This window comes from Pteronotus mesoamericanus, unplaced genomic scaffold (genome assembly GCF_021234165.1).
Source record: "Pteronotus mesoamericanus isolate MK-2021 breed Mesoamerican mustached bat unplaced genomic scaffold, CSHL_Meso_final contig_317, whole genome shotgun sequence".
Lineage (NCBI taxonomy): Eukaryota > Metazoa > Chordata > Mammalia > Chiroptera > Mormoopidae > Pteronotus > Pteronotus mesoamericanus.
This window is the reverse complement of record NW_026555133.1, coordinates 4,415,750-4,658,287: the sequence shown is the minus strand read 5'-3', so window position 1 is coordinate 4,658,287 and position 242,538 is coordinate 4,415,750. Positions and strand designations below refer to the sequence as shown.

The following is a 242,538-nucleotide window of genomic DNA, read 5'->3' as shown; positions in this document are numbered from 1 at the left end:
GGGACTGGCGGGGAGGGGCCGTGGGCGGGGCGGGGGGGAAGGGAGGCTGCTGGCGCGCGGTCGGGGGAGGGGACGGGGAACCCCGGGAGCCGGGAGCCAGGTCTAAGGACCCCGGCTGCCCGTCAAGACTCCTGGGGCCCGCTTAGGCTGGGGGCTGGAAAGGAAACGTGGGGAACCCGCCGGCCCCGCGGAGAGCGGGGGCGCAGCGTGTGGGTCAGCACCGCGGACAGCGCCCAGGCCCTCAGGCCGCGGTCTGAGCGGCCCCTCGGCGGGTCCGCCGGCATAGGAGCCACAGACAGTGCCCTTACTAGTCAGCGGACAGTTGGGTGGGGTCCGGGGTGAGCTGACCAGGGATCAGGAAACCTGCCCTGTGCCTAGTTGGCAGCAGCGCTGCCCCAGACCGCTCACTAGCTGTATGACCTTGGGTTAATCTCATCATCTCTCTGGGCCCAGTTAATAAAATATCTTTCCTTCAATGTGAAGTTCCCATGTGCCAAGAGACAATACTTTAAAAACTCTGAAATCCAGATCACTGGTGTGGATCTTTTTCACAGCACATGGAAGGCTTCTGAAGCCAGGCTGTTTGGCTTTTAATTCTGACTCTATCAATACCTTCCTCCCCTCTGGGCCTCAGTCTCCTTATCCAGAAAATGGGATAACGATGGTTTATGCAACATAAAGTCTTTGCGTTGTTGTGAGGATTAAATAAATTTATGTATGTACAGTGCTTGAAACAGTGCTGAGTTCTCATTAGGCATTCATGCTCACGATGGCAAGGGACCATCGTGTGAGTGGCTGGTGGCTCACAGCTCCCTCTGGGTAAGTCCTTTCCACTCCTGCCTTCAAGGAAAAGCACCATCCACTCTGCCAACAGGATCTCTGTCAGAGTGTCATGAGGTGAGAATGAAAGGGTTTTGTAAAGTGCATGCGAATGGGATTGTTGTGACCAAGCCCCATATGTTATTCTTCCTAATCTGTTACCAAGATGGGTCCTGGGAGGCTGGCTTTTCACCACCTAAAGCAAACAATTCCAGATGGCTTTCCGAAGAGTGGCCCTGCCTGTTCACAGGAGGGGGGCCAGCCCTGTCGCGAGAAGTGCTTCCAGGTGGGCAGACAGGCCTGACTCTCGGGCCGTCCTCAGGACTCGTGCAACATCTTTGGCTGAAAAATATTCACAGGTGAAACAACCAAACATGTGCACAGAGCACCCACACAACTGACAGTGATGAGCTGGCAGAGCTGAGAGATGGCCATGTGAAGGCAGAGCTGGGGAATGAACTTGGGGGTCAGGGGACTAAAGGGCACCTCATTGGGGGAGGTTGACAGTCAGTCAGTCAACACACAGACTAACACCGAACAAGGCTGACCTCATGGAACTCTCCCTGGAGTTGTGGGGAGACCCAGAGACTTATTATAAAGTAGGGAGATGATGACGATAATAATCAACATTTATTATGTACTTTCTATGTACCAGGCAATCTACTAACCACCATTTAAAAATCTTTTTTTCTATTTTCATCATTAAACTTGTAACAAAATCAGTGCAAACTAAAGTGTATAAAAAGTATACAAGTACATCTCACCTCAGACTTAACCATTATTTTGAGCCAAGCCCACATACTCTCATTGAAACTTCAGAGAAATCCTATTGGAAATTTAACGCCGCCCAGTTTGTAAGTAGCAGAGCCAGAACTCAACTCCCAATCCTGTAAAGGCCAGAGGTGAGCTTCATCCTGTCCCTCAGCAAAGAGATGGACCCACTTGTGCAGAAAGCTTTAGGAGAAGGTAAGAGCCTTGAATGCCAGTTGTAAGGGTGAGGCCAGGTGACAGAGAAGGCCTCGAGGCTCCTCCATCTCGTCATGACAGCTTGGAATACTGACTTCTTGAGTTCTGTTCGTGTGCAACTCTGCATGGGCCAGTGTGCCAGTAGGGAACAGATGGTACATTTGAAAAGGATCATTTATTTAAAAAAAAAATAGAGAGAGAGAGGAAAAAAGAAAGATCATTTGGGGGGCAGAGTTTAAGGACAGGGATAGGTGGAGCTGTTTTCAGACCTAGGCCTGGAGGGATAAGAGAAGAGGGAGTTATTGGAACTCAGAGAGGGTAGATTTGGAGGGAGGGCGGTGGCTTCCCCTCAGGGAAGGAACATCCACAGTGAACTGTCAGGCAGGGAGCTGAGGAATGAGTAACCAGATGTCATCCTCCTCCTGCCTCCCAATTTCCTACGGGCACCTCCTCCAGACAATCTCTATCAGAACCAGAAGTTCAGGGAGCCCATTGACATTGTGTGCGCAGGCTGACTTCCCACGACACAGCAGAGCAGACCAAGGTGAGGAGAGTCCCTGGAGGGACGAGGTGTCTGGTACAGTCTCCCGCAACAGCTTGGGTTCCACTTGCCGTTCTCTCCCAGGCTGCCACCCATGGAGAGCTCCAACGCTGGTGGGCACACGGCCCCCTCTCCATGCAACAAAGAGGCAGGTGACGATGTTCCAGGAGTAGCCTTTTCTCATCAAAGGTTCTGGTCATACTGTCCTGGCTTCTCAGTTCAGCGTGGGCCCCCAGAAGACCACCCAATCTTGGTTCCTTGGGATTCTGTGGCTGGAAGGAGGGCGTGTTGGGGGCTCTGGGGCTGGAGGGCCAGCCAGAGGTCACTGTGGGTAAGCTTCTTAGCAAGAATAGCTCCTGTGCCTGATTTAGACAAAATGGTCCCTAAAATCTCAGCTCTGACTTTCAGAATTTCTGATTATTCCTAAACCACTAGCATGGCAACAGGAATGAGCTGTGGGAGGCGGAGAGAGAGAGAGAGAGGGAGAGTGTACGGGGTCACAGTTTGACCTCAGACACATCCCCTGTGCCTCAACCTTGCTCACATCCTCCTCCATCTACCCATCTAGGCTGCAGAGCTGAGGGGCTCCCCTGACAGGCATGATTGAAGGGACCGCTGCCTGTGTCCTAAATCCTCCCACGTCAGCCCACTTTCCATGATCTTGGGCAACCAACTCCAGAAATCATTGGCAATCTGGTGTGGCTGCGGCCCCTTTTTCTCCTTCCTTCTCCCCTTAGCTCTGCCAGGCATGATGCTCCACATTTTACCTTAAATGCACCACTTCCTATTGCCAGTTCTTTTTAACATTATGTTTTATGAGAGAAGTATTAGAATTGCACTTGAATAAGGTTGAGGAATGCAATTAAAAAAGATATATCTGTAATCCTACTGCCCTAATGCAACTAGTATAATTTCTGTGAATTGTTTTCTAACTCACGATGATTTACATAGTTGTTTCCAAGGCACAACCATCTGATTTTTTCCACCCATGTTGTATCATGATGCTTTTTTCATGTTTCTATATAGTCTTCACCATTCTTGCAACCTCTTGATAATTGGCTATTTGTGATTGGTTTTTGTCTTTTATTGTTTGAAATACATTATTGTTTTAAAATAATCTGAAATATTTCTAATGAAGAAAATGAGGAGTCCACAATCTCACCATCCAGGTAATATAGAATTATATACATATTATCCAGGGAATTCTTTAAAATACTTTACAAAAGAGGACATGCTGATGCTTAAAAAAGTTAAACCCTACTCATCCTCCACCCCCAACTTTTCTGCCCAAAGTTTTCTGCCATTAGCAAATTCCACATTCACACACACACACACACACACACACACACACTCCCACACACAAACACACAGTTTTTATTTCTCAGGTTCTGGCAGGATCACACAGCTCCACACCCTGTTCTGCCTGGTGCTTTATTCACTTGTATCTTGATCTCCTAAAGATCATTTTATGTTTTCATTTGCTAACCAATGCCTATGTATTAAAATTTATTCTCATTATTTAGTGTGGAAAAATTGGGAATTCTAGGTAAGTAAAGATATGAAAACAAAATTGCTTATTTATACCTCCCAGTCAAAACAGCTCCAAATATTTTGCCAAAACCCCCCACACCAAAAACCCTTTTCCTTATATATATAGTATTATACATCTTTTAAACATCTTGTTTTGTAGTCTTCTTTTTAACTTGGTAATGCAACATGAACATTTTTTTCCTGTGCAAAGTGTTGTTCCATTGTATGGATAAACCACAGTGTACTGTGTCTATCCATTTTCCAATTGTTTAAAAGTTAGGTTATTTCTACTTTTTAATGTTATAAATAGTAATATGGTGATCATCCTGGTAGCTTAATTGTTTAAAAAGTGACTTTTATTGTATTTTTTTCTTATTGCACATGTTTACTTAGAAAAAGTAGACTATATATTTAAGAAAAAGAATAAAATAAAAATCACTATAACTTTATCCACCCAGAGGTAAATCACTTTTTTATATGTTCCTGTAGTTCTTCCAGATTTTTCAACGAATATATTAATATGCTAATTCTATTTGGCAACATTTTTTTACTTCAAAATATATCTTTTAAAAAAATTGAGTTACAGTTGCCATGTAACATTATGTTTATTTCAAGTGTATAACATAAGTATTTGGTATTTGTATATATTGTGAAATAATCACCACAATAAATATAGTAACAGTCATCACAATACATAATTACAATTTTCTCTTGTGATCTACTCCCTTAACAACTTTCAAATATGCCATATGGTACTGTCAACTAGAGTCACTCTGCACAAGAATTGGACCAATTTGGACTTCAGCCTCAGTCAAGGTTAGGAGCGTCCACTTTTCCTCTCTATACAAACCCTGTGTGGGGTGATTAAAAACCAATCAACAGTTCCAAATTTGACAAGTAAAAAAAAAAATGGTATCATATTTAACTTTTCAAGTGCTTAATTTCTAGCAAGATTGAATTTTTAAAATGTATGTATTAGCCATTCAAATTTCTTTTGTAAATTGTTCATGTCTACTCATTTTTCTGTTGGAGTGTTCATCATTCCTTATTCCATCACAAAACTTGCAATATTTTAATTTTTATAGTAAAATACACATGTCATAAAATTTACTGTTTTTACTAGTTTTAAAATAAATTTATTGGTGAGCGAGAGAAAGAAACATTGGTTTATTATTTCACTTAGTTACGCATTCATTGGTTGCTTCTCATATGTGCCCTGACTGGGGATCAAACCTACAGCCTTGGTGTATTGGAGTGATGTCCTTTTTTCAGATGCTGGTAACCACCATTCTACTTTCTGTCTCTATAAATTTGACTACTCTGGGTACTTTATATAAGTGGGATCATACATTGTCCTTTTGTGTATGGCTTCTTTCACTTAGCATAGTGTCTTCAAGGCTCATCCATGTAGCATGTGTCAGAAGTTCCTTCCTTTTTAAAGCTGAATAATACTCCATTGTATGTACACACCAGATTTCATTTATTCATTCATTTGTCCCTGGATACTTGGGTTGCTTCCATCCCTCAGCTATTTTGAATAATGCTATAAACATTGATGTATACATACATAAATTTTTAAAAACAAGTTTGATATTTGCCTTTTAATTTTGTTCATTGTGTTTTGTGATGTGCTAAGGTTAAATATTTTTTATTTTAGTTAAATGAATTAATTTCTTCTTCATGGTGTCTGCCATTGATGTCAAGCTTAAAAAACTACCTCCATTTTAATATGTCAATACTTTATATATTTTTCTAATTTTAATATATGTATTTATGCACTTATATTTATAATTCATCTGAAATATATTTTGCAATGTGAAACAGAGATCTTGCTCCCCCCCATAAATAGTTAACTAATTGTCCAATTATCATTTCCCACACTAGAAACATATGCTACACACACAGACCTTGGGGGGTGATTTCGGATTTTATAGTCCGTTTCCTCGGTTTCCATGTTAATTATGTGGAGGAAACTTAAAGCAAAGATGCTTAAAAAGAAAAGGAGGACGAAAGGCAACTGCCAGCCTCCTGCTAGACGCTACACTTCGAGGCCAAAGGCGAGCCGACAGCCTCCTTCCTCCGGATCTCCTTCCCGGTTTTCTTTTCCAGGATGCCTTTGTGTGGTCACATTCTTCACGACTCTGGTGCCCACTGTCACGTCTTTAGTTGGGACATAGTGGCGAGCTCAGGTGGGGGTTCTTAGGATTTATGCAACCTTGACTTCTGTGGAACACCGAGGAGGGCCCTTATGGGTATAAAGACAAATGCCATTTGGATTCCTCTGCACACCTTTCCGATGCCCCTGGGGGTGACCCACAGTCCTCGAGAAGAAGGCAAGCTCTCAGCATCTCCATAATGGAGCCAGTTTTCTTTCCTTTCTGCATAAGTTTCCCTCTTGCAAAGTCTGTGCATCGTCCTGGTATTGGAAGCAGGCGAATTGGAAGGGCAATGTGCAGACAAATGTTTATCTCTATCAGCATTTCTAAAACTCAGCTCCTTCAAACCAGGCTTGCCGTGCTTGGTCCCATGATGCTGCGGGCCAGGCCGGCCTCTGCTCAACTGCAGGAGGTGAGCGGATTCCTGGGGCGATGTGGGTTGAAGTCTCAGGAGGAGCTAGTCCTAGGGTTGGGCAGCGTGCCCAGCTAATGCCTTTTTGTTTTAATTATTTTAGCCTTAAAATATTTTTAATAATCTGTCGGGCACATCCGTACTTATTTTAAGCATTTAGAGTTTAATTTTTTTAGGCGTAACTTTCTTGGTAGGCAGAACAGGTGTCCCAGGGAGGAAGGCGCAGATGGATGAAGCAGAGAGCCTCTAGTCACCCACCAAGCCAGGTTTCCTCCCCGTGGAACTTGCAGAGTCTGACTCCTCGCCCAGTGCTCCAAAGGCGCCCAGCTCTCGTGCGCCGCTTCGTGAGCGGGTCGGGGAAGAAGGCAGTGAGGGGACAGGGTGTGGTCTCTCCGGCTGCGGCGGAGCAGCGCGGGGACCCCGCCCGGGCCGGCTCCGGGCACTGGGCGCGCGGCCCCCTGGGGCGGTGGGGCGAAGAGCGCAGCCCGGACACACCGCCCGGGCTCCCCGCGCGTCGCTGCGCCCCGCCCGCCGGCGCCCGTGCCTCACCCCGCGACGGCGAGCGCGCCCTCGGCTCTGGCCTGCGGCAGCCGAGCCGCCTCCGCCGAGCGGCCCGCGTCGGCGGGGACAGGGCGACCGGCCGGCGAGGCATGGCGGGCCGCGGGGCGCCCGGAGAGAAGCGCTGGCAGCTGGTGCGCTGGTGAGTGGGCGCCGGGGGTCGGGGGCTTGGACGGGCGCAGAAAGGAGCGGGGCCATTGGCCCAAAGTTTCTTTTCGAGCGGAGGCTTCGGGGCCGGGTTTAAGGAGAGGCGCCGCGCTGCCCGTTGGCCACCATCCCGCATCCCCGCGCCCGCTCTTTGGGGCTTTCCAGAGAGAGAGGCGCTGGGACCCGGGACCCGGGACCCAGTCCTTGAGGTCAAGCTTTGGAGGGACTCGGTGCTCCTTCCACAGGCTAATCGGCAGGGCTTTCCTCCTTTCCTCTACCCCACCTCTCTCTTCTATTTTTGCAATGGGGGTCCCCCGCCTACTCCATTCTTTCTGCTGCTTCGGGTCGGGCCAAGGACTTGGGCCTGGAGAAGGCACGGCCACAGCCTCAGCTCCCCTGTTGAAGGAGATGCCCTCGTCCACCTAAACAGGGACCCCAGGGGCTGGGCACTTCGAGGATGGGGGCTTAGAGAAGGGGACCTAAGAGGCGAGGGCAGAGGTGTCACTGTGGGGGCTGGTTGCCCCTACCCCCGCCGCGGCCCCGCCGCTGGGAAATCAGAGCCTGCCGGTGTCAGGTTACGGGACTGCTGGCTGAGAGGTTTCAGACGTTTCACACAGCCCAGTCACCTGGGTTGGGCCCTTGTCGCTGGTGACCGAAGGTTGAGGCTGCATCAGCCGGGGACCTGACCTCTGCTGGGCGGGGCCTAGAATGCCGGACAGCCTGCTCAGCTCACCGCCGCCCTGGGAGGTCTCCGGGAGGCTAAGGAGAAAATCTGGCTGGGACCCTCCCCCCCCCCCCCCATCATCCCACCCACACCAGGGCCAGGGGACATCTCTGAAGTAGCATACCAGACACATGTCACCAGCTACATCTGTAGCCTGAATATAAATAACAACAACAATATTATCATCAATAATAGCAACCTGGGCTTCCTGAGAACTTCTACTGGCTCCACCGTCATCCGTCCAGGCATTGACTCAGCTACTCTTCACGGTGGTACTCAGAGGAAGAAGGTGTTAGCACCCCTGTTTTACAGAAGGGGAAACTGAGGCTCAGAGAAGGAAAGTGGTTAGTCAAGGTCACCCAGCAAGCAAGTGGAAGAGTCAGGGTTTGAACCCAGGTCTTGCATAACTGATCCCCTGTTTTGCTCTATCCCACTCAGCCTGGCCACGCATCCAAGTTCACTGTCAGGAAATCCCAGTGTGTCAGAGCAGGAGGGGTCTCGGGGTTTGCAGCCTGCTCACCCACCCCCCACCCCCATCCTGGGAGGACTCCAAGAATCAAAGTCCAAATATTCAAAAGTATTATTTAGCAGTGGAACCACTCTCCAAGTGAAGCCCCTGATGCACAAATCAGATAAAAGTAGACTTAATCTCTGAAGAGCTGGCAGGGAGCTGGCAGTTACTTAGTGTCCTCTCCCTGAAAGGGAAGCATGACCCCAGGACCCCAGGACCTCCCAGATTAAATGGAGTTTGCTTAGTTTAATTCCTTCCTTCATTTTTCAGAGGAGGACACAGGCAGAGTTTTAAAGGGGCAGAGCTGGGATTTCTGTTCTGACTCTCCCTCCCCTGGCACTGTCTGGCTGGGCAGGATCTTGGGGTGGACCTGTTGATGCATGAATCATAGTTAGTGCCTGTAATTAGGTTTTGGGTCACATTTCACTCCAAGATTAAAGCCTATTGTTTTAAAGGCCCTGAAGATGCGGCCTTTAGGTGATGAGGCAGCCTGGCAGGGAGCACTCTTGGGGGCAAGAGACCCTCTGAACCACATGACATGCTCCCAACAGGGTCAGCCTTGGCCCCTTGTTCCAGGATTTCAGATTGAGTCGGTTTGCTTGACTCAAACTGGATTAAGAGAAAAAGGGAATTTACTGGCTTATAGAACTGAAAACTCCAGGAACTCTCCATGTTTCAGGCACAACTGCATTCAGATGCTCAAATACTGTCACCAGATAATACTCTACTCTTTCTGTCCCGCTGCTTCTCTCTGTTCCACTTTTACTCCTTATGGGGGCAGGGTGGCTCTCAGCTGCAGACAGCCCCCCGTGTTAGTGACCATCATGGAAAGAGAGTTTTCTTTCTCAGTGGTTCCAGCCAAAGTCTCAGAATGTCATCTCATTGGCATGATTTGGGTCACATGGACATCTCTGAGCCAATCACTGTGGCCAAGGGGATGGACTGCTCAGATTGGCCAGGCTGAGTCATATGCCCATCCATGGAGCTGGGCTGGGGTCAGCTCCACCCAGAACCACAGAACTTTTGAGTGGGACAGAGGTGATGAATGGTGAATTACTGGGCAACATAAACAAGTCATGCAAACCTTCAATAAAGTTAAAAGATAACAATATTTCCAAATAGCAGGTTAAACATTAATATGCCAAATGTAAGGAGCATTCTTTTAAGTAAATTGAAAAAAAAAAACCCAAACAACTTCAGACTCAGTGGCTTAAACAACAGGAATTTATTTCCTCACAGTTTTGGAGGCTGAAGGTCCAAGGTCAGGGTGCCAGTGTGGTTGATTTCTGGTGAGAACCTCTTCCTGGCCTGCAGATGCCGCCTTCTTACTGCGTCCCCCACGATGAGGAGGGCGCACACGCTCTCCGATGCCTCTTTTTTATGAGGACACCCATCCTGCTGGATCTGGGAACCAGTGATATGGCGGGGCAGTTGTTAGGGCTTCAACGTATGATTTGGGAGGGAGGCACACAAACATCAGTTCAGAAGGCTTACCAAGAAAAACATGGCAGTGATTCAGGCTCAACCCCTGAAAGTTGATGGATGCTGCTCAGGGTCTCATTTAGGGGAATACCATCTGAACGTGAACCAAGGGAACCGACTTTGGAGCCCAAGTGTGGGACATCAGGACAGAGACAGCAGGTGCAGAACAAGGATTTTCCCCCCACAGCAGTTTAGGGGTTCAGGGGGCTGTGCAGGACTGGTGTTCAACAGTACCGCCTTGTGGTGCAGAGAGACAAAAGCAATAGAGGGTAGTCGCAGTTTTCTCTGGGGTTTTGGAAAATTCAAAGGCAAGATATTAAGCTTTATAATAAAGACTTTGAGGGGGACAGAGCATTCAAGCTATTACTTAGAGAAATAGAGATGACTAGATTTGCGCTCTAAGCTGTTGGTAGGGCATACTACTTTCACAGGAAAGGAATTCATGCACATAGCTGCTAAGCTCCTTGGTATTAAAAGTTTTTCAGCTGTTCAGATTGGCTAACCTTTTAATATATTCATGGTACATAAGAGCATGGGTACACCTAAATAGTCACCGAGTATGGGGCAAAACTGTAGAGGTTCTCTCATGAAATAAAATGCTTCACATGCTTTTTAAAAGTGAAAATCCAGGGCAGAATCTTTGCTTGAGGTCTAAGTATGGTAAATTAGCAGGTTTGAATTTGTGGGAGAATTGGGATCTTTGAAAAACCATATCAATAAACTGTGGAACTGTATGCTTTAAAAAAATAGTGGTTTACAACAACAATGAGATACCACTACGTACCTGTTGCAATGGCCAAATGCTGGAACCCTGATGACACTAGGTGCTGGTGAGGATGTGGAGCAACAGGGGCTCTCTAACATAATTGGTAGGGATGCAAAATGGTACTGTCATTTTGGAAGACAGGTTGGTGGTTTCATACAAAACTAAACATACTCTTAACCATATGACCCCTCAATTATTTATCCAAAGGAGTTGAACACTTGTATCCGCACACAAAACTGGCACATGGACGTTAATAGAATCTTTATTCATAATTGCCCAGACTTGGAAGCAACCAAGGTATCCTTCAGTAGGTGAATGGACAAATAAATGAGTGCATCCAAACAATGGAATATTATTTAGCACTAAAAAGAAATTAGCTATCAAGGCGTAAAAAGACATGGAAGACTTTAGCATGTATAGCTAAGTGGGGAAAAAAATGCCAATCTGGAAAAGTTATGTACTGTATGATTTCAACTATATGACATTCTGGGAAAAGCAAAACTAAGGACTAGAAAGATCAAGGGTTGCCAGGCTTTTGTGTGTGTGTGTGTGGAGGGTGCTGGGGTGAGGGGAGAGATGAATAGACAGACCACAGAGGATTTTTAGGCAATGAAAATACTCAGTTTTAATGATGGACACATTAAAGAAAACAAACAAGCAGCAACTCATGTCCACTTGCCCTTCTAGAATAGCCCTCTTCCTTCAGTCTCTCCTTCTCTAAAATATAAAGTACCAAAAATTAAATTAGAATTTTATTGGGTTCATCAGTTGAAGATATTAAATATGTATGGTTTCAGCATTCTTACGGTACTTGAGGCCTGCACTGAGCCCCGCCCAATTTCTGCTGGTTGGCCTTAGAGGCTGGGAGAGGGAGCTGACAGAGACTAGGAGCCAGGGCTGCGTGAGCAGTTAAACAGTGGTACAGAGCCCTGGCCAGGTCGCTCACTCGGTTAGAGTGTTGTCCCATGCGCCAAGAGCGATGGGGTCAGGGCACATACAAGAAGCAACCAATGAATGCATAGGTAAGTGGAAGAGCAAATTGATGTTTCTCTTTCTCTAACAACGAGAACAATGATAAAAACAGTACAGAGTGCTCTGGCAGGTTTTTTTGTTTGTTTGTTTGTTTTTAATTGGCTGCACAGTATTCCCTTGTAAGGTGGACCATCATTTCTTTTCCTTTAATTTCTATTGATGACCTTCTAGGGCATTTTGAATATTTTGATATTATGAACATTGCTGAAATGAACATCTTTGAACCTGTTCCATGCAAATATGTGCAGAGATAATGGTTGGAGATGGTCTTCAAAGTGAAATTGCAGAGTCAAAGCATGAGCACATGTAAAGATACTGCCAACCCGATGTCCAAGGCAAGTGTCCCGTTTTCTGCTGCCTCCAGTGACTGGTGAGGTGCCCCCTTCCCCACAATTTGCTCACATGGGAATTAACAAACTTAAATCTTGGCCATCTCACCAGTGAAAAATGGTCTCTCATTGTTGTTTTAATTTTCATTTTGTTACTTAAAGAAAAATTACACTTTTTAGTGTTTATTGGTTATTTGTGTTTCTATTTTTATAAACTACTCATTAATTTCCTTTGCCCTTTTTTCCTTGTTGGTTTTCTCATTACATATTTTTTTTCATATTGATGTGTGAAAACTCTTTGTTTATAATGGGGATGTCTTTTTATTTTTATTTTTTTTATTTATTATTTTTTAAGCCTCATCTGAGGATATGTTTATTAATTTTAGAGAGAGAGAAAGGGAGAGAGGAAGGGAGAGGGGAGGGAGGGAAGGGGAGGGAGAGAGAGAGAGAGAGAGAGAGAGAGAGAGAGAGAGAGAGAGAAACATTGTTGTGAAAGAGAAACATTGATCTGCTGCTTCCATTATGTGCCATGACTGAGAACCAAATCCGCAGCCTTTTGGTTCACAGGACAATGCTCCAACCAACTGTGCCACCTGGCCAGGGCAGCCTTAAAATTTTTTTTTAGTAAATTTTATATTTCAGAACAGTTTTAGATTTACAGGAAAATGAGATGACAGTATAGAGAGTTCCCCTGTACCCCACCCGCAGTGTCCCCCTTATTAGCATCTTACATGAGCATTAATGAGTCAATAGTGGTGTATTATTATTAACTAAAGTCCATACCTTATTCATATTTCCTTAGTTATTCCCTAATGTCTTTTTTTTCCCTTGGTTCTTGGGTCCCCTCCAGATACCACACTACATTTAGTTGTCATGCCTCCTCAGCTCCTCTTGGCTGTGACAGTTTCTCATACTGTCCTTGTTTTTGACAACCGTGACAGTTTTGAGGAGTGCTGGTCCTATTTTGCAGAATGTCCCTGAATTGGGATGTTTTTCTCATAATTAGACTGAAGTTAGGAGTTTTGGGAGGAAAACCACAGGGCCAGGGTGCCACCTTCATCACATCGTACCAAGGGTGTAAATGCTATCAACATTTGTCACTGTTGACGTTGACCTCGATCGCCCGGCTGGGGTCGTGTTTGTCGGGCCCCTTCCTGTGAACTTACTGCCTCCCCACCCATCTCCACAGTGCGCTCTTTGGAGGGAAGTTGCTGGGTGAAGCCCACATTTAAGGAGAGTGGAGTCATGAGCTTCCTCCCCGCAGGCGTAGAATTTACAGATGCAGTTTGGGATTCTTCAGCAGGAGAGGTTTGTCTCTTTTCCACCATTCATTTATTTTTCAATGATTTATTTCAGTACACCTTCATGGATATTTATTTATTTTTCATAACAGCTTTATGGAAATAGAATTCATATACCATACAACTCACCCATTTAAAGTGTAAAATTAAATGGTTTATGGTGTATTCACTGAATCGTGCAACCATAAAAAAAAAACAAAAAACTGTGTAACCATCACCGTAATCAATTTTAGAACATTGTTCTCACCCTCAAAAGAAACCCCCGTGACCTTTACAGTCCTCCTTCTCCACTGCCTCCCAACCCCCACTACCCCCAGCCGTGAGCAGCCACTAATCTAATGTCTGTCTCTATGGATCTGCCAATTCCGGACGCTTTGTATGGATGGAATCATAGAGTATGTGGTCTTTTGTGACTGGCTTCTCCTACTTAGCATCATGTCGTCAAGGTTCAGGTTTCAGTGACTGCCTGGCCTGCCCCAGTGTTCAACTTAAAAAACAGGTGCAACCTGTACAGGGCCAGACCCTTCTCTCTTTGGTGATGGGTTGCATCCTCCTGGGGGTGTCACCCACCCCAACACCTGGAGCCTGTCTCTGTGGGCAGCTCCTACCGTTCCTCTTCTCGCCTCGTTCCCTGCAGCAAGCCCCTGCCAACGCCCAGGTCTCTGGGCTCCTACGCTCCCAAGGAGAATCTAAGAAGCTGGTTTTTGTTAAAGTTTTAATGGCTGATGTTGGTTTACAAGGCTGACCAGTGTACTGGTCAACAGAATTTCAGAGACGTGACAGGTTAATAAGGGAGATGTTTGAGGATGGGAGGTGTTCTATTTTTTCTTACATTCTATGTGGCCCAATTCAGCAAATATACTTCTTCAATTAAACTGGACTCATTAATGGAGATAATCAGACCTTCCCAAGGATGTTATGAGTTGATGATCACTCATCGTCTGTTGTGATTTCTGCAGAAGGCCAGCTCCATTGACTAGAGGGCTGCATTAGAATGTTGCAGAGTTTTCAGAGATGATCAGACACAGTCTCGCACTCTAGCAGGGAGACAGGCTCATAAATAACTCACAGGCGAGCAGAGAACAACGCTGTGAATAAGGTTAAGCAAAGCATCCTGGGAACTTTGGAGCTGACTTGGATTCTGGCTGGGATTTGGGCTTAACTGCTGTGTGGGTTGAGCTGCTGGGTGGGCAGGTCTGGGGTGGAGACGGAGGGAGAGCAGTTCGGGTCACAGCACAGGCTGAGTAAAGGCTCCAAGATAAGAAAGGCAGAGCACGTTTTAAGGATAGGCAGCCAGAGATGCAGGGGTTTGCACGTGTAAAGGTGGAGGCAGTGGCATGCAATGGTGGGAAAGGCTGGAAGGGAACAAGTGGGGAAGGATGTCTCAGGTGAGCAGTTTGGATGGTACTTGATATGCAGTGGGAGGGCACTCACCCTCTGGGACGGGGAGGAGCTGAGGAGACTGTTGGGAAGGGAGGCTGCTGCGGAGGAGGGAGTGGGGATATGTGCGTGTGGAGCTGACTCTTCAGGAGGAAACTGGGCGCCATGGGCTGAGGGTGCAGGAAAGGCTGGCTTCTGCTGCTTCCCGTGTGAGTGACCTTCAACAAATTCATTTCCTTCCCCAAGCCTCTTCTGCCTCATCCCTAAGATGGGATTGGCAAGGTCCGAGGAGTGTGATGTGAGGCCCAGAGGAGAGAATGCAGGGCATGGGGTTGCCTGCCATTGGTGAAGCACGTAAGGCCCTAGAACTGGCGAAGGGCCAGGGAGGATGGTGGGGAGGGAAGGTGTCGATGATGACCCTGTGGCAAAGAGCGTCCCTCGCATTAATTTATTTAATCCTTGTAACAACCCTTCAAAGTGGGCATTATTATGACTCCCACTTGACAGGTGAGGAATCTGAGACTTACAATGGAAAACCACTGATTTATAGCTAATCCTAGCAAGTAGGATCCAGGTCAGGGTGCCTGCAGATAGTGGAGGACAGGCCCTTCCACTTGTCTCTGGGCGAGGGGGGGGCGGGAGGGGCAAGGAAGGGCGGCTGGGTGTGGGCTGGGGCGAGGAGGCAGAGGTGGGGCTTGTGTGTGAGGCAAGGGTGAGTGGCGTGTGAGGAGACGGTTTGGGTGGGGACAGTTCCTGCGTGGGCCTATTCCTCTCTGAGCCTAGGCACCTGTGCGTGCCTGGCGGGGTCACCGTCTGTCAGCCTGCGAGTGAGCGGACACCACCATTTGGTCTTGGCTCCTGCTTGTTTGGCTAGCCCTGGACCCACTCTGGGCTTCTTGTCTTCATCTGTAAAATAAAGCTGTTGGACTGTTAAGTGACCTCTTTTTTTTTTTTCCCCCTAATGACTTAAGACTTCATGATCAGCAGAGTTCTCCAATTAAAAAACCATTGAAAATGTAGTATATTCCCACGGTTCAAATTTGGAGAGCATCACAGCGGCCGCAGTGCTCCCCGGCCTCTCAGCGCTCTTCTTCCAAGGCCGGTGGTGTTGTTAGTTGCTCCCACAGAGATGGCAAGAGTGAGTCATTCAAGGCTGAGTCCCAAGGAGCCCAAGGACAGGGAAAGGCGTGGAAACCTCATCAGATAGGATGGCATTAATCAGGGCGGGCTTCCTGGAGGAGCCAGGTTTGGAGCCAGGTTTTACAGGAGGAGTGTCAGCTTGGGGCAGGAAACAGGTCACAGAGGAGGGCCAATTCCCAAATTCAAATCAGGATCGTCCCTCCCAGACCTGTCCTTGTCCAGCCGCCCGGACAAACCAGGCACTTGGGAACAACTTTGCTGCCTGTCTCCTCCTCGCCCGTGCCCAGCCCGTCACCAGGCCTGGCCAGCACTGCCTCCTTCGCTCACTTGAGAGTCCTCCCATTTCACTCCGTCTCCAGCACTGTCCCCCTTCACAAGTCACCACTGTCCCACCTGGACACCTGCAACAGCATCTAACCTGGCTGCCTGGCCATTTTCCACCCAGCCGCCCGGTGATCTGTCCAAAGTGCCCGTCGGATCTTGTGAAGGAGGGAAAAGGGAAGCTGGCGGGGCGATGCTCTGACAGGGGGGTTGCGGGAGCAAGGAGAGCCCTCTCCCCGCCGGCAGGCCTGCCTCCTGGGGAATCTCCTGCCCAGCAAGTGGTCTGTGCCCCATGGGGCAGTGTCCGAGCAGCTGCGCGATTCATTTTCATAGCGATTTATGCAGTTTGTAAGCACACCCCCCCAACACTAAACGTTTGGAATAGGTAATACCTCTCCTGTATGGAAAGGCGCATTGTTAAGAAGGCACTCCCCTGTGCCCCCAGTCACCCAGTTCCCCCTTCTCCCCACCCAGATAACTATACTCATTACCTTTTGTGTTTCTGGAGTTTCTGTACATAAACATAAGAAAACATCCATGTGTATTTTATTCCTTCCCCCTTTTTAACATAAATTACACATACTGCTCTTTCAGCACCTGATTTTTTTTTTTTAACCTTAAGAATGTATCCTGGATGGAGATCATGGCTTGATTGCATACAGAGAACACGCTCATCGGAAACATTAGTTTTAAAAAATGGCTGTGCACTGTCTTACTATATGGATGCTCCAAAATTTATGTAATCAGTCCCCTACTAATGAAAGCTTGGATTGTGTTCTAGTCTTTTGTTATTATGAGTAGTGTCACAGGTAACCTTGTCCATGGGCTAGAATCTGTAGATTAATTCTCCAAAAGGGGGTCACTGGGCTCCGGGGAAGTGTAATTGCAACTGAGACAGACATTGTCCCACTGTCCTACAGAAGGGTTGTACCGCTGACACTCCCACTGGTAATGTATAAAGGGACCTGTTTGTAATGATATGTCTGTTCTTGTTGTTAGCTGGTGGTCTCTCTCCCACAAGAGTGGAAACTCCAGGAGGGCAGGGACTAAGTTTCTTGTTCATCATCACAGGCACTCAGTTGAATGCTGAGTTAAGTAACGGATGCATGGTTCTACCAGGAGGAGGTGGCCAGAGCGGGAGAGATCCTTTCGTGTTCACCTTGCCCAGCCCAGCTTCCCCCATCCTTACCGTAGGCTGACTGTCTATCTGGGAGGTGGCTGGGACCCTTGAACTGCTGGAGACCTAAGCCTGACATTTGACCCACGACCCCTTCTCCAGAGGAGCCCTTCTCCTGCTGTGAAACCAGGAAGTCCAGTGTCTCAGTATGTAGGGGACTTGGAGAAGGGACCCTTATCTGATGCTTGAATTCCCCTGCCCACCCTCTGCTTACATACCTCCAGTGACAAAGGACTCACTCCTTCCAAGTACTTCCTTTCAACTTCAGACAATTAACTTTTAAAAAGCGTTTCCATCGACTGAGTTGAAACCTGCTCCCTGTAGCTGTCTCCTCTTCAGGAAATTTTCACTGTGGCCCCTTAGAATCAAGGCTCTCTGGCAAATGAGCAGGGGGGATATTTGGGGACAGGTACATCACATCTATCTTTTACCAGCAAGCCAGGCCAGTTCCCCGAAAAAGCTCCGCAGTGCCCTGCCTCCCTCCCTCCCTCCTCACTCTCTCCTGTCCCGCAGGTACGTGCAGGAAGGGCGTTTCCGAATCGAGGAGAGGACGCTGACAGCCTTCCAGTGGCTCTACAGCCCACAACACCATCGCATCCTCAGTCGTGCTGACCTTGAGTCTCCCTCCAGGTAACTGACCCACAGCCCTAAATCCCACTCTTTAGTTAGGCTCCAGGCCCCCGCAGGCGGTGCTTATGCAGCCACCCTGGTCCCTAAGCCCACACTGGGGAGCACTTGCCCCCCATGGTGGAGAGGCCTCCGAGGTCCTGGAAAGAGATTGTCCAGTGGAGAATGCGCTCAATGATCGGAGGCTGCTCACTCTCTCTGCTTTCTCCTCTGTAAAATGGGTATGACCATAATTTCCCTTCCTTCTATGAGGAAGATCATGAGTCTCGAGTGAAGCAAAGCCTGCAGAGGTTCCCAAAGCCAGGAGGTCAGCTGGTTCCTCTTTAAGCAGGAGAATGGCAGCCAGATTTGCTGGGCAGCCCGTGCCCGGCCCTGGGGGGAGGCAGCCCGCCTTGCATGTGATGCGATGGGGGGGTGAGGGCTTTTCCTGGCCCAGGTTCCTGTTCCTATGCTCCTGTCCACTCTTTTTTTAAATCCTCACCTGAGGATATGTTTACTGATTTTAGAGAGAGGAAGGGGGAGAGACAGAGAAACATTGATGTGAAAGAGAAACATTGATTGGTTGCCTGGCATATGTGCCCCGACCAGGAATCACAGCCCCAACCTTTCTGTGTACAGGACACAACGCTCCGACCGGCTGGGACATCTGCCCAGGGCCCTGCCCACTCTTTGTTCATACTGTGGACAGGTGTGACCAGACCTAGGGGTCTCTACAGAGATCTCCTGGGTGGTCCTGAGGCTGCCACACCCCTTCCCAAGGCTTCCGTTAGACCTGATCCTGAACCTTTCTTCCCCCTTTCCCCATGACAACTTCTTTGCACTGGATTCTAAATGAACAGAACCCTTGATGCCAAGAACAGACAGGTCTCTCCCCCAGGGGCGGCTGAAGGGGAGGGAATGGACGTGATGCCAGTGAGGGATGCGCCCTGGCACCATGGGCCGGCCAGCCGGAGAGCAGGGGTGATGCTCCAACTGCAGCTCCCCACGCTGGCCCCAGGGATACAGTGTCGGCATGACGGACGCCTTCACCTCACCGGACATCTGCCAGGAATCCTAGTTGCCAAGAGCAGTGCATCTTGCTCTTGCCCTGTGATCTCACTGATGATTTCACAAGGTCCTGGAAGCAGGGAGGTGGGTACATACTCTGGATCCAGCTTTGTCCGAAGAGGAACAAATAATTAGATGATGATGTGGAAATGCCAGGAACCCTGGGAAAGGTGACTCAGGCCACCTGAGGACACTTGGCATTTAGGGAACTGGTGCCCGGACCTCCAGGGGAGGATTTCAAATAATGAAGAGAAAAGACGGGGGTTGGAGCAGGAGTTGTGAATCCCAGCAGTAAATAGTTCTTTCCTTCCCACAAAGCCTTGTAGGTGACACAGGAACGTGAGCTGGGAGATGGCCCAGCTAGGGAGGTTGACGGGTGAGCTGCCATTGGCCGAGGCCTGCTCAGCGTGTTTACGAGTGGCTCCATGAAGAAGGATGGGGACAGCACTCTGGTGCCATTGCTCATGGCAGGAACCTGGGCACCACCATCCCAACAGCCGAGATCTCAGAATTGGGGTCCATACTGCCCTGGAGGCTGGATTCCAGGTCCAGGGGCAGGAGGTGCAATTGGCTTTCAGTCCTGTCTGCGCCTGGGCCAAAGGCAAGGGAACCAGAGCTGTCTGAGGGGTTCCCATAGACCAGAAGCTTGGGTATGGCCCTTTGATTTAGGTTGTAAGAAAATGCTCACATGTGAAGCTGCGAGAGCTCAGGGCAGAGTCCAGAGCGAGGGACCGAGGGACCTGCTGTTCTGTACCGAGTCTCGGAGTTGCAATGGAATGCTCCTTTATCTGTTCATTTACGGTGGATGAGAACTGAGCACCTTTCCCCTGCTAACACTGTGCCAGATGTTACCCTTGAACAGCTGAGTAGATTGCCTTTTGAGGTGATGGACAAGGCTGCTGAAGGGACTCAGACCACGGGCTGGCCACACCTGTCTCCTTTCTTCCGTCCACCCTGCTGTGGGTCAGACCCTGGGGTCATAGTGCCTTTAGTCTCATGGCAGACAAGGACCCTGCCTCCATGGGGCACACATTCCAGTGGGAGAGACAGACTGTAGCCACTCAGACAGGGACATCTCAGTGCGAACTTTCAGAGTGCTGAAGAAACTGAAGCAGGGTGTCAGGATAAAGACAGGCCAGTGGGGGCGTGGAACTCTGGGAGAGGTGGAAGGTCACCCTGAGAAAGTGACATTTGAGCTGAGTCCTGAAGGACACAAGGGGGTAGCCATGTGGAGAAGGGCTGGTGAGAGGTGTTCCATGGATGGTGGGGAAGGGGCTCAGGAAATGGGGGGAGGAGTGTCCCTGCAGGAGGAACAGCTAGTGTAAGGCCCTAAGTATGTTCTAGAAGTAGAACGCCATTGCGGCCAGAGCAGAGTGAGACCATGGCCATCAGGCAGAAGCAAGCTGATTTGTGGGCGGTGAAAGGACAGGCGTTCTAGCGCTGAGAGCTAGCTGCCTGAGGACAGAGAAGGCTGCCACCTTAGGGAGTGAGTGTTCCATCGCTGAGTGGTACTGCGATAGTCAGAGGCCGCCCTCCCTGGAGGTTACAAAGGAAGAGACTTGGGCATCCCAAAGGCTGCCTAGGAGATCTTCCTCCCTTCAACCCCGTTCAAGTTCATGAGTATCCTTGGTTTGGCAGGAGGCGAGATTTGTGGGGAGTGAATGAATGACGGCCCCAGGCTGCCGGGTCCAAGGCAGGGGCAGTTTTAGGAGTTCTGGCATCCTTGAGGCCTCCCATTTCCAAGTGCAGAGAGCACTGCGTCCCCTCCCTAGTTCCACCCTTCTCAGAGCTGGCGATGGCTCTAGAATGTCTCCAGTAGACCAGGAACCCAGGGATCTTCCTGCACCTCGGTTCCCCGCTGCCTCGGGGCCCCGTTCTCCAGGAACTTCTCTGGGCAGGTGGGCCATTCCCGCCTCTCTCCCTTGGGTCCCGTGGGCGCGCCTGCCCGGCTGCACCTTTGTTCCGGAGGAGCCGCCTCGGGTAGTCCCTAAGGCGGTCGGTCGCGGCGCTCAGGATCCGCGGTGTCCCCCCTCCCATCCCCGGCGTCCTCGTCTGCCCTGGCGCCCGCCCTCACACTCCCTCTCCGGCAGCTGCGCGGCGGCGGCGCTTGGCGAGCATTGTGGGCACCACTGGGACCAGGGCCGGCCCGAGGCGGCCGCGCTTCGGGGACCGGAGAGCGAGGTGGGCGCGGCCCGCAGTAAGCGGGTGGCGGCTGGAGGACCCCAGCCCCTGGCCGGCGCGGACTTCTGGCGGCGGGCCCGCCAGGTGTGCAGCAGCTGCGGGCGGGGGCAGCCTGGTGGTGCGCGCTGAGCCGCCGCCGGGTGTGCGCGTGTGCGCGCGGCGGTGACGGGGCACGCGCTGGGCGGGCGGCGAGAGCAGCCCGCCGCCGCCGGGGCGGAGGAGGGGGCCTGGGTCCGGATGGAGACCGTGGACGTCGCTGTGGCGGGCTCACAGGCGGAGACGGCTGCCGCGACTGACTGTTGACATTCCGTCCACATCGTGGAGTGAAGCTGGGCGCCGGCGTCACGGAAGGTCAGTAGGTCCGGGGCTGGGTGTGAATCCCGTAGTCAGCTTGGATCAGGACGCGACTCCTGGGTGTGACTGAACGTGGGACTGGGGTGTATGTTGTGAGTGTAAATGCGTGTGTTTGCAAAGAGAAACCCAGTCCGTATTGACGTGCGGGAGCTCCGTGCTGCGATCCCACACAGCGATTCCGCGTAGTGGGCTGTGTCTGGGAGGTGGCGCGGGGTGGGGGGGCGGCTGTCCTCGGAAATCCGTGCCGGTGGGGCATTGCGCACGCACACCGTGCACAGGGGCGTGCGTGCCTGAGTGAAATGTTGCTCCGTCAAAGTCTCTGGCTGAAGAAGCTGACTGAGGTGCAGGTCAGAGGTGGGTGTTTACAGGTGGTGGTAGAAGGAAAAAGCCAGGAAGCTCAAGAGGACCCTGTGGCTTGGCTGGGTTGGTTTATCCCCCACCCTACCCCACCCAAGGGTCATAAATGCCACCCCATCTTCTCTCCAACTTGTGCCTGTCACAGGGAGGGGAGTCAGGATCCTGGGGTGTTGACTGAGAGGCCTTTGTGGACCTTTGGGGCAGGGCCAGCCGCCCACCTGCTGTTTCGTCTTGGGGGGGGGTGGATGGGTGTAGGGGGACCTCACTTGGGGTGGGGGTCCAGGGCAGGCGTGAGTTCAGGGGCCTTCAGAACTGGGTAGAATCCACTTATCTTTGCCACCACCAGATGCTGGGTGTCTGTCTGGACCCGGGAGCTGGGGGCGGCCCCAGGCGGGGGGTGGGGGGGGCATCCTTCTTTCTCCTGTTTTCTATAGCTCCCTCTACACCCTTCTTAACAAACTGAAGGGCATTTACATGCAAGTGTGGTCTGGGCTCTGAATGCCGGGATCTGCCTCTGAGTGGCCTCCACCAGAGCAGCTTCTACAGGGAATAATAGAGTTGTCCTGGGCTGGGCGCCAGGCCTCTCTGGTTCCTTTCATGCCTTGTGACCCCTGGGCTGCCCCTTTAGCCCCACGGGCCTCAGTTTCCCATGGAGAGGGGAGGAGGCCCCCTCCCCCGTTTTTCCTGCTGCGGGTGAGGAGTGAACAGAAAGCTCAGAGGGCTGGGGTTGGGAGGTCCCAAGCCGCGATTCCCCCAGCAAAGTCCAGGGAGGCTCTGCCCACTCCTCCGAGCAGGTGCACTGAGCTTTCTGAGTCCAGCGGTGGGTCAGGGTGGGTGGCTGCTAGATCTGGCCACTCAGGTTTTAAAAAGCTAACGTGAGTCCCCCCTCCCTTCCAAGATGTTGAGGAGGGGGGTGCGTTGGGGGGACTGGTTGGGGCTGGGGTGGGGGCTGGAGCTGAAAAGCCTCAGAAGTGTCTGGGCAGAGTCAGATGCTGAACCTGGGTAGGGTCAGGGATCGTCCAGCTGGGGCTGCCACTCAGCCCGGGGTGTTGAAGCAGTTTGGTGGGAGGTGACCTCCGTTCCAGAGAAGAGGACCCTTCCGCTGCAGGCACCCCCACATCTTCCCCTCCCTCTTTCCCGCGACCCTGTCTGGATAAAGTGTGGCTGGCGGTTCAGAATGACTTGAACCTTGAGGGAAAGAGACCCTGGCCGGGATGGTGGTGGCAGCAGCGCCGCACAGTGGTTGGGCACAGAGGCTCTGTGTCGCTCCGACCTGGGTTTAAATCCCCGCTCCTGCCCGCCCACATCCCCACCCCAGCCCCACGCCACTGTATCTCCCCTGTGTTCTGCCAAAACAGAACCCAAGCGGTGTACCTGGGAAGTGGTCCCAGGGAGTACAGTGTGGAGGGGAGAAAGGGAAAGTAGCACAAGGATGCATTAATTTTATTATTATCACCACTCCGTCCTGAGCCGCTCTCCTGGGGAGCCTATGGTATGCATTTCTTGTCAGAGAGAAAAACAGGGGAGCGGTCATCTCTGAGCTCTGTCCCCCGATGGACAAGGACACCTCCATAGACATGAACTCCTGTGAGATTCCAGGTGCACGCGTGTGAGGCCCAAGTGGGTTCCTGTGGGTGCCCCATACTGCGGCTATGAGGAAGGCCTAGTGTGGTCCTAGGTGAAGCTTTGCCATGTGGCACTGGAAACTGCAGCTCGAAGCCCACAGGGAACCAACTGGTCTTTGCTGAAGTGGCTGGAGTAAGAAATGAGGCCCAGAGGGTTTGAAGTGACGCAGTGAGGTGTCCGATACACTGCATGACCTTGGGCAAATTATCTAATTTCTCTGAGTCTCTGTTTCCTTATCTGGGGGTTGTGAGTGTTAAAATAAGATATTTGTTAAATTATGAACATGGTGATGGGTCCCTAGCAAGGGCTCCATGAAAGGAGCCTTTCTGTACATTCGGAAAGATGACACATTATGGGCAGCTCAGATACCTGTTTGTTCAAGTGGAGGAGGAGGCTGGGTAAGATGACCGCTGAAGGCTTCGCTCCTGGTTGTGGAATCTGGGGCTCCAGGCCCAGAGACCTGACCTGGTCAGTTCCCCCTGGAGCTGTGGCCTGGTCTCCCAGCCCTGCCAAAGTGGTCTGTTTAACAGTCTGTGAGTCGGAGCCAGCGAGGCCCTGCCCCTGGGCAGGCTCCTCAGATGTGCCTCTGGCTGGGGTCTGTCCCAGGAGGACACGGAGCCTGGCAGTAGGCGGAGGGGACTAGCAGCAGCTTGGAAGCAGGTGCTTGAAGAAGGAGTGGAGGGAGGGTGGATGCTGGCGTTCGGAGCTGGCAGATGGCCGTGGGCACTGGCCTGGGCCACAGTCAGTGGGGAGGACAAGGCGGGGGGATGGGAGAGAGGGCGAGTGAAAATGGAAGGCAGGAAGGGAGGGGAGCCCGACCGGCAGCGGGTGGCCAGGAATGATGGAGGAAACAGCTGTCGGGTGAGGTGGGCAGCCTTGGTGAAAGGGGATTCGGGGTGTCTGGGACAGTGGGGACAGGCCGGGCCTGTGGGGGAGTGATGATGGGGTGGCGTGAGACGGGGGAAGGCAGTGGTTGAGGACTAGCTGGGGGGTTCTCAGGGCATAAGCCACACTAGGCTTCGCATTTCAGGGGCCAGTACCTGGAAGCCTCCTCATTCTCCTCCTCCCCAGCGTGTCTACCTGTCCCTCTCAGGCCACCACCCGCTTTGGCAGGGGAAGTGCTGTCTGCAAACACTTAGGTTCTGTTGTGAGCGGTGATTGGAGAAGGTGTGGACGTGTCTCTGCTCAGGCCTGTTGCCATGGTGCCATAGTGGCCCTTGTCTCCCTACCCTCTCCCATCTCTGAGCAACGTGCCGCCCCCTCAGGGAGAGGTCGCACAGCAGGAAAGGCGTCCAGCTGCTTCTTACTCACGCACGGGCAGCTCGGCTGGCATACAAAGGTCACTGCGTCCATCCTCGGCCTACAGGCAAGATTGCGCCTAGGCTGGAAGGTGTAGCAGCCACTGTCTTTATTGAGTCATTTAAAGACTCCTCTTGACCCCTACAGTTTGGACCTCATTTTATTTTTAATAAGTTTAGTAAAAACAAAAACAGTAACGCCAGCCTATCCATCTTCTCCCCTTTTCAAGAGGGCATCTTCATGGAGCCAGATGGCATGCTCTTCATGCCCACACCACTGTGGTGCTTCTCTAATGGGAAGTTCTGCCTCCTGTCTGACCTCTGCCTGACATGCTGCACTTTCCGCCCCCTCTTCAGGGCTTCCAAATAGTCATAAGGGGATTCCTCTCTATCAGCTCAAGATGTGAGGCAGTACCCTGGTGGGTAGCTCAGTTGGTTGGAGTGTTGTCTTGGACACCAAAAGATTGTGGGTTCGATACCTGGCCAGGGCACATACGGAAGGCAACCGATAAACGTTTTTCTCACATCAGTGTTCCTCTCTCTCTCTTTCTCTCTCCCTTCCTCTCTCTCTAAAATCAATAAAAACAGCGTTGGGTGAGGATTAGAATAGCACTACTACTACTAGTGCTACTACTACTACTAAAAAGATGCGACAGTTGTAGGAGCCTCTCAAGGCAGGTGGGACGCCAAGGCAAGAACAGTGCTCAGGGGGACCTGGTCTGAGACCAGGCTGTGCTGAGCAGCGCCCCCGGCCCGCCCCTGCCCGTGCTCGGGTTCTGCGCAGGCCGCTTTGCTCTCAGGGCTGGCTGGTGTCCCACCCTCTTCCTCGTTCAGGTCCAAGGCTGTCAGACTCCTTCCTGGATCATGCTGGGCACGCTGGCTGGGCCCCGCCAGGTCTGGGTCAACAGATGGCATCGGGCGTGGGCACTGGGGGACCTGCTGATTAGATGACTGGTAGTGAGCGACAGCAGAAGGGAGTGACAGGCTGTCAGGCGCAGTGAAGTGTGCCTCTATGTGTGTGCGCATCTGTGCACGTGTGTCCCTGGAGGACGTGTTGCTGGGTCGCTGTGTGTTCACATCTCTCTGTGTGGCTATGTGTGGGTCCCCTGAGCACGTATGCCTCTGTGCGCGCTGCTGGGTGCTCTGGGTTGTTCTTGTTCTTTTCTCTGGGTGTGTGTCTTGGCCGCCCACCAGGCGCTCTCCAGGGTTCTCAAGGGTGGGTCTGTTCGATGGCAGGTGATACTTTAACCTGGAAGGATTTCCTGGCCCCCTGGACTTGCCGAGTCTTATGCCCTGCCCCGTTCTGCCCTCTCTCCAGGCTTCCTGTCCCCGGCCCCAGTTCTGCCTCAAGGAAGCTGCTTTTCCCCTAGTGGCTGCGTGGGTGCCACTGCTGTTGGGGCGGGGCAAGGGAGGGACAACCAGTCCAACCTCCAGCCCCATCCTTCCAGTGCTGAGCTAAGGGGGCGGGTGGGTGAGCCCTGGGCTGAGGAGATGAGTCAGGGATGGCTGCAGGGTGGGTGGAAGCTGGGCTGTGTGTCAGCCTGCTCCAGGAAATGTGCAGCCCGCCCCCTGCAACCCGCTCTCAGGAGCCCGGCCACCGGAGTGGCCGTGGGGAGGCCCCTCCCCCCACCCGCTGTCCGTGGCCTCTTCCCCCAACCCCCGCGGCGGGCAGAGCTTCTGTCGAGGGGCAGCGTGGTCTCTGGGGCCCTGGGCATCCCCCTGGGGGCCGGGGCCTGGGCCTTGGTAGGTTTCCTGTCACCACAGGCATTTACATTGATGGGGCTCTTCCTGTGCCAGGTCCTGAACCGCACGCAGCCCAGGTATTAGCTCACTGGCTGCCCAGAACAATCCTGTGAGGTGGGTTCTGAAAGCATCTCCATCCTATGAGAAAGGGGAGGCTCAGAGAGCCTGGGCTACTTCTACAAGGTCACACAGCTAGTAAGTGAACCCGGTCTCTTCTTGACACTTGCTGCTGTTCCCTCCACTCTTTGTTTTTTTAATCCTCACCGGAGAATAAGTTTATTGATTTTTAGAAAGAGAGGGAGGGGGCAGAGAGAGGGAGAGATGAGAAAGAAATATTGCTGTGAGAGAGAAACATTGCTCAGTGGCCCCCCATACCCGCCCTGACCTCTGGGCGCGCAGGACGGTACTCCAAGCGCATGAGCCACGCGGCCAGGGCTGTTCCCTCCGCTCTTCACAAAGTTGGATCCACCTTATCCTCGCCGTCTCCCCTTCAGAGAGGCCATCGCAGATCCTCCCATCTAAACAGGGCTCCTCGCCCACCCAGTCCCCTTCGATGACATCACCCTATGGTAAACCCCCTCGTAAAGTTATCCCTCTTTTACTCTCTACCTCCCCCTCCCTAAACCCCTAGGGCAGCGATCTGTCTGTCTTGTGCACTGAAATAGCCTCTGCCTCAGCAGGGAGCCTGGAACACAGGTGGGATACAATAAACATTTGATGAAAGAATGAATAAGCACATGAAGACATGTCTAACTCTCCCCCCCCCCCCCCCCCCCGCCACTGTCCCTCACACCCTCACACAGCGGGGACCAGAGCAGAGTGGCAGCGAGCACAGGCTCTGGAGCCAGGCCATTGTATTTAAATTCTGGCTCTTCCACTCTTCTTGTAGTTAATGCTGCATCTAACTACCCAGAAGCTTATGGCCTGAAATGATGGTGACATTTATTTAGTTCAGGAATCCACAATTTGGGCAGGGCTAGGTGAGTATACTTGGTTCTGCTCGGCCATTGTCATCTGGGTGGCTCAAAGTCGAGGGCTGGAATCATCTGCAGGCTCAGACTCTCTCATGTCTGGCATTTGAAGCAGGCCGTTGGCTTGAGGCCTCAGTTTGCTGCCCCACGGGCCTCTCCCCGGGTTCTGTCTGGGGTTTCTCACAGTGTGGAGGCTGGTTAAGGAGCAAGAATTCCAAGAAAGAGCCAGGCAGAAGCTGTTTCACCTTTTCTTACCGAGCCTCAGAAATGATGCTACACCCCTTCTGCCAGAGTCACAGACCCACACCTCACCTCTTAAAAAAAAAAGATACAACTTCACCCAATGATAGGTTTTACTGATTTTAGAAAGAGAGGATGGAGTGGGGGGAGGAAGAGAGAGAGAAAGAGAGAGAGAGGCCTCAATGTGAGGGAGAAACATCGACTGGTTGCCTCCTGTGCCTGCCCTGACCAGGGATTGAACCTGCAGCCTAAGTATGTGCCTTGACTGGGGATTGAACCCGCAGCCTTTTGGTGTATGGGATGATGCTCCAACCAGCTGAGCCACCCGGCCAGGGCAACACCCTACCTCTTAATGGAGGGGTGTCAATGTCACATGGTGAGAAGAGCATGTGAGATGGGGGGCATATTGTGGGATGGTGTGGCCATCTTTGGGAAATACAATCTGCCACAGCTACTTACTAGGAGTGTGATGTTGAACAAATTGCTTCGTCTCTTGCTGTCCCAATTTCCCCATCTGTAAAGTGGGGGAAACCATCAGTGTGTTCCTCATGGGTTATTCCTTTAGTTGTGCCTACGCTTCCACCCATGGACTCCCTGGTACAGGCGAGGTCTTGGTCCAGATTTCCACCGAACTACAGGACCCAGCCCCCATTCCCCACCCACTCTCAAGTCTTACAGGAGGCACCTTACTGTGCAGAGCCCTTCGGAGGGCGGGGCCAGGAAAGGGAGGAGAACAGGGAACCTTGAGTAGAAAAGACCTTTTCTGTCTCGGTTTCTTATATCATTCAGGGTCAGCCCTTCTGAGGGACAAGGGCTAAGTGTTGACAGAGACACTGTGCTGCTGGGGCTCCAGTAGGATTCCTCTGGCCCTGGGCATGTGGCAGGCCCTTCTAGAACCTCCATCTTTATCCAAGGAAACCCTGACAAATGAATCATGAACATGCTGTGTTTGAGCTGCAGGCCTTTCAAAAAAACGTGTCTGAGGGATCTCCCTGCCTTTCCTGTGTCCCTCACCTGCCTCCACGCGAGTCCCTGCTCATCTGCGAGAAGCATGACTCCCCAGCCCAGATGGCGGGGGGCGGCAATCGCAGGGTTTGTTCATCCTGGCCCAGGTTGGGGCTGCTCCTCCGCAGGGCGTTGGCAGGGGCTCGGGAAGGATGATGGGGTTTGCGCCAGCCCCGCGCGGGCTGCCTCACATCTTGCGCTGCCCTCACGTGGGCCCTGCTCTGCGCTGCGCCTTCACTATGAGAAGGGCAATGTGGTTGAAAGCAGGGGTTCTGGGTTTTGATTCTGTTGCTGCCACCAACCAGCCCTGGGACATTGGGTGGGTCTCTTAACCCCTCTGAGTCTTCACTTCCTCTCCAGGAAGAAGGATGTGGCTGTGGTAAGGATTAAATGAAATAAAAAGTATAGCATGTCTGGCTTATGGGAGATTCTCATGAAATGATCACAGTTATTCTTTACAAATGAAACAACTGAGGCAGAAGGAGCTTAAAGTGGTCTCCCCACAGCTATGTTAAAATGCCAGATCCAGAGCCGGAACCCAGGTGTTCTGGCACCAAGTGGTTGTTACTTATCTCCTGCAACACAGAGAATTTCCCTGTCACTCAACCCTTTTTGCCAGAGGGCAATGCGCCTGCCATCCTGGAAGAAATACCAGCTGGAGGATGCCCCCTTTCCCTCTTTGCACTACCCAAACTTGCCTGTAGAGGGCGCCAATGTCCACCTTGTGGCCCCTCCGGTTGAGGAACGTCCCCAGGTGAGGCTCTACAGTGAGAGAGCAGGATTGATAGGACAGGGTGGGAGTGACCCAGCTGTATGGAGGGCGAGGAAAGAGCTGGCTTCGTGATCTCTTTTAGGAAGAATCCCCTTCAGACAGCATCTAGTGCCCAAGGCTTCCTACAGATAACTCCAGGGCTACCAGTGATAGTGGCAGTGTTGTAGTAGATTGCCTTCTAGTATTCCTCCCTGGATCAGAATCATCTGGGGAGTTTGTTAAAGATGCAGATTTCCTGGCCTCGCCCCAGAGCAATAGGATCAGAGTTTTAGCGGTCACGCTAGCTAACAAGACTGTAGGTCAGTGCCAAGCCCTCCTCTGAAGCCTCAACATATATTGACTCATTTACTCCTCCAACAGCCCTAGGAGGCAGGCACTGCTAGTATCCCCATTTGACAGGTGGGGAGTCTGGTCTGAGGCACGGAGACGTTAAGTAACTTGCCTAAGGTCACACTGCTGGCAAGCAGCAGGGCTGGGGTTTGACCCCATGCTATTTAAGACTCAGGTGGTTCTCATGCCCAGTGCGTTTGAGAACCACACTTTTTTTCCTTTTAATCCTCACCTGAGGACATGCTTATTGATTTTAGAGAGAGATGGGAAGGGAGAGAAAGAGGGAGAGAAACATCGGTGTGAGAGGGAAACATCAATTGGTTGCTTCTCACACGTGCCACAACGGGGGACCGAATCTGCAACCCAGGCGTGTGCCCTGGTCGAGGACCGAACCCGTGACCTTTTGGTTTATGGGACAACACTCCAACCTAGTGAGCCACACCGGCCAGGGCTAGAATCGCTGTTTTAGAACTCCAGGCCCGCCCCCTTTCTTGACTCTTTTTTGTTCCCTTTTATTTGTCATTTTAAATAGTGTCTGTAGTTTTGTTTTTTTTTTAGTTATAAAAGTAAGACTTGTTTATTTCAGAACACATAAACTTCAGAAAAGCACAAAGAAGGAAAAAATCATAATCCCTAATGTCATGCCTTGAACAATAGGGTCCTGAGCATATCAGTTAGCCTGTTTCATTTCATTCTGAAACTCTCCGAAACTCTTTTCCCGTCACCTACACTTGCACGCCTACTTTGTACTGGCTGAGAGGCACTCTGTTGCTGGGCGATGCTCCCTGTCTTTTACCTGGCCCCTACTGTTGGATATTTGGGTGGTTCCTAGTGTTTCATAATTACTACAACAATGTGGTGGAGACCCTTGAAAGACAACTGAGCACCCATCTCTGAATTTTTCCCTGTGGGGTAGTGTGGAATTGGAAATGGAATTGTCTGGTCAAAAGGCATGCATGTTAAAATAATCCTTTTTGAATCATACTATACATACAGAGAAGTGCACAGATTTTGAGCATTCAGGTTGATGAATTTCCACAAACTTGACACACCCATGTAAAACCAACACTCAGATCCAGACATGGGCCAAGATCTCTATTCTAGAAGCCCTGTTGGCACGCATGTAAGGGTTCCGATTTGTATTGCCAAATTTCCTCCAGCAAAGTTGTATGTTACTCTCCTTTGAGTTCTCTTAAGATTGAAGCACAGACTTTGCTTAAAATCAGAGTGGATGGAAGAACCACTTGGAGCCAGGCGGTGAGGGAAAGACCCTGGTCCTCCCTTTCTGGGGCAAGACAGACTTCCCCTTGGGGTAGAAGAGGTGGTCCGAGGACTGGGATCAGTGGTCAGTTTGAGATCCAAGTAGGTTAAGAAGGTTTTAGAGAAATGAACCTTTGTAGCTTCTTCTCCTCCTCTTCTTCCTCCTCCTCCTTCCATAGAGCAAACCATCTATATAATTAACACTTTTTAATCTTTACATTATGACCTGTTCATGGTAAAACAAAAACAAAAACAATTAAGTAGCGCAGGACATAGAGTGAAAAGTCCCTCCCCTCAGGTTTCCAGCTCCAGCCCCGTCTTCAAAGGTGACCGGCAGTCTTGGACCGTCGCTTATGTTTCCTTCCGGAAATTGTCTCGGCAAGTATGAGAATTTACATATTTATCTAAACTCATGGCATTCTACTGTATGAGCTCTTCTATGTCTTTTTTATTCATGAGTGTTTAGGATATCTTTATATAGTAACATATATGAGTTCTACCTCCCTCTTTTAAGTAGTTACATAGTATTCCATTGTACTTGTATGCTTGTTCCACAGTATGGTTAAATGAGTCATTTAGATTTTCTTTTTTGTATTTTGCTATTACAAGCAGTGATATAATTAACACCTGTGTGCAAAGATCTTGACAACTCGTATGAGTTAACCTGTGGAACAAATTTCTAAAAACAAAAATGTTGGCACAAAGTATATGTGCACTTAAAATTTTGATAGATATTGCCAAATACCTACACATAAGTGGTGGCGGTACTGGTTTCCTGACATTATCATTTTTTTTTAACCTTTGTTATCTGATGGGCAAAAGTGATATCTTATTATTATGTAACATTTCAAAAAACTACGGTATGTTTTGTAGCTTCTTCAGTCCACAGCCACGTATTGCTGGTAGCTCTCGTGGTAGGCCAGCCTGACTGAACAGATCAGAATGCACTGTGCGATCCTATGTTGGGGTCCTGCTCTTGGAACCCAGTTTCCTCAAGCACTTGTCTTGCAGGTTTTTTTTTTTTTTTTTTGTCATTGTCTTGCTTTTCAGAACTTGCACAGTAGGAAAGTCAGTCCAGCCCTTGAAATAGCGTGCGGAAGTGAGCTCTGCTCTGTAAGTCACAATGCAGACGTTGGATGTCATTTTATCTCCATCCCAAGGTGTGAATTCCTAACTTCAGTGGGTTTGCTGGCTCTAAATGCCACTGTGCCCTGTTTTTCTGGTGATCAGAGTGTCCTTCTCTGCCATTGTCCTCTGTCCTCACCTGGCTTGTTAAGGAAGCAGAAGCTAATCTAGTCTCTCCTTTGAGGAAAGCTCAGCTGAAACCTCCCAAAGAGTAAGGGACCTGCTCAGGGCAATTCGGTGGTCGAGCTATGAGGAGAGCCGAGCCCCACCTGGGCGGCACTAGTGCCAGCGCATGCCGCCTGGAGTGGGGACGACCTAGGCCGGAGGATAGAGGGCCCGCCCTCTCGGGGCATCTGTTTCCTGAGTTCCGGTAACCGCCTCAGCGCCCCCGCCTGGGAAGGGAGCTTGTCTATCTCATGGTTCAGCTCCCTCGGGTGGCTGTGAGGACAGAGCTGCCCAAGCAGAGGAAACCACACTGTCTCTCCCTTCCCTCCTGCGCCCAAAGGCCCGCAGACACGATGGAGGGACTCCCGGCAGGGACCTGGCTGCCTTGTCCCCTCTGATTGCAGCAGCTTTCTAGGCTCGACGTTCCTCTAAAGCCCAGGGAACCCAGTGGGTCCCCTGTAGCTCTGCCCTGGGGTTGGGACTCTGGCTGGGACGTGCCCCTTCAGCTGGTACTAGGAACACCCACAGGCCCTCACCAGGGAAGCCAGGGCCTTGTGACTTGGTGATTCAAAGTAGGCTCTGCAGAGAGTTGAGGCACAACCTTGGGACGGAAGGAGCATGTCAGGCCAGGTGTTGGGAGGGCTTGGCGCTTGCTGTTTGCCACTTCATCATTGTTGAGCTGAGCCCTGCTTTTGGAGGGCCTCAGTTCTCCCATCTGTACATGGGCACTGCGTCCATTGTGCATTTCTGCAGGCTTCAGAATCGGGGGGCAGGTTTGACCTGCTGATCGGCACTTGCTGAAGCCGATCATCATCCAGGACGGTGGTTGAGAACCCGGGCTCTGGCATCAGACCTAGATGTGTCTGGGTCAGTTTTGTCAAGGTCTTTACCCTCTCTGAGCCACAGTGTCCCCATTTGTAAAACGGGGGTAACAGTGCTAGTATCTCAGAAGGGTTGTGAGGTTGAAATGAGCTAGGCTGTTAGCTGGGGGCTGGTCCACAGTAAACCCACAGACAGAAGCGCTGCCCCTGGCTCCCCCGTTCCCATAGCTTGCCCTCACGTCCACTCTACCCTCTGGACTCGCTGAGTCAGCCAAGGTCCAGGAGGAAGCTGGGCTGTGCCTGACGGGAGCAGGAGGGTCTGGCTCACAGTGCTTCTCTTTTCTCTTGACTCATGGTTGCTCCCAGAAAGCCCGAGGGCCCCTTGCCGCCCACCCCGCACAGAGGATAGGTTAGAGCTGGTGTGACAGGAAGCTGAGCAGGACTGAGGAAGGAGGCGGGATCATAACAGCTAATAATTATAACGGCTCCCATGATAGCGTGGGAGCCCTGCACCGAGGGTTTATGTTCATTTTTAATCTTGTGAGGTTCTTGGCAGGCACCCTATATTATACAGGAGAAGGTGAGTAACCTGCTGGAGGTCACATGGCTCTCCAACTTGGGAGACTGAGAGCTGAGGTGGGTGATGGATATAAGAATGGCTCTCACCTCCCTACAGAACTTACAGAAGAAAAGCCATTTTGGTCCCTCCCTTCTCTCTCCAGGCCCTGACTCTGGGGAGCTAGGAGGGCACGGGCCCTTCTGGCCCTCCAAGGTTTCCAGATCACAGTGGCCTCGGGGAAGTCCAAGATGCTGCGGAACCTGTGCCCTTCCCTGCCAATGCGGTCAGGCCACTGCCGCTCCTCGGCCAGGTGTTGGAGTCCCATGGCTCAGTGTCTTCTGTGGCTGCCGTGCCAGGGACTGGAGCCCCAGGAGGGAGAATCCAGCCTCGGTGGCTGCAACTGAAGCCTTGACATGCCCCTCCCTGCCTGGTCCCTGGGCCTGGGCCTGCATCCCTCCTGATGTGTGAACACCTGGATCTCTGCAGACTGTGAGGGCTAGTTCAAGAGCATCTCTCGACTGCGTCTTCCCCTAAAACACATGTGATGGATACCATGCATGCACGGTCACGTGTGTAGAGATAAGACAGGTGGCCAGAAGTGCCCAAACTTGGTGTAACTGTCACCTCTTTCTCTCCTATGTGAAAGCACATCAAAATACATTCCAAACGTGGGCTTGCTGTGAATGCTAATTGATAAAAAAAAAGTAATTTGCAAAAGGAATTTTGATGCTAGTAACCCGTGTGGCACCTGAGCGGAGGCCGTGAGCTGTGCCTGGCTCACCCTGGGGCTCCACGCACGCGACGCAGAGCGTGGCTTGGAGTCAGTGTCGCATCGGCGCGGGAGCCGGCTGAGTAGGCTGATGGGCTGTTTGTTCTTAGCCTCATTCTTTCACTCACCAAGCTTTTTATCTTAGTCTGGATTTTCTCAATGGAGAGTGAGAGAAATCCAATTTACGCTGGCTTTAGGAACAGAGGGACCCAGAGGTTTGTGTAGGCTTTCAGCGCAGCGGGACCCAGCAGCTCAGGTGATGTCCTTAAACCCTGATCTTTCTCACGTTCCCCATCTCCGTCAGTCCTTCCCCCACCTGTCTCTGGCTGGTTCCGTTTCCCCGTACTCTCCGTCCTGTGGTTTAGCAGCCCTAGGGAAGAGAGTGGGGGGCTATGCAGGGAGTGAGCCCTGCTGGGCCTGCTTGGGTCTCCTGCCCACTCCCAAACCAGTCTCTGGGGCCAGGAGGGAGGCTGTCCTGGTTGGCCAGGCCTGGCCAGCGACCCCTCCCCTCAGGGCAGTCGGAGCACACAGATGTTTTGCTCATAGAGAGGCCAAGTGGCTGTAGGGCAGGCAGGATCCAAGGTGTTCGTGGTTCCTGCTGAGCATCCCCTGGGTGTGGGGAGCAGTGGGGGTGGGAGGTCTGGGTGTGGAGTGGACGTCTGGCAGGGAGCCAGGGGTCTGATGCAAGCCCAGGGGGTGAACCACTTGATCCTTCCCTTCCTGGTGGGTGGGGTCAGAGGTCGTGGTGTGAGCTGAGAACCACCAGGCTCCTGCTGAGAAGCCAGCTGTCTTGGAGGGAAGGACCCCACACTTGCCACCCACAGCCTTGAACTGGATCAGGACCTGAAGCTGCTCTCACAGCTCATAGAGTTCCCTGCTGTAGAGGAGTCAAGAAAACCGAAATGTCTGTGCCATTTGTCCACAATCTGGGGGTGGCCCTCTGGCACCACAGCAAGGATCTGACTCCCCGAGTGGCAGTGGGCCCCAAACAGGAAAATGGGGTGGGTGGGCCTGGGAGAAAGGCCAGTGGTGCTAGCCACAGCAGCTTTATTGACCTTTCCCACTGCTTGGGGGTGGGGCAGGGCACCCCCTCTTGGGTCCCCCGCCCTAGTCTGCAGCAGCATGTGTGCCACAGCCCTCCCCAGGCTGTTTTAGTGAGCGCCTACTGTGTACCTGGTGTGGTCAGCACTGGTGCATGCAGAGGTGAGGGCTCACCTTCAGTTGCAGCTGGAAAGATAAACACACTCACATGCAGGTGACACCTCGCATGCTGCTGGCATGAAGTGTCACTGCTGACTTCTCTCTAGACACTCGAGGGGGTCTGAGATGTGCAGATCTGTGCCTGGGTGTGCTACGTGAGGATGTGTGTTGTAGGCACACGTGCCATCTGGGCATGTGCCTGGGCTGCACATGTATGTTGGTATGTGTATGTGAGCACATGCGTCTGCATCCACGTGTGAGCCAGTGTTTGATGGGGAGTTGTATGTATATGAGATGTACGTGCAGGGGGCTCACCTGCCTGTTAGTGTCTATATGAACCTGCATGTGAGCATGCAGTACCTGTGCACATGTGTGGGTATCTAATGACACACATGTGAGCGTGCCTGTGCAGTACATATGTGCCCCTGTGCCACATGTGTGCAGGTGTCATTGCACATGTGGGGCTGGTTTTTCTGCTGTGTGCTAAGCCATGGAGGAGCAGGAAGGCAGAGGTCCCATCTCAGGCAGAGGGTGTGAGGGGGCCCCGGTCTGTAGGACTCCCTGAGTCTCCCAGCCAGGTCTCCCTCTCTCTGCCAGGCCCAGTGTAGGAATCCTCAGCTTTTCTTTGGGTTCTGTTTGGGGCTGGGCTGTCAGCTTGGGCTGTGGTGTAATCTGCTAGCGGAGCCCCTTCCGGAGCTGCGGGTTCCTTTGGGCATGGGGAAGCTGCCCTCTGTGACCTCCCCTGCTTGTCTTGGTGCCTCCCAGAACACAGGACACACCTCCTGGCCCTTGTGGCCTCACACACAGGAAGTATAGGTTTGGGGGCAGGCCACGGGGGTGGTGCCACGCTGTGTGCCCCACCCTACGCCAGTGGCCCCCTGACCCCTTTGCACCAAGTCCCCTTTGCCAACAGCCCCAGGATCATCGCTGGAACCCAGGACCCTGCGACCACAACCATGTTTGGCAGGAAGCGCAGCGTGTCTTTTGGGGGCTTCGGATGGTAGGTGACCGGTTGGGGGGAGGTTGAAGGGATGGGGTGACTTCGGTGTGCAGTCTGGCTGAGCGCAGCTGGTACCTGGGGAAGAGGGAGCTCAGGTTACGCCTGAACCCGGGGTCAGCAGGGGCACTTTCAGATGCCCCACTGATGGGGAGGGAGGGTCCTGGTGGGGGCCTCAGACCCTGTACGCTTTTCCTCGCTGTCAATTGGATACAATCTCCTAGGGAATCCAGAAGGTCAGAGCTGGAACTGGTGTGAGTGTGACTGTGGGTGACTGTGCTTGAATGTGTGTGTCTGTCATGTGTTCCCATACATGTGTAGGCACCTCTGTGATGACCGTGCAAGTGTGTGCCTGAGATTGTGTGTGGTGCACATGCCTGCAGCTACTAGTCTGTGTGACCCTGGGTGGGGTGTGTGCCTGGCTGGGTGGGCGTGCCTCTGCGTGTGCCCACCTGCGCACTCTTTGTTTCTGAGCGGGTGCCGGTCTCTACCTCTGGTCTCCTGTACCTGTGTGTGCTCTTGTCTGTGCGTGTGCGTTGTGCTCCTGTCTCTGTCATCTTTGTGACTTGGTGGCAGGAGGAGTCTGTGGCCTGTGGACCTTTGGGGCTGCCTCCTCTCTGCAGGGGGTGAGCTGTGAGAGGAGGGGGCAGGCCTGTCCCTGGAGGTCCCTCCCCCCATTCCCCACCCTGGGCAGCCAATTCCAGCTCTGTCCCAGCCTGAGCAGCACGGTCTGTGCTACAGCCTCTTGCCTGGCCCTCTGACCCACCTTTTGTCATTAAGCTACTGTCTGGGACAGGGAACAAATTTTTTCCTTACCAGGAAGACAGAACACTGGGAGAGTGAAGTCAAACCTTGTCTCTCGTTCCAGCTGCTGACAGCTTCTCCTCAGCTGGGGAACAGGGTTTAGTGGTTTTCATTATCGGTTTCCTTTCAGCTTCTGGGCATGGGGCGTTGTCAAACAGCAGGTTCACACTTTTGCAGAGGGAGTGGCTAGGGAGTGTCCTGGTGTAGGAGCTGGTGGGCTGATGGGGGTCACAAGAAGCCAGGGAGACAGGGAAGGAGGCACAGGGGACTGGGAAGAGGCAGGCTCTGTGCTTTTGGCTAAGTCCTCCATCCCATATGTATGCAGCTTTCCATTTCCCCTTTTCTCCTCTCAGAAAGCACTTTGCCACCCATCCTGTGGTAGGAAGGGCCTCTGGGTGCTCCGTATTTGGCAGATGAGAACAGAGAGGATGAGAAGATGCCAGGAGTGGCACAGCATGGCCTTGTGCCTGCTTGTGGGCCCTTCCTGACACTCAGGCCAAGGGGCAGCTACTCTGAGGGTGCAGACTGGATTCGAATCACCTAGTCTGTTTCCTGGTCGGTCACCGTGTGTGAGGCTGGGCTGGGAGGCATGTAGGGCAGGGCCCAAGTGGTGACACGTGTCCTCCGAGGCCCATCCTTCTGTGGGGGGTGTGGAGCAGAGAGAGGGACTGTGTTTGGCCCATTGTATGTGCTCAGTAGATGCTTCTGGAATGACTGAGGTGTTTTGTCCACAATAGGCATGTGGGTGGGGGCTTGTCAAGCTTGAGGGAATGGCAGGGCTTCCTGGAAGGGGAGGGTTAGGGCGGGTGTCATCTGGGGATGGCTGTCAGCTGCCATGGATGTCAGTTGGTCAGGGACTAAGTTACAGCTCCCTGCAGCCCTGGACCACTGCAGACAGTGAGCAGAATCTCGGGAGCGGTTGTTTTAAAAGCCCCATTGGATGCCAGGGAGAGACAAGCTGGCAGGATGGGGAGGGGAGGGAGGAGAGAAGGCACCAGGGAGAACCTGGGGACTTTGGCTTCCTGAAAGGTTCAGTGTCACAGCCACTGCCCTAGCGTCTGTCTCAGCCCTGCCAAGGCCATAGGCCCCGCCCTCCCGGGACCACACCGCTACATCGGTACCCTGTGTTGGACAGGCTGGGGGGTAGCGATGGATGTGGGCACTAGGGTGGGTTGCTGTGACCCAGAGTGCCAGTGAGTGGCATGGTGGCGGGATCAAGAGGGGGTTATACCAAGAGTCTGGGTTCCAGTGCTGACTCCACCCTGACTCACTGAGGAACTCAGTTGGGACACTTCCCCTCTCTGGGTCTCAGTTTCTCCATGTGTAAGTGGGGGATTTCTGCCTTACTCACAACACAGGGATGCTGTAAGAATTAAAAGAGATCCCTTGAGAAAATATAAATGTAAGGATTTACTGTTTGGGGTTACAATCGGCTTGCTCTGGGTTACAAATATTATAGCAAAATGTGAGGCTCTGACTCTTGGGTCGAATCTACCCTCATCTGGTAGGTTAAATGGGAGAGGAGGAAGGTCTGCATCCCAGAGCGGGTTGGGGCCAACGAGACCCATAGGGACCTGTTGTGGAAGCCCCAAGCACGTGATCCAGGAGGCATGAGGAGAAGAAGCTGGGAGGGCCCCAGTTGGGGAATCAAACTAGCAACCCTTTGGTTCACAGGCCGGTGCTCAATCCACTGAGCCACATCAGCCAGGGCTGCAGGCAAAATCTTATGGCAAGTATGCAGCTTGGCTTCTTAGCCTCGAGAGGACTTTAAAATTCAATATGAAGATTCCTTATGAAAAATTCCAACAAAGCAGATTTAAAAGAGCCTCTGTGGTTGATTGCTCTTCTTGCTGGACTTATACAAATAATCAGGTCAAGTTTATTGAAACTAGACTCATTCTGCAAATAACTTAGTCTTAATTTGGCTGTCTTTGATAAAAATAAGGGTCATTTTAGAGAGAAGATTGTTTCAATAGAAACTACAATATTCCTTTGTGCCTATTAGGTTCTAGTGCTGTTCGTTGTCTTTTCAGTTAAACATTTTTTCTACCTATAAACTTGACTAGAGCCTGAATTTTTCTAGTTTTCTAAAATATTGTATTTGGCAGAGGCCCTCCAAGCTAATATTTTCATTTTCCCATCCATTGACTTGGAATCATTGGGAACCAAAACCGCCTGTTTCCCAAGGCCATGCAAGCGAAAGTGGGACAACTTGATGTAGACTTCAGAGAAGTCGCCACTACAGCTCCTCTGTGGACGGTCTTTGTTCCTGCTGCAGAAGGGTCACCAGAGACATTCAAACCGCAGACCAAGAGAACCCCTCAGACTGTCTCGGCCTGCCTTCCCTCCATATGACGATGATTAGGGACGGACATCGGGAAATCTTGACCGCCTGCCTTCAGAACTCAGGAACCGAGCTTATAGTTTGCTCCCTTCATTAGCCTTTGTTTCTCTTTTGTGTCCACAGAAATGCCTCTTATTAAATACCCGATTGCTTGCAAAAAAAAAAAAAAAAAGAAAAGGTGCTAGCAGTTTACTCAGGGTGAAAGGATCTCACCCGCCAGCGCAGGGGCTCGGTGCGACCTGCGACTGCTGGAGCAGCTCCACCTTTTCTCCGCGTGGCCCCGACACCACGCCCCTGCCCCTGCCGCCCCGGGAGCCAGGTGTCAGGGAGAGAGGCCTGTGGCCGGTCTGAGCTGCACGGGCAAGGGCGGCCGAAGGAACTTCCCAGGGTTTCGAGCCTCCTGGAGGTGGTGGTGATTTTGGTGGCATTGATGGTGATGCTGACATAGGGATGATGGTGACACTGATGGTGATGGTGACACTGATGGGTGGTGACACTTGTGATGGTGATTCTGATGGTGGTGACATGGGGCTGTGGTGACACTGAGAGTGATGGTGATGGGGACATTGGTGATGGTGACTCTGATGGTGATGGTGACACCCGTGGTGATGGTGATGGTGACACTGATGGTGGTGACACCGACAACAGTGGTGACAGTGGTGGTAATTATGACACTGGTGGTGGTGGTCACAGTCGTGGTAGTAGTGATACTAATGGTAATGGCGACGCTGGTAGTGATGGTGATACTGGTGGTAACGGTGGTGGTTGTGACCCCTAAACAAGAGGAGACTCCAGCAGAGGGAACCTTGCCTACCTTTCTGTCTCCGGAGAGAGAAAGGAGCCTTTTCTACCAGCCATAAGGGCTGACATATGCAGAGAGTAAAAATAGAAGCTTGGCAGCGCTGCCTTGTCTTCCAGGGAGGTGCAGGCTGGGGCGGGAGCTGGCTGCCGGGACAGTCTGCCGCAAACGTGATCTCCCCTGTTCCGAGCTCTTGGGCCCGACAGGTACCACCTGCCTAGGTCCCTGCTGCCGGCTTCTGTCCCAGGAGTGGGGTCTGCCTCCTTGGCTAGACTGGCAGCTCCCAGGACAGGAGGGTCTTTGGTGCTGGGGATGGGGAAGTGCTGGCATCTTTTCAGAGCAGAAGCTCAGGAAGTAGCGATGTGTTGAGTGTCCAGCGCTGGTGACTGAGGAGTCTAGGTTTCCCCGTCTTCTTGTGGCATGGACGTAGTAAAGGGTGGGGCTACGTACAAAGTGCGCAAGACCCCTGGATCTGGAGTCAGGTACCGGGATTCAGACCAGGCTAGTGATTTTACTCTTTGGAGCCTCAGTTTCCTCATTTCTAAAATGGGGAGAACCGCCCTGACCAGTGTGGCTGAGTTGGTTGGGCGTTGTTCTGCAAAGCAAAAGGCCACCAGTTCAATTCCTGGTCACACACATGCCTGGGGTATGGGTTTGGTCCCCGGGTGGAGCGTGAACGAGAGGCAACTGGTCAATGTTTATCTCTCACATTGATGTTTCCCTCCCTCTTTCTCTCCCTCCCTTCCTCTTTCTCTAAAAATAAATAAATAAAATCTTAAAAAAACAAAAATTTAAAAATGAGGAGAATAACTGTACCCGCCTCATAGGGTTGTGTGTGGCTCCAGCCCTCCCAGAGCTCCCTGTCCTCTTCCTGGGCTGGAGGAGACTTCCCCCCCGCAGCAGCTGTCCCCTGCAGCACCCGGTCGGGCTGGTGGTCTGGACAGGCCCAGGGACCTCTCCCCTGCAGATGCTGGGTGGGTGCCTTCAGCCCTGGCACTGACCATAGCCCTTGCTTTTCTCTTGGCAGGATCGACAAGACCATGCTGGCAAGCCTGAAGGTCAAGTAAGTAGCCATTTCCTGTTGTGTAGAAGTCAGGGGTGATGGCAGACTAGAGCTCTTCTGGGGCCCCCGTTTCCATTTAAGATCTGGAAAACATGGGAGGGGCTATTGCATTTGTCACATTCTCCTCCTCAGTCTGGGGGGCTTCTGGATTGAAGGAGGCTGGATCAGGCTCTTGATTCCTGGGGTATCTGGGGAAAGCAGCTGCTGGAATGGAAGCAGCAGGCACCAGAATGGTGGGAATGTGTATAATGGGTGTGACTTTTAGGCTACAACTTAAGGGTGTAAGAAAGATAAATGCATTTTATGTCTCCTTCATGTTTATGTGAAGCACTAATCCCATAGGCTGTCTTTTTTACATTCTCACCTACCTAAAAATTGTGTTACATAACTCTAGGACATCACAAAACACTCCGTGTGTGTGTGTGATCAGTAGGTTATTGAGTCATCTGTTACCAGACATATGTCTTGCTGGCCGGCCTGGCCCTGGGGCTCTCTGAGGCTTCCAACACCAGATCCAGGGACTGGAAATTATCTGCTCGGTTTACCATGTGTCTGCTTGTCTGTCTGGGAAGCCTGGAGCAGACACGCCTCTCTCCTAGAACCTCCGACTTCTCTTCCCTAACCAGCCTTTTCTTTCCCCTCCATGTTTCTGGCCAAACAATCTTGTCTGCATCCCAGTGCTCGTTCCCTCTTGAGACTTAACAGAAGTCAGCTTCCATCTGCATCCCTCCCTCGGGCAATGAGTACTGACCAATTACCTGTGCCAATGGAGTGAATTGAAAACGAGGAAACTTCTAGGAGAGAAAAATAGCATTGGTCACTAGCTCAAAATATTATCCTGCCACATGTGAATTAGCTTGTGCGGCGTGAAATCCCTCCTTCAGAGCTGGCTGCTTCTGCCTCTAACTCCCCCATCTCAGCTGAATGGTTTTCCAGGCCGGTCTCCCCCTGCCACACCCAAGGGATATTCAGCCAGTTGCCAGCACTGGCTGAATATCCCTTGGGTACAGGTTGCTGGGCAAAGCACAACCAGTCTTCAGGGTTGGCATATAAGGCGGTCAAAATGAGAGCCTTCCCATTCTGGTTTGTTTGGCTCAGAAGAGTAAGGGTGGGCAGTTGGTGGGGCAGGGATGGATGGCAAACTATTCCTGCCCTCAGAGCTTTTAGTCTCTTTGTAGAGTTGATGCCAGAGGTGCCGTGGGAGCAGTCCTGGGGGACTGATAGGAGGAGATGGCTCCTAAAGCAGCTCTTAGAGATAGGGCGGGACCATGTGCCTGTACATGGGGTGTGCATCAGTACAGCCCAACGTTCACGGCAAGTCACGATCAGGCACAACACTTAACTTCTGTGGACTTCAGCTTCTATATCCTTTGTCCAATGCGCACAACAATGTTTGGTCTTCCTAGAGCTTCTTATTTGCATATTGAATGAGATGCAAGGCATGAAGCAGAGATACTAAGGGGTGTACAGAGGTACAAGTGTATCTTGTGGTGCTGTCTTGGGACATCTCATTCAACTGAATATAATGAAGGCCTGTTTTTTTTTTAACTGGTAAAGATGATATATGTAACCTGGAAAGGAACTAGTTACAAAATGCAGTGAAGGGCTAGGATCACGGAGCAGCGCTGGGACTGGGACTGCAGTGAGGTCTTCGGGTACTTGGGGGACAGACTGAGGGCGTAGGCCCTGGGGAGGCGGTGTTGCGGTGGTTGTTTGGGAGAGTGTGTAGGACCATGTTTCTACTCTTTTTGGTTAGGAGTCTTTAGATTTCAAGAAACAAAACCCAGTTTAATATGCTAAGCAAAAGACAGAATTTATGGGAAAAATCCCAGGGAACTCAAGGGGAGGAGGTGGAGTAGAGCTCAGACAGGGCTGAACAGGAATTACAAATCCATCCGCATTGAAAGCCCAGCTGGCTTTGTTGCAGAAGTTGATAAACTGATCCTAACATTCATATGGAAATTCAAGGATAATTTTGAAAAGGAAGAATATGACTTCAAAATTTGCTGCAAAGCTACAGTAATCAAGGCAGTTTGGTACTGGCATAAGGATAGACATACAGATCCATGGAATAGGATTCCAAGTCCAGAAATAAACCCTCACATTTGTGGTCAGTTGATTTTCGACCTGTGTGTCATGAGAATTCAATGGAGAAACATAGTCTTTTAACAAATGGTGTTGGGACCACTGATATCCACATGCAATAAAATGAAATCGAATCCCTCTCTCACACCATATACAAAAACTAACTCAAATCTAAGAGCTAAAACTAGAAACTCTTAGAGGAAACATAGATAAAAATCTTTGTGACCTTAGATAAGGCAAAGATTTTTCAGGTGTGGTGCCCAAAGCACAGCAACAACAATGATGACAAACTGATAAATTGAACTTCATCAAAATAAAAAGAAAAAAACCTTTGCTGTTACAAAGGCCACCACTAAGAAAATGAAAAGACAGCCCACAGAATGAGAGACAATATTTGCATATAACATATAGGAACTCATATCTAAAAATATAAAGAACCCTTATAACTCAATAACCCAAAGATAACAATTAAAAAGTGGGCAAAGAATCTGAGCAGACATTGTTCCAAAGAAGATGTGTAATGAGCACAGGCAATAAGCACATGAAAAGATGTTCAGCGTCATCAGCTATCAGGGACAGGGACATCAAAGCCCCAGGGAGACACCACTTCACACCCACTCAAATTACTATAATCAAAAAGACATAATTACAAGTGTTGGTGACGAAGTGGAGAAATTGGAACCCTCATACATTCTGGTGGGAATATAAAATGGTGCAGCTGTTTTGGAGAACAATAAGACAGTTTCTCAAAAGGTTAAACATAGAAGTATCACAAGACCAGCAATCCCATTTTTAAATATTTATCCAAGAGAAATGAACATATATGTTCATGCAGAAACTTGTACATGAATGTTCATCGGAACATTATTAATAATGGCCGGAAGTGACCATAACCCAAATGGGTATCAACAGATGAGTGGATAAACATAATGTGGCGTATCTGTGCAGCGGCCTATTATTTGGCCATTAACAGGAATGAATTACTGATCCATGCTCTAAGATGAACCTTGAAGATATTATGTTAAATGAAAGTCAGTCACAGAAAAACACCGATTTGATTCCATTTGTATGAAATGTCTAGAATAAACACATCTGTAGTGACGGAGAATAGATTGGTGGCTTCCTGGGGCTGGGGAGGTTGTTGGGAAATAAAGGGAATGAACGCTAAAGGGTACAGGCTTCTTCTGGGGGTGATGACACTGTTCTGGAACTAGGTAGTGGTATAATGGTTGCACAACCTTATGAATACCCTCAAAACCATTGAATTGTATGCGTTAAAATGGTGTGCTTTACATGGCATATAGATGACATCTCAACAAAGCTGTTTAAAAAAAATAAAGAGAATCTGATTGTCGCAGCCTGGGTGAGTTGTGTACTGCTGGGCCAGTCAGTTTAGCTGGAGAGATGGGGTTATGGATAAAGTATAGCTGCCGAGGGCGCCTCTCTGTGTGGGAGGGGTTCGTTCTCGGATAGGAAAGATGGATTACGGGCTGGGTGGATGCCATAGGAGGTTTTATTCAGCCATCTCCACTACCCTTGGGATTAAGAGGAAGATCCGTGCCTGCTCTCCCTTCCGTCCCCTTCCCCACAGACAGCACCTCATATGGAATTCTCTCCTGGTGCCCAGGTCACTCTCTGCTCACTGACAGGTCCACGAGGTGGCCAACCGCACGTGCTAGGGCTCTCCCCGGCACTGCCGTGCCTCCTCCTTTCTGTTCTGCTGGGCGAGACATCTTTCCCTTTACAAATGCCCCACTGAGTGCTAGATACCCCTGGGCTGTGGCCTGTGCTCCCGGTGGCCTCAGCTCCTTCTGCAGGGACTCAGTGTCCTTGACAGGAAGTCAGCTATACAGTTGCTGGAGGTGTCGCTGAGCCACGCAGCTCTGAAGATGGGGGTTCCAGCCCCACTGTCACTGAGCACTGGCTATGTGCTAAGTTTTCATTGCACAGTTCCCGTGAGGTTTCACAACCACGTTGTGAAGCAGTTACCACTACTCTCTGCAGTGTACAGATGAGAAAGTGGAGGCTCAGAGAGTTTAGGGAACTTGATCACGGTCGTCAGCAAGCAAGTCATGGGGTTAGGTTTGGAATCCAGGTGTGTTTTCCACGGCTGGCTCAGCCCAGGCTGGAGCTGAGTAGTTCTCAGCACCCACCCTGCCATCCTTTCTCGCCCTTTTTTTCCTGATATGTATGGAGACTCTCGCCCTCTTTCCTGATATATATGAATGCACCTCTGCCTCCGCGACACTGTGGGTGAGAGGGCCCGTCCCTCTGTGGGATGCCCAGGTTGAGAGGGCTCTTTGGTGCCTGAATGGTGACAACCCTCGGAGGCAAGGAGTGCAGGGGGCATGGAGCGACGCAGGAACACTGGAGAGGGTGGTGGCAGCACAGGACGTGCAGGAGAAAGAGTTGGGGGGGCCAGGTTATAGCCCCAGGCTAACAAATGGCCAAATCGTTAAGCGTTCTGAGTCTCAGTTTCCTGTCTGTAAAATGGGAAGGTTGGACTAGTGCCTAACCTGCTTTCTTCTAGCTTTCACGTTCTAGGAGTTGACCTTGATGACTTGGGTTCTTTTGCATTTCTCTCAGGACCTTGATGATGGTAGGTGCTCCCTGCTGAGTAAGCGAGTGCACGCACGAATGAGTGTCTTTGAGAGCGGGGACCCTGCGCACCTTGTCTCTGGCTCCCAAGGGCCTAACACCATGGCACAGAGCAGGCTCTCAGCCTGTATTTGCTGAATGAATCATGTTAGCCCATTACATGCAGGTGGAGGGATGGAGAGACAGAGGCAGGGTCCGCAGGTGGGGCTCCCCCTTCTCCAGCCCACTCTGGGATCAGCTTGCGGTAAGGTCCCTGACTGCAGTGGTGGAGCCGTAGTCGAACTAGATTTCCCCCAGATGAGGGCCGGGTTGGCAAGACCAGGTGTCTGGGGTTTTCCCGGGAGCAGCATCCAGAAGGCCAGGACCTGGGCTGGGATGCTCAGATACTTTCCTCCACTTTTTTTTTGCTGCGCCTGGCCCTCCCTCAGAGATTGTGCCTCTTTGCTGAAGAAAGAAATATACGTCTGTCTGTCCATCTGCTGCCCAGGCTGGTAAGCCATGCCCCGGCTGACTGAGATGACCGTCACCCAGGGACTAGCCATCGTGGGACCGGGCGGGCATGGGGTCGGCTCAGGGCAGCCTCTCTCCACTGCTGGGGGCACAGCATCGAGCGCACTCCTGATGATGGCGAAATCCAGAACGCGGGGCCGTGTAGAAAAAAGAACCCACCTTCTGGTCATTAGAAATGACGTCTCTGAATAGAGGGAAAGCTTGTGATGGAGGCTGGAGGTGACTGTGTCCTCTTATTTCTTCCTCAGGGGAGGGATGGAGGGGGCCTGGAGGAGCCATGCGCCCAGCAGCCTGGCTGGGGCAGCATTTCACTGTCTTGCGGTTTGGCCAGAAGGCACCACACAGTCACCCTCCTGTAGGTTTCAGATTTCTCCAGCTAAGAATTTAAAGTCCTGTTAGAAGTGAGGTGACCACTCAGGGCAGGAGCAGACACAGTGTGTCTCAGCTTAGCTTCCTCTGGCCCCCGGCGTCCCTGATGGCAGCTGCTGCGGCCTGTGCCCATGCAGGGTGGGGTGGGGGCTTGTTGCCATCTAGAAGGCTCGCATTTCTTGCCATGTCATAGCCCTTTTACAGTCAGGGCTTCCATCCCCATTCTATGAGAATTATGCACAAAACCTAGATGATCACCCTTACGAGCATCCGCTTCTCCTGCTTCTCTCGGTGTTGCTAGCAAGGCCACGTGCTCATCTAGGGGGAGAGAGCAGAGCCAGGGCCCAGGGGTCAGTGCATTGAGTTCCTGCGTCCATCTTTCTAGCATTCCTTCCGGAAGGCCCGCCCCTCCACAGTCCACCCCTTGATTCCGATTTAATGGCTTTTTTCATGTATCACTTATGGACGATCATCACCAGTCCATTCCCTCACTTTCTACCAGGTCTTTGTTTACTGTGGATTATAAGAATCCTTGTGGTACCACCAAGATGTTCTAGAACTTTCTTTGGCTACTCATCTTACTCAACTCCTCTTTTACATACCTAGGACATCTGCTGAGAGTTTGCTGGGGTTAAGAATGAGGGAACTTGATTTTTTGGGGGGGATGTGGTGAAAAGGCTGAATCAGTTCAGCTCATATTTACACGGCACTTACATTCCAAGCCCAGTGGTAGGTCCCGGAGGTTGCCGGGAAGCAAAGATGAAAAAGACAGTCTCTGCTATGAAAGCTCGCGGCCCCACAGGGAGACAGACGTACAGATAGACAATCGCAGGGGAATGTGGCAGGTGCTAAGGGAGATGTTCTCAGAGAGGGAGGACTTCCTGGAGCCTCGGTGATGCCTGAGCCGTCTCCAAGGGCGAGTGAGGTCAGGCCCACGAGGAGAGGGGCACGCACCCTGCACGCTGGGCAGCAGCAGCGCTCACAGGCAGGGGAGCGGGCGGGACCTGGATGCGGTGGTTATCACCAGACAGAAAACCGTCTGGGAGTGCCAGGACTGGCTGGGCTGTGTCTGGGAGTGTAGGAGGCTGTGTGGAGGGCGGGGCTGGCTTCTCTGGGCCGCCGGGAGCCGTCGAAGGATTTTAGGCTGGAGAATAACACGGGCAGATTGGAGCCTGAGAGCCGCCTGACTGCCCTCTGCCAATTTGCTGGAGAGGTTGGACGCCCAGGCAGGGCCAGGGGTTGGGGAGAGTGGATTGTCTGGGGAGCTGCCGAGGAGGTGGACTCCCCAGCCTAGAGCTGATTTGGATTTTGGAGGTGAGGGCAAGGGAGGGGTCAAGGTGAAAACTGTCAGGTTCCCAGGTCAGCCCTTGGTCCCATCTGTGGAGACTGAATAGACCTCCTCTGCTCCCTTTTTGCCACTACCCCTTCCTGTGTGGCTGGCTTAGATCCTCACCCTTATACCTACCTCCTCGCCACCCATCCCCCGCCCCCGACAAGAAGGGGACAGCGGAGGGGAGTAGCAGCAGCTCGAGGGCCGTAGGACCTGCTCTGTGGCGGGAGTCAGGCCAGGCAGTGCTCTCTCCCTGCCCGGCAGGCAGAGCTGCGGGCGATCCTGGGCTCCGGCCCCCGCCCTGCGTGGCGCCCAGAGCGGCTTTGGCAGGAGAGTGCCAGGTAAGTGGTGGCTGTCCTTGTAACTGATGGGTGGCCAGGCTGGGCAGTCAGAACCCGCTTTCAGACACATTCTCGGGGGGGTGGCCAAGGGGAAAGTCACTGTTTCTGTCTCAAGTAGCGGGTCCCGGTTCATTGATTTCTCCAGGATGGGCCTTGAGCCTGAGAACAGTGTTGGCGTGTGGAGGTGTGTGCAGGCGTGTGGAGGCCTGTGGTGTGCTCGCCTGTGCAGGTGGACATGAGCTTTGAGGGCCCATGTGGGTGACTGTGTGGTGCCTTTTTTTGGCTTTAGTGAGTTCCTATGGTAACCACGAATATGTCTGTTTTGGGATCTGGAGTCGCGGGGCGTGAGTGGCTACAGGGAGAAGCAAGGCGGGTGGGTGCGTAGCTGGCAATTGGGCTGTGGCCTGATTTCATTGCCAGGCACCTGGAGGTACCATTGCTAGGCAGCAAGGTCTGCAAACTCCAGGGACGTGTGTGCTCCTGGCTCTCATCCCAGCCAGTCCCCGACATGCCCAGGAAGCCCTGGTGAGTCCCTGTTCTGATTTCTTAATGGACAACAGCTCCCTGGGTCTTGACCAGGTCCGGTGGGCATCTGCTGACGGGCAGGCGGGGAGCCACCTGGCAGCTCTGGCTGGTAGGCGCTGGGCATTGGGGCTCCTCTGGGATGGCTGTGGGACTGCGGGCGGGGGGGCTCTGTTTATCCCGGGGCCCTGTGGGAGCGCTTCCGGGTGGCTGTGAGCTGAATGGTACTTGTTGACCCCGTGGGACAGGGCCACCTGTGTTACCGCGGGAGACCAAGGTGAGCAGCAGGCAGATGGGGCAGCCTGTGGCCTGCCAGCCTGGGGCCAGCTCTGCCGGGGTCAGCTACCCCTCACCTCATTCAGCTCCCTGCGTGGAAGGGTCCTTGCGGACCCCAGGTCCTGGCCCTGCCGTCAGCTCCTTCACGGGTCCCCCTGGGCCCAGGGGCCTGCTGGCCTTGTCTGCGCAGGAAGACGCAGGGTCCCAGGGGGAAGAGGCGGGCAGGCTCAGCCCAGCTCACCGGGGCGGGGCTGGGCCAGGGCCGGGAAGAATTGCTCCCGCAGGGCTGTGGGGAGAGGCCCCCGCGTGCACCCCTTGTGCTTCCTGTTCATACCCTGTGCACCTCCGGGTGTGTTGGGACCCTCCGCCCCTTTGGGGAGGCTCATGATGGGCAGGAGGCCCTGCAGCACTCAGAGGTGTCTGGGGATGTTTGTGGGAGGTGCTTGCTTTTATCCCCTTCCTCCTGCTGGCTTTCCTGTGGCTCAGAGCAGGGAGTGGGGAGGGCAGTGTCGGGGGAATGTAGAGAGCCTCCCTCACCCCGACACCCCGTGTTCCTCTGCCCCTGACCCCCCCCCCCCGCCCTCCCAGGAGTGAGCTGCTCTCTCTGCCTCGGGCCCTGGGTGAGGCTGTGCTGGGATGAAGGGGTGGGGGCGCAGGAGCAGCAGCATTTGCTGGGTCTGGCAGGCCCAGTGGGCATGAGGATGGGCAGCTGAGGCCATGGGCCTCAACCTCCTTGTTTACAGGTCAGCCCACTGAGAGCCCAGGCCGGGATTTCCTAACTTGAGACGGCAAGAGTGCGAAGGTGGCAGGTGTGGGATCAGGACGCCAGAGGTCCCGCTCGGTCTCTGCGCCGTGCCTGCCCCTCCCTGCCCCTCCCTGCCCCTCCATTAGGTCCTCGCAGCTTTCTGGTTGCAGACCTCCTCTTCTTCTGAAGACAGGCCGGGCGTCTACAGGGGACTGTAGGCCGGGCTGCCACCTGGTGAGAGGCCTGGGGGCCTGGGCGGGCAGCACCTGCGCTCTGACCAGACGTTGCCCATCTCACCGGATCCCCCACTGTACAAGGGAAGCTGAAAATTTGGGGCGCTAGGCCACATCTTGACAATTAATTCAAGAATTAAAAACAAAGCCGTATGTGCCTTATCCTGCAGGCCAGATTCAGCCCACGGGGTCACCAGCGTGCCACCTTGGCTCTGTGTGTCGTCCCTCTTGGCCTCAGCTCCTGTCTCCCCTGGTGGACTCCCTAGTCCCTCTCCCCAGCCACCCCTTCCCACAGCTGCTGACTGGTCATTTCCTGCTGTGTCCCCAGATTGGACTCACTCTCAATTAACCTTTTCTCTCTTCCACATCCAGCTCTTTCTCTGTCACTGGGTTGTGATGGGGTTAGCCCATTATCTCCCGCCCAGATGGTGACAAAGGCTGTCTCATTAGCCTCCTCCTCTGGGCTCTGCCAGCTCTGACTAATCCATCATCCCTCGAGCTGGCGCTGGGTCTGCCCTCCCTGCTCTAAGGAGGCCCAGGTGGCTGTGCCGATGGCAGGTCTTATTAGGGCTGATACCACACAGGCTTGTCCCTCAGGCCCTGGTGGGGGGATGGCCCCACTCCCTCTCGGTGAGGGGCTGGACAGTCTTTGGTGGTACTGACTCCCCGATGTCCCTCTTTCTGGCATTAGCGTCCACTCACCAGTGTGAACATCTCTCTCTCCCCTGAGCAGCATTTTCCAAACCTTTCTGTGCCTTGCTATCACCCAGGAGGCTTTATAAAAGTTCTGATGTCCAGATTGCACCCAGTCCTAGAATTGGAAAGCAGAACTTCTGGGGTAGGGCCCAGCGTCTGTACTGTTCAAAGGTGGCCTCTGCCCATGAGATGCCAGCAGCCTCCCCCCATCAGTGATAATCAAAAACGTCTCCAGACATTGCCAGATTTCTGGGGCAAGTATAAAGCTTGCCCACCCCGCTGAGAACTGCTGCTTCAAGCCCAGCCAGGTCCACCTTGATCGCATTCTAAAATATGCACAGAAGAAAAGTACCCACTTGAACCTGATCTCAGCGGTCCGTTCATGGGCTTTGGAGTCAGGCAGCCTATGCTGAAATCCTGACTCTACTAGCTGGGTGACCTATGGTGAGTTACTTGACCTCTCTGTGCCTCTTTCCATCTCTAGCCCTTTCCCTCTCTTTTTTTTTTTTCAAGATTTTATTTATTTATTTTCAGAGAGAGGGGAAGGGAGGGAGAAGAGGAGAGAAACGTTGATGCAAGAGAGAAAAACTGATGGGCTGCCTCCCACACGCCCCCTGATGGGGCGACGCCCAACCCACTGAACCACACTCGTCTGGGCTTTCTCTCTCACTTAAAAAATGTGCCTCCTCTTGACCTCTAGCTCCAGCTAGAAGACATGACTTGCTTTCTGGCACTTCTCAGTCTGGATGTCTTTGCTCATGCTGTTCCCCCGGCATGAAATGCCTTTACTTCCTCCTCTTCCGTCAGCACCATCGCGCCCGTCCTTCCAGGGCCAGCGTAGAAGCTGCCTCCCCTGTGAACACGTCCTTTCCCATGAGAACCAAGTGCTTTCTTCCTCATGCTCCTGGAGCAGCTCCAACCTCAGGGGTCCTGTCAGCTCCTTCTGCCCTGTGGTGGTCCATGGTTTCTGCTTGTGACTTTCTCCCCGTGAGGTCAGAGTCCGTGGGAGCCTCTAGGGCACCCAGTCCCGGCTGCGGAGCTGTTTTGTCGTTCGGCTGAGGTGCAGAGGTGGCTGACCACTCCCTGCACGGGGCTGAGCTGTGAACCGGGAGGTTACCGCAGCATCACCTTCACCCCACACCCAGCTCATTCTGAGGGGGTGGAGGGGGCGGAAATCCGTGCCTGGCAGGCCACAAAGCCACACAACGGACTTTTGGAGCCCTGCCCTGAGTAGGTGGGAGGAGGGGTGTGACACAGCAGCCATCGCTGCCTTCTTTGTTGTCTTGCCACTGGCAGACGCCATCTGGGATCGAGGACCTTTGGGTTCTAGACTCTCCCAGGTCCACTTCTGGGCCCAGGAACAGGACTCGTAGGGACGGCCCCTTCCATACCCTGCCACACTCTGTCAGCCAGCTCAGCCTAGGCTGGCCCAGCGACTGACCACCCAGCTGCAGCGCAGACCCACGCTGGGGACTCGGCTTCCTGAGGCCTGGGTGGGGCCAGGAAACCTGCGTGTTACCAGGGCCAGAGGTGGTACCTCTGAAGTAGCTGGGTTTGCAGCTGTTTGGAAACCAGTGACATTTAGAGCTCTCACTCCTCACAGTGCAGACTCGGTGGTTATGTTTATATGGTCTGGGTGACCTTGGGCAAGTTACATAACCTCTCTGTACCTCAGCTTTTCTATGTGGGGATAATAATAGTACCTACCCGTAGACACTATTATTGTGAGGTTTAAAGGAAATAATCCAGATGAAGCATGGAGCACAGTGCCTGGTACAAAGCACTTGGTAAATATCACCTGCTTTAATGTTTCTGACATTAGCAATAATAGTCCTGGGCTGTGTGGACACAGGTAACCATGTGCACACTGGAACGATGTGCACCTAGACCCGGCCCTGCTGCTGAGGACAAGCGTGTGCAGGTGGTGCTAAGACCAGGGCACACATGTGAACACACGGTCACTCCATAAGTGTATCAATGGGGCAGGTGTATGTGTACAAGAAGCCTGGATGATAGGGGCTTTTATTTAGTTCGCACTCTGACATTATTCCTGGAATTGGCAACACCTGGGCTGAGCTCTGGGTGCCCAAGATGCCCCTTGTTTCTATGGCAACCACAATGCAGTAAAAATAGGAGGCAGAGGGAAGAGATGAAAAAGGCCTGAGATGGCTGGGAGGGGCGCCCCGCCTGCCATGGGCCCTGTTTCCAAATCCTTGGCTGTACGGGGGCTCTCGTTTTGTTTGTTTGATTTTTACAATAATGACACGGCAAACCCCTGAGGACCGATGACTCAGAACTGACAGTTGTTAACGTTCGGTTGCATTTTTATCAAACCTTTTAAAAAATTGTGGTAAAATATACATAACAAAATTTTCTTTTTTAATCATTTTTAAGTGTACCATTTAGTGGGTAGAGGGAGGGAAACATCAATGTGTGGTTGCCTCTTGTGCACCCCCTCACTGGGGACCTGGCCCGCAACCCAGGCATGTGCCCTGACTAGGAATCGAACCGGCAACCCTCTGGTTCGCAGTCTGGTGCTCAGTCGACTGAGCCACACCAGCCAGGACTAGAACTTTTTAATTTCTGAGTCTGTCCACATTAAATACCAACTCCCATTCCCCCTACCCCATCCCCTGGCAACCAGCACTGTACTTTCTGTTTCAGTGAATGTGATGACTCCAGGAACCTCAGATAAGTGGAATCATGCAGTATTTGCCCTTCTGTGACCAGCTTATTTCACTTGGCATTGTGTCAAGTCTCATCTGTGTTATAGCATGTGTCCGAATGCCTCCCCTTTCTCTTTTTTTCTTTTTAAATCCTCACTTGAGGATACACTTATTGATTTAAGAGAAAGAGAGAGAGAAAAACATCGATCTATTGCCTCCCATATGCGCTCCAGCTAGGGACTAAACCCGCAACCTAGGTGTGTGCCCTGACTGGGGATCAAACCTGTAACCTTTTGGTGTATGGGCTGACGCGCCAACCAGCTGAGCCACCCGGCCAGGGCAGAATGTCCTTTCTCTTTAAGGCTGAAGTGCTATTCCGTTGCATGGGTATACCACATTTTGTTTACCCATTCGTCTTCATTGGATGCTTGGCTTTCTTCCACTTGTGGCTACTGTGAACATGGGCACACAGATACCTGTTTGAGCCCCTGCTTTTAGTTCTTTCAGGTGTGTACCCAGAAGCTGAATTACTGGATCATATAGGAATTCTATATTAACTTTTTGAGCTTTATCTTTAAATAAAAAGAAATGAAACATCATAAATTTAAGTTCCTGCAGTCAGTCCCTTTTGGCCCCATTACCCTGGCTCCCGTCCATAGAGGTGCACAGGGACTTGGCATGTTTTCTCAGTCCATGTTTTTAATACTTTCTCACCTACAGAGGTATCTAGAAAAACAATTAGCTTTTTGTGTGTATTAAAAATCCACACGCTGCCCTGGCTGGGTGGTTCAGTTGGTTGGAGCATTGTCTTATGCACCAAAAGGTTGTGAGTTTGACTGCCGGTTGGGGCAGGTACAGGAGGCAACTGATCGATGTTTCTCCCTCATATCAAAGTTTCTCTCTCTCTTTTTTTCTCCTTCCCTTTTCCTCTCTCTAATATCAGTAAACAGCCCTGGCTGGTGTAGCTCAGTGGATTGAGTGTTAGCCTATGAATTGAAAGGTTGCTGGTTCAATTCCCAGTCAGGGCACGTGCCTGGGTTTTGGGCCAGGTCCCAAGATGGGGGTATGCAAGAGGCAACCAGTCAATATTTCTCTCATATATTGATGTTCCTCTCTCTAGCTCCCTTCTCTCTAAAAATAAATAAATACAATCTTTAAAATCAATAAACACATCCTCAAGTGAGGATTTAAAAAAAAAAAACACCACCTGCATGATGTCCTTTTGAATCGGTGTGAGCGTCATAGTGGTGTTCTGGCATCAGCCTGCCAGAGTTCAGGCCTTGGCTCTTCCCCTACCGAGCTGGGAGACCTCGGGCAGGCTACTTAATCCCTCTGTGCCTCAATTTAGTCACTTGTAAAACGGGAATACTCCCATTTAGTAAAACCTGAAGCCTCCTCACGGGGTCGCTTTGGGGATGACATAAGCTTGCATGTGTCAAGCGGAATGGTGTGGGCACAGGGAGCGCACCAGGTGTGTACCTGGTACCATTACAGCTCTGCACTGGGGCCCCACTGCTCGGATTTTGGAATCTGTCCTTGGGGTTGAGTTTCTTCTTTTTAATTGCCATGTAGTATTTATTTGTACAAACATACCACATTTTTCCCCCATTATTGTGTCTCCTGTTGACAGAATCTTAGGTCGTTCCCATTTTCTTATATTGCAAACAGTGCTGCAGAGAGTGTCCCCTCCTGTGACCCTCTGCATGCTCCTGAAAGGTCACGTGGGAAGGGACCAGGAGGCGGGGCTCCTGGGTTGCCGCTTTGCCAGAGGAGGCCAGGTTGCCCTCAAGAGACATTTGACCGTTTTCATTCCTGCCCAGGGCACGTGAGGATTCTGCTAGTGTCCCCGTCCTTACGTCTTCACTGATATTTGGTTTTTACTGTGATTTGATCGACCACAGCACATGCTCTTTCATTCTCCACTCTAAACATCAGTGTAAATCTGAGTAAGCGAATGGGAGTCCTCGTGACCTTTGAGAGCCTCTCTCTCCAGGCCCGGGGGATGCGCCTGTTCTCCTTTTCTCTGCTAGTATCAGAAGCGTTTCCCCATATTTGTACAGTCTCTTTTCACCCTTTAAAAAAACATAGCTTTTTTCCCCTGATTATAAAAATAGTGTAGGCTCTCCGGTGGAAGATTTAGAAAATACATACAAATATTGAGATGAAAAAATAAAAACCCATGACTCACCACCCAAACTGTCATCATTTTGATGTTTCTTTACAAGTCTTGTGCTTTTTAGTTTTCTTTTAAAATTTATTATATAATGACATTGTCAGCACCATTGAATATTCTTTAAAAATGTGATTAAAAATATTGCACACCATCATGTCATTATGATGTTCCATAATTTGTTTACCCATTGTGTTATTTTTAAGTATTAAGGTTGTTTTTAATTTTAAACTATTAATAAATAATGCTGCAAAAACATCCTTGAATATAAATCTTTGTATGCATCTCTGGTTATTTCCTGTGGCTACCACCAAAGATAAAAAGTTTTCACACATTTATTTTTAAATTTTTGGGGGAAAATATTTCTTAAGGACTCTTGCCTTTTTTTCTGTTGGGATGTTCATATTTTTCCTTTTGATTCATTAGAACTGTTTTAATTAAAGCTGCGACCCCTTTGTCATTTATTTTTTTATTTCCAAATAATCTTTCTCTTTACCCTTTGGCAATAAATTTGACATGTTTTATAGCGTAAAAATTTTAAATTTTAAGGTAGTAAAATCTGTCAATCTTTTCATTTGTGACTTTTGTTACTTTTGTGTTTAGAAAAGTCCTTTTCTGCCCAGAAAGTTGGTGGTTTCCTATGTATTCTTTTATTTTTTTAACAATTTCATTTCCTTTTCACATTTAACTGTTTAATCCACTTGGAATTTTTAATTTGGAGTAAGATGAGAGATGAAATTATAATTTTTAAAAAATATTTTATTGATTTTTAGAGAGAGGGAAAAGGAGGGAGAAGGAGAGGGAGAAGGAGAGGGAAAAAAACATTGAGGTACAAGAGAAACATCGATTGGTTGTGTCTCATACACCCCTGTCTGGGGACCTGACCCACAACCCAGGCATGTGCCCTGACCAGGAATCCAACCAACGGTCTCCTGGTCTGCGGGCCGGCACTCAGTCCACTGTGTGAAATGCTCTTATGTGCATTACTTTGATCCTCACCCCATCCCTGTGAGATGTGTGCTCCGATTCCTATTTCACAGATGTGGAAAATTAGCCTGAGAAGTATGGCAGTTGGCAACCGGGGAACTGCCCCAGGTTGATCTGTCTCTAACCCTGTGTTTGTGTCTGCAGGAGGGAGGCACAGAAAGGCCCTGGGTAGCTCTTCATCATGTGGCGCCCCAGCACTCGCAGGTTTGGGGTATGCAACATCCTTGAAGCATGTCTGGGACCCACTAGCAACTCCTGGGTCCTGGCATCTCGCGTCTTTCAGCAGCAGGTGTGCTTTGCTTCCTTCTGCCTTCTCTTAGTGAGCTTTGTGTTCATATGCCCTAGAAGAGGACACGATGAGCCGGTTTGTCATCATCTGTCAGGACTCTTTGTGGAAGTGGCCAGAACTCAGGTCAAACCAGCCTATGTGAAGTGTCTTGGTTCTTGTAACTGACAGGTGCAGAGTTCGTCTGCCTGGTTTTGAGGCATAGCTGGATCCCAGGACTCAAACAGTCCTCGACACCAGTGCTGTCCGATACAACATGGTCATGTGTGTCAATTTAAGTAGAAATTAATTAAAATTAAGTACAATTTAAAATTCAGTTCCCCCTTTGCATTAGCCATGTTTCAAGTGCTTCATAGTCACATGTGGCTAGTGGCTACCATAGGGGATAGCACAGGTAGACGACATTTTCATCATCAGCGAATTTTCTTTTGGACAGTGCTGGTCAGGATGAAAGGCCAGATGTGCCTGGTGACCTTCTCAGGGCCGAAGAAGCCCAGAGAGTCTACCTAGCATGACTTGCCACATGCTGCAGAGATGTCCTTAGACCTCCAGTCAGAAAATGTCTGAGCTGCACAAATCCGGTGCCACTAGGTGGCGCTGAGGAAGCGGCCACGAGCTGGTATCTGGCAGCTGGGCACTTACACCTGGGCCCGTGAACAGGGCCAGAGAAAAATGGTGGACATCCAGGGTAAGTGAAGTAAGTTGCGGGCTCCGGCTTCTCCTGCAACCACACTCAGACACCCACACTCAGGTACGTGCATTCAGCCATGACCCCACACACTTGTCACTCACGGTCACGCACAGTCACATCCACTCTCAGAAACACTGTCCCCCAAAAGACACAAGCACGGCTGATGCCACATTCTGCTATGATGGCAACAAAAACAGCACTGGCTCTGTCACCTTATTCCATCCTCCCAACTGTCCCACGAAGTGGCTCCTGATGTTCTTCCTATTCCCAAAAGGAAGAGGCTCGGCGGGTTAAGTGACCTGCCCAGTCACATGACCAGTATGAGGTGGAGCAGGATCCGTGTCATGTGGGACCAGGAGGCTGTGTGCAGAGAGGACATGCAAGGCACCTATGCCTTAGGTGTTTTGATCTCCTTTCCTGGGGCCTAAATTTCTTGGAGTGAACGGGGACCCGGGCTTTGTCAGGGGAGCCCAGCAATGTCTGCATGCCCCGCCTCCTACATGGTCCAGGAAAGTGTCTGAGAAAGGAAAATTTAGGATTATAACTCAGTTGAAAACCCATCTTTTTCATGGTGTCTCACAATCCAGTCCTATTCAAATGCAAGTACTGAGTAGGTACTGTTGTGTTGGCTGCGGAGGGGCCTCGAGCACACAGAATAGCGTGGGCTGACCGCAGCCTCCCGACGGGCCGAGCGCCGCACGCAGGCTCCCCCGGGGCAGCTGCACGAACCTCACAGCTCACACACCCATCGGGTCGAGGTCAAAAGAGGTGGCTGTGTTCCTGAGTGGTTGTGCAATATGTAAAGTGGCTGGAAAGAGTGCAGAAACAATGCTGGAGCAATTACCAATTAAACTGAATGGGGAAACAACACAATTCATGGGAAATAGTGTATTTGGTCACAAATTGTTGACTGAGCAGAAATAAGGAGGTTTAGCTATGAGGAAAGAGAGGAGTTGGGTGGAGATGCCTGTAGCCCTTCTGAAAGGAACACCTGAAATCTTTGAAGGACGCCTCAGTCCGGTTTCGCCTAAAAACTTGTCATGCCTACTCTATTTATTTATTTATTTAATTTATTATCCTTACCCAAAGACGTTTTTTTCATTACTTTCAGAGAGAGAGGAAGGGGCGGAGGGGGGCGGGGAGAGGGAGAGAGAGAAACATCCATGTGAGAGAGAAACATTGACCGGTTGCCTTCTTGTAAGCGCCCCGACCAGGGATCGAACTCGCAGCTTGGGTATGTGCCCTGACCTGGAATCAAACCCGAGACCTTTCTGTCTATGGGATGATGCTCCAACCAACTGAGCCTCCCTGGCCAAGGTGTCTCAACCCTTTTAAAAAGGTTTATCACTGGTGTTCCTCTCACCTGTCACAGCAGGGCCATTTTGAGCTCACAGTTGGGACAGGAGGGAGAGGAAGAGAGAAGAAACTTTGCAGATATGACTGGGTCAGGACTGGAATGGAGAAAGCAACAACACAGGACATTCGTATCTTTGAGCTGTGAACACCAAGGTCTGATGGAAAAGAAATGAAGATGTTTGTTCAATGAATATTCATTGGGCACCTACATTTGCCAGGCACTGTTTTAGGTGTTGGGGATCCTGGCTCTGCTGCTCACTCATGTTCCTTGGGCAAACCCCTGAATCTCTCTGAGCTTCTGTTCTACCACCTGGAAAGTGAAGATGGTGTGAATCCTCACCTTGTAGGGATGTTTGAGGGTTAAATGAGCTCACACATGAAACACACTCAGTGCAGTTCTTAGTGCTCATGACTGTTCCGGCAGACACTGAAGGACATTAGGTGCTTCAGGGCCTGGCCCCTGTGCCCAGAGAACTGAGTCTCTGGAGGAGACTGACGTTTGACAGCCAATTCCAGTAGAGATATGGGGCGAGCAGTGAATTCTTCCTGCTGCAGTCAGGGAAGGCTTCCTGAAAGAGGCATTTGGGAGCTGAAAAGAATCCTCTAGGAGGGGAGGGCTGCAGCGTGCATTTCAGCCTGAGGGAATGGCAAGGGCAAAGGCATGGGGTAGGAAAACGCAGGGAGCTATTTGAGAAACAGTGAGTCAGGTACAGAGGCAAGTGTGGAGTCTGCTCAGGGAGTCTCAAATGTGGTGCTGAGGAGGTGAGAGGGGCCTTGGGAGAGTGGGGTGGGAGCCCCCTGTCTCCAAAGGACTTTGGGAGTTCTGGGGGTGGCTTAGGGAGGTGAAGGAACTGTTGTAGCTGAGGAACCTGAAGGTGGGCACAGGGCCAGGAGCGGGGGCCGGGCCAGGGCTATGGGGAGGCGGGACCCTCAGATGCACTGTCTGATCCCCGTGAGCAGTGTGAAAGGAATCCTGTAGAAACTGGGGTTTCAGGATGGGGCAGGGGAAAGTGGTGGTGGGAAAATGGAGACAACTGTTCTTTCTTTTTGTTTGTTTGCTCTTTAAAGGTTTTATTTATTTTTAGACAGGGAGGAAGGGAGGGAGAGAAGAAGAGAAACATCAATGTGTGGCTGCCTGCATGCCCCCACCAGGCACCCAGCCTGCAACCCAGGCGTGGGTTCTAAGTGGGAGTCAAGCCGGCAACCCTCTGGTTCGCAGGCCGGCCCTCAGTCCACTGAGCTGCACCAGCCAGGGATGAGACACCTGTTCTTGAACAGGGATTTAAAAAAACAAAAAAACTCTGGGGGGTTCGTGTCCAGAGGATGTGAAAAGTTGTCACATGGGTCATGGGGCCGGGGGTGCTGGAGGAAAACCCAGTCTGCAGGGGCAGATAATGACTTTGTCCTTGAACAAGGTGAATTTGAAGGGCTTGTGGGTTGTCCCCGTGGAATCTGAAGTTGGATTCTTGAGCTCAGAAGAGCTCAACCGAATGAATATGGAACAATTAATTTATTCAATGGTGCTCATTTCCAATACCTGTTCTGATGCCTGTTCAATGCAAGTCATACAGAAGTGGACCACTCAGGCCCGGTGAGGCCCTGTGGTACATTCTAATGGGAAAGGTAGACAGGAGCAGGGTGAAGAACCCAGGTGACCTCAGATAATGCCCAGCTCGTGAAGGAAACAGACCCATGAGGTGATGGGGGGAGAGTACAGGGGGCTGCTCTAGGTGGTTGGTCAGGAACAACCTCTCCATAGAGGTGACATTCGAAAGGAGACCTGAAGGAAGAGAAGGAACCACCCATGAGGATGCAAAGGCCTAGAGGCAGGAACAGGCTTGGCAGGTCTGAAGATGAGGAAGAAGGACAGGCGGGAGGTTGGCAGGCTTGTCCCAGGTAATGGGCGAGAACATGGACAGTTCTTCCCTGTGCCAGCAGATGGCACTGTAAGCCCAGGATTGCCTGCTCTGGGGCTCTGGGCTGTGGCCAGGCAGCAGTGGGAGAGTAGGTGCCATGCCCTCAGGTTCCTAACGTCGGGATGTGTACTCCTGCCCTCTGGGGAAACGAGGACAATGCACGAAGGAGCCCTGGCCAAGGCCAGAAAAGAAGGTGGCTATTTCCTGACTGCTTGGCTCCCTCTGCTGTGTTGTTTTCAGTGTTTCTTTGCTCATCTCCCCTCCAGCGGTGATTCTTCCCTCCCCGTTACTGGGTATCTGCGTCTTTCCCTCTGCTGCTCTGTCTTGTTCTTTCTCAGTCTCCGTCCCTTCCCTCGCCCCTCGCTCCCTGGTGCCGCTGGTTCCTGTCTCAAAGATTAATTACTTGCTTTCCTGATGAAGCTCAGATGGCGGGCATGGTGAGTTAGGGTCAGGAAGATACTGTTTTTATCTCTGTTGCCTACGGCTCCTTCCTGGGGCTTCTCCCTGAAAGGCCAGGGATCTCGCATCTGCTGAGAATACTGCTGAAGACCCCTCACTCCACAGCCCCTTGGGTTTGCCTCCCAGTGCCACGCTTTTCTCACCTCTAGCCCCTCCTGGCTTCCCGTCATCCCCGACAGTGGGAACTAGGGCTTTAACTGAGAAGGGAGAACTGGACAGCAAAACATATGGCAGGAAAGAGCAGAAGAGTTTGCTGTAGGGAAAGTTATGAAAGGGCCATTTTTTGTTTTCAGAGAGAAAAAATCTACCCCACCCCATGTTTAGGACATGCCCTTTGAGTGATTTCTCAGTGGAGACTGAATTGGCTGCCACCTGGTGTTGACCTCCTGGCTGTCATCTGTCAGGGGTGAGGCTCTTGGTTGAGCACAACAGTTAAGAGCTTGGTCTCTTAAATCCTCCTGCCAGGTGGGAAGTCTCCTGTTGCCAGCAATGCTTCCTGACTTCCCAGAGCAGCCACTATTTAGTGTTTGGTACGTATTTTTCAAGATATTTAAAAAATATTTTTACATGCACCTTAAGTAACCATAGATGTCCATACATACAGACTCAGCTCATTCCTTCCAACTATTGTATAGTATCTAGCTTATGAATATATTCCATCTGCTTCCCATCTAAATGTTTGTTTCTGGTATTTTTTTACTCTTTTTTAAAAAATATTTTTATTTATTTTTAGAGAGGGGAAGGGAGGGAAGAAGAGAGGGAGAGAAACATCCGTGTGTGGCTGCCTCTCGTATGCCCCCAACTGGGGACTGGGCCTGCAATGCAGTTTCGTGCCCTGACTGGGAATCAAACTGGTGACCCTTTGGTTCATAGGCTGGTATTCAATCCACTGAGCCGCACCAGCCAGGGCAGCCAGGGAAGCCAGGGCAGAGTATTTTTTTACTCTTATAGGAACCGCCTCTGTTAACATCCTCATTCTTGTGTCTGCACATGTGCATGTGTCTCTCTAGACTTGAGTAAATCTTAGAAGTGATATTGCTGGGTGATAGGGTAGGTGACTTTTTATTTTAATAATACTGCAAAATTGCCTTCCAGTTTCTACACCTACCACTAGTAGACCTGAACATTTTGCGTCTGTTGGGGGAAACATGGTTATCTCCTTGTTGTGATTTCACTTTTCCGGTTTCTCAGCCTCTGGGTTTCCCCAGCTGCTCATTGCCTGCGCATCCCCGGCCCCTTCCAGCGCAGTCCCTTGAGGTCGGTGGCCTGCTGCTCTCTGAAGTTCCGCACTTGCCTGGGATCTCGGCAGCATGGGCTTTTCCTGAGAGCATCCGTAGGCTCTCCCTTTTCAGAAGCCCCCGGAATCCAGAGAGCTTTCCTGACTGGAGGGCTGGCCAGTGAGTTGAGTATGAGTCCAAATGCACTGGCTTCCCCAGCCAAGTTCAGAGCGGCTGACCTTGGCTTTTCATCCTTTCACAGTTACTAAGTCACAGCCTCTGCCCTGAGAGTCCCTTGGGGAAGCCGCAGCTTGGAGCCCAAATGCATTTCATTTGCTGATTGAACTGAGAGGCTGATTCCCATTGGGCTACTGCAGGAGCCTTCCAACTCAGACCCAAGGCAGCTTCTAAGGACTTGGTCCCCTGAGAGGCTTAGAACTGGGCAGTTGGGTAGGTAGGGACCTTGGAGACAGTTTCTGTCACCTAAGGACCTTAAGATAGAAAGGACAGTGTCTTCTAAGCCTCTGCTTTCAGTTCTTAACCCCTTCACTGCCCTGTTGCAGCCACCTAAATGCCCGTACCGCCTCCCACAGGGCATGTAGGTGCTCCAGCCTGCATTCCACAGCCAAGAAAACAGACAAGGAGAGGGGCGTACAGACGATGAGGGGACAGGTCCGCTCCAGAAGCTGGTCCTGCCGGCCCTGGCCCGGTGCTGCCTGCACGCCAGCCCGCCGTGGTGCGGAGTGCAGGCGTGCGTGGGTGCGGCACGCTCCCTGCCTGTGTGCGCAGAGGTGCTCGTATGTGCGGATTTGAGGGCGGGCACAGCCAAGGGTGAGGTTTTTTTTTTTTTTTTAATTTTTCATTTCAAAACTTACAAACCTAGGCAAAAATGAGAAGAACAGTACACTGAGCATCTGTATTCACCCAGATTCTCGACTTGTGGAGATTTGCCACAGTTGTTTTTGCTCTTTCTCTGTATACTGACAGTAAAATAGAGAAAGTAAGTTGCAGATGCCATGATAGGTCATCCTTAAATACCTCAGCAGGTGCCTCTCAAAAATAACGTCATTTTCTGACACAACCGCAATACTCTTATCACATAGAAGAAATTAATATTAATTTAATACTATCACTTAATATAGATTCCATATTCAAATGTTCCCCAAATTTAAATATGGATTGCATATTAGATTATAGTACTGACATTATTAACGGTCACTCCTTGCACTTGGTTGTCACATCTCTTTAATCTCTTTACTTTTTAAGATTTTATTTATTTATTTTTAGAGAGAGGGGGAGGGAGGGAGAGAAAGAGGGAGAGAAACACTGATGTGCGAAAAGCATGCGTTGGTCGCCTCTCCCTTGTGCCCCCAAGCGGGGACCAGGCCTGCAACCCCGGCACGTGCCCTGACTGGGGATCTAACTAGCGACTTTTCGGTTTGTGGGATGACGACCAGCCAACTGAGCCAGGCTGGCCACAGTTCTTTAGTCTCTTTAAATACAGAACAGCAGACCTGGCAAAATTGTTCTGTAGAATGTCCCGCATTTGGGATTTGTCTGAATGTTCCTTTTCTTTTCAGTGTGTTCCTTGAATAGTCCTTGATTTTACTGAAGAAAGATGAAATGAGTGACCTACATGCTGACAGCAGAGAGGAAGGGAGACATTCCTGCTTCACCTGCAGGGCCCGATTCGTGCCTCCCTGCCTGGCCCTGGAGTCGGGTGGAGAGGGCTGTCCCCAAGCCTGTCACTCATGGGGCAGAGTCTTTCTGGTGTTGGGGAAGCAGCTCCAGGCGCTCTTCCTGGGAGCCCCTTCAGCGACATGTCCTCCGGCGGAGGAGCAGTGTGGCCTTTTAACGCGCCTCAAGTTGCTGCTCTGTTCTTCCCTGTGTTTTCTTGCCCATTGGGTAGAAATCTGGCATGTTCATTAACTGGACTACTAGTGACATAAATCTAACTCAAAAGGGCTTAAGAAAAATAAAAGACACCACAAGAAAAAACAAATCCAAGAAAACATTGATATGTTTAAGAAAAGTGGCTTCAGGAATGGCTGGATCAAGGTAGGTCAGAAAATACTAGCAGACAATGTCTGTCCCTGCCTTTGGGCTCTGCTTTCCTCTGTGTTCCCTTCATTCCCAGGCAACCCTCCTCTCATAAGACAGCCAATGACTCTGGAAACCCCAGGAGGAGTAAACTTCTTTCAATGGTGCCAACAAAATTCAGGTGTTCATGGAGTTTTGACCACGTAGGTTTACGTGCCCTTCCCTGAAGCAATCACTGTACCCATGCCGGAGCTCTGATGGGTAGGCTGAGAGAGGGACAGTCCCACCTCAACCACAAAACCCAACAGTGGTGTCAGGGTTTTTCCCAAGGGAGAATCGAGATCTGTCAACCAGAAGAAGAGGCCCAAGTACTGAGCAGGCAGAAAAGTAGACTCCACCTCGTCTGGTGACAGCCATGGTGGGCCTCCGATTGAGCAAGTCATCTCCCATATCCTGGGTCTCTAGCCCTCTTCACTTTGGATTGTGTGGGAGTCGGGGTCCTGGCTCTGCTTCTTAGTAGCTGTGTGATCCTCGGCAAAAGACTTAACCACTTTGGGTCTCAGTTTACTCATCTAGCAAATGGAAATGCTATTTACAGTCCTTCCCTAGAGAGCTGTGGGTTTCCAGGGGAGTTATAGGTGTGAAGGTGCTTGCAACTGTCAAGTGTAATACTACGAGGTGGTGCTTATTACCCTCTGAGTGGTTCTTCTGCCCTCGGAGCTGCTCCTCCAACAGGTGGGATGATGACCTACACCAGGCTGTGGGCCCCTCAGAAGGGGGATGGTGGCTCCTCCACAGGTGACTATAGAATGGGGCAGGGCCCTGTCCCACAAGGGGACCATCTGAGCCCTTTGCTTATTCTCTGAGCTTCAGGTGAGGAAGGGAAGAAAGTAGAAGTACATGGCCTGGCACAATGATCCTCAGAGAGGAACTGGGAAGGTGGCATTATGTGGTACAAGGACACCACATCTCCCGACACTGATCACCCGAGAAAAATCCATTCCGTTCTCAGTTCTCTTTCAACGCTGCTCACAACCTCAGGGAGACGGTCTCATGTGTTCATGTGCCTTCATTACCTCCGTAACGGTGGCTAATAGTCCTTATTAATAGAGAAAGTGGGACCCAGGCTCAGGGCCTTCAGCAGGCAACTGTGTCTAGCTGGTTGGAACACTGTTTCATTTTCAATCTATTTAGTTTTTACAAAGTAGACAGTTGTTTAAGGACAGTTTTAGAGCTGCAGAAAAATTGAGAGGACAATAACAGAGAGTAAGAGAGAATAACCCAGTTTCCCCTATTAGTAACACCTTGGATTAGTGTGGTACCTTGGCTATAACTGATGAACCAATATTGACATTATTCACTAAAGTTTGTAGTTTTTTCAGGTTTTCTTAGGTTTCCCCGAGTATCCCTTTCCTGCTCTAGGACCCCTTCTGGACGCCACATAGTTAATTCTCACATCTCCTTAGGTTCCTCTGGGCCGTGGCAGTGGCTCAGACTTGGCTTGATTTTGATGACCCTGTGAGAGTTTTGAGGGGTGCTGGTCAGGGAGACGGGGGGATGCCCCTCAAATGGGATTTGTCTGCTGTCTCTCTCATGATTAGATGGGGGTTATGGGGTTTGGGGAAGAAGACCACAGAGATGAAGTGCCATTGTCCTCACGTGACATCAACAGTGCGGCTGCCTGTGTGACCTGCCCCTGTTGACGCTGGTCTTGGTCACCTGACTAAGGCGGTGTTTGTCGAGTTTCTCCACTGAAAAGCCATTCTTTATTCCCCCTGGTTCATACTGTACTCATTGGAAGGAAGTCACTATGCACAGCCCATACCCAAGGAGCAGGGCATTTATTATATTTCATTTTATAGTTATTTGTGGGAACCAATTATATCCGTTTATAATATTAATACAAAGTATTTTAAAAAGTAAATTGATTTATAGAAAAATATTAAGTAGCGAAAGCTAAGTACTATTCAGTAAATAAGTACATTAAGTAAATGAATACAGTAGACATTCATTTGCCCTGGCCAGTGTGGCTCGGTGGATTGGCGCATCGTCCCGTAACGGCCAGGGTGCACACCCGGCCCTGGCGCGTGTGATCCCCGGTCTGGGCACGTAGGGGAGGCAGCTAGGAGATGCTTCTCTCTCACGTCGTGTTTCTTCCTCTGCCTTCCTCTCTCTCTAAAAGCAATGGAAAAATGTCCTCAGGGGAAGATAAAAAAATAAATAAATAGACATTTCAAAAATCAGGAAAGCCGTCCTTGAATGATGGATGTTAGAGAAACTCTGGAAGTGGGTAGATACTGAGAATATGGGCAGGGAAAATGCACAGGCCTCGGGGCCATCCTCGCCTGTTCCCGGAGTCCTCGTCAGACAGAGGACGCAGAGCCCGTGTGTATTCCCAGGCAGTGACAGCTATGCCTGGGAAGTTCCAAACAGCCTGGAAGAGCTGCGGCTGCCCCAGGGGTGGGCGACAGGACCCCCTGGGCATGACCTCCCCCTCGCCGCCCCCCTCCCAACCCTGCAGCATTTCTAATGAGCCAGCTCAGAGCCCGGGGGCGGGGTGTGGGGTGGGGGTGCGCGGGGCCTGTGGCAGCACTCTGTGCAGATGGCCTCTGAACTGGTCCAGGTCTCAAACCCCCCTTCAAGCTCAAGGTCAGAAAGGTCCTTCATGAGTGTTTACCCCACACTCTGGTGGTCTTAGCATCCTTGTCCTGTTTACAGATGGGGGCAGGGGCCTGTCTAGGTCAGCAGTCGGTCAAGCCCAGTCTGACTCTGGGGTCCACGCCTGGATAACAGGTAGGGATTGGCCACTCACCCTTCATTTTTCAAAATAAGTTACACTGCTTCATTTTTCTCAAAACACTTTAAAAGCTTCCTCTAGGGTTGGCAGGAAATGCGGTCGTTTTCGAGTCTGCCCTCCTCAGGGTCTCTCATAAGGGTGGGGGAGTGGCTTCCAGGTGCCCTGAGAGAGGCTGTGGAGTTGGAGGCGCTGCTTTGAGGTTTCTCCTGGACAGGCTCGCAGGGCCGTGCCAGCTTGGTGTGGGGCTTCCTTTAGCCAGCCTGTCTGAGTCTCGCCACCTGTGAGAGGGCTGGCGGGTGGGCGTCCATCCCCGGGACAGCAACGCCCGCTGGCCAACCCAATTCCGGCACATCAAGAGCCTGGGAAAGATTTTCTGAAGCCAAGTAAGCTCAGACTCCAGGATGTATGATCCTTCCTCACTTCCTCCTTTCTCCCTCCCCACCTCTGTCCTCACTTCCAACAATATTTAGTGAGGGCTAGAGTGGCCAGATGCCATCCTGGGCCTGGGGTGGTATGTTGGGGGAGGTGATGGTGACTTCTAAGACACATGGTTTACATTCCACGGCAGCAAACAGACCAAAAAACCCAATCAAACACAAATCAATAACCAGCTAACCAACCCTCCTTACCCTGCCCCCCAAACTAGAATAATTGTCACAAAGGAGGCAAATCAAGGGCTAGGGCTAGGTATCACATAACCGAGGGGATATGTTCTAGGTGAATGGTCACGGAAGGCCTCTCTGGGGAGGGGACGTCCTTCGGGGACAGGTCAACAGCTGAGAAAGCAACTTGGTTAATTTCCCTGTGGGACGTTGACTCCCTGTCTGTACTTCTGTCCAGCATCCCAGTGCCCTTTGGGGTGGGGGGGCCTGGCATCATAAAGAAAGCATTCTCGGAACTGACACAGGGCCGCCCGAGGTCACTGCTGGCCAGCCTTGCCTGGGGACAGTCCCACAACACCGTCTCCATGTGTCCTCTGCCGCGACAGGTTTGATGGATGGTGTTCACACACAGCTGGCTGCTGCCCAGCTCCCCACAACCTTGAAACTGCCCTAATGTATCAAGAAGAAGGAAATAATGGGGAAACTCTGGTCTTTTGGGTGTTGGCTGTGACATTATTCCCCAAGGAAATAATCTGACATGCGGCTTCTATCCTGCTTTGTGACTCTGAGTGAGGGGCTGGGGCAGGACAGAAAACGAGTGGAAGCGGAGAGTTTGGAGCCTTAGGCAGTTTCTGAAGCTGCTTTGGGACTTGGGATTCTGAGTCGCTCACAGAAAGAGAGCTTAGATTACACCCAGAGGGATACGGGCCGGGCAACTTTTCTGCCCCAGAAAGCAGACCTGGTGAAAAGCTTGCCAATTGCAGATGCGCAGCTGCCCTGCGGGGGTGCTCAGAGCTGGGAGCCTGAGTCCACAACGCAGATAAGCTTTGGGTTTGCCTTGAAGGCCGAGAGGACTTAACGTCTGGGTGGGGAAGAGCCAGTTAGACGTCGATGAGTCGAGTCCGTTGTGAAGGAAACTCCTTGCGGCTAAGCAGAAAGGCTTGGATTCTGCCCACCAATAGCAGCAATTTCCTCTGGAAAGGAGGATCAGACTCAGAGCTCTTTAGGGACCTAGAGAAGCAAGAGATTAGTTCCCAGGAGGCGGGGGTGGGGTGGGGGAGAGAATTTATCAGGGATCTGGTAGATAGGGCTCTGACTTTTGAAAGTTCTGGTTGACTAGGCTTGTGAGCCCTGTGCTTTGCTTGGGAAGACACACACACACCGCCCCCGCCCCCCCCCCGCAGTGTGCTGGGAAGACACACACACACACACACACACACACACACGCACACCTCTCCCCCCGCCCCCGCCCCGCAGTGTGCTGGGAATGAGATCACACTGCACTGGCCACCAAAACCCTAGATCACACCGCACTGGCCACCAAAACCCTAGATCACACCGTGGGCATCTGCGTGTCAGTAAACAATTCATACACAGCAGCCCCTCGTTCTCTCTCGAAACTCTTTAAAAAACTTTTTTAGGAGAATATGGAATGTATTAAATATAAGATACAAAATAGAACCCACCCAGAGCTCCCTTTATTTCTACAGGCTTTCCCACCCAAAACCTAGGACTATTCCACACCACAAAATGGGTAGCAAAGAAGAAAAAGATGCAAGCTCCCCAAAGTGACAGATGCTCGGCTTGAGGGTGATGTGCCCACTTCCGGAGGAGCCCACTGTTTGCTCTGTTAGGCAGCCGGTCAATGCTACAGCCTTCTGGACCGGAGGCTGATGTCAGGGACCGCCTGGGAATGTGATTGGCTGGAGCTGCTGGGGCAGGGGTGGGGGCAGGGAGGGGGTTGGAGCAGGCCGCAAATCCTCTCTCTGCATCCTTCAAGCTCTTCTTTATCTAATCCTGCTTCTGCTCCTCTAGTGCCAGAGAGGATGGATGCATGGAGACTTTTAGGCGGAGGGGCTTATCTGAAAAGGTGAGGCAGAAACAGCCAGGCTCCTTACACACGTGGGACTTGCCCCCCCAGGAAGCGGCGATAAAGGAGCCACTCCTCAAGTGTGCATGGGTCCAGGTACTCTTTCAGACCGGTCGAGATGCAGCGGCCAGAGCCACGATGGAGGGAAGGGATCTTCAGTGCCTCCAACTTGTTAGTGATGTACCCCTGAGCCGCCTGCTCAGAACTCTTGTATACAGCAAACAGGTGCAAGTCAGGGACAATGGAGAGCCAAAGCAGGGTTCTAAAGGTGGGGTCAGAATGCCCCTGAGCTGCTCCTGATTTTTGTTGAACTCCGTTATTTGGCTCCCAGTGAGCAGTCACTGGGAGCGAGGACTCCAAACAGCACCGCGAGAGAGGCCGCTGAAGGAGGACCTCCAGGTGTCTTCACATGCATTCACAGTTACTTAATGACAGTATTCACCGTTGGACTTGGTAACAAAATTATAGGTAGTCCTTATAAATTTGTGACTAGAAGAAAAATACTAAGAACAATAGAAATGATAATTCCAGAGAAAATCCATATTAACTTTTTTTCCACTGTGAACATTTCCCTTTACTTTTTATTATGGAAACCATCCAGCATACACAAAATAACTAGAACAGTCTAATGACCCCCCCACAATGATCAACAATATCTTTCTTGTTTCATCTCTACCTCTACCCGCTCTACATCCCATTCTATTATTACTACTATTATTAGTTCTAGTTCTTTTTTGAGGTAAAATTTCATACATTAAAATGCACAAATCTTAATTATACATTTTGGACACATGATGGCACTGCCTTCTCCTGATATAGAACATTTCCATCTATTTCTCCAGAAAATCCCCCACCCACAGAGACTACCATTGTTCTTATTTTTTATACCTTAGACGGTCTGCTTAGAACTTCGTGTAAATAGAATCATAAGTATTCTATTACTTATGTAAGTAATGTACGAATGTAAGTATATTTTGCATCCGGCTTCTTTCACTCAGCACAATGTTTTTAAAATGTAGCCATGTTACATGTGTCAGTATTTTGTTCCTTTTTATTGCAGAGTGGCAGCCCACCGTGCAGGGGATACACCCCAGTTTGTTGATAGGCCGTCTCTTGGGTACATCTATGCACATTTTCATACAAGTCTTTGTGTGGGTCATGCATGCTCATTCAGTGCTCACAAGAACCCTGGAAGGATGGCACTGTTTCTGCCCCCATCTTATAGATGCCAAAACTGAGGCTCAGAGAGATTCGATTTCCAGCCCAAGTCCGTACAGGCAGTAAAAACTGGAGATGGAATTCTAGCCCAGGTTTGTATGACTGCAGGGCTATTCAGTTTTTATTCTCTCACTAGTATCTTTGTACCGCAGCTGATGGAGGCCATTAAGCATAGGGACAAATGGGTCCTCACCTTAATGGCTTATTAGTGCACAACTGAGTTTCAGCTCAGTACAGTAGGTGGTATTGATAATAATGGCTCGAAATCACCAGGAAAAGGTTACATTAAACCTGTCTTTATAAAGGACAAAAATATAGAAGGCGGTTTAGAGAAACGTGTAGCCAAGGTCATTGCAATAAAAGCAAGCAAGCCAACAAGCAGAAATTTTGCTACTTAAAGCTCTGTTGCCTGGAACTATTGCTTAGGGGTAGTACGTCATCTTCCCGGGAAGCCAGGCGCGCAAGTCCAGAAGGCGATGCCGGGTATATAACACAGTGTATCAATAATACATGTATAAGAAACCACTCTTCTTTTTTTTTTGATAGACACAAACAGAATGGATTTTTTGGAGAGGCTGCTGGTTCTTGCTTTGAAAGATGTTGCTAAGAAATGTTGCTAATATGGAAAGACAGCTTCCCTCCCGACTTTTCCGCTCAGCCCCAGCAACCCTAGAGCTGGAAGTGACTTCTTTGGTGGCAGCAGTAGCTGGGGAGGTTGGGTAATCAGTGAGGCGGGGGCCGGGGGACCTTGGCTATGAGAGGCCTGCTCTGGTCACCCGGCCCTGTGCCTCATCAGCTCCTGATTCCCTGCAGTGACCCCATGGCAGCCTCCATTCAAAGTTCACTTTTTTATGTTCATCAGAAATTTCACACTCAAAAAAATCCTTTTGAATATTCCTACTATGCTAAAAATTATAGTCATGCTGCTTAGATTCATGGATTCAAAATTCCATAAATTAACCAAAAAGAAAAACTTTAAATACCTTCAGTAACCCAAGAAATAGACGAAGAACTCCCTCCTTCCTCCTCCAGCCTCCTGTTCATAACCCAAGTTCGGACTGACATGCAACTCAGGCTCAGGGTACCAAAGGAAGCGCGGTCCAGAGGCTAGATGTCTGCCATGGAGTGGGATCTGTGGGTTTCTTTGGGGCATGGCTTCCTTTCCCCAGACCTCGGAAATGCCACACAAGTCACTGAGATCTGTTTCCAAAACCTGAGCCAGTTTCTCGCCAGAACCTCTCAGTGCAGTGTGACGTGCTCGGCTCCAGGAAAGCACAGCTGAGCTGCGGTTCCCAAGCTTGGCTTTTAGGCCTTTCAGCCTGGCCTGGGCATGGCCTGCTGTTGTCACTGAAGGACCCTGTTGTGATGGGATGGACCCCTTTGGGGGTGGTCCTGGGCTCTGAGAGAGAAGATTAGAAGCTGGGAGGAGAGTCAACATGTTGGCAAAGACTCCTGTCTCTCTCTTCTTCCGAAATAGAAACTGCTTCCCTACCTCAAATGACCTCCTCAGTCTTTCCCTTACCCACCCCCTTCCTGTCTCTCTGTCCCTCCCTCTCCCGCTCTGTCTCCCTCTCCCCCTTTCCTTTCCCTCTTATGGTGGTGTTCCTTAAATGCCACTGCAGTGCGGCCCGGCAGGGGGCGCTGATGTACCAGCCAAACCCCAGTGGCCGTCTTGCTAGCACAGGTGTGAGTTCTCTGCAGCAGTGAGGGGTGAGGGGGACTTCTGAGTGATTTCTCCCGGCTGGTGTGTGTATGGGTGCGAGCCGGGGTGCCTGCCTGCCCTGAGCAGGTCTAATGTTGTGTGTTTATAACTCACAAATTACTCCGAAGTTTGTGTGGTTCATGGATGGCTGCAGGCACTCTCCTGGCAGAAGGGGCAGGGAAAGACCCATCTGAAGATACCTGGTTTCCTAAAAGCTTCCCCCGCACCCCCAGTCCTTGTGGCTTCAAAGCCCTTCTTGCCCCACATCTATTCCCAGTTCATTTTGTAGGGTCACAGAGGCCCGGGGTCGGGGGTGGTCTGAGGTGGTGCAGGGCAGGGAGGGAGCACTAGCCCCAGGCTCTGTCTGAGTCTTAGGCTCCAGCAGTGGGGCCGATGCCCTGTTTCACATGCATGTGCCTCCTGGAGCCGGTTCCCAGGCACAGAAGGCCCTTTTCTTCAGGACCAAGCATGCGTGTCTGCCTGTCTCACCCCACGGGCCCCTTAGGACCGGGCTGTGCAGCTGGGCCCAGTGTTCATGATTAACTTCCCTGTCCCCCTCCACCTCCCCTCCTGACCCAGGCTCCCTGAGCCTCTGGGTTTCCCCAGATTGGGGCAGAGACCCAGGCTGGCAGCTGTCTGGCACTTTGTTCTCAGGGACTGTGGGCTTGGGGGAGAGGGCCTAGCTTGGGCCTTTGAGGCCCTGTGATCTGGGACAATGCTGGGGAGGAGCTCTCCTGGGTGGGTTGGGATCTGGGAGAAGACCTCTTCTCAGGCTACCACATGGTCCTTGCTGACCTCGCTCCCTGTGGGTTGGATGTGTCCAGCCTCCTCAGTCCGGCCCGAAGTGACCCACGGAGGGGGCCTTGGAAGACCTGCGAATCATAATGTGAAAATTGTTCCCTTCTGCTCTCTTTCAAACTTTATGTTTCCTTCAAGGACAGTGTTTTTGTTTGGTGGCAAGTGTGTGGCTAACAAACACCTAACACATGGGTGTTTTTCTCTTTTAATGAAGGTACTTCGGGCTCAGAGCCTTCAGTATTGAGCTAAAATGTAAGATATTTGCATTTGTTTTCATGGTGTGAATAACAAGTGATAATGGATTTTTCATTTAGGGTAATAACAATGTTTTCTTTTCGAACTAAGTAAAGAATGAATTGATTTAATTAAATAAAAAGAATAAGTATGCCCTGGCTGGTGTGGCTCAGTGGCTTGAGTGCTGGGTTTGCTTCCCAGTCAGGGCATGTGCCTGGGTCGAGGGCCAGGTCCCCTGTTGGGGGTGTATGAGAGGCAACTGATGGATGTTCCTCTTGCACATTGATGTTGCTCTTCCTCCCTTCCCCTCCCTCTAGTAATGAATAAATGAAATCTTAAAAAAAAAAAAAAAAGAATAAGCATATAACCAAGTTGTATGTGTGAAGGCGGCGTGTGAATGGCCGGAATTGGGGAAACAGTGGCTGGGTCACATTGCACAAGCAGGGTAGGAATGGGATGGCTTGTGGTTCCGTGTGTGTAAGGTCCCGTTTCTTCTGGGGAAGGCTTGTCCCTTCCTCTCTGACCCGCCCTCATCTCGCACGCAAAGCTGGCTACACCCTGACTGTTTAATAAGCTCTGGTGGAGCGGCAAGCCTAGCATAGGTGGCCACTACATTCTCCACTGTGCACGGGTTCTCTTATGCTGTGGGGTGTGGGCAGAAGGAAGGGCTCCCCCAGCCCTACAAAACCTCCCAGGGCCCCAGGAGTCAGATCAGGTTATGGTCTTTTGGGGACGACCTTACGGTGTGAGCCGCATTGGGGTTGGAAACAGTTGTGGTTGAAGGGGAGCGGAGAGGGCCTGGGACCCCAGAACCACAATGAATCAAGTTCCCTGTTTCATGGAGAACTTTCTCACCTTCATCCCACAGTCCTGTTGTCCACAGATGTATTTGACCTAAAATACCTCCCAGGCAGTGGGGGATGGGTGGGGGCTACCCACACTCCCCCACCTGGGAGGGAGTCAGGCCTTGCCCCGGGACAGGCAGCCTACCCTTGTGTGTGAATAAAATGCACCGCTTTGTTGGGGCTAGACCTATGGCCGGTGCCCCCGGCATCCTCCCTGCCATCTGGCCAAGGCGGCCCGTCAGCTAACCCTCGGTCGTATGTAGTGCTGGAGGCAGGACCAGCCCTGGGCTGCCTGTGCCGGGCTCTGCCCTCTTCCCCAATGAGGACATCCACTTCCCCATTCTTTGCCCAGACTGATTCTCAGGTCGCTGCTGGTGTACCCTGGCAGCTAGTCTAGCAGCAGTCCCAGGGGTGGGGCCTGGGTCACTCTCTCTCTGGCTATAAATAGATGTCCATGGCAATATCTGTGATCCCCACCATCCAGGCAGGCTCAGGGGGCTGAGGCCATTGTTAATGGAGGCTTCATAAATAAACCAGGCACATTTGGGCACCAGCCTGGTGCTCCCTCTCCTCCTCCCCCAACTCCCACACCAGCAAGAAGCTGTGCCCACAGGAGAAGTGGAGTGGAGGCCTCAGGCCCATGGACTTATCTGTGGTCGTAGTGGGGATTTTCAGTGCTTGCTTGAACACCAGACTGTATTTTAAAACAACAACAATAACAAAAAGGCACATTTCCCCAGGGGATCTCTTTGGCCCCAACAGGGCTGTTGTCAAAGATGGACGAGTTGGCTAGTTTAATTCCCTCCAGCCCTCTCTCTGAAAGTCTGTCCTAGGGGCCTGGAGGGAGAAGCCCTTAGGGTGGTGGTGAGAGGCGTTAGCCTCCCCGGCAGGAAATGGAAGTGGCGCTTGGTAGTACCCTGCGCTCACAGCAGGGACCCGGCCAGGGCCCCTTTTCCCCCACGCGCTGGCGTGACGTCACTTTCGTGAGGTTGAAGCTGGCCTGCGGTGCGCAGGGGCAGGGGAAGAACCGGCGAGGGGGGTGTGCGGCGGCCAGCGCTAGCGCAGGGGTGCTGGTGGGGTGGGATGTTACTCTGTCCCACGCCCTGCGTCTCCGTGGCAAGCTGGGACGGGAGGCCTAAGCGTAGCCTCCGGGAAATGGACCGTTGACCTTACGTTATGTCTGACTCCTGGGGCCAGGGAAATAAATATTAACCGAGGGACTGACCCCAGCTCACAAAGGCGCCCACGCTGGAGTGAACCACCCTCACCCCACACCACAATCCTTTCCTGGACTTGGGGAGCGGTAGCCTCCGACTGAGTCAAAATGCCAGGGAGCCTCCGGCGGGGAGGGCGGGCACGTGGCGCGGGGTGCCCCTCTCGCCGCCCCACAGCCTGGGTCTGGGGCGGGGAGGCCCCGCGGCGGTGCCCGGGCGCAAAGACAGTTTCACTTGGACTGAGGACGCGCGTTTCCTCTCGGTGCACGTTTTTTCTCCCTGTTTTTAAAGACAGTGACAGCATCGGAGAAGTATCCCGGAGGGCCGGGCTGGGAAAGCGCGTCAGCCTCCTTTGCCTGGGGAGGGAGCCCGGCCCGGCCCGGCCAGCGGGGGCGGCGGACGAGGGGCGCAGAGGCGGGGACGGAGAAGGCCGGGCGCCCGGGCGCGGGACAGTGGCCGAACGCGGGCGCCGAGACCCCGAGAGCGCCGAGCGCGAGGGAGCGGACCTCCCGCCTCCGTGTGCGGGCGGCCCCGCCGCTGGATCCGCTCGCAGCCTGGGCGCCCGGGGCCAAGCACGAGAGGCGGAGCCAGGGCGGGCTCCCGGCGAGGGCGGGCGCGTCTGAGCCGGAGCGGCAGAGCCGCTGGTCCGGGCCGCGCCCCGAGCGAGCCTTAGAAATGCCCGCGCTGGGGGAGCGGGCGCCCGCTGCCTGGCGGGCCCGGAGGAGACGCTGAAGGTCGCCGGGAAGTGAGCGCCCAGTCACCTGACCCCCGGGGCGCACCTAGGCGGGGCGGGATCCATGCGAGGCTGGCGGCCGGGGGCCGGGAGCGGGAGGCGCGGAGCGCGCGGAGCCGGGCCGGCGGGGGCGCGCGGCGGGCGGGCGAGGGCGCGGCCGGGCACCCGCGGCGGCCTCGCCATGTCCCAGCCGGCGGGGAGGATGCATTGCCGAAAGGCGGGGATCCGCGCCGCTGTGGTGCTCATCGGACTTCTGCACAAATCCCGAAAACAGAATAAAGAGAAAAGGTAAAGCCTGTCATTGCTACCTCCCTCTTCCCTCTGCTCTCGTGCTAAAATCCCCTTTTCTTTGGGGCCGACTTTTCCAAAAGGGCATTAGGCTCCGAGTAGGATGGGAAACTGCCTCTACTCCAGGCGCCGTCGGGGGACCGAGTTCGGAGCTCGGCCCCGGAGACTGGCTGTTATGAGAAAGCCCAGGCAGGACATTGGCTGGGTCGGAGGGCACCTGGGAGGCCTCTTAGGGCTTCATCCTCAACAGACCGGCACCAAGTCCTCCAAGTCCTAAGCCCCCACCCCCAGCATCTGCCAATCGCGGCGCCCTTGCTGAAGCCTGCAGCGCGGGTAGCATTGATCCGACCCGCGTAACACAGTCCTCGGCTCAGCCCGAGTGACTCAATGCGCTGGGGATGCCATTTGCTTCTCTGCAACTTGGCTGAACCCGCGATGTGCCCGCCAGGCCACGATCTGCTTGCTTTGAGCTTGGTTCCTGCAGGCAAGGAACAAGTTTAGAGGTTGCTTCAACCTTCCCCCTCCCCTTAACCGCCCACCCCCGACCCCATGCCTTTCTGTCTTTACCTCTTTACTTCTCTTGGTTTTACTCTCCTAATTGCTTGCTCCTGGGTACTGAAAACCTTTCTCCCAGGTTATTTCAGAGATATAGCTGGACGACCTATGGGATGAGGTGTGGGTTTCCGGTGGGCAGAGGAGCTTCTGGGGGCGGCTTCGCGGGCTTCCGCCCCCCAGCTGCAGGCTTGACGTTCACAAGACCCCAGGGAGCTGCTCCCACAAGCTGGCACAGCTTCCTTCCTCTGCTAGGGGTGCAGGAGCCCCAAGCTTCCCAGCAGCGGGGCCCAGGGAAGGGGGCGGTGGGGGGGCATGGGAGCTGACTGTTCACGGATAATGTTTTGTGGAGTTGGGGTAACCTCCCGTGGCCTTGCCGGATCCTAATTTACAGAGTTTTGAAGGGTTTTGCTCTGCATTAGACAAGGGCTAAGACAAGGACAGAGGAGTCAGAGACACTTGGGTGGTGACTGGTGGCCCCTGGACTTGCCCAGAAGGCGTGTGTGCCTGGGGAATGTGGCAGGCAAAGAACGGGAGCACTTAGAGACACTGGCACGGTTGTCTGCCATCCCTCCTCTAATGAAACCTCCTGCGATGGAGTCCAGTGGGATGTTTCCCACAGCACAGGATGAATTGCCAATAAGATGACTTCAGGTGATTAAGCATGAAATACCATTGAGTCACCTAGTGAGAAAGTTCTTCCCTTTTCAGCTCTCCGTGAATCCTTGTGATTTCTTCAAGGGGAAAGCTTCTGGTTGGTGCTAGTCTTGGCTTTAACAGTTTTTAAACACTTGCTAATCCCCCTTTTATAACAAAGAGCAGACCTCTGGCTCAGGGCCTTTAAATGGGGAACAGTGCCCCCTACAATTAGGCTGTTGTGGCACTATTCATTTTTAGGGTTTTCCCCTCATCGTGCCTGGGGGTACTGATTTCCCCCTTGGGGGTGGTGATATAAAGCATCACACTAAATTGAATGTGTAAGTCACAAGAACGAGTCTCTTTCATAGAAATAGTAGTAATAGTACAAATGGTATAGAAAATGGCAGAAATCCTGCAGGTGATCTAGGAGTGGCTCGTGCTGGGGACACACATGTGAAGCAGGAAGAGCCGCCAGCACGACTCTGGAGTCCATTGCGCCAGGTCTGGGCCCCGTCCTTCCCTAGACTTTCATTCGTTTCCATTCCCTGCTCTCAGCCTTTTACCTCCAGAGGTGGGAAGAGCAAGCCCACCTCTAAAGTCAGGGGGATGCGTCATGGCTGTTCTGAAGCAACCCGGGCCTGCTTTGAGGGATGAGGAGGAAGATGTGCTTTATAGAAAGGCAACGCATGGGACCAGTATCTATCTCTGAGTATAGGATGTGTGGTTGGGGGGGGGGAGTGGCGTAGGGGTAGGGGGAGTCCCTGAACTGGGAGCTACATGTTCTAGTCCTGTGATGTGATAGTATAGATTTCAACGCCCCGAGCCGCAGTTTCTGCGTCCACACAAAGGGCTTTGGAGGCTCAAGTGAGATGACAGGGGAAGATGCAGCTGGAAGGTAGGACGTGCTGTGTGAGGACAGAGGGGTTCCATCAGAGCTGCGCCCATTCTCCTCGCTCTGGGCCTGTGCCCCAGAAACCAAGGTAAGATGTCTGATGGTGGCAGCCCCGCTAGTAGCCAGGACCAGCCAGGTGTGTCCCAGGAAGCAGCTGGGCGGGGAGAGCAGCGAGGCACCGGGGCAGGAGGGGACTGGTCTAAGTGAGGATGCCCCAGGCTCATGGCATCGTGTCCTTTCTCCTGGGCGCACTGTGCTCTTCCCTGCAATGCAGCAGACGTTGGCGACCCTCCCAGCCCCTACCTTCATCCCATTCTGCTGCTGCTTCGGTCAGTCTGATAGGTTTGGCCACAGACCTAACCCACCCAAGGAGAGAGTGATTGATTTCATGTTGGTGTTAAATGACCTTTGCTTCCCTTGCTGTGATCTGGAGTTTCTTTTTCTTTAAGCCCCTGAAATCAGTTCAGCGCCCACTTGGGACCCTTCTGCCGCACTGGCCGTGGGGGGCCTGGAGCAGGCTGCAGCCGCCAGCCTCTCTTAAGCACTCCCCGAACCCCAGGCTGGGGGTGAAATTTGCTGAGTTCCTCCTTCCTTCCTCCTGTCATCGCAGGGTCAGGTCAGACTCAGGCCCCTTCTTCATTTTTCCCAGAAGGCTTGATCCTCCATCCGTCCTCCCAGGACCTCTAATTGACAGGCTTGTGCGGATAACACTGTTGGCCGTTAGGGATGACTTGCAGCGATGGCCCACAGTCCTTGTCATCTTCCTGCCCTCCCCAGGCCACCTAGAAATGTTATATATTGGAGCAGGTAGCTGCACCAGGGAGGACAGTAATGACACAGGTATCCCATACAGGCACTCTTGGTAGGTCCGGAGAACTGTGTGCCAGGCTCCAGCCTCAGTTTGCCACCTGGAGAAATGGGTGTGATGTGCATCAGCCTTGGCATGAGGACTCTGTACGCGGCTGTTGGCACAGCCTGGAGGTTCTGCTTCTTTCCGCCTTCCAGGGATGCTGTCACCTGGGGTTCTGTAGAAGCGACGGTTTTTTTGAGAGGGGATTGATTTGAGCCTGGTTCCGAGGAGGCACCTGAATAGAGAGCTCCTTTAAGGCTTAGCTTTCCAGAGCCTGCTTTCTCATAGACAGGGCAGATCAGAGCACCACGTGAGGAATGGCAGGAGCGGACAGTGGCGGGCGTGGTGCCCTCTGAGGGGGCGATGGGCACTTGCGGCGGGGAGGACCGAGGCGGGACACAGTGAAACGTGTATGTTCCGAAAGGTGTGGACAGTCACTGTGGCCTCGGGCGTGGCGTGCTGGACTGGAGAGAGGTCAGTTAGCATCAGTGGAAAAGAGCTCCAGTTCTCACTGGGGGCAGCTGTTTTGGAACAGCTCCCACTGTGGGTGTAGGAGGAGGGAAATACGAATTCACTGATCAGCCAGGAAATCATGAATGGCAGGCTCTGGAGGGCAGAGCGGTGCATCCGAGGAATCTGACCCCTTTGTTGTGGGGTATGGTGTGTAGAGGGTTATTCCTGGGTAGGTGATCAGAAAAAGCCCATTCCTAGATTTAAAAAAGAAGACAAACCAAACTTTTTCTGCAGAAGTTTTTGAGTGCACCAAAGGAGAGGGGATGGTGTAACACGACACTCAGTTTGAAGTAAATCCCAGACATTATATCATTTTATTCTGAAATATCTCAGTATGCATTTCAAAAATAAGAATGCTTTTAAAAACTAGAACATGACCGTTGTCATACAGCCTAAATTAACACTAATCTGTTATCATATTCAGTGTTCAGATTTCCCCAGTTGTGTCATAGAAGTTTGATTGGTGCCCTCTCTCTTTATAAGTTTTCTCCCCCAACTCTTGTTATTTCCTTACAATTGTTGAGGTAACTGAGTTGTTTGTTTTAGGGAGTTTCCCACAGTCAGGATTTCGTGGATGGTGTCTCCTGGTATCATTTAACATGTTCTGCTGTCCCTTAAGTTACCTTATATTGCATTTAGTTTTAGAAGTTCTATCAGATTCATTCCCCCTCCCCCACCCGAACCACCCACCATCGCCCCCTCCCCCACCCCGGAGACGACTGTGTTGCTGGAGGTTGTCTAGTTGTCTGTTTTTGTGATGTTGGCAGCTGTTGCTTGATTTGTCCTTAGGGTTTGCAGGCCAATATCAGAGGGATACTTGCGTTCTCCCACGGGAGAGCCAGGCTGGCTGGATAGGGGCCCGAGCCGGCTGGGCGTCCGGGCGCCCTGGCCTGGTAGTCCCAGAGTCCCAGGGCTGGCAGGGACTCCAGGCTGGCGCTGCTCCGCTCTCTAGCCCCAGAACAGATGGCTGCTTGTTCTCTTCCTAGGAGGTGGCTGCGTCCTGCCCTGTGTGGAAAGGCCTGTCACTCACCGTCTTTTGTGTGATATTTGAATGCCACCCGGTTGCCTGTCATTGCTTTAAAGAACAAACATCTCCCTTTAACCGACTTCCCATTTTTGACCTCACAGAGAGTGTGAGTTAGACTCTTAGAGTTAAGGGACAGAGTTTACTTGATTCCCTTTAGCCACTATTTCAGTCTGCTCTTCGATGTCCTTGCTCCTTGTCCCCCTTATCTATTCTCCTTATGGTGGCCAGAGCGGAGTTTTAAAAATTCAGGTAAGATCAAGTCTCTCTGCTGCAGAAAGCTCTGCGTGGGCTTTCCATTGTGCTTTAGATGAGGTCCAGGCTCTGCCGCTGGGCCCGAGCCCCCTGCCTGGTCCTCTGGCCTCGTCTCCCACCCCTTTTCCGCTCACTCACCATAGCTGCTGAACTCCTGAAGCTGCGAAGGCCTTCTTTCTGTTTCTGGACCATGTCAAGCCTGTTCCTGCCTCAGGCCCTTTACACATGCTATTTACGGTGGCTTAACTGACTGCTTCCTCATCACTGGGCTTTCAAGGCAAATGTCTCCTCCAAAGGACTGCTCTGACTATCCAATCTGAGCAGCTCTGCCCAGCCGTTGTTACTCTACCCTGATTTACTTCCAACATGGCACTTGTTACCTGGTATTGTCTAGCTTACATGACGAACACTTTATTGACTGTTCTATCCCCTAGAACGTGAACTTTCTGAGAGCAGTGGCTTCGCCTGTTTGCTTCTGGGTCCCCGTTGCCCAGAATGGGAAGTGCTCAGTAAATGTTTGCTGAGTGAATGAAGGGGTGCTCACGAGACTCACTGACCCCCCAGGCGAACTGAGCCCATTGCCTACCGCCCGGAGGCCGTCCCCTTAATGCCGCAGTGCCCTCTGACGCAGGTGTCAAGGTGCCCTTTTCTCGTCTGAGGTTGAAGAAATTTTCCCTTCCCTCTCCTTCCTTTCTGGAAGATATTTTGGAAAGAAATGCAACCGACCACTCGCACACATGTGATTCCATTGTTATTTCTCTAACTCCCTCCCTGCCTCTGTGGGGTGCGGGGCCCTGTCGATGTGAGGGTCTGTGCTCAGTCCTACCCATCCTGAAGCAGGTGCTGGGCACCTGGCTCGGGGTTCCTTCGTCCAGGGTCCTTGAGCTGCTGTCCGAGAGGCAGAGGCAGAGTCCCATCGTCCATGCCAGACAGGGACCAGCGGGTGTCTGAATTAGTGACCAGTTGCCATTAGTGAATGTAGAGATATATATACATTTTTTAATTTTTTTTTCGATTTTATTTATTTATTTGTTTTTAGAGAGAGGGCTAGAGAGGGAGAAAGAGAGGGAGAGAAACATTGGTATGTGAGAGAAACGTTAATCAGTTGCCTCTCGCATGCCCCCAACCGGGGACCAGGGCTATATATTTTTCTAAATGCAGCTTTATCTTTCCCTGGCTGGTGTGGCTCAGTGGACTGAGTGCCTGCCTGTGAACTGAAAGGTCACCAGTTCAATTCCAGGTCTAGGTTGCAGACCAGATCCCCGGTTGGGGGCGTGCGAGAGGCAGCTAATTAATGTTTCTCTTCCTCTCTCTCTTTCTCCCTCCCCTTCTCTCTAAAAATAAATAAATAAAATCTAAAAAATAAAAATAAATAAATGTAGCTTTATCTCTGTGGAGTCAGTGTGGTGCACAGATGGCTGGTTACCAGGATGTTGCCAAATAGAGGGCTTGCCAGGCCTGCCTGGTTAAACCCCCCAAATCACTTCTGTGCAAACAGGGGTTGCTGAAGGGGCTCAGGAAGTTTCTTAGTCACTTTAAGCATATGAGGTGCACCCCCCAACCCACAAACTGCGTTTCCTTGCCTCCCAATCCACAAAAAGTAAATGAGGCAGGCAAGATGATTTCAGGTGGATAGTGCTTTTTATTTTAATAGCTATTTTAAAAAATGAATTCTGGCAAGTGAAACTGATTTTCCAAGTATGGTAGTTACGTAACATTTTAAAGAAGTAAATTAGTTTAAATAAAAAAATTGCAAGTCAATTTAAAGAAAAGTGTTAAGAAAAGTAATAGGTGGTACATGGATTTGGGAAAAATTGGGAAGATGGTGTGGGGATGCTTGTGGCTTAGGGAGCTTGGTTGGAAGGAAGAGGGTGCATTTCTCATCCGTGAAAATGGACCCTCTAGCACCAGTACCCTAGGGCTGCTGATGAATGGTTGTAACAAGCCAGCACGTTTTGAGGCTTACCATTTGCTAGACCCTGTGCTAAGGGCTTGCATGCGTGTCTTAATTATGCCAGTTGTTATCTTTGTTTTCCAGCCGAGGGACAGAGGCTTGAAGGTCGAGGAGCGGGCTGGGGGCAGAATCAGAAGTGGAGGACCAGGTATTTTTAACTTTGTCCGTTGAGGTCCAGAGGTCATGCTCTTAACTATTCCATTATTTGGATATGCAGTGCCTGGCTTCTGAGAAGTGCTTGACACATGTGGGTGTGTCTGTTTTCATGAATGGGTTGAAGCACAACTTACATATAATCAAGTGTGCAGGGAAGGGGACAGCGGGTGAATTTCCACACGTGCACCCACCTGGTAGACAGCACCCAGATCAAGGCACGGAACCTGGCAGCACCCGGCGGCCTCCCTCATGGCTCTCCACAGACTGATTGTGACCACTGTGGAGTTAGGCCTGTCACCTTGTACCCGGGTGGTGCCTGGTAGCCTTGACATCCCTGAGAAAGAGGAGAGCAGGTCTGGGATTTCTGAATGGGATTTTAAAAAAAGAAAATATTTCATTTATTTATTTTTAGAGAGAGGCGAAGGGAGGGGGAAAGAGAGGGAGAGAAACATCGATGTGCGGAAGATACATTGATTGGTTGCCTCTCACACGCCCCCACTGGGGCCCCGGCCCGCAACCCAGGCACATACCCTGACCGGGAATCAAACCAGCGACTTTTCAGTTTGCAGGGTAGTGCCCAATCCACTGAGCCACACCAGCCAGGGCTGAGTGGGATTTCTGAGTGGGATGTTCTGGTTCAGCCCTGAAGAGGATGGTGTGAAAGAGTCCATGCCGATTTCTAGGGACCAGTGAGCTTTGTTTCACCTTCCCTTCTCCTTCCAGACACGCTCAGTTGGGAACCTGGAGCCAACGCTGTGTTTATTCACTGCCCTTGGAGCAAGGGTGGGTTGAAAAATTGTCACTTGCTTTTAAGCTTATCAGTTATGAACACTATTTTCGTGCAGGCTGGAACTCCAGCCAAGTCCTTCCCAGAGCCTTCTGGGGATGCGCTGACCCTGCTGGGTCTCACTGTTAGTCTGCTTCTCCAAAGGCAGGAGCGAGCAGGCCTGTTGATTAGAGCTGTCCCCTCCCCTGTCCTTCCCCTCTCCCCTTTTTTCTTTTTTCTTTACTGAAAAGATTTTTGCCAACCACACTGAACCACACCGAATGTGAGCGGTAGAATGAGGGCGCTGTGATTGTGCTTACCACTCATAACAGGCCCCCTGCCCAGCAAGGCACAACTCTCACCTCGTTTACAGGACAGACCCCTAGCAAGGGGGGAGGCAGGGCTCCCCACCCCCCATTTGTCACCGTCATGTGCTGCAATACCATGCTGTCCTGACTACAGAGAGTGGGCACAGCAGCACCCCTGGCACCTGGGAGTTTGCCGTTGGAAATGGGCCCCTGCAGATTCTTCAGATCTTCGTGAAGCCCCTACTCCTCACCCGACACGGTTCTAGGTCCCAGGGGTACAGCAGGGAACGGCCCAGAAACAAAGCCCTGCCTGTCCGTCAGGGGCCCTGTTAGATCCACATACAGTGTTTTCCTTTTACACTGACATTTTAAAAGTAAAAGCTTCCACGTTATGAATCTGTATTTCGGTTTCCTTTTGAGAAATCAGAAGCCCTGGCAACATTGACTGGGCTTGCTTTTCAGCAGGAGGCTGGTGCCTTCCTGCTCACTTCAGCATCCGTAACTGGCTGCACCTGCTCCACCTGCCCCGCCGCCCTGCCCCTGAAGCATTGGATGTGCCGTGTGAGAAGCAGGAGGAGTCTTGCGGTTGGGGACCTCTGGATGTGACTCACTGAACGGGGAGGCTGGAGGTCAGGTCCCAGCCCTGCGTGCCCTCTGGGCTTCCTTGGTTTGGGGCAGGTCCATTGTGACTGGAAATAAGGAGCCCGGGCAGTCTGTCTGGGGTCCCTGTAGGATCTGGGCATTAGAAGGATCACTGTTAATTAATTCACCTTTATTTACTTTTTAGAAAGGGGGAAGGGAGTGAAAAAGAGAGGGAGAGAAACATAGACGTGCAAGAGGTGTATCGACTGGTTGCCTCTCGCACTCCTCTGGCCAGGGACCTGGCCTGCAACCCAGGCATGGTGGCCTTTCGGTTCGCAGGCCGGCACTCAGTCCTCCGAGCCACACCAGCCGGGGCTAATTTGCCTTTAGATGTTCCTCCTTCTGCACCCTCCCTAATTACTTGCAAATAAAAAAACAGAAATTATGGCAGCGTATTACAGCACAAAAACTCAGGAATCCCAAACGGAAGGGCAGGGATGGAACGCGTATTGAGCTCCACTCTTGTACTGCACTGGGCTGGCACTTAAACCTCACTTATCTCATTGCATTCTCTGCACGAGGCTTATTATTGTCCTCTTCATCTTTCATAGAGGAGAAAGGCGAGGTTCAAAAGGGGTGACGTATCCAGTATCGTTCAGCTTGTACAGCAGAGCTGGGATTCAGACCCGACTCTGTCTCTCCTTGTCTGTCTTGATGCCCAGTTTAGGCCTTTTCTCCCGTTGCTGGTTACACGGTGACCCTGGCTGAGGTACTTGGCCCCTGTGTCCCTGACTTTCACTATCTGGACTGTCATGCAGGTTTGGCCTATGAAATCCATACCAGGTGTGTGAAAGCTTCAAAACATTAAGAACAGTGGCACCTCAGCATATTCTCATGATTTTTTTAAAGAAGGGACTGGCTGGGTTTCTTGGGCTTCTTTTGAACACTAGGCCTGAGCTGCGGGAGTGCAGGGGGATGGGGGAGCCCAGAGTCGGGGGAAGGGTCTGTCCTACCAGGCTGCACAGAAGCTGAACGGTCTCCTGGCTGCAGTACTCACTAATTAGAACAGAAATTCCCGCTTCTCAACGAGAATGGGAAGCTCTGGGCTGGAGTCTGGGTTACCCGTGCCATCTGTATTTTAATAGAGCATTTATTTTAATAAGATATCTCATCTGTGATGCAAAGGCAGAAACTGTGTGTAAATCAAGAGGTCACGGAAACAGGCTGTGTGAAAACTACATCTGCAAATATGCCAGGAAGGACTTCTGAGTGTGACATCAGCGAAGGCTAGTTACTGATAGCCAGGAAGGTCCCCCAAGGGCACAGCCACTGATGCGGGCATTGGCGCAAGTAATGGGAACAGGGACACCTGGCTTCCACATCGCAGCTCCTGCGGCTTCCCTACCCCCCACTCTCTGGAAATGACAGCCCCCCAACCCCAGCGTGTGCCCTCTCCTTCTCCTCTATAAATGCAAATGCAGGCAGCAGTCCTGCTTATAAAAGGGTTGTGTTCCAAACGCTCATTCACGCTGTTTCAATTCACTTCCATCAATATTTGTGGAGGCCAGATGTGTACGGGGCGCCTGGCAGCAGGGTGCAGGGAGAGACTACGTACTACACGCTCTCTGCCTCACGCAGCCTGTGCTCTGGGCGGGGTGACCGGACCTGTAATGTGAACCCAAGACAGAAGATGGTGGGTACTGGAGAAGAGGCGCCAGGGGCCCTGGATATCAAAGAGCAGAGGGACCACCCAAAGCCCCCCTTCCCCTGAATCCATCCTGAACGTTGAGGCAGTCCGACAGGTGACTGCACTGGCTTCTTCTGGGGGGACAGGCTGGCCTTGCTCAGGGCTGGCCCTCAGCCCTGGGGTTGGAGCCTGCTTCCCCAGCCTCTTCTGTTGATGCTCAGAGGGGCCCAGTTGCCTCTCAACCCTGAAAGTCTGGATTCCTGGTTACAGGTTTCTGACCATCTAGCCACAAGGCCATGGCTGAGAGTGGGCTGGCCCTCTGTGGTCCATCCCCCTGCTGGAGGACCCCTCCCTCCCCCGAGATCTCAGAGGTATGACAAGTAGGGACCCCTGGAGAGCAAGAATGTTACTGCGGAAGGGCAGTCTGGAGTCTCAGGGTAAAACCCAGGGAAGCAACCCTGTATGCTTGAATGTATATGGTGTTGAAATCGTGGCCCGCAGTTTCCCTGTCTGTGAAATGGGACTAGGACTAATGGATGATTTTCACTTGTTCTTTAATTGAATCTTGGTGTAAACAGAAATCTTATTCAGCAGTTTCACTCCTAGGTGTATACCCCAAAGACTTGAAAGCAGGGACTGGAACAGGCATCTGTCCACCCGTGTTCATAGCAGCACGATTTACAATAGCCAAAAGTGGAAGCAACCCAAGTGCTTTTCAGCAAATGAATGGATAAAAAAAAATGTGGTGCACCTACAGGGGGATCCTCTTCAGCTATAAAATGGAATGGAATTCTGATGCAACACGGGCGAACCTTGAAAACATCGTGTTATGTGAGCTAAGCCAGACACAAAGGACAGATACTGTATGAGTCCACTTAAATTAAGGTACCTAGAATATGTAAAACAGATAAGAGTTTTTCTCTGGTTTAGGATGGGATGAGTAAGTAGGGAAGGCTCTAGCCTGGTCCCCATGAAAAACGAGATGCTTTTGGAGCCAGAGTGCCTTGGGGTTCCAGGGGAGCCTCTCCTTGTTCACAGCCCATGTCCTGAAGTTGAAGGTCCCCAAGGCCTCTGTCCTGCCCACATTCACTTCCCCCACCGATGGTCATGTGCTGCTGGTGAGGTCAGCCTAGGGAGCAGGTGCTGGAGGACTGGGCGACTCCGTGTGAGCTCTCCTTTTATGCTGACATTTTCCTTTCCTGCAGTCGTGTGCCAAGGCCTAATGGGGCTCTTCTCAGGGGCCCCAGGGACTGGTGGTGGGTGGGGGTTTCAGAGGCTCAGCGTAGGTTCCAGGAGGAGTGTGCAGAGAAGAGTCTTGGCTCTGCGCTGGTCTGTGGACATGGCCCAGAGCCCGTGGCCGCGTGCTGGAGGGCTTGGGTTTAGTGCGAACAGTGTGGACGCTCCGGCGAGCTGCCAGCTGTCCCTGGGACGAGCAGCAGCCGCCCCAGGGGGCAGGGACCATGCAGAGCAGGTTTCAGGGGTGGACGTCTCTGTTGTCCTTGACCATGGCCTGGGCTTTGAACCTTCCTCTGAGCACTCTCCGGGCTGCTTCTTGCCAATCTGATTTTTAAAAGAAATGTGTATCATATTAAACAAATCTATGTTCCTTGCAGAAAATTTGGACAACACAGCAAAGTACAAAGACTAGAATAAAAATCATCTGCAATCCCAGAGAGGGGATCACAGAGATAATTGCTATTACCATTTAAGATATTTTCTTCCTGGCTTTTTTTTTGTCCTACCCAAATACATACTTTCCCACACAATATATTTACAACTGTTTCTCTATGACAAAATTGGGATATCTCACACACACATACGCACACACACACTCTGTATTAGTCAGGACCCTTGGGGCAAGGGACAGAAGCCCAGGCGAATTAGCCAAGTGAGGTAGGCGGATCTGCTGGCCGGCACAGCACATCTGTGGAAAGGGCCAGGCCTCAGGCACAGCCGGGTCCAGACCACAAGACCACGAGCAGCCTCTCTTCCTCTCTTTCCGCTGTATCTGTCTCTACTCATATTGTCTTCGCTGTCTTGGGTCATCTCTCCCCATGATGTTGCAATCATGGTTGTAACATTTTAACTCCTTTTTCTCCACAGAGGGGAAAAAACCTCCTTTGCACCAGCCCTAGATAGATCGCAAGGGGGAGTTCTGATTGGCCTGGATCACACGCTCATCTCGGCACGAATCCCTGTGTGGGGTGGGGGTGGGGGTGGGGGTGGGGAACTGGATTGGCCCAGCCTGAATCACGGGTCTATCCCAGTGGCCACTGTGGATGTGGTGACTGCAAGATTCCTTTCCAGTGGGAGAGGACAGATCCCTAAAGTAAAGGTGGGGGGTATTGCTACCAGAGGAAGGGGTGAAAGTGGGTATGGCAGGAAACAACCACAGACAAAAGCTGCTTGGCATTGTTTGCAGCCACGGGGGCTAGCACAGAGGGCTGGGTGGGCATGTGGGTCCTTGTTCTTGTACCAGTTTAATGGGAGGTCACTTGGAACTGTCCCGTAGGCAGTACAAATTGGCAATACCTGTCACCATTATGCATATCCCCTTTGACCCAGTGAACCACTTTTGGGAATTTGTCCAGCATGTATATATATTTCTACACACATGGCATGGTGTAGGTCAAGGTCATTCACCACAATATTATTTGAAATAGCAAATCATTGGAGACAACCAAATGCCTATCAATAGAGAACTGGTTACCTAAATTATTTCACATGCATGCCATGGACTGTGTACTGTGTTACTGAAGGAAGAATGGTGGACTTTCTATGTACTGAGAGGAAGTTCTCCCAAGGTATTTTGGGTAAAGAAAGCGAGGTGCGGAATAGAATGTACCATATACTACCTTTTGTGATAAAAAAAGGAAAAATAGGACCCTGTCTTTGTATTGGCTTATATTTGCATAAAGAAGCTGCAGAAGGAAGGGTAAAAGCCGTGTCACAGCCAGCTGGGAATCGGACAGACTGGGACAAGGGTGGGACGGAGTCTTTCATCGTGTACCTTCTGATAATTTTTGGCTTTTGAAATACACTAATATATTACTCATTAAGAAATTAACAGATCTGTTTCTTTTGGGGGTGATAAAAAAGTTCTGGAATTACAACTTTGGTGGTGGTGGTTGTACATTAAAAAATTAATTTTTCAATTAGTTTATATTCGGTATTATTTTGTACTAGTTTCAGGTGTACATCGTAGTGGTTAGACAATCATGTACTTTACGAAGTGTTTCCCCCGATGTTTCTAGTCCCCACCCGGCATCATGCAGTTATTACAATATTATTGACTACATTCCCGGTGCTGTACTCTACCTCCCCATGACTATTCTCTAACAGCCAATTTGTACTTCTTAATCCCTTCACCTTTTTTTGAAGTATATTTTATTGATTATGCTATGACAGCTGTCCCAGTTTCCCCCCTTGGCCCCCGTCTGCCCGGTTCCCCCTTCACTGTAGCAATCACCCCGCTTAGTTCATGTCCATGGGTCGTGCATATAATTCTCTGGCTTCTCCATTTCCTACACTATTCTTAATGTCCCCCTGTCTATTTTCTACCTAGCAACTAAGCTTCTTAATCCTTTACCTTTTCTCCCATCCTCCCTCTTCCCTCTCCCCACTGAGAACCCTCCAAATGATCTCCATATCTATGATTCTGTTCCTGTTCTGGTTGTTTGCTTGGTTTGTTTTTGCTTTTTAGGTTCAGTTGTTGATAGTTGTGAGTTGGTTGTCATTTTAATGTTCAGAGTTTTGATCTTCTTTCTCTTAAATAAGTCCCTTCAACATTTCATATAATAAGGTGATGATGAACTCCTTTAACTTTGCCTTGTCTGGGAAGCACTTTATCTGCCCTTCCATTCTAAATGAGAACTTTGCTGGATAGAGTCCTCTTGGATGTAGTTCCTTGCTTTTCATCACTTTGAATATTTCTGGCCAGCCCCTTCTTGCCTGCAGTTTCTTTTGAGAAATCAGCTCATAGTCTTATGGGAGCTCTTTTGTAGGTAACTCTCTCCTTTATGCTTGCTGCTTTTAAGATTCCCTCTTTATCTTTAATTTTCTGTAATTTAATTATGATGTGTCTTGATGTGTTCCTCCTTGGATCCAACTTGTTTGGGACTCTGTGCTTCTTGGACTTGTATGTCTATTTCCTTTGCCAAATTAGGGAAGTATTCTTTCATTATTTTTTCAAGTAAGTTTCCCATTTCTTGCTCTTCCCCTTTTCCTTCTGGCATCTCTGTGATTCAGATGTTGGCACTTCGGAGATATCCCAGAGGCTTCTACTCTCTTCTCGTTTTTTTGAATCTTATTTCTTCATTCTGTTCTGGTTGATTGTTTATTCCTTCCTTATGTTCCAGATTGTTGATTTGAACCCCGGCTCCCTTCCCTTCACTGTTGGTTCCCTGTAGATTTTTCTTTATTTCACTTAGTGTAGCTTTCATTTCTTCCCTTTTGCTTTTGCCATATTCAATGAGTTCTCTGAGCATTCTTATCACCAGTGTTTTGAACTCTGTCTCTGATAGGTTGGTTATCTCCGTTTCTCTTAGTTCTTTGTCTGGGGGTTTGTTCTGTTCTTCCATTTGGGCCATATTTTTTGGTCTCCTTGATTGGGCAGCCTTCCTGTGTGTGTTTCTGTGTGTTAGGTAGAGCTGCTTTGACTCCTGTCTTGGCACACCTGTTCAGTTGTATGGGGCAGAACCTGAGGTATTCACCGGGGGTGGGGGGCAGCCCACTTCACCGCTTTGTGGTCTATATGTGGGGGAGGGGTTGGAGTGGGGACAACGCTACTGAGGCTTGCTCAGCACTCGCCCCATTTCCAGTCTCTTCGTCCCCTTTCTGTATGCGACTGGAGCCCCTCTAGCTGCTACCCCAGTCGTGGTTTCCAGGGTGGGCAGGTTTGCGTTCATTCTAGGACCCTGTGGGTCCTTTAAATGGCCTCTCCCAAGGGACTGGCAGTTTCTTCCACTGCCCCAACTCCCACTGGTTTTTATGGCCAGAAGCTACGAGGTTTTATTTTCCTGGTGTTGAAACTCTGGGCCGCACGGTCTGGCCAGGGGCTGGGATCGCTCATTCCCAAGGTATCCCTCCTGATTTTTATCCACCACATGTGAATGTGGGACTGCCCATCCCACCGGCTGGCTCACCCTGCTGCCTCGCCACCGCTACACTGCGTCTCCTCCACCCTGGCTTCCGTCTCTGCCCCGCCTGCGCATCTGGATGAATTTATCTTCTTTAATTTATTGATTGTTGGACTTCAATAGAATTCGATTTTCTGGCAGTTCTGGGTGTTTTTTTGTTTTGAGGTTAGTTGTGATCCTTCTTATGGTTGTGCAACGAGGCAAAGCATGTCTACCTCCGCCTCCATCTTGACCAGAAGTCCTCAGATAGGTTTTCAGTCCTTTGCTCTCTCTTTTTCTTCTGGTACCCCTATGATGTGGATGTTAGTATGCTTGAAGTTGTCCCAGAGGTCCCTTAAACTATCCTCATTTTTAAAATTATTTTTTATTTTTGTTGCTCTGATTGGCTGTTTTCTGCTACCTTGTATTCCAAATTGTTGATTTGATTCTCTGCTTTGTCTAGCCCACTGTTGATTCCTTCTGGTGTATTCTTCATTTCAGGTACTGTATTCTTCATCTAACTGTTTCATTTTTATGGTTTCTATGTCCTTTTTTGTGCTCACTATCTCTTTGTTTAAGTTCTCATTGAGTTCATCCATTCTTCCTGTAAGTTCCTTAAGAATCCTTATAACCGTTGTTTAAAATTTTTTTTTTAATACTTACCTAAGGGTATGTTCTTTAATTGATTTTAGAGAGAGAGAAAGGGAGACAGAGAGAAACATCAATGTCAGAGAGAAACATTGATTGGTTGCCTCCTATATGCACCTTGACTGGGGATGGAACCTGCAACCTAAATATGTGTCCTGAAGGGAATTGAACCCACAACCTTCTGGGTTCAGGACAGTGCTCCAACTAACTGAGCCACCCCAGTCAGGGCTATAACCATTGTTTTGAACTCTGTACCTGGTAGATTGCTTGCCTTCTTTTCATTTAGTTCTTTTTCTGGGGATTTCTCCTTTTCTTTCACTTGGGGACACATCCCTCTGACTTTTCATTTGGTGCTTCTCTGTATTTGTTTCTGTGTATTAGGAAGATCTGCTATGTCTCTCAGTGTTGGTAGAGTCGCTTTATGCAGTAGGTGTCCTGTGACGCTCAGTTGGCGCAGTCTCTCTGATCAGCTGAGCTAGGTGCTCCAGGAACGTCCCTTGAGTGGGTTATGTGAGTCCTCCTATTGTAGTTGAGTCTTGATTGCTGTTGGCCCATCCACGGGTGGGGTGGACCCTGAGGTTGGCTGACTGTGAGGACTGACCCTGACCACTGTGTACAAGCTGCTGTGCAGGGGCCGATCCCATGAAGTGGTATTTGCCTTAGAAGGGTCTGGTGCCTTCAGAGATCGCCTTTTGTGTGTGCTGCTTGTGGAGCTAATTGGGTTGTGTTCTGAGGTGGTCTGATGCCTGCCACCAGGTGTGTTGGTTTTGGAGCCTCTTGGGAGGGACTCAGGTGCAGCTCAATGTCAGACACTGCCTGTGACCAGCCCTGAGCTACCTGTTTGGAGCTGCAAAGTGATCCATAATTTGTGGCTGCCTCTGGTAGGTCTGGATGTGTGTGGGAGGGGCCAAGCTGCACACCAACCACTGAGCTAAGGCAGGTCAGCAAAAGGCCCAAGGTACCCTTGCCTGCCCACTACTGTTACGCTCAGTCGCTCAGTCGCTGCAATAGCCTCTGGCGGTATGCAAATTCCGTGAGGTAGCTTCTCAGTGAGTCACCAGGCTGGCATGAGTGGTGTTCATCAGGTTGATTCAGATGCAAACTTGACTCCAGTGCTGTGTCTGAGGCCACTCAACAAAAGCCTTAAGTGCACCAGGTCCAGCCGCCACCTGCTAGGTGCCTGTAGTCTTTTCGGTTGGGTGGGGTCTCAGGGAATCAGGGTGAGACCAGCAGATTTTTCAGGCCCAAACAGACCAGGATTTAGCCCTATGAAGGGAGGGCTCTGCACAGGAATGGTGATGCTGGTCGGTGTGCGAGGGAAAAATGGCATCTGCCTAGAGCCATACCACGCAGTGTCTGAGTCTGCTCGGACCTCCTTGAGGGCCTTCCAAGAAAGTCTACATTGCGGGCCCATGCTGATGGTGGCCAGCTGACTCCTCTGCAGGGTGTGAGCTGGGCAGGTAAGCTGGGTAGCGGCGAGTCAGGAGAGGGGGCTAGTGCATTCCCCCAGGCCATGCCGCATGGAGGGGAAGTTTCAACCCATGAAAGATGGCATATGAGGGAGAAGGACTCAGCACAGGGACCCTGGTGGCTGTCCCTTCACCTCTCTCCCTAGAGCCACACAACCCAGCCTTTCCTTGCACGATTCCAGTCTGCTCCGACCTACCCTCCCTCTGCGGGAGCCCCGTGTGCCTGGTCATGATCGAGATTTTGTGTACTGGCCCTTTAAGAGGACACCGTGGTTTCCAGCAGACACCTTTCTCTCCCTGGTGGACAGAATCCCTGCTGATATTCACGGCCAGATGTTATATGGGCTCCTCTTCCTGGCTGTGGTGCTCAGGTCTGGGGAGCTCAACAGGTCTGGGGAGCTCAGCAGTGGGCTTGAGACCCCCGCGCCCCTCAGAGGGGACCTTTGCAGCTAAGATATCCCTTCAGATTCTCAACCACTGCATGTGGGAGCAGGGCCAGCCCTTGTGCATCTCTGTTCTTCCCACCAGTCTCCTCAGTGTGGCTTCTGTAAGTCCTTGGCTATAAGACTCCTGTTCAGCCAGCCTTCAGTTGATGTTATATTCAGGTTATTCAGGTTGTTCAGTTTTTCAGGTTGACGGTTCCATGTTTTAGCTGCAACGCCAGTTTGGTTTTGGGAGGAGGTGAGTGTATTCTGCTACTGTCTTGGATCTTTGTACAATATTTTGAATGTACTTAAACCCACTGAATTTCATACCTTAAAATGGTCAAGATGGTAAATTTTGTTATGTATGTTTTACCACAATTTTTAAAAGTTGAAAAAAGTTAATAAACACCCCCACCCCTTCAAAAAAGTGGAATAAACTGAAAAAAGACATGGCGTGTGAGCCCTAGAGTCAGACAGCCTGGTTTCAAATCCTGGGTTTGCCACATTCCAGCTCTAGGGCTGTGGATGAATTACTTAACTTCTTGGAGAATCAGTTTGGTCATTGTAAAGTATGGGTAACAAAGCAACCGTATTCTGAAGGTTGAATGGGACCGGAAGGGTTTAGCTTGGAACCTGAGGTGCGGTGGCCCTCTCTGTGGGTTAGCTGTGGAGGAATATGAGGGTTACAAGGTGAAGATTATCGCTCTGTTGTCTGCCTCTGAGTGTTGTTTTGTTTTTTTCATTTTTTATATTCAATATATGAATGAAATCGTATGGTATTTCTCTCTTTCCATTTGACTTATTTCACTTAGCATAATACCCTCAAGCTCCATCCACGTTGTTGCAAATGGCAAGATTTCACCTATTTTAGGGCCGAGTCGTATTCCGTTGTATACTGTGTATGCCACATCTTCTTGGTCCAATCATCTCTCCATGGACTCATAGGTGGTTTCCATGTCTCGGCTATCATAAATAATTCTGTGGTGAACAAGGCATGCATTTATCTTTATTATTTATTTATTTTTAGAGAGAGGGGAAGGGAGGGGGAGGGAGAGGGAAAGAAACATCGATGTGAGAGAGAAACATCTCTCGGTTGCCTCTCATACATGCCCTGTCCGAGGGCCAACCTGAAACCTAGGCAAGTGCCCCGACTGGGAATCGGACGAGTGACCTTTCTCTTCATGGGATGAAGCCCAACCAACTGAGCCACACTGGTCAGGTCAGGGCAGGTGTGCATGCATGTTTTCCAACTGGTGTTTTGTATTCTTTGGATATCAGTGGTTACCAGAGAGGAAGGGGGTGGAGGGAGGGCAAAACGGATACGTTGATTGGGGTGACGTTGGTTAACACGATTTCAGTTGTGTTGATGGATAGAAACTAGACTTGCTGGTGAGCATGATATAGCATATACAAATGTTGCATTACTTCATAATGCTATATACCAATGTTTTCTCAATTAAAAAAAAGGTGAGGATTACAAAGGCTGTCCAAGTCAGGCTCCCTCCCCTCTGGCTGGCTGGGACATTTGCATTTTAATGGAAAGTCTTGAAGACTAAAAACATTCAAGACTCAAAGGAGGAATGGTTGGAATTCCAGAAAAATTTATAGCTCCACCTGGGGGAAACGAGGTCTTTGCTTTCTTGGGGAGAGTTAAACTTTTACCTTGTCTACACCTGTGTCCCTAGATGGTTGTGTTGCAAACATAAGAATAAATGACCTGTTAATAGGATGGGGTTGACTAAGAGGAGAGAGGACTCCACATCTGAAGGTGGAGCTTGTTCTTTTTTCTTTTTCTTCTTTTAAAAAAATTTATTTATTTATTTTTAGAGAGAGGGGAAGGGAGGGAGAAGGAGAGAGAAAGAAGCATCAATCTGTGGCTGCCTCTTATGCGCCCCCAACTGGAGACCTGGCCCGCAACCCAGGCCTGTGCCCTGACTGGGAACTGAACCAGTGAACGTCTGGTTCACAGGCTGGCACTCAGTCCACTGAGAAGCACCAGCTGGGGCGTCCACATCTGAAGGGTTGAATCTAGGGGAAATGAGGCAATGCTTGAAAACAAACAAGCTGTTTACCAATCAAGAAACAACCTGCCTACCCCAGCTTCCCTCGACCTCATATCCACCTCCAGCTACTGCTTTTTCTGTCCTCCTTTGCAGCAGAACTTCTAGAAGACTGCCCCAGCTTTGCTCCCCTCCAGGCCACAGTGGCTGCCTGGTTACCAAATCTAGTGTTACTTTTTCTTCCTGCAGCTTAGAGCCCTTTGACATAGCTTAATACTCCCTCCTTCCTAAAACACATTTTTTATTTTGCTCATGAAGACTCATCATCCCGCCAGCTTTTTCTCCATCACCTGGTTAGTCAGTCTCTCTCTTGTCCTCCTCCTCTGATTTCAATGAGTTGTGTCTGGTCGCTTCCTCTTTTCTATCTCCCTCAGTGATCTTCGCTTTGCTGTCTGAAAGGCGTTCTAAAGTGAACTGGCCCAAGGTGGAATCCTTGGTCTCTGTTCCCCTCCCCCTCACACTCCTTAGACTCATCCCTCCTGTAGTTTTTCCCATCTCAGTTGCTTAGGTCAGAATTCTTAGGATCTTCCTTGACTTCTCTGTTTTTCACTTCCTGCACTCAATCCGTCAGCAAAGCCTGTTGGCCCTCCCTTCATGCTGCGTCTGGAGTTGGACCACTTCTCACCATCTCCACGACTGTCAGTCAGGCGAGCCCGTCTTCAGCGCTCATCTGGGTCATCGAGGTTGTAGCCTTTTAAATAGCCTCCCTGCTGCCACTCTTCGCCTCCTTACAGCCTGTCCTCAACCCTGCAGCCAGAACTATCCTCTGAATCCGTAATTGCGTCTCTCTTCTGCCTACAACCCTCCCTGCTGTGGCTTCTCTTTTCCTGCTGTAAAAGACGAAGTTCTTATCGCGGCCCTAGACCCTGCAGGACCTGTCCCTCCCTGTGATTTCTCTGCTTTCAGTCCTTTTCTTTACTCTTTGCTCATTCTGCACCAGCCACGCTGGCCCTTTGCTATTTGTTGCTGAGCTGAGCTCCTACGTCAGTCAGGACCTTTGCCCTTGCTGCTCCTTCTGCCTGGAAGGCTTTTTTCCCAGGAACGCTCATCACTTGCTTCTTCGCTGCCTTCAGGTCTTCCCTCAACTGTCACGTCCCTATGGAAGCCTTCTCTGATGACCCTCTTTAAATGTGCAGACTTTTCTCCACTTCATTTTTCTTCATGCATTTGTTACTACTTGATATACCTTGAAATATACCAACTTTTAATAATATTTTAAAAGTATTATTTAAAGTTTTTTTTTATTTAAAATTGTTATATTATTAAGCATTTTTATATATCAGGAGTTTACTCTCTCTTCCCCATTGGAATATAAGCTCCGCGAGGGTAGGGTTTTTGTTTGTTTTGATCACTGTTCTCCCTCCATTGTCTAGAACTGTGCCTGGCACATAGAAGATGCTTCGTAAAAATGTCCTGAATGAATGCATGGAATTTGGTCTTTATAGTGACGTGACGGGAAGTCACTTCAAGGCCTTGTGTGGGGGGCTCATATGATCAGATCTACATTTTGAAGGGTCACTTTTGCTCCTGGGGGAGTAGGTATTGGAGTGGGACGGGGTGGGATTATGGAGGTTGGTTAGGAAGACGTCAGGGGGAGATGGAGGAGGAGGGATGCAGGGAGGTAGGGGGACCTGAGAGAAATGGAGGAGGCGGAGGGAAGCACTGTTGGCTATTAGAGCTGTGCTTCTCACACTTGACTGTGCACATGGGCATCTTGTCCGAAGGTAGGTTCCTGGGCAGGTCTGGGGTGGGACCGAGAATTACATATTAAATGAACGTCCAGGTGACACCCCTGCTGCTGGGCCACAGACGCACCATGGGGGTGGCTTTCAAGCCTAAGGCAGGAGGAAGGGTCAGGAGGGCTTGGTGCCTTTAACCGAGAGGCAGAATCTGGGAGGAGGACCAGGCTGGGGGAAATGATGAGGTTACTTTTGGACACGCGGAGTTTGAGGTGCGGCGAGAGCCCAAGTGGAGAGGTCCAGTTGGCAGGCGAGTCTGAGGCGCAGGGGAGAGGCCTGAGCTGAAGAGAGAAACTGGGGAGTCACCGTGGGACGGCCAAGTGCCGCTCTGGCGCGGGCGGGACTCGGTGCGGAGAGGGCGCACCTGGAGAGGCCAGGGCTGCGAGGGCCCCCTGCCTCCCGGGAAGTGGCATTACTGCCACGATGGAGCCACTGCCAGGAAGGGATGTTGGTTCAGATCCAGGGCGGGACTTGCGGCAGGTCTCCTCGCCAGGTTCATTCAGTGTGGCTATGGCCTTGTTGGTCTGACAGCCTGGAGAGTAGGTTGAGGGGTGCAGTGGATGGGTGGGGTGACGGTGGCAGAGGGGTGGAGAGAACAGAATTGATTGGGGAGGTAGTGAGGATTCAGCCTCCGGGTCAGATTATTCCCATCAGGTCCCTCGGGGCTGGCACTGTGCGGGCACCTAGCGAGTGCTTTGTGAACGCTCACTGAATGGACGTCGGATCCCTGTTGAGGGAAGAGGGGGCCTTGCAGCTCTTCAGGCCTTTACTGAGGGCCCTCCTGTGACCGCTCCCTAATAGTGCCCTTGGTCTTGGGCAGGGTAAGGAGAGGCCCGGCCAGCCCCTCTTCTGAGGGAGGCTGCCTGGTACCCAGTGGGAGCAGGTAAGGTGGGGGGCGGGCAGCAGAGCAGCCTCCTGCTCTGGACCACCTCCTCCATCCACTCCATTTCAAGGTCGCCATGTGGGTGGGGCTGGAGCTGGAGGGAGTGCCTTTTGGGGGAAGGTCCAGCTGGTTTTGGGGGGAAGGAGGGGATCGTCAGTCCTCAGTCCTCAGGCTCGGGGTGGAAGTGCTTCCTGACTGCGGGCTGGGCTGGGATGCCTCCAGGGGACGCCCAGGGAGCACTCAGAGGTTTCCTCCGCTCTGGACATTTCTGGCAGAATTCAGGAGGACCCAGAAAGACCTGGCCCCACCCTTTCTGTGGTTCCACCGATGTTCCTGCCCCAGGCCTTGGCTCTGGGTGCCACCCGGCCTGCCCCTGCTGTGGCTTCTCCCGCTCATCAGCCTTTTAGCTGATGGATTTTGGCCTTGATGGGGAGTGAATTGTCTTCGATCTAAAAGCTTCCAGAAGCTTCCATTCTCTCCCTTCTTCTCCCCAGCCTGTCTTTCCTGTCCTTTCTTTTCCCTTTTCCTCCTCTGCTCCTCAGCCTTGTTTTCTCCCTTGTCCCTTCCTTTCTATAAATCTGTAAAACAAACATATTTTAAAAATCTCATTTCTCTATTCCATCTGCAGCTGGGAGCAGGATGAATCTGCTGCCTCCCTTGGGGAGTTGGCTTTGAGCTTTGGGCTTTAGTCAGCTCTGTTTCCTGTGGCAAGTGGCAGAGAATCCCGGGATACAGCCATGTGGCCTACGGCCTCTTCAGCCAGGCCACAAAGGCTCTGACCCAGATAGGCAGGTGGTAGCTCTTTTTTTTTTCTACTTCCGGCTTACCTTTCCATCTGGGGAGGGACCCAGAAAGGACAGGCATGAGGCTGAGAGACTTCACTCAGTCTTTGAACAGTAGCAAAGCTAGATGGGCCGTCGAAGTCACCCCGTCTGTGTGGGCTGGGGCATCGGGGTAGAATCGACCTCTGCCTGCTCTCCTCTCCCCAGGGCGGGTGCAGGGACTGCGGGAAGGGTTTGCTGGAGGGCATACCTGCTTGCAGGCTTGTGTTCCTGGCCTAAGCAAGGTGAGCCATGCAGCAGCATCAGGTGCTATGCCAACAAGGTCACCACCATGTCCTTTGCCCAGCCAGACAGGATTTATTGCTCAGCACTGTTGGAGGTGCAGGGTCGGGGGATGTAAGGAGCACCGGCTGTGGTCCCTGGAAGCTTGGAGTTTGCATTGCAAGTGAGAACCACCTTCACGTGGCAAGACCCTGGTGGTGCAGGAAGACTAAGTGCAGTGAACCCCGTGCTTCGCTGTGGAGCGGGGGGAATGCGTGCTGTGGCAGGGCAGAGTGGGTGAGATCGGGGGCGGCAGCCATGCTAACGTTCATCCTGTCATTCATTCCTTCCGCCATCCCTCCACTCCTTCACTCCGTACGAAACAGCATAGCCTGGACCGCAGATGCTGCATTCACAACTCCTGAGTTCTAGTTCCTCCAGCTGTGCTGCCTTTGGCGAATCATTCAGCCTTCCCCAAGCCTCAGCTCACCCACCTACATGTAAGACGAAAACATCACTCCTGGTCCTGATCATCTTTGCAAAGCTGTGGTTGGCAGCGAAGATGATAATAAACATTTTTAGTGCAAATCAGTATACAGCGGAAGTTCTTAGTCTTGACAGACAGTTTTGAGGGCCTGTGGTGTATGCAGGCTGCCCTGGGCCCCACGAACTATAGGGCGATGGCTAGGCAGTTCCTGCCTTCCGAGCGCTTGCAGCCCGGCCTGCAAATAGACACATTCCTTGGAGAAAGTGGCTGGAAGGTCCTCACCATGCTTTCTCTTGGGGCACTGACCCTGTAGAGCTACCATCCTCTTCATTTTACCCAACAAATAGTTACCGAGTGCCCACAGGAGCCTGGCGATGTGTGGGGCCCTGCTGGAGGCCCGCAGAGGGCCCGGGTGCCCCACCTGGTCGTCACAGGCTCCTCTCGCAAAGGTTTTGTGTCCGCTCATCCTGCCTTGTCCGCTGAGCTCTGAGGCCAGGGCTTCCCGGAGTGCCTGTTGATTGGCTGCTTTTCTGGCTGGCCCAGGAGTGGCCTCTTCCTGGCCCTGTTTGGTCTGGGCAGCTGGGTCAGGAAGTGGATCTGGGAGGGGATGACAGAGGCCCTGGGCAGGGCCCCTTCATTCTCAGTGGCCCCAGCTGCCTGCAGAGACTGACTTCATCATGCCTCCCGGGGAGAGTAATGCCGTGTCCATGGACAGACCCTTCTAGCGTTGTTGACGTTGATGCATCATCTTGTCACTGAACTGACCAGGGTAGCTGGAACGATTTAGCGGGAAGGCCGAAACAGCAGCCTTTCTGCACCCTGCTTCGCTGTGGCAGGTGCTGCCTGCGTATGCTCCCCTGGGTCTCGCGTGCTCTGGTTTGATGGGTTGCATCGGAAGAGCAGAAGGCAGATGCGGCAGGGCCCCTCCCTGCACCCAGGCCACTTGACTAGATGCCTCTGGATTCTCTCTATTTTTTTTTTAACCAATGAGTATGTATTAATATTTACAATGAAAATATAAAAACCAGAAATCGAATGATGATGTCTCACTCAATGTACCCTTTGAAACAATCCAGAATGCGTTATTTGTACTTAAAAGGATATTTTGTAGGCATCTAGCAAATGGAAAAAACTTTGTCTAAAGAAACAAAAACAATAACAATAGCAAAAAAAAGAACCTTACCTCAGGCCCTTTCCCAAGCAGCACTGCTTTAGGACCTCAGGCTGGTCTAGGAGGGTACTCCCAGCCCTTTGAACCCACTTTTTCCAAAGGAAGTTTCAGTAAATGACCCCAGTGACTCAGGTGCCAGCTCTGAGAGGCCAGGTCCGCTGGGGGCTGGGGTTGGGGCGTGGGGTCAATACTGAGGCCTCCGAAGCAGGAGTGTGACCGGTAGGAGCCATCTGGAATCTCCCCTCCAGCTCTGACACTTACTTGCTGTGGGACCTTCCACAAGTCATGTACCCCCTTGGAACTTGTTTCTTCATCCGTAAAATGGGAGAATAATTCCGTATTATAGCGCTGTTGAGAAGATAATGAGATAGTGCCTATGGAGCTTCACATAGTGCTAAGTAAGTATTAGCTGGTGTGATGATGATGATGAAGGACCATTCTTTTATCTCTGTTATCCATGCGCAGAGGAGTAATCCAGGGTCAGGAGCAGAATCAGTTACCAGGGGATGACATGAATTGAGTAACAGATCAAACTGGTACTGAAGGGGTTAACTCAGTCTCAGACACTCAGAGCCGGTAGCAGTGAGTTAGGAGCCTGCCCCATACAGCTCTAACTTAGCAGTGCCCACCCCCCACTCCCTCCCGCCCCCCAGCTTGGAGAGTTTATGAGCTCCTCATCTGCTTATTCATCCTTCAGTTCATTCAGCGCCAGCCACTATGCTGGGAGCTGGGTCTGTGGGCAGCGTGCACATGTGCACATTAGAGACCAATGAAGGGGCCAGACGGACGGCGCATCAAGGCACTCTTCTCACTGAGTCCGGACGTGGGCCTGGCCCTGGGAGTAGGTTTCTGCTCATCACTTGGAGATCTTGGTTATCCAGTGGGGCTCCAGGCTGCTGAGCCCTTTCCCTGAACTTTGCAGCTATAGAATATACTGCAAGGCCGTGCTCAGATTCCAGTATGCCCGTGGAGGCTCTCACAGTTGTCTTATTCTCCCTTTCCTAATGTCCCTGAGAAAGAAGCCAGTGCTGGGAGGAGGTGAGAGGCTTAATGGCCCTGGGTTTGGGTCATCTGCACTGGGCTCTGTGGGCTGGGTTAGAGCGTGCTGCTGGTACGACGAGATTGCAGCCCTGGTTCTCAGCGGCTGAGTCAGCTACCCTTGGACCCGTGTGCCCCGGACATTTCTCTCCCAGTGATGCAAGAATGAGGATGGGCCACGAGCACTGTCTCACTACTGGAAAGCAGCTCCAAGTACTTGTCTTTCTAATGAGTGAGACAGATAGGGAATGACATTATTAATTGAGTAGACCAGACATATTTGTCCTGAAATGCTATGGTCTGAACCCACAGAGATTGAAATTTAGTTTGAATTAATGATGAAAACCTCTAATCTGGTATGTTACCAAATAATAACTTATTCAGAAGAGTTAAGAGTTCAGAGGCAGGGTCTTGGAGGAGGGGGCAGTGATGGCTTAGTTGGGAGGCCAGTCCGCTTTGCGACGGGGTGGCTCCCAGTGCCGATAGCCCGCTGGGTGGTTTCTTGCATGGATGGCTTCACACACTGTGGTGCTGGACACTGTGAGGCGGGGCTCCTTCTCTCCCTGGGCTCCCTAGGAATTCAGCCAAGACCTGGGATCACTTAGGAAGCTGTGTGTTCTCCTAGGAACGCCATTTTTTGGTTCGATTCAATAGTCAATGTTTATTTATTATGACTGTGTAAATATTGTTCATTGTTAAGCCAAGGAGGGCGCTATAATTAGGTTTTCTTTCTTGTCTTTTATTTTTCCTGCAGTTAATGATTAACACATGTTCTCCCCATCAGCATAGTTTTCTGTGTACCTATATTTTTCTGTTTTACTGTTTTGTTTATTCTACCATAATTCCTTACATTTTTTCCTCCCCAAAGCTTGTGCCCACTAGGTAGAGTGTCAAGTCCATTCTTTCCATCAGGAGACCCCACTTTCAGAGCCTTTCTTCTCCACTGGACTGTTGCTTTTGAACTCAAAAAAGGGTGCAGGGAGTACAAAAATGCAGGGAGAAAGTCTTTATTCTACTCTCACAATCGGCTGATAGTTTGCCTGGGTATAAAATGAGGCTGAAAATAATTTTCTTTCAGAATTTCGAAGGTATTATTACATCATTGCCTGCTAGGTTCTATAGTTACTGTTGGAAAGTCTAATAATAGGATGATTTATATTCCTTTACATATGGTGTATATTTATATTTTCTCTCTGGAGTTATTGAGGATTTTTCATTTACCCAGGTGTTCTGAAATTTCCTGACAATATTTTGGATGCATCTTTTGTCATTCATGTGCTGGGTACTTGGTGGACCCAGACTGTGGTCCCTCAGTTCTGAGAAATGTTTTTGTACTGATTCTCTGTTCATTTGCTCCCATTATGGTGAAGCAACAACCGTTTTATTGGTTGCCTTGGCAATGGATGGCTCATCTCTGCTTTATAATGCTTGAGACCTCGGGGCTCCGATGTCCAGAGATGGCTGAGATGCTCAGCTGGGGCTGTGTGTCTGGGGCGTTGGCCCTGGCGTGCTTCTTTTCTTTATGACCTCTGCTGAAATGTCCAAGATGATTTCTTCACCTGCATGGACTGGAGTGTCTGAAATATCTGGGAGTTAGCTGGGTGTCCTTCCATGCAGCCTGGCCACATTGTGGCTGTAGCTTGACAATCTCGGGATAGTCAGTTCTTACATGCTGCTTGCTTTTCCTAGAGCAAATGTTCCTAGAGATTGAGGTAGAAGCTTTAAGGGTTTCCAGTGACTCAGCCTTAGAAGTTAAGTAATGTTACTATGTCTCATTCTGTTGGTCAGAACTGAGTCACAGGGCCAGCCCAGATTCAAGGCAAGGCGGGTCCCAGGGTATCCATACCAAGAGATATGCTTATTGGGAAGACAACTTGGAGGCTAGCCACTACAACCCTTCTTCCTTCTCTGTTGCTTCTTTCCAGAACCTTTATTCGTCAGATATTGGATTCTCTGATGTTTTTATCTTTTCTCTTTCATTTTCCATATTTTTGTTTGTTGTTCTTCTTTTTGGGAGACGTCCTCAACTTAGTCTTCCAATCATGTTTCTGTTTCCTAAGATCTGTCTCTTTCCTGATCATTCCATTTTTATAGCACTCTCTCTTTCTGTGTCATGGGTACAAAAAATCTTCTCTCTCTGAGGATATCAATTCGTAGTATTTGTTGAAGTTTCCATCGGTTTCTTGCATTGTCTGTTTACTTCAGGTCCCTCTTGATGTCTGGCCACCCTTGGCTGTCTCTCTGTTCCCAAGAATAAGGCACTAGGAACGGGTTGGGGGCTCAGTGTGCTTGGGCTGGCATGCTCCCTGGGGCTTCCATGCAGGGGGATGAGAGGGAAGCAAGCTGCCCTTTCCATTGGAGGAATCCGGGTTGTTGTCTTTTCTGAGGGATTGTTCAGTTTCTCATGGTGGTGAGCGTTGGAAAGGTCATCTGGCTGGTGAGGAAGCGATGGGTTGGGGGGGTGGTCCCACTGTCTCAAGTATCACGCGTTCCCCCAGGTCATGCATCCCTGTCCATCTCCCAGGTGCCTCTGATGTCCTGTTGGCTGAATTTTTCTATCCATTACATTTGCTTTTGTCAGTTCACACTTTCTTCCTATTTAAAAAAAAAAAAACTTTTTTAAAGGGGTTCAGGGAAGCGAAATAAATACATGTGGTCAGTCTGATATGTTCATCATGGAAGTCTCAGCAGGCTTGAGACTCTATTTCTATCTCTTTCTATCCCTATCCATATGCATATCCATATTCATGTCTCTCTCTCCTAGACAAAGTGAGGGGGAACTACTTTACATTATTTTTTATTGTGCTATACATCATACATCCAGATCATAAAATTAGCACCCACATACTTGCCATCCTGGTCAAGAAATACTAACAGAGTGGGAAGATGATGCTATTCTGTGCTTTTGTGTCTCCGTGGTTTTGTGACTTCGATTCCGAAGCTGTCTGAGGCCGTGACCTTGTGAGCTGGCCATCTTTGCTCTGACCGTGATTGTAGCTCCCTCAACTGAGGCCAGGCAGTGCCAAGGAAGACCACTGACCCCAAGAGGGAGCCTGCTTATGCAGCAGTTGCCAAGGGACACAGTGCGTTAAGGGCTGGACGAGGCGTGCACAGTAGGTTGGCGATTTCCTCAGTGCTGGGGAAACGGAGCCTCGTGTATGATGGGGTGGCTCGCCTGCCACCCGCTCCTTGGTGCTCGTCCTTCCCTCGAGTCTCCTGTCCTGTCCCCGCTGAGCACTCCTGTTCCTCTCTGCCTTTCGGCCCTACCTGTTCTGCCTGGGGCCTCTCCTCCCATGGCCTCAGCCTCCACCTTTGTGCTCCTTACACCTGTCTCTCTGTTTAGGTTTCAGGCCTTTCCGGCTCCCGGGGGCCTTGCAGTGTGTCCAGGATAAAGGAGTTGCCATCTACCTCTGCAGACCCACTTTCTTAGTCTGTATCACGGTGAAGGCTCGATCATTCAATTTTCTGAAAGCTTTTCACGTGTTTAGTGCTCTCCCTCCTTTACCCTCAGTCACCAAGTGCTCTTCATTTTGCCTCTGAGATGCCGTATGGATCTGACCCTCTTGTTTCTTTGCTGTGGCCATAAGCACGGGGAGCCCTCCCGTTCTTTCCTCCCTCCACCTCCTGCCCTCCCAGTCCCTCTGTCCTCCTCTCTGCTACAAAGTCCCGTAGGTCACCATGCCCTGCCTTCGAAACCCGCTGTTCCCCTTAGCCAACAAGATAGGGTTCAGATTGCTTAGTGCCTGTTTCCCAAATTTCAGCTGTCCCCACACCACCTTCCCTGTGTCTGTCACGTCTGTGTGCCACCTCTGTTAATTACTTAATAGTTTCCCTTAACTGGCTGAGTTTTTGAAACTTGTATAAACTCTGTTTAGAAGGCAATGTCACTCCCATAAAAGGAAAATCAGAGTGGCCTTGTCACAAACGGAAGGCCACTGTAAAAGATCAGTAGGTGACTGTTACAGTCAAGCCCCCTCCAGATCACCCCAGCTGCCAGTGGGAAGCACGCGCCCTGCTCTGGGGGCGTGGGGTGTGGACGCTGCTCTCAGGCCCCGTCCTTCCCCGTGGGCCGTGCGTACAGTGGTCGACATCAGGGACCGTGGAGCCAGACTTGCCTGGGTCCAGGCTTTGCTCTGCTCTTTTCCAGCTGTGGGAACTGGGCAAGTAACTTAATTCTCTGAGCCTCAGTTTTCCCATCTGTGAAGTAGGGTTATTGATACTTGCTGCAAAGGGTTATGGTGAGTATTAAATGAGATAGGACATGGGGATCGCGTCAAACAGGACCTAGGACATGCTAAGCCCTGAGGATTGTCGGTTCGTTTTCACTTCTCCTTTCTGCTAGACAGTCCCAGATGGTCCCCGCAGGGCTCTTTGCTGGCCCCCCTCCTACTCCCAGGCCTCTGCTGCTGTGCTTTCCCTTTCCCTGCAGGTCTAGCTCAGCTGTCACCTCCTCTGTCTACCTTAGCAGGTCTCCCAAAGTGACCTGGCCTCCCTTCCCCGTGTTCTCACAACACTCTATTCTATACCTGTTTTAACCCCTAACCCACAATTAACGCTTAGGAGATGGGTTTTTCACACACAGAGGTGCTGTGCCTTCAGGGTGGCTTTTGAATTTTCACGTCCCCTGCCTGGGTTGTCTTCTCAGATTCTGGTAACTAACAGAGGGCTCCCTGCCCACACTGGGGCACACGGCCCACCTTGGTCTCCAGGAACTCAGGCTGAGAGGACACGTGAAGACACATGGTGAGGACACGTGGTACTCAGTGCCCTCTCTTCACACCCTGCTGTGGCACTCAGGCCAGGCGGAGCTGGCTTTGTCGTTGTGTCGGGGAAGAGCCATGAGATGGGAGCTGGACATCTCAGGGCTCGAGGACCAGCCCTGGAATTTCCTGCCTTTGCGGCCCTCAGGCCCACACTGAGCGCCTCAGAGTCTCCGCCTCCTCATGGGTGAACCGTACAGCATCAGTCAGTTCTAAACGCTGTCTTTTCAGAAAAGCCTCATTTTCTTAGGAGTGTGGAGATTTGCCTGTCTGTGGCTGTAGGTTGGTCCACCAGCTCTGAGACAGGAGGCGGGGGCTTAGTCACCCCCAGCGCCAGGCCAGGGCTGGGTCTCCGGGCTTGGTCGCCCTGCTGTGTCCTGGCTCCCCTTGGCACCTGCCCTTCCTCCTGCCCCTGGCCCAGCTTCGGGATTTGGGGTCTTCCAAGGAAGGGCTGTCGTCCAAACCCATGACACCCAGGGAGAAGCCAGCATGTCCTCTGAAGCTACTGGCACGAGCCTCGCCCCGGCCTCCCTTGGTCCCTTGTACAGCCGTGTGTCGATGCCCAGGCTGGGGCCTGTGGCTGTCACACCTGGCACATCTCCTGTGCAGCCCTGGCCTCTGCCGTCAGTCCGCTCCTTCCAGGGCACCCGTAGACCCCTTGGGCCTTTTGCCCCTTCTCTCCCTTCACAAGGGGCCCTGGCACTTGTGCCCTGTTTATAAACCAGCTATGGTCTCTAATGTGTCACCTGCTCACTTCTGCACACTCACGCCCAGGCGACTTGGGAACTGCGCCTCTTCTCTGGATTTGCCTGCTGTGTTTTCAAGGTTCATCCATGTTGGAGCTTGTATCACTTCTTCATTCCTTTTTATGGCTGCACAATATTCCATCATGTGGACAGACCACATTTTGTCTATCCATTCATTGGTTGATGGCACTTGGGTTATTCCTACCCTTTGGCTATTGTGAGTAGTGCTTTTCATTCCTTTTGGTTTGGCTTTCCTGAGATCGTTGCGGTGGCCGGCTGTCTATATTCCTACAGCTTGGCCGTTCGGAGAGCAAGAGAAGGCAGAGCTGAGCGTGGTGGTCGGCGGGAGACTGGTGTGGTGGGAGGTGCGGGTGCAGCCCAGGGCGGCTTGAAGGTTGGACAGGAGGCTCTGCCAGAGCGAAGGGCTTACGCGTGATCCCAGAGCTGACTGGTGATAGGAGGGTGTTTCCCTGGTGATTATTAACTGACCGTTCTGATCCTGAGAGTAGATCCCTGGGGCTAGGCTTGGTGCTTAGTTGAAATGCCATAAATGTTTTCAAAGACTTTTAAATATTCCTCGACCCTTGGTTCTCTCTGTCTGGAGACCAGGCCACCATTTTATGAGTTACGAAAATAATAAAGATGATAATAATAATGATAGCAATGGTCTCCGTTTGTATAGGGCTTTGTTTTATTTCACAGCCATAACTTTTAATTCCTTAGAACATTATCCCCCCCATCTCTGCAGAATGAAGGAGCCGGAACACAGAGAGGTGAGGGGACTTAACCAAGTTTACACAGTGGGGTGGCGAGTAGAGCCAAGCTGGAACCCAGGAACCTCTTGACTCAGCGTAGGGCATTTTCGTGGGAATGTGCGATGATCTCAGACAGTCTGAGGCAGAGCCGGAGGAGGCCGGCGACGAGGCCCCGGATGCCTGCAGCTGGAAGTGGGGTCCTCCGCCCTGGGGCCTGTTGTCCAGTTCCCTACAAACAGCCCCATGTGGGTGAATGGCTCCCTTGTTTTTTCAGCTTCCACTCCAGGCTCTTTGATCATTTCCTCCTGAGATTTGTGTTAGGCCAAAGCTGGCTAGAACCTCATTTGGCTAAAGCCAATTAGGGTCTCTTCTGGCCTCCCTGAGCTCTCCCAGCCATCCCAGGATCCCCAGGCTCTGGGGCAAGACTCCCAGAGCAGAGGCCCTCAGTACCACGTGGCTCTGAGGAGACGCTGAGTAGGCAGCGCCTCTGGGACCCCCAGAGGCAGGAGGAGGGCTCCTGGCCCGTCCGCTCACGCCCGCTCCTACGGCCCTTCTCCTAGCTGAGTGACGGACTTTCTGCCCCCCCCCCCCCCCCAGCCCCCCGTCTTCCTCTCCCCTCCTCTGCTGCCGTCACCACCGCCGCCTCTAGTGCGTCCCCGTGTGAGCCTGGACGTCTCCATCCGTAGAGCTGGGTGTGGGCCTTTGGCTGGCTTAGCTGAAGGGGCAGCTTTCAATCTCATTGCGTTGTCACACGTCAGGATCTCTCTGGGTTATCAGAAACACGTTACAAAGAACTGTGAGGGTCCCGCGTCTGCTACTAACTTACCTTTTGCTTATAATAAATTAGGACAGAGTCAAGGTTACCCCTTGGCAGAACCGTGTCACTCTTACCTGCTCACGTGTGGCATGTTGGCTGAGAAAAGGCTGGAATTGCTTTGAGTGCTGTAGTTCTTACTCTGTCTTGTCTTAGCACCAGCCAGTGGCCGGTCCTCGCTGTCCTTGGGAGCATGGCTCACACTCAAATGTCATTGGTTGTGAGGGCTGGGACAGGGCAGGGTGGGCCCCCGCTGACCACGCAGGATGGCGAGGCGGAAGCAGGGGCTCCATCCTCCTTGTTTTGGCCCTCCAGTGACAGTGCCGAGGCTGGAACTTGGGACTTGGGTGGTGCTTTTGTTTCCTAGGGCTGCCGTAACCGGGCTCCACGAACGTAACCAAGTATCACAGACAGGGCGGCTTGAAAGGACAGACACTTATTTTCTTAGTTCTGGAGGCCAGAAGTCCAAAATCAAGATGTCAGTAGGGCCAGGCTCCTTCTGAAAGCTCCAGGGAAGAATCCTTTCTTGTCTTTTGAGCTTCTGTAGCTGGCTCCGTGGTCATGTGGCACTCTCTCTGCGTGTCTGTGTCTTCACATGGCTGCCTTCTCCTCTTATAAGGAAACCAGTCATGTTGAATTAAGAGGCCAAGCTAATGGCTTCATCTTAACTTGATTCCATCCGCAAAGACCTTATTACCAATAAGGCCACATTCGCGGGTACTGGAGGTCAGGACTTCAGCATATCTCTGGGTGGTGGGGGGTGGGGTGGACACAACGCAACTCACAATGGGAAGTTAGCTCTTAAATACCCGTCTTTGGCTCCTAGAGGGAGGGGCGGAGTCCACAGGAGGGTGGTTCAGCGTGGCTCATTCCCCGCCACAGGTGCCACTCCAAGCCACCTCTCTACCAACTTAGACTAGATTCCGATTTGCAGCCAGGGCCGGCGTGAAGCCTGAGTTCTGGTCTTTCGGAGGGTCGCAGCTGTGCCTGTGCCCACCCTGGCATCCCCTCTGGAGTCTTGGATAGGACCCTGGAGCTAGCATGAGGCTGGGGGCTCTCTCCTGCTCCAGCACCTTCCAGGCTCCAGGCTTCACGAGGGAAATCCTCTGGGCAGGAGACGCCCTGTGCTCCCGCCTGCCAGTCCCGCCGCTCCCTGGAGACTGGTCGTGTGAAGTTATTGCAGCGTCGGGAAGTCAGGCCCGCTCAGGGGAGAGGGGCTCAGCCCAGAGAGAGCTGGGTATGGTGGCCCTTTGTTTGGGATGCAGGGACCTTGGATAAGAATCACGTCTGCTCTGGTTTCATGGGAGTGAACATCCTGCGCCTTAGGGGGAGAACCAGACAGTGTGCGCGCCTCTCTTGACCACTGATAATAAAAACCTGCTGGTATTGCCCTCCCCTAGGGTTTGTGTTATTGGAGACCAAGGGCAGCTATTGGTCAAGTCTGCCCGCAAGCCATCTCCAGGGGAGTGGGCCAGAGGTCCTTAGCTCACCCCCAGCAATCCTCGGGGCTCTGGTTGGGGGGCTTGCCTCCCTGCGCCTCCTGCCTGTGTTTTCTTACCAGACTCCCAGCCCTCCAGGGGAGCTGCCTTTGTCTGTCTCAGGGGACCCGAGGGTGGCGCTCCCCATCCTCGGTCACTCTCCCTTCCTTCCCTTTTCCCCCCACCGTGGCTCGCAGGGGTGCAGGCCCATAGAAGAGGAGCAATGGCTGCTTGTGGGACGGCGGTCAGAGTGGCAGGACCCAGCTCTGCCAGGTCCGCAGGCAGGTGAGGGCCAGAGCAGCCGGGCTGGACCCCGCGGGGGAAGGGAGGCTGGTGGCTCTGGCTGAGAGCTGGAGGAAGCCACACTCGTTTGTGTGCACGTGAGCACGTGTGCACGCGTGCCAAGTCTCAGCCCTGCTGGTTCTTGAGCTAGTTACAGTTTGGATCAGGGGGAGGAGACCCCCTCTCCAGCCATCAGAGTGAGGCCAAGGCACAGGAAAAAAGGAGGAGGAAGGCAGAAGGGGAAGCAGAGAGGGGGAATGGGCAGGGTTGAGGTTAATGGGGTCACGTGGATCCTCTCCAGGCCAGATGTTCGTGTAGCCTCCTTAGTGTGTGTCGTAGAGGACAGGCCGCAGGGTGGGCAGGTGTCAGGGTGGACAGGGCCCTATGGCACCTGGCCTGGTTTCTTAGACTGGGCTTGTCGGGCTGAGCAGCGCCCGGGTCGGGTGGTGGCCAGGCCCCAGGGCAAGGGCTCGCTCTGGAAAGGCGAGGGGGGGGGGCGGGGGGGGAGGGGCTGGGCCCTGCAGGGAGTGGGCTTCTCTCGTGAACGAGGTTGGGGCTGGGGCTGCTGCTCCCCTTGGCCGTATGTGGGCTGGAAAGGAGTGCAGAAGCGTTCTCTCAAGTTGGCAGAAGAGACGCTTTGGTCACTTAAGTGGGACCAGGTGTTGGGCTGACTCAGCTGCTTCAGGCTGAGGCTCTGGAAAAGGAAACGGTTACAAAGTTGGGGCTTGGATGGCTCATCCTTGTCCTCTCAGGCTCTAACTGCTGTTATTCTTGCCTTCCTTCCTGTCCCAGGAGATAACTAGGGCATGTCCAGGACACCAGAGTCCCTCGTCTGTCTGGGGACTCCCCCAGGTTCTTCCCAGCTGGCCCTGTTGCGTAACCGTTGTTCTGAAGCCTTATCCTACTGCAAACATTCTGCCTGGTGATCAGACGGCAAACTAGCGCTCCCTGGTCACCAGCGAGGGCCAGATGGAAAGTGGGGAGTGTGAGAGCAGCGAACTTGTCGCAGTCATGTTGTCATGGTGACACAACTCTGTTTAGCTGTCTCTCCATGGTCCTAGCCCACATGGACTAAAATAAGTCTTACCTGCAGCTTGTACCCCCGGCAGCCTGTCCCCCCAGGGTCAGCTGTCTGGCCGGGGCGGGGGTGTGTGATTGTGAAGGGCAAGGGGCCCCAAGGAGGATGAATGGGAAATGTTTACCCCTTTCCCCTTCTTTTCCCACCCCGGCCCCAGCCTGGTTCTCTTTAGCTCTGTGGTTCTCACACTTCAGCCTGCGTCAGAACCGCCTGGAGAGACTGTCAAAGCACAGGTTCCCGGGCCCAGTCGCCGGAGAGCCTGGTGTGCACCTGAGAATTTGCATTTCTCGCAGGGCCCAGGTGATGATGATGCTTCTGGAGCGGGGGCTGCACTTGATGTAGCCCTGCTTTAGATTTTCCTACCTCCCAGCAAAGAAATGCACCCCACTCTAGTTTCACGCAGCGTGTGTTCGACTGTGTCCCCAAGTCCTGCCGCTTTAGAGGAGAGAGGGGACGGTACAGGCGGGCCCTTACTCACCTCTTCTGTGTTCTGTGGCCTCCTTACAGGAAGCAGGAGCTGGCCAACAGCTCAGATGTGACTCTCCCAGACCGGTCGCTGTCCCCTCCTCTCACTGCGCCTCCCACCATGAAGGTAAGAGGCTTAGAGTTGGTAAGTGGCAGCGGCGGGGTGGGGGGGGGGCGGGGAATCTCAAGGCTTTGCTTTGTTCTGGCAGCCCCAGCGGGGCTGTCCCAGTGGGGGCCACGGAGGCCCGGGCCCCTCCGGAACAGTGTTCACATGAGCTCAGCAGCGCAGGAGGAGCCTGTGACTGTGAGACGCAGGGGTGTTAGGGCGCCGTGAGGACACAGGCCGGGGCGGAGCGGGCTCAGCGCGGTGCTTGGTAATTAGTGAGAGGCCTTGTGGAACCGTGGGGCTCCGGAGCAGGGGGCCCAGGCAGGAGTGAGTGGGGCAGGGTTAGAATGCAGCCCCAGACGAGTGCCTTAAGGGGCTCCTGTCCAGAAGGGCTGCCAGGGCCTGGGGGCGGGGAAGGAGGGGCTCTGTGGGCTGGGACCTTCCTGGCTCTTGAATGGAACTTGCCTGCTGGTCTCCCTGCCTCTGACTGGCTTTCTTCCCTGGGCCCTGCCACCCCAGTCCCTGTGGGACAGTTGCCTTAGAGGTCCTGGGGAGCCAGTACTTCTTTTCCAATTTACACTTTATTCACAAGTCTCTTCCCTAGGAGACCACATCCTAGGACCCCAGGCCTGGGCCCCTCTCATTCCTGCAAAGGAGCCGAGGGGGCAGCACCCCCCTCCCAGTGTGCCCTTTCCCCTTTACCCTTCAGTCCCCCCTATGGGGATGGCCACACACACCTGATGTGGCCCTCAGGCAGTGTGCCAGGTGAGGGCTAGCTTTGAAGAAGTCATCTGCCTCCTGAGTCCTCTGAGGGGACTTTGAGGCCAGTCTCCATCTCTGTCCTGGAGCTCTGCTGTGAGGTGACTCACAGGCAGATAATTAGGGCTCTTCTCTTTTGCTCTCTGTTGCACCCCCTCTTCCCTGGCCTAATCTGTTGCAAAGTGATACCCCCAAGGGAAGCAAATAAAACCATCTTTCCGTGATCACCCCATACTGAATGCCCCCCAAGCACAGAGCTGTGTGGTCTGCGCTGAGGGGTAACATCACTGAGTGGCAGCCAGCCCGCGTTGGAATAGGATTCAGGAGCGGGTGGGGAATAGGCTGACCGAAGACAGCTCTGCTCTCCTCCTGGTAGGGTGCCCGGGGCACGGAAAGCTAGACTGCCTTCGTCAGCCTGGTCGCAATGCTGGCACCTGAGCCAGGTGATGTGGTGGCTTGTTTCCATGGGGTAGTCCTGAGAATCCCGAGACAGGAAACTCACGCCATTGTGAGTTTTCGCACGTTGGTCTCTGTGCTCATGGGTGGCAGGGTTTTGCAGGGAAGACTCTGAAAATTTCCTGGGGAGAGACACTGAGTTCTCTTGGAAGTTGTTAATTACTCACATACTTATTTAATTCACTCAACACCCAATATTTATTTGAATGTTGTATTAGTCAAGACTTTTGATTTCAAGTGACAGAAACATAGTTCACTTTGGCTTAAGCATAAAAGGGACTTTATTGACTTTGTAATGGCAAGAACAGACTCCAGGCATGGCCGCATCCATGAAATCTGTCCCTTTCCACCTCTCTTCTGTATTGGTTTCATTCCTTGTCAAACTCTGTCTCTGATGACAGGAATGTGACAGTTGCTCCTACTTGCTAAGTAACTCCAGCGAAGATTCTCTTTTCCCTAGTAATTCGAACACAAGTTCCAGGAGAAGCTCATTGGCCTGTCTTAGGTCACATGTGTATCTCTGAACCAAGCACTGCAACCAGAGAGATGGAAGGCTCCGATTGGCCGGACTTGGGTCTCACGTCCACTGCCTACACTCTAAGAGCCACGAGTGGGAGAGGGGTGGCTCTTCAAAGGAAAACTGAGGTGTTACTGTGAGAAGAGAAAGTGAATGCAGACAGGCAAGACCAACAGCTTTTTACTACAAATGCTGACCATGTGCTGAGTGCTGGGGACTTAACAGTGAGTGAGACATTGAGGTGGTCCATGTTCTAGAGCTTGTAGCCTAGCTTGGGAGATAAGAGTCAAAAAACTAAATTTAAGAACGAGGGATGAGCAGTTAGGTGTGATGACTGTTCCAAAGGAGAAGCCGAGCATAATGGGGGGCAATGTGAAGTCTGTGGATGGAGTGTCGGGTAGGGCCTCTCTGATTTTGAAGCTGAACCCTGAGAGGTGAGTAGGACTTTGTTAGGCAAAGGCATAGTCAGGCCATGAGCCTGCTAACACCGGCCTTATTTGGGAGCGCCTTAGAGATGCGGAAAGGCCCCCACTCCAGGTGGCCGGATCGGAGTCTGCATTTTACCGACATTCCCGTTCGTACGTGCTGTACAGCCCCAGAGGCACTGCTGGTGGCTCCGATGTGCTCTGAGGCAGGACAGAGAGGGTTTCTCCAGCCAGAAGGGCAGGACGGCCAGAGTGTCCACAGTTAGGGACATGGAGTCAGGCCCTTCAAGATTTTGGGCTTTCTCCTAACTAAGGCCATGAAATCATTGAAGATTTCAGCCAGAGGAGTAAAATGATGGGACTTTTGAACAAGCCACCTTGGCTGTTGCGTGGAGAGTGTGTAGAAGGAGCAAAGTGGGGCGGGGCAGACGGGTTGAGAGGGCTCCGCAGGAGTCCGGTGAGGCGCGGAAGGAAGCCTGACTTGGAAGACTCTCTGCATCGTTTGGAAGTGTGGTCTGACCTCAGATTCCCTAGGAGGTAGATTGGTGAGATACGAGGATTTGGGAGAGGTGGGAGGCAAGGTGGCCCCAGGTTTGGAGCAACTGGGCAAATGGTACAGCCCTTCTCTGAGAGGGAGTGACCCAGAGGGAGGGCGAGGGCCTGCCTGCTGCGCCCTGGCCGTGGCAGTGCGGGTTGGGCGGGGGTAGCAGGCGCACCCCTTTAGTATTGATTAGCTTGGGAGTCACAGAAAGTCAGAGATGGATGATCCCTTTCCTTCACGGATAGACTGGGTGGGAGATGACTCGCCTGAGGTCCCACTGGAGGTACTTGGGCTCCCGTTATCGTCAGCAGATTTAGTTAAATTCGAAGACCCAAACTATTTTTGGCGAAGTGCTCGTCTCATCGCACCGTGTGCACGCGCACGCAGGGACAGCCCTTCTCGCCGCTTCCCCCACTGGGGAGGGCCTGCGGGCCTCCTGTGGAGAAGCCTGCCCCCCGCCCCCAGTGCCACGGCCCCCCAATGCGGGGCTTGCTGCAACCGGTCCTCATCCTCCCCCAGCTCTTTGCTGTTTGTGTTTTTCAGGGGGATTTTTTTTTTTCCCCTAATATGAAACTGAGAAAAAGCAACCAAAGCGATACTGAGCAGATGGGCTGAATGAGAGCCCAGTTCCCAGCCAGGACTCGAGCAGAGGATGGTGCCGGGCGGGCTGGGAGAGGGGTTTGGGGCTCTCTCCCTGGGAATGCTGTGGGTTGTTTCCAGGCCCACATGTTTTATGATCTGGGTTTCCTGCCCAAACGGGTCCACAGGCATTTAGGGAGGGCCGGCCCCGTGTGCCCAGCATTGCACTGGGCTCCGTGGGGTCAAACCCAGGCCGCAGTCTTCACCCTTCAAAGAACTTGCTGTCTACAGGGAGCCTTAATGGAGCAGAAGAAACCATATGGCTCAGCATGTGACAAGCTCAAGTGTGTCATGTGGCTACTCAGTGGGATGGAGAGGAGTGAGGACAGCTTCGTGGGGAGGCTGGTGGGGGAGCGGGAAGGGGCCCTAATGGCGAGCAGGGGGGGTTGGGCCAGCCCCCGTGGGACCAACCGTGCACAACAGCTCTCCTGGGCTTCGTGAAGGGAAGTGGCTGGGGCTGACTCTCCTGGTTGTCCTCCAGCTCACAATAAGTGTGCAGAGTGTTTCATTGAAGGTGACAATGCTGGGACTGGATGTGACCTTGATCTGAACCATCACAGTGGCCCTGGAACCCCACTAGGCCAGGGCGGGCCAGGTCAGCCGAGAGGTGACCCTGCTCCGTCTTTTCCACACCGCTTCGTGCGCGTCTGAGGGCGGCCCCTGCTGCAGGCCCTCTCCTTTCCGGGGGGGGGATGAGGAGGCCTGGTGTTCCTCTGCAGGCAAGAGGAGCAGAAAGTCTCATTCCTTCTTTGCTTCCTTGGTCCTTTGCTCTTCACGAGTCACAAATGCCTAGGAAACCTTCAGAGGTGGGTCAGGCAGGGGTGCAAGTGTCCAGATGGTAGGGAAGACCACGGAGGTCAAAGGAGCCTTGTCTCCATTCCCTCTGGGCAGAGCTGGGCTAATCTTCTCCTCCCGCCCTCCCAGGCTCACCAGTTGCGCAGCGGCCAGGCCCTCACCCTGGGGGCGGGCTGGGCTTTCCCTTCCAGCTCATAACACAGCCCCGGGCCCAATGCCATCTCTTCGCTGTGTGGCTGGTTCTTGCCCCGTCTCCTGGCCACTCTGGGAAGGGTTGAGTGAGATGTGTCAGCCCCTCTCAGGTCTACCAACTTAGTATGGACAAGGTGAGGGGGCATTTGTGGGAAGGACGCTGGGAGCCTCCTCGGGCGGGGGCAGGAAGGGCTCCGGGACCCTGGTAAGGAGGTTTGGTTCCCGGTCCCTTGAAGGGGATGGAGAAAGACAAATATTTGCTCCCCGTTAGCACCAGTGCAGGAGGTTTAGCCGGTTCTATTCTTGATGCTCTGTGGGCCCTGGAGAGCCGTCTCTGGTCTCCACATAGACCCTGTTTATGTCACCTGTCCTGGTGCCACCTCCTCAGGACCCACATCCCAGGAGCCCTTTGATTTCACAGAGGCCAGTGGTCAGGGGAGCCCAAGGGCAGTGCAGACGTGAAGCGGGGGGCTTTACCTGGCCTGCATCTGTGGGGCTGCACCTTGGAGGTGTCAGGACCATGGAGATGCCTGCGTGGACCCACCCCTCATGTGCGCACATCTGCACATATGTATAGTGTCCCTGATTTTGCTCATGTTTTAAGGCTCACCAGCTTGCACTTCTTGCAAGTTATTTTAGGTATAACCAGATTTAAAAAAAATTGACATACATTGAAATGCATAAGTCTTAACTGTATACTTTTGTTAAAAGATATCCCCATGCGACTCATCCTCTGTTTTAGCTCAGATATAGGACATTGTTGCCACCCACATGTCACACACACACACACACACACACACGCACACATGCACATGTCTGTGAAGCTCCTTATGTCCTCATAGACAATCCCTTCCACCCACAACCCTCCCAAGCAACCAGTGTTCTGATTTTTTTCACTAAAAATTAGTGTTGCCTGTTCTGGAACTTAATTTAAAAGGAATCATATAGTATGTACACCATGGTGTTCAGCTCAGCCAAATTTCTGTGAGAGTCACCCATGCTGCTGAGTGTGCCAGTAGTGTGTTCTTTTGTATGTATGAATACACCACAGTTTGCTTATTGTCCTATTGAGGAATATTTAGGTTATTTCCAGTTCTGGCTGTAAGGCATAACCAAATACCATGAGCATTCTGGTATAATTTTATTGTTTTGTACATGTATTTTTATTTCTCTTAGGTATTCTCTTAGGTAAATACCTGAGAGAAATGGTTGGGTCAAATGCTAGGCGAATGTTGAATGTTGAACTATCAATATGTGAAACTACCAAGCATTTCGCCAGTTGGTGGTACTATTTTACATTCCTACAGGGCAATGTTGTGAGAGTTCTGACTGCTCTGCATCCTCGCCAACATTTGCCATTGTCAATTTATTTAATTTTAGCCATTTGAGTGGGAGTGTAGGGGTATTTCACACCCCTGTGGTTTTAATTTGCATTTTTCTGATGACTAATGTTGAGCACATCTTCATGTGCTTGTTGATCATTCTTACAGTTCCTTTTTTCCCCCTCATCCTCCTTGAAAATTGGGGTGTTTGTCTTCTTGTCGGCATTCTTCTCATATTCTGGATACAAGTTTATTTCTTTTCTTAACAGTGTCTTTGATGAGCAGAAGTTTTACATTGGATGATGTCTAATTTATGGAGATTTTTCATTTTATGTCCATACCTTTCTGTTTCCTAAGAAATCTTTGCTTATTCCATATCACAAATATTTTCTTCTAGAAGTTTTATAATTTTAGCTAAAGGCCTAAGGTCCATGTCAATTTAATTGAATTGTGTATAGCATGATATAGGGGTCTAGGTCCATTTATTCCCATATGGATATCCAGTTGTTGAAAAGACATTGAGTTGCTTTGGTACTTTAGTCAAAAACCCACTGACTGTATAAGTGTACCCATGTATTTGTATAACTGTCTCTGTAAGCTGTGGTGTTTCTCTAGATGAGGGATGGCAAATAGGTGACACTTGCGCTGTCTCTCCACCCTCCTGCCCCTATGGCAGCTACCTGTAATTGATCACGGCGCTCTTTCCCATGAGTTTGGATGTGGGTCAGAGTCCTGTCCACCAAACACTGCAGGCAGCCAGGGCCAGGCATTTGGAGTTGACATTTGAGATGAATTACTTCTGGCATCTCTGATTGAAATTGTCAGAAGAGGTTGTTTGCTCAAGATCCCACAGCCGGGTGAGTGCAGAGCCACGATTTGGAGTTAGGTCTGTCTGTGCGACTCCCAAGCCTGTGCTGTCTTATTCACTACTCCACACCGCCACTGGAGCACGTTACTTAATCTTCCTGACCTTCAATTTCCTCACCTGTGGAGTAGGGACAATGGCCACCCAGGGGAGTAGGTGCGAGGAGTGAGGTAAGCCATGAAGTAGCTGGCGGAGTGACCACACGTAGTAGGTGCTCAATAAGTGGTTAAGATGATGATGACAGTTATGATGATGGTAATGATAAAGATGATGATGATGTGGATGTGGTTCTTGCCCTTGAGAAACAGTTGGGGCTTTTCCTTAGAGAACTGGGGGCCTCTAGCACGTGAGAGTCCCTTGCCGGCTCCCATGTAACCCTGGGCCCGGGCCTTTGGAGCCAGAGGCCTCATAGAAGAGACTAGAAATTGCTGATGAAGCCCGAGCCCAGCCTAGGCCTCCAGGCCACCTGGGCCTTGTTCCTTCTCTCCTTTGTGCTGGGGAACAAGCCAGCTGGGCTTCCAGAATGCTCCCTCTGGGAACCTGCTTCCCTTCTCCTTTGATTCTCCAATGCACCTCCCTTTCCCCTTGACAGGCCACACGGTCTACCCCCCCCCGACCCGGCCCCCGCCTCGGAGACTAATTCAGTTCCTTTGACCTGGATCCGGATCCCTTTGAGGTTCTGTCTCAAAAAGGTGAAGCGATATTAATGAGTAGTTAAGAGCGCAGCAGTTCCTGGGCCAGTCTGCCTCAGCTTAAGGCTTTACCACTTTCTGGCTGTGTAACTCCTCTCTGCCTCAGTTTCCTTGCTTGTACAACAGAAATATTAGAGAACCTGTGTCATGTGGTTGCAGTGGGACTAATTGAAATGATGTAAGTTTACGGCTTAGAACAGAGGCACGTGGCATGTGTGGCGGAAATGTTAGTCGTTATTATTCCCCCAGAGAACAGCACTGCTGAGAGGGAAAGTTTGGAAGGAAGAAGTACACTGGTTTTTCTGCTGTTAATACAGTTTCTTCCCAGGACTCCTTGATTTCCAGCCCTGCTGGGTCCCCACGGCTGAGGTGCTTCTGCATGTCCAATGCATAAAAACTGAAATTGCCTCGTGTGTGATTGGCCCCACCTGAGCCCTGTGGATTCCACCCAAAACTCTGCCTGAGAGGCCTGGATGACAGCGAGGTGCTGGGGAAAGGCTGAAACAAAGGTCTCGCGCAGCAGCTCAGACGCCCTGGGAGGGGCCGTCAGGGAGAGCGCGCCCTACTGGATCCCTTTCCTACTTCCTGTAGTGAGGCTGCCCGAGCCAATCGGGCCTCGCAGTCCAGGCGGTCACTGAGTGACAGGAAGACCCTGCGAGGCCAGGGTCTTCATAAAGGATTTGGGGGTTAGACTGAGTGGAGACCTGGACAATTCAAGGCTATGGAGGGTCCCAAGGTTGGCCTGAGAATGTATTTAATGATCTGTTTGTCCCCATCAGAAGTTTCCTTCCCTAACTCCTCTTGCCTGCGGCTAATATTAAAACTTCTATATTTCTTGAGAGACACTGATCTTGTGCCCTGATAGGGCACTTGGCGTTCAGGGCATCTCCTCAGGCTGTTTCCCACGCTGCTGTAGCCCTAGTTATGCTACCTGCCTTTGAAGGCCTGACCCGCGACCTCCCCTGACTTAGCCCCTGGCTCCACGACTTCCTGCTTGTTTTGGGTCCTGTTTTTCTTGATGGATTGTGGCGGGTCTGGTGCACAGAGGCCTGGGCCTGGCCCTGGGACTTAGTAACCAACGAGGCAGTTCAGTCACCTACGAACCTCGGTTTATTTATTTGCAGAACTGAGGCCACCCTATAGGGCTGCTTTGGAGATTACTGGAGGAAGCAGGTGGGCAAGGGCTTCAGAAGTACCAGGCACATACAGGTATCATACGGGGTCCGGCACACATAACGCTCCTTTTTTATTACAAAATCTTTTACTATAAAATCATAAGCATGTAATTCTGTAACATAACAATATCACATTCAAGCACACCATATGACATTTTAGGTGAAATGTTCAAAACTATAAATTATTACACCCATATTATTATCCTACCAACCTTACTCAAGCAGGCATTACTTCTACCGGACCCTGTGTATTGGTATGTAATGGATGCTATTGGTCGTTATGCTGCGCCATGAGCCACACGCTTGTGGGGTGGTTTCATTGATTATCCCACTCTTCGGTTCCAGCTGCCTTAGATATTTCCTCACGGAGACCGGCTCAAGGGGAGGTGTCCTGCCAGACTCTACCCCTGCCCTCATGCCTGCGTGGGATTTGCCTGACACTCAAACCCAGTGTATCTGGGGCTTTAGGGGACAGTGGATGGGGGAGTCTGTGTTTGTTTCTGAAGCGATACTGGGCCCCGGTAGGTACCTGCTGCGTGTCCCTCTCCTGCTGGCCTTTGCCCATGGACCCCTGGCAGATTCCCTGCTAAGGGTGGAGATAGAGTTTCAGGCCTTGGGGTGGCTATTTATTTCCTGGGGCTGCTGTAACAAATGACTACAAACTTGGCCGCCTGAGACGACAGAGATTCATCCTCCCACAGTGCTGGAGGCTGGACGTCCAAAGCTGGGCTATCGGCAGGGCCAGGCTCCCTCCAGAGACACTGGAGGAGGAGGCCCTTGCTTGCTTCTCCCAGCTTTTGGTGGCTCCCAGCATTCCTTTGGCTTGGAGACTCCATACTCGGCCTCTGTCTTCACATAGCCTTCTCTTCTCCCCACTGTCTCTGCTCTTGGGGTCCCTTGTAAGGATTTAGGGCCCACCTGGATCCACCGGGATCTCATCTCGAGTCTTAATTAGATCCACAAAGACCCTTTTTCCAAATCAGATCACATTGGAAGGCACCTGGACATGGACATATATTTTTTGGGTGGGGGGACATCATTTAACCCGCTGTATGAGGGGTTGCCCCTTCTCTGGAGCTCCTGGTGGGAGCTTGGTGACGCCCAGAAGCTGTGTTGGCACCTGCTCACCCTTGTGTAGTTGGATGTCATTCAACTGAGATCGCAGGGCTGTGCGTGTGATGGGGCAGGCGCTGCAGGGGGCAGGGCTGGGAGGACCCGGCTCATGCCCTAAGGGGACAGGGCGTGTTCTTCCCATCCTTCCTGGCACGGGGCCTGGCACAGAGGGGCCCGTGGGTGATGCTTCATAAACACTTAGTGGCGGTGCTTCATAAATACTCATACTAGGTGATTTATGAATCCTCATTGATGGGTACAATCTTGAGAATGTGGCATTGAACAAAAAGCCCAGTATTTTTCTTAGAGAATTTTTGGAAGATTTTTTTTTTTTTTTTTTGCAAATAAAGAGCAGCCCCTCACCTGATTTTTAAATAAAATGATACATTGCTTATTATAAAAATTTAAGCAATTGAAAAGTACAGAGAAAGTAAAAAACAAAAAACCCCACAATAATTCTACCAACCAGACATGTTCATCTTTACCATTTGCTAAGCATCCAGACATCTTGGCATCATACACAGAGAGAGGCATAAATCAATGGGATTGCACTGTTTGTGTTCCTTTGTAATAAAAATAAATTCAATATTACTTGCATTTAACCAGTGAAAAAAATACCTGACGGCTCAGAAGGAATTGCTGAAGTTTAGATAAATGTTTCCTCTCTGTAGGAGCTAGTTATTCCTATGAGTCTTCTGAAGATGAGGTGAAAGATTAAACAACAACTTGGACTGTGGAGACATAAATTTTTTTTGTGTTTACTAAAGGTTGTTTCAACTTTATCCTTAGTGGTTGGCTCCCTGTTTTGAAATAGGAGGCCCAGATGGTTTTGGAGGGGAGGCGGCACGGGGTGTGAACTGCTGCTTTGGAGGCCGGGCCCAGGGGCCTCTGCACCTCCAGCCCCAGGAAGGGATGTGCCAGAACCCGCGCTCAGTGAACGGGAAATCAAGCCGAGCTCTGTTGGGGGAGTGAATTGGTTTTGTTAGCAAATGACACGGGCTGAGCTGCTTTGATTTGGCAGCAGGACCGAGAAGTATCTGAAATGTCAGATGTGAATATGATGGCTGGTTGGCTCTCAGTGGGAAGCCAGAAGCGAGGGGTAGATGAGGCCAGGAGAGTGGAGAAGGGAAAGAATAGAAGGAGGGAGCGGGGAAGAAGGAAGGAGAGGGGTTGAGAGAGGTGAGGTGGAGGAGCTGAGTGTGCCTCATTGAGGGTCACTAGCTGGTAGGCCTGGGTCCAAACTGTCCCCAGATGCACTTTGTTTGACCAACGTGATATTCAGAAATTCATTTCAATATTGTGGGGAGGGGTGTGTTCTCTCCAACTCCTACTTTGCCTTAGATCCTTCCTGACTCCTGAAGGTGTCTGGGTTTAGGACCTTTGCCCGATGCCTTGCTGCTGTTCCCAGAGCTCTCCCTTCCCAGGGGCTGGCTGTGGCGGGTGGCTCGAGCTCAGCGGAGACCAGAATTACATCTTGCCCCAGAGATGCACTGAGGGTCAGGGTGATGCTGAGACTCCCGCTGGATTCCCTCATGGTTCCTTGGCCTCACCCTTCCGTGGACATGCAGATGGGGTTCAGGACAACATTTGAGTGTCCCTTTGCGGTGCTTGTTCCCTGGTTAGGAGGGCTGGGCTGTGGGAGACAGGAGGCAGGATCTGTGGCTTATTTATTTCCATCTCCGTGTGCCTGGTGACCCTTTATTGAACCAGGAAGGTATGATCTCTACTCTTGGAGGGTGGGATGGCTGCTCTGCGAGCGAGTCCAAGATGGGACGCAGCCTCCACGGAGTGCTGCAGCGGTCCCTGCGCGGGCGTGGAGGCGGGGCTGCCCGGGGAGCCGCAGGAAGACAGGAAACCCATGCAGGATGCTCTTCTGCCTCTTCCCCAGGAGGAGAGGGCTCTTGGGGTCTGGGTGCCCTAAGGTTCATCCCTTCAATCCCAGGATTGGGAATGGGGAAGCAGGAAGCAGGTCAGGAACCGTGGTCAGATTTGAGGAGCAGGAAGGCGGGTCTCAAAAGCCTGGGAGGGTCCAGTAAGTGTCAGGGCTGGGCCCTGCCACCCAGACAGCAGGGCGGGCTGGGGATCCAGGGCCTGGGGGCACCTAGTGCTGGCGGCTGAGGTGGGAACTAGGAAGCCAGGCCTCCCAGGGCATCAGCCCAGCCGGGGTCGTCATGGACAGGCAGTGCCCCGAGTCCCGTGGGCCCGGTGTGGCCCTTTACCCCCTGGGGCAGCCGCCTTTCCCCTTGCTGTGTGCGTCCTGGGCCGGTGCAGGTAAGGAGTCCACAGCTGGTTTCTTGAAGATGAGTCAAAAGCTGTAAGGCAGTTACCCAAATGCCAAAATAAAGGGCACCCCAGACGATGAGTATGCGCCCCAGGGTGCTTCAGTTCTGAGGAACAGCGAAAGGTTGCCGGTCAGAGGCATGGAGCTGAGGTGTGGAGGGTCCTTCCGCCCACGAAGTCTTGCTGGACACGTACCTGTCAGGAGGCCTGCCTTCGTTCCTTGTGTCTGCCGAAACAGATGACCACAAACCTAGCGGCTTAAGACAATGGAGACTTATCTTAACGGTTCTGGAGGTCAGAACCCTGAAATGGGCCTCTCAGGGAGAAACCATTTCCGGGCCTTTCCCAGCTTCTGGGGCCGCCTGCCTTCCTTGGCCCTTGGCCCCATTCCTTGTCCTCAACGGCAGGAACCTCTGAGCCAGGCCCTCGCTCTGCCGCCTCTCTGGCTCTCTCTCTTCTGCTTCCCATGATAAGGGCTCCTGTGATTACGTAGCCCACCTGGGTAATCCAGCCCCTCCTCTCACCTCAGGATCAGCTCATCGGCAACCTTAACTCTCCTTTGCTGCCAAAAAGCCTCACATATTCACAGGTTCTGAGGGTTCGGATAAGAGCATCTTGGAGGGGGGCATTCTTCAGCCCGTGACAAGGTCAAGCTACCTTCATGGTTCAGTGGGCGAGGCTGGGCTTTGTTAGACCCGGATTCCTCATCTGTTAAATGGGGGATTTTTTTAAACCCACTTCCTGTGGAAACCCACAGTAGGCCGTTTCTTCTGTGGGACCCCGTGATTCTGTCACTGACTCTGTCGGCCTTATTTTATTCCCTTGTGAGCCTGTGACCAACCATTGGTTTCCAAAGGTGCCCCCTGGACCATAGGGTTTAAAGGGTAGGCGTGTGGCATGTTTTCTGCAGAGAAAAGAAGGCCACTCAACACCCATGCTGTCAATCTAGAGCTGAGATTTGGCCTTGGTTTTGTCAGCTTTTGTCAGCAGCTTGCTGATCCCCTTTCTAGGTGGAAAGATAACCCCTCATGGAGGAAAAAAAAAAAGGACATACACGAGCTTTGCCCAGCCCTGCTTTGAAGTTGTCCAGTCTCTTCTTGAAAGGATTGGCCATTGACCGCCTCCGGTCACACGTTTTCATCTTCTTCCCGTCTAACCTGAATCTTTCTTGCTGCAATTTCAGCCTCCTGGCTCCCAGTTCGGCTGGCAGGGAAACAGCAAAGCTGCCCACCAGTTCAATCGTGACACCTAATCCCAGTGATCCGCTCCTGTCCCTTTCTAACAGTGCCACTACTTCTGTCCCCAGGACCGCCTTCTGCCTCTTCCCGATAGGGTGCACTGTCTGTCGTGTGGGCCCAGGGTCTTTGAGGGGTGTGGGTGGGAAGGCCCGTGGGAAGGGAGGGAGGCACCTCATTGTGCTGAGATAACCCTCTCCAGGTGACCTGCCTGGCACAGAAAGTCCCCTCCTTGTCCCTCAGGTCAGATAGCGTTGCCTGGTTGCGAGGCGGCCGGCGGGGCTCTGGCAGGGAAAGTAAACAGGCACACATGTTTACAATTCAGCATTACTGGGTAGGCAAACACCCGCAGGGCCCACCAGCCCACCGGTGATCTGCACTTCTCCCCGCTCCAGGAGCGTGGGGGCCCCGCACCAAGACCCAGATGGCCTCTTCTGGGAGTTGACTCTCAGCTGTTGTGAGGGACAGGGAGGCAGTGGGTGAATTAGAGCTTCAGCCCCCATGGGGACTGTCGCCATGGTCACCTGGGCAAGACTTCTGAGACACCCTGGGGCTGGCCTGCACTCCTCAGCTGGCGGAGCTTCGGGGGCACCGGGCTCTGGTGCAGCTCGTCCCAATTTGCCCCGACTGCAGAGAGGTTGCTGGGGAAGGTGTGCGCTGCGCCCGGCACCCGGCACAGGGATGAGTGGGGGCTGAAATTGGTGACCCGCTGGCCAACGGAGTGTCCCGCGAGGGACTGCATCTGACCAGAGGAAGGGACACCTTTTCCCAGTTGTTCTACTGGAGGGGTGTACTTTTCAGATTCATAGAAAGGCATTTTGTAGGCTAGCCTTGGTTCTGCTAAAGGGACACTCATTAAGTTGGTTGAGCCCCAAAAACGCCATGCGGGATGCTGAGTGTCGTGTGGCTTGTCCCCAGACAGTCTCATTGTGTCCTGAGGGGGAGCAGGGGTCCTAGCAGCTGTATGGGGTGGGAAGTGGGACAGAGCCCTCTTAGCTGAAGGTGCACAAGTGGCCGCCTGGGGTGTCTCCTGGCACTTGGTGGGCTGCCCGTGGCACGGTGTCCCAGTAAGACCGCCCCTGGCAGGGATCATTTGACAGTAATGGGTGGTCCACAACCCGTGAGTTTGACTCTTTTGTGCCCGTGCTTCATGCTCAGGCCTATTCTTCTCCCCGACCCTGCAGCCCGCTCCTTCTTCCCAAAGCTCCTCACTCAAGGCACCGCGGGGACACCCCTGCCCCAGGAAGCCTTCCCTCAGCTCCTCTAGCAAGAGTTTGTATTGCTTGCTCTCCTGCGGGAGAACACCTTCCACGTGGAAGTGCCAGTGAAATCCTTTCATTCACTTTGCCAATGTGCACTGAACGCCTGCCCTGGATTACAGGCGCTTTAGGGCCCGGGGACACAGCAGACTCGATCCCTGCCCTGGGGCGCTCACCTGCCAGTGGGGGAGGTGGGCTGCAGGTATAAGAAAGTCATCAACAGCAGCAGCTTCGGATCCTCACGCAGCCATGCCGTTTGGGTGGCCATCTTTTGAAGGGTGCTGTCTGAGGACAGTAGGGTCTGTGGGAGGGAGGAGAGGCTTTCCCCGGCGCTCCAGGAAGGCCTCAAGGGGAGGGGACTTCTAGGCTGAGCCCTGAAGGCTGGGAGGATGGGCCGTGTGGAGAACTGGGGGTGTGTCTGGATGGTGGAAATGGCAAGTGCACTGGCACCAAGGAAGAGACTACTTTTGAGGAACAGAAAGGAGGCCTGTGTGGCTGGCGTCGCATGAGCAAGGGGAGGTGGCAGAGAGGCCGAGCACGCTGGGTCTGTGGGCTTTGGGAGGGGTTTAGATCTTCATCAGCAAAGTGATGCAGTTTCAGCCTGGCTGCCCTGTGGAGAACGGATTATAGATCAGCACAAATGGAAGGAGGGAGGTCAGGTGGAAGGCCATTGCTCTCGTCTGGACAAAGAGTGGAGGGGGCTTGGACTTGGGAAATCAGCAGAGGGCATGGAGAGAAGTGGCTGGATCCAGGTTATGTTGAGGAAGCTGAGACAGCAGATGCGCTGACGGACTGGACTTGGGAAGTGAGGGTCAGGGAGGAATCTGGGTGTCTAGTCATCCCAGATGGGTCTTGAGCAGTGGGTGGGGTGTGGTCCTATTTTTCTGAGCTGGAGAAGCCTGCAAATGTTCGGGGAGGAAGATCTGGGGCTCTAGCTTAGACACACCACGTCTGAGTAACTCATGAGACAGGGAGGTGGAAAAATCAGATATGCATCTGGAGATGCTGGTGTGCGTGAGGTCCAAGGAGAGGTCAAGGTCAGGGATAGTCATGTGGGGGGATCAGCATAGGAATGGTGTTAAGTCCGGAGGGTGGGCGGATAGCATGGGGGGCAGTGGAGACAGAGCTGAGAGGAGGCCCTCTAGGGGAGCCGGAGCCCAGGCGGAGGGCGGAGGGAGACCCGGGAGAGCAGGGCTGCTGCGGAGCCCAGAGGAGGGAACGCTGCAAGGAGGAGGGAGCGGAGCGGAGAGAGGAAGAGGAGGGCAGAAGTCCCCCTTGGATTTGGCAGCTCAGAGGTCATTGGTGACTTTGACAAGAGCATGTCAGGGAGCTGTGGGGCCAGACCGGTCGCTGATGGAGGCAGGAAGACTGGCGTTCACGGTGTGCAGAATTCCACGGCGCTGGCCCAAGTGGCCGTGTGTAGGAAGACTGACACTCATCCACTCTAGCTGTAGGCAGGGTCTTCCGTGTGCAAGGCGAGTCTGTCCTCCCGGCAGGCAGGACGCCGTGACAGCCCTGCCTCGCAAAGGCAGTGGGCTCCTTTCGCAGCGTGGGCACAGTGTTCCTAGGGCAGGACAGCTGGTTCCAGGGGAGGGTGGTGACAAGGGTGAGTGCCCAGGGTGCATCTCGCAGGTTCAGCCCAAAAGAGGGCGCACCTTCCTTCTCCAGGAGGCACGTCCTGTCCTCTTTGAAGGCCTGGAAGAGCAGGGTTATGATTTCACTTCCTGGTGGCCCTTTCAAACTGGTCACTCCCTGGGCTCCAGTTTACCCTTCCCTTTGGAGAGCCGCGTGGCCAAAGGAACTCCCAATTTAGTGAAGATGGGGCTGTGTGCTGGGGTCAGGGCACATCACCTCGCCTGCTCTTTGGGGCCTGGAAGCGTGTCTGGCACAGTAAGAAGTCAGAGCTCTCTTTCGATAGAACTGCTTTGCAATCACCTGTCTTGGCTCTGTTTATCCACATTGCAGGGGGTGGCGGGGAGCCCCAGCTGCGGGTCTGCCCCTTCCTTGTGGCTCACCAGGCCCCCTTGTGGCTGATACAATCAATACCAGATGGTCAGCCAGAGGGGGTGGTGGTGGGGTGGGGACCAGGGAGCAGCGACCAGCCCACCAGCTGCTGACTAAGACAGCTGGACAGACCCAGGGGGTCAGGTTGCCAGGAGCTGGGGCACCACCCACGGGTCCACTGCTAACCTCATCGCTCAGATGCCCCTGGAGACCTGCTCAGGGGCGAGCAGGGCTAGGTGGGGGCCGCGCTGCCTCCTCAGTCAGAAAGGGCTCTGCTGCCTGGTTGCACACCCCTGCACGGCAGGCTCATCTGCTGTTCCAGCCCTGCCCGGGGTCAGTGTGAGGTCCGGAACATGGCACCAGCCGTCTGAGCCAGGCGCCAGCACTGCTTCCGACTCATCCACTGGGTGCACAGACCTCTCGGCAGAAAAGGAAGAGGATGGTGAGACAGGGGCTGAGGTCTTTAACTTCATCTTCCTTCCCTCTGTGTGCCTCCTTGGCTTCTTTTGAGGAGGGGACCGCTGAGCAGACAAATTGCAAGCAGCAGCAGGCGACTGCTATTTATAGTAGGAGGGTGTACACAGCTGGGCCTTGGGGGCCCATAAACCTCCCTGAAGCCTGGGTGTGTATGTTTGCCTGAGTGTTTATTGTGTGTGTGTGTGGGGGGGGGGTGAATGTGAATGTTTGGGGAGCTCTCCGCTGTGCCATCCGTGTGTGTGGCTGTTAGTTTGGGTGTGGGTGCTGCGGGACTCGTTGGTGTGAATGTATCTGCAGCCTCTCAGCCTGAACAGCTGGGCCTGGGATGGGCAGCCAGAGGGCCCTACCCCAAACCTTGTCAGGGTCTGCATTTGCCCCGGTGCCCCATTCATCAGCCCCAGCTGGCAAAAGGGGGTGGGACAGCCGAGTTATTTGACATATGGTTTATGGGGGAGAGAGCTGTTTAGTGTCAAAGTTCCCACGTGGTTGTATATGTATAATGAGGCTGTTGGAGCGTGGGGACTGTTAGAATCACTGGGGACCAAAGCATTTATTTAGGTAATCATTAACTGGAAGATGAGGAAGGCAAAGAACATGCAACGTGCAGACCTCCGCTTCCTGCAGGTTAGCCTGAAACGAAGCGCCCCGCAGCCTTCCTCCTGCCAGCTCTCTCAGGGGAGGAGAAGGCGGGGGTCTTTCAGGGGCTGCCAGAGCTGAGGTGGGCTGGCATCCCTCAGGGCCACAGGGAACACACGCCTCCAAAGTGACCAATTTCCCGGGACTTTCTTGTCCCTTTGCTCAGCCAAGCCCTGCAGCACAAAAACATGCATTGATTGATCGATTCCTTTCTCAGTCCAGTACATCTGATGAGAACCTGCTACGGGGTAAGCCAGGGACTGGCTCCAGTGAAGCCCCAGTAATCTGTTGTCCTGGGTGGAGGAGGTGTTAACAGGAAGAGCCCAGATAGTTGAAATTCCGGCTTAGATAATCTCTAAACCTTGCTTTTGTCACTCACTCTCAGTGCTGGTGTGGGCACGGGGTGGGAGGCTTTGTTTTCCTCCTCACCTCGGAGCAGAGGCTGTGCAGCGGGGGTCGCGGGAGCCTCTTCTGGGCAGGAGGGGGCTGGGGCAGCCACGCACTGGGCAGGCAGCAGCTGCGGCTGGTCATAGGACACCCAGTGGTCTGTCTGGGTGACAGCTCAGCCCCAGTGGAGGGGAAGGCAGAGCAGCCACCTGCGTACCCTATAATGAGTGTGGGCACTGAGGCACCGAGGTCGGAGAGGCCCGTCGAGAAGGTTTTTGGTGCACGGTGAATGGCTGGGTGCCTGGAACTTCCTACTTTAGAAATAGTGTGAGGTTGCGCCCTTCCACTCACAGCCCTGGAGGGTGTTGGGTAGTGAGAACAGCGTGAATCTTCATTTGGACATCGGTGAAGGGAGCTCTGGTTGCAGCCAAGTGGCTGGCGGCATGAGGACCTCCTCTCCAGTGGTAGCTGGGTCTGTTCTTGGTTCCCTGAGATGATGCCGGATCTGCCGAGAGGGCAGGGACACCCCCACGGGTGGGGGGTGATGGCAGGAGCGTTGGGCGGGGAGCACGGTCAGCTGGGGCGGGCACAGGTTCCATGTCTGCTCATGTCCGCTCACGTCCGCTCTGTGATGGGTCCTCTTGGAGGAGCTTCTCCAGCCTCTCTTCTCACCCAGGCTCAAGTCAGAGCCAGGGTCGGGGAGGGAGCTAACAGGTACCAGGGTCCACAGTGCCTGCTCCTAAAGCTGACCTGGTGGACGGAGAGGTGGAGAGGAGGGGCAGGGCTCAGAAGGCTTCTGCTGCCCCGGCTGCCAACCCAGGGTTCAGGCTGCTGGGCATGGCTGCAGTTTCCACTCTCAAGCAGCCAGCAGGGAAGTGGGCAGGGTGGAGGGGAGGAGAGAAGGGCGGGGAAGGGCGTGTCCTGGGAGAGGTTAAGTTGGACTGAGAGCCCTGGTTTGTGCAGCAACCTTGCCTGGGGAACAAAGACCACCGGGTGACTGAGGGAAGGGGCCACACCTCTGACACTCAGCCAGACACCCAGCTCCCAGTGTCAGTTACAGGAGGGAACAGACACTGCATTTCAGGGACAAGGAGGCTTAGAGGGAAGCAGAGATTTTCTGGAGGCTAACACCGCCATTTGCTTCTGTTTCTCAGGCCAGACACACTCTGGGGGCGGGGGACTGGGCCTCGTGCCTGGGCCATCAGCATGAGCCCAGGTGAGACGGAAGCCAGACTGACCCTCTCCTCACTCTCCTGCCTCCGAGCCTTTGTCTAGGCTGCTGCTCCCCTGAGCGCCTGAACCCCCAGTTCCCCTGCAGCAGGCCTATAAGGCTTGTTTCAGATAACCTGGTGAGATTTATGGAGCTGTGTTCATGGTCCCTGCACTGTGTGTTTCAGACCTGAGGCCGAGCCCAGCTTTGCTGCGGAGCCTGGAAGTTTCAGGCCGCAAAGGGGATCAGAGCCAGGAGCTCTGCCACCTGGCGTCCCAAAGCCTGGCTCAGAGAGCCTCCACGGGGTAGGCACCACGATTCCTTAACCAGGGCTGGGCTAGGGACAAGGGTCACGCCCTGTTCTAAGGTAGGGACAGCTCGGAAGCAGGAACCCCAGTTGTTCCCTAGAAAATGGGGCTGGATTGCAAACACCTGCAGGCCTCCGGGCCTCACTTGGAGCCACTGATGGTGTCCACTGTCTGCTCGTCACCGTCATCCTGTAAAGTTTGGTACAGCGCTTTACAGTTCATAAAAAACACTTTTCTGAACTCTTGTGGTTCTCACAGCCAGCCTGAAAGATAAGAATTATTTTCCCACTTTACAGATGAGAAAGTTGAGTCTTAGGTAAAGGCAGGGCTCCCCTTAGCCAGCTGGTAAGACATGAACTGGAGGCTCGTGATTTCAAGTTCAGCATTCTCTGTGCTACCCCAAGAAATAATTACTGAGTACAAATAATTACGGAGTGTCTACTACTGTTTTTCATGGCTTGTAGTACACTTTTTTTTTCCCTTCCCGTTTAACATCTCTGAAGTCAGGCTGCGTTTGCCTAGTAATAGCTTGCCGTGGTTTGTAATTGGTGGTTTTTGCTCTGTTAGTGGTATCTAACATAGTGCGTGTCTTACAATGGATGTCATTTAAGATAGGATGAAATTTGGTACGTGAACAACCCAGGTGTGTGTGGGCGTGGCTTGTGCCTGCCAGTTTTCAGTCCAGAGGATGGATGGACAGTCCTAGCCATTGACACAACCCAGACTATGTTATATACACAAACCGAGTCACGTGCTGTGGAAACTCTGGCTGAGGGGTTTCAGAAGGACAGAAGGATGGAGGGGTGGGATTTGGACCCTGAGCATCCTGCTTCTTGTCGAAAGGGCAGAGCCAGTTCCCATTAGTGCCGTTGTTTAAAACGTGGACGCTGGAAGCTGCATCTCTGATGCTGTCTGTTGACCTAGTTCTTTAACTCTCAGCCTCGGTTTCCACAGCTGTGGAGTGGGCAGGACAATAGTGACCGCCCCATAAGTGGTCTTGAGGAATAGATAAAAGAGCACACGCAAAGTACTGGGTCAAGGGCCTGGCACATGTAGTGAGAGCTCAGCCAATGCCAATTACTTCCATCACAAAATTCTATAAATTCGACAGAGCCGGCAGACCTTTGTCATTTGATCAATTGCTGTCCTTGTGTTAGGTGCATTCACGTTTGTCGTCTCATTTCATTTTCAGTAGCGCCTGGGAAGGTGAGGAATTATTATTGTAACTTTACCGATGAAGAGAATGGGGCCCAGCCACACAGGGGCCGGGGGCCGGGCTGGGATTTGCGTGCTTGTCTGTCTGACTCCCAGTCTGGTGGTCTTTTCACTGGGGCACAGCGGCTGCTGAAAAATTACAGGCAAGGAAGGAAACCCTGCTGATCCTGGGGATGCGTTTCAGGCAGCGGATTTTATAATCAAATTATTACCATTGGGCGATCTTAATATTGGGTGTTCTGGTGTAGGGGGAAGAGGTCTCATTCAGAGGCACAGGAGGCTAATTTGATGGAGGGGAAATCTGCTCAGAACTCACCCCGCCCCGCCCCCCCATCTCCGCTGCCAGTGTTGCCTCACCAGAACAGCAGCTGCTTGTCTCCCTGGCCCTTGTTCCTTCTTTTGTGCTTGGCTGTCTGTGGGGTTCAGGCTCCCTGGCCTGTGGGCCCTCCCTGCCCACCCCCAGAGGCTGCCGGTTTGTGGTCCTGCTGCCACTGCTGCTGGTACCCCTGCCAGTGGCCCTGGGCCTCCCCACCCGAGTGCCCTTCCTGCCCTCTGAGTTTAATGCAGGCAAACGTACGTCTTCTCTCCCGACCCTTTCCCCCTCTACCCCTCCATTCTTTCTAACGGATCCTCTTTTTCATCTAGAACCCTTGGCGGTGCTATTAACAGGCTGTGTGACTTTAAGCAAGTCACTTAACCTCTCTGAGCTTCATTCTCCATTTCCTCCCCAACTGGATCTTCATCAGCGTCCAGCGGGAGGTACTGGGAATGCCTCCTGGGCCTGGGTATTAACTTCAGCTTTACCACTCTGTATCCTTCCAGCAGCTTGATTTTCTTGTACCCACTGTGGCCTGATCTGCAAAATGGGGAGAGCAGCCCTTTTCGGGAAAGTCTTCCTTTGCAGCACAGCCATTGCCTAACTCCTCTGTGTGTCCCTGCGGGCATTAGCCCACTCCCATTACAGCTCCCCTTTTATTGCGTTGTGATTATTTAGTTCCCTGATTGTCTTAGTCACTAGATGGAGGTCTGTTCCTTTGTTCAGTTATTCATTCAGCAAATACTTACTGAGTACCCATGTGCTAGGAGCTGAGGTGACAGATGTAGTGGGGGAAACAGACAAACAAGAAATGACAATGCAAAGAAATACATGATTTGATAGGGCACATGCAGGATGCTATGGGAGCTCCATCTGGGGGAGGGGTGGAGGCCAGGAAGACTTCCTAGAGGAGGTGACCTCCGAGGTAAGGCCTACAGGAGCCAACCAAATAATGGGGAGTGGGCAGCAGGAGAAGGACTGAGACCCGTCTTTGTTGGGTCCCCAGCCCCAAGCCAGTGCCTGGCCCAGAGTGGATCAGTAAGTTAGTTTCCTGTTCCTTTCCTTCCTCACTGCCTCTGAGTGCCTTCCTGCACAGAGGCAGGGCCGTGGACCACAAGGCTTCCTGGGCCCTGGGGTGCTGTGGCCGAGGGGTTGCAGAAGTGCTCTGGCTCTGGCGTGTCCTGGGGAGCGGGCTGCAGGAGTGGGTGTGGCAGGGCATACAGGGGCTCTGCCAAATGACTCATGGGCTCTGAGCAGGCATGCGGGTGGGCCAGAAGCCGGTGTGGGAGGGCCAAGGAGGATGCTGAGGACGCCGGGGTCTTATCTTGAGAGAAGGGCTCATTCAGAACCTGCCATCCCCCTGAACTGCCTACCCCTGGACTGCCTCCCTTCTCCTAATGGGGTCTTTCCTCTTGGAACTTTAAGAGTTGGAAGGGGCATTGCTGGGGTTCCTGGCCGCTGTCCTTCCAGCTCGTGACTCCTCCAAGTGTGTGAGACGGCCCGGTTCACATCCTAGAACTCTGTCCTCCCCCTTCCCCGGCCCCCAACCTCCAGTGTCACTTCAAGCCCCCAAAGATGGGCCCATGCCAAGGCCCTCCCCCGTGGATGGGGACATTTCTTGGCCCCTCTGTTTCCCCTGGGTGCTGTTGGGGTTTCTGGAACTTGAGCAGGAGCAGGAGGGGGCTGTGCAGACAGAGAAGATGGGCTGCGTGTTGGTGGTGGGCTGGGCTGGAGGAGGGACAGCAGGGACAAGATGGGCTTCCTGGCTGGTGGGGGCTTTCCACACTGTCTGGTGGGCCAGGGCGTGAAGATCGAGCACGGAGCCCGAGCTGGGAGGGAGCACTGACGGTCGTCATGGTGGCCATTTACCGAGGGCATTTGTGTCCCGCCCTCCCCTGGACATGCCACATAACCACGCCCTGTTCTGCAACCACCCTGCAAGGTGGGTCAGATCTCCCATTTCATGGGTGTGGGAACTAAGGCTCCGAGGCTGTGTCACCAGCCTGCGCGGCTAGTTACCGCGGGTCACGGCTGGTAAGCAGCGGCGCCATGAGTTAAAACCTCGTTTGCTGCACACTAAGCTGGGGCTATTTCTGCCACACCTTGCTGCCTTTTTTTTTTGAGGGATGTAAAAATTAATTTCTTTTTTCCTCCCAAGTCCGGCCTATTGCTCTCCTCCCCAAGCCGGAACAGGGCTGAGAGTGTGAGACGTGTTTATTGGTGGGGGTAAGAGCCCCTGAGGCCCAGGCGAGCCCCGGCCGAGCTCCAGGGCTGGCCGCTCACTCCGTGCTCACGCTCCCGCTGAAGGCACATGTCCAAGCGCCTCTGCACCCCGGAGATGCTGTGCGAGTCTCCCCGAGCCATTCACTTTGTTTACTTTTAATTTTTCTTGTTGGATGGCCACAGGGCATGAGGACTGCTCTCTTTTATAAAGAACATTAAAAAAAATGAAATGATTTTTTCTTCAAACCTTCGAGAAGGACGTTTTAGGCTCTGTGAGGTCCACGTGAATGCCTTTAAAGATGCAGGCCCCGGCTTGCTTTCTTTAGTAATTTGTTTTTATTTTCCTTACACATAGAACTTCCCAGTTCACAGGTGGGAAAATGGAGGCCCCAAGCAGGCAGGGCCTGCAATGAGTCCTGCAACACGTTGGACACTGGGTCTCCTTCAGGCCTTGCACTGTGGCTGCTGTCCTGCGCCCCAGTCCTGCCTCCATCCACATCACAGGCCAAGAGTGTCGGAGACTCATTCAAGATAAGGGCGGAAGGGCAGCAATGATTTCTGCACCCGGACTTTCCTCTGTCCTCAAAGGAGTCTCCTCTTACCACCTGCTGGCACGGTTCCTTTTCCCATGGAGGGGCCTTTCCCCTTATAACATACAACATGTAGTGACTCCACCAGCCCCGGGCTCCCCAGAAAAAAGACGCTGGCCAAGGAGAGGCCAAAGGTCAGGACTTGTCAATGTGGCATAACAGCTCCGGGCGGACACCCAAATCCTGCAGTTCCTTGTTTGATCTTAAGGAAGTTGTTCAACGTCAGCAGCAGCAGCAGCTGGGGTGGTAGCAGCCACACCTACAGCGGTGCTCAGGAGACGACAGGGTCCCCCGACTCGCAGAGCACAGGTGCTGGTGGAAGATGATGGATTTCTTAAGGAACCTTTTTGTGAGTGTCGTGGGCTGTGGAGCAGTGCCTGTCTGGGGGACCGCTGCCCGGAGTGGGTGCGGGGGGGTGGAGCCAGAGCCCCTCCTGCGTCCCTTGGCAGGGAGGCCTGGCGGCTGTTGGTCTGTCACGGGGCATGGAAGCCACCTGCCAATCAGGAAAGGAGGAACAGACATCAGGTACAGAGAGGGCTGTGTGTGGAGCGGCCATGGGAGACCATGGCACAGAGTCCGGGACCAGGGCCTTTCCAGCCTGGCCCGGAGAGCTGAGGTAGGGGCCCCGGCACAGGACGGGGCAGAGTTCACCTCTGTGCTCCCCTGACAAGGCTTCCTGGTGCTGTGCCAGGGCCTGAGGGGACCTGCTGCCAGGTGTAGGCTGTGCTGCAGGTGGGGGTGCCAGGGCGACAGGGAGGGACTCTGTAGCCAGGCCTCCTTCCATCTGGCTGCGAACACTTGGTGCTGGTCAGGCCAGCTCTGTGGGGCCAGCCCCTCTCCCCTTTGTGCCGGGGATGTGTGGTGCCCGGGGTGGCCCTTGCAGATGACTCTGTGTCCTGTCTCAGAGCCTCAGAGCCGTGTGCTTAGTGTGACACTTGGAGGCGGTGTGTGTGATGTTTCTGGCCGGCCTGGAGAGTCAGCGTACTTTTTTACCGAGCAAGGCTGTGCAAGGAGGCTCTGTGGGTCCCTTGTTTCAGCTCCTCCAGACCCTTCGTGCCCCTGCGGGTGACCCCGGGGGCCCAGGCTGATTGGGCTGGTCCTCATTCGCATTTGCAGACCTGCCTGCTGCGGCGGGGGTGGGGTGGGGCTGTGTCCTCCCGCTCTGTCCCGCCCCCGCCTTAGCTGTGTTTAAACCCCTCTCTAGGGGAGCTGAGAATGACAGGTTAGGGGTGAATGTGGGGAGTGACGGGGCACTTGTTTAGGGGTTGGGCCATGAAGTCCCCCAGTCTCCGGCTGTGTCACCACTGGCTCTGGGACTGGGGAGGGCCTGGTGTCCCAGTTACCAAACAGAAATGGCCTGAGCCCTCTGGACCTTGGCTGGGGGTGGAGTGGCACGTTGGAGGGTTTTAAGCCGGGGACCGATGTCACACTTAATTTATCTTTCATAAAGACCACATGGCTGCTGTATGGGTAGTTGATTAGGGAGGTGCTAGTGTGGAGGCCGGGAGCCCAGAGCTGGGGTTGCCACATGGTCCTCACGAGGGACAGTGAGAGACGGTGGGGGCAGGGCAGCGGCTGAGAAGTGCTCAGACTTGAGCTATATGTTGACGGTAGACTTGCAGGTGGGTTGGATGTGGGGAATGAGGGATGAAGATACCAGTGATGGCCCTTGGGGTTTTATCTTGAGTGTCAGGGTGGGTGGATGCTGGGGGGACGGGCTGGGGTGGAGGAAGGTGTGTGAGAGGAAAAGTTAGGGAGCATTCTCCTGGGCTTTGTTAGACCTGAGATGCCTATCAGACACGCACGCATGAATGTGGAGTTGGCAAACTCAGACTTGGGCCCGAATCTGGCTTCTGCCCTGACTGTGTTCGTTGTGCGCAAGTTCCTTACCCACGCTGACCCTGCTACTCTCTACTCCCCCTCCCTGGGTTCCCGGGAGGCTTGCGGGGAGGCATTTGTGAAGCGCCTGATTCTGTGCCCAGAGCCTGGCCCACTGTGGGCACCCAACTGAGGCTACCTTGGCGCTCCCTGAAACTTTGCTTCTATCATCCCATTTTCTAGCTCAGGAACATTCAATGGCTCCCTATTGAAAAGAGTTGAGCTTGGAACTTGTGTCGTGTGGGCTCATTTGGCTTATAGATGTATTTCGTTTGGTCCATGTAGAGATCTTTAAAAATTCGCATTGGTTATTGATGTATAAGAGTTGGGAGAGTTCACATTCCAATTTGGATTTCTGACTTGTCTTGAGAGGTTAGAAACTCTGGTAACATCGAGCTGGTGTTTCTGCTGGCAGCCTGGCTACAGAGCAGCAGCAGCGTGTGCCTGTGCCCTTCCGTTTACTAGTGTTTCCCTCCCCCACTCTTTTTCGTTGTTGAGGTGAAATGTATAGAACATAAAATTAATCATTTTAAAGTGTGCAATTCAGTGGCATCTAGTACATTTACAATTTGTACAGCCATCCCCTCTATCTAGTTCAAAAAAATTTTTATTCCTCTTCAGTGAAACCCCATTAAGGAGCTGCTGTTCATTCTCCCCTCTTTCCAGCTGCTGACAACCTGTAATCTGCTTCCTCTATCTGTGGATGTATCTATTCAGGGTATTTTATAGAAATGGAATCATCCTATAGAGCGTGGGGCAAAAGTAGGTTTGCAATTGTGAGTATGTGAAGCACAGAGTTTATTCCTGTATTATTATTTAATTATTGTATTACTTTCCATATTAATAACTGTAAACCTGCTTTTGCCCCACCTGTTTATAACCTTTTGGTATCTTTCACTTAAGCATAATGTTTTTGAGGTTCATTCACATTCAGCACCTATCAGTACTCCATCCTTTTTTATGACTGAATGATATTCCATTGTGTGGCTCTGTCATAGTTCATCCATCTGTTGATGGCCGTTCAGTATGTTTCCACCTTGTGGCTCTTGTGTATATGCTGCTTTTCTGTGTACAAGTGAACAACATTTTTGTACAGGTATTTGTTTGAGTACCAGTTTTCAGTTCTTTTGGGCCTTTACCGAGGGGTGGAATTGCCGGGTGATGTGGCAACTCCATGTTAAACTCACTGAGGAAGCGCCAAGTTGTTTTCCATGGCAGCTGTGGCATCTCACATCCCCACCAGCGATGCACGGCGGGGGGGGCCCAGTTTTTCCATATTCGCAGCAACACCTGTTGTAGCACAAAAGTTTTAATTTTTGATGAAGTTCAATTTAGTTACTCTTTTTTGTTTGTTTCTTATGTTGTCATATGTAGGAATCCATTGCCAAATCTAAGGTCTTGAAGATTTACCTCTATATTGTCTTCTAAGAGTTTTATACTTTTAGCTCTTAGTGTTCGGTTGTCACGTCACTTTAAGGTAATTTTTGTATATGGTGGGGAGGGCAGGGTCCAGCTTCATTCTTCTGCGTGCGGATGTCCAGTTTCTCCAGCACCCTTTGTTGTTAGGAGGTTTTTCATATTTGAATTAATCTTTTTACTTGTTATTCCTTCACTCTTTTATGGTACTTGCCTGGTCCCCGCCACCATTTGCATTTTAAAATCCTGTCTTAAGAGATTTAAACACAAGTCTGCCTACTTTTTAAGATGCCTCATGAAAACCCAGTCGCCCTTCCATTTGTCCTCATGCTCCTCCGTCTCTGTTCTGGCCAGATGGGTCCCTTTCACACACCGCCTGCACATCAAACACAGTTAATTCTGTAGGTCAGTGCTCTTCAAAGGGTGGTCCCGGACTAGGAGTATCAGCGACACCGGAACCTGTGCTTTAACTAGCCCTGCAGGTGATTCTGTTGCGTTACCATTGTCACGGGTAACGGAGAGCCTTGCAGGCTCCTGGCCCAAGCTGACGCTGCGGAGGCAGGGCCTCTGGGGGACTCGGGCTGCGCAGGAGCGGTGCTCCGTGGGAAGGGTGGTGGGGGGAGACCGAGGAAGGGGAAGAGCAACATGGAGGGAGGGTGGGAAGGGGGAGCGGGAGGCTTGGTTGGACCTGCCTGTGTCTGAATACAGCTCACCATTGGAGCGCCCGTGGGGGATAGGGTTGGCTGTCCAGGGTGAGGGGGGCAGTCTGCTCGCAGAGAACAGACAGTGCGTACCAACAGGGACACAGGCCTGTGCAGCCCTGACTCCCAAGCCTAGGCCTGAGCCTCCACTGCGTGCTTCATCCTCGTCTTGCTGGGCAGAGTATCGTTCATTAAGCAAATGTTTCTTGAGCATCTACTATATACCAGGTGGTTCTAGGCCCAGGGATACAGCAGTGAGCCAAATAAAGAGCTCTGCCCACGAGGACCTTGTGTTCTGGCGAACAGCTCCGATCTCTTCCGAGGGCCTGGGCTGCCGCCCTGAGGATGGGGTTCTGAGCGAGCACCGGAGCCTGGGCAGGGCGGGGTGTGCACGGTTAGGCAGCTGTGGGACTTAACAGATGTGGCTCCCGATGGGGAGTGTATCGTGAGTTTCTAGCTTCCCCAACTTCCCCAAACTCTCCAGAAATCCTTTTATTTTATGATGTCTTCCTTCTCCGGGAGGAGGGCAAGAAGCTTGCCCTGACCCGCGTTTTCTTCCTCCCCATAGAGCTGTGCGGCCCACACCTCCATCCCATTTTCCTGGGGCCTGTGTGGGGTGGAAAACACCTTGTCCTCCATCCTTTTTTGTTTTAGTGTTTCTCGTTGCCGTTGACATGCCTTTACCCCTCGTGTGTGTCCTGGATTCAGGTGGGCAGGGGTAGAAGGCCGTGACCTGCTTGAACGAGTGCATTCTGTGTTGGGTGCCGTGCCAGGCTCTGCGGACCGGCTCATGTTATTGTGCGGTGTTAGTGCCAAGGCGCAGTTGCTCAGTGGGGGTGTGGCATCCCCCCTACACCCCCCCCACCTCCAGGAGGGGAGGGGAGGAGGCCGGAGCTAGGGCCGGCTCCCCAGCAGGAACCCAGTGGACATTGTGTATCGCTTCAATTAGGATCAGAGAGGACGAGAGGGGAGTGAGGGGCGAGCTGGTGGGGGCCTCCTGAGCTGGGATGCAACACCGGTGGCGGCTGGTCTGCAGGGCATGTCCATGTGGAGGGCTGCTGCGGACCAGAGGGAGGCAGGCCGGGCAGCTCCTGCCCCGGGAAGGGCGCAGGTGCTGAGGGGGGGCGGTGGTCCTCCTCTGCTGGAACATGCCAGCGCTGCTACTTCTTCACCATCTGGGCAGGGGGCCAGCGCCAGAGAGAGCAAGTGGGGGCATTGGGAAGATTGTTTAAGACTGGCCATGTAATTCCTGTTCACTTCTGCTCCCTCGGACCTCCTCCAGCGTCGCCCCCCGCCCCCCCTCCCCGCCCCTCAAACTCACACCCACACAAAGGACTTGCTTTGCCCTTCCCAGGGAAGACCAGGCGGTTTCTATATTGGGGGTGAGGAGGGGAGGGATTGAATCAGAACCGAGCCCTATGGCCCAGCCTGCAGTTTCCTTGGCTGACCGCTGTAGTGCTCTGTGTGAATATTTCACAGCCTTCTTGACTGGCTGTTGGAGCAGAGCCCATGGGAAATGCTGGCCGTGGTTCTGATTTGCGTGGCAACAGCTGCTGCTAATAATACATCAGACAGCTGAGTGGAGGCTGCTATGGATGAGGAGGCCGGATTACATTTCTCTGTACAGTCCAGTACCTGGCTTCTTGATGGAGGGGGATCCCCTTCCTAAGGATGTCCCAGGCAGGGTTTCACTGTGTCCTCAAGGACCTGTGGGACAAACACCAGTGAGTCAGTGAGCATTTATTGAGTGCCTGCTGGGTGCCCTTGGCTGTGGGCAGCAATTTCAGGGGGCGTGGACCCGGGTGGGTCCGAGTGGTTGGAGCCGCTGTTCCAGGCTGGCCTGAGTCACCCTGCTTCTAGGTGGAAAAGGATACTTACTCTTTGCCAAGGCTGGAGCTGTCCCATTGGAAGGTTCAACCAGTCACTGAGAAGCAGAGCCAGCCCAGCTGAGGCCCTGCTGCCACCAGCCGATTCCTGGGCCAGGGCGCTGTCCCCGCAGGAATTGTCCATGCAGCATGTCACTCAGGGCTGAGGCCAAATTGCAGCTCTTTCCCCTTCCTTCTCCCCTCCTGTGACCACCCCAAGCCCTGAAGCATCTTCATTCAGGAAACATGATGGGTTGCCTCCCATATGCGCCCTGACTGGGTAGCAAACCTGAAACCTTTTTGGTACATAGGATGATGCTCCAATCAACTGAGCAACGTAGCCTGAGTTGTGAGAATTTTTTATATATTCTAGGTACAAGTCCCTGATCAGATATACGTTTTGCAAGTATTCTCTCCTATGCTGTGGGTTGTCTTTTCACTTTCTTAATAGTGTTCATTGAAATACAAACGTTTTTAATTTTGGCCACGACTAATTTATTGTTGTTTTTTTCCTTTTGCTACTTTTGTGTTGGGTATCATATCTAAGAATCCATTGCCAACTGAACTGCAAGGTCACAATGATTTACTCCTATGTTTTCTTTTAAGACTTTTTATAATGTTAGCTCTTAAATTTCACTTCATTTTTGCATATGGTATATGTGGCTATCCAGTTTTCCCAGCAGTTTTACAATTTATTGAAAAGGCCCCATCGAACAGCCTTGACACCCTTGTTGAAGATTGACTGCCCTAACTATATGGGTTTATTTCTGGACTCTAAATTCTATTCCATTGATCTCCATGTCTATTCTTGTGTCAGTATCACACGGTCTTGATTAACTTTGCTTTGTAGTAATCTTTGAAATTGGGAAGTGTGGGTGCTCCAACTTTGTCCTTTTTTAGCAATCGTTGGATGTCCTAGGCCCAGCGAGTTGCCGTACCAGTTTCAGGATCAGCTTTTCACTTTCACGGTCCCAGCTGGGATTGTGGTAGAGATGGCATTGACTCTGTAGGTCATTTGGACAGTACACCTGCCTTAATCATACTGACTCTTCTAATGGTGATCACGGCATTTACTTAGAACCTGCTTAATTTTTCTCGTCAATGTTCTGTACTTTTCAGAGTGTGACTTTTACACTTCTTTTGTTAAATTTACACCTATGTGTTTTATTCTCTTCGATGCTATCGCAATTGTAATTAGATTGTTCATTAACAGTGTATAGGAATACAGTTGATTATTGTATGATGCAACCTTGCTCAACTCATTTATATTAGTCCTAAACGTTGTTTTTTTTTTTTTTTTTTTTTTTTAGTGAATTCCTTAGGATTTTTCTGTATCCAAGATCATGTTATCTGTAAATAGAAATAGTTTTGTAACAAAGCGGGTCTGGCTGCCTGCCACTATGAAAGCCAGTACTTGGGAGACAGGTGCTTATGTAAAGGAAAGTGGTTTATCTTCAGGTGTAGGCCACCTGGAAGATGGGGGCTCACGTCTCTAAGCCCATGTCCACCTCCCCGTGGAGGCAGGGCGAGGGCAGCAGAACAAAGAGATGAAGGAAGGCAGTTGAAAAGTTCTCTAAGTGCAGACCAGCACAGTCCACTGTGATGAGACAAGTGATGGTCTGGTGTGCGTCATCCTGGTTTAGTCACCTGGCTTCACGTCATCATGACTCCACCGTTGAAGGTCGGCAAATCTGGAGCTGGGATGCCTGAGGTCAAAATCTGTATCTTTTGCAGTTAGTTCCTAGGATTGTTATGCAAACATGCTGCTCATCTACAAGCTACATATTAGTTGGAGTCAGCACTTAATACAAACAAGTCAAAGGAATGGTGGGGTGGGTTACAATTCCTTGTTGCAATTTTCCGTTGTTACGGTTTCACCTTTTCCTTTCCAATTTGGGATGCTTTTCATACAGTTTTCTTGCCTAATTGCTCTGGTTAGACCATCCGGTGCAATGTTAAATAAAAGTGGGGTGAGTGGCTAACCTTGTCTTGTTCCTTATTTTATGGACATAGTAATCAGTCTTTCATTATTAAGTATGATACTAGCTGTGGGGTTGTTTTGTAGGTGTACTTTACCATGTTGAGGAATTTCCCTTCTATTCCTAGTTTGTTGAATGTTCTTTTTTTTAATCAAGAAAGGTTTTGGATTTTGTCGAATGTTTTCTCCATGTCTATTGGGATGATAATGTGACTTTTATTTTTATTCTACTCATGTGGTATATTGCCTTCATTGACTTTTGGATGTTAAACCAACCTTGCAATTTTGGATGTGGTATGTAAATCCCACCTGGTCATGATGTATAATTGTTTTTTTATATGTTGCTGGATTCCATTTGCTAGTATTTTGTTGAGAATTTTTGCATCTATATTCATACGCTATATTGGTTTGTGGGTTTCTTTTCTTGTGATGGTTTAGGTGTCAGGGTCAACGAGCATCATAGAATAAGTAGGGAGGTGTTCTCTCTTCTATTTCGGGAAATGTTTGTGAGGAGTTAGTATTAACTCTTCTTTAAATGGTAGAATTCACAGCTGAAAGCTTCAGGACCTGCGCTTTTCTTTGTGGGGAAATTTTTTATTACTAACTCAATCTCCTTTTTTATTGTGCATCTTTTTAGATTTTCTATTTCTTTCTGAGTCAGTTTTGGTAGTTTTGTATATTGCTGAGGATTGTCCAGTTCATTTAGGTTATCTAATTTACTGACACATAGTTATTCATAGTATTTGTATTCTAACCAATTTCCTGTGGATTGACATTTAAATCGTTTCTATTTTTTACTGTTACAGACAATGCTGCAAAGAACATTTTATTGTATCTATCTTTGAGTACAGGTGTAACTGTGTTTACAGCCTAGATTCCTAGAAATGGAATTGCTGGGTCAGAGGTCTGTGCATATGAAATGTTGATGTTTTTGCCCCTTGTCATCTTTCTAGCCTTATTGATTTATGTAAGTTCTTTATGCCTAGTAACCTTTGTCTCTTGTAGATGAGTTAGTAGGAACGGACATAGCCAGTGGGAAGGATACATTTGGGAGCTGGGTGTGTGGTGGCTGCTTCTGGTCAAGGATGCTTGACGTGGGTGCCCCAAGCTTGTTGTCAGTTCAGTACATTCACTTGTAGGGGTTCCAGACCCTGGAACCTGAACTGCTGGTGGATCAGAGACTCTTTATCTCTGATGGGTCAGGTTCAGCCTGGGAGGGCTCATGAGGAGCCTGCAGCAGGGCCAGGCCTTGCCACAGGGGCCGCCCCTCGGAAGTTCTCCTCTGAGGATTCTGAGGGTGGTGGGGGCTCTAGGTCGCTCTGGCCATTGGTACCCGCAGACGAAGGCGTTTGGATGCTCTACCTCTGCCTGAAGAAGTGACAAGGATGTACTTGGTCTTCCTTATCGCTGCTTTCTATCCTTTCCTCTTTATTTGGGGACTGTCTATTCTGGGCACACATTCACTCACAGCTTATCAGGGCCCAGATGTGGGCAGTGAAAATGTGGCTGTTTTCACGGAAGTGGAAGTGGGGAAACGTTGGAAGGAGCCCTGTGTGTGGCTTGTCAGGGTGGAGCTTTTAGCCCCTTGCCCCTTCCTTCCACTTCCTTTTCCTCCATTTTTATCTTACCTGGAGTTTATAAGGGTGGCACCAAAGTAGGTTGAAGATTTGAATTTATGTAGTTTGAGATTTTTAAAATAACCCATCCAGGCCCTGGGAGGCTGTGGCTCAGTGGCTTCTGGCTTGGCTTCATGAGCTTGGCTTCACGAGCTCTCGGTGCGGGATGGGGGTGGGCAGAGATGGCGTGTCCAGGGCTCCCGCCCCCTCCTCTGCCCTGGATGGAGTGCCATTGCTTTCATTCTATCTATCTATCTGCCTGCCTATCTGTCTATTATCTATCAGCTATCTTTCTGTCTATCTATCTATCTATCTATCTATCATCTGTCTCTATCGTCTGTCTATCCATCCATCCATCCCCCACCCAGGGACAAGCTTCCAGTGATTTCAGGGAGAGGAGGGGGAGAGAGAAACAGTGATGTGAGAGAGAAACGTGGACTAGCTGCCTCCCGCACGCATCCCAACCAGGGGCCGAACACGCAACCCTTCAGTGCACAAAATGACGCTCCAAGCAACTGAGCCCTGTGGCCAGGGCTCCTTGTTTTTACACATTGGAGCTCTTAGTGAGCTTTTGTGTAAGGGGATGTGGGGCTGTGTTGGCAAAGCAGTTGGGAAACCACCTGTGTGGGCACCTTGGCCCCACTGTTGGGTTGAAAAGACCCCAAACATGAATCCTGCTGCCAGCTGGCTCCCAGAACTGACAGGCGTTCGGGAACCCTGGATTTTCAGAGGTCTCACAGGCCCCTCTCTTGTGACGGAGACCCAGTGGCTGCTCTGCCCAGCCCTGTGTGTTTTGTTTTTTCTTTTGTCGTGTGGGCTGCTCTGGCCCCCCAGCTCTGCAGAGGCAAAATCAAATGATCTTCATTCTTGATCCAAATGCGTTTTGTCTCCGGGGAAGCCCCGGGCTAAGTAAGCTTTCAGATGGTCCGCAAGGCGATTTTTCAGCAGAGCTGCTGGCTGACGCCCCGTCTTTTCTGTCCTTTGTGTCTTTCAGTCCGCGGAGTTCTTCGAAATGCTGGAGAAAATGCAGGTGAGCATCCCCAACGTGCGGAAGCTGACCCCCGGGGTCGGTGGGGCACAACCCAGGCAGAACGGGGCGGGGGGCCGTGGAGGGAGGGCCTGAGGAGAAAGCTCACAGCCCCAATGGCCCCGCCAGCCCGAGGCCATGTGCAGGCTGAGTGGCACAGGGGACCCTGGGACGGCTCCCATCTGAAGAACAGGGAGAAGATACAAAACAGAACCCCCAGCGGAGCAGACGGATGCCGCCCACCCCGCGGATGTGGGGAGGGTTTGAGCGGGGCTCCTAGAATGCGCTGGAAGGAAAGCCTGAAAAAAAGCACCTCCGTAGGGGACCCGCCTTGCGTCTGGGACGCAGAGCGCAGGCCGAGCAAGGCAGACCTGAGTTCCACGTCTGCATCTAACACCAGCTTGCCAAGTTCCTTCCCCTTTCTAAGCCTCTCGCTTCTGTTTTTTGTCGACTCACAGCACTGTCCTCCCCTCCCTCTGACACCCAGTGTGCGGCCGTTTGTCCCCACCCCACGGAACAGCCCTGCGACACCCGCTGGGCGTCCTACCGTTCACCTCGAGTCTGCCACCGCCTACCTGGCGTTAGTGTCCGGCCCCCCAGGGCGAGGGCTCTGCTCACAGACGGCCCCCACTTCAGATGCCCAGCGCAAGTCCAGGCTGTCCCCTGTGCCTCCGACCCACCGGCTATAAATCGGAGGTTCCCACGCCCCTCTTCTCTGGTTCAATGAATTTGCTCCAGTGGCTCACAGAACTCAGGGAAACAGTTTACTTACTAGATTACTGGTTTATTATAAAAGGATACAACTCAGGAACAGCCAGACGGGAGAGCTGCAGAGGGCAGGTGCGTGGGGGGCTCGGAGCCTCCCTGCCCTCTGAGTGTGCCGCTCCCCCCAGGTCTCCACGTGCTTGCCCACCCCAGAAGCTCTCCGTGCCCCCTCCCTTTGGGTTTTATGGAGTCTCCCTTACTTACTGATCTCAGCCTCCGGCTTCTCTCCCCTCCCGGAGGTTGGGGGTGGATAGGACTGAAAGTTCCACCCCTTGTAACTGGTTGGTTCCTCTGAACCAGCTCCCACCCTTAGGCAAGTCCCCAAAGTCGCCTCATTCACAGAAACCCATTAACACAAACTCATGAATGACACTCCTTTCTCCTTTATGGTGCTGGAGCTGTTGCAGGAACCAAGGACAAAGGCCAACTATTACAATAAAAATGCGCCCAAATGCTCTCAGCTTAGGGAATTCCAAGGGCTCTAGGAGGCCTGGGCCAGGAACGGGATGAAGACCAAAACATGTATTTCTTATAATAAGTCCCAATATCGAGCTTATATCAATAAATAAGAATAAAAACGCCCACTCGTTGCTGAGATGAAGTGAGATGATAACAGATGTAGACACTTGGCAGACACTGCACAGGAATGAGCGTTTAGTGTGGATTTGGGGGCCGTTGTAATTACCCATCACCAAGGGGTCAGGGCTCACAGGTAAGACCTGACGAGGCCCTAGGGAGTGGGGGGAGGGCCAGGAGCTTTCACTGGTACAGGCAGGAGTGGGAAGGACGTGCTGATAATAGCACATATATTTTAAGGACTTGTCTGGGGTCAGAGATGGACAGGTGTTACCACATTTCTTCTTGACAAGGCTCCCGGGAAGTAGGTACATTATTATTATCCTCCTCCTCCTCCCTGTTTCACAGGTGAGAAAACTGAGGCATGGAGATGTTAAATAAAACACTCCAGGGCTCATGGCTAGTAAGCAGCTTTGGAGCCAGAAGGCTTCGTCATTACATCATGCTTTTTACCCAAATTAGATGGCCCAGGCTCAGGAAGGGAAGGTTCAATAGGAATGGCCTGGAAGCTCCCGGAGGAGAGGGGGTAGGGTGCCCGCTGCCGCACTGAGATGCAGGTGGAGCTCCTGAGGGGTTGCTGCTGTGAGTGCGTGAGGTCCTCCCCGGAAAGCCAGCCTCCCCGAGGACGGGGCAGGGGAGGGACTGTTTGAGGGGAAAACATTATTAGTGGCAGTGTCATTATCATGAGCAAGTTATTAAGACCCTCTTCTGTGCCCAGCAGAGTGTGGACTACAAACTAACTGTACGTGCATTTATTGGCATTTGGGGAACTTAAAACCAGGTTGCGGGGACAAGGGTGGCATGGGCCTTGACAGCAAGTGACCAGAAACTGTGTATAATGAAGTGCTCAGTCACCCTGAGCAAAGCTGGGGTTTTCGCCCCGAGCCCATGGACCGCGGCCCCCTGGGAGGCCGGCAGGAGTTTCGCTGCTCACCCAGCCTTCTCTCCGGTTTCTCCCAGTGCCACCCTCCCTCACCGCCCCTCCCCCAGAGGAGCGCCCTGCTGCTCTGTTTGAGCATGTAGCTCAGCCCTGCTTAACCGGCCTGCGTTCTTCTGCTGTTTTGAGGCCGCTGGGCTTGACTCCTTAACTGGATTGGGAGCTGCTCCCTTCAGGGCAGGCGTGCGATGTTTTGCTCCCTCTGGGTCTTCGCGGCAGCTGCCAGCAGGGGCGGCCTGGCCATTCCATGGCATCTGAGACTGCTGGGAGTTCAATCAGGCTTCCCAGGGTTCAGGTCCCCACTCTGTGCCCACGGAGCCCAGCCTCTGAGGGGCCCACAGTTCCCAGCTCCCCTGTGTGTGGGAGACTCATATGTGGGAACCGGCAGAGACAGAGCTGGGGGTGCAGCCCTATTCCTTCCTTGCGTGTGGACGCCGTCTGTCCTCACGCTGCCGTGGTGCAGACTGGGGCTCAGCAGCCAGGTGCCCAGGGTGCTCTGCGAGTTGGGAGGAGTAGAAGCTGAGGTCCGGGCCTCCTGACCTTAGCCCTGGAGTGTAGGAATTTGAAGAAGGGCACAGTTTCAGTGCAGCAACAGGGGCGAAGTGCACGCTTTTCCATCCTGGGTTCTAACCCTGACATGCTCTAGCTGAGTGACCTTGGTCAAGTCATTCTGCCTCTCTGAGCCTCAATTTCTTCATGGCAGGGGAAGGAGAGATAATGCCAGTACCTGTGGCAGAGGATGACACACAGAGGGGAGAGGGCCCAGAGCCTGGCGGTGGCTCTGCCGTGGGGACAGGAGGCGGTTTGTTTTCCTGCCCAGGGGCCGTTCCCAGGCTGGAATGACTAATGCAGGACAAAGAAAACAAACTTCTGACATCACCCCCATCCCCATCCGCCCAGTTTGCCTGCCCAGTTTGCCTGCCTGGACAGCGTCAGGAGGCCCACCCAGGTGGTTTGCTCCCTGCGTGGGGAGAGGAGCACCTGTCCAATGGGAGGGGCCTCCCACGCCCCTGACCAGCGCTACCTGGGGACTCCGCCCGGAGAAGCCCCAAGAGGCCGAAGCCGAAATCTGCCTGGTGAACAGGAACTCTGTGCTCCCACAGCTGCGGGACGTGGTCCTGCACGTGGTGGGCAGGTGGCCCGGCCTCGCATCCAGGCTCTGCCACTCACTGGCTGTGTGACATTAGGCAAGCAGGTCCCTGCCTGGGCCTTGGTTTTCTTGCTGGTGGAAAGGTGCAGAGGGCTTCAAAGGAGACGGCAGAGGGAGCGCGCTGAGGACGGGTCAAGTCCCCTGTGTTATGTGATTAGGCAGCGCTGCTCCCGGACTCTCTGCTCTCGAGAGGGGACTGTTCCTCCTAGTTGTCCCACCATCTCGTACCCTTGTTGGATTTATATATTAATACGTAATTGTGGGAACACCATGTCTTCTTTTCCCACAAAGCCCAGTTAAGCCGGAACTTGACGTGGGACGACAGGATGAGGCCCTGCGCCCCAGCAGTGAGCCCCCCGACACCTGCCAGGGAGCCCTTTTAGTCCAGGCTCACTCAGTGTGCGGTCCTTGCAGCGACACACCTGTGAGGTGGGACGACGGGCGTTAGATTCCTCATTTCTCAGATGAAGCTGTGAAGGCTGCAAAAGCCTCGGCGTTATCAAGGGTCACTAATAGGAATGAGGACCAGGCCCAGTGGCACCTCCCACCAGGGAGGGGTGCGGTTGGCATGGCATGAGGTCCCGAGTGCTGGCGCTGACCCCCACAGATGTGGTTCCCATCCTGCCCCTCGCCTCACCCTCTGAGGGACTGGGGAGCTACTTTGGCACTGTGATGATAACACTGTCTACCTCGTGATAATAATGTCAGCGTTTATTTATACGAGTCACTCTTCCAAGGGCTTCCTTAACATGTTATCCACATTTAACCTTCACTGCTATGGTAGGTGCCATTATTGTTCCCATTTTACAGATGGGAACACTGAGCCACAGAGAGGTTTTTGTGACTTGCCCATGGTCATAAGGTCCCAGGTGACAGTGTTGGGATTTGAACCCTGAGGTCTGGCTGAGTCCATGCACTTACCTCCCTGCCCTGCTGCCTCAACTGGGCTGCCGTAAGGTCTGAGTGTGACAAGGAGTGTGACGAGTAAGGGCACAGGGCAGCCCTTGCTGTTATTACTAACCCCCAACTAAGGCAGGTGCTCCCAAGGAACTCCTCTGTTCATTTGTCTCCATTTTGTGGCCCTCGCTTTTCTATGTTTCCTCTTTTCCTTGTTTCTGCAGGGGATCAAGCTTGAAGAGCAGAAGCCGGGACCCCCGAAGAACAAGGTGGGCTGGGTGGGTGAGGTGGCAGCCGAGGCGGCAGCCAGGGCGGCCCCGTGAGGGGGCCGCGTGAGAGAGAGGCAGGGGGAGTGGCCAGCATGCAGGGGTCCCCTGTCTTATACCATCTAACTCTGGTTTTCACCGAGAGCCCCTCCAGTGGCTGCACCTTTGTTGACTAGCGCAAGGTGGGCAGCTTCAGAGCAGCCCTGGGTGGAGGCCTAGGGGCAGACCCAGGGCCTGGCTCCTCCGGCCGCTTCCGTGAGCGAGCCACGCCCAGTGTGGAAGGCCCAGGCTCCGTGCCCCCGGCTCCAGCAGCATCAGTTCTCAGCTTCCGATTCCACCTCTCAGGTCCAGGGGTACAGAGTATCACTTGGAGGTCAGCCCCTTCCCTGGAGGGGGTGCTGGGTGGGCCCAGGGCCATCTCCCTGGGGGAGCCTCCTAGGGTGAGAAGCTAGGAGGGCCAGTAGGGTGTGAAGTTCAGCGCCTCTGTGTACTGCGCCTTCCTTCCTCTGTGTGCTGCATCTTCGCCGCTGCTTTGCACTCAGGTTCTGCCAGTTTGGGGAAGCTCAGGCCCGGAGCTGCCTCCAGGCTGCTCATCTATCTGGCATTGTTCCCACTGATCCTCCCAAAGACCTGGTACGGCCTGCCAGGCCCCCCAACAAACCTGCTCCCCACGCCTGGGGGAGCCGATGGAAACAGCGGTCAAACTGCATGGGCACTGCGGGGCTCATGGCGGCATATTTGTTTGTCTTGTAGGATGACTATATCCCGTACCCCAGCATTGACGAGGTAGGAGCCCCCCGGATCCTGTCTCTGGGGCAGGGCTGGGGGAGCTGATGGAGATGATGGTACTGGTCCCGGTCCGTCCTGTGGGGGAGAGAACCTGGGGACAGGGACCTGAAGGCCCGAGGCCTCTCCCCCTTTGTGACTTCAGCTTTTTCTCCGTGTGTAAATTGGGAGTGCTGAAGTTGGAGCTCTTGTGGGGCTTGGAGGAGGAGCTCATGCAATTGCCTTTGGCCTCATATATGGGAGTCCCCTCCACAGAGTGGTTCCAAGTGGGGGGAGCTTACCCCTGCGCCCTTCCACTGCGCCTGCAGACCCAGGGCAGGCTGCAGTGCCAGACTCTCCCCTTGCCTTCAGATTGTGGAGAAGGGAGGCCCGTACCCCCTGATCGTCCTGCCCCAGTTTGGGGGCTATTGGATCGAGGACCCGGAGAATGTGGGCACGCCGACCTCCCTGGGCAGCAGCATCTGTGAGGAGGAGGAAGAGGACAGCCTCAGCCCCAGCACCTTTGGCTACAAGCTCGAGTGCAAGAGTGAAGCCAGGGCCTACCGCAGGCACTTCCTAGGGAAGGTGAGGCTGAGGGGCCCTGGGTGAAAATAGCTGCTAGAGGGGGTCTGCGTGGGGGACCCAGCGCTCCTCTCCAGTGCCACCCACCCCTCTCTGCACCTTCCTGGTCCTGCCCCTTCCTTGCTGCCTGTCTCTGTCCTACCGGGAAGGCCTGCCTGGCTCTGCTCCTGGCTTTGCAGAAGTCCCGGAGGCTCCGTGTGATGGGTCCTTGTGGGGACCACCCCTGGCCAATGTTCTAGGAGGTGATGGAATGGGTAGTGTTTGGGGGGGTGAAGGAGGGTGGAAGGAAAAAATATGTTCTCACACCTCAGAAGTCTCTGTTTCCATCTAAATAGTACAAATCTCTTGTGTCCTCACTCAGGCAGGTCCCCTGGTACTTATACGTGGAGCCTCTGATTGCTTACCAGGGACAGTTACATTTCTTTAAATATATTCTGCCCTTCGGACTTGCCAGGTTCCAGAAGTCCTGAGGGCAGGTTCCGGAAGTCTCCAGCCTAAGTCAGCTTTGCTGAGTTCCCGGGGGAGGAGTTGGGTCAGGCCCCTCCACCCCGTCCAGGGACCCTTGCTGATACAGCAGGTCAGGAGTGGGCTCCCTGAGGCTGTGCAGAGATCTCCCTGCTCCAAGTGGGTGGAGGTGCCAGGTCTCCTCCCCATTTTATTTTTACGAGAGTCTGAATAGGCAAGGGCTGCTCCCTGTGAGCACGGAAGGGACTCAGTGTCTTGTGGTGAAGAACTTGAGCTCCAGTCAAGACGTGTGTGGGTTTGAATCCTGGATCCATCACCTACCAGTAGTGTGATCCTGGATAATTACTTAGCCTCCCTGAACATGTTTTCTCCATCTGTGAAATGGGGATGGTGGCGTTCTCTCCCCCATAAAGTTGTGGTCAGGGTTAGGCAAAGCTGGCAAAGGAGATAATGGGTAATAGGCCCTTAGCCCAGCGCCTGGCTCAGACGGCCTGTGGACTTGGCAGTGGGGATCCTTCTCTTCCCCTTCTCCTGCCTCTTCCTCCTCATCTGTGGCAGCCGCAGCCATAGCATCCTTCTCGTCCTACTTGCTGTGGAGCTTCTCAGTGCTGGTGAAGGAGGTGATTCGGGGGCCATGCCTGGCAGGTCCCCCTCCTCCCTGCTAATGCCTGATTTCTGTTTCTAGGACCATCTAAACTTTTACTGCACCGGGAGCAGTTTGGGGAACTTGCTCCTGTCCATCAAGTGCGAGGAGGCGGAGGGCATTGAGTACCTTCGGATCATTCTCAGGTGGGGCTGCTGCACTGTTGGAGGCCACACCCCTCGTGGTGGACACCCAGAAATACCAGTCTGACCAGTCCTGTTTGGGTGTGCTGGGGGGGACAGACCTGTGTTGGAGTTGGCAGGCAGGGGGACCAGGTGTTCATGCTAGCTGACTGATTGCGGGAGCCAGAGAGGTATCCAGGTCTCGAGGTCCCATAGAACGTACCCTCACCTGCCCGCCCGTCTCTGGCGGTAAGGAAGGTGGGAAGAAAAGATAGGGATGGCTCATTTTGCAGAGACACCATCCCAGATCATCCCGAGAGAGGGTTTGCCAGAACACCCCCTATGGCAGGCATCCAGTTGGGAAATATAAATCCCAAAGCATTTCCATAAAGGCTGGGCAGCCCAAGATGGAATCATGGTCACAACTGGTGCACCGATTTAGAGCTAAGCCGAGGACCTCTCTGGATGATGACGTCCTCGTGGGCAGGAACTGGAACTGGTTTCTGTTTGGTTCGACTCACTTGTCTTGTAGAACCTCTTTGTACCAGGAACTGTGGCAGGTGTTTGGGCTGCAATGATGGCTGAGCCGTGGCCCCTCGTCTCTAAGGCTTACTTACGATCTGTTGGGAGAGAAAACAGAGGACTTCAGTGTGTGTCATGGGGATTATTTTGGTGCTATGCACAGGATGCTATGGGAGCACGGAGCCCGGGTATTATTTCTGTCTGTCCCTGGTGGGCCGGCAGAGAAGCCGGGGCAGCCAAGTGTGAAGGCTTGCGCTGGTGCTCAGCAGGGTACTGTGAACCTGTCCCGCTCCCAGTCCCCATCTGTTGAATCGCATTGGAAGTCCTTGGAGGTATTTGGAAAAGAATATAACATTTTATTTTTCTGCCCAAATTTTGAGATAATTATGGGAGGGGACAGGGACACAGTCCTGCTATGGGAGAGGTAGGGATATGTGAAACGAGATTCTTGGGGAGTCCTGTACTCTTTAAAAGTGAGGGAGCGCCCCGCAATAGTCGAGGGCTTCCCACATGGAATCACCTTGGTTGTTTGAGCCAACAGCATTTGAAATCATTGCCATGGGGAGCCCAAGTGCAAGCTCAAACATGGCTCTCGCACATAGAAAGCCAGTGGATAGGGTGGCAGAGAGCAATCATATGGCTGGCAAGTTGGACAGACCCATCATGTACTTGGCGTGATGGCCCGGCCAAAGTGAAAACCAGACATGAAAAAAACTAGCCCCGGTTTACCAGACACAAAGGAGAAATTATGCAGAGATGGAACTCCCCTGCTAGCAGCGACTCCCAGCCCAGCCTCTTCCTCATTCCTCAAGTAGGCTTCCCGATGGTTTGATTGATGTCTTTCAACAACCAGCCCTTCAGCCTAAAACCTGAGGGCCTAGGATTTTAACAGTCTCTGGGTGTGCCATTGAGAGTAGCCCGGAAGAATCTACCCACAATTTGGAAACAAATAACAAGCCTGAATAGATTTCTTCCTTTTCCAATTTAAATATGGAGAAGAAGAAGAAGAACCTCACAGATCAGTGAAAGAAAAGATTCTGCATCTAAAAAATTCTAGCATTTAAAAGGTAGGGGAATAATTGAGTTTTGGAAAGGATTTACTACAGAAAGCCAAGTAAAATTTAGGTATCTATTGACTTTGTATTTTCAACCAACTTCTGGAGGGCGGGGGGGGGGGGAGGGGGGGGGGGGGGGGGAACTGGGAAAGAAAAGACAAAAGATAAAATAAGGCAACACAATGAGATGAAAAATTTGCTGGTTAAATTAAGGACACAGCCCTGACCTGTGTGGTTCAGTTGGCTGAGTTTCGTCCCGTGAAGCAAAAGGTTGCTGGTTCGATTCCCAGTCAGGGCACGTGCCTGAGTTGCAGGCCGATCCTGGTCAGGGTGCGGGTGAGAGGCAACTGAGCGATGTTTTCTCTCACATCAGTGTTTCTCTCTCTTCCTTTCTCCCTCCCTTCCTCTCTCTCTAAGAATAAATAAATAAAATCTTTAAAAAAATTAAGAAAATAAAATAAGAAAACTAAAAATGGCCCATAAGAATGTTAAACGGCATTAGAAGCAGTAAAGAGCAAAGTCTACTTTGTGGAAAACCCAGTTAGAAATATTGAGAACATGCTTAAGAAGCTCTCACATAATTCAAAGGAAAACATAACAGCCTTAAAATGATGAGAGCAAAATTATAATGAATATGAAGGAAAGTGAGCAAGAATTAAATGCGTATAATTGACGTTTTTAAGCCGTTGAATACTTAAATCCGCAGATGAAAGTGACTCACTTGTATCTGACAAAAATCAGTGAAAGGAAACTAGTAACTGGACATATTTTGATGAAAATTTAATATTCTGTGGATACAAAATCATTGGTAGAATGGACACACTCTAAATAATAAAGACAAAGAAAACATACACACCTAGAAAAAGATGGAATATAAAGGAATCATAAATAAATACATATAATAGAAGTCTGAATACATACACGATGTATAAAACAGCCCTGGCTGGTATGGCTCAGTGGGTTGAGTGTCGGCCTGCAACCCGAAAGGTCTCTGGTTCGGTTCCCAGTCAGGGCACATACCTGAATTGGGGCCAGGTCCCCAGCTGGAGGCGCGAGAGGCAACCAATCAGTGTATCTCTCGCACATTGCTGTTTCTCTCCCTCTCTTTTTCCCTCCCTTCTCCTCTCTCTAAAAATAAATAAATAAAATCTTTTAGAAAAACTAGTTAAATTATACCATTAAACAGTAAAGGTTCTCATTTCGGTCATTCCCTCCACTCCTCCCAACCCCCCCCCAATCCATCAACCAATTAATCAATCTGTCTATATTTTATTAAAGAAAGTAGCTTAGTATATGTAAAAAGGACTGTTGAGGAAAATTATAACAATCAAATACAAAAAGAAAGCAGAGTTGGCAATATAATATGAAAAAGTAGAATTCAAGGCAAGAAAGCAAGCAGTGTGAGAAAGGCTAATTTTGTGATTGACTAATCACAAAAGATAAAATTCACAATGAAGATACCTGATGAGCATTTTTTAGTGTTAAAAGTATATATTATAACAGTGTATAGATAATGGTACATATATATCATTGTATATATACATGTATACAGTATATATGTATACATAGTGTATAATGATTAAAATATAGAGAAATTTACAAAATGTAATTGTAGTGGTAGATTATAACACACTTCTACTTACAGATCAACTAGGATAGGAAATGAGAGGATAAGGATAATCTCAATATTACTTTATGAATTATATATATTGATCTTCATTTGTATCTCTATATTTAGCCTTCGAACTTTGATACTCTCATAGAGGTTTCTGCTTCTTTTCAAGTAGCCATGGAATAGTTACACAATAAATGTAAGGAGATCAGTGGTTTTATGAATGTGCTGCAACAGAATTACCTTGGAGCAAAGCAGAAAACAACAGACAAACCCAGGCTTCTAGGGTCCAACCATTTAAAAGACAATAAAAAGTTAACAATGCATATACATATATGTTTGAATATAAATGTAAGATAAGTAAAGACATAATAATATAATATATAATATACAATTAAATACATAAAATTATATATATTCCTATTTCATTCATTCTGCCTCTTTTAACAATATATTTAGAGTTCTTTCCATGTTGATATCTGAAGAGCTGCTTAATTCCTTTTACTGCTGCATAGAATTCCATTACATGGATGTGAAATAACTTATTTAATAGGTCCCCTGTTCATGGCCACTGTCAGTATTTTGGTATCACAAATGATGCTGCAGTGAATAACCTTGTACAGGTGTCAATTTGTGTGGAGTAAAATAATATCTCAGAAGTGATATTATTTGACCCATCTGGCTGGGTCAAAACACACATGCCTTCTATGTTAATAGATACTGTCAAATTGCCTTCTGTAAGAGCCCTATAAATTTGAGCTTTACCAGTAATGTATCCAGAGTACTAATTTTTCCAAAGCCTCTCCAACAGAATATTTTGTCCAACATTTGGGATTTTTGTCAATCTGATATGTCAAAATAGTATTTTAGTGTAGTTTTCATTGACAGTAATTTCATTGAATTATGTTGGGCATCTCTTCATATATTTAAGGAGCACATGTATTTATTTTCTGTGAACTGTCTGTTCATAAGCTTTGCTCCTTTTTTGGACTGTTAGTCCATATTTCTATTTTTAAAAATCTTGCAGCTAATTCTTGATAGCAGGTAGATTTAAGAACTAGTCTTTTGAGGTACAAAGTAAATCTATATAATTTTCAAAAAGCAGATACCTTGCCAAACATATTTGCTGTACTTAGACAAAAATTAACTGTCTTAAAGAGCTTCTTATTAAATAAGAAATAATAATATTTTGAGGCTGTTGGTGTTGTTAGTAACCTCTCTGTGTCTCAGTTTCTTTGTCTATGAGGTCATTGTGGTAGTATCCACCTTAAAATTATTGGATGCTTAGTATGTGCCAGAGCCTGACACACTGTAACTACTCAAGGAGGTTGCTGCTGTTATTATTAATGTTATTACCTAAAGAGAATAAGAGGAAGAAGTTAACAAAGATTAACACCAAAACAAATAAATTAGAAATAAAATGAAAACAAAACTAGATAAATCCATCTAGACTACAGATTTATATATAGCATAGAAAAAGATACTCATTTGGAAGAAAAGACAATAAAGTAGATAACTAGCTAGTCAAATAGAGATAAACATAAGATAAAAAACACAAAATTAGGCATTAGAAAAGACATATAGCCACAGATATGAAGAAGACTAAATAACTACTAATAGATGTTATATTCAATCCACATGATTATATTGGAAATTTTATTTGAAACAGATACCTTTGTAGAAAATTATACTAATTTAACATGATTAAAAACCTGAGCAGATCAATAACTGTAATAAATTGAAAAGTTTTCAAAGAATTCACTGTCCAAAAGTTTCTAAATCTAGATGGTTTGCAGGTATTTTAAACTCATATAAGGAACAGATTTCATGCTGTTTAACCTATGCAAGAGAATAAAATATGGAAAGCTTCCCAGTTAATTTAGCAATGCTTAAAAGATTCTCGGGAAAAAATACTAGATTAATAAAATGAAAAAAGAAAAAAAGAAAGAAACATACAGGCCAGCCCTGGCCCAGGTGGCTTGGTTGGCTGGGGCAGTGTCCCCTGCAGCAAAAGGCTGCAGGCTTGGTCCCTTGTTGGGGCACGTGCCTAGGTTGTAGGTTTATGGGATGCAGCCAAACGATGTTTCTCTTTCACATCAGTGTCTCTCTCTCTTCCTCTCTCGGATGAGGATTAAAAAAAGAAGAAAAATAGGGGCCAGTATTCCTTATGAATGTAGGATACCAATTGGATATCCAATTCTAAACAATACCAATACCAGCAACTCAAATATAAGCAGACTACTAACAGAATAATGGACTATAACAAAGAAAGAGTTACTTTATGAAGTGCAAGATGGTTAATATTAGGAAATTCATTAATCCATTGAGTGTTTAACCAAGGCATAACAACACCTCGTACAGACAGATTTTCTCTAGGGATGGGGCTATGTGAGGAATGAGATCTTGCCGCCAGGCTATAGGAAGTATCCCACACACATTAGGTATTCTGAGTCCTTATTCTTACTCATCCTCTATGAACATGGATCCTTATCGGCTAGTGAGGGTGATCCAACGATACATGCAATGGGAGAAATGAAAGTTCAAAAGAGCTCGAATGTGGAGGGTGTGTGAATGCGTGTGTGTATGTGTGAGTGTGTGTAAGATTGAGAGGTCGTGCTGGAAAGGTAAGGAAAGGCTAAATCATGTATGGACTGTGTCTAGGACCTTGGATTTTTATCCGGTGAGCAATAGGAGAGTTCCTGAAAGAAGGATGTCACCATCAGATTTGCACTGTGGAAGGAGAACTGGCTGGGGTAGGAAGAAGCCTGGGAGGGAAGGCGCAGCCAGCAGTGGGGACGTGAGTCAAGGGGCTACTTTGATGAGTCAGGTCGTTATCACAGGTGATTATCCAGGTCATCAGGCTGTACAATGTGAATGGTGTCTTGAGAGCCGTGCTAACCAATAGCCTCACTAGAAACTGGAACCAAGGAGCCCTGCCCTGAGGATAGAGAAAAATGGGTGGAAAATTCCGAAATATCCAGGGAAAACTGACATTAAGGAAGAGAGCCAAAAACATCAACAAATGAGAGATCTAATGCTGGTGAAATGTACATAATTGTACTCTTTTAAAATGACTTAAATATATTTAAGATCCTCAAAAGATAAAGAATAGCATCTATAAAAAGGATAATAAATTATGATAGAGTGAATGAATAAAAATGAATCAAGAATGGATCTCTATGGGTATACAAAAGAAACAATTGGCACTGTTGGGAATAAAAAAAGTAGGTGTTGAAGGAAAAAAAAAGTGGGATAAAACCTGGTCTAACGTGATCTGTTCAGAGCCTAAGGGTGGAGCTGTAAATTGGAAGATAGTCTCCAGGAATTCCTCCTGAGCACAGCACAGACGGGCGATGAAGTGCGTGCAAGTGACTGCGGGGGCCCCAGCATCGGTCTTACAGGGGATCCGGAAGAAGAGGACAGAGGGGCCAGTGGAGAAGACATATCCAAAGAGAAAACGGCTGAGAACGTTTCATAATTGAAGAAAGAAAACGCACACTATAGTGCTAAGCAAAATTCTAAAACAAAATGATACTTCTAGGTTGTGGGTTTGATCCCTGGCCAGGGTGTTTATGGGAGTGAAACAGGAGAACATCAAAGATGAGAAAAAAAAAATTTAAAGCTACCTAAGGATAAGGACATTATCTATGAAGTAATGACAGCCAGACTTCTTATCAGCCATAGGACAATAGGACAATGTCTTTAAAGTGTTGAAAGAAAGAAAGAACCCCTTTAACTTGAAATTCTATACCCAGAAACATTATTTGCAAAAACAAAATTAAGCTGTTTTCAGACACACACACAAAAATGAAGGGAGTATATCACTCACAGACTCTCCCTGAAAGAATTACTAAAGGATGTGCATCAGCCAGAAAAAAAGAGAAACCAAAAGAAAAGAAAAGATTCAGTTAAAAAAGTGGCAAGAAATAGGTAAACTATGCTGATAAATTTAATTACTGACCAGAAAAAAGAAGTAATTTTTTTGTGTGTTTAAAGAAGCTTGAACTAAATTTATAAACAGAAGTAGGAAGGGCAATGGGAAAGGAAGGGTTCAGTGTTTATTGTTTTTACCCTTCTCTCCTCAAGAGAGATACCAAGTTTAGAGTTTGTTGGAAAAATATATAATTTTGTGTATTGGAAGTTACAGAAATACAATCTACATCAGAGGGATAAAAAGAATATTTTGAAAAAAGTCTATTAAACTGAAGTCAGAAAATTGGAGGAAAAAAAGAAAAGAAAACATAAGGTAATAGAAAACACCAAATAAAAGGAATAATTCCAAATACATTAATAACCACAATAAGTATAAATTGATTAAAATAGCCTATGAAATTATAAGACTATCAGATTGGACTAAAAAGTATATTCTGCTTATTAAAAGACATACCTACAGAAAAATGATGTGAAACTATGTAAAATGAAATGAAAAAAGACATGCTGGTGTAACAATATTACTGTCAGACAAAATAGAAGTTCAGGAAAGGAGCATTAGTAGGAGTAAAAGAATACTCCTTTGCAACGTGGACACACCTCTTCCCACTCTTGCTGTTTCCTGTCGCGTGGAGGGAACACTTCTGTGTGACACCCCTGGCTCTCTCCACACTCTCCAGTCGGTGAATTTGGGAGCAAGAACTTGACATGTGGCTGTGCTGCCATCAGGGCTTCCTTCTGCTCCGCGGCATTAAAAGTCCCACCTGAGCAGACCCCACGGGAGGAGGCCTGCCCCTGCTCAGCACTGCCTGTGACCGGGTGGGTAACTCCGGAGCTTAGTTAGAAGATTCATTTCATCTTCATGCTAACCTGTGTGCTTATTCTTGGTCTTTATCAATAACAAAGGTGTTATTTTGCTTCCATCTGCCTTAGTCTTAATTTTTTGTTTCTGAATTTGTTGATAACCTGCGCAAGGAAAGGTGCCCTCTCTGGGCCCCTCCGAGTCCTCAGCCCACATGATGACAGAGAGAACAGTACACCCAGAGACTGAACAGCCCTGAACTTGTAAGCTTGTACTTAGGACCAGAGTCTTGGATTTAAAAAGGCAAAAACTGTTAGGGATATAAGTAGACAAATCCTTGGTTATAATGGGAGATTTCAATAACATCTCTCATATACCGATGGACCAAGCAGACAAAGAAATTGTGAGGATGTAGAAGATTTGAACAATACAGTTAACAAATTTGATCTTATAACATGCTTTCCTGAACTCAACAACAAAAAAGCTACATTCTTTTCAAGCCCCGATTGAACATGAAAAAAAGTCTATGTATTAAGTCAATAAACTTCAAATAATTAATATATAGATTATATTCCATGAATATAAGAAAATTAAATTATAAATCAACAAATTAAAATACTGAAGGAAAAAAATACCATACATTTGTAGAGTTAAAAAAAACCATTTAAAATAACTCATGGGGTAATGGGGAAATCACTAAAGACCTGATAAAATATTTGGAACTAAATAATAATGAATATACTATTATTAGTGCATGGGATGCAAAAAAAAAAAAAAAGGTAGAGAAAGATGTATAGTTTTTTTAAAAAACTATATTTTATTGTTTATGCTATTACAGTTGTCCTCACTTTTTTCCTTTTGCCCACCTCCACCCAGCCCCCCAATTTCCTTAAGCAACCCCACACCGTTGTCTGTGTCCGTTCATCACGCATATATGTTCTTTGGCTAATCCTTCACCTTTTTTCAGAAGGATGTAGAGTTTTAAGTGCATTCATGAAAAAGAAGAAAGATTAAATATGTAAGCACATGGGTCAGGAAGTTAGAAAGAAAATAGAAAAAAACCCAAAGTAAATAGAAGGAAAGAAAGAAAAAAAGACAAGAACAAGCCAGTGAAGTAAAAGCAAAAATAACAAAGAATAGAGACAATCAACAAAACCAAAAGCTATTTATTTGAAAAGATGAAGAGATAAACCTCTCCTGAGGGCTGATTAAGGAAAACAGAAAAAATACAGTTGGTATTACAGCGGCGAAGGGAGGGGATACAACTACAGGTAGAAACGAAGTCCTAAGAGAATTCCAGAACAACAAATACATTTGATGGGTAATTTTATAGAAAAATATAAATGACCTAAATTGATTCAATAAGGAGTCGAAAACCTAAATATTCACCGTTAAATAACTGAATAGGCAGCCAAGGGATCCTTCCACAAAAAAAGGGCAGGACCAGAGTTTTCACAGGTGAGTGTTAGCAAACCTTTAAGGAACAGAAAATCTGAAAGGTATGCATACAGACTCTTTCAAAGAATGAGAAACTCCCCAGCAATTGTATGAGGCTGGAACAACACCCTGATATCAAAACCTGACAAGGGAAGTAAAATTAAAAAAAAAAGAAAAAGGCCAGTGTTGCTATTGAACATAGGTGTGAAACTCTAAATAAAATCTTAACAAATGGAATTCAGCAGGATATAAAAAAGTAACACATAAGCAAGTGGAGTTTTGCCCGTGGAATGAAAAGATGGCTCAACAGAAGTGTAATCCACCATGTTTACAGATTAAAACTCCACGATTATCTTAGCAAATGCAGAAAAGCATTCAGTAAAATCCAACACTTTCATAATGTGCTACATGAATCAGGGGAACAGGATAAATTTAGAATCTTATGGTAAATCCCTTTATAAAGCAACTTTTATCCCATTTATATTTTGAGTAAATCCAGATTTTCATATATTAGTTTCTTTTCATAAAGGCTTAGTTGCATGTGAGAACCCAAATACATCCCGAAGCTGTGCCCAGTTCTTTGGGAGAACACAAAAACCCACAAAGGAACCAAACAATAGTGGTGAACTTGAAGGTGGCTCTTTGCTTTTCCCATGGTTTGGTTTTTGGACAGTTTTACCAGGCCGGTTCTTTAAGTATGCACCTCCCATGAAGTACCTAAGGAGGATTTCATTTTCTCACCATTTGAGTGTGGCGTCTAACACGTGGGTTAGGTGAAGTGCGGCAGATCTGACCTCAGGGAGCTGTGAAGCGAGGGTCCCTGCCCTGTGGTCTGGCATGATCTCAGCCACCTTCCTCATTGACTCCATCTCTTGTGGACACTTCTCTTTCTGCAGGTCCAAAGTGAAGACAGTGCATGAGCGGATCCCCTTGGCGGGGCTGAGCAAGCTGCCCAGCATCCCTCAGATTGCAAAGGTAAAAGCCGACCCCGAGAGAAGGTGACTTCCTCCCTTAGCCCGGGCCGGCCTCTGGGGTGGCTGGGAGTACAGGCTTCTCCCGGGTGGGCTTTGGCCCTTAACTGTGTGGTTGGGGGTTGGGGAGGGCTGTGGGCTGACGCCTGTCTTCCTGACACCCTCCCTGTCTCATCCTCGCCGCTGAGGTGCTCAGTGTAATCCACGGTCTCTGCCCCCAAGCTCACTGCTAGTGCAGGAGATGAGACATGGAAAGACGGAGCTTGAAATGGAGCGTAGGACTTCAGAGAAGGGCGGGGAGGGAGTGGCCAGGGAGCCTTCACAGCAGGGGAGAGTGGGGCTTAGGGATGGCCAGGCTGTTGATCCAGGTGGAGGACCTCGACCCACGCCCCGGGTTAGGAGCCATCCGCTGGTGGAGGGGCCTGTATCTTGCTCTGGGGGAACTCGGGAACTGAGTCAGCCAAGTGGGATGAGAAGGATGGTCAGCTGAGTTGGGTTGGACCCACACTTTGGGGGCGGGAATGCTGGGCATTCGGTCCCTTCAGTGGCCTCACTTCATCAGGAAACCCCAGGAAGGTAGGTTGACTTTCCTGGCCCCTCAGAGAGCAGCAGAGCTAGAATTCAACGCTGGGCCTCCCGACCCTGCAGCCCTCGCCCCCCGACCCACAGGCCTGGGCCCCCGACCCTGCTGGCCTGGCCTCCCGACCCCGCAGGCCCGGCCTCCTGATGCTACAGGCCCTGGCCTCCCATGTTCTTCCTCTAGTGGGCAGAGGAGCCCAGGTGCCATCCAGGACACCGCCCCTGAACCGTGTGTTTCTCTCTCCCTGCCTAGGCTTTCTGTGATGATGCAGTGGGACTGAAATTCAGCCCTGTCCTGTATCCCAAGGTGAGCCCCTCACCCCTCCCCTTAGCCTGGGCTCTGCAGCTCGGCATGGATTTGTGCACCAGTGGCTCTGCGGGAAGCTCTCTGCATCTTGGTGGGGTTTTGTGGGGTTTCGTGGGGTGTCTGTGGTGAGCCTCATGCCTCCCCTCTCCCTGCCCACCCCTTTACAAACTGGTCCACTGAGGAGCCATCCTCGGCCTTGCCTGGGTCTCCGGCCTGCCCAAGTTGGTCCCTGGCCTACCCGAGTCGGTCCCCAGCTGTGTGGAGGCGACGAAAGTATAGTAACTTCTCCATCTCCCTCTGGCCTAACAGCCCCGAGGCCATTGCTGGGTGGGGAGCACTTTACCTCTGGCTGGCAGGCTGGGGGCCGGTGCAGACCTGGGCAGCCATCAGAGAAGAAGGAGAGGGACAGAAGGCAGAACTCCACTAAAATATAAAAGGCTGGACTGCAGCGCCTCATTGCCAATACTGTGCAGCTCTGAGGCCTTGCAAGCACCTGCTCGGCCCTTGTTAATAAACTGGCTAGTTCTCTGTTATCAGTTTCCTTAGAACTGTCCTTCATCTTGACCCCAGTTCTGATGTGGGCGTGGGGGTGGGGAGAGGAGCAATAATAACAAACCAACAACTCACTCAAGACGATTTCGGGATGATAGGACTTAAATCACCCACAGACAGTGAACTGCTTTAGAGTGGCCATAGGAAGAGACCCCGTGTACCCACAGCTTCCTCATGAGCCAGCAGGGTCTGCAGGGAGGAAGCGGATGCAGGGCTGTGCTTCTGAGCCTGTGCCGTGGGCCAGCGCTGAGGTGGCCGAGGCGGCCGAGGCGGCCGAGGCGGGAGCAGTCCATTCCCTGAGTCTGGTTCTGGCAACCAGGAACCACGAGGTGAAATATTTGGTGGGGAAGAGAGGCCCTATCCTGGCAGGACATCCAGAAACCCCTGGAACAAACACCTGAAGTGTTCATGATCTGGGCAGGACACTCTATCCCTGTGCGGTGGCTGAGCCCGTGGCAGTGTCTTCGCCTGCACGGCGCATGTGCCAGAGCCCTTTTCCCAGGCACCGTTTTCTAGCCCTCTGAGCATCTGTGGGCGCTTACCAGTAACAGGCTGCACTCGGCTGAACATTTTCTCTCATTCAGACTGCCCTTCTCCTTATAATTAAAGCTGAATTAGTGAGGTTTAACCACACATTAAAACCTCATCATAAAGGCCTCACTTAACTACAAGTTTGGCAAATTTTGTTGTCAAATCATATCCACTGAGAGAACCTAATGGTGCTCATTTGCATAGCTGTTTCCGTCACTTGGAAAGCGTCCTGCTCTGGTCACGATGGAGGAGCAGCTGTATTTTCATGTTTTCTCTATTTGAAGGGCTCCTTAGTCCGGCTGGGATGTTAATCTGGCTGGGGCGTGTGTGTGTGTTTTTAAAATCCACAGAGTTTAGAACGTTCCTTGGCAGGTCTCCGTGGCGGGGCGCCTCCTCCCTGGAAGGGCTGCCGCTCTGCTCCTTTGACTCATCCCGGGGGGACGTGGGTGGCTCCCTCCAGGCTCGGCCAGCGGTGCTCTTCCGGGGGGAGCTGACAAGTGTCATTTTGTCAGGCAGATGGAAGCCTCCCAGACCTGACATGGGCCATGTACTGCGGCCAACAAACAGGCCGTGCCTGGTTTGTTTTTTCCTGCAGAATCACAGGAGGTTGGGTCCCTCCTTATCGCAAAGGGTATCCCTGTAGCATCCAAATCTTCTCTTTCCCACTGAGCTGGGTCCACTCTAATCTTTCTGGGGGGTCACATAGATCATGGTGATGGTGGTAGCTGCTCTGTGCTCTGCACTTCATGTGCCTCATCTCACTCACCTTCACAGCTGCACATCTCCATTTCATGGCTGAGCAAAATGAGACCCAGAGAAGCTAAGGGGCTCATTCAAAGCTATACAGGTAAAAGCAGCAGATTCAAAATTAGAGTTTAGCCCTGGCTGGTGTGGCTCAGTGGGTTGAGTGCTGCCCTTCCAACCAAAAGGTTGCCAGTTTGATTCCCAGTCAGGGCACATGCCTGAGTTCTGGGTGAGGTCTCCAGTTGGGGGTGCACTAGAGGCAACCACACATTGATGTTTCTTTCCTTCTTTTCCCCCTCTCTAAAAATAAATAAATAAAATTAACCCCGCCCCCCCACCAAACCCCATAATTAGAGTTTAGTATTTTTGACCTCAGATACCAAATCTTTGAAGTGCCATAGAAAATTATAACCAGGGGTCAGTTTTTTCCCCCCATATTGAATCAGGGTATGCTCCTCCTAACCGTGGTCTCCTTTTAGACCTCTCCGTTATAGATAAAGAGGATTAAAGTCCGGGCAGAAGCAGTGCCTTGTCAAAATCATGTTGCTGATCAGAGGTGGAATTAGAACTAATGTCACCCTTGCTTACCAGCTTTGGAGGGCTGGTTTCACAGGGAAAACACTGGGGTGAAGTCAGTTCCCTGAGTCCTTCTGGACTCCCCATGTGCCCAGGCCAGCTTGGCTGGTGCGTCTGGATGGAAAGGGAATGAGTGATGCGGAGGTTTGGCCACTGCTGGACGGCGCTCAGGCGTTGAGACCTGCCTGAGACCTTTGCAGTTGCATCCTGACCGTCTACACCTGACGTCACCTTTCTCCCTTTCTGCGTGTGTGGATGTCTCATGCCAGGCTGGCCAGCTCGCCACTGACATGGGACTTCCCTTCCCATTTCCCTCCAAGTTAGTAAACGATCTGATTTGTTTCTTCCCACATTTTCCAGGCCTCCCAGATGATTGTGTCCTATGATGAACATGATGTCAAGAACACATACAAATTTGGGGTCATTTATCAAAAAGCCAGGCAGGTAAGCACCACCAATCCATACTGGTCACTATATGCTCTGGTTCCTCCCTGGAGACTCTTATTTGCTGCCCCCAGCTCAGCAGCCCTGCAGTAGGTCCTTAAATATCCTGGTTTCAACTATGAATTAGATTGGAGGTGGCCGAATTGTCAGGTCATTCCTGACACCGAGGCCTGCAAAGCTTTTATATGGTAATACAGTTTTCCATACAGTAAATTCTGATTCTTCCTGGCTACATCAGCCTATCGTTATCTCTAGGCTGTTGGTCACAAGAAAAATCAGACTGGTTAGAGGGAATGGATTAGCCCAAGCTGCTCTCTCTTTGCCTGCCATTCTCCCAGTGGCTTTTTCTCCCTAGACTTCAGTAGTTGAAGCAGCCAATTGTGTGCATTTCTTCCCAAATCTGTGTTCAGCGTCATCATGTTTGTAGCTTGAATTTAGCTATGGCGGGAGTATTTGCACCATGGAAATTGGCAAACACCAGGGCTTCTGTTGCCCGATGTGGAGAGCTGCTGTTAAAAAATGTACTGGTACACCACCCTCCCCATCCTCTGTCTGTTTTGGCACTTAGATGCTTTACGGTTAGTTGGATGAATAATGCTTCTCAATGTGTGAAGTGCTCTGTGAACAGTGACTTGGACGGGGTTCGGTTGTATAGAAACATTTGAAGGGCTTTAAGAAGCCCCAAGGTAAAGAACCTCTTATAACTTTGTTGAATATTTATTAGCATCCTGACGAGTAGCCTGCTGAACACACTGATGTTTCCTCACCTAGATTTTATGAAAGAAGTTTCCATACTTGTTTTGTCTTAGTATGATCCAGGATCTTAGCATGGTGACTTTGTAAAAATGCACTCATAATTTTTTGTTATGTGAATTGGTAGGTTGATAGTACCTGTACTTTTCACTATTATCTGTGGTGGGTGGGTGGGTGGGTGGGTGCGGGTGTGTGGTGTGTGTGTGTGTGTGTGTGTGTGTGCCCGCGTGCGCGCGCATGCCTGTGTCTTTCTTGGCTACATAATATCTTACTTCCTTGTCTGAAGATATTAGACCACAAGAGACATGTGTTCACTCAAAAACACTCTAATTAAGTGAAGAGCTTAGGAGCTGAAAGACTAGCACAGATAAATCATATAATTTAAGGGAGATTATTCAGGGAGTCACTATGATTATTTTTACCTATTGCATTTTTATTTTGTACAACTCTGCTAATATAACCCACCTAATTAAAGTTCTTTGCTTGTGAAATTTACCAAAGCAGATCTCATAAGGTGATTATTATCCAATGTTCCAGCAAAGTTATAATTACTGAACATTAGCCATCCACCTCTGAGGAGTCTGCCTGTTGTTTATTGTACCTGATACTGCTGAGGCAAGGTGGGGGCGCCTTGGGAGATAAGTCTTTTTTTTAAAAAAAACTAGGCAGATTGTTGTTTTGCAAACTTACAGCCAGGGGGCATTTAATATGAGCACTTGTTGCATGAAAGCCCTTTCCTGGCCTGAGGATGTCATAAGCCCCACCTCACTCTTCTGTGTGCCAGGCACTGTGCTGAGCTCTGAGGGCGTCAGATATGACTGAGACGCCCTCCCTGAGCGCGTGGTCAAGCTCAAGGCCAGTACAAAAAAAAAAGATAATGCTAATACCAGGCCTCCGAGGGGAAGGAGGGAGCAAGAGCTGGATTGTCTTCCCAGCAGAAGAGGAGTGTTGCCTGGAGGTGGCCGTTCTCGCACACTCGGGCCTCATGACCTGCGGCACATAGGACGTGGGGCCGGAGTTGGGACGCCTTTCTGGAATGCTGTGGAACTTTTTCTGTGAGGGGCTCTATGGTAAAACATTTTCGACTTCATGGGCTGTACTGGCTCTTTTGCAGCCCCTCAACCCTGCCTTTGTAGTGCAAAAGCAGCCAAAGACAGTATGTAAATGAGTTGACCTGATTGTGTTCCAATAAAACTTAATTTATAAAAACAGGCCAAAGTTGGCAGACCTCTGCTGGAGAGCAGTGTGTCCTAAACCTCAGACTCACAAACTGTACTCAGTATCTGCATCAGATTGTATGTTCCATTGTATGGTGGTGTTACAATTTTTATCACACCTCTACTATAAACTACTTGATATTTTCTTTAAAAGTTTTTTTTTAACTTAAATGCATTTATTTATTTATTTTAAAAAAATGGTTCATTGCATTTTTATTTCCACTTCTTTCTTTCTTTCTTTTTAGAGAGGGGGAAGGGAGGGAGAAAGAGAGGAAGAGAAACAGTAATGTGTGGTTGCCTCCCGTGCACCCCCCTACTGGGGATCTGGCCGGCAACCCAGGCATGTGCCTTGACTGGGAATCGAACCGGCGACCCTTTGGTTGGCAGGCTGGCGCTCAGTCTACTGAGCGACACCAGCCAGGGCTTAAGTGCATTTATTTTTAAAGGAAATTTCATATTGATACTCTAATTAGAAAATCGGTATTGTTTGCATGAAACCAAGGTAATTTTAAACAGAAACACTATAAAAAATAAAAGTTACTGAAATCTAACTAGATTGTGTTACCAATTGAAGGCTTGGAACCTTGGGTCTGCTCTTTTTTGTTGTAATGTAGGCAGTAAGGGGGTGTGAAAGCATCACCTAGAGGAGACTTTCTCCTTGGAGTTGGTGTGCAGACTGGAGTGTGTGTGTGTGTCCGAAGCTGCTCATGGCACCTCTGGGCATTTGCAGAGCCCTCAGCTGTTGCAGATCCAGTCCCTGTGGGCAGAGCCTGTTGATCAGGCAGGGGCACCCCGTGTGATAAGCCTGTCACAGCTGTAGGGCTTACTACCCTTTTCAGCTTTGCTTTCTATTAAAAAAAAAATCTTAAGCTTTTAATTTTTAGGTGTCTGTAGATTTACATGCAGTTGTAAGAAATATTACAGAGCGATCTGTGTACCCTTTACCCAGAAGACAGGTGAGGTCTTCTAAAACTACAGTGCAACATCACAGCCAAGCAATCCATGGATCTTACTCTGATTTCCCCAGTTTTATATGTAGTCATCTGGTGGGGGGGAGTGTGTGTGTGCGTGCGCGTGTGTATTTTGTGGTGTAAAATTTTATCCCATGTTAGGTTACACAGTCAAGATGCAGAATTCCGTCACCCTTTGCACTTTTAGCATATCTTGTGTTGCCTTTCTATAACCACAGCAGTTTCCCTCCTGCCTCTGTGCCCGCTTCCCCCTCCCTAACCCCTAACCCTTGGCAATGACTACTCTGTTCTGCAATTTCTAAAACTTTGTCATTTTGAAACTGTTTTCTAAATTGCATCATACAATATGTAATATTTTGGGATTGGCTTTTTTCCGCTTAGAGAAATTCACCCGTGTGCTGGAGAGTATCAGCAGTGCATTCCTTTTGGGGGCTGAGTAGTATTCTGCTGTACGGGTGCACACAGCCTGTTTAGCTTTTCTCCCACTGACGGAAAGCTGGTTTGCCCAGGTTTTGGCTATTAGGAGTAAAGCTGCTTTGAACATTTGTGGACAGGTTTTTATGTGAACATAAGTTTTTATTTCTGTGGGATAAATGCCCAGGGGTACAATTGCTGGGTTATATGGTAATTATATGTTCAGTTCTGTAAGAAATTGCCAAACTGTTTTCTAGAGCAGTTGTTCCATTTCACATTCCTACCAGCAATGCTTGATCGATCTGCGATCTCCACATCCTTGCCAGTGTTTGGTGGTGTTACTATTTTTTTATTTTAGCTCTTTTGATAGGTGTGTAGTGATATCATTATTTTTTATATCTTATTATTTTAATTTGCATTTCTCTAATGGCTAATGATATTGAACATTTTTTCACGTGCTTATTTGCCATCTGTATATCTTCTTGGGTGAAATGATTGTTCATGTCTTTTGACTATTTTCTTTGTTTTTCATTAGTATAGTAATAGGAACTTTAAAATAAAGATTAATCACAATAGAGTCCAATCCTTAAAATAGAAAGCAGAAGCAGAAGGAGATGCTATTTTCAACCACAATCTTCCATGTCTGTCAACACAGAAATGTTAAAAGAGAAAGAAACTAAATTAAGGTGGCTGACTGTTGACTATTCTAATTGCATTATTTTTAACTGTTTAGTTAAAAAAATTTATAGCAGCTTTATTGAGGTATAATTCACCTACCATTGTGAATTATATGATATGTGAATTATACCTCAGTAAAACGTCCAAGTCAGTGGCTTGTTGTATATTCACAGAGCTCTACAACTATCACCACTGTCTAACGGCAGAGCATTTTTATCACCCCCAAAGAAACTCTGATTAATTAGCAGCCACTTCCCATCATCACCCTTTCTAGTTCCTATTAACCACAATTGGCTTTCTGTCTCTATGGATTTTCCTGGTGAGGCCATTTCATATAAATGGAATGATAATATGTGGCTTTTTGTGTCTAGTGTTCTTAGCATAATGTTTTCAACATTCATCCATGTTGTAGCGTATATCAGTACTCCGTTCCTTTTTATGGCTGAAGGATAGTCTGTTGTATGGATAGACCACGTTTTATTCATTCATCAGTTGAGGGACATGTCGGTGGTTTCCATCCTGGGGCTTTTATGAAGAATGATGCCATTAACATTAGAATGCAAGCTTTTGTGTGGAATTATGTTTTTATTTTTCCTGAATATAGTCTCAGGAGTGGCATTGCTGGGTGTTATAGTAACTCTAAGTGTAGCCTTTTGAGGAACTGCCAGACTGTTTTCCGAAGAGCACCATTTTACATTCCCACCAGCCGCTTATGTGGATCGTGAGTTTTCTACGCGAACCCTTGTCTGTCTTTTTGATTCCAGCCATCAGTGCACGTAAAAGGGTATCTCATGGTTTTGATTACTATTGAGTTTTAAGAATTTTTTAAAAAAATATATTTTAGATAGGAGTCCTTTGTCAGAATTCCAACTATCAATTTTTCATTTATGGATTGGTTTTTGGTATCAGGCCTAAACTCTTGGCTTCAGCTTTATTTTTTACCCTGACCAGCAGCTTTGGTTTGAAGAGAAGGTCCTGTTCATCAGCCCCCCAAATCCAGGTCTGCCTCAGCCCTGCCTCCGGGTCAAGGACAGAGCCACTGGGTGGGGGCTGGGGAGAAAGAGAAACAGGGACCAGGTGTGCACAGAGCCACACTCCTTCCCGTGGCACCGAGAAGGCTTCTTTTTCTAACTCCTGCCGTTGGCTTGCGTCTCTTCCAGACCCTGGAGGAGGAGCTGTTTGGGAACAATGAGGAGAGCCCAGCCTTCAGGGAGTTCTTGGAGCTGCTGGGGGACACGATAACCCTGCAGGACTTCAAAGGGTAGGTTTCAGCCAGGCGGCGCCTGGTGCCTCCGGCCTCTGGGTGAGGACTCGGCCAGGACTCGGACCGAGGGTGAGGGGTGGCAGCTGAGTTCAGGGAGGGCACGTGAGAGGAGTAAACACACACAAGAAACGCGAGATTGTTTCTCAGCAAATGGTCAGCACTCCCTGCCAGGGAAACGATGGTCCAGGGTGACCTGCACGGCGGGTTTCCCGAAAGACAGTGACATCTGGCTTTGGGATGCGTGATGCAACTGCCCGTCTCTGCTTTGCCTTTCTTGTTATGTTTGGCTCAGGCTGAGAGTGAAATGAGTCCACCTTCCCTGTCACTCACCGGCCAGGCATTCAGGAGAGAGGGCCCTGTGCTGTTGGGGGGAAATGACCCATGTTAGATAAAACACAAAAAGAATAGATAATTAAGAGTTGGTAGAAATGTAATGACCCCGCTGGCAGGAATCTGTGCAACAGTCTGTGGTTCTCTACGAGGACAGAAAGCATATTGGACCTGTTGCTTGGAAAGCTCTGGCCTCTGCTTTTCTTCGGCAAAGGCAACATTTGGGAAGGGCCTTCCCACCGGGCTAGACTGCTGTGCTTCATGGCTGGAACAGGACAGAGCCCTCAGAGCTGCCCCCCACCCCAGCAGCCAAATTAATAGGATCTCTTAACGTGTGTGAAAACACTCAGCTCTGCCTGTCAGGTAGTAGGTGTTTAGTAATCACTTCCTTCCTCTGCGTCCTTCTCTCCTCCCCTCCTTCTTCCTTTCCCTCAAGGTCATCACTGCCGTCTGGAGTCTGTCACACATGGGTTACAACCCCGCCTTCACCACCTGTTAGCTCTATGGCTTTGGGCAAGTAACTTAACCTCTGCTAGCCTCAGTTTCCTCATCTGAAAAAAGGGAGGTGAAGGTAGTAGTGACCCCACCGGTTGCTGGGGTTAAACTAGACAATGCTTGTGAAGCACTTAGGCTTGTGCCGAGCACAGAGGAGGCACTGGGTGTCATTATTGTTACTGTTATTATCCCACCTTCCCTTGGCTCTGAGATACCCTCTTTGTGACATGCATCCTGATTTCACAGGTGTTAAAGTGTGAAAAGAAAAGTTTCTTAGACTAGATGAAATAAAATATATTAAAACCCGGGAGGGCCCTGGCCGGTGTGGCTCAGTCGGTTGGAGCATTGTCCTGCAGCCGAAGGCTCATGGGTTCGATTCCTGGTCAGGGTGCATGCCTCGGTTGTGGGTTTGATCCCCAGTCCAGGCGCATATGAGAGGCAGCCAACTGATGTGTTTCTCTCTCCTTTCCAATCTCTCTTTAAAAAAAAAAGGCATGAAAAAAATGTCCTTGGGTAAGAATTAAAAAAACAAACAAACAAAGAAACAACAAGAGGAAGGACTCCAAAGATCACGTCATCCTATCCTTTTATTTTATAGAGAAAGGAAACCATGACCTAGGAAGATTAAGTGATATGCCCAAGGTCATGTGCTGACTTAGGGACAGAAGCAGGTCTAGAACCTGGTGTGCCTGACTCCCAGCCCAGCGTGCTTTCTGCCATGCTGGGCTGAACACATTTTCTGGATCGTATACCAGTGCTTGAGGGGACTGATGTCCGGGGTCTATTTTATTTCATTTACTTAAAGACATCTGCATCCTCATCTTAATGCTGAAGAATATGATCCATGGCTGGCAGCCCTATTTCTATAGAGAACGAAGGGGCAGCTCCCAGAAGCCCACTGAGTATCTTAGTTTCTTTCCTGCCTGAGAGGAGATAGCCAGAGAAGGGACCTCCTTGGATACTTTCAGGCTGGATGCTGCCGTGGCTGGGTCTCCACATCAGACACTGGCTGGGCAGAAGTCAAGCATCTGTCACCCCTTCAGGCTGACTCTGGATGCTCCTGTGGGGCTCACCGCCTTCCAAAGGATGGCCGGTTGCCCTGGCTCTGGACTGAGGACTTGGACATGGCCTTGCAGAGAACAAAGGCTTGTGCCCAGCCTTGGGGGCCCCTGGCGCTGGGACAGCATTTGTCTGGGATTGTGGGTGGATGACCTCCCATCCCACAAGACCCTTGAAATAGGGATTCTGCCTTTGTCTTTTAAATATGGGTTTATGGTAGAATACCAGGGCTTGTCTGTTCAGAAAAGCAGACCTACCTGCTTTGCCCGAGTCTCGGCCTCTCAGGCCTCAGCTCCCTATGTCCCCTGGTTCGTTCGCCCACCCCTACACTCCTAGGGGAGGCTGCGCCAAGGTAACCACTAACCCTCACTCTCTCTCCCTGTGGCACTTGCCCTGTTTTTTTACCGACAGTTTCCGAGGAGGCCTGGATGTGACCCACGGACAGACGGGGGTGGAGTCAGTGTACACGATATTTCGGGACAGGGAGATCATGTTTCACGTCTCCACAAAGCTGCCCTTTACCGAGGGAGATGCCCAGCAGGTAACCTGGGCTGGGAGGGCTCCGGGAGCCTGGGGCGTGCGAGGTGAAAGCCCGCCTCTGGTCCCTGGGCCCATCTACCTGAAGGACTGTACCGCCCCCGCCCCCACCCCCTCCCTTTTGTAATCAAGAGCCCAGTCTGTTGAGCTGTGCTCTCCTCCAAGCCTGTTCTATCGCGTTACCTCATCTCACCAAGGCCACACGTCAGTGCTGCTGACGTGCGCCAGGACAGCAGGGCTCGTGGTTATGCGTGACACTTTGAGCGGGGAAGCTGCAGCTCGGTGGTGAAAAGACTGTTTCCCAGCTGACCGGGGCGGAGCTGGGAGCAGAGGCCAGGTGCCCTGATCACTAGGATGTGGTAGAGAGCATGATGGGGTCTGCAGATGGCAGCTTGACGCCAGCTCTGCACTTAGGGGCACGGGATCCTGGGCAAGCCAGTTAACCTTGTGGCCTCATTTTTCCTACCTGTAAAGTGGGGATAGCGCCATGAATGTCAGAGCATTGTTGTGGACATCACATGCGTGGTGACGGGAGGGCTCGGTGTGAGGCCCGGCTGTGGCAGGCGCCTGCCTCACAGCTGTGCGCTGTCCAGGCCACTCGGCTGCTGCGCCCCGTCCCGCCCCAGCGATGTAAAGCTGGTTATTTCACGGGACAGCCCTCACCTCCCAGCTTTGCTTGCCTCACAGCCTCCTCTCTCACCTTGCGGGCAGGAATTCGGCCTCTCTCCCTTAACCAGGGAACTCTGGATGAGACCTCCGTTTCCAGGGTTTTCCCGCTCACCCTCTCGTGTGCAGCTCCTGACAGCTGCATGTCCCCAGGAAGGGCCTGGCTTTTTTCTTGTTGAGCCCTGAAACCAGCAGCTGACCCCTGGCTGTTGCCTCATTTGCCCCCTCCCGTTCTTTCCCGTTCTTTCCCGTTTTTCAATCACTAGGAAGATAAGAAAGGAAGGTAGGCCTTCCACCAGACGCTGACCCATCCGTTTCTGCTCAGGGAACTGGGGAGGGAGCGCAGATGCAATATTGTAAACATAGTGCTTGGCTTCTTTGGGAAAAAAGGAAATTGGCAAATGAGACCGTGATTTGGCTCTAAAATAACTACTGAATGTTCTAGAAACAAATGGGAGCAGGATTCCTTCTGTATCCAAAGTAGGTTGTCTCTCAGTGTTTCGCCTCCAGTCTCCATCCCCTCGCCCTCGCCCAGCCTGAGGCTGAGGGCTGCTGTCTGCCCGGCTCTCTTTCAGTCTCACCTGTGGGAAGTGGGAAGTATAACGAGACTGGCTGTTGGCAAGGACTGAATAAACACTAATTTTCTCTTCCCAAGAAATGGGATGATGTGTCTGCAATACGTGAGACAATTTGTGTGAAGTGTACAGGCCCAGGCTCAATGTGTATAGCTGGTGCTCAGTGAGAAACTCAAAGGGAAGCATAGGGCCAGCATGCAGTAGGCGCTTGATAAAGGAACATAAGTGTAGGTAAGTGCCCAGCCAGGACTTGGTGTGCAGGAGGGCCTTAACATTTGAAATCGTCCAGGTGAACAGCCCCGTGGGCCCCTGACACACAGTAGGTGCTTGCTGATTGAGATCACTTTGGGAGCACCTGGTGCGGTTTGAGGCACTGAATCGGAGTTGGGTTTCTTCCTCCCCTGTGACCTCTGCCAAGCCATGCTGCCCGTGTTTCTCTAAGCGTGGCCCTTCTCCCCTCTGGTATAGAATGATTGGCCCCTTCATCCCTGCTTATCCACATTTCCATCAAGTGTCTCCCTTCGTCGTCTCCTCCAGGAAGCTTTCTCAGATTACCATCAGGCCTCTGGCTTTGCCCTCTTCCCTGCCCTCCGCACCCCCCAGCGGCAGACATTTGTGTGCAAGAGGCTTTGTTCCTGTTCTCAGGTAGCTTCACCTGTGTTTATGTTTCTCCTGGATCCATGACAGGCTCCACCAGGACAAAACCTGGACCTCAACTTTTAACCCTTCTCCCTCAGTCCCGAGTCAGAGCTCTGCACACTACAGAGCGCAGTGCGACGCTTGCTCGCCTCTACCTAACAGCTTGGCCAACTCCCCCATTTATTTTCTTTTCCATGGCTTATAAAGATTAAAATAAAAAGCTCCCTGGAGAGGTAGGTCTCTGAGTTCCTGGGTTTATGTATAAAGATAGAAGAATGAAGAATTTCCTGTATAGATCTATTCTGCTTTTAGGATGTTCCCAACTGGCTTATAACAATGGGACACTTTTTGTTTAGCTCCAGAGAAAGAGACACATTGGCAATGACATTGTGGCCATCATCTTCCAAGAGGAAAACACACCGTTTGTCCCAGATATGATCGCCTCCAACTTTTTACATGCCTACATTGTGGTGCAGGCTGAGACTGCGGGCACAGAGACCCCCTCCTACAAGGTAAGGGAAGGTCTCACTGGAGGAAACGGTGGCCTACGCACCTCCCCATGCGTTATGGATTCAGTGATAACAAGAAACGCCAATTCTCATTGGTTCCTTGGGCCATTCTCCAAGATGTTGCTCCTAACTTTGGTGTGACTGATTTTCCATGGTTTTCAGGTTTCTAGGGTCTGGGGGCTGGACTCTTGGTGTTGAGCACCCTCTGGGGGTCCTCTCATCCTTCGGGTTTCCTTGAGGCTTGGCAGCATCTAACTCAGGGGCCGAGAAGCCCAGGTGCTCCTACTGGGAATCTGGTATTGCCACTTGCTAGGGTAAGGCAGAACCAGGGGGAAGACAGAAAAAGTAGAGAGGACTGTCAGGAAAGGGAAAGGAAGGAGGGCGGTAACAAAGGAAAGAAAGAAAAAGAAGTGTTATGGTGAGGAGGGCGGAGGGCAGGGGCCTGGGAGACCCTGACCACGGGGGGCCCCTCTGGTGCAGCTGTACTGGAATAAATGGTCGATGTTAATTTGAAGACTCCCAGGGGGTGGGGTTGTGAGTGCTTGGGCCTCAGCCTCCTGACCAATCGGCCGTCTCTCAGACTGGCTCGAAATCCTCACGAGGAAGCAGGGGAGCCTGTCACCGTCAGAAGCCCTCGCCCTGCCCACCCTGACAGCTGTCACTGACTCTCCCCTTCTCTTCATGAGAAACAAGCCCAACCTTTTGGGCAGCAGTTTCTCTACGTCACAGATAGACTGAAGCAGGGTTTCCAGGGTGGACGTGACATAGTCTTTGAACGCCCTGCAGATATGTGCAAAATGTTGAGTTTGTGTGCTTCCTTGTGTTTTCTAGGGGGAGAGGCCATGGCTCAGGTTCTCAGAGGGCTGCCTGCGCCCCATGATGTTAGGAACCCCTGTTAGACAGAGAGGGAACCAAAGCCTGTCATTGCTAATGGGAAACTCTGAGGCCTGGACATGTTTCCCGTATAATAATGGGCCAACGATGGTCCCAGGGCTTAGGAAACCCTGGCGCGTCACGGCCACATCCTCATAAAGCGTTTATTTGGCTTTGAAGATTTTGGGAAAAGAAAATGATGTGATATAATTGTTATATCAGTACCAAGCCAGATATATTAAGAGCAAAATTCATATCAACTTTAAGTCCAAGTATGAGGCGTCAAAAAACCCCACACCTCTCTCCTGTTTTCATGAAAGAGAGCTGCTTTCTTTCCGTGCCCATGTTCGTATTCATGTTCTTCTCTCATTGAGCAGTTTTAGCTGAAAAGTTAGGCATTTCCTAACTTTTGGAAATTTAGGTGGTTTAGGCATTTCCTTAAAGGCTCCGGGCTCACCTGCTTTGACCAAAGTGGGTGTTCACTTCAAGCAGCTGCAGGATTTGTTGGTGGAGGGAAGCATTTCATTCATTCAGCGCTTCCTGTGTGCCCCGGGTGGAGCCTACGGAAGTGACAGAAAGAATCAGCCTCCAGGGGAGAGACAGCAGAGCCAGGGAGTGCAGTTCAGCCGCTGGGCCGCGCCAGCAGCCAGCGCGTTCTCCTAATAGCCGTTGATCAGGATCCCCAAAGTAAAGCGGTGCGATGTGGTGGGGCTCCCAGACCTGGCCAGGCAGTCACGTACATCCGTGTGGCTTGTCTGCTGGCAGAGCGGGGCCTCTCGTGGGTGTTTAGCATTAGCTTTCAGTTTCTGATGGGAAATGGTGCTCAGCTAACTGACTTCTCCACTTTCCCAAGAGGGTCACGTGGAGAATACAGGGAAGAATCAGAGGCCCCCACATCAGCACCCCACCTCCAGATTTGATGCTAGAAGTCGTTATCAAATCTTCCTAGCCAGAATCTAGGGTCCTGGTAAAAGCACTTTTCTCAGAAAGGTGGTAGAAGCAGAGAGGTAGGACGTACAGGAAAGGCCAGGCTGTCCCTGGGATGTGGGACCTTGTGCTCCACCTGCCAGGAAAACATTGAGGTTGGAGGTCATGACCTAGGAATGGGGGCCACGGAGGCAGGGAGCAGGGAGGGAGCCCAGCTTTCCGAGGTGCTTCCCAAACCTCTGTTCATCCGTGCCCCCAGCAGTACCCCCTGGCGATAAGCAGACTGAGGGGGACCTGGTTAGATCCCTCAGGGGGTCCAGGGTGAAACGAGACCTTAGCTGACCCTTGCAGGCTTAGAGGCTATGGGGAAGGAGGGTGAGGGAGGTTTCCCAGGGGCTGAGCAGCATCCCGGGAAGCCCCACGGCAGGGGGCAGGTGGAGTGACCACAAACAATAGGAAAGAAAAGGAAAGGAGAGGATGCAGGGAAAGGCCCCAGACCTCGAGTCTTGAGAACCTGGGGTTCCGGCTCTTGGCCTTCCTCTGACTGCTCTGTGCCCTTGGACCAGTTTCTTCTCTCTCTGGGCCTCTGATTCTATTTGTGTGAAATGAGGAAGTTGGACTAGACAACCTCTGAGTTCCTTCCAGCCCTGATCCGCTGGGGAGAGGAAGGACGGGGAGCCGAGAAACAGGTGTGCATGTATGTGTGTATGTGCACGTGCGCACACGTGTGAGAGAGAGAGAGAGAGAGAGATGGATTAAGACATGACTTAGGGGAACTCTGTAGTGTTTCAGGTGTCCTTTTGTAGGTGCATATTAGTAGGGAAAGGAAAAAAGCACTGGGTGACAGCGGTTGCCCCCTACCGGCTGGGCTCCGTGCCAGGCCCTGTGCCCGGCCCTAAAAACACAGTCTTTTTGAATCCTCACAAGCTCCTGACCAGGCAGGGCCTCGCAGGAGCCCTGTTTTAGGCAGAGAAATTCAGGAAATTGAGGCAGAGAGCTTATGTCACTTAAGGCCTGAGGCCACAGAAGCGGTGGGGCTGGTGTCCTTGTCCAGATCTGCCTGTGGTCGTCAGCACTGAGCCATTGGAGCAGGTAGGAACTTGGCTCCCAAACTTGGGTATGCGTGAAATGTCACATCGGATTATTTTTCAGATGTGAATTTGGTCCCCATCCTGCCAGACTGGAAGGGAATTCCGGCTGAGCCATCACCAAGACTCCCTCCTCTCTGTCTGAGGTCCCTGCCCCTGACCCCCGATGTCCTGCCAAGGTCTCAGGAGTCTGATGTGAAGCAGATCATTGCAGAGGGGTCCTGGTTCTGTCCCTTGTGCCCTCATTGCTCGTCCGTTGCTTCAGCAACCGCTGTGGGTCTGTAAGGCTTGCAGGCCACACTTGGGCATGGGGATCTTGTCAAGGCGGGATCTCACCTCCTGGCGCCCCCATTGCTCACGAGCCCCAAGCCTCCTTCCGCTTTGCAGCCCCGAGTCTCTTCCCCCTCTTCCCACGGAGCCTCTGCCTCGCAGTCCTGCTCTGGCCCCTGCGCCGAGTTTAGAAAACAGGAAGGTGGGGCTGTGATTGAGGCAGCTTCTGCTTTCAGCCCAGCAACCCAACCGTCCCCAAGAGGAGGGAACAACAAAGGCCCCGCGCTTTGCTGGAAAGGGGTCAGGAGAGGGAACACAATGGGGATAGAAGATGAATGGCTGTCACAAGAAAGGATCTTGTCCCTTGCTTTCCTGACGTGGCTGTTTTGGCAGCCTGCTCTGTCTGGGACACTGGGTGGACTTAAGAACATCGATGAAGACAGCTCAGTCGGCATGGCCCACGGTGATGGAGGCCTGAGATGGGGGAGTCGCGGTGGGAAGAGGGGAGGGCGGGGCCCGGCCTCTGGCCTTGTCCCAGTCGGCAGCCCGTCAGGGGCGTTCCCACCGCGCTCCCCCCAGATGCTGGCTCTGAGGGTGGAATTCTTGACGGGCACCATGGGTGCCCGGTGGGTGGTGGGGGGGGCCTGTGTCTGGCTGCGGGGACCAGCCGGAAATCACGTCAGCCGAACCTCCCCTGGTTCCTGACTGTGGCCGCTGCAGTCTGGGCCCTGCAGACAGCTTTGAGCTCAGGGAGCGAGAGCCTTGAGTTTGGTGTTGACCAGCTCACTCCCTCTCCCTTCCCCTCCAGACCCTGGCAGGACCTTTCCTTGGCCTGGCTCCGAGCTGCTTGCTTGTCTGCACTGGCCGACTCTCAGCATCTGCCCTACTTCACGGGCCAGGCAGCTGGCGGCGTGCCAGGGCCGGGCTCGCGTCAGTGGCTGCCCGCTGGGGAAGGGGGAGAGAGGGCAGAGTCCCCAGGGACGCCTGCAGTCTCATGGGCTGAGAATGGGTGAAACCAGGGCACCCGTGTGCAGAGGGGAGAAGGACATGTAGGGCCTGTCCCGAGCCTGGGAGACCCCATGCAGAGCATCTTGGGGCTCTTCCTCCATTTGTTCATGCCCTGCCAGGCTGGCCAGAGGTGCATGTGCCCCCCACCCTGAGCCAGGTACACCCTGTGCAGCATGCAGCGCGCCTTGCTGTCCTCCACCCCAATTCCCAGCCCGGGCCCTGCGCCATTAATTCAGGCCTCACCCAGATCGACTGACCCTGTCTGTGGGGTCACCGCTTCCGAACACTACTGCGCAGAAGCTCTTGGGCCCATGTAACAGCTGCAGGTTCCTGGCTCTGCCTCAGAGCTGCGGATTCAGTAGGCTTGGGGCGGGGCCCATGCAGTCGGCATTTGTTTTTTAAACACTTGAATTGTGGCTAGGTTTGGGAGTTAGTGTCGTGGGGAAGAACCCGAGAGCAGGGTCTGGATTCTCTGTTTATCTCTGTGGCTAATCACCTGTGTGCCTTTGGGGGGCCACTTCATGGCACTGGGCATCCGTTTCCTGATCGGTGAAACAGGGCTAATAATTCTCACTGTGCCTTCTCCGGAGGCTTAGCATCCCAATCCTCTGCGGTCGTGAGATAAGGCCTCCCCAGCACTCGTGCTGCGAAAGAGCGGGGTTGCTCCTCAGCCCTGTGTGGTCATCTTGCCAGACTTGTTTCTGGCCTCCAGCAGTGCGGATGGGAGCATGGGGACACTTCCGGGCAATCCGCCGCGATGGTGGCGGCTCCCAGGGGTGCGGGGAGGGCAGGAGGAGACCTGCTGGGGGAAGCGGGCTCCCCCAGGGCCAGGGCATGCATGTGGCATGTGTTGCAGCCCTCAGCTTGGGTCTCTTCCCTCCTCACTCACATGGAGACTCTGTTTCAGGTCTCAGTCACTGCGCGGGAAGACGTGCCTCCCTTCGGCCCATCTCTGCCCAGCCCCCCTGTTTTCCAGAAGGTAAGACTCTCCTTCCTGCTCCTCTCAGGCCCAAGGCTCTGGGTGCCCACACCTGCATGGCAGCGGGGCTGAATCAGGCCTGGGAACACTAGCAGGGCCTTAATTCAGCAGGGTTGGAGGATCTCCTTACTTGGGGTCTCTCCTCACCTCTCCTCCTGCTGCCAATCTGGCCTTGCACAGGGTCTCCTATCAGGGTGTTTGAATTTCTGCTGAAAGAAGCATTTTTATACCATGCTCCAGTCCTGGGAAGCTTCGGGCAAAAATTGCCTCCAGTCGTGGAAAGGGCATGGGGGCGCAGAGGGTTGATTTCCCAGGACCAGGGAAGATGGCTTCCATGTTGACATCTCAGCAGATGGGCTTGGCCTGGGCTAGAACGATCAAACGTCAGAAGGGACTTTTCGGGGGCTCTGCTGGATCCCCTGTTCTGCCTTCCCATTATAAGGCTGAGGGAGTCCTGGGGCTTCTCGTCTGTTCCAGGGCCCGGAGTTCAGGGAGTTTCTGCTCACCAAGCTCACCAACGCGGAGTATGCTTGCTGCAAGTCTGACAAGTTTTCAAAGCTGGAGGTGAGAGCGCGGTTTCTGATGGTCTTCCTTCTGCCCTCCTGCTAGCCAGTCTCTGCCAGGGGTCTGTCCCTGATGGCTCTTCAAGGTGGGGAGCATTGCCCCTCTAAGTCTTCAGCCCTGTGTTGATATAGTAAATCTTAATTCTTGTGGAAACTAAGTCCAAACTTCAGGTCTGGTCAACCATTCACCCATTGTTAACTGAGCTCCTACTGTGTGCCAGGCTCCATTCTGTTTCCTGGGAGTAAATGAGACTCAGTTTCTGCCCTTATGGAGCTCACAGGCTGGGGGGGAGGGGCCATTACCGGACAGGTATGACACGGTTTGCTAGTACTGGGCTGTGATGGAGGCCAGCAGGGGGCTGTGACTGCCTCCGCCTATGGGGGACTAGGGTGGGTTCAGGGAAGGCTTCTTGGAGGAGGTGGCCCTTCTGCTGAATCTGGATATCTGATGAGCCTTCTTCTGGGAGGGAAGAGTGGGCATGGGAGGTTATTCTAGGCATGGGAAACAGCAAATGCAAAGAATCAGAGCAGAATCAGAGCATGGCTCCGTGAGGGAGCTCCAGAGGGTTTGATGTGGCCTAAGAGCAGGATGCACGGGGAACAGACTGGTGGGGACACAGCTGGAGACGTGGGTTAGGCCATGTGAAGAAGGGCTTTGAGCTAGAGGTGATGGGCCCTATTAAAGGACTGAGGCAGGAGAGTGATGCTTGATTTGCATATTAGATGATCACTTTGACAATGGCAGGAGGATAGAGTGAAAGGGAGCAGGGCAGGAAGGGTGGCCAGTTAGAAGCTATTACAGGAGTCCAAGAGAGACGGTGGCAGCCTGCGAACACCAGGCGCAGGAGGAAGTGATTAGGGGTCCATCAGGGAGACTCGATGAGGGGAGTGGAATTGTGGGGTGGCACGGAGGCCCTCAGCTTGAGCTCTTTGCTGACATGGGGACCACTGGGAGATGAGCAGTCAGGAGGACTTGCTGATCTGGAGGTGCCCGCAAAGCCTGGCTTACTGAAAGGGCTCACCCTGGTCTGGGTGAATGGCGCCCCCTGGAGGTTGTATGTATTGCTCTGGAGGAACATCCCGATAGAGAGGAGCAGTTGGGCAGTTGGGTGCATGGATGTGGAGCCTGGGGTAGAGAGAGATACGGACTGGGAGTCAGCAAGGTAGAGCTGGGAGGGTGGGATGGCCCAGGGAGAAGGGGCAGAGGGAAGAGAGCAGAGGGCTGGGCGTCGAGCTGTGGTGTCAATTGCAACATTTGTGAGGTGGAGCTCAGCCTGGCCTTAGGCCCACACCGCAGCCAAGATGCCGTTGGCCAGAGTGGCAGCCCTCGGGCCAGGTGTCTGGAGCCCCCAGGGAGAGGGCACATCTCTGTTCTTGGTGCCAGCTCCGCAACCTGCATCCTCTTCCCTTCCAGGACCGGACGAGGGCTGCCCTCTTGGACAACCTTCACGATGACCTCCATGGGCACACACAGGCCATGCTGGGTCTGGGCCCAGAAGAGGACAAGTTTGAGAATGGGGGCCACGGGGGATTCCTGGAGTCTTTTAAGGTATGGGCACAAGAGTGGCCAAGGATCGTTGTGGCAGGGAGGGTCAGGACAGACAAGGGAAGAGGCCCAAGGTCCACATGATCCTGACCCCAGGGCCCGAGTGCCAGCCAGAGGTGGCAGGACCAGCAGGGCGGCGCCGGTGTTTGCGGGGGCAGAGGCATCAGGAAGTGTGAGTGGTGGGGGTAGCCAACAGCGTCTGCCCCACCCTCTGCATTCTTCCTTGATCTGGATCATCTCCTCCGGGCGGGAGGCTGACAAGTGGGGACAGGGAAAGAGCAGGAGAGGAGCCAGTGCAAACCAAGTGCTTTACTGCTTCTGGCTGCCTCCTTCTGTGGTCAGGGTGCCCAGGGCAGGACACAAGTCCTAGGTGTCTTCTGCAGCCAGGGTTGGGTACTGCAAAGATGTTTTCCAGCTGGCAGGGCACCGGAAGACTTGGCCAGGGCCAGTGTGATGGAGTTAGAGGCAAGTCCCCGTGAACTTTGCAAAGGGAAGAACTTTCTAAGCAGAATGAGCTACTAAAAAAAGTAGTGAGCTCCCTGTCCCTGGAAGTATTCAAGTGGAGGTGGAACAGCCACTTAGCCTGCATGGTGTAAAAAAGGCTCACTGTCACGTGCTTGCCAAGTACTTGTTGGTGCAGATGGCACTTACCTCCAGCATCTGATCTGAGCCTGGCTGTCACCCTGTGCTGCTGGCACAATGGACCTTGTCATTTCTATTCACAAGGGGACAGGATCAGAGGCCATGGGGCTTCTCAAAGCCTTATACCTACTTAGAGGTAAAGCCTTGTTTCGAACCCAGGCTTTCCGGCCCTTAGGTCAGTGTTCTGCCGAATTGCCCGTTGTAGAATGGTTTAGAAAGCTACCGCTTTGGGGACAGGGTGTGGGGTGACGGGTCGACCTGCCTCTATTAGAGTCCCAGCTGTGTGATCCTGGGCACGGTCTTCAAAGTCTTGAAGCTACAGTTCTCTCATCAACAACCCAGGGATGAAAAATGGGACCTCTGTCCTAGGGTTGTTGGGAGGACTCATTGGAATGGTCTGGGAGAGGTCACGTGGCCTGGAATAACGTAGCTGCCCAGGGAACGTGGGAGCGGGTATTATTGTCTTGTAAAGTGAAAGCTTAACACACATTATCCGCTCAGAAGCCTCACAGCTGCCCCTCTGTGCCTGTGGGTAAGCCTATGAGGGGTGTGATAGTTTTGATATAATAATTCACACCCAATTTTAATAAAGATGATCATAATTTTACATGTGAGGAAACGGAGACTCAAAGAGATGCAATAATTTGTCCCAAGTCACCCAGCAGATACCAGAGTTGAGTCTGTGTCTGCCAAATTCCAAAGCCCGTGTTCCTCACGGCCACATGACCCTGCCTCTGGGTTCCCGACTCAGTTAAGATTCCGCCTGTGTTAGCCTGGCCCGGGCAAGCCTGGGGTCTGTCCCTTGCTGCCAGGCTGGACCGCAGAGAGCTGGGCAGGGCCCTGTCGGCCCTGAGGGCCAGCTGCCGAGATTCCTCACGAGGGTGTGGGCAGGCGCCGAGCTGCGTGTCCAGGCTGGTGGGAGATTCCTGGGGCATCTGTTTCAGTCCTGACGGACAGTGGCAGCCAGGGTGAAACAGGAGAAACTGAGAGGTCAAGAGGAAAGGGGGCCGCGGGAGAAGAGGGACAGGGCTGGAGAGAGGGAGCCGGGTCAGCCAGCCCAGCAGGGGGAGGGAGGGTAGGAAGACCACGTGAAGAGGAGAACCTCTGCTGGCTCCGCCCCACATCATAGCAAGCCTATCAAATGCGCCGGGTCCCACGGTAAATGTAATGTACATGTGACTTGAGCTGTAGTGGACTGCAGATATTTAAAGGGACATTTGTCGCATTCTGTTTTGCAGGTTGCTTTCTATATTTTGGAGTTAACAATTGTTTTCTCAGGTTTCAAATGTTTTTACACCCCGGAAAAGCTCGTAGGCCGTGGACGCTCTGCCCGTGGTGCCCCGTGCTTAAAACAGCCCAGCAGCTCCCTGCAGGCTGCGGCTCTAAAGGGGAGTGACCCGAGGCCATGCTCCAGCCCTTGCGTCTGGCCTTACCTAGCACGTTGGAATGAAGGGGTTCCCGAGAGAAGGAGATGCTTCAAGACTTTATCATTACGTGCCTTTGATCCAGTGATCCAGGCCGTTTTTCTTTCCAACCCGAAACCCTTCCAGCTGGAGGCTGAAGCCACCCCCATCCACATTCTGCTTCTGGGCCTGTGTCCGAGGTGGCCCTGTGGGGTGAGGGAGGGGACTGTCACGGTCCGTGGCGCAGAGCAAACCTTCAGAGCTCTGACCGTCACGAGCAGCCTTTTTCCCTGTCCCTGTCATCCCCGCTGGGGAATGCGAGCCCTCTTGCCCCGTCCATTTTGTCGCTGTCTCCAGGTGTCCCAGGCGCCGAGGCAGAGCTGGGGCCGGCCAGGCGCACAGCGGGACGCAGCCGGCTGCCTGGGGGATTCTGGTGTTGGAGCCGTGGTGCCTGTGGTCGGGCTCGGGGTCTGCCCTGGCTCAGGAAACGGTCTCCTTCTTTGGTATTTTGTCCTAGGCACCTTGGGTGGTGCTGTGGTATCAGAATTATTGGCATTCCTCGTGGGGTTTCTCATCCAGGCTTCCACAAAATCCTTTTTGCAAGAAGTGGCTTGTGAAATGATTCCAGGGAGGAAAGTTACATGTTCTATCTCCTTCCTCTTAAAGTTCCCACCTCACAGGTGCATGGGAACATAATCCGGAGTTCCCAGGGCTGAACGTGATCTCAGCCACCCATCCCCTGCCTCTGCGCCTGTCCTGTCCTACCCTGCAGTCCAGGGACCCTTCGTCCCTCTGCCGAGAAGCAGCCCCGTCACTGCCCTAGACTGTGCTCCTGGCCCCTTGCACCACTTAGGATAGCTCTCCTGCCCAGCCGGCTTCAGCTCCCCTGGCTTCTACTTCGGTGTTTCTTCCATGAGAAACAGGACCGTTGGTTTGTGCACACCTGGACCTGCTTCTGAGCCGGTGCTTGGAGATGTTCTCAGGAACCTGCCAGTTCTACAGACACTTCCAAGTTTTGCATTTTCACTTAGTGGGTAATATAAAAAATATATTTCCAGTCATAGAGACTAAACTTCTGCAGTGAAACTCACAGTTGAAATACATAAGTAAGCAGGCAGGTTGCCCTGGTGTTGTGTGAGGCGTCTATGGCCATAGTCCTGGAGCCTTGCAAGAATATTTTTCTTTATGAAGGAGCTGTCTGTTACTCACACTGGGAAAATATTGATCTCTAGACTGCTCGCAAATGCCATTTGCAGCTACTGCCAGTTGTTGAAGTTTTTGTAGGTCCCTAATGAAAAGAAAAGAAAAAGTGATGCTACTTGATGTCCCGACTTAAAGCGTGTGAGAGCCACATTTTGAGAAACCCTGAGCTAGCCCAGCCCTCCGTTGAAGTCTTCATGCAGCTGGGGCACTGGCTGGCTGCGGGGGAGAAGGTCACCTGGCAGCCCCAGACCTTGGACCACCTAAGGCTAGGAGCTGTCGGGTGAATGTCTCCCAGCCTTTGAGGGCTGTGTGAGTTGATGTGCGGCTCTGCTCTGACCCCTAGTGGCGGGAGAGGAGCACCAGGCTGCAGCAATCTTGGCAGAGTACCCGCAGGCTGGCGTGGCCCATGGGTTGGAGCTCTGGGCTGTCCGAAAGGAGATGTGGAGAAGTATTTCCTTCTCCTGTCGGCTTCTCCTTTATCTGTGCTGTTAGTGGGAAAGGAGACCCTGTTTTGGACCTCCAAGTACTTCCTGATTAGGGGCCATCACAGCCGGCAAGAAATTAGCCCCTTTCTCTCCTGGGGTACCCGCTTCTATGGGTTACTTGGTCCAGACAAGCATGTGTCCCCCTCAGGGGTCATCCTTGTGCATTGGGTCTCTTGAGTTGAATGTGTTAAGTTGAAACAACTCACGAAGCCCATTTTTAAAGAAGTGAGGTTTGTGGTTGGCCCAGAGGAGATGTCTCTCTTCATGACACGCACTGGTCCTCAAACCCTGCTGAAATGAGGTGACTTCAAGCAGACCTTGAGAAAGTGAGTCCATCCCTCTTTTCTTACTCCCCTAAAGGAGACCTCGCTCACAGGTAGGCTGCGAGGTGCGCTGAGGGCCGGGAAACCGTGGTGGCTAAGGACGGGCGACAGGACCGGGGTGACTAGCTGGGAGGTGAGCAGAGTCTAAGGACAGTTAGACAGTTACACAGGTGGGTCCAGTTGTGGGAAGTATGGAGTAGATGGGTCTAAGACGCCAACATCTAGAAATGGTAGGATTTCCGTTCTGTGCACAAAAGACCTTTTCAAGAGCCCGGCTGTTCCCCACTGGACAGGCAGCTGTGAAAGCAGTGAGCAGCCCGTCCCTGGGAAGGTGCAAGCAGAGAGGACATGAGCTGTGGCCCGGATGTGCAGGGGCTGGGTGGGAGAGGGGCCGGGCCGTCCGTGGAGCCTGCCGATGCCCCGGCAAAGGCTCCGTGTGCCTGTCCGCTTCTCTCCCGCCCCTGTGTTTCCACATCGCTGCCTTCTGTCCTCTTCTGCACCCGGCACCTGGCTCTTCGGCCCGACTTGAGAAGGCTGGTCGCCCAGCTCTGCGTCAGATCGAGATGTGCCATGAGACCATGTCACTGGGCGATGTTGTCCAAAGGCAGCATCACTTTAGGGTTTCCAGGTAGCCATCCTTGCTCTCTTTTTCTGTCCCTCAGAGTGGGAGGAGAGAGGACCTTGAGCAAGCAGGTGTCACGCCAGGAATTTGTCATCCTCACACAGGGACTGTCAGTGCATCGTACAGATGAAGAGACTGTGTCTCAGAGAGGTTCACGCCCCGTGCCTGGAACACCCAGGATTCAGACCCTGCACATCCCTGAATTCCCCGGCAGCCCGTTGTCTCCCCTGCCTCACTCACTCCCTCAGCAGCGCCAGGCACACGTGAGGAGGGTATTCCTCCCGGGCATCAGTTGGTATTTTTTTGAAGGGAGGCTGAAACCCCTTGGTTTCTAATCACCCTCAGTCCATCAACCAGTTGAATTATATGTTCAACTGGACTCATTTTCGGGTTATTGGGACCCTTTCATTGAGAGCCCAGGGTCCCGGGTTTGGGTCCTGGTTCCATCTCTTACTTTTGGTGTGACCTGGGGCCGTCACTTACCTTTCAGGACCTTGCCTACCAGCACCTGTCCTCTATGCGTCTCAGAGTTGTAGGGACTCGGTGAGATCATGTATGTGAAGCTCAGTAGACCAGATACCAGCACACAGGGCTCATTCCACACGTTTTTACTCTTTCCTGGAAAGAGACAGTGAGAATACATCTGAACATAAATGATTCATGGACGTGTCAGAGTGGATGACGATGGTGGTTGCACACACCAGGGCCCCAGAGGAATATATTGAGCTTGATGGAGCACTTGACTCATTTAAGGAAACTGGCTGTTTACCCAAGGACACCTCAGAGTGGTGCCACACCTTTCCTGCTTTTGGCTTTCAAAGTGCCCAGGGCTTAATGATCTTTGGGTGGTGGCATGAATAGAATGTGCCAGCCATTTTAGCCATGTTGCAGGAGACTGTTGCTAGGTGACTCTTCTGTGGTCTAGCAAGAGAGCTGCTGTCCTGGCGGGGGCGTCTTTGGCTCAGGCAGGACAGGCCAGATGAGTAATATCAGGGGTACAAGGCTGGTGGGCTCTGTCTCATTCAAGGGGAGCTCGCCTCTAGCGCAGTCAGATTTATGAACGGCCCTCCTTCCAGAGCCAGCTTCCCTCCTCGGGACAGGAAGGCCGGCAGGCTGCGGTCCTTGGCCGTTCCTGAACTTGCAGAGCTCGGGCCCTGCTGTTTGGGCTGGCGGCAGTGTTCTTGCCGATTCCTTGGGACTGCCTTTCTGTAGGCCAGGCTCTTCCCTCGATGCTTCAAGGGAGGGAAGGGCAACATTGCCCTCGGACCATCTGTAGCCTGACACGTGGAGTGCGCAAGCAGACACGTGTTTGTTCACGTGTGGGTATGAGCCAAGTGAGGGATGGGAGCAGTGTCCACGCGTCTGTTCCTCTGTGTCTGTTTCCTGAAGCTGAGGTTCTGAGAAGACCCTGCCGCGACTGGCTCGTGCAGTGAGCAAAGCCCATTGGCTTGCTTAACAAGAAGGCCCCAGGTGACAGGTGGCTCAGTGTGGTCACGGGCAGGCAGATTCCTTCCCCGTTCCCCTCTGCCAGCCCCATCTTGTCAGCTTTGCCCTTAGGCTTTGTCCTTCACAGCCCAAGGTGGTGGCTGCAGTTCTAGGTACAGACATGTCACACCTTTTTTGGGAAACACTGAGAAAAGCTTTCCTCAGAGCCCCCAGCAGGTGTCCCCTCATGTTCCACTGGCAAGGGCATGGATTACGTGACTGCCATAGATGGTCCCGATTGACTCCTTTGTCCTGTGGAGGAAGCTGGACCAGACAGAGGCTCTGCCAGCCAGCGTGGAACAGGACGGGATGGCACTTATATGTGAGCAACTAATAATATTTGCATCTGTGAGTCTTCGCATGTGGCTCTGAGGCCCTGGGGCCCTGGACAGTGAATGAGCACAGCGGGCGCGCCCCCACGGCCTGGGCCTTCCTGCATCGCCCTGGTTTTAGGAACGCCTCGTGTCCCTGCTGCCTTGCACACTCCTCGGGGCGGGGGCCATGCCTCGCACGCCGTGGCTGCCCTCCTGCACGTCTCCCGGTGTGTGGCACAGTGCTGGGCACGCAGGGAGCACCTGACAACTGCTCGTTAGTGACAGTGAGAGTAGCCACAGTTCTTGGGCACTTAGGGTGCACCGGGCCCTCTGCTGAGAGCTTTATATGCGTGGCCACCTGCCCATGTTGCTGAGCGACTGAGTGATCAGAGGGATGTGGGGTTTGGGGGTTCCTAGGGAGACACTTCCCTTCCTAGAACTCTTGTGTCATCTTCGAAGGCCTCCCGGCCCAGGGAGTATCATCCTTGTGGTAGGTGGGACCCTCCAGGGCTTCCCGCCTTGGGAAACCCTCTCTCAGCTGCAGTGAGATGTGCCTGCCTCACTCTAACCGCCCCCGTTGGGTCGGGTTCCAGAGCGACGCAGGAGGCCTGCAGGCAGCGTGAGAGCTGCCATCGCCTCCCAGGTCTGTCCCTGCCGTGTGCTCAGCAGGCTTCATTTTAACTCTCTCTCCTGTCCTCGTGTGCACAGGGACAAGCCCCTGACGGTCCTGGTTGTCCCTTCTGGGACACTTCACATTGTGCCCTTGGCTCTTTGGTGGCCCTAAGTGGGCTCAGGGCTCCATGTGGCCTGAGCAGCTCCAGGCCACTGAGGGCTCCAGCTTGGGGTCTGAGTGTGCACGTCCCGTGTTGGCAGCTGTGCCAGGGGGCGCCCTGGTGTTTGGTGTTTAGCCCCTGCGCGTCTGAGTTGTGGACCAGGGCACGGATCGGGAGGAGCTCTGGCCACAGTTCACCGACTTGCACAGGCGCGCATTGGGGTGACAGCAGGAGGGATACCCAATGTTTAAATATAGAAGGACACCTAGTTTTCTGGAAGAATAGAGTCAAGTGGGGGTGAAGGATGTGGCTACATGATGCTGTTTGGACCACGTCATTCTTGATTCATAGATGAGGAAGCTGCAGCTTAAGAGAGGCAACGAGACCGGGGTCACACCGGTTTGGTAAACCGTCCAAGCCATTTTTCTCCCCAGTAATAACCTCTGTCCACCTAGCAGGGGATCTGGGGCACTGGCCCCTCAGACGCCTCTGGCCAATATCTTCCCTCACCTCTGTCTGCAAAGAGCCACCCATGCCCTGAGCAGGTGAAAATCCTCTGCAAAACCTAGGGATTAGGGTGCAGGCCGTGGAGAGAAAATGAGAGCGTGTGCTGAGTGTATGCACACACGTGTGCACGTGCTGAGGGCTGAGTCCGCAGGCCCACTGAGAGGGCGGAGCATTTGGGGGGCCTGGTTCCAACTCCCAGGCCCCCACCCCTGCTGTCCCCCCAGAGGGCCATCCGCGTGCGCAGCCACTCCATGGAGACCATGGTGAGCAGCCAGAAGAAGCCACACAGCGGGGGTCTCCCTGGCAGCCTCAGCGGGGGCATCTCCCACAACAGCACGGAGGTCACCAAGACCACCTTCTCGGTAAGTGCCTGCATGTGCGGGGTCCCCGCAGTCATGGTTGGGGAGGGGTGTGTCACCCAGGCTTGGACCAGGTGCTGAGAGCGGGGCGAGTTTGATGACGGAGGGAAACAGACACTGCCCCTGAAATCGGAGCCTCCAGCCAGGCGGCACCTGGGGCTGGCCCGGACCGGTGCCTTCCTGTGGTCCTGTTCCCTGAGCGTCCTTCACACCTGGGCCTCCTCCTCCGGGCCAACCCTGCGAGGTGGTCCTGGGGAGCGTTCCTCCGTTCAGGGGCTCGGGACTCGTGCCTGTGAGAGAGGTGTCCTTCCTTTGGTATTACTAAGGGCAGTAGTAGCTGCCCCCTGCTTGCTGTGCGCCAGGCAGCGAGCTAAGTAATTCGTGGATTGCTGTCACAGCCGTGTGAGGTAGGAACGGGTGTGCTCTCCATTGCACGTTTGAGGAAGGGGAGGCCCAGAGGGGTCAGGTAACATGCCGGAGGTCGCCCCGCTAAGCCAAGGAACTGGGATTTGGATGCAGGTTGCCCAGATCCCAAGCCTTCACTCTAAGTCGCTGTGTGCACAGTTCCAAGAAAAGAGAGCCTGGCCGCTCTGTGGGTTTGGGTCTGGTCGGCTTGCACCAGGAGCTGGCCGGGGGACGAACCCCAGAATGCCTTTGGGTGCATGCGCGTTGGGGTTTTTCTCTTTTTTTTTTTTGGTAATAGCAGAACATACCTACCATGATACTAACAATTCACAGTATAAATGACTTTATATAATTCATTTCATTTACCCAATAGTATTTTTGTAGCTATTATCTTGCTCCTCCCAGAAAGTCTGTGAAGTGAGCAGGGCAGTGGTCTTCAGTCTGTGGATGAGACTGAGGCCCAGAAACTTCCCCCCTTGTCCAAGGTTGCACAGCATGTGGATGGCAAAAGTTGGGGCCTGGGTTCGAGGCCCGGCGGGGTCTGAGGATTGGCTGCAGGCTCTCACCTCCTGCTTCTCAATCTGCCCCTCCACCGTCCCCTGCACATGGCAGAGGCAGAGCCACATTCTTGGCAGGCTCCCTCTGCCGTGGGTGCGTGTGGACCTGGCTCTGCCACTCTCGTTCTGTCTTGGTACTGTGACGCCCAGCTTGGACACATTCATTTGCAAGCAGTGGCTGCAGAGTCAGGAGCCCTGGGTTCTTACGCTTGCCCTGCCAGAGATTCGCTCTGTGACCCTGAGCAAATTCCCTCGCCCTTGACTCCACAGCTTCCTCCTCTGTAGAACGGGGTCCGTCCCAGGGCTCCCTCAGCTTGTGGTTCCCAGTCTGTGACCCCTGTGAATCGTCCTGCCTTTCTCAGTATGTGGGGTTCTCCTCAGGGTGGCCCTGACCCCGTGTTCCTCCAAGAGTTCTGGTCTTCAGCGACTGTTACCTGGGGCCCTATGGGTCGGGTTAAGAAGACGGGGAAATGGGCTGCAAACGGCGTGAGCCTTGGGTTTCAGCTGCGGTTACCCAGACCCCGGCCTGGCCTTCCCGGCTTGCTGTTTCCTGGGATCGCTCCAGACCCGCTGCGGGGAGGGTGCAGGGCCATTTGTGGACCAGAAAAGGGGATGCAGGGAAGGAGATCTGCATTTGGGGAGTGAGCACTCATTTTGGCGGTCTCATTGGCAGCCTCCAGTGGCGGCGGCAGCGGCGGCTGCGGCGACCGCGAAGAACCAGTCGCGGAGCCCCATCAAGCGGCGGTCAGGGCTCTTCCCCCGTCTGCACACAGGCTCGGAAGGCCAGGGGGACAGCCGGACTCGATGGTAACTGCCCAGCGTGGGTGTGGTCAGCTCTCTCGGGAGGGGTGGCGCTGCTTCGGGAGATGGCGTCCTTCCAGCCCTGGTCCCCATGCCGGCCCCACACACCCGCTGCCACTCCCTCAAGCCCTTTACCCGCAGAGGCAGCGCAGCAGTCTCTGCACCGGACAGTCACGGTTGTTCTCGTCCCATTTTACCCAAGCTAGAAATGTTGCTTAAATTCTTTGCTTCCTTTTCCAAAGCCTACTCAAAGGTCCTTTTTATGGAAGTCTTCCCTGATCCTGCCAGGCAGAGTTAATTGATCCTTCCTTTGGGCTTCCAGAATGTTCCTCTTCTTCTGCTTTTTTTTTTTTTTTTTTAAGCAACTCTCTTATCATACTTACCCTGTTCTTGCTAATTGCCTGTCTTATCCTTTAATCGGTGAGCCCCTTTACTGTTTAATTCAGCCAGTAGCATTCGGTGAGTGCCTGCCCTGGGCTGGGCTCCGAGCTCAGATGGGAGCTCCAGGAGCTTGTAGCCTCGGGAGGGAAGGAAGGCGTGTAGGTTGGCTCCCAGTTTCCAAGTTGTCTGCCTGTGGCCCTGGAGGTGGCACCAGCCCCGAGCTTGGGCATGCAGGCCGGGGGGCGGGTTTATGGAGGGGGCAGAGGGCTCCGTTTGGAACCTGCACCTGTGAGTGAGTCCTTTCGGCCCACTTTGTGGAGAAATCCAGAGCTCTGAGGTCAGGGTCACTGGTCTTGAGCTTTGGAAAGAGGCCATGACTGAAGAAGGAGAGGTGGGAGTCACTGGCGTGGAGGTGGTGGTTGAGGCGGATCAATGAACACAATCACCCAAGGGCGTGTAGAAGGCCTGGGGACACCGGCACTTACGGGCAAGCGCAGGAGAGAGCGAGCCAGTGAGAAAGACAGGAAAGGGAGGTGAGGAGGGAGGGGGAGAGCCTGGAGAGGGGGGTCTCAGAAACGAGGGGGGAGCCATTCCAGGAGGGAGAGTCAGCAGGACCGGACGTGCAGAGCAGCCTGGCACAGTGACCCAGGCCCTTGCTTGGGCTGATGGCTAGCAGTTCATTAGTGGCCTCATTAGAAGTACATTGAGGCACTTCATGCCTCTAGGACGATTGTGATAAAAAAGACAAATAGCAAGTGTTGGTAAGGATGCAGAGAAATTGGGACCCCCCGCAGTGCTGGTGGGGATGTAAACTGGTGCGGCTGCTTTGGAAAACAGCCTGGCAGATCCTCAGAGGGGTAAACGTGGAGTTGCCCTAGACCCAGCAATTCCACTGCTCGGTGGATGCCCAAGAGAAGGAACACACACGTCTGCCTAAGAACCAGTGCACGGAGTTTTGTAGCAGCACTGGTCATCACAGCCGAAAGTGGGAACGACCCAAGTGCCCATCGCTCGGTGAATGGGTAAATAAAATGCGGTGCATCCAAAAGTGGAGTATTATCTTGCAATAGAAAGGAGCGAAGTTCTGATTGGTGCATGCTACAGCGTAGATGGACCTTGAAACACTATGCTTAGTGAAAAGCCATTCACAGAAAGACCACGCCATACTCTATGATTCCATTTATACGAAATGCCCAAAAGAGGCAAATCCATAGAAATAGAAAGGAGACTAGTGGTTGCCAGGGGCCGGCGAGGACGGTGAGCGTGTCTAGGGTTCTTTTGAGGGGGATAGAAATGTTTTGAAATTAGATGTTGGTCGTGAATATACTAAAAAAATCATTGAATTGTACACTTTAAATGAGTGAATTGTATGTAGATTATATTGCCATGAATCTGTTTCTAAGAATAAAAGTACGTTAAGGACTTTTATTCTTAGTGGGCACAGAGCAAATGGTGGGCAGTGGCACATGGTCCTTGTTAAACTGCGGGAGGGGGACACCCTTGGGCGCCGGGCCGGGCGCAGCCCATTTACCCAGATGCCCCCAGCCCTGAGGGCGGCCTCAGCATGCGCGTTCTGGGGGCTCACCTTGCAGTCTTTGTGAGGGGCGTCCCCTGAAGCTATGCAGCCATGGTCCTGCCTGCACCCCGAGGAGAGCGTGTGCGCTGCGTTGGCTCCTGGCTGTGGCGGTGGATGGCCCAGACCCCACTCCGTTCCCTCTGTGGCCTGCTCTTGACCTGGAGCTCTGCCAGCGGGTGCCCTGCTGGGGTGGGGGGTGGGCTCGGTGGCCTCCAGCCAGGACCCCTGCCCGGGAGCTCTTGACTCTCCCCCAGCAGCTTGCCGTAGCCCCTCACAAGCAGAAAACCCCGTTGCCTGCCTCCCCTGCCCCCGCCGCAGTCTCTGAGCCGGGCTTGGGCAGGAATGGAGGCCCTGGCGGCCATGCTCTGTCAGGGAGTGCTGTGGCCCCCACAGGTCCCCATGGAGAGCTGGCGGGAGCTCTGCCTCGGGCGTGGGGGTGAGGTGGGGGTTGGGGACCGGTCCCCTGACCTCGCTCCTCTTTGTGCTCTTTTCCTCAGTGACAGTGCATCCAACAACCCCAAGGCTCTGGATGGCGGGCACTCTTCTCAGGAGATAAAGTCGGAGACCTCCTCCAATCCCAGCTCCCCGGAAATCTGCCCCAACAAGGAGAAGTACGAGGGGGGGTTGGGGGAGGGCGGCTGGCTTGGCCCCTTGGAGCCCTGGGGCCTGTCTCTGCTCCAGGCACCTCTTGCTCTGGGAGCTCCACGGAACACAAAAGCCAACAGGCAGGGCATGGGGAGCCGCTGCGGGGCGGGCTGGCGGGCAGGCTGTCTGCGGGAGGCCTGCCTTGCCCTGGGTCCTGGCGTGTGACCAGGGCCTGCCTTCCTGTCCCCTGCAGGCCCTTCATGAAGTTGAAGGAGAACGGCCGGGCCAACATCTCCCGCTCCTCGTCCAGCACCAGCAGCTTCAGCAGCACAGCTGGGGAAGGCGAGGCCTTGGAGGAGTGTGACAGTGGGGTAGGTGTGGCCCTGCCCGACCCTTGGGCGTGGGCGGCCCCCGGGCCCCCCAGTTAGAACAGCCCCTGTGGGCAGAGCCCCGCCCAGTCTCTGCGGATAAAGGGGATAAAGGGGACGTATAGAAACAGGTGGTCCATGCAGCCTCTCCACCCTCTGGGGGCCCTGGAACGACCCAGGAGCAGCAGCAGAGGGTCAGAGGCCAGGCTGAGGGCGTCCCTGCCATGGGGTTCCTGGCTGGAGAGGAGAGGGGTCTGCACTCCATGGGTGTGGGTCAGGGGCGCTTCCTGGGGGGCAGAGGGGAGACAGGGTTGGAGGCAGCAGCAGGAAAGAGCATGTCCCAGTGGGGGGAGGGGCGCGGGGGCAGGGGCGGCCCTGGGACGGCTGGCTGGCCTCGCTCACCCGGCCTCTCTCCCCAGAGCAGCCAGCCGTCCACAACCTCGCCCTTCAAGCAGGAGGTGTTTTTCTACAGCCCGTCCCCCAGCAGCGAGAGCCCCAGCCTGGGGGCAGCCACCACGCCCATCATCATGAGCCGGAGTCCTACAGGTCAGTGGCGTCTGGCGGTGGCACCGTGTGGCCAGGGGCAGGGACTGTGCCCTGACCGCTGTTCATGGGGCGTGAGCCGCAGGCACACTGAGCTGGCCAGTTTCTGCCCCAATCACAGCGTGAGGCCCTGGAGCTCCGCCAGCCCCCTGCCTCGGCTCCTCAGCCTTCAGGGGCCCATGGGCTGTCCTCGCCTCACTCGGGGGGACTCAGAGGCTCAGAGAGCTCAGTGATTTGCTGGAGGGGCTGGGAGAGTGTAAGTTGAAAGCTGAGCATCTTCCCACTGACCCCTCGCTCTGCCTCCTCACCGACTGAGGGGCCCTCTGTCACAGAGATGGTCCTCCAAATGCAAAGATAGTAGGTAGGAGAGTGTTGCGGGTGGAGGGAACAGCGTGTGGGGAGTCCTGGGGAGAACTGAGAGACCGCGATCTGGAATCGCATGTGGTTCACTGCAGCTGGAGTTCAGGAAGTTGACAGGGGACAGGTGAGAGAGGAGACAGTAGTTAGGAGACTAGGCCAGGGCTGCCGCGGAGCCCCTGGTGAGAATTTGGGCCTTATCCTGCAGGCAGTGGGAGCCATTGCGAGGTCTTAAGTTTTTGGAGGTTAAGTAGAGAAGCACCATGTAGAGGTGAGAACGACCATGTTGGTGGCTGCAGCGGGCTCAGTAGACAGGATTGGTGGGGGCAGGCGCAGGGGGGAGACCAGCAGGGGTGACGGTGAGCGGTGAGGGGGGGTGGGCCATGGATCTGCGGGGCGCTGGGGTGATGGCAGAAGCGCGTGGATTCAAGAGGTGCCAAGGAGGTAAAGTCTTCCGGGCTTAGTGGTGGGGGTTCAGGGAGAGCAAGGAGTCTGGGCCTTTTGGGGTTCTGTGACCCCTGCAGTTGGCCAGAGTAGGCGGAGGCAGCTCTGGGGAGAGGGTGCAGGTCCGGCACCTGAGGGGCGTGCTGGTGGACGTGCGCGGTAGGCACGGCAGGGCGCTGCGGGTGCTCAGAAGGCAGAGCCTTGTCTTGCCCTCGGGGACCGTGGCGGGGCAAGTGCAGGACTCTGCAGCCTGGGCCCTGATCCTGGGTCTGCCGCTTACCAGCAGTGTGACATTGGACAAGTTATGGAGCCTTTCTGTGCCTCAGTTTCCCCAAGCAAAAAAATGGAGGGAGAGGAAGTAGTTTCTACCCCCTGGTTGTGTGAAGATTAAATGAGCTTACACTTGTAAGAAACTCACAACTGTTAGCCTATGTGTTTGTTAAATAACAAGAATAGAACAATAGTGTAATCAGGTTCTCAGCGAGGAATGACCTTGGTCCTCAGGACGCATTCGGCAATGTCTGGACAAAATGACCTTTTGATTTTTATGGTTGCAGAACAGGCTGCTGCTGGCAGCTAATGGGCAGAGGTCAGGGGTGCTGCGAAGCATCCTACAGCGCACGGAGTAGACCCCACCATGAAGAATTATCTGGCCCAAAATGTCCATAGCCGAGGTTAGGACATGCTGATCTAAATGCTGGAGACGCAGAAAGGGCCCGTTCAGGCGCTCCCTCTGGCTGGCAGCTGTGGCGCTGGGCTGTAACCTGGCTGCCCAGCTGGCAGCCTGCCTCTCTGAGCCTCCGTTTCCTCATCTATAAAGTGGGGTAGCCATGCAGATTCTCTGATTTAAAAATATGAGACTTATTGAACTGTTGAAGGAATGAAGGAAAGAATACTTATCCAAGCTTGGCTCCTACTTGGTATTAAACAAATAGAAAAATAACCAAGGTTTTGAGTGAAGGGAGGCTTAGAGAGTGTCTGCCACTTACTGAAGGTCGCCCGGGGCAGAAGGAGACGTGGAATGGGCCGTAACTCCTACCTGCTGTTTCCTGCACCTTGTGCCCCTCTCCCCACATAGTATTTAACTCGGAGGGGTCCCCTTTCCCCCTGGCCCCAAGGAGGTTGTGCTGGAACCTGCAGCTCACCCTGGCCCTGCAAGACCTGGAAGCCTGTTTCAGGCTGTTCGGCTGCCTCTGAGGAGAGACAGGGATGAGGGGAGGGAGGTGGCCTGGAAGGGTGTGACACTGTCTTCTATAACCTCAGATGCCCTGACCATCGGTCATTTCATACCTGGGCTCCCAGGGCTTTGAGAAGGGGTTGGTGTGTCACACCGAGAGGTGCTCATGGCACTGGGAGGGACCCCTTGACTGAAGCACCCGGAGTAAGTCAGGGATCCCCAGGTGGAGGGTGCAGACTGTAGGTGCTCTCCCAGGGCCAGGTGTCTGCCCCCCACCCCGCCTGCCAGTGGTGTGCAGTGAGTGTTTAACATCTGGCTCTCTTGCCACCGTCCCCCTGCTCTGAAACATCTGTGAGCTAATTGTAAATTTTGCTGATGTAAAGGATCTAAAGCACATAATTTATAAATGACAAAATATACCATATTCTTTACTATAAATCCCATAGAACCAATTGATGCTCACAAAAACTCTTTTATTAATCATTTGCCTAACTTTATATCCACCGCCACCTCAAGGATGCAAATGACGAACAAGTGTAGTTCTGACGTGAATGGTGCTTGATGTAATTTTTGTCAGTGACATGAGCAGCTTCTTACTGAATTAGGCAGTGGTTTTCAAATACTCGAAGAATATTTCCTAAGTTCTTTGTGCTAGTCACAATGCTATAGACACATTATTTTCAAATTTAATCTCTGTTGCTAATATTTTCTCCATGAGTTTCTGAAGTCCATACAACAACACAATAGATTAAGCTGATGTGCAGCATTTGCTAATCTCAAGCAGCCAGTGTGCCCTGGGGTTGGGAAGAACTACCAGATAACAAGAGGCATAAATAACCTTAAAAGAATAAGTAATTGTAAAATGCAGTGAAATAACAAGGAAGTGATGACTTTTGAGTATGTATTACCTTGGATGACTATCATTTAATGATAAGCTGATGTAAATGAATGTGTAACCACTAGCTCAAAAACTTTAAGAATTGGCTCTTGTGAATTGGTGCAAGTCAGCTAGAGTGTCTAGTGGAGGGAGGAGGCCCCCACGCCCAGCCTCCCAGCCCTGTTCCCTCCCCACAGGCAGCCCACAGCCCAGGGCCTGTATAGCCCCACCCCCTCCTCACGGGCATTCTTTTTTTTTTCTTTTGGAAAAAGCAAGAACCACTTCTAATTGATGTAATTTCATAATAATAACATTTCAATAATGCAGTGTATAATACTTTTATAAGTGCACCAAGCTTTCTATTTTTAAAAAAATATTCTATTGTTTATGCTATTGCTGTTGTCCCGGTTCCCCGCCCTTTGCTCTCCATCAGCATTCTTCTTTTTCCTAGATGCCAAAAGCAGAAATTCCCCGAGGTCAAACCTGAAATTCCGCTTTGACAAGCTCAGCCACGCGAGCTCCAGTGCGGTGAGGATCGAGGGGTGTAGGGGTGGCTGGGGGAGCCTCCGGTGGCCCACATTCCAACCTCCGCCAAAAGTCAGCCTTGCTTCCTGGGGGCCCACCACAGCGGGGAAGGGAAGCTCTAGTCCGATCTGGGGGAGATGCTCTCCGTCCCACATGGTGCAGGCATCAGCCTGGGCGTCACCAGCCCCCCTCTGCCACACATCCTGTGTTAGAGCCACGCCCTTGGACACGCACAGATGTGAGCTGTGAACTGTTGGCTCCTGGGGCCTCCGGTCCCTGCCTGAGCTCACTGGGGAGTCGAGAGCTGAGGGCACCGAAGTTGCAGTCGGTGGGGATGATGTTGTCTAGTTTTATAAAACTCTTGTATGGATTTCTCTTGAAACAGGGTCACTAATGAGAAGGAGGAGTCCTTCGCCTGTCAAAGGTGGGTCAGGTGTTTGGCCTGCTGTGGCCACGTGGCCCAATAACCTTAGAGATCCTGACAGCGGGGGTCGGAGGAGGGACTGTCGCCTCTTCCGAAGCCTGGGTGGCCACTGGGATGGGGAAGAAGGCAGGTGGCCTCAGGCGTGGCTGGGAAGGGCTGTTTGGTAGTTTGGGCCAGACTCATGGAGGTGGTCTCCCCGCCCGGGAGAGCCTGGCCGAGGGGCCATAGTCCCGAGCCTGCTCTCCTCTCCTGGGGGGAGAGTCCTCGATTTGCCCCCCTTGGCCTTCTGCTCTCGGCAGCCTTTCCCTCCTAATGTCATTGACTGCGGCTGGGATGAGGCCCTCGCCTGAGTGGCCAGAGATGCCTCAGCGCCCTAAACGTTGTGCAGGCGACCTGAGGGAGGACTCTGCTCCCGGCCACAGCGCAGGGAGCGCGTAGTGTTCAGCAGGTCAGGGCCTGGGTCTGGCTCGCCTCAAGGCCTGCACTTTTGCTAGTGAAGTTAGTGGAGACCCTTCTGAATCCCGCCCCACTGTGGGGCTCCAGGGGAGCGAGTCGCAGTTGGAACCAAGGGGAGGGACAGAGCTGAGCCCACTTTATACACAACCTGAGCTGTGAGAAAACAGGAGAGAAAAGGGGAGCGCCAGCCCTGCCCCGACTCCCAAGCCAGATGCCTCTGTGCAGCAGGTTCATGTCTGTGCCCGGTGTCTCAGGCGGTCTCAAGCCTGTGGCCCCCCTGTCCTGGTGCAGCCAGTGGGCAACGGTGTTCTCCCTCCTTCCTTCCCCAGGTGTTCATCACCTCCCTCCTTCTTGTCTCCTCCAGGGAAGCCCCGATTCTGTCTTGGACAAGGCTCCTATCCTAGCAGTTTGGGGGTGCCATTCACTACTATGACCGTCACAGGCCTGTTGCTCCACCGGCCTTCTGCCCACCAGACCAGCTGTCTGTCCCAGTGTCCCGACCCGGCCACAGCCCTGCCCGCCCCTTCGCCAAGACGCCCTGCTGGCACCTCTCCGTCTCTGGACAAAGCCTCATTCCTCTAGTCTCCCCTGCTCCTGACCCCTGACCTGCCGTGCGTCCGGGTCATTTGTTATCTTGTTTTTGTCTGTGGAGGCAAGTGTTGGGCGAGGGGGAATCTGGGTACTGGGGACTTGGAGACCCAAGAGGCAGAGCGCGTGGGTGGGGACGTGGGCAGCGCAGGCCCTCGGCAGGGTTGCGCCTGGGCTGGGCAGCGCCGTGTCCTGGGCTGGGCGGGCACAGTGAGTGCGCTCTTGCCGGTGGAGGGAGCACTTTTCCAGGAGCCCACATGTAGTCCCTCAAAGATGTCCTGATAGAAATTGGCTCTGGTGCTCCCACATCTGTGGAGCTCCCAACATCTGCTCACTTCTGTGCTAGGAACTTCTCCCCCTCCTACTGACAGACGCCCAGGGCCGCCTTTGTCCCCTCTGCTGGCACGTCTTGAGCGCCAGGCCTGTGTGGGAGCGGGCGCCACGCCCTTCTTTCCGGCCTAATTTCACACAGGCTCCTGATGGCGGTTGCTGGGGGAGGAGCCCTGTGTCAGTCGCTCCCCTCTGAGCACATGTTTTTCCCAGGAAGGGGAAGGCAGCCGGCACAGAGAAGGAATTCGGAGAGAGAGCCAGGGAGTGCCCGGGCCTTGGCTGAGGAGAACCTCAGGCCTGATGGCCGGCGAGGCCGGGACCAGGTCTCGGTGGGCTGTGGAGGTTCGCCGAGAGTCACCTCAACCCAGCTCCTAGGTGCCAGCAGAGGGGCGATGTGGGGACGCCTTGCCAGGCGCCAGGCGTGGCCAGGCCGTCTGTGCGAGTAGAGCTGCGGTGCGGGGAAGGAGCGGCCTCCTCCTGCATTTCATGAGGGGAGCTCAGTGCTGCCTGGGGGCCCCTTCCAGCAACTGTGCCCTTGGGCTTTGTCCGGGCTGGATCCCCCAGTCCCCCGTTGCCACCGCGGGCCTATAGTGGCTGCCACATTGGTGGCATTCCTGCAACCCGGGGCCCCAGCCGGCACAGTTCAGATACCACCCGCCGCCTGCCCCCTCAGCCAGAGACAGCCGCCCCGCTGGGATGAGCGTGCTCTCTGACCTCCGAGGAGCAGAGAGGCCCTGTCCCGGCTTCTCACCACCTGCCCGCGCCTGCAGGTTTCTGCACCTGGCCCTGGCGGCATTTCAGGCCTCCCGTCCTCCGGGTGAAAACAGAGTCTGAAGAGCAGACCCTCAGAGGGCCTGCGATTTCAAGTGCGTAGGAGGCCTCCGGGACATGGGGCTGCCAGGGTGACGCTGGCGGGGCTCCTGCTTTAATCAGCAGATGATAAGGATTTCCCACCACATGCTTTATTTGCATCGGATCTGGGTTTATTCCCAAGTCAAGGCATATAAACATTACCCTTGTTTTTGACCAATGTGACCAACTTCCCTATTGCTTTTCCAGTTAGAGCAAAGCCTCGATCCTGGTCCCTCCACTCACGGGGACGTGGTGGGATCCTGGCTGCCGGCTGGCAGACCTCTCCCCTCATACTATTTGGGAAATGTGTTTGCTTAAAGCACTAGTCCAGTAGAATGTATTCTAGTTAGAAGGTCAACAAATGTCTGTTTAGAATTTATGACAAATCACCGTAACAGCTCCCACTGCTGGAATGAGGCCCACGGATGCTGGCAGTGCTCTGCTGGCTGAGTTTCTGAAGGAACTTGGAAGGTCAAACTGCATTTCTTTAAAAACAATTCCAGGGTTCTGGCTCGCTTCTCTGGAGAGCTGGTATTTACAGCTGCTCGGTGGTTGTACTGTGTTGTGTCCTGGTCTGGGGGTCCTCTGGGGTTTCCAGGCGGTCCCTGCTCGGCCCTACTTGGGAACCTCATACCCACCTTCCCCCGCTGCTCTGGCCGCTGCCCCCCACCCTCCCCACAGCCCCCACCTGCTGGGAGGGCTTTGCTCCTGCCTCCCAGTGGGTGCTGGTAGCTGGGTGTGTCCGGGAGCTGAGAGGTGCAGGTCTGCCCTGAGCATCACAGACCTGAGCTGTGGCGCCTGCCTTCTGTTTGCTGATGGGGATGCCCTGGGAATGGTCTGATATGCCCCTTCCTCTGTGTCCTGTGTCACCATCTCTAGACAGTCCATCCTGTGGCTTCCAGAATGTACATGCCCACCCCTGCTGAGGTCCTGGGGCTGAGGGGGAAGGGAGAACTGGGGCCTGGCCGTCTCTGCTCCCAGCGCGGGGCCTGCGCACGGCCTTCGCCACAGCCCCCCTGCCTCTGCTCTGGCCCCAGTGTCTTTCCTTTTATTGCTGCGCCCAGCCTTGGGGCTCGGACATTTGCTGAAGCCTCCTCGGTCCTTGCGACCAGCTCATCCTGACGGTGCTCACACTGGCATTTGAGGCCTGTGTGTGACCCCTGTACACACACCTGGCTCCGGGAACTGTCTGACTCACGGAGAAAACTATGCTTGCCAGGCTCCGTGGGGCACCCCTGCCCCTCTGCTCAGATGATGCTTAGCCACAGACGCAGAAGGAGCCTGAGATAGGTGTCTGTCATGAACGAAGAATAGTGTTTCTTGAAAAATATTCCGTAGTTCAGCCTTGTCAGTATCATCTTGCTGTCCATGCCTCCTGGGCTTCTTGAAGCATCTGATCCAATGATGTCATCTTCCAGAAGAGAAACCTCAGCTCCAGTGCGGGGAAAGAGAACTTGCTGGAGGTCTCATAAATAACCGGCTGGTGGCAAAGCTGGGGTTAGAACACACAGTCCAGGGCCCTTTCTTTGGCACTGCCTACATGGCTGGTTCAACAAGTGGCCGCATTTCCCGGGGCCCTGGCTGAGAGGTGTCCGCCGTCGGGGTGCAGGTGGGGCCTCAGACTCTGCTCCTTCCATCGGGAGGGATGCTGGGCTTTTCAGTGAGGGCCCTGGGGTTTTGGACGCAGCTTGGGCAAAGAAAGCGAGGAGGGAAAGAGATTTCAGTGGCTTGTTCCTGGGTGACATCGATTCTTCAACTCTGGTGTGTAAGGCGGGGGTGGAGGCCAGGGCATAGAGGCAGTTATCCAGCCCTCAGTTTCCCCCTTTTAAGTTGAGTGTAAATGAGAAGTCTTTGATTCTCCCTGATCCTTAAACAAAGATGGTTAGTAAAAATGTAGACTCAAGTGGCGAGGCGGGACGAGAGCCTGTTTCAGTGTCAGTTTCTTACCCTGACCGTTTGAGGTGCCAACGCAAACACTACCTTCTTCATTCCATTGCGAGGCAACAGAGATAGGTCTGTTGTCAGGGCACGGCTGGGGTCCATGCAGACCTTACGGCTGCAGGTGGCTGGCAGGGACCCGGCCACTCAGCTGTACTCAGGACTCCGCGGCTGCTCCCCCAGCCTGTAGCTGGCCCTTTCTGAAAGGCTGGAGGTGGGGGCAGGGGAGTTCGCCGAGGCTATCCCCGCAGCCTGCTGGGGGCGGGCATTCCCCTACAAGCTCTGATCTCCGTTTTACCACTAGCTCCTTGTCCCCCCGCCCCCCAACTCCACATATCCCTCCTTTTAGCTGGGCCACGTGCCCCTTTGTGGGGAAGGAGACAACCCCCACTAGGGCCAAGGACAGGGGAGTCCTGCCTGGGGCGAGGCTGCTGGGGCGGTGGCTTTGTTCTGTGCCTTGCCTGCCCTGGGGAGAGGGTGCTAGCTGGAAGACTGGAATTTAAATGCCATTGTCTTTGATTCTATGACATTTCCACTTGGAAGGGTCAGTGCCCCCCACCCCCCACCCCGCTCCTTAGCATGTGTGCCAACTCTCCCCTGTGATGCGTTCCCCGTCCCCACTGCAGCCTGGGGAATGCTGGCGTGGACGTGTGCTGAGATCCCTCTGTGTGACAGAACCTAAGAGCTGTAGCTTGGAGATGATGATCCACGTGGTGACGACTTTTCTTTCTTTTCTCTTTGCGGGGGGGTGGTTTGTAGACTCTGAATGCCTATGTGATGTAAATAGTGTACATTTAATTTATTGCTATGGTAGCACATTGTATTTGTTAATGTATAAAACAAATTCTAAAAGGTTGACAAATGTATATTTTGTTGCTTAAATGTGTCTTTGCAGAAATTGACAATAAATAACATATTTTGTGTCCATCAGCGGTGGGACTTCCTTGCTTGGGGCCCCTCTCCTGAGCGCCGCCTTTTAGTTCACAGGGGTTGAGTACCGGCAACCCATGGGCCATATTGGGCCTGTCGATTTGTTTCTAAAAAGTGGTTTAAAGTTTTCCAAGTACTTGCCGATGTTTAAAAAACTGACCACCATCAAAAGTTTTTTGAGAACCTAGAAATGTCACAGAAAATCTGAATTTTCTGCTTCTGCTAAAAATCAGAAGTGGGATCGTTAGAGCGGCACACACTGGGATCTGAGCACACCATCGTGCCCGCTACTCCCGCTGCTGAGGCCTGGAGCGTTTCACCCGTTCCTGTTCTTTGCGAGGCCCTGCAGGCGTCTAAGTTGGAGACCCCGCCATTCACCAAATGCCTTCAGCCTGGGATTTTCTTCTTTTTGCCCGCTTTCTTGCCAAATTCCCAATATTCTTTTTCCAGGATTCTTTCATGATTAAACGCCGTCCCTCTTATCTTCTTTGACTCCTGAATGGCCACACTCTTACATATAAATGCTTTGTTTTACAATTTTTGGATATAAATTTAGAAGTAATATCTGTATTTTTTTTTTCCTTAAGAAATTTAAAGGCAAGAAACAGGCCTTTATTTGCTGGGATTTGGTTGTGTGATCTTGGGCAAATTGCTTAACTTCCTGGATTTGCATTTTCTTTTATGTATAATTGGGAAAATAATCCACAAGGAAAGCAAAGCATGGGGATAAAAATGAATTTATAATTGGGAAAGAGCTTTGAAAGAAAATAAGTGTTATTCAAGCACCAGAGGTTCAATAATAATTGTTATTATAATAGCAATAAGAGCAGCAGACATTTATTGAATGCTTACCACGAGCTGAGGTGTTTTACACGTTCAGTCAGTTCTGCTGTAACCGAGCTCCTGAAAGGTCACAATACTATGCGAAATTGTGCAATTGTGTAACTAATTGTGTTAGAGTGGTGCAGCTCCTAACATGTGCTGTGCCGAGGCAGCTGGTGCATATTTGCAGCATGTACATGTGGGTTCCATGTGTTCCTATGTAGCTCGGTTCAGCTGGGGTATGGTTTTCTGCCTTCACTTAGTACTTCTCATGGGAGAGTTACATACTCAAACATGCAATTTATATTCTACTCATATTTTCTTCTAATATGTTAATTGCACTGGACCCAGTTACCATTTTGAAAACAAGTATTTCAGCAGAAGTGACTGTATTATCTCAGTCATCTGAACAGCCCATTAAAGCGTGCGTTATTGTCTTTGTTTCAATTAAAGAATCAATCAAATTTCAGTTTGGAATCCAAATTAGATGCAGGTTCACCTGGATATGCTGCCCTCCGCACGATGCTGTGATGTGGACTGTGTGTTCCCAGGTGCACAGCGACAGACCGGGAACGTGCATTCCAGTCCTTCCGTTTCCCTGCCCAGCCTGGGGCCGTGCTGCGGGGGCGCACGTCTGCGGTGTCCCCGGGCCGCTCCCCTCACAGCCATCGCATCACATCGGGTGGCATCTCCCCTGAGCCCACGGCATCAGGCTTCCTGTTTCTCAGAGGGTTAGGTTCCCGCTGTTGAGCCCTCATGGCTGCAGGTGAAGCTGCATCTTCTACACAAACACCCCCCTGTGCCCGTCTGCACCTCAGGGGCTGCCTGCTCCTCGGGTTCAAACCTCCTGCCCAGAAGCCAGGGGCTCACTGATTCCGTGGAGCCTTCGTGGAGGTTGGATGTGTCCTGCCCGTGTGGGAAATGGACACACGGATGACCGTCGTCTGAGGATAAAAGTGAGTTTATAATCGGGAAAGAGCTATGTCCCAGTCTCAGTCCCTCTAAACCTTCAGATTCTCTGCAAACTCACCTTTCTGCCTAGGTCTGTGTTCAGATGTCCTCACTAGATGGGGCGCTCTGTCAAGTTAGGGGCTCCTTCTCCAGACTCCGGTAACCTGTCCCCCCACCTCAGTGTCCAGCAGCTCGCCGCCGTCAGCAGACATTTGGGACCACTATTCTGCCTGCTGCCTGGGGAAAGGCTTTCCTGGGCAGCTGCTCAGGCCCTGCTCAGGTTCCCCGCAACCACACCTTACACGTACCTGCTGCATCCAGAGGTGAGAGCAGCTGTGCTCCACCCAACCCTCCTTTGCCCTCTGGGTAGTTGGCTCCAGTAACAACACTGCGGTTCCGTCCACTCTCCCCAGCAGATAAGGACAGTATCAATTCAGACCCAGTCCCGTTTATTTTGAACTTCAATTCACACCCGCCATGGCCGCCCTGGGGCAGTTTAGCGTACAGTCCAGTGTCTTGTGTGTGGCAAGGGCCCCCTTCTTGATCTAATCTCTGAACCCTCTTTTCAACAAGGTGTCCTCTTTGTCCTGCCCTTGGCCTGCCCAGCCCAGTTTTAGCAAAGAATCCTATTAAAATGGTTTATCAAGAACCTACCCCCTCCCCTGCGCCCACTTATCACCTTTGATATCTGATCAAGTTGCTCTTCTGCCACCCTTGATACCTAACCAAGATCCTCTTAGTAATTTTCCATCCAATCCTCGCCCTGCCTGGTGACTAGAAATGCCTACTTGCCCTTGTTGTGTTTGGAGTCGAGGCCAGCTTCTCTCCCCTAGTGCAACAGCCTTCAATAGAGTCTCCCTTGCCTGCCAACTCACCTGGGGCAGATTTTCTTTGACAGGTATCTGGTCCACCCTCATGCCCAAGCCCCTCCTCCTCTGCACTTTCACGCCAGTGCTGAGTTGGGGGAGGCGCAGGAGATGCCTCTCAATTGAGATGGTGCCTGAAAGACCACCGTGTTAATCTGGGGACTCTAAAATGCAGACACCAAAGCAGGAATAGGGAATTTATTCAAGGCAAGACCTGTGAGAGGAAGTGGGGATGGCGGTGGAGAAGGCAGGTAAGCTCTCTGACTGTGCTGCCTGCTGCCGAGGGAAGGAGAGCTGGGAGAGCCACGGCGGGATGGAGGCCCCTTTGCTCGCTGTCCAGTTCTAAGAAAAATCTAGCAGGGCCTCTGGGGAGGGCCCTCGCTGAAGTTACCCACCGGAGAAATCCTGCATGTCACAAGGGTGAGCCTAAAATTACTCTGCTTGCCCTACCCAGTCACTGGGTGAGGGCAGCCTACGGGAAACCGGGCCTTGGTGTAGACACGGTGATGGATTTCTGAGGGCAGCCACTGGGGCCGTCGGACAACTACGCCCCCTGCAGTTGGAGACCTGAGAGGCACCTTCTTCTCATAGTCTTCCTATGAACTGCCCCAATTTTGGTTGTTTACAATTGCCCCTCAATTGCAGAGAGGCCTTCATTAGTGCAGGGGGAGGCCGAAGACTCCTTTCTCTTGGTTCTCTCTGCCTCTCTGTCTACCACCAACCCTCCATTGGTTCCTTTTGCTGGCGGGCATTCAAACGCTGCTGTTTTGTCACAAGCGTCCTGCCATGAGAGATGGGGCTCAGGCTGGACCCATTTCTCCTCTTCCTCGGCTCCTGCTCTTAAGAAGCATACCTCGCAGCCTTTGGTTAAAGGTGTAAACTTCAAGGCCCGCTACCTCCTTGGTATCTCAGGACGTTCCCTTATCCCAATCCCCGCAGCGGGCAGCGATGCCTGTTGGCCTGTGCCATGCCCTGGCGCGCTCTCTCTTCATTCTGCGTCTACTTTCCCCTTTCTCCCGACTCTAGCAGCAACAGCGGGTCTCGGTAGTTTTACGGCAATTGCCCAAATCCATTGCGTATGTGTTTGGGGGACCCACGTTCTTGTAGGAGTAGAGAGACATGTCAAATGCTCTCCCTCCTTCACGGAACAGGTCCTCCTCATCCATTGTCTTGCGAATGATATGGGCGTGTTGATTTTATGGCCAGTTCTGATGGAAGGGCGGTTCTGCAAGCCCCGTGCGGGTCCCTGGCTGGCTCCTGGGACTCCGCTGCATCCCTGAATTTGAATAGAGTTTGGTGGGTTACTGCCACGGCTCGTTCAGACATCTGCCCTCACGCTTTTCATGGTGTTGCCTGGTGGACACTGCTTATGGGAGCCAAGGCTGTGCTCCAGAAAGGGACTCTGAGACATGACACCTAAGGGCAGTGATCCCGGGAAGGGGACTTGCGGCCTCCATTTACTCAGGCAGAGATAGCACTGCTGGAAACATCAGGGGCTGGAGAAACCTTGCAGAAGGTCGTCGCTGACTCCAGAGCAGCCCTCTCCACTCTCAGAACAGGATCCTGCTCCCGTGCGTGGAGGGACGCCTTCTCTACCAGCTCAGCCTTAGGGTGCCTAAAAGTCACCTGGAGTGATTGTTAAAATGCAGATTTCAGGCACCTTTCCAGAGATTAGCATTCAACTGGGTCGAGTGGGGCCCAGGGACCTGTATTTTTAACAAGCACAGGAGAGACGCAGTCTCTCTCTTTGGGGACCACCGATCCAGTTTACAGTCTCTGTGTCAGTCTGTCCCCTATTACAGTTGGCTCAGGCCCAGTGAGTAAACGGCGGGGAAAGTGAGGGTGCAGCGGGGTTGAAAGATGCCAGTCCCCCACCTAAGGGTATTGTCATCATCATAATCACACATGTGGGACAAATGTCTGTCCCAGCAAGACATAAGATCCTGCAGGAAAATGAAAAGGGAATTGCTAGAGAGAAGAGAATAGTGAAATATACACCAAACACAAAGCTTGTAAGGAGCAGTTTAAGAAGAGAATGGATTACGGCTGCGTGAACCACAAGGGTATCCTGTAATAGACGCCGCGGGAGACAAGGTGCGCATCGTGCGTGCGGCAGAAGGAGTCTGGTGAAAACGAAAATCAGATGCCGAGAGAATTGAAATGAAATTAAAATTAAAACTCAAAATACAGCTAGAGCCTCTTTCTTCAAAGCCAAACAAATGATCAGATGAAAGATGTGATGTGAGACTGCGGAAACCTCCCTGCGGCCCAGGAACAAAACAGCGCTGCTGGAAGGAGCGGGGGAGAACCCCCAGGGCGAAGTGTTCTCTGTCGCTAATAATGTTAAAGGCAAAATAATCTTGTAACTGCAGCAGGTAAAGGATGTGTTCGATGAATTGACTCCGTCAAGTGGAATAATAACATGAAACAGCCCATAGAAAAGAAATCATAAAAAAGAGCTGCAGCATAAATGGTTCGACGTGAAAACATACAAATGAAGGATGAGAGAGACACAGCAAGACTGTCTTATGGAAATGTGTATTTATGAGAAAGAGGATAGGAAACTTGCTTAAATTATTGGATCAGATGAATGTTACTAATCCCCTGCAAGACATTACATTAGAAAGTTTAAATATAAGACTGACAAGGAAGTCTTTATAGCCTTGCTGTAAAATGTCAGTTGGTAGGTTTTGCAAGAACTTAATACTAATAAGGAATTGGAGGACAAGTCCAGGGAAAATGGACAACAAGGCCCAGATGAAATCCAGTGACACTGCTTAGAGTGCAATAGTGAGTATGTATATTGGAAGAGGATTTTAACTTTTTTTAAAAAAGATTTTTAAAATTTATTTTTAGAGAGCAGAAGGAAGGGGGAAAGAGAGGGAAACATCAGTGTGTGGTTGCACCTTATGCACCCCCTACCGGTGACCAGACCTGTAACACAGCCATGCGCCCTGACTGAGAATCGAACTGGCGACCCTTTGGTTTGCAGGCTGTCGCTCAATCCACTGAGCCACACCAGCCAGGGAGGATTTTAACTTTTTTAATTATAGAATTTTCTACTAAGGAAGAAAATTTCCAAAAACTGGAAAGGTTAAAATTCCAGCAGATAAAAACAATTGCAAGCTAATACAAGGGCTCGACAGTGATCAAATTATCTAAGATTTTAATTCAGTGACTTTTGCCAACTTGTACTGATTAGAGTGACTTTGTTTCAGGGCTTCAAGCCACCTTAAGCTAGTTTAAGCTGACAAAAAAAAAGGATGCATTTATTAAAAAGAGACAGGAGGGTGTCCTAGAATCAAAGGACCGGGATACAGCTGAGCCCCCAGAAGGAGAGCAAAGGTCCTCAGGCCGCTTGCCTATCTCACCTCTGCTTTCTGCTTTTCTCTGTGCTGCTCTGTATTTCTTCCCTTTCCATTGGGGGTTTGGTCTTTTCCCTATGGATTTGTGATAACTTTTTGTTTAGCTTTGTTCTCGCCCTGAACCACGAGCTGAGCTGGTCTCTGCACTGAGTTTTCCATTCACTGCATACACTGGGGAATGGATCTGGTCCTTTAAATGTTTCTCTTGTCAGGTGGCACCATGTTAAGCTTTGCCAGTAGAGGGCATAAGAGAGACGTTGCAGTAGAAGAGGTTTGTTTTCTTGGTTCTGGGCTTGCTTGACAAACTCTTGCATGCGCATGCCTCAGGTCTGGCTCCTGCACCGCGGGCAGCTCTTGCAGCCCCAGATTCCTGCAGTTCTTCGTGTCCAGCTCCTGCAGTGCACGACAGTCAGCAGCACCTACGGGCCAGCAACATCTTGAGCTCTATTGGTCAGTAACCTCGGGAGTTCATTGGGTGAAACCTGAAATTGGTTCCCAGTACATGGAAGTCAAGGAGAGACCGAGGAAGAAAGAACATACTGCTCCAGATTGGTAGGTGGCAGTTTTAATAAGCAAGAGGACTTACTTACAAGGTGGGTGGATCTCCACACCCACCCGCCAGAATCTTGAAAGTTACTCCAGAGGCTTACCTGGCTTCAGTCATCGTCAGCCCAGACGGCCTCAGCAACACAGTACTGTCTCAAGGCTGTGGCCTTGGGGTAACTTCTAGTGTGGGGAAGACAGGCGGAAGTCCAGGTCCAAGGACAGGGGAGGGGCTGAAGAGTTTCCGATTGGCCAGATCCAACTCCAGGGTCAGCTGGAGGTCATGTCCTCTAGATGACCTCCCCCAACACTTTACCCCTCTGCCCGGCTCTTACAGACTTACACCCCCGTCTCTTGTTATGTGTGCTGAGCTCTCAGCAAGGGATTTCACTAGCATGGAGGTGGCTCTCTGTCTGCACTGGAGGCAGATACCACGGCAGCAGTGTAGGCACATTCAAGAAAAAACACAGATTAAAATAATGATTTCCAAAATAATTAAGAAAGTTTCCAATTAAGAGCATCATGATCTGAACCATTGATTTATTAAGTCCCATAGGTTGGCGGTCAGAGCATGCGGGGTATTAGTTGTGTCTTTATGTGACTCACTAGGGATGATTCATTTGCAGATCTATCAGGTATGAACACACAGCAGCCTGGCTAATACACAGGTGCCTCCTGTGAGGCAGTAACAATGTCCCAGACCTCCTATTTCAGAGGACAGCTTCTTTTGTGAGAGATATTTTAGTGTTCCGTAAGGACAGGCTTTGGGGACTGTCCTGTAAGGCTTGCTGGGAGACTTTAGTAAGGACCTCTGTGTGTGCTACAATGTCCCCAAGTCAGTGGAAGGAACACAGTGGCGGCCAAATGACCCTAACGGTAGAAAACAGCACAGGTCCATCTGGCCTGAGGAGGGGGCGGCTGGCAACGGTGGTTACCATGGGGCTGACTCTCCTTCATACTAAGGGAAAACGAGGATGCAGCAGCTCAACTGCCCAGGTGGAAGCCAAGGCCAAATATTTTTTTGAGAGATTTTTATTTACTTATTTTTAGAGAGGGGAAGGGAGGGAGAAAGAGAGGGAGAGAAACATCGATGTGTGAAAGAAGCATCAATTGGTTGCCTGTCCCATGTGCCCCGATGGTGGACGGAACTCTCAACCCAAACATGTGCCCTGACTGGGAATTGAACCGGTGATGTTTTGCCCCGCAGGCCGATGCCCAACCAACTGAGCCACATTGGCCATGGCCATGGCCAAATATTTGTGACACGTAACCATTCGATCCCATTCAGGACTATATATATACCTGAGTGGTGTGCCCAGATGGTGTCAAACTCGTTGCTGTATTTGAGTGTGACAGAATGACTGCGTAATCCCAGTGATATAACTCCCATATTTCTGGTACAACTGGGTTGGTTCTGTTCAAAGTGATTTTTCTATTCCCAGTGTAGGGTTGCCCAGGAGCTCAAGTGTCCATAACCATACAGAGCCATGTGACTCTAGCCCCAATCCGAACTTAGCCATGCGTGACTCCAATGGGTCCGCAGTTTGATGGGTTTCCTGTGTAGTTTGATAGACAGAAAAAGTATACCCAGTGTTATTGATAATGTGTATGTCACAGCCAGGTATCTGGGTTAGTGTTGTTAACAGTGGATGGATTACAAGTACTAGTCCATCCTGGCTTGGCGGCTTAGTTGGTTAGAGCATCATACCAATAGGCCAAGGTTGTGGGTTTGATCCCTGGTCAGGGCATATAATTGATGTTGCTCTCTCTCCCTTCCTTCCTCTCTCTCTCTAAAGTCAATCAATAAAAAAATTTTTAAAAAAGCTATTTTAAGAGGCCTAGCTTGTTCTTTCTTAATGCATTACTTAAGGGCCTTCCAGCACCTTCTGGAGCAGCGATACCCACTGTGGTGATCCTGCAGTTGCCTGCACACCCAACAGTTGGATTGATTCCTCTGTCAGGCATACAAATGGGCCCACTGTAGAAAGATATTTCTATTAGGTATCCACCCCAACACTGGACACCCCAGGAGCAGCAGAAGCGTCTTTTTGGCTTAATCCCTCTACCCGCCCCACCCTCCACCCACCCAGCCCCCCAAGCCACCCCCTGACAGCTGTCAGTCTGCTCTCTATCTGTGAGTCTATCTATGGATGAATATTTGTTCTCTGCCTGGCTTACTTCACATACCCACCCACGCTATTGCAAAGGATAAGATTTTCTTTTTTTATGGCTGAGCAGTATTCGATGGTGTAACTATGTCATACCACAATGAGATATCACCTCACACCTGTGAGAATGGCTATCACCAATAAATCAATAAACAATGAGTACTGGTGAGGATGTGGAGAAAAGGGAACCCTCATGCACTGCTGGTGGGAATGCAGACAGGTGCAGCCGCTGTGGAAAGCAGTATGGAGTTACCTCAAAAAGTTAAAAATGGAACTGCCTTATGACCCAGTGATTCCACTTCTGGGAATTTATCCAAAGAAACACCAATTTGCAAGAATACATGCATCCCTGTGTTTATTGCAGTGTTATTTACAATAGCCAAGATTTAGAAGCAGCCCAACCGTCTATCAGTAGATGGATGGATAAAAAAGCTGTAGAGAATTTTTCTGAGCTTATTTGAGCCAAACAGAAGACAAGACCAGAAAGCACATCTCAAGGATTGAGAAAATGCTGTGGAAAACGGCACTTTTACCACTTATTTTATACATCAGAATCAGAAAAAGGAAGATGCAAGGGGGTGACATGAAATTCATGGGTAATAGTTTAGGGAGGTGGGAGAAGGCAAAGCAGGGGAGATCCATGGGGCTGGGTAAAGAGTAAAACAAATAGATACACACTTTTTACACTTACGGGTATAGGATAGTTAACAGTCGCGATGCACGTGATAACAACGAAGTCTCTGCTCTGTGGTCTCTGCTCTGGTGTGGTTTGCGCCCGGAAGAGTCCGGGCTGAGGGGAAGGAGGTTTCCTTGACATTCCAAAGACAACAGACAGGCTCAGTGAAGGCAAAGGTTGACCTTTGTCAGGGAAGATACCGGCCTAGGACCTGACTACCTGCCAGGCCTGCTTTTAGTTAGAAAGTTTTCATTTCAGACCATCCTCTGTGGCTGCTTTTGGGCTCTGAGTTTGTAAGTCCACCGTGCGGGCCTCCCCAGAGCTTGTCAGGTTTATTCGGTGGCTCCTCCCCTCTTTTTTTGGCTTACACTCTCCATTTCAAAGGATGCCCGTTCCATTGAATTATTAAGACATCTATGGTTCAGGGTGGGGACTTCTCAAATCAGAGTGGGACAGGTGGAGAAAGTATATATGGTGAAAAATTTGTAGATGAAAATTTCTATTGTCAGCAGGACCAGGAGGCTTTATTGTGCATGGCAGAGGCAGGCTGCAGGACTAATGGTTCTCAGCTTTTTATCACAACAGCTCCAACTCCTTGTCTGGTTGGGAAACATGTGGTATTTAGCCAAGTAATTAAAGGAATGGGTACGACAAAAATTCTAGAGAATGTAGAAGTGGAAGGTGAGAAACCTGCCAAACTGAGCACTGGTGCAGAATGTGGAGACTTGAAGGAGAGGGTGGTGGGGAAATACCCCCGAAGGGGGTCCTGGAGACAGTCATTCAGGTTTGCCCGAGGATGTAGATGTAGGTTTCAAAGATGTAGATAAAATATTATTAATAACAGAAGACTTGAAAAACATTGGAAATACTTTTTTACAAATCCCAGCACTGGAAGATGGCCATTAAAAATTCACAAAGGTTTTAAGATGTGTGGAAGCTTCAAAAGCTCTTATTGAGAAGCAGAGAAATGGAAGCTGCATCCTGTAGCTCTACGCTGCATGCTGAATATTGGCATATGTAAATGGAAGATGTCAAATTGGTAGGGAGCAATTGGCAGTTGTTTGGAAGCTTTTGATATAGACCCATCAAATACCGAAGCATTGGACTGTTGAGCTCAAGAATGGCAAAATGAAAAGAAAACAATCAAGGATGGAGATTTAACTTGGGGTGGTGAACATACAATATAACATACAGTTGATGTAGTATAGGATTGTACTTCTGAAACCTATATAATTTTATTAACCAGTGTCACCCCAATACATTCAGTAAAAAGGAATCCGATCAAGACTTAGCTGATCTTTAAAGAGCTCAGGAGACAGCATGGGAAGATAAAGCTATTCAGGCAAAATTGGTGAAAGTAAAAGAAAAGATAAAAGCACAGAAAGATGAAGAGAAGGCAGTGTAGGCAAAAATATTTGCTTAATAAGGAATTCAGTTTTGCTTAAATATTATACATTGACGTATAAAGGCAATAAGAAAATTTAAGGGGCTTTGACTATTATATATGATTCCTAATGTGTTTCCTTTGATACTTCAGTTCTCTGCTGTTCACAGTTTAGAAATACTGATATGGTTCATTCTTAATAAAAGTGTTACAAAGTAAAAAAACAAACAAACAAGCAAACAAAACCCAAAGAAACAGATTGAGACCTCCAATTAATCTATGACAAGGGAGGCAAGAGTATACAATGGGGAAATGATAGTCTCTTCAATAAATGGCATTGGGAAAAGTAGATAGATAGATACATGCGAAAAAAGTGAATCTGGACCACTTTCTTATACCAAATAAAAAAATAAACTTACATGGGTTAAAGACTTAAATGTAAGACCTGAAACCATAAAACTCCTTGAAGAAAACATAGATGGTGAACTTTTTAAAAAGTATATTCTATTGATTATGCTATTACTGTTGTCCCGTTTTTCTCCCCTTTATCTTCCTCCACCTTGCACCCTCCTCCACCCTGCACCCCCCTCTACCCTGGACGCCCCTTCCTTCTGCGTCGCCCCCTTAGTTCATGTCCATTGGTTACACGTACAAGTTCTTTGGCTTCTCCATTTCCTATACTACCCTTAACCTCCCCGTCTACTTTGTACCTACCAGTTATGCTCCTTACTCCCTGTATCTTTGCCCCCATTCTCCCCTCTCCCCCTCCACACTGATAACCCTCCATGCGATCTCCATTTCTGTGATTCTGTTCCTGTTCTGGTTGTTTGCTTAGTTTGTCTTTAAAAAATTTTTTTTGGTTCAGTTGTTGATAGTTGTGAGTTTGTCGTCATTTTACTGTTCATAGTTTTAATCTTCTTTTTATTAGATAAGTCCCTTTAACATTTCATATAATAAGGGCTTGGTGATGATGAACTCCTTGAACTTGACCTTCTCTGGGAAGCACTTTATCTGCCCTTCCATTCTAAATGATAGCTTTGCTGGATAGAGTCATCTTGGATGTAGGTCCTTGTCTTTCATGACTTTGAATACTTCTTTCTAGCCCCTTCTTGCCTGTAAGGTTTCTTTTGAGAAATCAGCTGATAGTCTTTTGGGAACTCCTTTGTAGGTAACTCTTGCTTTTCTCTTGCTGCTTTTAAGAGTCTCTCCTTATCTTTACTCTTGGGTAATGTAATTAGGATGTGCCTTGGTGTGTTCCTCCTTGGGTCCAACTTCTTTGGGACTGTGAGCGTCCTGGACCTGCATGTCTATTTCCTTCAGCAGGTTGGGGAAGTTTTTCTTCATTATTTTTTCAAATAATTTTCAATTTTTTGCTCTTCCTCTTCTTCTTCTGGCATGCCTATGATTCAGATGTTGGAACATTTAAAGTTGTCCCAGAGGTTCCTAAGCCTCTCCTCATTTTAAAAAAATTCTTGTTTCTCCATTCTGTTCTGGTTGAAAGTTTATATCTTTTTTTGTTCCAAATAGTTGATTTGAATCCCAGTTTCCTTCCCTTCACTGTTGGTTCCCTGTATATTTTTCTTTATTTCACTTTGCATAGCCTTCACTTTTTCCTCTATTTATGACCATACTCAACCATTTTTGTGAACGTCCTGATTACCAGTGTTTTGAACTTTGCATCTGATAGGTTGGCTATCTCCTTGTCACTTAGTTCTTTTTCTGGAGTTTTGATCTGTTCTTTCATTTGGGCCACTTTTCTTTGTCTCAGCATACATGTAATGTTGTAAGGGGAGGAGCCTTAGGTATTCACAAGGGCAGGGCAACCCACGTCGTTTTATTGTGGCACTGTATGCGGGGGGGGTCAGAGAGGGAAGAATGCTGCTTGTTCAGTTCTCCCCTGCTTTTGGTCACTCCCCCAGCTACCCACAAGATAGTTGTGTCTTTCTGGTGTTGTTTCCTGGATGGGTGGGTTTATTTATGTTCTAGGACCCCATGGGTCCCCGCAAAAGACTCTCCTGTGAGACTGGGAATTTCTCCTGCTGTTGCAACCCTCACAGGTTTTTATAGCTAGAGGTTTTGAGGCTTTATTTCCCTGTGCTGGAACACTGGGTTGCATGGTCTGCCTCATTCCCCAGTTGTTCCTCCCGGCTTATCCGCGGGTGAATGTGGGACCACCTGGTCTGCCAGCCACTGCCTTGCCTGCTGGATCTGCCAGCTGTCTTCTTGCTGCGTGTCCTCTCTGCCCCAGGCGCCCATCTCTGCCCCTCCTCCTGGTCTGGATGAATGTTTCTTCTTTAACTCCTTGGTTGTTGGACTTCCACACAGTTCAATTTCCTGGCAGTTCTGGTTGTTTTTTGTTTTTAAATTGTTGTCCTTCTTTTGGTTGTGCGAGGAAGTGAAGCGTATCTGCCTATGCCTCTGTTGTGGCCAGAAACCACCCCCCCCATTTATTTTTAATGAAAAAGCAGGATTTATTCATTTATTTTGGGGTGGGTATTTACTTATTTATTTCCATTTTTAAATTATTTTTATTTTTCGATTACAGTTGATATACATTATTATATTAGTTTCAAGTGAACCACCCCCATGATACACATTACATAATTTACTAAGTGACCATCCTGATAAATCTTGCACCCAGCTGACACCATATATAGTTATTAGAATATTATTGACTATATTCCCTATGCGGTACTTTATATACCCATGAGTATTCTGTAACAACTAATTTGTACTTCTTAATCCCTTCACCTCTTTCACGCATCCCCCAAGCCCCCTCCCATCTGGCAAATGTCAAAATGTTCTCCATATCTATGAGTCTGTTTCTTTTCTGCTTGTTCATTTATTTTGTTTCTTTTCTAGATTCTTTTGTTGATAGATGTATATTTTTTCCATTTTATTTTTCATATTTTTGATATTTTTTCTTCTTCTTAAAGAAGACCTTTTAACATTTCATATAATAGTGGTTTGGTGGGTATGAACTTCTTTAGCTCTTTCTTGTCTGGGAAACTCTTCATCTGTCCTTCAGATGAATGGCAGCTTTGCTGGATGGAGTAATCTTGGTTCTAGGTCCTTGTTTATTATCATTTTGAATATTTCTCACCAATCCTTTCTGGCCTGCAAAGTTTCTGTTGAAAAATTAGCTGACAGTCTTATAGGAGCTCCCTTGTTGATAACTGCTTTTCCCTTGCTGCTTTGATAGCTAACTCTTTGACATCGATCTTTTTGGGTAAGGACAAAAAAAGCAAAAACAAGCAAATGATACTATATTAAACTAAAAAGTTTCTGCATAGTGAAGGAAATGATCAACAAAATGAAAAGAAAACCTACTGAATTGGAGAAGATATTTGGAAATGATATATCCAATAAAGGGTTAATACCCAAAATATATAAAGAACTCATAAAACTCAGAGGACCTAAATAGACATTTCTCCAAAGAAGACATACAAATAGCCAACAGACATATGACAAGATGCTCAGTATCAGGGAAATGAAAATCAAAATCAATGAGATATTTCTTTACACTTGTTAGAATGGCTATTGTCAAAAAGTCAACAAATATCAACTGTTGATGAGGATGTGGAGAAAAGGGAACCCTCGTGCACTGTTGATGAGATTATAAATTGGTGTATCCACTATGGAAAACAGTATGGAGAGTCCCCAAAAATTAAAAATAGAACTACCACATAAGCCAGCAATTTCATTTTTGGGTATTTAACCATATAAAACAAAATACTAATTCAAAAAGATGTATTCAGCTTTCTTTTGATTAGTATTTACCAAATAAATGTGTTTATATTCTTTGCTTTCAAGTTCTATGTACTCTTGCATTTTTAGTGTGTCTTAAACACACACACACACACACACATTTAAGTTTTAAATCAATCTGTTAAACATAGCTTTTTAATTGAGGAGTTAGGTCCTTTTACATTTATTATAATTTTGTCTACTTCCCTCAGTAAACTGTGAGCTCCTTATTCATGTTTGTAATACAGTTTGAGGCCTCTAATGTACATTCAGTCATTCATCAATTGAATGAATGACTGAATGAACATCAAATCAATTCAATTATACCTGTCAAAGTCCTGGCCAAGTGCTGGCTCTGCTGATTGATCTGTAAAAGATTGCTCTCTCTTTGAAACTGCCACAACCCAGTGACTAACCATCTCATCAGTTACTATTCACTTTCTATTCTTTGCATTTTTACAAGGCATGTAGAGATTGAGTCTCACAATTACCTCCTCTTCTTCTACTGGCTCCACCATTACACTTGTTCATGAGTGTATGCTGAGATGCTTGGGAACTTTGTTTAGAGGGCAGAATGGAGTGGTTGCATGAAAAAGAGATGGGAGGTGAGGAGCCACAGAAGTAAAAGGATGGGCTTCCCAAGGAAGTGGTTTGACATCTTTCAGAGAAAAGGATTGTAGTAAAAAGTCAAGAGAAGCAGTATTGCTTTTGAGCCCAAGGGATAAAAGTCTACCCAGAGCAAAGGGAAGGAATCCTTTTGCTGTTTTTGCCTGGAACACAGTTTCCAGAGGAACTGTGGGTTAGTACTAAAGCAGGGAGTTCTACCCAGCAGTGCATCAGATAAGGGGTGACCTCTACCACAAGGCGTCTTCTATAAATGGCTTATATGCAGCAGGCTTCTTAGAAAAGGCTAGTGCTTAGAACCATGAGTGTATGTGTGTTAGAGGACATGAGTGATCTCCATGTGTTATAAGTGGAAATGTCTGGATAAGGCTGGGACTGTGGTCCTGTGACCAGGTAAGTTGCAGGATTTGATCCTATGAACTTCTAGTATTAGTGTTAGTGTGACTTTGCTTATTGCCAAAGCTGGTGCAGTCTAAGGGACTTTGGGTTATACATACATGTCTTTTTTTTTCCTCAGAGATACATGAGATCCTTCTGAGCTGAAACTATGCCCTCATCACTCCTGTATTCCCCATAAGATAATGCCCTGCACATGGTAGAGGATATTGTCAGTCTTCACTTTAATATCCTGTCCAAAATTACCCTCATGTCAACGTCTGGAAGGCTTTCCCTAGGAAGAGTCTTCTCAGAGCTCCATGCATGTCCTTGTTCCTCAGGCTATAAATGAAGGGGTTCATCATTGGGGTGACCACAGCGTACATCACTGTGGCCACTGAGTCCTTCATGGAGTAGGTGTTGAGGGGCTTCAGATACACCATACACAGTGTCCCATAGAAGAGGGTGACCACAGCCAAATGGGAGGCACAGGTAGAGAAGGCCTTGTATTTGCTAGAGGCTGATGGTATTCGGAGGATGGTTCTGACAATCCAGACATAGGACATGATCATTATTCCTAGGGGGGTGAAGAAGATAAAGCAGCCCGTGGCAATCTGCACTGTGTGAATGAATTCGGTGTTGGAACACACAAGCCTCAGCAGGACGTACATCTCACAGAAGATGTAGTGGATCTTCCGGGACCCACAGAAAGTCACCCTGGTCATGAGTAGGGTGAGAAAGAGACCATAGAGAAAAGAGATCACCCAACAGAAAGAGAGGAGGAAAAGACAGAGCCCAGGGCTCATGGCTGTGACATAGTGGAGGGGGCGGCAGATGGCCACATAGCGGTCATATGCCATCGTGGCCAGGATGAAGTTATCCAGGGTCACCAAGGAGACCAGGAAGTAGAGCTGTGTCAGACATCCTGCATAGGAGATGGCTTTGTTCTGGGACTGAAGGTTCACCAGTGTGTTGGGGATTGTGTTGGTGACAAAGAAGAGGTCAGTGAAGGAGAGATTGGCCAAGAATAAGTACATGGGAGTGTGCAGGTGCACATCAATGCTGATGGCCAGGATGATGAGTGAGTTTCCCACCACTGTGACCAGGTACATGGACAGGAACATCCAGAACAGGACCCGCTGGTCTTCAGGCCTCTCGGAGAGCCCTAGGAGTATGAAGTCTGAGACCCCACTCTGGTTGCCTCCATGCATTTCCCATCTGTCTGCAACATCAACACCATCAAATATTTACTTACTAAATGTACTCGCTGAGTGAGAACATTCAGATAAGCAAAACCAGCTATTTTCTTAGCATCAAAAATGTCTTAGACCAAATTTTTAAAAAAATTTAAAACATAAGCAACACAATAATAACAGAGAAAGCTTTCTGCAACTTAATCATTCCAGCAACTGCTAATCTGGCATACTCAATATTATAGAAATAATATTATTGTGTTATTTATTTATTTATTATTTTAAAAATCCTTACCCAAGGATATTTTATTGATTTGAGAGGGGGAGTGAGGAGAGAGAGAGATACATTGAGGCAAGAGAGAAACACTGATTGGTTGCTTCCCATATGCACCCTGATCAGGGATTGAACTGGCAACCCAGGTATGTGCTCTGACCAGGGATCAAACCCACAACCTTTTGTTGTATGCGACAATGCTCCAATCAGCTGAACCACTTGTCCAGGGTATACCTTAGTCTTATATAAAATCCTATCATTTTATAATACCCTTGAAGTGCTTAAAGATCAGTATGTTATATTTTTGTAGTGTATAGATTTTTAAATGGCATTTAAAACAGGTGTGTATGCATTATAAGAAATGGATATTATGCAGTTGGGCAAAGGGGAAAAACGTAAAAATATTGAAAGGAAAAAGAAAAATTATTATTTGCTGGTAGAATAATATATCTGGTAGACTTAAGACAATCAACTACAATGCCATTTCAGTAATGTGGCTATTCACACAATGAATAGATCCAAAAGGAATGGCGCTCCCAGTAAGCTGTAGAGTGCAGTGATTAAGAAAAGTGAAGGGATTAAAAAGTAAAATTAGTATCTTTACATTACTTACAGAATCATCACAGAGATGTAGACTACAGCATAGGGACTGTAGTCAATAATATCATAATAACTATGTATCGGGCAAGGGGGGTAGTTGAAACATCATGGGGGCCACTCTGTAAAGAACATGATTTTCTAGCCACTATCCTGTACTTCTGAAACTAATGCAGAATAGTATTGACTATAAACTGTAATGAAAATTTAAAATAGTAAAAAGCAAGTGCTCTGTCAGAATGCCGGGATTCAAGTGTGAGTGCTGCTGTTGGTTTGTTCTGAAACCTCAGGCCATTTGCCTGAGCTCCTTAAGACCCGTTTATTCACTTAAAGATCAGGTCAAGTGTGGACAAAATTAAGTGATAAAGTGCTTAACACAGAAAGGTTGCATGCAGTGAGCACTCAACAAATATTAGCTATTACTCTTATAATTATTACATGTAAACAATAATCAGGAATAATAAGGTTAACATATAATGTGAAACAGTCCCATCTACATTACTACCAAACAAATTTATGCATTCCTATGTTAACAAGAATCAGGCAGGGTCTTCAAATTCTCCAGCGAGGCATAAAGTAAAAATTTAATAAATGGATAGACGTTCCAAGATTCCAGACAGAGAGATGAAACATTGCAAAGGTGCATGCCCAACTGTTCACCTCTTCAAAGTTAATGTTCTCACTTTCTTTTTTTTAAGAAACAAAAGCTGATCTAAATTTCTTCTAAAAATAAGCATGAAAGTAAGCTATGAAAATGTTGAAAGAGTAACAGGAGAGACACTTCTCTGCCAAATATTAAGGATGCTAAAACAGTGTGGTACTGGCGCTGGAGGGAACAGTTTGTAGAACTGGACAGAAACATCAGAAACAGAGCCAACTGCATGTGGAATTTAGTGGATTTTTATGAGAACAGAAAAGAGTTGCATTATGTAGTGAATGGCATCGAAACAACTGTCTAATTGTTTTGGGGAACAGTTAGATCAATTTTTTTTATCTCATCAAACACATTTCAAATTCCCTAAAGATCAAAATAACTTATTGTGATTACAGTTTAAATATCTTATAATTTTATATGTCAGTTATACTTCCATAAAGCTGAAATAAGAAATGAAGTAAAATAATTGTTTCTCTTCTCTTTTGAAAACTCAGTGAGTTTACATAAAAAGAAAACTCAGTGACTATTACATAAAAAGTTTAAATCCAAAAAAGGAAATATAAATTATATTAAATCCTCCCATGTTGGGATAAATAACCACTGTACATATTTTGGTATGTTTTTAGTTGAGATTCAAAGGACAAAAAAAAAAAAAAGCCAGTCTTGTCAGGCACTGGGTAAAGTGCCTGCAGAAAGAAAGCTGTGTACACAAAGGCCCTGAGGTGGGAAAGTTCTTGTGTTTAAGGGACCAAATGGGGGCCAGTGTGGCTGGAGTGGAGAGGGCGTCAGAGAGACCTGCGGTTGTGCAGCAGGCAGTGACCAGATCCTGCAAGCCTTGTAACGTTTTTAAAATTTTACTCTATGTGCCCTGAAGAGTTTTAAGCAGACTGGTTAATGTAAATGTATTTAAGCAGAAGTGGAAGTATATGTTTAGCAGCTATCTTGCTCTCAGTATTTTAGCAATAGTATTTTTAAAGTTAGGTATGCCTATTGCATTTTTAATCAAATGCTTTTCAGTTCCTATCAAGGTATGCTATGTTAATAGCTTTCCTAATGGTGAAATATACTAACATTCTCTGTATAAATTACAGAAATTGATTCTCATATTTCATTTAGGCTTTTTAGTCATATTTAAAAATGAGTTTTATTTATAATTTCTTTTTTATGTGTCATCCTTATAATCTTTTTGGTATGATTTAGTTTGCATTAGATTCCATATCAAGCATGTATTAACTCATTGTAAAATTTATGTTATTTGGAATTTGCTGAAATTCCTTCAATAGTTTAAAATATAAATTTAAAAAGATAGTCCATAGAATTATTTTTTTCAAGTAAAAATAACTTGTATTACTATTCTGCAATCTATTTGTTAAAAAGAAAAAGTTTTCAGTCTGAATAATTCAAGCAATACAGAAAAATTAAAATCTGATTTAGCCATAGCACTTTGTCAAGAAAAGTACAAGAAAAATAAACAAAAGCCCTTGAGACTGGAAAGGAGAAAGTAAAATCATTGCTATTCACAGAGTACATGATCTTGCATATAGAAAATTCTCCTAAAAACTGCTATAACTGATAAAGTAAAAAAGATTGCAAGATACAAGATAAATATTAGAAAATCAATTGTATTTATTTATACTTGCAACAACTTGAAGATGAAATTAAGAAGAACTCCGTTCACGATAACATTCAAAAGAAAAATATCCCTAGGAAAAAATTTAACAAAAGAAATGCAAAATATATATCCTGAAAACTACAAACATAAATTATAGATCTAATAAACAGAGAAAAGCCTCATGCATGGATTGCAAGACTTAATATAGTTAAGAAGGCAACAGTCCCCAGAGAGATCTACAGATTCAATGCAATCCTATCGGAATCCAGCAAACTTTGTTATAAGAACTTGATACAAACTGATTCTAAAATTCATGTGCAATTGCAAGGGACCCCAAATGGTCAAAATAATCTTGAAAAATAAAAACAGAGTTGGAGAACTCCACTTTCCAATTTCAAAACTTACTACAAGGCAGCAGTAATGAAGATAGTGTGGTATTGGCTCAAACCCAAACGTGTAGCTCAATAGAAGAGAATTGAGAGTTCAGAAATAAACCCATCTGTCTATGGTCAAATAACTCTCAACAAAGAGACTGAGATCATTCAGTGGGGGAAAGATATTGTCAACAAATAGTGTTGGGACCCCAGGATAGCCACATGCCAAAGAGGTGAACCCTTATTCATTCTGGATACAAAATTTAACTCATACTAGATAAATGACCTAAATAGAAGAGCAAAAGCGGTAAAACTCGAAGAGCACACAGGTAAATCTTTATGACCTTAGATGTGACACCAAAAACATGAGCAACAAAAGAAAAAAGATGGATAAATGAGACTTAATCAAAAACATTTGTTTAACGTTTGCTGCAAGTGACACCATGAAGAAAGTTGAGGGAAATCCCACAGAGTGGTAGAGAGTATTTGAGGATCATATATCAGATAAGGGATTTGTATGTAGAATATATAAACAACTCAATAATAAAAAGAAAACTAACCCAATTAAAAATGGGCAAAGATTCTGAAGACAGTTTTCCAAGGAAGATATACGAATGGTGAATAAGCTCATGAGAAGATGCTCCACATTAACCATCAGGGAAATACAAATAAAGGTCACAATTAGATGACATTTCACCATGTATGATGGACAGAATAAACAATTCAGATAATAACAAACGTTTTCAAGCACGTAGTGAAATCAGAACCCTCATGCAGTGTTAGCAGGAATGTAAGATAACGCAGCCATTTTGGAAGCAGCCTAGCAGGCTAAAACATAGGCTGAACATAGAGTTACAATATGACCCAGCAATTCCACTTCTAGATATCTCTCAAAAGAAGTGAAAACATGTGTACATATAAAATCTTGTTCATAAATGTTATTGCAGCATTATAATATCCAAAAAAGTGAAAACAATCCACATGTCTATCTCATGTCCATGGATAAACAAAAAGCGGTATGTCCAAACAATGGAATATCATTCAGCCACGAAAAGGAATGAAGTACTGATACATGCTACAACACGAATGAATGCATGCACCTTGAAAGCATTGTGCTCAGTGAAAGAAGCCAGTCACAGAATACCACTCATTACATGATTCCATTCATAGGGAAGGTCAGAATAGAGAGCTCTGCAGAGACAGAAAGAAGATTAGGGGTAGCTTAGGCCTGGGAGGCGGCAGCAGGTAAAAGGTGACAGCTAAGGAGTACGGTGATTTTATGGGGGTGATGGAAATGTTTTAACGTTGACTGAGGTGATGGTTGCACATATTTGTGAATCTATTAGAAACCAATGAAATGGACACGTAAGTATGTGAATTGGAAGTGGTGTGTGAATTACATCGCAGTTAAGTGTCAAGAAAGAAGTCAGTCAAGAAAAAAGCGTATGTGTTGGAGTAATGAAGGGGAGTTTGGATTACTGCAGAAAACAGGATCAATTATTTGGAACTTCAGTTTTAAAATATTCCCCAGACGCAAAGGAAAAGAATAGAAGTAAAGATGATAAATGGCAAGAGAAGTAATGGATGTAGTTTCTGAGAAACTGGAAGACCAGACCTTAGGGAGTCCCATACCTGTCTGGGCAGGATATATCTTTGAGCAATCCCAGTTTTAGGGATTTATCTTAACCTGTAACAGGGCAGAAACATAGATATATGAGATGTTTACTAGGGCCTTGTTAAAAAAAAAACAAAGGGAAAAGAGAAAGGAAACAACCTTAGCTCCCACGAGAATAGATATAAGAATAGTGCGCAGTCCCTTACAATTAAAGGCACACAGAGAAACCATTCTGAACCAGGGAGTATTCCACTCACCTATGCATTCGTGATAATGGTCACATTAAAAATATAATTTCTTCTTATCTAGTAAAATAGAAAAACTACCAATTATGCTTCTGTGATACTAGTAGGACCCACTCCCTGGTGCGACCATGCGAAAGGAAGGAGGAAATTCACGTAGTTCAGCACCGCTTGGGCAGCCTCCTTGCCGCACAAGGCGTGCTCTCCAGACTATGGATCTGAGCACACAGCGTCCCTGCAGTAGCTGAGCTCCCTGTTTCCTCCGGAGCAGCCCAGGTTTGTGGCCAGGTGGTGCCCAGGGGCTGTCCTGCCCCCCTTATCTTGCACTCTCTGCTCCACCCTCATAGCTTGTATTTTTCCACAAAGTCTCAAAATACTTCACCTCTCACCCTCTGACTGGCTGTTCCTTTTCACCAAATGCACTTTGCCCTCTCCGTTTTTCCGTTTCTTCCTGGTGCCATCAACTCTTGCCCCAGAGGTACCACTTCAGCCTTTGCCTTATTTTTTGTCTTTATATTTTTTAATGATTGATCCTTTCTACATTTTGCTCAAGTGTCAGGTCACCTCCCCTCCCCTCAAAAGCCTGTGAGGGCCTAGAGAACAGGGACAATATCATTTTCATTTCTGCATCCCAAGGCCCTGCACAGAATCTGGCACAGCACAGGAATCAAGGCGTGAAGGTTGAACCAAACGATGTAGAATAGCAGGCATTCCATGCATTCGAGGGGAAGGAATGGCAGAGTCATACACCCCAGAACCAAGATGAATGGTAGTACACATGAAAATGCAGTTGTTTGGAAAATCAGCCAGGGTGCCATGGAAGGGTGGAGCTTGTGCTGCAGATTCAATCAGGAACACATTTAATTTGAAGTAGCAACAGGATTTCCTTATGCAGATTGTGGGAACTAGACTAATCTAGAAGGGGAAGGTATTTTGGAGCTCTAGGTTTTAGGCAGCTAGCCCTTTGTGAACCAGTGGATTCATTCATGGCAATGAACGGAATGGAATTCCCAGGTATATATTCAGTGTCGGCGATCCAGTGGAAGGAAATCTCGCATCAAAAGTTTGGGTTCAATATAGCAAGGACTCATGGACAAAACCAAAGGGGAAGAGCTGAGGGAGGGAAGGTGGGAGGGGGCAAGGGAAAGAGGTGAGGGGGAGGCAGAGACAAATGTATTTAAAAAGTAAATAAATTAAAAAAAAAGAATTAAGATGTTAACAAATGCTAATTTTGGACAAAAAAATGTAAGAATTATTATTTTCTTACTGTATGCTTCTACATTTAAAACATTTCCCCTTGAAAAAGAAGCCCAAATTTCTCCTCTTTGAAAATGGCAGAAACCATTTACCTAAAAATACTATTTTATCACCTTTGTACAGTGGTTATCAACCCTGGCTGCTCATTAGAGAATTTTTTTTTAGTCCCATGCTTGAAACCAAATACAGACTCAAATTGTTTTGAGTTGGGACCTAGGCATTATTAGTGTTTAAAAGTGTCCCATGTGATTCTAATTTGCAATCAGGTGTGAAAGTTAGTGGGGTAATTAATGTGCTGCTTTGTCTAAGTATCTTCCCAATCTCTTAGTAAGCTCCTAGGGAAGGAAACTGATTCCAATATTTCATTTTATTCCTTATGTAACATTTGGTTTTATTGTTTGATTTGAAGGTAAAAAAGAAGAAGGAAAAGACATGATCTGTGATCTGAACTTTACGTTTTAATGATATAATAATTGTGACCAGAGACTCAATTGGTTTATTTTTGAGTCTCGGTGCCACACAATTACATTGCATTACATTATTATCAGCCTTAAGCTAAATCTCAATGCCTGTCTTTGCTACAGTAACTAGAAATTTTACATCCATGACCAGAATAATAACAGGTGTTCCAAGACCTTTGTCAGCCTGGTCAATGAACACGCGATTGGCTATGCGCAAAGGGGATCTGCTGCCCTCTGGAGGGTATTGTGTTATTACAGGTTTTCTCTGTAAATTCCAAAGCACCTGAGTTAGAAGTCTTGAAGCAAAAAGTTTCATGGTCAAATCACTCAGAAAATGCTACATTATCTCTGTGTAAAGAAGTCACAATTCAAATTAGCAAAATAAAGACTAAGAAATTTTATAATAAAAAAAAAAAAGTTTGGGTTCATGTCCCAGCTTAACATCCACAACCATTTTTTGATTGAACAACTACTCTATACTGAATACTTGGTTAGACAATGTATTAAGGGCATATATATATATATATATCTTATATATTTTTTCCCACACAAGAGCACTATTTGTCTCTAGTTTTCCACTTTATAGATGAAACGATTGAGACCTAGAAGGTTAATGAGCTTCCCATTGCTGCTCAGCCAGCAGCTTGGGAAGCTTGGGTGTGACCTCCCTTTTCTGCCTGTGGGGCCGGTGCCTTCAATGCTCTACCACACGTGAGACGGGAGTGATGCCGCTCAGGTGGGCATGGAGCGGAGCTGAAGTGCTGGGTGTGGAAGCACTTCTCCAGCTTGGAAGCCCCGAATGTGTGGGAGGTGCTGTTGTGGGGATTCCAAAGGAGTCTTACCATTTACCATCCTCAAAGGTTCTGTCTCTCAGCCACTTCTGGTAGGAGCCCTGCATTCAGGACACAGAGTCAGGGGACCCCGTCCTGTCTCCATCCTGGGCCTGGATCTGCCTCCCACTCAGACAGAAGTGGCCTTAGTCCACCTGCATCTGTGGGGAATGATCCAGAATGTCCAGGTGGAGATGGTGGCTGGCCCCCTGGTACTGACTACATTAGCGAGGGAAGAAGGGGGAAACGTATTATTATAGACTTCCCACACAAAGAGATATGCTTTGGCCAGGTCAAGAGCTGGAAAATAAAGGAGAGATAGAAAGATGAGCCACACTATTTCCCTAGAGACTTAAGTGCTGTGCCCGTGAAGAGGGCTGGCAGGGAAGCGAGTCACAGGTGGCGTTATGATATGGGGGTCACTCAGACAGTGACCATGGGGCGGTCCTTTGATATTCAAGCGAAAATGCGAGTGACTCTTAGCACAGGCTCTAGAGACTGTGTGTGTGTGTGTGTGTGTGTGTGTGTACAGAGTTTATATCTATTATTTGCTCTGTGGTTCTACACCAAGGATGCAATTCTCTATTTCTCTTGCTGCTTGAGTGAGGACTTTAATTAAAGAGGTCTGCCCGATGTCACCGAGGGGCTCTGACTGGGAGTTATAAGCTAGGTGCCTGCTTTGTGTTAGCCCTGCACTGAGAGAAACCAGACATCCTGAAAGCCCGAGGCCAACAGAGGGAGGGCTGGCAGCCTTTTGGAAAAAGAGTTGACTGATAAAGGGGAATGGATGGGCATATTGCAGAGACCACTCCAAGACTCCCAGATAGACCTGAGGATGAAAAAGAGCACCACGTGACCCTCTGAGCGACCCCGTCCTTGAGCACACCCAGCCACCACCTCTGTTTCTGCCATCGAAACAAGGTCATCCATTCCCTTAGACCACATCAGAAACAACTCCCTTCCGCAGCCTGTTGCCCGAATTCAAGGCCCTCTGGGACATCTGCCTGACAGGGGAGAAGGTAGGAGACAGGTAAGAGGGCTGGGAAAGGTCAGAGGGGTCATGCAGAGGGCACATGCAGAGGGGTCGGAACCTCTGCTTTGTAGTCCGCAGCCTGGGCTTTCCCGCGCACTCGGTGCACACTGGAATCACCGGGGTGCTTTAAAACAAAAACCTGTTTTTCCCCTCTTTCTTGAAATCCTGGTTATGCTCTAAAATCCAAGTCATTTCCAACAAACGCTCGGTGATTCTGATGGCGCCCTTGGGGAAACGTTGCTCTGAGTCTGTACCAGTCTGTGGAGTCTGAACACCTGAGCGTCGGAAGGTCTTAGAGACACAAACTCCCATGACGTGTGTCTGGGTGGAGAGGGGACGAATGTGGGGGCAGGATGGAAAAGGGGTCCAGTTCAGCATTAGACAAGTGGCCTTGTTTGCTGCTCCCTAGCTGCATGGCCCTGAGGCGGGCATGTGGTCTCTCTGGGCCTCCTCCCTCCCCGATGAGGCCTTACTTGTCTGTTTGGTGAGGGCGTGCCGTGGGGTTGTGACAGCACTTTGGAAACTACAGCACGTTAAAACCATCGGAGGGCCTCTTACATAACCTTTAAATAATAAGGGATTAGATGATAAGATTTTCAAAGTATGTGAGTGTGTTTGTGTGTTTGTGTGAGAGAGAGAGTAAATAAGAGCAGAGAAGAGATGAGGAGAGAAGAAAGGGAGAAAGGAGGGGGAATGTTAGCCAGAAATGTCCAGACCTTACCCACTGCTCTGTGCTGGCCTCAGAGTTCCCTGCTTCTGCTGCCTCTGCTTTCACCGCATAAAGGATGACATTTCACCAGGATATAAAGGACCTAGACATCGCTCTCTGAATAGGACTTAATGACTCATCCTTCTGGCTAAGGGTAGGAAGCAGGCCACCTGGCGCCTAGGTAATGGGTCCCTGCAGAATGGGGACAGAAGCTGGGGCTGTTTATGCCCTGAGGAGGAAGGGCAATCTGAGAGCTGCTAGTTTGATCCCAAGCACATGAACAAAGAGGGCGTACTGGGGCAAATCAGGCCTATTTATCTGTTTTGGAGAGGCCCTGCGGCAGTTTGGTAGGGAGACTCCCAAGACAGCTCATTGAAATGAAACTGGGTAATTGCTCCAATGTTAATGTCTATAAGAAGGTTCTTGAGAAATGAGCCTTGTTTACAGGGAGTTAACCAAGTTGGGCAGCAATCCTAAAAGATGCCCTAGAAGTTACAGTAAGCCAGAAGTACTGAAGGCTTTGCATGCAATGCAGCCTGGCCTTGAGTCATCAGAGGTCAGGGACATTCAAGCACTGAACTTGGGTTAAGATGATCCCCAGATTGCTAGTGACACAAAATACTAAGTGATAGAGGTGTTTAAAATTCTCACTCAAAGATATGTCCATTGACTTATGCGAGAGACAGAGGAAGGGAAAGAGAGATACATAGACGTGAGAGAGAGACTTTGACTGTTGCCGCTCACCTGCTCCCTGCCTGGGACCGAACCCATTGCCCAGGCATCTGCCCTGACTGGGAGTTGAACCGACAAACTTTGTGGTGTGTGGGATGACTCTCCAACCAGCTGAGCCACCTGGCCAGGGCTGTGAAAGGGATTTTAAAAAATCACATTTGGAGGACATATCAACAACTTAGACCTCATATTATTTCTCTTAAGCCTATTTTCAATATACTATCCAAAGATAAACAGACATATAAAGAAATAAGTTTCCAAAAGCAAGAACCGATAACTGTAGGCTATAGGGACTTCGGATAATACAATAATTAGACACAAAATAGAAACAATGATGATGATATTTTAAGACATAGAACCAAGTGTGAAAATTTTAGCAGGACTGTTTACAAACTCAACAGACATGGGGAACCAGCAGTCAGACAAACACATACCCAGCCCTGCAAGGATCTCTTGTGTTCTCTTCCAGACGCTGTCCCTGCAAGGCCACTCGCTCCCCTGACTCCTAACAGCATCTATTAGTTTTACCCATTCTTGTACTTTATTTGAGCAGGAGTTTACGTTTTATACTCTTTGTGTCTGCTTCTTTCACTCATTGTTATATATGTGAGGTTCATCTATATTTTATGCGCTTGTAGATTGCTCATTTTCATTGCTGTACAGTTTTCTGTTGTGTGACTGTACCATTAAAATCTAGTCTACCATTGATGGGCATGTTTAATTTCCATTGGCTGTTACGAATAGTGCAGATACACATTGCTTTTGGACACCTATCTGTAGGAGGGGGATTTCTGGATGACAGATGAGAGTACTAAACGGTTTCCTATAACATTTATAACAATTTAGCCACTGTAGCAGTGTAGGAGAGTTCCAGCATCTCTGTAATTTTAACATGTTTTGATTTCTTAAAAATCCTTTTCATTTGAGCTTTTTGGTGGGCGTGTCATGATATCCCATTGTCATTTTAATTTTCACTTCCATGATGACTAATGAAATTAATCACTTTTTCATATGGTTATTCTTCATAGTTATATTCTCTTGTGAACATTATTTGAGTCCTGTGCCCAGCTTGCTTTTGGGTTATCTTTTTCATGTTGTTGGACTTCTTTATGCATTTCATTACGAGTCCTTTGTCAGATGTATGTAGTAAGAATATCTTCCCCAACTTTGCTGGTTGACTTTCATTCAATTAATCGTGAGCATTGAACAATAGATTTTAATTTAAAAATAGTGTGGTTTATCAATTTTCATTTCATAATTACTGTTTTTTTGTATTTTGTTTAAGAATCTTTGCCAATATTCTGTATTTTCCTCTAAAGGACATATTGTTTAATCTTTCACATATAGATCTGCTATCAATTGAAAATTGATTTTTGTATCACGTGGGGGAGAGATCAAGATACATTTTTCTCCAGAAGTATGGCTATCCAACTGGTTCAGTCCCGCTTACTGAGAAGATCATCCTTCTCCCTGCATTGCCATGTGAATTTTTTCATTAGTCGGGTGACTGTGTATGTGTGATTCTGTTTTTGATTTCTTCACTCATTTATCAGTTTGTGATGTGTGCATCAATGCTCCGCTTTGTCCATGATTATTTTTATCTTGCCTGTAACACCCCATTTAACATTAAAAATGTGTGTGTGTGTGTGTGTGTGTGTGTGTGTGTTTTGTGGCAGCCTGAAGTGACAAATTCTCTAATATACCCACTTTGAGACTTGTGGTCACTACCTTAATCAAGGTCACCGTTGTCTCTGCTCTTAGGGGGCTGAAATGCCTTCCAAAGGGCATCTCTGTCTTTTGATGGTTAATGCCAGTGCACGCTCCTCACTTTAATCTGAATTAAATTTCTAAAAATTAAATGGGAATATAGAGTTGGATTTTAAAAGCCATTTGGAGAATTTGTGCTTGGGATGAAGGTGGTGTACTTCACCACATCTCAAAGGCTTTGCCTGAGGAGACTTCTACCCAACCCTCTCGCCCCATCCCTTGCATTCTCTTTCATTGCACGATATGCTATGGTCATGCTGAAATTTGTTTAGTTTCTCGAATATGCCATGTTTTTTAAAACTCTTAAATCTTTGCATATGTTGTTTACCGCATTTTGCCATGTATAATGCACAGTTTTTTTGCGGGAAAAATAAGGATATGCATTATACATGGATTGTACTAACTCTGTATCTATATAAATGTTTTTAATTCTTTTATTTATGCTTATGCATTAAAAGTATAACTCTAGAAAGCACTAATGATATCCATATGCAAAATAATGCCCTGGGCTATGATAATTGGTTTTATATATAAATAAAAAATTGAATTAAAAAATTAAAACAAAAGATTTTTTTCCTGAAAGTTTGGGACAAAAACATGGGTTCACATTATACATGATCAAATACAACCCTTTGCTCAGAACACCATTTTCCTTCCATTTATCCTTTCTTCCAGTTACCTCACAGAGATCCAAGACACGGTTGTCCAATCTGCCTGGGAGAGATTAGGATAGTCACTCTGAAGGAGTAGCAATTGTGCTGTGTTTAAGGTCTGGGATCAGATTCCAAGATTAAGTGATGAGGGGTGTGTTAAAATAACTTACATTACTTTTCTTAGGTGTCGTAGGGATAAATTATGGGATTATATGATTGAACAAGTTGACCAATAAAGAATATTTCTTTCCCTGTTTTTGGAATCATATTTATGAAGCAATGATTGAACTGCACAGAAACAATGGGTTATCAGTCTGACACATGTCCTAAGTCAAATGGTTTAGGAGTAAAAATAATGAAGGTGTCAGAGGAGGAAGAGTCCTTCTGGGCTCTGGGAACCGGGGCAGCGTTCCTGGTGGGACTGGGGCATGAGGCTGCTCTCTCCGAGGCCGGTTCTCCTGCCGAAGGGTGGCTCGTCATTAATAAGTCCCTGCCCTCCTCCTCCCACGGGATCCGTCCCAGAGAGACCTTGGGATTCACTTCATTTGTTATTAATGGGTTTTTCCAAGACCTGGGTTGCACCGGGACCTGATGTCCCTCAGGCCCAGAAAGGCAGAAAGAGAGAAGCAAGAAAGGATGGAGTAAAGTCTAAGGTGATGACTACAGAGGCTGTATCTTCATGTGCCTATAATGAATTTAAAAAAAATGAAGCGTTCTAGGCCAAAGCCCGGAAGTCACCTTCAGCAAACTTTGTAAATTAGGCTGGAGCATTCGTGTCTTAGGCTTCTCCCAACCTCAGTGCCAGATCACTGAGGCTCTGTGATGTGACTTATGGGGATTGACCTTCAGGCAGCGTGAAATCTAAGTAACTGCTCAACATTTAGAAATACCTTGGTTAGTGCCTACCAGATTCAGTTTCTTTATTTAAAATAAGATTCATAGGTATTTTATAACAGAGTCCTCTATGTTTTTCAAGCAACTCTCAAAAGAGATTTCAAGCGTATAGTAGTTTTGGAGGTAGGCATGGACAAATCAGTACTCTCATTTTAAAGCTGAAGAAAACAACAAGTATAGAAATGAAAGGAGTAGGTAGGCTCACATGTGTCCTCAAGTGGCAGAGAGTATAAGCACTGTCTGACTCATTTCAGCCCCTTAATCAGACATTTCACACAGGGGTGACTCCTACTGGTTCCCGGAAAGGGACATTTTTGAGGAGCCAGAGAGAGAGCCTTCTTCCCACTAACACACAGTAACTTAGTCCTCTTTTTCTGTCCACGTGTGGAAACACATTCATTTGCCGGGTTTAACCACCATGATCTTGGTGAATATGTCGCAGTAAGGATGCTGTGCTATCTCTTCAGGGTTAGGAGATGTCTCCGTAACCTGAAATCCTCCCTCTTAATTTTTTTTGTCAACCTGAATCACTCTCTGGGAAAGGTATCAGGAGGAGACCAGGATCTATATCCAAGATATTGTGAGATGAATTTTAAGGAAAGAAATCACAGCATTATTGTCTGGGTAGATAGTGTTAAGCCACATGACAGGGTAGCTTGAGGTAGGGTAGTAGTCTGACCTGAGGAGGGAAATTCTGGCCGGTCTGCAACACAGTATCTGGAAATCAGAAAAAAGTTTTAGGTAAGAATCTTGGTTTGGAAAGGCTCAGTGTCAGTGGATGCTTCAACCTCCAATATTTTTGAGGTGTTTTGAAACAGTTCACTATTCCCTTAGATAATTTTTTTTTTTTTTTTTGCAGTAGACAGGGTAGAACTTTTTTTCCTACCCTTAATATAGCAAAGGACAAATAATCCATACTTAATGATCTGGAGGATGAGTTCCTAGGACAAGGAACAGAATGGTATGGAGACAGCACGTTCTAGGTAACAGAAGCGCGATGCGCCATGGTGGGTGAGAGCCACTGCCTTGGAGAAAACAAAAGATGCCTGGAGTAGGGAGGGTTGGCCATGAGCTATGGGTCTGATGAAATAAGAGGCTTGTGGGTCGCATTAAACATTTTGGACTTTATCTTAACGGAAAGAGGAAACTCTTCAGTTGTAAGAGTGACACGAGCCAGGCTGTCCTTCTGTGCTGACAATGTGACTCCTCACTTTTTCTGTGACACATCTGCTTTGTGAAAGCTGTCCCGCCCTGACACTCGAGTCAATGGGTTGGTGATATTTGTCATGGGAGGACTCATTCTCGTCCTCCCGTTCCTGCTTGTCATCATGTCCTATGCACGAATTGTGTCTTCCATCTTCAAGGTCCCTTCTGCCAGAGGCATCCGCAAGGCCTTCTCCACCTGTGGCTCCCACCTGTCTGTGGTGTCACTGTTCTGTAGGACAGTTATTGGTCTCTATTTATGCCCCTCAGCTGATAACTCTATTGTTAAGGAGACAGTCGTGGCCGTGACGTGCACTGTGGTGATGCCCATGCTGAACCCCTTCATCTGCAGCCCGAGGAACAGAGGCATGAAGGGAGCCCTGGGAAGAGTGTTTTGGAAAAAGAAAACATCTTTCTCTCTAAAATGGTAACAATTGGGATTTTATATTATTTAAGTCAGTGGATATATTAGTGTTTATAAAGGAATTTTACCCTAAATCAGTCTCTCTCTCTCTTTTTTTTAACCTAGAAAGCTATCAAAACTTTTGTTCAAACAAATCCCATGCTAAAGGTTAATATGAAAATATGGTGACCACAGAGCTGTGTCGCTGAGATAGAGTTGGGGGCAGGAAAACAGTTTATGCCACATCCTTATTTTTCTTTTCCCAGGTGGAATCAAATATGAAAATAAGATTTATACATTTTTGTGTAAAAGATCTATTATCCTTATCAATGCAGGAATTATCTTCCCAAAACATCACTGTGATCATTGCTTTCTTCCTGCTCAAGAATCCTCAGTGTCGCTCTCAAAAGAAGCAGGAACAAAATCCAAATATTTCTGTCTCACAGAGTACAGAGATTCCTGGGGTGTGTACTTCCAACCTACCCTACTCTTCTCTGGAAATGAAAGCTTGTCTTATTACCCTCTCTGCACCTGTATGCTCACATTGGTTCTTTTCTTTCTTTTTTTAAAATTTTAAATCATGTTTATTCTATTACAATTGTCTCAATTTTTCCCCCTTTGCCCACCTCCACTCATCCCATCCCGCCCCCCGCTCCCACAGTCAATTCCTACTCTGTTGTCCATGCCCATGGGTCCTTCATACATGTCTTTGTTTAGCTCTTTCTCCTTCTTTCCACCATTGTCCTCCTTCCTCATCCCCTCTGGTCACTTTCAGTCTGCGCCATGTTTCCATGCCTGTAGTTTATTCTGTTCATTAGTTTATTTTGTTGAATAGATTCCACTTATAGGTGAGATCATATGGTATTTGTCTTTCAATGACTGGCTTATTTCACTTAGCATAATATTCTCCAGTTCCATCCATGTTGTTGCAAAAGGTAGGTCCTTCCTTCTTTCTTTTTTCTTTTTAAATGTAGATTGATTTTATTTATTTTTTAAATGTCAAGATCCATTATAAAATATGAAAAAATTTAAATCCATTATAAAGTCTCAGCAATTAAAACATGACACCAGCATAGAAATAATCAAGTAGATCAATGAAATAAAATGAGCATTCTATAAACAAATGTATATATCTGTCTAACAATGTAATATATGATTAAACTGGTATTTCAAATCAATGGGGAACATAAGGCTTATTCAACAAATAAGGTGCATGGACCACTATTACTTGAAATAAAACAAATATAGAGCCCTGGTTCACACATTATACAAGAAATATTCAGGTGAGTTAAAAA

The 242,538-nt window shown here is 50.6% G+C and overlaps 2 protein-coding genes and 1 pseudogene across 4 annotated transcripts; 2 read left to right on the top strand and 1 right to left on the bottom strand.

Annotated features, from left to right (window-relative positions):
* The first annotated feature begins 7,061 nt into the window (after positions 1–7,061).
* RAP1GAP2 (RAP1 GTPase activating protein 2) lies at positions 7,062–209,174 on the top strand. Of its 3 annotated transcripts, XM_054575886.1 has the most exons (26): positions 7,062–7,124; positions 17,806–17,922; positions 41,714–41,749; positions 114,222–114,306; positions 148,365–148,400; positions 152,947–152,991; positions 153,742–153,774; positions 154,126–154,338; positions 155,486–155,589; positions 165,820–165,898; positions 166,727–166,780; positions 169,544–169,627; positions 174,821–174,921; positions 177,220–177,349; positions 179,582–179,737; positions 184,808–184,879; positions 185,357–185,443; positions 186,857–186,991; positions 194,970–195,107; positions 196,740–196,873; positions 199,322–199,435; positions 199,663–199,780; positions 200,197–200,323; positions 203,627–203,703; positions 204,086–204,124; positions 204,945–209,174. In XM_054575886.1, the coding sequence occupies exons 1-25, from the start codon at positions 7,075–7,077 to the stop codon at positions 204,092–204,094; spliced, it is 2,334 nt and encodes a 777-aa protein (XP_054431861.1). In that variant the 5' UTR covers positions 7,062–7,074; the 3' UTR covers positions 204,095–204,124; positions 204,945–209,174. The 3 variants fall into 3 exon arrangements, with proteins under 3 accessions (XP_054431861.1, XP_054431862.1, XP_054431863.1); XM_054575887.1 differs by lacking the exon at positions 153,742–153,774; XM_054575888.1 differs by lacking the exons at positions 7,062–7,124; positions 17,806–17,922 and adding an exon at positions 21,364–21,498.
* Positions 209,175–212,089: 2,915 nt separating this feature from the next.
* LOC129072267 (peptidyl-prolyl cis-trans isomerase D-like) lies at positions 212,090–220,032 on the top strand (annotated as a pseudogene).
* A 4,976-nt stretch (positions 220,033–225,008) lies between these two features.
* LOC129072241 (olfactory receptor 1D2-like) lies at positions 225,009–225,997 on the bottom strand. The gene has a single exon (XM_054575664.1). It carries the CDS (start codon positions 225,948–225,950, stop codon positions 225,009–225,011), a length of 942 nt encoding a protein of 313 aa, XP_054431639.1. The 5' UTR covers positions 225,951–225,997.
* Positions 225,998–242,538: the final 16,541 nt, after the last annotated feature.

Coding starts and splice junctions, on each gene's coding strand:
- RAP1GAP2 (XM_054575886.1), top strand. CDS start 7,075: ATGGCGGGCCGCGGGGCGCCCGGAGAGAAGCGCTGGCAGCTGGTGCGC. Junction 166,781..169,543: donor GCCCTGTCCTGTATCCCAAG/GTGAGCCCCTCA, acceptor CACATTTTCCAG/GCCTCCCAGATGATTGTGTC. Junction 200,324..203,626: donor CATGAGCCGGAGTCCTACAG/GTCAGTGGCGTC, acceptor TCTTTTTCCTAG/ATGCCAAAAGCAGAAATTCC.
- LOC129072241 (XM_054575664.1), bottom strand. CDS start 225,950: ATGCATGGAGGCAACCAGAGTGGGGTCTCAGACTTCATACTCCTAGGG.